General features: G+C 36.6%; 3 protein-coding genes across 3 annotated transcripts; 1 reads left to right on the plus strand and 2 right to left on the minus strand.

The window, feature by feature from the left end:
* Positions 1 to 1,172: 1,172 nt before the first annotated feature.
* Positions 1,173 to 98,224, minus strand: Enpp3 (ectonucleotide pyrophosphatase/phosphodiesterase 3). Its single transcript, XM_047558745.1, is given in 29 exon segments — positions 1,173 to 1,643; positions 6,984 to 7,140; positions 9,160 to 9,292; positions 9,821 to 9,898; positions 12,910 to 13,045; positions 19,769 to 19,904; positions 21,442 to 21,512; positions 23,129 to 23,316; positions 24,614 to 24,701; positions 26,421 to 26,487; positions 31,391 to 31,518; positions 34,203 to 34,234; positions 34,614 to 34,742; positions 36,157 to 36,265; positions 41,798 to 41,873; positions 42,596 to 42,661; positions 44,031 to 44,140; positions 44,671 to 44,720; positions 44,723 to 44,761; positions 44,764 to 44,788; positions 46,929 to 47,008; positions 64,345 to 64,442; positions 70,044 to 70,104; positions 72,746 to 72,871; positions 74,569 to 74,691; positions 81,692 to 81,767; positions 85,191 to 85,331; positions 87,577 to 87,636; positions 98,029 to 98,224. Coding segments are annotated over 27 exon segments (2,631 nt in total). The 5' UTR covers positions 85,269 to 85,331; positions 87,577 to 87,636; positions 98,029 to 98,224; the 3' UTR covers positions 1,173 to 1,472.
* A 211-nt stretch (positions 98,225 to 98,435) lies between these two features.
* Med23 (mediator complex subunit 23) lies at positions 98,436 to 144,151 on the plus strand. The gene is given in 36 exon segments (XM_047557439.1): positions 98,436 to 98,604; positions 102,951 to 102,982; positions 103,134 to 103,221; positions 105,359 to 105,392; positions 105,395 to 105,482; positions 106,282 to 106,393; positions 108,628 to 108,726; positions 109,665 to 109,766; positions 110,167 to 110,236; positions 111,461 to 111,573; positions 113,269 to 113,310; positions 113,312 to 113,365; positions 113,917 to 113,934; positions 119,026 to 119,226; positions 121,015 to 121,033; positions 121,036 to 121,070; positions 121,072 to 121,158; positions 122,802 to 122,859; positions 122,862 to 122,882; positions 122,885 to 122,945; positions 124,576 to 124,821; positions 126,055 to 126,197; positions 127,397 to 127,571; positions 128,238 to 128,401; positions 131,006 to 131,130; positions 133,209 to 133,414; positions 133,504 to 133,684; positions 134,473 to 134,643; positions 135,062 to 135,278; positions 136,083 to 136,319; positions 137,370 to 137,535; positions 138,213 to 138,285; positions 139,209 to 139,423; positions 140,176 to 140,296; positions 141,000 to 141,131; positions 142,603 to 144,151. Coding segments are annotated over 36 exon segments (4,122 nt in total). The 5' UTR covers positions 98,436 to 98,556; the 3' UTR covers positions 142,771 to 144,151.
* Positions 144,152 to 144,281: 130 nt separating this feature from the next.
* Positions 144,282 to 157,021, minus strand: Arg1 (arginase 1). Its single transcript, XM_047557440.1, has 8 exons — positions 156,868 to 157,021; positions 152,875 to 152,947; positions 150,533 to 150,707; positions 148,553 to 148,712; positions 147,030 to 147,124; positions 146,596 to 146,700; positions 146,258 to 146,394; positions 144,282 to 146,003 (listed from the first exon to the last, which is right to left on the minus strand). Exons 1-8 carry the CDS (start codon positions 156,934 to 156,936, stop codon positions 145,834 to 145,836), a joined length of 984 nt encoding a protein of 327 aa, XP_047413396.1. The 5' UTR covers positions 156,937 to 157,021; the 3' UTR covers positions 144,282 to 145,833.
* Positions 157,022 to 288,358: the final 131,337 nt, after the last annotated feature.

A 288,358-nucleotide genomic window follows, 5' to 3' on the forward strand; every position in this document is an offset into this window, starting at 1 on the left:
ATTCTTTCAGAATGATTTTACATGTACATATTTTGGATGCAATGAGTACACAGAAAGAAGGCATAACATCACATAAATTCTATGTAAAAAAGAGGTGACTAATTTTTCTCATACTGATCTTTTTTATTTTTATGTTGGGAACTCAAAAACCTAGAAACTTTGACAGAAACTCAGTGGCAATGAGGGCTTCCAGAGTTAAACTCAGTTCAGTGTTGTAACCACCCATTTGTTTCCCCATGGGAGTGTCTAAAGCCCAAGGAATCTTATCTAGTTTCCAAAACTATGGTAGAGAACATGGAAGGAATTATTTCTAGACATAGAATATTAACACTGTTGTATATTTGGAAGCAGTTTTTGGTGTGTCTCCTGTCTTTTGGTCTCTCTGTATTATACATTTTGTACTGCATAAATTTTTCAACTAACCTACAAGTGGAGAAAATGTATTTAAAAAAACTCCATTGGCACTGAACTAACATTTCCATTAGTTGTAGTTAGTGACCATAATTCAATTGAAATCCTGGTAGAAATAGAAAATGATAATATTCTCCTTGAAGCTCAGGTCACAAGGTTTTTCATTAGCAGCAAAAGCTTGTGACCTTGGGTGAACTCATCTTCATATCGGAGACGAATCTGGGACTTCACCAGTCTGGCAATCCAAGAATCTGACCAACAGTTTGCCTTCAAATAATTAAATACTGGGGTCTCTTGTGTTCATAATCATATTTTGAAAAAGTAAAGAAATTCACATACAGCGTTTTAAAAAATTAGGCAGTACAAAGGCACAAAACAAAAATTTTATAGCCCTTTTTCTTCTCACTATTCCTGTCTCCCTTAACACTATGGCTTCATTATATAAACCAAGGTTGACAAACTACATCCTGAGCCAAATCCAGTCTGTTTTTTTGTCAAGAATTTTTGGAACACAGCTACTCCTATTCCTTTGACATATTATCTATAATACATAGAACTACTTTTCTGTTTATACAGGTTTAAATTCCATGTTTTCTGATCTTTGAAATGTTTGTGCATTTGTGCAAATGACACTTTTTCAGACAATTGTTACAGGTGAAATTACTGAACAAAAGTTATGTGCATTTTTACTTTATTAAATGCAGTATAGTTGCTAAATATAAAAAGTTTTATGACAAATTGATGTAAAATTGATACTATTCCCAAGCAAGACCTACTCCTCTTGTTATTCTTTTTGTTTAGATAATACTGGGCAGAAAAATATAGCCCAAGATTATGAATGGGATAATACATACAATAGAAAAGATAGAATATGGGAAAAACTCTATGAAAAATGCAAATTTTAAATAATGCATAGTCACAAAAATGTAAAAGAGAAAAAAGAATAATACAAATTAAGCAACATGACTTTATGGGCATTAAGGAAAAATATAAAACTTTATTTTATGATTTTCCAACAGAAAATACCATCTACAGTTTGCCAAAATTGTTTCATACATTAGTTAAATAACAGTTTCAGATGGGGGTAAATATGTCTTTAGTTGCAAAATTTCAGAGACAGGCTGCGCTCTTTCCTGGTAAAAGTCAAGACCAGTAAGAAGTTCTATGTCACGGATCCGGGCAATGTGTGCTTTAAATCTTTCTTTAATCCAAACATCATCTGTCGTATATTCCTGAAAAGAGAAACCAAAGATCATTTTTCCTAGAGCATGATTTTTCATTAACAGAAATATATTTTATTAGAATGTCTTTTTAAAAAATGTTTTGCCTTAAATCTTTATTTGAAACAATTAAATTTTGTTTAATAAAACAAAAAGCGAAAAATGTACTATAAGAAACACAGCCACAACAAAATCATAAACTTTAGCCAACTTGTATATTTACTTCAAATGTAAGGTTTTAAAATAAATATATTACAGACGAAGGCAAGTTCCCAATGTTTCTTTGTTTTTAGATAAACATTACTATGAGTCAGTGTGAATTCGATGTAATATTTTAAATTTTTACTACACATCAATATGTAACACATAGTATTGGTCTATGAGATTTATATGTGACATTATAAGTGGTATATTCCAATGTTTTTTCATTCATTTTTATGTTTATAATCTAGATAGTGATATATCCAGATCTACTTAGGTCATGTTTTTACCTAGAGATGTGATAGTACCTCATTTTAATTTAGCACAGCTTATTTTTTTCATTTTACCTTTTCAAATGAAACTGTCATCAATAACTTAGCATCCTTGGTTTAAGAGCATGGACTTCTAGGATAAATAGATGAAATTGCTGGGTCATAGAGCACATGCAATTTTAACTTAACCAAATGTAAACATGACACTCCACAGCAAGTGAAGATGATGTTCATGTCCCCACATCTTTGTCAATCCATGGGTGCGAAATAGCATTTTGTGCCTGTTTAAATTTTATTACTCTGAATATTATGATAGTTGAATATTTTATTCAGTTATTTCTTAGCCATTTAATTTTTACCAAGTTTTCACTATGTAAAAGTTAGTTCCAAGATTTCTGTGACACATTCTTTATTAATTGTGTGTGTGTGTGTGTATGTGTATGTGTGTGTGTTACTGGGGATTGAACCATGGGCTGCTTTACCACTGAGTCATAAAAATCTTTTATTTTAAGACAGGGTCTTACTAAGTTGCCCAGGCTGGACTTGAACTTGTAATCCTGCTGCCACAGCGCCTGAATAGCTGGGATTACAGGTGTGTATCACTGCACCCAGTTTTATTAATTTTCTAATATTCAACATTTCTAATGTCATTACTTTTCCGTTAAATTTTCACAAAGTTTCAACTACATTTATTTAAATGAATGTGTTTTAGTAATTCTCACTTTACTTCAGCACAGTGGTTTGCTTGTTTTTTCAGTATGCAGGCTCAAAACAGGCAGCCACCCACTAAGTCAGACAAATGTAAGATGAAGTCACTTTTTATTCCTAACCACTAGAACATTTTCTGTGTGAGATCCATGATGTTATTTAATTTATTTTAAATAAAAATGTGGTGTGCTAAATTGAGTTAGTCTTCCAATGGAATCTAACTCAGTCTTTTTTACTTGCCTTTACTATTTCACACTTCAGCAGCATTTGATATATCTGATCACTTTTTTTCCATAACATTTTCCTCACTTGAATTATATTATTCTCTCTCTTTCTCCTGGCTTATTTGTTTCAGTTTTTTTCTTCCTTAATCACTTCTTCATTCTCTTTCTTTAGAAATATGGTCTGCATATTGCTGCTAGCCCACCAAGGCAGCTGCTCTGCCAAGGGAACCTCATTAGTGGGTGTCTGCAAACCTTTCACCTAGTGGATTAGCCCCAGCTTTCGAATGTTCCTCCTCTGTCTTCCATAGCTCTATAACCATCCCTCGTTCAGTGATAGCTTCTGTTTACTTAACTGCCTCGAAGTAATTCCATCCTTGATCTTTCTCTCAATTTGATTTTTTTCTCTCTACTTTCTTTCCTTTGGCAATTTTATTTTGCTCCCTTGACTTAATGCCAAATAGACATCTTTTCTGATTTCTTTTCTAATTCCATACCTGTATTTTCCAATATCTGCTGAATAATTTATGATAACAATAGGTACCTTAAACTCATGGCTACATTTTCATTTATTGAACAGGAATTAATTATAAAAAGTTGAATAAAAATAAAAAGGAAGAGGGAGGAAAGATGGAATAGGGAAGCAAAATAAGTAAATAAATGAGGAAATATGAATCTAATTCTCTAGATCAAGTATGAGGCGGAATTGTGAATCTACAAGTCCTACATCTGGTCTCAGTTCCCTCAAACCTCTTTTAGTGGGTGCCTTTGTACACAACTAGAAGACATAAATGTGCTGAGTTTCTACACTTGACCCTTAAAGCATGCCAACTATTTCATTAGATGCTTGTAGCATAATTGCCTGTTCTTATGCTAGTGGAAATATTAGCTGGTTTGGACTAAGGAACAGTTTGAGCTTGTACTGTACTTTCTAAATGATTTGATTATGGGGTTTAATTTCATCTTATGTTGTCTTTAGGATGTAACTCCATCATAAGATATGATTCCTTTAAAGGGTCATCATTCATTAACTACATATTAGGAACTCCTAGGGTTTTTTTTTCATCAATCATCTTATATAATTCTCATAACAACTTTATGAAGGGAGGTGAAATTTTTTATATTTATTATATCTAAGAGATGAGGAAATTGCTATTAACAGTTCAGTTAGGCCAAGGTACTAATTCCAAGATGTCTAAATCCTAAACTATGCATTCAAGTCCTATTCTATACTGTTTCACTTACATCCTCCTAAATACATAATTAGTCTCAAACTGAAAACCACCAAGAGAAATTCATCCTTCTTAAAACAACTGCTTATCTTATACATTTCCTGGCCAGTCATAGTTAAATTTTCAGGCACCTCTGATTCACATACTGCTTCCTCTTCCCCACAGTTAGTTGACAGCCGCATCTTATTAACTCCCAAGTAGTCATAACTTGCTTTGCTTCATATTCATCATATTATGACTCAGAATAATATATATGAATGTCATCTCCTTATTCATAAACCACAACTTCCTCAAACTCCTGGACCATGGGTCCAACTCATTGGTGATGATGTCCTGTTCAGAAGATATGGTGCCCTATCAATTTGGGGGAGATCATTTCCACATTGGATGATCAGGGAAGGCTTCATATGATTTGCAGTTAACTTTGGGGTCAGGTGGAATTTTGAGAAGATGGGAAAGAAGGGTCTTCTAGAAGCAAGAAGAATATGGGCAACAGTGATGAGGTAGGGAGACTCAAGATATGTGCAAGAAAGTTCAAGGACTCCATCTGGCCTGAGCATGAGCTCACAGCATCAACTGAGGGTAAGTTGTGAAGAGACTTAACTGGGAGTTTTTTGCTTGTTTTGCTTTGCTTTTTATTTGGTATAGATAATCAAAAGTTTTGGTATGAGGAAGTATGACATAACCACAAATTAAATTTTAAGTTGAGCAAGCTGGTATTGCTGCGCATAGGTGAAGGAGAGGAAGACAAGAGATAGCAAAGCTACTTAAGATGAGTTTTCAAAAGTCCTGAGAGGAGGTCATAAGGGATAGCAAATAGTTTCTTCCTTATACATCAATTATAATCACCCCATAATGGTCACCTCAGTGATAACTGCTTGACCCTGATTCCTGGATAAAGAGTACAATATTCTATTAATTGTCAGTGTCTGCCTTCAGAAGAGGAAGTGAAGACTGGTGGTTTACCTTTGTCTCAAGTAAAGAAAATGCTGACAGAAAAAGGAGGAAGGGATTGAATTCAACAATATCTGGTAGTTTCTTGTTTTGAAACTCTCCTTCCTCATTTTAGGACTCTAAGTCTGACATTTGTCCTCCATCTTTAGTTAAAGAAAGACTGTTCAAACACTCCAGTCAAATCATCTCTGCATGACCCTGCTAAAACATCACCATCCCTACCAAGAAGTATTTCTCCTTTGAAATCTAACAATACTTTTCTGTCCCTCTGTTGAGCTACTTATCTTTCCTTCTTCTATTTTGCTAGGCTTCTAGTAAAAGTACTTGCTAATAAATATAAGTACTTTCCATTGCATAACATTGTGAAAACAGACTTCTTGTTGAAAACTTGACAAAATATATGTAAATCTTCATCTAGCCTAGAGTCTAAGTTTTAATTTCCAGTCTCTAATGGCCAATAGGACTTTGTGTGAACACCCATTTCCACTAACCTGACATGCCTAAACTTAACCATCCTATCTACCTGCCAAAAAGTTCTCATTCCTCTTTTTGTATTTTTCCTAATTATCTACATTTTAAAATCTTTGATTCATCTTTTTCTTCTTCTTCTTCTATTATTATTATTATTATTATTATTATTTTGATTTGTTGTACACAAATGGGGTACAACTTTCATTTCTCTAGTTGTACACAGAGTAGTCACACTGTGTAATCATACCTGTACATAGGGTAATGATATTTGTCTCTTTCTATTATCTTTCTTCCCCCCGCTCCCTCCCTTCCCCTCATTTACCTCTGCACAATCCATCCTTCCTCCATTCTTGCCTCATCCCGGCCCCACCCCCCATTATGTATCTTCATCCACTTTTCAGAGAAATCATTCGGCCTTTGGATTTTTGGGATTGGCTTTTTTCACATAGCATGATATTCTCCAAACCCATCCATTTACCTGCAAATGGGCAGGTAAATGACTTTGAGTTTACATTTTCCTTTGACTCTTCTATCCTATTGTTATAAATTCTTCATTCTTCACACCATTCCTACTCTTCTGGATCAAATTCTGCCCATCCTCCAGGGCTCTGCCCTACTTCCACTTCGTTTTATATAACCTTTATTGATTATGCCAACTCAACATGTTTTTAATTCCAAGCATAAATTCTTTTAACAGTATTTGACAACTGAATGCACCTTTGTGACATCTCTTAATTTTTAATTTTTAAAATAATTCTTATATTATTGACTGGTTCATTTATGTGCCTGTACCTCATTTATATATCAACGTTATATATGAACTTCTTAAGGGAAGAGACAACGTATTCCTCATTTGTGCATTCTAAAGTGTTTGTGCATTCACACAAAATTTGCCTGATCCTAACAAAGAATGTTACTTGATCTAATTTATTTTGTGTGTGTAAAATTCATTTCACACCTCATGTTTCAAATTGATGGAATTTTTAAATTTACATTTTCATTCAGGAAACATGAATTTAATGCCAACCTTTGGACAGAATCTTAAGATTTGTGTCCAGAATAAAAAATTAGTGACATTGTCCCTTCCCTGGTGAGTGTATACATGTTCACATATGCAGATGCATGTCTGATATTAATAACAAGATGAATCACCTGCAGAAAACCTTAAAATGAAGTCAATTTTTTATTACAACTATACCTATACATATTTTTAGAGCCACCTTTTATGAAGACCCAAAGGAGCTCTAACCAATCATTTTTTCAGGTCCCAGGACTCTCCCAAAGCATACTCACAGGACAGCTTTCCACATTGGTAGGTCGGTGGGGGATGACAAAAGGTAGGACATCCAGCCACTGAGGACAGTTATCTGGTACAAAGTTCTGGTTTTTACAACTTGTCAGCACCACAAAAAAGTGTGTTGGTATGGGGACGCTGGAGTTGGCCACATGTCTAAAAACATAATTGAAAAGACTTGATGTCATTAGAATTTTGCTTTGAAGGATCATAAATGTCTTTATATAGTTTTAAAGAAATGCCAAGGTAAAAATATAGTAAAACATAGTAAGAGATGGAAAGTACAATGTTTTATATTTTATTTCTTTTAATTCAGTCAGTCGTCAGTACAGATTTATAGCAGAAGTTCAAGATTGGCCATTCTAGCATTATGGGAAAATATTAGAATACAAATTCTGCTTGCTGTTTCCTGGCTTTGTTGACTTCATTCTTCACAGTGGTATTTTTTAATAGAGCAGGAGCTAGAAATGAAGGAGCCCAGATTCCAACTCTGTGTACTTTCACTTACCTAATTATCATTCTATTACTGAGTCTCCTCAGCTTTAATCAGGAAGTGGACTTGTGCTACCAACTTGTTATGGTTTGGATGTGAGGTGTCCCCCAAACCTCATGTATGAGACAATGCAGGAACATTCAGAGGAGAAATGATTGGGTTGTGAGAGTCTTAACCCAATCAGTGAATTAATGCCCTGATAGGGATTAACTGAGTGATAACTGAAGGCGGGTAGCATGTGGCTGGAAAAGTTGGGAATTGAAGGCACGACTATGAGGGATGTATTTGAATCTGGCCAGTGGAGTCTCTTTTGCTTGCTTTCTGATCACCATGTTAGCTGCTTTCCTCTGCCACAATGTTCGGCCTCACCTTGAGCCCCATGGAATGGAGAGGCTGCCTATGGACTAAGACCTCTGAAATCATGAGCCCTCAAACTTTTCTTCCTCTGCAGTTGTTCTGGTTGGGTCCTTTAGTCACAGCAGTACTAAATACTAGTACTACTACTACTAAATACTAATACTAAATACTAGTACTAATTACTAGTTGTGGAATTTGCCTATTGCAACTGTTTTGCCTAAGTTTACTCATCTTTAACTGGGGACTATTGCTACTGACTATAAGGTTGTTTTGTAGATTAAATGAAGTATATGTAAATGATTAAAACATACTTAGCATATAGTAAAGAACTTCGAAATATTTGTTTGACTTATTCAATGATGAAAGGTAGAAAGCAATAAACACTGAAATAAGGAGAAGGTAAACAAAATGAAATCTACCTGCTTAGTAGACACAAAGGTTACTTGATCAGAAGGTATAGTAGAAATCATTGCCTTACATAAAATAGGCTTAGAAATTATTTGCTTCGTTTGATCTTTCCTATATTTTGATAATAAAAGAAGTGATGGATGAAACTTCTGAAACTTTCTTCATACTGCATTCAAAACTAATTCTCAGCCACCTATTATGAACAGGTTTGATATTGAGATGTACAGTTTAGTTGGATTAGTTTTGCATGTGAAATTTACTTACATTCTCTCTTGGGAGATGTTTTTAAGAACTGTTCGGTATTATTGTGATTTACTAAGATAAGCAGTCTTTACTTGAGTTTTTCATTTACTGTTGAATTGATTCTATATTTATCAACAGTATATTGAGTTTTCCCTACCTCCTGAATGACTATTACAAAATCTCACTTTACCTTTGTCCATTAGTTTAGAAACTTTCCAAATGAAAATTTTGCTAAACTCTGCCTGATAAAATTTTTTGTCCTATTAATTTAATTTTTAACCATGTAATTTTTTTCTAAATATTTAGACTGGGTTGAAAATAGTTAGCAATGACATCTGAATATGAATATGTCATATAACATTTAAAATGCATATTTTATATTTAAAATATTGGGATTTCCCCTCATGATACCTTGTTGCTAAGTCTAAAACCCAAATTAGTTGGGTTCAATGGCTCACACTTGTAATCCCAACAACGTGGGAGTCTGAAACAGGAGAATCACAAGTTTGATACCAACCTGGGAAACTTATAAGGTTATCTTAAAAATAAAATAAAAAGGGCTAGGAATGTAGCTCAGTGGTACAGCATTTGCCTACCATGTTCAAGGCCCTGGGTTCAACTCCTCAGTACTGCCAAAGGTGAAAATTGAAAAAATGAAAATCTATATTACTTACTCTGTAATTTCATCTGGAGTATCAAAATGGCCATCATAATTATAATCAAATATTGGTCCACTAATCACATTTACTCCATTTCTTTTAGTGGCATATTCTATAAGAAGAACCCTGTGGAAATAGTCCCACATTTCTAAAAATGAAAGAATAAGATGTTAAAAAATCTACCTTTATTGAACATAGGAATAGTTTTCTTATAGATAAGTATATTTAAATAGCATCAAATTCCACTTCAACAATTTACAGTGATGGTTTGGTCATTCTACAAGTAGCTCATGCAACAAAAATAAGCAGCCATGTTGAAGATACTTTCTGTTGCTATAGTTGCAGGCTTTAAATTGCAATTAAATATATCTCCAAATTTCTACATAGGGCTGAGTTGTTTTGGAGACAAGGGGTGTTAAAGATGGTCAGAGCACACATGCATCTTATTAATTATTATTCTGGGTACAAACATTTACCTTTCATTTACTTAGGGTAAGTGTCAGTAAAATTTAGTTTTGTAAATAGCTCTCTGCAGTTAATAGCTAAAGTCAAATTATCAGAATTCTAGCAACATGTTCCTCAAAGTTGAAATATGTTGAAAAGAAGGTATGTCAGGGATTTTTCTGTAAATTCCAAGAGTCACTTAGGTATTTCAAGAAAAATAAGTAAAACTTACTTTTGAATTCTTCATACATAGGGACCACATTACTTGTAATTAAAGCATCCTGTCGACTATCAGAAGTTCTACTGTTTGCTGAAAAACAAATGGATCCTATTAAATTTAGCTACAAGAGGAAATATGACAAACTACCTATTACTGTTACATATTGATGTAAATTTATGAATAGTCAAAATGCAGAAATATTGAGTACATTTAGTAGAGGTTATCAACAATGCAGGCAGTTTTATGCATTTGATACTTGCAGTAGCTTGAAATGTGACTCTCCAAAAGATATGTCCAAGTCCAACCCTCTCATTCCTCTGAATGTAAACTTATTTCAAATATTTACAGATGTAGTTAAGGATCTCTAGATGACATTATTGATGCCTTAATGTGGGCTCTTCATCTAATGACTGGTATCTTTATAAGGAATTATTTAGAAGACAGAAAACACATTCAGGAGAAGGCCACATGAAGAGGACACAAAGATTAGAGTGATACAACCGCATGCCTGGAGCCACCAGAAGCTCAAAGAGGCAAGGAAGGACTCTGTCCTAGAAGCTTCACAGGGAACTTGGTCCTGTAAATGACTTGATCTTAGACTTCTACCTTCCAAAATTGTGAAAGAATATATTTGTGTTATTTTAAATAAATACTTTGTAACAGAAGTCCTAGGAAACAAATATAATGGCTGATATGGATGCATAGTTATTGAATGTGCACAAAATAACAATGCCCTTATGAATAACTCTTCAGAAACAAAATTTTATAAGAAAGTAGATTTATATTTGATGGAGATTGCTGAAGAGAACATCACAAATAATTGGCTCTGAGGAATGACAGGTGTGCCCCTTAGCACAGTGAGTATTAAGCAAGTGTGTGATCCCCTCTGCTTACCAGTTATACTACTTGAGCAAAGTGTTGAGTTCCTCTGTGATTCATTTGTTTCCAGGCATCTAGCTCACTGAATTATTATCAGAATTATTATCAGAATTAAAAACTGAAAACCTATAAAGGTTTTATTTCGGTAAAGATACTGAAATCTACCTTCTTAACAAATTTTTAGTGTAGAATACAACATTGCTAACTCTGTGTATATTTAGTTCATCCTCTGTGCTATAGCAAAATACCTGAGGCTGGGTGGCACTTACAAAGAAAAGAGGTTTATTTAGCTCACAGTTTAGGAGTCTAAAAGTCCAAGATAGGGTGACCCCATCTGTTTGACCTCTGGTGAGGGTCCTATTGGCTGGAACACAACATGGTGGAAAAGCAGAAAGGGAAATGTTGGTGTGCCGAAGAGATTACATGGCTATCAAGGAAGCCAGAGACAAGGAAGTGGCCAGCCTTGCTATTTTTATAACAACTTGCTTTTTTGAGAACTCACTCCTAAGAACCTGGCATTAATCATTTCTGAAGGCAACACTCCAAATGAGCTAATGCTTTGTACTAGGTACCACCTCTTAAAGGTTTAATTCCTTCTTAAAGACTGCTGCATGGGGGACCAAGCCTATAGCATATGAACACCACGGAGCAGACCACATCCAAACCATAATGAGGTTTCTAACAGATCTCCAGGGCTAATTCAACTGGCTGGACTGAAACTCTATGCCCATTTATTAGTAACTCTTCATTTCCCCCTCCCTCAGCCCCTGACAACTACTGTTTTATTCCTTGATCCTATGAATTTGACTATTTAAAATTCTTTAGTATTTGATAATTATGCTAAGCAAAATAAACAAGACACAAAAACAAATACTACACAATTCCACTTTGGTGAGTTATGTACTAGAACACTTTTTATATTTGAACCAGTCTGAGTATCTTAACTAAAACTAAGATAGTAGGCCAATGGGTAGGCACCACAGTGCAAGGAAGACAGAAAATTTCGCAGTGTTTCCAATACTCAGACCCCAGAATCTTTTCTACTTTTTCAAACTAAGCCCTGAAAATTGGAAAAGCAATCAACAAATATATTACTTTTATATTACAGAAAAATAAGAATTCACTTATAATGGAATTTTCATTTCTAAGAAAGAATTAAAATTTGTGGTAGAAAGTTAGACGAAGTTTCATTTCATCCTTAGTATTTTTGATACAAGTTGTTTAGTTAAAAATTTCCTTATCACAGAAAATGCTTATATACTAACCAATATCTCGCAGCTTAATGTCTACAATTTTATATGTCAAGCTAAAAACTTTTACTAATAATATATTGCAATTTTAAAGCTTTATCCTAGGACTCACATATATTTGGAAGACCCTGATTACTTAAATCAAGATACTTAAATAAATATATTAGTTTATTTACTCTAATTCTGTGTCAGGGATTAAAATTGATATGCTACTAGCTTTCATTAAGTCTTTTTAAATCTCAGAATCTCTTAAATTACAAATCTCTATATTAAGCCTTTCTGGTTATGACTTCAGGAAAAATAAATACAGGCTTATATCAAGAGGTAAACACATTTTCAGAAGCTGAAAATGTTGAAAATCTCATGAAAATTATATTTCTGCTGAATGGGACAGAGACTTGAGTTTTAGAAAAATCACACTGGCTTTGTATGTTCCCAAGAGAGATCCTCTCAAAACAAACAAACAAACAAACAAAAAACCTCCAAACAAAAAATAGAACAATACAATACAAAAACTGTGGCTACTGAACCCACAGTTCAAAGCTGTTGGACACACAGCGTGAGTGACAGGCTAGAATGCCAGTCTGATTTCTTTTCACAGAAACAGCTGCATTCTCAATGGAGAATTTAGCTATGGTAGTAGCCAGAAAAAAATGTTTTTTTTTTTTTTTTTTAGATGCTTGTGTTACTCTCCAAAGAATCCTCAGTTTTAAAATTAAACCTAAACCTGTCGACCTCTCTAAACATCTGGGCCAGATTAGAGCTGATGGGTGCTTCTCGTGGCAAAATTTATTAGTCTTTATGATAGCTGTTGTTCTGCCTCTGGCAAGTCCACAACCACTGGAAGCGTCTTAGGCAGTTAGTTTAGCCCAAGCATGTAGTTTGTGTGGAGAGTATATGTTTAAGGCACATGCCCACATCCAGCTGATGAGGGCTTTCTAAGCTATTGCTCTAAAAAAGAGCTCTACGAACCAGGAGGATAGAGGAAGCCGTAGGTGATATTCTGGTCTGGAAAAGAGAGGGAACAATTTTGGCTCTCAAAAGAAATAACCCTGACATCAACCCGCAGACAGTCTGGGACAGTGGGAGGAGGAGGCGATGTGTTTCCCTGTTGAAAGAGAGAAAAGAAAAAAATTACACCCACAGTTGTGGCTCACCCATTGCCTTATATGGCTTATAACTTCCCTAGAGTGTTTTTTCATTTAACCTCTTCCTATTTCTTAGTGAATCAGGTCTACGCAAGCAATGAAAATGGGTGTTTTCAGCAATGTTTTCTTGTTTTCTGTGGTTCCCTTCCGGTTAGGGGACATTGGGAGGGCAAATCAAATGTGTCTTAGAAAGGAATCTTTGCAAACTAAACCTGAATTGTGAACAGAGGAAAAATGTCAGCATTGCCAAAACTCAAAACCTTTTCCAGGATCACATTTTATGTATGATGTATCTTGTACATTCAAATAAAAATTGAAAATAAAATTAAAACCATTTATTTTAGAACTATAGATATGAATTGGACAAGAACTTCTAAACAGTTTAAGGTTGATTCAAAGAAGACATAGTTATCTAACTATATTTATTTTTGGACTTAAATAAATTTGTAGCTATGCTTCATTCATTATCAAACAGGAATTTTCTTTAATAATTGTCTTTGTAACTCTAAAAGATTAATACAATAATTTATTCACTGGGGGTGTCTTATAAATGTGCTGCCTAAGTTCAGTATTTAAGGTAACATATTGCATGGTCATCATATTTTGATTAGAGTATTGCCATGGGTAAGTGACCATTATAATTTAATTTTTCAGATTTTTATATCTTCTACTGCCTACCACAGATCTATTTCTTAACAAACTTGAAAAAATTAAAAAGAAAATTAAATTAGGATATCCTTCCTTTATTCACTGCTAAAAGCAAAAACTAACTATGTTGTCTAAAATGTGTGATCAATTTGCAAAGCAAAAGGCAATGTATACTCTATGCTGTAGTTATAAGCAGAAGAACACCATGCTGAAGTCTAGAGTAAGTAGCTGCTGAAGACAAGGACTTCTCCAGGGGGAACCAAGAAGGGCATGTATTCCCAAACACACTGTAAAGCTGCAGTTAGAAAACAAACAATAGTTGAGCAAACTTTTCAAATTGATTGAACACATACATTTATCTTTACAACCTTCTCGAATTCCATGGGGGGGAAGTACAGTCATCATGAAGTTGCAAAGTAGATAAACAAGCAGTAATCTGACTGAGTAGATCAGTAAACACTGACCACCAAGAGCCAGTGACTGGGGAAAACAGCAAGAATTGGATTCTTACGATAGAGGGCCAGAAGAGTAGAACTTGGAGTCTACCAGAGAATATATGTAGGACTGGAAACGAGAGGACAGGTTAGAGAGGCCAGATAGAATATTTACTCTCCAAAGAGTTTAAACCAGAGAAATGCCCAGAGTAAAGGACATGGAGAGCAGCAAAGGGCGTGCACACCATATTGAAAACAATGGGATTAAATAAAATAATGGGATTAAGTAAAACTCCCAATCTCATTACCCCATGTAACCTGCAAATCATATACACTGGGTCAGATTTGAAGTGCTCTCTCTTTGGAAAACAATCAAACCTGAAAGTAAACTAGATACTTAGAGTTGAGAGTCCAAAACAAAACGACTGGTCTTATTCCTAATCAACCTAGAGAAGTCTATGAACTGCCCCAGCCGTGTTCAGTGCCTCTCCCTCAAAGAATGAGCTGACAGTCAAAGACCACTAACCATTCAGTGAGGGTGAGAAAGAGGAACCAAGAGGAAAAAAGAGATAATAGAGAGAGCAGGAGAAACTCTCAGATAAGAGTATATATAGCAAAATAAAGAAAATACAGAACGCAATAAGAAAGGAGATAGAAGAAAGAGGTCTTTGAGATTTTAAAAAATGGGACAGCAGAAATAAATATTCAATATGATCTGAAAGATGAAATTATAAATGTCTCATAAAATGAAATTAAAGACAAATACATGGGGAAAAGTATAGAAAATATAAGTAAATTAGACAATCAAACCAGAAATCTAATGTCCTATTAACTTTTTAAAAATCTCTAAATTCTAAAGCCAGTTGAACCATCAACTTAGTACAGGTAGAATTGAAACATTTTGAGACACCTACAGTCTCAACATGCATCTTCTTTTCTTCCTCTCTAAGGAAGCTCTTGAGCAATATGGTTCCACCAAAGCAAGAAGTAAACCGAGAAATAGGAAGATATCTGTGTTAAGTGCATTGGATTCCTCTCATCATTTTTTCTGCTCTCCTTCAAGAGCCACAGTGTGGAAAACTAAAAACATTAATTTATGTTGTTTCAAAAATATATCATAGTGAACAGTTCTGAACAACCAGTTTCTCCACTTGGTAATAAAGAGGCACACAAATATGTTGTAAAAAATGGGAGAATGGGGGACAATGACTGCTGACTGAGTCAGTCCCATAAATACCAAGGAGACTGAGTTTGCTGTTTCCTTCTTTTACTCTAACGTCTCATGTGTTTAATAAGTTTCTTTTGAAGACATATAAAATACACAAAGGTAGCCACAAAAGCATTTATTCATAATGTACAAGAACTGGAATGCCTATATCCAACAGTTCAAATTATAAAAATGTTAAGGGAAGTTTATTATTTTTCATGAGAATGTTGCTATAAAGTTGTGCTCAAAAAATTTAGTTGGGCAAACTGTTCACCATTTTCTGAAAGTAGCATACATATGGGGTTGAGGAAAATGGACCAGGATAGCTGTAGGCAGAAAGTACTAAGAGAAGTTACATGTGTTCTTCCAACTGAAAATCTCAAGATTTATTTCTTACATATCAGACTTGAACTCTCAAGTAGACAAGAATTAAGACTAGGAAAGCAGGATGTGGCCTCCTTTATGAAGGTGAGAGGATGCCAAACACAGCCTCTAGAAGGACAGGGAGCAGGGGTCACGTCCTTCCTGAGCCGTGGTCTCATGAATAAAGGCGATGGTGAACCACTACCACCACATGGTCATCACCACCACCACATAAACAGCCTCAATTCTGCCCTCTTTTCAGAGTCCCTGGTACTTCTGAAGTCAGAGAAAAGTAAGAAAAACAATAAACAGAGCCTAATAGACACTCAGATAAAATCTAAACTCTCTACCTCTTCAGATCTTTCAAGAGAAGCAAATGATGAGAACAGACAGAAAAGTGAGATGTTCTACTTCTATCAGACAAACGTAACTGGAACAGCAGGTAAGTTTATTTTAATTGAAGTGATACATTCTCCTTACCTGTGGACCAAATGTAAAGTTAAAACATATTTATTCAAAGATTGGATAGTTTTAATCTTATCTCACAGTAAGGATAATAGCTATACTTTTAACTACTATAGTTTCGTTTGTCTAATTGTATGATTTTCCCTCACTAGGAAAATTATTCTCATGGTTAAAAAAAAAAAAAAAAAAAAAAAGTTTCTAACATATAATAAGTCATGATTTTTTAAAGACTTACAATGCATGATTAGGATAAGATGTAGACACAAAAAGGCTTTAAAACTTCAATGATTCAGTGATATGGGTGATATATAATATATGCTAGAATATATGTATAATATTATATTTATGTATATTATATGGAGCATTTTCAAAGAATGATAGATTTTTCCCTCTGAAAAATCTTTTGATTTCATATTAAATTTCTGAAGTATTTACTCTAAATAACAATCACAATTCTTTCTTTTATTTTAATTTTTTAGCTACCAACAGAAAAACCAGTTCATATCTTCCTTTTGAACAGGCCCAGAAACAAAAGCCATCCTGACCAGTCTTCCTGGTTTTGAAGCAGTTGTAGGACTGTGATTTCAAGTAACAACTACTTACCCAGAACTCTTCTGAGATAGCAACAAAAATTAGAAATTCACCAAAACCACAGAAAACTAGAACTCCATAAAACTTAAAGCCATGGACCAACTGGGGCTCATGTTCCAGACTTATTTAAAGTCTAATTTTTCAAACACAGGACTGATTTACAACATTTTTATGTGAATCTCAAAACATCCTTGTATGTAATTTTCCTGAACCACAACACATGAACAGAGCAATTTCTGAATTAGAAAGCAGAAAATTGCTAGAATTCCATCCTGTCACATGGAGGGAGAAACAGACAAGTCCATCTGTGGGATCAGAGAAAGGACAGGATCTTTTGGTAACAAAGAAGCTAGTTTTTAAAGAATAACAAAGAAGAATTGTACTAAATTCCTCCTCTGCACTGACTTAAAATCCCTCTGCCTTTGGTTTCCGCCAAAGCTCATACAAATTCAGGAATGCAAGACAGCAGCGGAAATTATTAAAAACATAAACATTCCCTTCAGTGCCACACAATCCCTAGTACCTGCCTGGACTTTTCAAAATAGAGAACTGAATAAGACTGATGTTGAATATGCCTTCAGTCTCAAAAGCAAAAACAAAATAGAAATGATTTCATAGAATGCTAATTACTGGCTATCATCAATTACTTCCTTAGCAAGAACAGTTAACAGCTAGAGATCATTTCTCTGATCTAAAATATTATGATTATCTCTACAAAAACAGAGTCCTGATTATTTATTTATTTATCCTTCTGGATAGCAGTACACTTTGTCTCTAAAGTTCTTTTAAATAATGGTTGGATTACTGTAGTATGCTGATTTTAAGTCCTTTGGGTATAAACCGAGTGGGATAACTGGATCAAAAGGTGGGTCCATTCCAAGTTTTCTGAGGATTCTCCACATTGCTTTCCAGAGTGGCTGCACCAATTTAAAAACTTCACCAGCAGTGTAAAAGTATGCCTTTTCCCCCACATCCATGCCAACATCTATTATTGTTTGTGTTCTTGATAATAGCCATTCTAATTGGAGTAAGATGAAATCTTAGAGTTGTTTTAATTTGCATTTCTCATAATTACTAGAGATGAACACTTTTTCATATATTTATAATCACTTGTATGTCTTCTTCTGTAAATGCCTGTCCAGTTCCTTAGTCCATTTATTGATTGTGTTCTTTGTATTTTTGGCATAAAGTTTTGTAAGTTCTTTATAAATTTTGGAAATAAGTGCTCTATCTGAAGTGCATGTAGAAAAGCCCACTCTGTAGGCTCTCTCTTCACGTTCTTGATTGTATCCTTTGCTGAGAAAAAGCATTGTCGTTTGAGTCCATCCCATTTATTGATTCTTGCTTTAGTTTCTTGTGCTTTGGGAGTCTTGTTAAGGAAGTCTGATCCTAAGCCAACATGATGACGATTCAGGCCTACTTTGTCTTCTATTAGGTGCAGGGTCTCTGATCTAATTCCTAAGTCCTTGATCCATTTTGAGTTGAGTTTTGTGCAGGGTGAGAGATAGAGGTTTAATTTCATTTTACTGCATATGGATTTCCAGTATTGCCAGCACCATTTGTTGAACAGGCTATCTTTTCTCCATTGTATGTTTTTGGCTCCTTCGTCTAGTATGAGGTGACTGTATTTATGTGGTTTTGTCTTTATGTCTTCTATTCTGTACCATTGGTCTGCCTGTCTATTTTGGTGCCAACAGCATGCCATTTTGTTACTATGGCTCTGTAGTATAGTTTAAGGTCTGGTATTGTGATACCTCCTGCTTCACTTTTTCTTTTTTCTACTCAGGATTGTTTTGGCTATTCGAGGTCTCTTGTTCTTCCAGATGAAGTTCGTGGTTGGGAATGATTAGTCTATACATTCCATTTAATAAGCTTTCACTGAACATTTTAATAACCAGGGATATTTTATAACCACTCCCTGTCCTAAAGAAGTCAAGCATTTGGGCTGATTTTACCTTTTACTTTGATTTACATTTACCTGACTGTTAATGAGGTTGAATTGCTTGGCTCATATCTTTTGTCCATATATTAACTAAGATGATTTTTATCCTCTTGTCTATTTGCAGAAATTATTATCTGTTCTGGATCCTAATTACTATTCTGGATCTTTATCACTTGTTCTTATATGCAATGCAAATATGCTGTCCTATCCATGACTGTCATTGTCACACATTAATGTTAATAAGGTCAAATTAATTTCCTCTGTAATTTTATTGTTGTTGTGTTCTAAGAAATCTTTCTTTATCCTAAGGTCATAAGATATGCACAAAGGAAAATATGGATTTCTTGTTCATATTTAGGTCTATAATCCACTAGAAATTAATTTTGTGTATAGTGTTAGGTAGGTATCTAAAATTTTCTTCCTCATGGGTAGTTGATCATCCTGGCACCATTTAGTGAAAGGGAGTTTGCCAGACAGTGAAGAGGGAAGAGGATTTAAATGAATGGATTCTCAACCTTGGTCTAGAGAGACCTGTGATGTCACCACATCTGCTCACTTAAGTTGAGCCTAACTCATCAGAGAGCTGGCTGCAGCCTTCAGGAAGGATCATGTCCTATTCACAGTGCTCCTTGCCCTTCCACAGCACACAGCAGATAACAGAATACTTGTTAAATAGTGAAAAAAGTACAAAGCCCCTTATGACCTGATACTGTTACCTTCTATGTGTAACCCACTGTGTACTTGAGGACAGTGTATCTCTGTACTTGCTGTTGTTTCAGTTTCTACGCTTTACCAATTGGCAAACTGGCCTATAAAAACGCTCTAATTTCTTCAAGCAAAACCCAATGTAGTCCTTTTTTGCACCAAATAGCACCTATCAAAAGGTTTATGTAATACCTAGAACTTTCTCTTACAAGCTACATGGAAGTGAAAACCTTTGTGATTGCTGCTGTAAAACAAAATTCAATGCATTACAACATTAAAGAATTGCAAATTTTTCCAGGCTACATGGATCAATGAACTCGGGAACTACTGGCTTGGGGACTGTGTATGAACTCCACATAGGCATCTTCATAGCTTTTGCAAATCCACTGACGTATTCCCTGTGGTAAAGGAGACAGTGGTCCTTGTTCTTCTGCATAACCCTGGGCCTCCCAAATGCAAATTTACTTTCACTGTGCTGTTACTAAAATGAAAATAACATAAAATAAAAATATTTGTGAAAATAGCAAGTGCCATCTATGCATACAACTACCCTCTGGTGGCTTATTGTTAGGTATTCTAACAAATATTTTATATACTTAACCTCCTAAAACTCACAACACTCTGTGAGGTAGGTATTATTATCCCTTTCTACAGATCACAAAACTAAGGCTTAGGTAAATAACTTGGTTAAGCAAAAGGCTAAGCAAAGATCTGAAGCTCTCTTTGGCTCCTTGTGTTTTATATCTCACAAGATATATCCAAAGAGATAAAACCTTAAAACCCAAAGCGCCTACTTATAACAAAGATGACCTATTTCAATAATTATCATAGGAAAGATATTGGAATTTTTTAAAAAGTAAGCCTGCTATAGTCTGAATGTTTATGTCCTTCCAAATTCATGTTGAAACCCTAATCCAAAGGTGGTATTTGAAGGTGGGACCTCTAGGTCATTTAGATCATCAGGTGAAGTCCTTATAAAGGGAATTAGTGCCCTTATAAAGATGAGAGCTCAGAGAGATTCCTTGTCCTTTCTGCCATATGAAGTTAGAATGCAAAGGCCATCTATGAGGAAGTGGGCCCTGGCCAGACACTGAATCTGTTGGCAATTCAGTCTGGGACTGCTCAGCTTCCAGAACTGTGAGAATAAATTTCTGTTGTATATTAGTCACCTGCTTAAGGAGTTTTGTTATAGCAGCCTGAGTAGATGCAGACTATATCCTAATGTCTTTATTTGTTTCTGTATGCTATTATATTTGATTCAACCAACTGAAGATTGGAAATATTTAAAAAACATTTCCTGAGCATGTAAAGATTTTTTTCCTTTCTCATTTTCCCCTAAACAACACAGTATAACAACTGTTTACATACCATATACATTGTATAAGGCCTTACAAGTAGTCTAAAGATAACTTAGAGTTTATGGGGGAATATGCATAGCTTATTGAAAATACTATGCCATTTATATAGGGGAGTTGAGCATCTGCAGATTTTGCTTATCTGCAAGGAGTTTTGGAACCCATCCCCTGCAGACAATAAGGGATGATGAGACTGAGGCCCAGCGAGTTTAACACAAGAATACTTAAAGGATAATAGGTAATAGAGACATTGCTATAGGTCAGGCACTGGTAAATTATTTCCATGGATTAGCTGTTTTTATCTTTACAGCTACATGAAGGGGTATGATAGATGAGGAGTCAGAGGCATAGCAAGAGTAAATAACTTGCCCCAGGTTCTATAGCCAGGAATCTAGAAATGTGGTCTGTTCACACCTTAGAAAGAGAAGAGAGGACAGGAGACAAGCACAACCAGTTCAAGGAATTTTTCACAATCTTGGTACCACCTTAACTCTCCTGGTGCTTGGTATCCTTTATTATTAGGCCTGTGGGTTTCCCCAACAGGTTTCTTGGCAATAAAATTTTTAAAAGCCTCTGTGAGCTTATTTTGGAAAATCCTCAAAGAGTAATGTTGTGTTTTGTTAGTTCTAAATATCAAACACTTAACATAGACTCTACTGACTTACTTTCTTCTTCAGTGAGATTTAGCCTTTGATTCACTTGTTCCAGATGGAGAACCTGTAATATAACAGGGAAGGGGAGGAAGTAAAGTAATAACATGTGTCAAAGGATGATCAATATTACTTCTTCAGTAATCATACAAAGTGTTTTACTAGTGAAACCTTATTTACTCATGAACAACAACAACAGATTAACATGGGTTTAAATTCTGATTCTGCCACTACTTAGCAATAGAGATGCTATTGCTTCCTCAATCTGTGTGTGTGTGTGTGTGTGTGTGTGTGTGTGTGTGTAGCAGTTGGCAAAGATATAACTGACAATGGGACAAAGCATTCTGATGGCAGCTGGAATCAACAATGGAGTCAGGATGATAACCAGTGCTTCTCAAGTTTGAGATGCATACAAAACTCTTGAGGGCTTGTTAAAGTGCATATCATGATTTCATAAACCTGGGTTATGGACTGAGGTTCTGCATCTCTAGACAACCCCCAGGTCATGTAGATGCTGGTCTTGGATCCATACCTGGTATACAAAGAGACATTCTTTACAGAGAGGAACTCTATATTTGCAGTTAGATAGACTAACTTTCTGTGACCTTGGACAATTTGCCTAACTTCTCTGAGTCCTCTTTTTCTCTAAAGTGAGCAATAAAATACCCAATACCCACTTTATATCATCACCATCATCATCATCATTTTAATGGTCATTCCATTGAAGTTATCTGGAGTAGTGGAGACCTGGAACTGAAGTTATCAGGGATATCAGGTAGGAAACCCATACCCCTATTCTGATCATTGCTATGGAGTTATAATTACAGAGAAGTTTTACTGGTTGTCCCTTAAAGTTATTTATTTTATTTTTGTTGTTGTTGTTGGGTTTTTATTTATGTGTGGGTGTAATGATATTTTGAGGATTAGAGAATGTACTCTTCATGGCCCTTGACCATTAGGAGCAATTTTTACCTGAGATAGCCAGTGTTTATTTAGCTCTACAACCACATTTTGAACTTGGAATCAAATGTACTTTGACATTCATTTAACTTGATGGGTTCCTGGGTTCCAATTTTATTCAGAAATCCCAACCCACCCAGGTGATCTGATTCCCAAAGGTGGGGCTGGTCTTTGTATTTTGAGTCCCTGTTCTTCCTCCTTGCCTTTGGGGCATTTGGAACTTCCTTGTTGAGAATCTCCTAGAATCTGAAGTCTTGCCCTGTACTCAGCCCAGGGCATGATCTATTAATAGGACCTTTTCAGTGTCTACTATCAATCAGTCAGTGTCCAAGCTGTGCCTGATAGAAATTCTCCATTGCTGCCCAAATTCCTGCACCCTCCCAATTTGTTTTGCTCTAAATGGCAAGCATGTCCACCTGATTCTCCAACTTTAAGAATGGTTAATGAGAAAAATCAAAAAGAGGTCCAAGATTATTTTGAATGGTGAGGACAAATAGCTCATAGCAGGATTAACAATTTCTTCCCAAATTCTGCTTTCCAATTTACAAAGTATATTCCCACACTTAAATCTTATAATGCCTGCATTAGAATCCCTAATTTCCAGGTAAAGTTTAGAGAACCCACACAGGTACTTAATAATTCAAGCCAGAACACAACCCTGGTTATAGATCAGCTTGCCCTTTTACATTTACAGTCTTGTGGATGCATAAAGTTATTACTTACATTCTGTGTATAAGATAGCCCAGGACATGAACAGTTTAGAGATCCTGTAGGCAACAGAGTAGTAAAGCCACAAACTGACAACATTGACACTTCCTCTGCATGTGATGGTTCATAAAAAGGCACCTTCAGAAGATGGTTTAGACTACCATGGGTACCATTGTTTGGTGCTGGTTGAATGCGTAGGAGATCTGTTTTAAACAAATAAGTTCAGAACAGCTTTAAATTGGAAGGCAACAATTCCTGTGTGGGAGATGGGAAATATCTACTGTTTCATTCATTTAATAATTCTGCTGTAACCCAGCTGTGTACTGTATATGCCATTCAGTTTACTGACTTTCATCCCCCAGTGCTCCAGCATCTAGTCTTTCCACAATGGTTCAGTCACCTAGAGAAGCCTCAGGAACTTCCATGAACTTTTTCTGTCCCTTGGGAGAAAAGCTGCATTGTTAAAAGGATCACTTTGTTCCTTAAGCATACCATGGTTGTCTAGCATAAAATGCTATCCTCTTAAGTTAAAATCAAGTTGAAAGAAGTTAAATGATTTATCATCATATTTAAAATAATGTTTACTAAGTTATATGAAATTTGTCTAAGAATGGATGCTTTTAAAAAATTAAACTAGTGAGTTTTATTTAATATTTAGAAAACTTCTATTTTTTCAACAACAGAACATAAAAAACATTTTATAAACATAGCCTTTTACACGGCTCTTGCTGACTATTACCTAAGGGAGATCTCTCCTCGGATTAGAGTACTTCTAACCATTCCCACAAAGGGCCAAAAACCCTGGCCACAAACTCAGCAGCTGTGGGAACAAGAATTTAGTTGTAAAGACTACAAAACATTATTTTAAAAACAGGTACTTTTGAGTCTCTAAGCTACCCTCAATTAGGAATGGTAAGATTAAGAGAAACAGTTGTGCACATGCTTATATCCAATTAACAGAGAAACTGTAGCTTTCTCTTTGCTTTACCAGGCAAGTGATTTGAGAGTACAATGGACTGAGCCAGGCATATAGATTTAAAGGTAGATTAGGTTCCCTAAGATCCTGATTCTTTTCAGTTCTTCAACCCGGAGTGTAATAACATAAAAAAGTGTAATAACTTTCTTAACATCCTTCTATGCCAGGAGACTTCTTATAATTACAAGAAAGTACTGGTGTTTTAAGGCATGTTTATCCTGCTTTGAAAAGTTGGAAGTGTTATTTTATTTTTCTGAATTTTATTAAATTATCATATAGCAACTAACTGATAGAAAAGCATGGTTTCCTAAGATCTAAGGTTTATCATTACTAGGAAAACAAAAATGAATTCACTCTTAAGTCTGAATAATTCTGGATAATAAATAATTTCTCCCCATCTTTCCTATGTTCTGTCTTAATGCACAGCATCTAGCCTTAGGGATTCAATTTGTCCACAGTTTCAATCTACAATATATTGAAAAATTATTCACCTTTTGCTGGTGAATTTATTTACTTATACTTACCACACAGTAGATTATACACTTCAATATTTTCAAATGGTTCAACTTCAGTCTGCTCTTTAAAACTGGGTCCATGTGCCAAAAAGAGAGCCTAGGTGGTAATAGTAATACTATTACTAGATAACATCTGGATTCACATATAATTGTAGGAAGAGACACCGTTTTTCCTCTCCTGTTTGCATCTAGGCTTCTGTAAGGATTTCTTTTCAGTTTTGAAAATGATTTTGAAATCATTTCCACCTGTGATGTTGTGTCAATTCTAATCCAATATAATGCATGCTGTGTTTACCTGTCTCTACCTGTTTCCCCAGTACCTCACATGTCAACAACTAGCAACACAGGCAACAGTGGACAACCCACATCAGCACAATTCCATAACATCTAGACATTATGTATTAGAAATTTATTGTACGACACCATATGTTGTTTTCATATTCCTTTCATATCATTGCTCAAATATGTTAGTACCTGACAAGAAATTTAAAGCACTAAATTTTTGCACACTTTCCTAACCCACCTACTTCTCAAACACCTCTTCCCTTTACTTTTGTGAAGAGAACTATATATTCTGTTTTATTTAATTATTACTAACTTTATGTTATTCATAACAATCTAATTATTTAAGATTATAAACAACTAGAAGTATCAATATGGATAAACAATTCTTTTTAGTTAATGTGATATACATGTTTTTCTAAGATGATCAGTAAAGAATTGGAGGCATAAGTTTTTCTTGTAGTCATGAATTTAGTTATCATATGGTAGTCTAATTAATAGAAAAGCTGTTTCTAGAGATTTTTCAGGTATTTATAAAGTGATATAACTCACCATGGCAAAATTGAGACACAGTATGTTCATAAAGAGCCTAACACTTTTTTTTTCCCATTTGGAAAGGAGTGTGTGTGTGTGTGTGTGTGTGTGTGTGTGTGACAAATGGAACTAGATAAGACAATCAGGATGCAATAATTATAAGGCTTTGACTATGGAGGAGTATCAGCTACATTTTACACATAAATCAGTAGATTCCTCCATAGATTTGCTTCCCTGGGCTTTCAGGGCTCTGTACACTCCACTCTGGTTTTCTTTCTTCCTTACTGATGCCTCTACTTCTAAGGTCTCTGCTCATAACTTTTTTCTCTCCAATTTCTTCAAATAGAAATGTTCCACCTTTAATACTTGGTCCTCCTATCTACACTCAATCCCTGAGTATCTTACCTAGTCTTATATTTTAAATAATTTTCTATGTCTAAGACTCAACTTTTTCTCTCTGGGGTAGACTCTTTAACTGCCTATTCAACATCTCTACTTGCATGTTTAATAAATATTTCAAACTCAGCAAGTCCAACTGTCCTCTTGCTCCTTCCTTCCAAATCAGCAGCAGCCACAGTCCAACATCCTTTCAATTGGCTAAAGCCAATTCCAACCTAGGCTCTCTGCACTGGCAGTGTCCTCTGCCTAGGACATTGTTCCCTGAATACCTGAAAGGCTACTTCCTTCACCTCCTTCTAGTCTCTGCTCAAATGCTACCTCGGTGATTCTTATCCTTCCTTCCTCTTTAAAGTTGCTTCCTGTCCCCAGGGCATCCCAACATTCCCACTTTCTCATTCAGCTTTACTTTTTCTGTATTCCCCTTGGCACTTCACCTAACATACCAAATCATATACTCCTGTTTGGCCTTTTGTCTTCATCCCCTCTTCAAATGAAGTTTCATGAGGGCCCTTAACTGCTCTATCCCGGATGTATTCAAGAGTTTTGGATATTGCCTATCACAGAGATCAGTCAGCACTTGTTTAATTCAGGAGTACATTACCTGCATGCTCTTAAACTCATTGTTATAACCATGGTTGCCTCCTCCACAGAATGAAGTTTCTTTACCCCTGTGAAGAAATATTATTATTATATACTGGTCAAAGTATTGATATGAGCCCTTATGGTAAAGTGAGTTTTAATGGATTTTAATATAGCTTCTGCTTTTATATAAGTAATTTTTCTGTCAATGATAGCATAAATGTGTTTATTTGCATGCTTGAATTCATAACCATAGAGGAATAAGCAGAATGGTAGGGCAGAAGGATGGAGAATTCTAGGTTCTATAAATAGAATTCAAACTTTTTCACTCTTAGACATTGACAAAGGGAATAATTTAAAAGGCACAGAACCAAAGAAAAGAATTGTCAAGCTCATCTGCACTTTGTGATTAGAAGAGTTGGATTAATATGTTATTTTAAGCATTTAAGGTTTTAGGAATAATCTTTGGCACTTGGAAAGAATATTAATTCCTATTGTACACTGGAGGTGTCCAGGGGAAATAATACAAAAACATGAATAAAGAATACTCAGGGTAAGTTAATTATAATAGTTGGTAAGGGGTAGCTAGTATATTCTGTAAATTGAGTTTATTTTTAACTTTTGGGATTTTCTTCCCTAGGCTGTTGCTCTGTTACTTGAATAACTTCTCAAATTCAATTAATTTATCTTTTCCATATTTAATCTTTAATTCGAACAGTGTCAGCAATTTTTGGCACAGTCAGTTTTCATACTTAGGAAAAAAATACTGCTAAATGAACCTAGATCTTCTTAAAGCAACAATAGTGTACTGGTTCAAATTTTGTCTCTGAAGGGAACAAGACTCCAGTTTCTGAAGACTGGCCTTAAAAGGTGTCTTTCATTTGCTTCCTCATACTCCACCTCCTAGGAAAATACACACACACACACACACACACACAACACACACACTCACAGCTTCTGTTCATGTTTGCACTGAAGGCTCAAGTGGTCACAGGACAGTAGTCTAGTGTCTTGAAAAAAAATCATTTATCAAAATTACTCTCACTCAGTTTAAGTACAAAATAAAGTAAATTACAAAATTAAATATAAATCACACTTCTGACGAAGGTATGCTCAACTCTACCACTAGTAAGGAAGAGAAATAAAAAAGAACCCGAACAGAGAAGGCACTGGCAGTCCTAATTATAAGGTGTTTCAACTCAGTTACCCCAAGGTGTCAGCTCAAGCCCTTATCTTAGTGAATTCCAACAAAATCATTATTATAAGTAGAACTTGTGTTAAAAATATATTTTCATTCTTCTTGCACAGACTTTTGGTTTCCCAGTGTTACTAGAATTATTTGCAGATAACTAAGTTTTAAATTATGTGGGACGCTAGAGTGTTCATTAATGAAGGAGAGAAAAGGATTTTTTGAACCAAGTCTTTGTGGTAAAATTTCCTAAAATTGGTCCTGTTTATCTTTCTATTTCCAGAAAAATCTAGTATGTTTTAAAATTTCCATTTCCTAAACTAGTTCAATGAGAAAGATAGTAAATACTGCAAAATTTTTTTTGAAGCAAAAGATAAAAATATTCTATGAAAAAAATCTCTATTTCTAATGCTTCTCAAGCAAAAACTTAAGCAATTTGCTCTTCGAACTGCTTATGTTCTTTCCTTCCAACCATTAATTTGACTCTGGAAAGCACGCATGGAAAAATGAGAGCTGGCATTTGGAAAAGATGAGTTGATTTTATCTATCATAATTTAGTTCAACTTCTAAGTACTAGATGAAACCTTTTGGAACAAATTCTCTATTATCTTTTCCCTGTCTAATTAACACAGTTGAGATCAAAGCTGAGTTTCTCTCCCACAATTGTGTAATGACACGGGTGGCTGATGAACAAGACTTCTGTCCTGATACCCAAGTGCTTGAGAAGACTTATCTTCTTTGTAATCTCCCTGTTGGTCTTTTCCTTCCCTCTTTTACTGCCATTGTTCTAGACTGGATCCTCCTGGTCTCCGACTAGATCAAGTTCCCTAATTGATCATCCTGCTTTCAGAACTGCAGAATCTTCCTACATACCACACATCTCTCTAAAACTTTTAAACTCTTTTAACTGTTGCTGGAAATGGACATACATGTTTAATGAATACAAATTTGAGACAGAATATGAAGAACCAGGACTAAACTGGAAAATCTGGGTCATAGGTCAACCACAATACATTCCTGGAGATGTCCTATGTAACTAATTTCACCATCCCTGTGCTCTACAGCTTCCTGGGGGCTGTCAGAACTCTGGGGAATGGGTCAGCACACATTCTAACAGGACCCTATGTCTTGCTAGATCCTCCTCCATAATGCAGCTAGAATGGGTTCTCTGAAATGCAAGTCTCACTATATTCTCTTCAGAACACCTCATAGCTACCATGGTCTCCTACTTTCTTCAAGATGGAAGTCACACTCCTTAGTCCTGACAGGTAAGTCCTTCATGCAGAGGGCAGTTCATTCATGGGTTCTCCACCAATATAGAATCACTAGTGAGTGCTATCTCATTTCCCTTTCTCACTCCAGAGCTATGGCGGGCTTGAGAAAAGAACCCAGTTGCTCTGGACAGATCTAGAGAAAGAACCCATATTGAAGGACACAGCCTGACAGTGTGCAAGGCTTGGCAAGTGGAGGATACCATCCAGCAAAGACATAGGAGGGAGCTTAGTGAGCTGAGCAGGGATCCAGTTTTCAGGCCCACTCACCTTCTGGATGGGCGCCAGTACCATGCACAGACTGCAGGGGCAGACCCGCTGGCTGACAACATTTGGCCTGCCCCGCTGAGTTCTCAGAACCCAGATCAGGAATAAACCCCACCAGCAAGCCCTCTCTGATGTTTCCTGACTCCCACACCTGGGGTGTGCTATCATCCTTTTGGCTTCCTAGTACCACGTACTTGGTTCTGGTGCTGTGGGTTATCACACTAGATCATGACTACGATCTTCCTTCCCACCTGGAAAAAGAGCTTTAGGTAAGGGCTGTGTCCGTAGTCCTTAGAGAGGTGCCTGTGTATTTGTCAGTTGCTATTCTGAAATAAAAAAGTTGTTATTCATGTTCTCTAAAAAAGCCCTTTAACGACTCTTCCATTATGGTTTCAAATAATTGGGTTTTCCCAAATGAGTAAAATCTAACACACTTTAGGCAAAATCAATGCGAAGATGATAATAGCTTAAACTATTGAAATTCGATATAATAGTGAAAAGGGAATCTAATCTAGTTACCAAATATTGCACATTATTCCTAAAGATGATATGCTTTATTTTAGAAAATATTTTAAGAGTTAGAAATAAAATGATTTAATTAAACTAATTCTTCAATTGCTCTTATTAAGTCTGTATTCAAAATTTCCTTGATGTAAGCTAATGTAACATGTAAGTAATTAATGGGACAATAATAAACCAGGCTCATTTTGTGTTACAGATGAGATAAATGAAATCCTAAGATATTAATTTTCCTAGTTCCCATAAGTAGCCAGGTTGAGAGTCAGGCCTTGAACTCTTAGGCCACTAGTCTATTTTATATCTCACTGCTAGTTGTAGCAAGGATACGAAGCTCATCATCTGAGAATGTCCATCAGTGTGTGAAACCCAGAGGTATTCTGGTGGTGCACTCTCCTTCCATAACTGTTTCTCATTCTGCATCTGTGGCCTCCTAACTTCTTCAATAGACCCCTAACAGTAAAATATTTGAGAATGTACTCCCATATATATTATATGTCATGTACCTAAACTACTAACAATTTTATGTGTTTAATTTTAGTAAAGTTTAATTTTATTCATATGAAATTAATTTATTAATTTATTTAATTCACATTTTAGAAAAACACTTTTAAAGAATGTTGTCCTGAGCCACAGTGCAGCCATCCACAATACAGTCAAGACACTCAGATTCCAAGGAGAGAGGACAGTGCCATCTAGTGATAGCAATGTGGAACTGCACTCTCCCTGGCTGACGTCTGGGTTTGCAGGCTATTTTAAAGACTAGGCTCTGCCAAACCCCTGCTCTTCATCCTGCACACATGTTGGAGCGTTGCCAACTCCCTGTCATCTTTCATCCCCCTTTCTCCATCAAACATATCTTTTAGTTACTGTATTTCCATTGTCATTGTAATCCCCTGGCATTATGTTGCATACATATAAGTTAGGGGAGAAAATTCCCTAAGATCCTGATTCTGTTTGTATTCACTTAAGCACATTGAAAAAATACTGGAATGAAATTTAGAAAACAATCACTCATTTACTAAGCAAGTATATATATATATGTTTGTTTCCTGGGTCATTTTCAGTCTTCTCCATTGCAATTATACTCCAAGAGGGCAGATAATCTTATCTGCATCCCAAAAGCCTGAAGCAAGACCTGCATTTGATAAACTTGGCAAGCATTTGATAAAATTTTGTTGGATCCATAAAGTTACTGGTTATTTGGGATGGAGTGATTCACATGGTTTTTATTTTCTCTAAGGACATTTATATTTTTCAAATGCTCAGTGATCAGCATGAATTATAACTAGAAATAAGAGATAAATGTTACATTGGTCAAGTTGGCTTTACAGTCATAAAAAGTTTCTTTTCTAACAAGCACAACACTGACAAAGATCTTAAAGAGACATCTAATCATTCAGTTGCTCTCAGCCTGGAAGAAAACTGATATCATCTTTATCCTGCCTGCTGCCTCAAAGGACAGCACAGTTGGGGTTAGGAATGTGCTCTTGCTGATGTCCCTGGAACAGTGGCTGGTACAGTCTCAACTTTCTTCTTTATTCTCATCTATGTGGTAGAGATTAGGATGCTGAGATTAGCCATTTAAAAATAATAACTTCAAGTGGAGAAGTGCTAGACAGAATGAAAAGGTCAAGGAAATGTCAATACTTAGGAACAGTTACATGATCATAATAGTGGGGTAAGGTTAAGTAAACTTATAATGAAAGATGATTGTCAAAAGGGCTAAAAGTAAATAGACACACAAACCTCACAGCCAGCCACTGTGCATCCATCATAAGATGAACTTTGTCAATTCTGATATTTTTGGCATAGTGTAGTCGTTTGGGCAAATCGGGAGTCAAATAGGGTTTAAAATGCTGATCGGGTTTTCGGCACTGAAAAAAGGGTAAATATTTCTCCAATGAAAAAATATGCAAACTAAGTAAAAAGTTTCATCTTCTAAGACAATGAGGCACTTTTTAAAATTAGGGGGATTTAAGTTCAAGCTAATAAAATAGGAAAAGTAAGCCTATAATCAACATAATCAGATTCATTAATTATGTTTTTATTGTTGCAACAATAATTAGGTTGAAATTTAAAATCTGATTTAAATTATGAGCAGATATTTGATGTTTTATGGTCTTATTCCTGGGTGAAAATATTAAGCCCCCATAAATCTCCCCTCTTGTTTTGACAGAGAATAGATAGGTCTATCTCAATTTTGAGTGGTAATTATAATTTTTAAGTCTAAATTATATATGAACAGTATATGAGATATATAGTAGAAGAAAGATACTTAAAAATCAGTTCTGTTGCGCTAATAATTCCTTACCAGCACAACTTTTAAATAATAATTTGCTTGGTTTTCAAATCATTCAACAGCTTTTGAAACCAAGTAAAGTATCCCTATTTGTAAAACAAATTTGTGGATTCATCTCAAATTAGAGTAAAATTTTATAAAATGATGTTTCTCTAATAGTTACTACTTGTAACTTTAATGCAGATTTAAAAACTATAAAATGCGAATCACATTGGTACCTATTAATGAAAAGAAAAATGAAGAAATGAGAACCAATAACAAAGAAACTTTCTCTCGTGACCTCCTTGAGAAACAAGAGGAAAATTGTTAAACATAACAAATAAGACTGTGAGGAAATGAAACTTCTTCTATTTCCTCATTTTCTCATATATTTTAAACCACAATGTCTCACCTATATTAGCAAGTCTGTGTCACCAATTATCTCACATTCAACTTAGAGAAGAAAAATGAGAAGCTATGAAACACAACTTCACAAAGCAAAATTTAAGAGAAATACAGAAAATGGGAGTGCACAGAGATTACAGAATGAAAGAGAAAGTGAAAAGTATTTATTGTACATCTATTAAGGGTTTTTTTTCTTATCTATTTTGGTATCTTTTTCAGGCTTCCTATTTTTCTACTTTTCAACTATTATTACTTCCTTCTTAAGACAACATTTTTGTGATTTCCAGGCAGGCACATGATTGCAGCTGCTGAGAATGCAGTTTCCCCCAAAATAAGGGGATACAAGGTGCTCCAGAGGACAACAGACAGTGATTAGTCACACTTCCCTCCCTGGTGTGTAGCTAAATAGATCCACAGAAACTTGGGAGGCACAATGCCAACTTCTGAAGAAGTACAGGGTTGTTCTTTGCTTTTGAGAACTTGAGATAAAGACACAAGAGTTGAGAAAAAATTTGGTCATTTTAAGAACCAAGTTGGTGCTCATGTCTCTATGTAGCCAGATTGTTGTGGAACTTAAAGAGTTGCCAGTTCATGTCTGGTTATGTTTGTCTAATAAAAGTTCAATGTGGGAGGCCCACAGAACAGTACAACCACATGAAACATGAAATGGTAGTTCATTTCTTTGGGGGCTCTATAGCTCCAGATCCAGCTTATAACCATGAAAACATGTACAGGAATTTCCAAAATCTGCGGTGCTTGATCCCCTTGCACCACTAGGATTATTAGAGATTTGTCCCTCTTCATCAACAGAACTTCACCTATGTAGAGATCACGAAGTGACATAACAAAAATAAAACAGTATGTGGATTGAGAGAGTCCACATATTGAAAATCTTGAAGTACCCCTCCACTCAGCATGAAAAAAACTTGTAATCCTAGGTGGTAAGTAAATGAGTTGGGAAAATTCCAGATAGCTTAAAAATTCCATTTGTCAAAGTGGTGTGCACTCATTCTGAAGAGACCTAAAATGTTTTTGGTGGTAGATTTTTTTGTTGGTTGGTATCTGGGTACAGGGGTGGCTCAGGAGATTAAACTCAGCATGTCTATACTTCACCAGTAGGGGGCAATATTGTCTATCATGTTTACTTAAGATGAGAGTATTAATGAGTAAAGGTTTAAGAGGAAAAAGGAGTGATTAACACTCTAAAGGATTTCTGCTCTAGTCACTCCTGCTTAAACCTTGAAGTGAGTCCCAAATTACATGAACCATTCTTTACCCCATGTTTTCTTTATCTTTAAGAACTTGCACCCCATCTTCACCGTTTTTACTGTAATTGCTGTCCAGTTCTACTTAAATAAATTTAATCTCATGTCAAGCAATAATAAACTAATAAATTCTACATCATAGATATATATTTGTGAATATATTTTAAGTATAAACTGTTTAAAACTATCACACAAATGGCCTGGTGTGTAGTTCAGTGGTACAGCACATGAAGCCCTGTGTTCAACCTCTCACACCATGAAAAACCAACAAAAAAAATTTCCATAAGAGACTAAGATTCACTATTTTAGATATTCAGTTGCACAAAAACTGAAGGAAATGGTGTGACCTAAAGCTTACTAGCACAGACTTTTGAATGGGACATCATTCTTTTCAATGAAAACTAGGAGTTAGGGCCAATGTTACCCCGAACTAGTTTCCTGTAGCAGTGTCCACTCCAAAATAAAAACTAAGATGAATATGCATGTTGATGGAGAGTTTAAAAAATAAATTACAAGTAGCTTAGTGTCAGAAACATTTGACATAAATTTCTCAGAACTCAGATTAAGGCCATCACCATTAATTTAGATTTATTAAGGAGACTATACTTACACTGAGTTTCTCAGCAATTTCTTCAGAATTAACTGTTTCAAAAGAAAAATCACATTACAATTGGTACTTGACAACCGCAAAAACTGTAAACAACTCAGGTGAATTTGACATATTTATTAATAACGATGATCTGGCAAAATTAAATAAAAGATGATTTCAGATGAAGTATTACTTTAGCATTTAAGAATAGAATAGGATGTATTTTTACTCAGCAATATTAGCTATTACCATAGACTCTACAGACTAATGCTACTTGAACATGGGAATTTCTCATTGGTTTCTGTGTGATCTTCCCAGAAAGTCAGGAAGGGACTCTGCGAAAGTCCCCACATGCTCTCAGGACCTTGGTTATGGTTACTCGCCTTCAGTTTTACCCCCTTTCCCCTTTCATGTGGGTATCTTCACACTTACAACTAAAGAAGTCCTCGGGTATATTTCTAGTCCTGATGCGAGGAGCTGGCCCTTCATACATGTAGAAGTTTATTTGAGGAAAATAATCAGTCATATATTCCACCTTATCACAAGAAGTCTGGTCCATTCCTGAATTTAAAAAGGGAAGAAAGAGAAAAATAATCCACTGAGTGTGTAAACAGGTAGTAGCAACAACAATGTGTTTTTGGTTATGTCGAAAAGGATACTTTATGTTGTAGATCTCAAACAGAGTTTAACTGAGAACTTATACAATTTATTCTATTACTTTTCTCTAAATAGCAGAACTTAAAATTTGTGGTAGTGGAGGGAAAGGGTCATGTTTATGAAGGAAGACTAAACAGCAATATTAAACAGACTTTTTTTCAATGTAGTTCAATTAAAGTAATTTTGAAGAAGAAAATCCTCTGTGGGGTAGTTAAATCTTTATAAAATCTGATTTGTTAAGCAAATGATACATTTTTAAATCAAAATAGCAACATGTGCTTTTGTTAAATAATACATTAGGAGTGTAGGGATTCACAATCTTTACTTTTATTGTTTAAATTTATATAAGTGGCATGTGCTCCAAAAAGACTTGGCAATCAAATCTTTTTTTTTATTGACTCTTCAAATTGCAAGTAAATTTTTATTTTTAACAATTTCTTTTAACAAAGTGGATCCCCTTGATTTTAAAACAATAAAGTGTTAGAGAAACTTTCTAGAAATTTAAAAAACATAAGCCTATGTTTCCCATTATCTTGATATTCCAAAGAGGGAGTTCTGCAGACCACTCCCACCTCACCCTGTTCCTTCCAGCTCTGGAGTTTGACTTTGAATGCCCTTCTCAAGAAGAAAGTTGACCACCCTAGCTAGAAAAGGGTTCCGCCTGCTTCATGTACTTATGGCCACCACTGGTGAGTCTAGTAGATTGAAGAGCACTTACATATTAGATAGGAAAGCATATTTGTGGAATGAATGAGTATTTTACAACCATGTAAATGCATTCTGTGTGCAGGACAGTGGGTAGCTGCTATTTTACTTCCTTTAATGTTCACGTTTACCAGGCTCAAGAATTAACCTCGAGCAGAGAAATGTGAGGGGACGGGGACTTTACAGACAAACAGCTATGTTAAACATACATCTGTTCAAATAAATTAAAGAAGAAAAGGAAGTAGCAAAACTTGCCAATATAGTAAATTGCAGCCAGCCTACATGAAGGAATTACTAGCTGAAAAAAATTCCAAAAAGTTCTTTTCAGATTGAATAACAATCAAACCACATCCCTATTAAGTACTTTCAACTCCATTTTTACAGAAAAAAAGAGTATGTGAACAGATTTTTAGAAATGTTAAATAAACAAATTAGAAATTTTAATTTAGTCCTCTTTTCTTCATAATCTACCAGAAAAATTTTCTTTTCTTTTTCAGGAGCTTCTAGGTCTAGAAATGCAGACTTTAAAATATCATTATTATTTTTATATGACCCCTAAGATTAAAAAATATAATCAATGTTGAGTTATGATTTTTTAAAAAAGGAAGCTTACCATGGTCAGCCAAAAGGATTATATTGACACAATTGTGTAAATTCCGCTGTTTTAGGCCCTCCATCAACAGTCCAAAGGTACTATCCACTAACTGTAAGGCTTTAATTAACTAAAAACAAAAACAACAACAAAAAAAGAATTAAGATAGTCTTCATGAAATGTTTTAATTATCCAAATAATTACTCAATCAGGTAAAATTAAATGCATTTTTTTTCTTTAATGTGGTGGGGTTTTGAAATAGAACTTCAGAGCCCACCACCCATGCTACCACATTTACCAAATACCAATTCCCTAAGTATCTATAAACAAAGAATTGAGCTGTATTTCCTATAAAGGAATATAGTCTACAAGCCAATAAATACATGAAGCAATGTTGAATGTCAACAAACACTCTTTGAATCTCAATGTTTTCATAATAATGCCTGATAGTAGAAAGGGGGATCCCAGATACTTATAATAAACAAAGGGCTGTATACATTCTGGAAGATCATGTGATAATGGGTAACTAGAGAATTGAAAATGAGCATATTCTGTAATTTAATAATTCTACTTTTGGACATTTGTCCTAGTAAATACTTGGGTTACACATGAAGATTTTATATAGATAATCATCACATCATTGCTTTATAATTTGAATTCTGGGGAAAATAAATTATGGCACATGCTTTAGAACACACACTCTACAACACTTATAAAACACTTTTGAAAAGAACAAAGACATAGGAAAATACAATAGTGTTAAACATTAACAAATGAAAAAGAAACTGTATCACACCCATATATATTACATAATTCTGGTTTTGTCCTTAATATAGTAAGCATTTCTTAGTAAACACACATGCACAGAAAACTAAAAGAAAATATATCAAAGTACTATGGTGGTTTGCCCAAATATGAATTAGAGTTCATTTTATTTTATTGTTTATATTCTTTGTGTTATTAGATTTTTCTACACACACACCACACACACATATACACATTGAACTGACCTAAAGTTTTAAGTAAATTTTGCTGATATAAACTTTTCAGTAATTTTTTCTGTAAATGAGAAAGTATAACAGCAATGGATGGGGGAACATGTTAAATTTCATAACACTATTATAAAAATAATTGTCTTTTTTTCTCTTCTCTCTTCCTTCTCTCCCTCCCCTTCTCTCCTCTGCCTCCCCACTTCCTTCCTCCTCCTCCTCCTCCTCCTCCTTATTCTTTCTGAGAACAAAACTTACAAGCCAAGTGGAGTTAAGAGCTTCTGTGCATTATCTCATGAAATTCTCACAGAACAGACATGAATATGCTATTGGAACTTCCAGCTGTCAGGCCTGGAAACTTGAAGTTTAAAGAAATTAAGAAACATGTTCATGGTCCCACTGTTAAGAGACAGACAGAATTTAAACCATGCTCAACCTGCTGCTAAACTCACCACTGACTCCAAATGACCTTCAATTTTAGGATCATGCACTCTGGCTTGTCAATGAGGTTCCTACTTGTTTTCGTGGCATAATGTCCCTTTGTACATACTCATTCTACACACCCAAGCACACTAAAACCCTTCTTAGCCTCCTCTACTAGCACCCTGGCACACTGCTACCAGTGGATTTTGCACAGTTCTGGAATCACTTGTGTATGTATTTGCCACCCAAGGTCAGTAAAAGATCTTGCATGTTTCCTAAACCTCATGGTTCCTAAACCTAGTGACTTTTTTTTAATTATTATTCTAGAGAATGAACCCAGGGATTCTCTATGATTGAGTTTTATTTTTTATTTGAGACAGGGTCTCACTCGGGTACCCACACTGGTTTCAAACTTGCGATCTTCCTGCCTCGACCTCCCAAGTAGCTGAGATTACAGGCAGGCACCACTGCACCTGATTAACCTAAAGTCTTTAACAAAGTATACACTCTATAGAACAAAAGAGTGTACAGTTTGGGGGAAGGGTAACAAGGACATAATGTTTACAGTGGTGGGGCAAACCAAGGGTGGGTTGAATACTCTGTAAGAAACTGCCTCTTCCCATAAAATCATGACTGTTCACTTCCACAGTGGACACAGTACAATCCTGGTATAATGATTAAGTAGCAAGACCCCTAATGAAAAATTGTGCCTTGGATCCAGAAGCCCCTCTTTGCAAAGTTGACTTGAAGGCTGCAGAATATCCATCCAGTTGGCAGGAAGCTCTCTGCAGCCATTGCTATGATCTAATTTCTGGAAACGACAACATCCTTCTGCACTTATTCTACTCCCACGTGGAGGCAGAATAAGTGGAGTCCAGTGCTCTGAAGTTCACCCACCGTGTGCACGAGTGTAACCAACATTTTAGTCAATCTGTTTTAAGTTTTCTTTTCTAAACTTTTTCTTCCCAACTGACTTTTCATCCCAGCTAATAATTTCTTTGTCCATAATGAATAACAGTCGAATCTTACTGAATATGTAGACCATCATTTGAAGTGACTTGTGACCAGTCAGGACACTCTGCATCCAGTTCATCTACTATACCTAGATAATTATTGAAATGAATTTGGCATTAAGAAATTCCTGGTTTGCTATAATTTCAGTGCCTCTCCTACCTGGCCCTGCCATCCAAATCCTAGCACCTTCTATTTCCCCCTTTCATGAACTTTTTTAGGTTATATGTATCATATAATGATGTTCCTATTTAAAATTGTTTAAGCTACCAAATTTTAATAATTCAAAATTTTTTACTTTAATGGTCTGCTTCTTTTAACAACAACAACAACAAAAAAACCTGATTATACATTTACTCATTATTTTCCTTATTTGTCATTTCAACCTGGCATTTGGCAGTAAAGGCATCATTTCTTTAACTCTAGAAATGCTCAGCACAATATTAGCCCTGCTTAAAGTAGTCTTTAAAAGGACAGTCAAGGGCTGGGGAGATAGCTCAGCTGGTAGAGTGCTTGCCTTGCAAGCACAAGGCCCTGAGTTCAATCCCCAGTACCACAAAAAAAAAAAAAAAAAAATAATAAATAAAAGGACAGTCAAGCAACAGGGATTTTGATAATGGAAAATCTAGAACAAGTTAAAAAGCTTAGTGAGTGGACCAAAACAAACTAAAATAGTCTTCTTTACTTTTAATTTATATCATATTAATTCTGAATTAAGATATTTTATTAAAAATGACAAAATAATAAAGTCAAGAAGTCTTTCAACTTTCTCTATTCATTTGCCTCTTTTTCCTGAGTTTTAAATGAAGCTTGGTATGGAACCAATCTAGGTGTCCTTCAACAGATAAATGGATAAAGTAAATGTGGTATATATATACTCAATGGAGGATTACTCAAACTTAAAGAAGAATGAAATTATGGTATTTGCTGATAAGTGAATGGAACTGGAGATTATCATGCTAAGTGAAATAAGCCAATCCCAAAATCCAAAGGCTGAAAGTTCTCTCTGATATGTGGATGCTAACACACAACAAGGAGGTGGATAAGAAAGAATAGTTCAGTGGATTAGACAAAGGGAAATAAAGGGAAAGGAGAAAGGATGGGAATAGGGAAGACAATAGAATGAATACATGACCAGTGTAACTCCACATTTTGTATAACTACAAGAATAGGAAGTCATACTCCATGTATGTATAATATGTGTAATGTGTCAAAATACATTCTGCTGTCATGTATAACTAAAATGAAGCTTGGTCTTCATCCCTCCTTAATTTTCACTATTCACTCCAACCTGAGATCATCTTTACTTCCAGGCACCATCTATTTGCTACCAAACTTCCCTGATAATTATCTCTTTGAGTTTTAAATATTCATTCAATTGCATTCTGAACTTCTTAATTTGGGTGTCACAGAACCCTCAGCTGCAAATAAGCATCTTCCCTCAACTTACTCCCAGCAGCGTTCTTGCTAATGTAAATGGACCCATCATAGTCTACTTGCAGTAGTAAGATAGAAACCAGAAACTGTCATTGCTGTCCCACGTGCCTCATCCACCTCACACCAAGTCATGCCAAGTTTATCTCCCAAATGAATCTCAAAGTATCCGTTTCTATCCATGATGGTTTGCCACTACCACAGTATCCAAGTCACTACTACATATATCCTTTCTGGAATGTTGCAAAAGCTAATCATTTTCTTCCCACTTTCCCTCTATGCAATAAAAGTGATTTCTAAATACACACAGATCAGGTCAGTTCACTTTCCTGACTGCAACATCTCAGTGCTTCCCACTGCACTTCTTGTGGCCTGAAAAACACCTACATGATTTGGTGTTGCCTTCTCTGGGCTTCCTCTTAGCTCTCTCCTCTGGTTCCCAATACTCCAGACATTGGAGGGATATTACATTCACACAGGACTTCAAACTACCTGGCACAGAGTAGCACGTGATAAAGGTTAGCTGCTGTTATTTTTATTGTTATCATTATTCATGGAGTCATCTAACCATCAGCTTATCTGTGCATTTGCTCCTTATGTGTTCCTCCAGTATGCTCGCTTCTTCCTCAATTAGGCCATCTACAAATTGTTTACTTTTGTTACACAGAGGAGACCCTGATAGTCAGCCCCATTCCCATCCCACTCTGGAGTAGGACCTCTTCATAGACTTCTCAGGGCTTCAGATCTCTTCCTTTGCAATGCTTTTCAGAATTAAAATTTACTTGGGTACTAACTAGAGCACTGAATGGAGGTGGGGGAGAAGGAACTGGTAGCTAACCTAAGTGAGCTATACCATAGAGGGCAGATAAATACAGAGAGAGCATCCCCTCTCCAATGATCAATCACGTCAAACATGGATAACAAACTAGAAAAGAAGATATACTAAATATGTTTTAGTTAGTTACTGAGTCATTCAGCCTTAGAGTAAACTGAATTAGGATACCATTCTGTGATATACAGAAGAGACTAAGAGTCTTAGTGGGTCCCTGAGTGGACTCACTACTTTGGAATACCTTGTATTAGGAAGGAAGGAAAGGATTTCTCTGATAAATAGCAAAGGCATGTGGCCAGAATAAATATGCCTGCACTCCAACTGAGGACAATTACTACGGAGTTTCATGGGGTAGGGAAATACCATCATACTCATGGGAGTTTCCATAGCTTTGCACTATGTTCAAGATGATAAAGACTTTGGTGGAGTTCAGAAGAGAAAAATGACTTTTTTTTGCTAAAGCAGGATTTAAGTACTATATTGTGTGGAAATCATAACAGAATGTTCTAACTAATGAAGTAACTATATTAGAGTTCACTTCAATGATAAATGTGCCCAAAGCAATAAACATTGTCTAATTATAAGGAACTTAGGAATGCAACCATGTATATGAGTAGATGGTGGATATACCACAGCAAACTTGCAAGTGACTTAGCTTTTGGAATGGGCCACATTCGCATGCTGAATCGGCTCATGCAGTATTTAGCTTTGATGTTTTTATCACATGAAATAACATAGTGACACTTCAGTCTTCAGTGCTTATCAAAAGAATCAAGATGTGGTTAATTAGAAAGTTGTCCTTTCTAGAATTTTCATTGTTTTGTAGTTAAAAAGGCAGATATCCTTTTAGATTTTCATTTATTTGAACTTCTCATGCATTTATCAGATATATTCGTGTACAGTAGAAATGAGAATTTTTTTTATTTTATTGGTTAGGGTTAGATAGTTTCCATTTGTTTTAAAAAATAAAAACTTACTCTGCCACTGACGGGCCCTCATCATGTCCTGCAGAATCAGGCTCTTCCACATATATGGTATAAAAACTGGGTCTAGGGGTAAATTGAAACAGAGAAAGACATTAAAAATTTGGAATAAACCTGCAGCAAAATCTGGGATCTTGAATATGCTAACCATTCTTTTTCTCCCTGGCCTTCTCCTTATTCAGGACCACAGCGGCACTTGGCCCCAACTGGGATAGGTTTTCCTAACAGGAAGTAAATAAGACCTGCCAGGATGTAATCATTGGTCTACCTCAGCTGTGAAAATCTGTCTTGTTCTTACAGTTAGGACCTCTTTTGGTGTGCCCAAGCCCTTTATATTTCCTGGTTTCTGACTTTTTGCTGGCTCTCTCTTCTACTATACCAAGTTCTGTTTCTGGATGTCTGGTTTCTGATGTGCTGTTTACTTCCACCTCTCTTTCAGGAGACTCTGACAACTCCAGCCCATCATCACGTCCTCGTGCAAGCACCTGTGATTCCTGGGATCTGTCCTCAGAAGTGAGTGTCAGACCCAGTCTCAGCTCTGCCCCAACCCCACATCTTCCTCTGTGATATTTGCCTCTTCTCTCTTGTACTGGCTGTATTTCTGCAGTTAATAGTTATTGTCAACCATGTCCTCAAGAGCACCAGACCTCAGAAATAACTCTTGAAAAGCGCCCATTAAAAGGCAATAGCAAGTATTTTCAAAAACAGTCAGTGATGATCAAGAAAAATTCCATTTTTGGTCCACATGTGTCCCACTATGCCAACACTTCTCTGATGCTATGTATTACCTTTCAGCTTTGGGCAGGTCCAGCCATTTTAACAATGTAGAAACTCTCTCTTCATATGAGATCTTACTGAAAAAAAGAGTAAATATAATTTTAAAAAATTAATTGGATCAGGGAATAATTGCATTCTATTCCTCCTCAGGAAAATAGGTTAATATATTCAGATATCCATTTGTGATCCTATATGATCAAAATGCTGAAAAGTATTCAGTATATTCAAAGGGTCCCTATTTTCAGTATTTATATACAGATATACTTCTCTGTATAGTAAGTATTTAATGCTTTGTTTCTTCCTTGCCCTTCTCTCCTTCAATTTTCCCCAACTAAATACTCAGTTTATTAATTTTCATTCAATTATATATTTATATATATTGAGCATCTATTGCCAGACACTGTTCATTTGAAACAAAATTTATTAGTGAGCAAACCAAAGATTACATTACCATGAAGGAAGGCAAGAAACAAACAATAGAGTTAATACACAAATTCTATGTATATTTAGAAGTGACAAATGCTATGGAAAAAATAAAAATTATAGCAGAGTAAGGGGCCCTGAGAAATGGGTGAGAGTGATTTGGAATTCTAAACTGAGTGTGTTTGAAGTAAGGCAATATTGAAAAGGTGATTTTTTAGCAAAAACTTGAAAGAAGTGAGAGAGTGGGCATTTGAATCCAAGGAGGAAGTCGTCTTTGGCAGGGGGAAGGGCTGGTGCAAAGGCCTCACGGTGGAAGTAAACTTGGTGTGCCGAGGTCCACCGAGGAAGTCCGAGTGAGCATCTGGGCAGTAGATGGACATCAGGTCTGGGGATGGTGGTTGCCATTCCACAGAGAGTCCTTGAGGCTTTTACTTTGACTGATCAAAGGAGTGCCATAATTGATCTTGCATTTTAAAGTAATTTTTTGACTGGTTGAATAAGAATAGATTATAAGGAATAAGAAGCACAGAAATGGGGCTGGGGACATAGCTCAGTTCGTAGAGTGGCTTGTCTATCAAGCATAAGGCCCTGTGTTCAATCCCCAGCACTGCAAAAAACGCAGCACAGAAATGGATAAAAAGGCAACTGTAGAAGAAAGTTCAAACCAGATGGTAGTGCTGGAGATCCTGAGACCGCAATCATCTTTGTTTAGATGGTTTAGATTAGGTGTTCCCAAAAACCTCATGTGTGAGGCAATGCAAGAAAGTTTTGAGATGAAATGATGGGTTTAAAAAAGAGAAGAAACAATGACTCCAAGGCATTTGAACCCAAACGACTAGAAATAGAGAATTTCACTCAAGATTAAGACAAAAAGGGGCTTGTGTGGAGTAGTTCAGTGGGTAGAACATGTACTTAGTATGCACATGGATCTGGGCTCCACCCCACCCTAAAAAAAAAACAACAAAAAAAAAAATCCTAATCAATACTGCTTAGATGGGCTCTTATCTGAAAGTGATTCATTACCCGTCGTAATTCTTATATATGGTAGGAAAGGAACCATTAATAGCCACATCTGATCCTGGCCAGAAGTAGGTAGCGGCTTTCAAACCTTGGTACATTGCTGTCAGCCATATCTGTAAGAAGAGAGAACCGAGAATAAGCGAACGTCAATAGGTTAGTTGTTGTTGAAATGGTACAGCTTATTGGAAACAACAATTTCCACTGCAAAACTTATAATAATTATTAAAACTTGTGTTTGCAGCAGTCAAAATATATAAATATTCAAGTATCTGCCTCAACAGTTAAAAATGTGGTAAGGCAGTGAGGAACAAGTTCATCTTTTTTAAATTGATGAAATTATAAGATTCTTCTTTCTCTTTAAAAGAATTATGAAATATTATGAAGAAAAAAATTAGATAATTTTTCTGAGTAATTTCCAGATGGTTATAGTTACAATACAAAACTCAAGTTTCAACATAAGAGTAAACAGCAATAAATGTTTTAAAAATTCAAATAATAATAATAAATAGTGGTGAAACACCTTCACAACCTAGCTCTGGAGACAAGATGGATAATTTAAAACTCAAAGTAGAACAAGAAGATCAGTCCATGTCACATGGGTAAATGGGGTTACTTTGGAAACCATGAACAGAATGCTACATACTGGTTGCCCCTTCCACCAGGCTGGGTTATTTTTCTCCTCTGAAGAAAGTGAAAATTCTTGTTGAGCTGTACATCATACATATTATTGTCATAATACCATGTGATTCAGGATACAAGCCCTAAAATGTTAATTAAAAAGAGTGAGATAAATAAAATTATTTATGTAATTACTGCCTATGAAAGTAAAGCCAAATGTATATTTAAAATACTGTAAAATCTATAACTCATGTCTAGGAAGGATGTCATGTACCTTTAATATAAAATACCTGGATCTGAACCCAAATTTGAGGCTGGCTAGCCAGCTAGATACAGGCAGTTTTTGTTCCTAATTCTGCCGTGTATATAGCAGCAAACAAAGAACATCAGGTGAATGATTTGCATTGATGGTATTAATATAACTCTCGTTTGCTTAGTAACTGTTCATCAATAAAATTTCCCATATTATAATAATTACTCACTGCTTATATTAGCAAACAGTCACAAGAAATTTACTAGATAGATTTGAATTACCAGATACTCGACTAAATGTGATTAAAGCTAGTTATCAACTCGTTCTCTCCATCCTCTTTTCCATTCATCCATTTTGCTATCAATCCAATCATTCATTCAATCAAATTATTTATAGTCATTTACTCCTTCTACATATTTTCATTGAATGCCTACTATATCTCCTGTCGTCATAACTACTTTCAGACAGATTCTAGGATCAACAATTCAGAACATCACTATATATATGACAGAGATATCATATAATTAATAGCACTTGTATGTAATCTTTCATTCATATATATGTATGTGTGCATTATATGTATTTATATTTATGTATGTATACATACTGTTAATTCTTATTATTCATGTTAGTTATGTTCTCTAAAATTGTGATGAACACTGAATTAACAAATATTGAACCATTGCTTCTAAGGTAAGTACAGGGTTAGGTTTCTGAGGACCTCTGGTATGACATTTTTGTGTACTGATCATCATATTACCTTCTGTGTGTCTGAAAAATGGAACCTATTTAACATTTAATACTATTTAATACTAGCTTACTGTACCCATTCCTGAATGAAGTTTATGTAACACATGATCTTCTCTGTAAGGCATATCGAGGCCTGCTTGCTAGGAACACACTAGATGGCACTTTAGCACTGATTAGAGACCATTTTAAATAGCAAAATCAACAATAAGAAGCACAAACATGAAAAACATAGCACTAATAGGTAATAGACTGTGGAAAACGACACTTGTTGACATCATGAGAACTAAAACAAGAGGACAGGAGTGTTGCCTTGTATACCTCAACTGGAAGGTGTGCATCAGGCAACTCACGTGGCTCCTGGCCATATCCACAATGATCACACATGCACTACATTGTGGATCGGGGGTTACAAATAAATTTTAGTGAGCAGATGAAATTGCGCATATGAAATCTACAAACAATGAGGATATATACATACAATTACTTAAGGATTAACTTTTATTCAGTCAGTTATCATTCCATAGTAATAAAATACTATTATGCAAAATAGTAAAGACACAAATATCCTTTGGTGATGAAGGCTGAAGCAGAGAACTTCCTCTGAGTTAATTTTAATCATTCCAGTTACATCTTTCATACATCAAGGAGAATTCACTTGTTTTAGCTGTTTTATCTAAAGAGATTTGTTTATCTAAAGTTGTTTATCTAAGAGGCCAGTATGAATTCATTCGTGGAACATAAGTATTAAGTTAGAAATCATGAAGAACAACATTTCCACATCGCAGGGGTTGTCCACTAAATGGTTCACCTAACACATGATCTTATCTGTGAGGCATGGCAAGGCCTGCTTTAGAATACCTTTTGCTCAGTGGTCAGCAATCCAAACAGGAATACAAGATAGCACTTCAGCACTATGATTGGGGGCTATTTTAAACAGCAAAATCAGCAATAAGAAGCATATATAACCTACCATACTCAGAGGACCTTCAGTTAAATAAAGGGCAATCAAAAGGCCAGGAGAAAGGTATTTCAGAGAGTTTATTCTGGCCTCACACAAAGGTAAGGACACACTCATAGTTAAATAGTTAATGTCTCACAGCACACTTCCAGCCTCATGTTGAACCATGACTCCCCAGCTGAATTAAGCCATGAACTATCATTACATGTACTTGTGAAGTATGTGGCATGGGCTTGGACAGTTCTTGCCCACGAAGGTTTGTCTGACATGGTCAGTTTCCTGTCTGTGGCCTGTCAGTCTTTCCAGTGGTCAAAGCACTTACCGTGACAATGCTGTAATGATTTGGGAAGGTTTTGGTAGGATATACAGCTCTCATGTATTTTGAATGAATTCCACATGTTTCTGCAACAAAGTATTGTTGAGAAATTAGAAAGTTGTTTCCTCCTTAGAAATATGCTGAATAATTAAAAATCTGGACATGATCTGGGTACATGCCTATAATCATATCTATTCAGGGAAGCTAGGCAGGAGGATCACTAATTTGAGGATAGCTTGGTAAACTTTACTTTTGTCAAAGTACAAAAAAAAAGGGGGGGGCCAGGGATGTAGCTCAGTTGTAGAGGGCTTGCCTAGCATGGGTTCAATCCCCAGCACCATCAAACACACAACAAATATTAGTCTGAACATGAAGGTTTCCCAGAAAACTAACTGAAAGAGGTTGAAATTCTGACCCCTTCACTTCTTCCATTCTAAGGAATGTCCGTTTTTAGAAGAGGAATGAGCTTAAATAAAGGTCAATAACATTTTTCTGTGAAAAGGCAGATGATAATATGGTTTCTGTTGCAACAGCTCAACTCTGCCATTTAACCACTGAGGTACCCATAGCCAATACACAACGATGAGCAGATCTGTGTGCTAACAAATTTTATTGATGGACATGGGAATTTTAATTTCATATAATTTTTACATTGCAAGGTATTATTTTATTTAAAAAAAAATTTTTAATGTAAAACAACTCTTAGCATATGGCAGGCCATATGATATCAAGCAGAGCAAGCAGGATTTGGCCTGTTTGGATTGTGACCCCCGAGCTAAAGGTATCCTAAATTACACACTTAGTTTGCTTTTTCTTTCTGACTCTGGTCATTATAGTAAGAATCTCTATATATTATTCCTTCTCAGCTGATAGTTCCTATATGTAAAGTATCCTCCATAATAAAAATCAACACAACTGTCCAGGTAACTAAAAAGGGATTCATTTGACTTGTTCAACTGTATAAGACCATGTCACATAGTAATGTTTGCAAAATGAGCTCACTTTATTGCTTATTATTTTCAGTTCAGTTTCCATTTGATCTGTGAAGTTTCCTGTACTGTGTTGTTCACAAAGTATGGCATTAATTTTGCTTTCATTGTTCTGTTGTTTTCAATCTGTGCAGTAACCTCGTTTAAGGAGGTCAGAACTACTAGAGCACATTGCTATTTCCTTTGCAGCAAAGTCCAAGAAATTTTCCATACCCAAATCCCACTGCCTCTAATTCTAAAGGAAAGCTTCCCTGTTATAGTCTCTTAAGTTAAAAAAAAAAAAAAAAGTGAAATTGATTGTTGGCCAAAAAGTAACAAACTTGCAGCTGGAAACAACGAATATTTTCCCAAATAGATCTGTGGTTGATCTCCTTCCCAGTCTCTATTCAGTATTTCCAATACAATCCAGGAATTTCCTCCTTCAGAATCTAGTCCCTATAAAGTTCACTACATAGCACCATTTGATGAGAAACGGAGATGGGGGAAAGGGACTTCAAAATTTTACATGTTTAACAATCACACAATCACGCCAGATGATTCTGATATACTTAGTTTGTAAACTGCTCTGAAACTTGATTCATAAGACATGGCTTTAAATTAAAATAACCTTTATTTTTCTCTTTTTTTTCTTTTTTCCCCCTTTTTTTTAAAATTCATTTTATTGCAAACAAATGGGATACATCTTGTTTCTCTGTTTGTACATGAAGTAGAGGCATACCATTTGTGTAATCATACATTTACCTAGGGTAATAGTTTTTGATTCATTCTGTTATTTTTTTCTCCCCCTCATCCCTTATTTTTCTCTTTTAGTCAATAACATCAATAAATAATTCTTGTCTTCAGTTAGGATAAGATAAATTAAATATTGTTGAAAAGTTATATGATAAGAAAATATAAAGGAAGCTAATCCTCTTACATAATTAAAGATTTAAGTGGGTGAAAAGTCACAGAATGAACCAAGATATAAAGTCAGTTTTTGTTTTTATTTCCTTGAAACATGGGTAGCAAACTCAAATTCTTAAATGCTCTAGGGTATTAAATAAAATGTAAACTGAGCCATAGTGTATAAAACAAAATGTAAATTAAGCTGCCAGTACAGTGTGAATATGATACCATCCTAGTTATAAAGTCATAGACCAGATATATCTCTTGACTATCTATAGACCTAGGCTACTATTTTGCACTTGTATCTGGCTACTATAGTATAGTCCACAAGAAACACCATCTTCCATTACTGTTTCTTCCAAATCTTAATAATCAAATTTATGATCAAATAAAATACTATTGGAAAGACATGCAATAAACTAATAAGAGTATTTGTTTCTGTAGAAGAAAAATAAGATGATCAGGGAAAATGCATTTGTTTTTACTATATATCCTTTAATATTTCTTTGAAATGTTTACCATATGCACAATTTACTTCTAGAAAACCATTTGTGTGTGGGTGTGCATGCCTGCACACATGTGGGGAGGGCACTGGGGGTTGAACACTAGTCCTAGTTTGGCAAGCTCTACCACAGAGTTATATCCCCAACTCTTTTTATTTTGAGAGAGGGTCTCATTAAGTTGTTCAGTCTGATATTGAACTTGTGATACTCCTGCTTCAGCTGCCCAAGTAACTTGGATAACAGGTATGCATCACTATATCCAGTTAGAAAATTGTTTTTTAAAAAAGAAATAATGAACAAAAATAACCTGAAAATATAATGGGATACGCTTATGTAACTAGGCTTACAGTAACTATAAACTATAAGAAAGACTAGATGGCTTAATGGATGAATAGGTGAAACAGCCAAAGAATGTGCAGATCAAAACTACAATGTAGTCTTTATGAAATTCTTATCAGGATTGGCATAAAGAAGTGTGATTAATTAAGGTATTCTTGCAAACTGAAAACATAGAAAATAACTCAGCAATATTCACAGGTTCAAAATAGGTACTTTTCGTTTTGCACATATCTCATATCCTTCTGGAAATACTATTCATGTGGTTGACCTTTGTCATTTCCAGCACTCAAATCAATAAGTTCTGCAGAACCTCTGATCTTCCCAGTGGTTGCATGTATGCATCCAAGCCCTTGGCACACAGATGAGAAAAGACAGAAAAAGGAAGACAGAAGTGATGTCAGCAATATGGCAAAACAGGAAGCTCTCGGGTCTTCTTCCCACACAGACATAACCATTTAACAGCAACACATGGATCAATTCCCTTTGTAAACAACCCAAAAACTATTTCAGAGTCTCCTGCACACCAGCAAAGTGTGAAACCAGCCATATCAAAACTGGCAGGAAAAATGTAAATATCTTTTCATAATTCCCATCCCTAGTAGGTCCCATACGATCCAGGGGAACCCCAGGATACTGCTATATTTTCTGGTAAGAACCTGTTTCTCCCCAAGGAAGGGAAGAACTTGACTAAACATTTACTATTCAACTTTCCAAATGCTACCAAAGGGACTAGTTTCTATCTCACGTGTCTTAGGGACCCATCATACAGTAGGGTCCTGGAGGATCCAGTGAACAAAGAAGGAGGTCTGAACTAGTATGCAGACATTCACTGTAGTTCCTTCCTTTGATTCAGCGCAGAATGAGGGAGTACTAAACTCCAGCTCCTAACTTCTCCCTGAGAATGAAAGAGTTGGACGATATGTCCATTGCCTATAGTTTTCCAGAGGTTTCCCAAAGTCTTACCCTCTGTCTTATCAGTCTTGTAGCACTAAGAGAATCCAGCATAGTTAAGTAAACTGGGGGCCAGTTACCATAAAGAAAATGCTTTGATAAGAATGGTAGTAATCAAATCCTCTCCCCTTGGCTCATCACTGAGAAAACAGAAAAAAAACCCAACATTTCAAATTATCTCTGGGAACAGAAAGAGAGTGCTTATAGAATGTCTAATGATACAACTTCTCTGGTGGCTTCTCTTGCTTATCTCAGAACACTGAGAGCACTTGGCATATTCTAGATACCATAGTAGTGAGTGGTGGTACACCTCAGAACAAAGAAAGATAGGACTAACATAAAGTCTTGAGGAACCTCCAAAATCTCTGACCAGGTTGATTCATGAGGGTTTCTTCTATACAAGACCAGTCTAGGAAGATTGAGAGGTGGCTACCTTATCTAACATACAGACACCAACACAGAAAGTAACAAGAAAATATGTTCAAAACAAAGAAACAAGATTAATCATAGAAATTGAACCTAATGAAGCAAAAAAGTATGATTTATCTTACAGACAATTCAAAATAACTATTATAAAAATGCTCATCAAGATAAGAAGACAGAGAAACAACATGTATCCCATTTGTTTACAATAAAAATAAATTTTAAAAAAATAAGAAGAGATGAGAATTTCAAGAATTTTTAAAAAGAGAATATAAAAAAGTATCAAATGGAAAACAGGGAGCAGAAGAATATAATAACTACACTGAAAAATGCAGTAGAGCAGTTTAATTGCAGAATAGATCCAGAAAAAGAAATGACACCAAACTCAAAGAACTTGTCATTGGGAATTATTCATACAGAGGAGCAAAATTAAAATTTTAGAAGAAGGAGGAGGAGAAGGAAACAAAGATGAAGACACTTGTGGGACACAATCAAGTGGACCAATATATGCAGTATGGAATTTTTGAAAGGAAAAGAGAAACAGAAAGAACCAGAAAGTAATTCAAATAAATGGCCAAAAGCTTCTAACTTTGGGAAGAAAATGAACATGCAGACTTAGGAAATCTAAAGGACCCCAAAAGAGATGAATCTTAAGAAGTCCACACCAATGCAGATAATAATCAAATTATCAAAAGACAAAGACCAAAAAAAAAAAAAAAGAATTTCAAAAGTAGCAAAAGAAAAGTGACTCCAAAATATGAGGGAAACTTTACAAGACTATCAGCAAAAATTTCAACAGAAACTGCAAACCAGGAGGGAGTGTAGTGAAATATTCAAAGTAGTGAAAGAAAAATATATAAAAACTGCCAAGTAAGAATACTCTATCCAGTGAAACAGGTCTTCCAAAAATGATAGAGAGAAATGAAAGCAAGAGAGAGAATAATACTTTTCCAGACAAATAAAAGCTGCGGGAGTTCACCACCACTAGACCTTCCCTGGAAGGAAGTGGGAGTTGTTCAACTTGAAAAACAAAGGACACTGCACAGTAAAACATAAGAATTGTCACATAAGAAAGTCCAAAACTCATTACTAAAGTCAAATACGTAGACAAATGCAAAATGCTGTATTACTGTAAAGATGGTAGATAAATCATTTTTAATCCTAGTAAAAAAGTTAAAAGTATTAAAAATAGCTATAACTGAATAAGATAATAGATATATAATATAAATAGGCATAAACTATGACTTCAATAACTTTATGTGTATTAGGGAAAAGTAAAAGTATGGAACTTTTATAAGCAACTAAAATTAAGTTATCAGCTTAAAATAGATTGTTATTATCACAAAATATTTTGTGTAAGTACATGGTAACCACAAAGACAATGTCTATAGAAATTATACCAAAAAAATGAGAAAGGAATCAGAGCATATAAATATATTTTGAAAATGAAACACAAAGGAAGAAAGCAATAGAGGAGGAGGAGAACAAAAGAACTACAAGTCAAACAAAAACCAACTAACAAGATGGCAATAGGAAAACTTCCATATAAATAATGACATTAAGTATAAAGTGATTAAACTACCTAATAAAATGACAGTGGCTAAATGTATTAAAAAACAAGATCCAAGTGTATGCTGATTACAAGAGACTCACTTTAGATTTAAGGCTCAAAGAAAAGAAATGTTCCATGCAAATTCCATGCAAATGTTCCAAAAGAAAAAGATGTTCCATGCAAATGGTATCCCAAATAAGGCAGAAATGACTATAATGATATGAGAACAAAATGAACTTTAAAAAAGTCTCAAAACAGATTAAGAAGGACCTTACTTAATGATAAAAGGATCAAGCCATCAGTTAGAAAAAAATCATTTTAAATAAATAAATAAATATGATAATTATGTATGAACACCAAACTGAATTCCTAAAGACATAAAGCAAACAATGATAGCTCTGAAAGGAAATAGAGACAGCAATACAGTAATGGTTGGAGATTTCACTATCTCACATTCAATAATGGGTAAAACAACCAGACTATGCTCCCCAAAAAAATCAATGAAGAAACAATGTACTTAAACAAGACTGCAGATCAAATGTATCCAACATATGTATGTATAAAACATTCAACACTATGTAACACATTCTTCAAGTACACATGGAACATTCCCCAGGTTAGATTACATATTAAAACAAATCTTAACAAACTCAAGAAAATTGAATTATACCAAATATCTTCTCTAGCAAAAATGGAATGAAATTAGAAATCTATTTCAAAAGGAGAAATGGAAAATTCAACAGCATGTGGAAATGAACCCACAACCAAAAGGTCAATAAGAAATAAAAAGAGAAATTTAAAAATATCTTGAGACAAGACAAATGAAAACTAAAACACAATATACCAAAACTAACAGGATACAACAAAAAGCAGTACTAAGAAAGAAGTTTATAACAATAAATGCATACATTCAAAAAGAAGAATTAAAAATAAACAATGTTTCTTTTTATGCGGTGCTAAGAATCAAACCCAGTGCCTTACCTGTGATATTCAAGTACTCTACCACTGAGCTACAACACAAGCCCAAACAACCTACTTTTACACCTCAAAGAACTAAAAAGAGAACAACAAACTAAACCCAAAATTAGCAGAAAGAAGAAAACAATAAAATTAAAAAATAAATAAAACAGAGAACAGAAAACAACAGAAAAATGAACAAAATAAAGAGTTGTTTTTTCCACTAGAAAAAATAAGGATAGTAGGAACATACCTCAACATTGTAAAGGCTATCTATGCTAAGCCCACAGCCAACATCATTCTAAATGGAGAAAAACTGAAAAACTAAAAGCATTCCCTCTAAAAACTGGAACAAGACAGGGATTTCCTTTTTCACCACTTCTATTCAACATTGTCCTTAAAACACTAGCCAGAGCAATTAGACAGACCAAAGAAATTAAAAGAATATGAATAGGAAAAGAAGAACTCAAGCACTCACTATTTGCCAATGACATGATTCTATTTTTAGAGGAACCAAAAAACTCCACTATAAAACTTCTAGAATCAATAAATGAATTCAGCCAAGTAGCAGGATATAAAATTAATACACGTAAATCTAATGCATTTCTATTCATAAGCAATGAATCCTCTGAAAGAGAAATTAGGAAAACCATTCCATTCACAAGAGCCTCAAAAAAAAAAAAAAAAAAAAAAAACTTGGGAATCAATCTAAAAAAGAGGTGAAAGACCTGTACAGTGAAAACTACAGAACACTAAAGAAGAAACTGAAGAAAACCTTGGAAGATAGATCTCCCATATTCTTGGATAGGCAAAATTAATATTGTCAAAATGGCCATACTACCAAAAGTGCTATTCAGATTCAATGCAATTCCAATTAAAATTTCAATGACATTCCTCATAGAACTAGAGAAAGCAATCATGAACTTCATCTGGAAGAATGATAGCCAAAAAATAGCCAAAACAATCCTGAGCAGAGAGTGAAGCAGGAGGTGTCACAATTCCAGACCTTAAACTATACTATAGAGCAATAGTAACAAAAACACCATGCTATTGGCACCAAAATAGACAGGTAGATCAATGGTACAGAATAGAAGACACAGAGACAAACCCATAAAAATACAGTTACCTCATAGTAGACAAAGGAGCCAAAAACATACAATGGAGAAAAGATAGCCTGTTCAACAAATGGTGCTGGCAAAACTGGAAATCCACATGTAATAAAATGAAATTAAACCTCTCTCACCCTGCACAAAACTCAACTCAAAATGGATCAAGGACTTAGGAATTAGACCAGAGACCCTGCACCAAATAGAAGACAAAATAGGCCCAAATCTTCATCATATTGGCTTAGGATCAGACTTCCTCAACAAGACTCCCAAAGCACAAGAAATCAAAGCAAGAATCAATAAGTGGGATGGACTCAAACTAAAATGCTTTTTCTTAGCAAAGGATACAATCAAGAACGTGAAAAAAGAGCTTACAGAGTGGGGAGAAAATCTTTTCCCCATGCACTTCAGATAGAGCACTTATCTCCAAAATTTATGAAGAACTTACAAAACTTTACACCAAAAATACAAAGAACCCAATCAATGAATGAGCCAAGGAACTGGATAGACAATTTAAGGAAGAAGATATACAGGTGATTAATAAATATATGAAAAAGTGTTCAACATCTCTAGTAATTAGAGAAACGCAAATTAAAACAGCTCTAAGATTTCATCTTACTTCAATTAGAATGGCTACTATCAAGAACACAAACAATAATAGATGTTGGTGTGGATGGGGGGAAAAAGGCACACTTTTACATTGCTGGTGGAGTTGCAAATTGGTATGCTCTCTCTGGAAAGCAGTGTGGAAACTCCTCAGAAAACTTGGAATGGACCCACCTTTTGACCCAGTTAACCCACTCCTTTGTTTATACCCAAAGGGCTTAAAATTAGCATACTACGGTAACACAGACACATCAAAGTTTACAGCAGCTCAATTCACAATAGCTAAATTGTAGAACCAACCTAGATGCCCTTCAAAAGATGAATGGATAAAGATACTGTGGTATATATACATAATGGAATATTATTGAGCTATAAAGAAGAATAAAATTATGGCATTTGCAGATAAATGGATGGGATTGGAGAATATCATGCTAAGTGAAATAAGCCAATCCCAAAAAAACAAAGGACGAATGTTTTCCCTGATAAGTGGAAGATGATATATAATGGGGTGGGGGTTTAGGGGGTGAGAGAAGAATGGAAGAACTTTAGATTTTGTAGATGGAAATGAGAGGGAGGAGGGGGTGGGGTATAAAAAATGGTGGAATGAGATATACATCATTACCCTATGTACATGTATGATTACATGAATAGTATGAATCTATATCATGTACAATCATAGAAATGAAAAGGTGTACCCCATTTGTGTACAATGAATCAAAATGCAATCTGTAAAAATTAAAAAAAGAATTGTTTTTTGAAAAGACAATCATAATTGACAAATCTTTAACAAGATAAAATAGTTAAGATTCAAATTCATAAGATCATAAAGAGAAATACTACAACTAATAATGCAGAAATAATCTTAAGAGACTACTGAGAACAATTACATGTCAACAAACTGGATAATCCAGAAAAATCTGATTAAATTCCTAGAAACATAAACCCAGCAAGGCTGAATCAAGATGAAATGGAAATATGAATGTATTTATCTATAACTAGTAAGGAGATTGAATCAGTAATCAAAAACCTCCCAAAAGAAAGCCCAAAGGCTGCGTGACTTGGTTGGTAAATGCTTACCAAACACTTAAAGAACTAAATGTCGGTTTTCTAAATTCTACCAAAACCTTGAGGACAAGGGGAAACACTTTCAAACTCATCTTATGAGGTCAGAATTACCTTGATAAAAAACCATACAGACATTGTAAAGAAGGGAAAACTTCAGACCAATATCCTTGACATGTAAAAATACTCAACAAAATACTTGCAAACCAAATTCAAGCCCCATCAAAAATATTATACACTATAACAAATGGGATTTATCCCTGAGATACAAAGATGGTTCAACATCTGAAAATTAATTAATGTGGTATACCACATTAAAAAAGAATAAAGTTCACATCATCTCAATAGATGCAGAAAAAAGTGATAAAATTCAACACTTTTTCATGATAAAAACTCTGAACAAAGTAGGAATAGAGGGAAATTACTTCAACCTCATAAAGTCCCTATATGAAAATCCCATAGCTAACATCCTACTTGTTATGGTTTGGTTATGAGTTGTGTTCCTTTGTTAATGCAGGAATATTCAGAGATAAAATGATGCGATTATGAGAACTACAACTTAATGGGTGGATTTATCAATTTGCTGGATTAATTATGTGAACGGACTAACTGGGTGGTAACTATAGGCAGGTGGGGACATAGCTGGAGGACATGGATCATTGGGAGCATGCCCTGGGGATTATATATCTGTCCTTCTGGCTCCTTCTCTCTCTTCAATTCTTTTTTTTTTCACATCTCTATTTTATTTTATATTGCTTTATTTGTTCTTTTCAGATATACTTGACAGTAGAGTGTATTTTGACATATTATACATACATGGAGTATAATTTATTCTAATTAGGATCCTATTCTTACGGTTGTATATGACGTGGAGTTACCCTGGTTGTATATCCATATATAAGGAGGACATTAGAAAAATGCAAATTAAAACTACACTAAGATTCTATCTCTCTTCAATTCTTACCTGCCAGTCTTCCTCCATGATGTTCTTCACCCCAGGCCCAAAGTGATGAGTCAGCTATGGACTGAACCTCTGAAACTATGAGTCCAAAATAAACTTTCTTCCTCTAAGTTTATTTTGGTGGTGTTTCGGTTATAGCAATATAAAGTTGACTTAAAATAGTACTCAATGGTTAAAAACAGAAAACTCTTCCATTGATATCAGAAACAAGGCAAGAATGTACCTTCTCTCTACCTGTATTCAACATAGTAATAGAAGTCCTGGTCAAGGAAATTAAAGAAGAAAAAGAAATAAAAGAAAGCCGAATAGAAAAGAAAGAAGCAAAATTTCCCTACTTGCACATGACATGATATAATATATAAAATCTCTAAAGACTTCCCCCAAGCTCTGAGAACTAATAAATGAATTTAGCAACATTGATGGATATAAAATCAGTTGGGTTTCTATGCACCAATAATGAACGATCTGAAAAGGAAATGAGGAGAACAATCCCAGTTATAATGGCATCAAAAAGAATAAAGTACTTAGGAATAAACTTAAATAAAGAAATAAAAGACTTGTAGGGTGAAAACAACAGAATATAAGAGAAAGAAATTGAAGAAGACATAAACAAATGGAAAGACATCTAGTATTCATGGGCTATAAGACTTAATATTGTTAAAATATTAAGCTTCTATCCAAAGCTGTTTACAGATTCAATGCAATCCCTATCAAAATCACAATGGTGTTTTCTACAGAAATGGGAAAAAATTCTAAAATGCATATGGTACTTCAAGTGACCTCATATAGCCAATCCCAAAATATAGCAAAACTGGAGGTATCACATTTCCTGATGTCAAAATACACTGCAAAGATACACTGGAACAAAGGTATACATATAGACCAATGAAACAGAATAGAGAGTACAGAAACAAATCCATGTGTGTATAGTCAAGTGATCCTCAGCAAGTGTGCCAAGACTATACAATGGGGAAAGGATATATCTATAAACAATGTGTTAGAAAATTGGATGTCCACGTGCAGAATGATCCTAAACCCTTTATACTATACTAGAGTATCAACTTAAATTAGGATTAAGAATTTAAATGTAAAACCAAAAACTGTGAAACTCTTAGAAGGAATCAGGTGAAAACCTTCATGACCTTGATCTTAGCAATGATTTCATGGATATGACACTAAAAGCACAGGTAGTAAAAGCAAAATTAGACAAGTGGGACTACATCAAACTTAAAAGTTCTATATAGCAAATAGAGAGGAAAGGCAACATATGAAATGGGAGAGAATATATTCAAATCATATATCTGATGAGTTAATGTCAAAATATATGAGGAATTCCTATAATTCAATATCAAAAAAATGAACACGCTATTAAAAAATGGGCAGGATTTTGACAAGGCATTTCTCTAAAACAGGCATACAATGGCCAAGAAGTATATAAAAAGATGTCAGTGTCACTAATTAGCAAGGAAATTCAAATAAAACCACAAGAAATATCACCTTACATCTTGTTCAGACACTTTCCAATAAAAAGTCAATAAGTGTTAACAGGAGCATGGAGAAATTGGAATACTTGTATTCTGATAGTGGGAATGCAAAATGGAATAGCTGCTAAGGAAAAGAGTGTAGAGTTTTCTCAAAAATTAAAAATAGAGTTTCTACATGATGTAGTAATCCCACTTCTGTCTATATATAAAAAACTGATATTGGATACCTAAACCAGACAGAGACACATCGAGGAAAGAAAATTTCAGACCAATATCCTTAATGAACATCAATGCAAAAATTCTCAACAAAATTTTAGCAAATTGCATACAAAAATATATTAAAAAGATAGTGCACCATGATCAAGTGGGTTTTATCCCAGGGATGCAAGGTTGGTTCAACATCTGGAAATCAATAAATGTCATTCACCATATCAACAGACCTAAAGTTAAGAATCACATGATTATTTCGATAGATGCAGAAAAAGCATTCAATAAAATACAGCATCCCTTCATGCTCAAAACACTGGAAAAAATAGGGATAGTGGGAACATTCCTTAATATTGTAAAGGCCATCTACGCTAAGCCCATGGCCAATATCATGCTAAATGGTGAAAAACTGAAAGCATTCCCCCTAAAAACTGGAACAAGGCAAGGATGCCCTCTTTCACCACTTCTATTCAACATCATCCTTGAAACTCTAGGCAGAGCAATTAGACAGACCAAGGAAATTAAAGGGATAAGAATAGGAAAAGAAGAACTCAAACTATCTCTGTTTACTGATGACATGATTATAAATTTAGAGGAACCCGGAAATTCCACCAGAAAAATTTCAGAACTCATAAGTGAATTCAGTAAAGTAGCAGGTTACAAGATCAATGCTCATAAATCTAATGCATTTTTATACATAAGTGATGAATCTTCAGAAAGAGAAGTTAGGAAAAATACCCCATTCAAATAGCCTTGAAAAAAATAAAATACTTGGGAATCAATCTAACAAATGAGGTGAAAGAACTCTACAATGAGAACTACAGTACACTAAAGAAAGAAATTAAAGAAAATCTTAGAAGATGGAAAGATCTTCCATGTTCTTGGATAGGCAGAATTAATATTGTCAAAATGGTCATACTACCAAAAGTGCTATACAGATTCAATGCAATTCCAATTAAAATTCCAATGATGCACCTTACAGAAATAGAGCAAACAATTATGAAATTCATCTGGAAGAATAAAAAACCCAGAATAGCTAAAGCAATCCTTAGCAGAAAGAGCAAAGCAGGTGATATCGCAATACCAGATCTTCAACTATACTACAAAGCAATAGTAACAAAAACAGCATGGTATTGGTACCAAAATAGACAGGTAGATCAATGGTACAGAACAGAGGACACGGACACAAACCCAAATAAATACAATTTTCTCATACTAGACAAAGGGGCCAAAAATATGCAATGGAGAAAAGATAGCCTCTTCAACAAATGGTGCTGGGAAAACTGGAAAACCATATGCAACAGAATGAAATTAAACCCCCATCTCTCACCCTGCACAAAAATCAACTCAAAATGGATTAAGGACCTCAGAATCAGACCAGAGACCCTGCATCTTATAGAAGAAAAAGTAGGTCCAAATCTTCACCTTGTTGGCTTAGGATCAGACTTCCTTAACAGGACTCCCATAGCACAAGAAATAAAAGCAAGAATCAACAACTGGGATAGATTCAAACTAAAAAGCTTTCTCTCAGCAAAGGAAACTCTCAGTAATGTGAAGAGAGAGCCTACAGAGTGGGAGAAAATCTTTGCCACTCATACTTCAGATAGAGCACTAATTTCCAGAATCTATAAAAAACTCAAAAAACTCTACACAAAGAATACAAATAACCCAATCAACAAATGGGCTAAGGAAATGAACAGACACTTCACAGAAGAAGATGTACAAGCAATCAACAGATATATGAAAAAATGTTTGACATCTCTAGTAATAAGAGAAACGCAACTCAAAACTACCCTAAGATTCTATCTCACCCCAATTAGAATGGTGATTATCAAGAATACAAGCAGCAATAGGTGTTGGTGAGGATGTGGTGAAAAAGGAACACTCATACATTGCTGGTGGGGCTGCAAATTAGTGCAGCCACTCTGGAAAGCCACTCTGGAGATTCCTCAGAAAGCTTGGAATGGAACCACCATTTGACCCAGCTATCCCACTCCTCCACCTATACCCAAAGGACTTAAAATCAGCATACTACAGAGATACAGCCACATCAATGTTCATTGCTGCTCAATTCACCATAGCCAGATTGTGGAACCAACCTAGATGTCCTTCAATTGATGAAGGGATAAAGAAACTGTGGCATATATATATACAATGGAATATTACTCAGCCATAAAGAATGATAAAATTATGGCATTTGCAGGCAAATGGATGAAATTGGAGAATATCATGCTAAGTGAGATAAGCCAATCTCAAAAAACTAAAGGACGAATGATCTTGCTGATAAGCAGATGAGGACATATAGTGGGGGGTGGGAGGGGTTAGCGTTAGGGTTAGGGTTAGGGTTAGGTTTAGGGTTAGGGATAAGGAGGGTGGTAAGAATGGAGGAAGGAAGGACTGTATAGAGGGAAAAGAGGGGTGGGAGGGGTGGGAGGGAAGGAAAAAATAACAGAATGAATCAAACAACATTACCCTATGTAAATTTATGATTACACAAATGGTATGGCTTTACTCCATGTACAAACAGAGAAACAACATGTATCCCATTTGTTTACAATAAAAAAAAAGAGAAAAAAAAACTGATATCAGAATCTCAAAAAGATATCAGTAACTCCTATATTCATTGCAAAACTATTCACTGTAGTCAAAATGTGGAAATAACCTAAAGGTTTATTGACAGATGAATGAGGAACGGACAAAATAATAACAGTAATAATGTGATATATGTGTATAAACATTATTTATAATTTATAAATATAATTTACATATACAAGTATATTTATATATTATATATATTTATGAATACTTATAAATATGTTTGCTAATGTTTATATATACAATGGAATATTTTATTCAGCTTTTTAATAAGGAATTTTCTAACATGCAACATTGGATGAACCTTATATAAAACATTATATTAAGTGAAATAAACCAATCACAAATACACAAGTATCACATAATTCCACTCATATGAGGTACATAAAGTAGCCAAAATTGCCAGATATGGTAGCTCAGCCTGTAATCCCAGCTACTTGGGAGTCTAACACAGGAGGATTATAAATTTGAGGACAGCCTGGACAACTTAGTGTGACCTTGTCTCAAAAAAAATAAAAAGGACTGGGAATGTAGCGCAGTGGTGGAGTGCCAGCTTAGCATATGCAAAAGTGGGTTTAATCCCCAGGATGACAAAAATAAATAAACAGTCAAAATCACAGAAGCAAAAAATAGAATGGTGGTTTCCAGGGATTGGGTGGAATGTGCAAACTGCTTACCAGTAGGTATAAAACTTCAGGTTATACACAATAAGTTCTAGAGATCTGTTGTACAACATTGTGCTTATAGATAATAATATTACATTGACACTTAAAATTCTAAGAGGGTAGATCTCACTAAGTGTTCTCATCAAGATAAATAGAAAGCAGAGAGCAAATGGTACTTGCAATGGAGAGCTTAAGAGGTCTACACTTCATGAATGCCAATCTTGCTAACTAATTTTCAAAACTCTGCATGTTAAGTGACAGATCTTTGTTGTCTACTTGCTACTTCTTATTTTATTTTATCCTCAGTGTCCCACCTAATTTTCCAGGAAGTCTGGCTTCTAGCTGGGGTTGAATGCCTTCTATCTTGACAGTTTTCTGATCTTGGCTTGGGCCTTTCTATGTCTGCTGCCAATTACACTAAGACAAGATAATATAGTTACTTTATTAAAATGTAATTCCAAGAGCCACATCCTCATACACTTAGTAGTTACTGATAGGACTCACTTCCCTTGGTATTAGTTCATGCTCAGTTTTTATAACCGCTGTAGTCCAACACTGGCAGCCTGATGGGACACTAGAGATGCGGCCCTGGACTTTTGACACCTACTGTCACTACTCATCTCTTGCCTACCATCCTAATCCTATTTCATCATATTCTTACTGGACACTCTACAGAGGAATAGGAGATTAGTTTGCCTTGGGAAACCTACACAGTAATTTCTTCACACATTTGTGGATTGGGATGTTGTCCATAAGTCTAAAAACCTATTTTAGAAATCAGAAATAAGAAAGCTCTTAATAGACAAATATTTAATTGATGTCATTTCCAATTCTTGATCAGATGACAAAAATCAAACAATTCCATTTGAAAAGAAATACAGTTCATCCTGGCTGTTAAATTCCCTTTTGGACACAAGATTTAATATTTAGATTATCAAGAGATTATCAAGAGAAATTTAGATAATGAAACAGAAACTAAGAGGTGTCAGTTATCTTTTCAGGCCAAAGTATGTTATCAGTAAGTGGCAAGTTCTGGGTTTGAAAAATTCTCCATCTCTTTGCTGAAGACCTGCCTCAGAGAGTAAGAGAGAAGTTGAAGACATAATGCATCTTGTTTTTCAGGGAAAAAATAGATTATCTTTCTACAATCATGACATTTTAGAGCTGGAATTAACAGATAAAAGCATTACCATTAGGCCTAGTCCTCTCATTTTATGAATGAGGGAACCAAAGCCTAGAAAAGTCAGTGATTTACTCAGGGAAATTGTAGTTTTTAATAATTTGAAGAAAAATAAAACTGTAGTAAGCCAAATTGTTACAAAAATGGAGAACATTGGAAATAAAAGGGGGTCTGGAAGAAAGGAGACAAAAGGGTCTGGAAGAAAGGAGACAAAAGAGAAGAATTTCAGGGTAGTAAAGTGTATGGAGCTGGCCCTCTGGTTGTGTCCTTGGGCACTCAACTTCTTTTTATTATTACTTTATGGAGTGTATGCAGGGCCAAGTACCCTAATGCAGAAGCATGGCATGTGATAAAGTTGATAATAGGAAAACACTTAAAATAACTTAAAACCATTCAATGTTCTTACAGTAAATCTATCAGAAAGTGACCATTTTACAAATGAAGACACTGGGGCACCAAAAGGTGAGTTAAACTTTCCTGAGACCACACAGCTAATAAGTGATCGAGTCAGTTTCTAGGAAATTTGATTCCAGGACTGGAAGGAGATCCTGGACTTCAGAGGATTTAGTGGAGTGTTAGCAGACACTGGATCTATCCAGTTCCCTTAGGCTCCTTTAGGCTCCTGTCTTCTGCTATGACTCAAAACCCAATACTGACAAAGGCCACTTTAGAAATGGTATGCATAAACAGATTTCCCCAGGACAGAGATTATATTCAAATATGAAACAAATTTTTAAAAAAGATGAGCATGCTGCCAAAGAAAAGTATGAGGAGTCATAAGCATGAAAATCCCCCTTACTAAAAATATACAGATGTGTGATAAAAACATCAAGCTCTTGAAAGGACCTGGGATAATACAAACCACCATTGCTAAAGGTCAGAAAGAAAGTTGCTTCTTCTAAGGATTTGCTGACAGGGTGTCTATCATTTGCATTCTATTAACTGCAAAGGACTTACTCAGTTTATTGATATTTGGCATTAAAATACTCCATGTGTCTAAATATTCAGCTCTGAAGCCATCCATGGAAAACAAGATAACAGGTGGCAGGTCAAACCTGAAAATGGAAAACAAAAAATTTATCCATGATTTTAATTGTTAAAAACAAAAATACACCTTTCAATACTGCTTGTAATTCTCTGAATAGAAAATGTTTAGAAAGGAGAGTAAGGAAAGTTCTAGGTCAAGTAACAACCGTTGAAGTCTATCATCTTTGGATGTAATTATGATATGAAATTTAGAAAAATGTTTAGGAGGTGTTTTATTTTAAAGTTCTACATATTTGATTTTTATTCTAATATCTCAGAATATTAGTATACTTCTCAAAAGCATTTCAATCTCTTCATTTTAGAGGGATAGTTAAGGTAAAATGATAGATAAATAAATCAAAGGAAAACTCAAAGATAAAAGATAAATCAAAGATAACTTTTGGGTTATAGTTAGAGGCTATTTTTTTTTAATTTAGTACTTTTTTCACTGTCTTGCGTTTTATCCTTATTTCTCTCCCTCTCTCTCTCTCTCTCTCTCTCTCTCTCACACACACACACACACACACACACACACACACACACACAGGTGTATATCTTGATAAATTTTTTCTAACTGAACTCACATGTTGCCATCACTAAGATCAAGAATCAGAACACGATGAGCACCCCAAAGTTGCCCCTGGTCCTTCCCTCCAGTCACTGAACAGCCCTGAGCAGGATGAGCAGTCCCTTGACTTCTAACAGCAGAATTGTGCCTACTATTGTACTGACATTGACGTGCAAATTGAATGACACAATATATATTTCATTAAGTCTGATTTTTTTTACTTGACATTAATCCATCTTGTTGCATATAGTTAAAGATCATTCTTCCAGTGAATGAACAAACCACAAACTTATTCATTCTACTGTTAACAGGCATTTAGGTGTTTTCCAAATCAGAGCTACTATAAATAGCAGATATGAGTACAGTAAATTTGTTTTAAATTCCAAATGTAATGAACACAAAGAAGTATATAAAAGAATTATTTTCTACTCTGTTCAAGTAGTTGTATAAATAAAATTTTAATAAAAACATACTTGCCTACAAATTTTGGCTAGAATAAGTCTTTTAAAATTCTGATAAATTACCTAAATATGATGAAAAAATTCTGAATGCCTATGTCAAATAAAAATTAGATGGTTATGCCTGTGCTTTTGACATGTTTGAGTAAAGCTAAAAAAAATAGTGTTGCCGTCTATTCTACATTACAAAATAAATTATGAGGAGCATCTGAAGAAAAGGTCTATTTGACTTCCTAGATTACACATTTATTGTAGAATATTTCATTTAACAAATATTTGAGTCAGATACTCTGCTAGATTCTTAGAAAAAAAGGCATAGAGGAGTTACAGTCCTCATCTAGGATATGAAATTGAGATGTAAAAAGGATGGTTGAGGGTTAGATTCAAATGTATGGAAGGATGTCAAACTCAAGCTCTGTAAGGTGAAAGCAGGCTTTCCAGGAGGTGTGACATGAGTTAAGTCCCAAAGAAATAACAGAAATAATATGAAAATGCATCTGATGTTTTAATCAGGGATATTCTCTGTGCAGAAACCCAGAGAGATACAAAACCTGCAACAATATGTGAGTGTCAAAAATCACTGGATTAAGCTAAAAAAGCCAGACAGAAGAGAACATATGGTATGAACATTGATATGAAGTTCTAAAACAGGAATCTATGGTGATAGAAATCATAATGGGGATTAAGAGAATAGAAGGAAAAAAGAGACATGTAGCATCCTTTTGTGATGGTGGAAATATTTTCTATCTTGCAAATATTAGTTTATAATCTATAACCTATGTCCGTAGGTTATAGAAAATTTCCAAACACCTAAGATATCAGCATTTCAATAGACACACTTAAGATATGAGCATTTCAATATGTATGAATTATACCTCAATTTAAAAACAAATATGAGAATCTGGGACTGTTTGAAATATAACAGGCAGAAAATTCATCAGAACCTCAAGGGTCCTGGTGCAATTTACATTAGAAATTATATTTTTTTCAAAGTCTTTGGCATAATTCTGATTAAAATTTTATGTTCACAAATGTGCCATCAAAAATAACCTTGCAACTTAAAGATGAGGTCAATCATGCATGGGACAAGGGTGGGATTCAAAGATCTAATATATCCCTTTCTTAATGTCCTCCCTACCTCTCAAGTTTGCTATTCAAAGGTCCAGAGCACATTTATATGCTGCTACCATGAATATCCTTGTGTTCAAACACCCTTAATTATTTCCTCAGGCTACATTCCTAAGGATTAAATTTTCTGATCTAAGGACAAATTCTCAAAGACTAAAATATTTTGTCACAATTCTCTTCCTGACAGTCTGTATCAATTTGTTCTTCCAAAATCAAGACAAGTGGCTGTTACTTTACACAAATCATGGTATATTGATAATTTTATGGAATGAATTGGTTATCTTCTTTTCATTTTAATTTCTCTGATTTCCAGTAGAGTTGACCATTACATCTATATTACTTTTACTGTCTACAATGAAGCTTGAATAATGGCACTCTGTATGCTGAGAATTGTCATTTCACACCTATTATTTCACATCACCATTAGCAAAAATAACAGGAAATAAACAATAAAATTAACAACCTCCTGAAAGCCAGGTATGACATTACATCTAGAATATCAATGAGATGGATAGAGAGGATCAAATAACTTACCCAAGGTGTCCCACTGCCAGGAGGGATGGAGCTAAGCTATTGGTCTACATCTGTCTGACTTAAGAGCACACACTTCTTATTAACCTATGATGACTAGCAAAATCATAAGACAAAGCAAGCAAACAGAAATACTAGTTTAAATGTCCAGTAATAAGGTTTCATGTAATTTCATGTCTCCAGTCATAAAGTTGTTACCAGTAACTATTGTTAACACTGGGCAGCATCACCATACATTTGCCCCACAGAGATGGAGCATATGGACAGGAATAACTCCAGTGGAATAAATGGAGTGAGTGGATGGTGGGAGACAGACGGTCAGTGTGTCCCTCACCACCTTTACTGCTTCTTCCTCACCAGTGTTCTTTCTGGTCTTTCTGGCTTCAAGTCTGTAAAGGTCAATCCTGTAATCTCTGTGCCACTGTTCCAGCTTTTGAATCCTAAACTAGACAAGCGATTCACCAGTCTGGGCCAGATCATGTTGGCTGATCACTTAGGCTCAGTCATCTAGGTTTGCTGGGATTTTTTGCAAGGACTTCAGTGAGAATCTTCCTGCTTACTTAATGTCTCACTTCCCCTGATTATCAATAAGAGGGAGAGTCTTAGGGTCACAAAAAATTCTTCCTCTCTACCTCTTCCTCTGTCAGTTGCACAGTGCCACAGGTGCAGACTATCACTTGAGAGATCACCAAGCCTTAGAGACTCTAGGGCCTTGCTCCCAGGGTTGACTTCCTCCCTCCAGCAATCACAAGCAGTGTAACCTGGGGCAAGGTGCTTCAGAGCTTTGTGCCTATGTTTTATTAAATGGATTACATGACAAAGAATAGAGACAATAGGGCCTACTTTAAAGGGTTTTCATAAGGAATAACATGTAAGATGGTTCAGTATAAAGTATATACCAGTACATCATAAGAACTATGTAAATATTAGCTGTTGTTCTATTATTATCATTATTATTATTATTTTAGTGCTGTGAGTGGAAGTGAAGACCTCAAGCATGCTAAGCCTGTGCTGTACCACTGAGTAACACCCCCAGCTCGCCTGTTATCATTATTATGCTTTTGTCAGAGATGAATTATAAGTGTAATTTGAACCCTGAGAAAAGTCCATCTGAATCTATGCTGTTTGGTTTTGGGCACACCTTAGTAGGTTCAAATGGCAGGTTCATCTAATAAGTGACTAAAGAAGAATCCCACTAGAAAAATATTAACTTTTGGAGTAACTACTATATGCCATACACCAAAACTAAATTTAGACTACTGTTTTATAAGGTAGTAAACATTTTCCCTTTCTGTCTATCATTTAATTCACATATGAAATCTTCTGAACTTGGCATTGTTGTTATTATTATTATTATTATTCAATTTTATAGATGAAGCTCAGAGAATTTACTAGAGCCAAGTCTCACAGGCAAAACTAGGACTCCAACTCAAATCTCTTTTTTTGTTCTAAATCCTTTGCTCTTCCACCCATAAGCTGCTGAAGAGGACAGCTGGATCTGAGGATTGGAACAAACCAAAGTAGCATGGTACAATAACAGATGCATTTGTCTATCAATAAGAGAAAAATTCTTAGATGTCCTAAATTTAATTATAAGGATGAAAGGCCTGGGAGATGGGGAGGTTAATCAGTTAACAAGCTCTGAGCCAAAAAGAAGAAAAGGTCATTTTACATTTTTGAATGTATGTTAAAACTTTAACTCAAATTCCAGCCCAATCCCCTAGGTGCTAACACGTCCTGCTTGCAACACCTCACCCCGCAATCCAGAAGCAGCAAGTAGATGGCCCTCCTGCTCCAAAGTTTGACACTCTGCTTAATCTCACCCCTCTTTCTATTGCCAAGGTAGGTTCAATGTGAACAACCTGTGTCTTCTTTCCCTAAATCTTCATTATAAAAATATATACCCTGCTGGGGTCCACTGCACTTTCCCCAACTGCTACCCGGCCTTGCTGCTTGACATTGTAGAAACTCACTTCATGACCCAGTCCTTTCTTTCTGTCTAGTATCTGTAAGAGCTCAGTAAACCCCTTTTAAATGTCAGAGAGTACTCAGTCTCAGGAGGTTTGATTTCATACCTTACACAGTTCTTTTAAAATGGGGTCTCCCTCTATTGCCTAGGCTGGCCTCAAATCCGAATCTCTACTCGGTCTCCCAAGTAGATGGGAATAGGCCACTTTACAGCTCTGAACATATTTTTTAAATGAAATAATTCCATTTTTTTTTATGCTCAGCCAATTCTTCCTAAAAGCAGGTATTCCTTACTTCTTCCACCTCACTGTCGTCCTCCCACTGCTGGGCCCAGGAAAGTCTAAAGAACATGGGGAGCAAAGGAAGGAATGGGGACTCTACCCCTGCTCCGAGGTAATTAGGGACACATCTTCAGGCCTGGGAAAATTTCTGCGAGCAGCTGTCATGAACATGTGAAGGAGAAGCATGGGTTGGACTGGGGTAGGGGCGTGTAGGGAGGGCGTGGGGTTAACCTCAAGTGTTTCTTTCCTGTCCTCACCGGATGGATGAATCCCACCTCAACCATATTGCAGCATCCTCCTTTTCCTATGTGACCTTCTGTGACCCTCTTCTTCCACATCCCTCAGTAAGAAGGAATTGTTGGTGCCAGGAATGTTAATAGAAAAGAGTTCTAGCAGGAGTAGTTTCAATCTAAATTGCAGTACTAACCACGGACCTTGTGAATGTTACTTAATATTCCAACCAACTTTTAAGTCAATATTATGAACCATAAATATACTAAGTTAACATAAAAGTACTTTGAAGATAATAAAGCAAACAAATCTATTAACTTTGAATTCACAAGGAATCCAATCTTCTGTTAACTATTCTGTTTTGAAAAGTAAGTATGATAGAGGAAACCCCACCCTGCCTCTCAACTACTATCCCATGTGCCAGTTGTCAAAGAAGGAGAAAAAACGGACATCACTCGTGCTCACCCTTCTGGACACTGAGTCTGCTCAGCTGTGGTGCAGTTTTCTTTCACCCAAGGGGTTGTTCCTGCAAAGCAAAGATCAAAATCTTCAGACTGTTGTACCACACACGAAAAAGGGAAGCAAGTGTCAGAGGACATAATCTTCCCAAACTGCATAATAGCATCGCTCTGATAACTAAATTCTTCTAGAACAAATAAGTGCTATTTCACATGTTGGCAAGGGCTGTGCCTATAATGACTTGCAGAGTTCTGTAATCTGTACCAGCTGAATGCCAGGAAGCCAATCTACCGAGGAAAACAAAGGGGATTCCCTCAGCTGGAAAGGGACATTTCTTCTTGTTAATAATGTTTTGAAACAAAATAATAATAATGTTTTGGATTTTTCTCCCTCGCAGATAATGTTTTCTCAACTGCTAGAGTAAATGGGTTTAATAAATATAAATATACAATCTAGATAAAAGAAAACATGAAAAAAGAAACAGCTAAAGGAAATAGTTGTATCAAGTGGGTGAAATTTAACAAATGCTTAAAATCTTAACAAAAAAATACCCTAGCTTAATGGATATTTTTCTTTATCATACATTCCAGCTAAACAATAAAGTGGAAATTGTAGAAGATGAATGTCACCATTTGCAACCCCTAATGGATCTACAAATGATTTTCAATGGCTAACATTCCAAAAACGACACCAGCAGACATGATGAACCTCAGGATGAAAGTAGCATAGTCATGTACAAAGTACCTTGCAAAAAAATAAATGTGTAAATTACACTGAATCTCAACAGACCTCTGTCTCTGCCAATTTGCAGAAAATGTATGGAATGATAAATTGATTAAATCACAAAGGATGCAATCAACAAAATTCAGACTGGAAAACTATTGGACAAATGACCCCATTTCTCCAGTATATAAATTGCAAGTGAGGAAAAAGAAAAGGGAACCCTATATATTAAAAGACTTGAAATATATCAGTCAGTTGCAATAAATAGCATCTATTTGGATCCTGATTTAATCTTAAAAAATATTTGGAGACAAGGAGAAGAATTTGAACACTGGCTATTTAATGACAGTAAATAATTATTAATGATGTTTTCAGATATATGAATGGTATTATAATTTTGTAAAATCCTTGTCTTTTTACATATGTTCTGAAAATATTTTTAACTGATGTTACAAATGATGTTAACTCTAGTATTTGCTTTGAAATGATCTAAAAATTTGAAAGAGAATTGGGGGGAAATAAGGAGTATATTTTGTTAAGAAAAACTCCAAGTTAAATAGGCAAAAGGAGAACTGATCACCAGACTTTGTGTTAATGTCAATCTTGGAATTATCTAAAACGTTTATCTATGTATTATTTAATTACCTAGGTGTATGTACCTTTATCTATATTACTCATTATTACTCATTTTACAACTCAAAGAGAGTTGCAGTTAACCAATAGAAAACAAACAGCAATAAACAACTATGGAATCTTTTCTGATAGCAAATAGATTTTCCTGTAGAAACAAAAAGACTTTCTGTCCCAATAAAAGTTATAATTTTAGTGATTTTATTCCAACATTCTTTCAGTCCTCTATTCATTTAGTCTCTTTGATTTTCTTTGAACTGGCTTTACATTTTAGTTGGCTATCTCATTAATGAGTTAGTAAATTTTTGACTTGATCACTTTACATTTATCTTAAAGTCATGCTATCTTTTTGAAAATCATGCTTTGTCAACATGAGATAGAATTGGCCATATGGATAACATAGGTGATGAGAAAACATCATGCTATTCTCTCTATCCCTGCATATGGTAGAACTATATCACAAAGTTTTTAAAAATTCTAAGTTTAACAAAGTATAAAAGTAACTAGCTTGTTCTAGTCATGTTTTATGAATAAAACAAAAACGATTCAAATTCCCTCAATCTCTCTAAAGATACAATTCTGACCAAAAACAGTTAACAATTTTTAGTCTAGGGAATGGAATCCTTAGAGTAAGAAAACATTTACATTTATTTTTAAAATAAACTGAAATTATTAAATTAGCTCCATAACCAATGAGTGGTAATGATAAACTTCAACACTACTAGAAATAGAGAGCTAGATAACCTCTTTCTGTCAAAGGGAAATGAAGGGAAGGTAAAGGGATAGGAATAGGAAAGACGGTGGAATGAATCTGACATAACTCTTCTATGTTCATATATGAATACAGCACAATGGATCTCACCATTTTGTACATCCACAAGACTGGGATCCTAATTAGAATAAAATATATGTCATGTCTTTGTAAAGAAATCAAAACAGATTCTACTGTCATATATAACTATAAAGAACAAATAAAATTAAAAAAAAAAAAGATAACCTCTTGCTATATGTTTTAACTTTAGAACCTGCCATCCTATGTCTCATACCACAAGTGTAACTGGCATGTCATTGGACTAAAAAGGACCTTGCTTCCTAGACAAATAAGGAACTACAAGCTCTCTCTTCTCTTTTCTACACCTTGTGATGTAGAAAAGATATGTATAAACCATATAAAAATATGTATAGGCCATATAAAAGATATGTAGAAGAGATATGTATAAATCATATATTTTCCCACAGTAAATACATTTGATCTTTTCTTTGATGTATAAATTAGTAACTAAAGATTATCTGACTTGTTTTCATTTCTGCAGCCCAGGACTCAGAAGCAAATCTGTCAACATCCTTCTGCTTACCTTGGCAAATACTCTTGTAGTTAGCACAGCAATCTTGCTTCTGCATACAGTCCTCTGCACAGGAGCAAAGGCTGGTCACCTGTCTGCCTTCCCCACAACGAAATGAACTGCATGACCATATTTGAGCTGTAAAATTATGCAAGTTAGTTCAGGGCATTTTCTTAAGTATCCAATTTAAAAGATACAAATTTGATGCATTTCTCATTCTGTTATTGTATACAGTCAAATTCTTGGGTTATCTGCATTAACAAATGAAAATATATCATACAAAACAAAAAGCAATCTATTCCGTAACATGAGGGGCAGAGAGAAATGCAGCCCTACAAGCTGCAATCCTAGTCCCCTCACAGATGCACTCTGAGTTTAGAGAGGTTCTAAACTCGGGTCCTGTTTCTACCCAAGGGTAGGAATTTCCCATGGTGAAACTCCATTAGTCTTGACTAGTCATAGCTACCCAAGAGCAGCTTTGTCCAGTCTTGTCTAAGGACAGCCAGCTAGGAAGAGACAGTGATGATAATAATAACAGGAGCATAACATTCACATCTTTAGGACCACCGTCTTCAGACGGAAGTGGTAGGTCGGCTCCAGCCACACCTTTGATGTTCTTCCAGGCTTTGTACTTAGTGTGAGAGAAGTTTAAATAAATCCCATTGTTAAAATCAGCAGGAAGCTGAAGGAAAGCTGCTTCCCATTGCCATCTGCTAGGAAACAATGCTTAAATAAACCCGTGGGATAGGTGAATGATGTGTGCGTCCATTGTGCACAGAGTTCTTCATTCCCAGTCATTTATTACTTAGAAAAGATCTGGGGAGATAAAGTAAAAGGAACACAGGTAGCTATCTAAGTGAGTTATCCCCTCCCTTTTATGCTTTTCAGAGAACATAATGTAAAGAATTCTACTGTTCTAATCTTCACTCTTATCCAACCACTAGCTAACCCCCACCTTACCTGATTACTTAGAGAATTAAATAGTAAAACTGTGTTTTCTGTCTGGAGGACAGTGTTTCTCAAATTGTGCTCTGAGAAGATAAAGAATCAAGATCAGAATGATCAAGAATCATGATTTTCAAGGGGAGTCTTAAGCACCCTGAAATTTAAGACCATTTGCAAATGAAACTACGATGTTTATTTTAAGCCATAGTAAAACTCCATTGGGATTTATGTAATTATCTGGCATTTCATCCTGAAGACAGGTGTCCTTCAATTTCAATCAACTAAAATTCATCTGTTGATCTGTAAAGGGTGAGTGGTAGTAGCAGACCCTATATGAAAGGTGTTATGGATGGAAAAGAAAGTGCTTCCAGAAAGACAATGAAGCCCTGACCCCCAATATCTGTGAATGTGATCTCATTTGGAAATGTGTCCGGACTACTTGCAGATAATCATGTAAAATGAAATCATTAAGGTTGGTCCTAACCCAATATGACTGGTGTTCTTATGAAAAGGGGAAATTTGGACACAGGCACACACTGATGCAAGATGGTGCAAAAAGACGCAGGTTTTCTGAAGATGAAAGCAGAGTTTGGAGTTGTGCCTCTACCAGCCAAGGAATGCCAGCAACCCACCAGGAGCTAGGGAGAGGCAAAGAGCAGATTCTCCTTCACAACCTTCAGATGGACCTAGAGCTTCAATATCTTGACCTTGGTCTTCTAGCCTCCAGAAACTGTGAGACAATGCATTGCTGGTTTTTACATTCCTGGGTTTGTGGTACTTTGTTGTAGAAGCACTAAGAAATTTATACATAAGGTGTGCAGGTAAAAATTTGGATATGCATTAATGATAACACAATCAACTTGATAATAAACTTTTCTTAAAACTCATACTTGATTCCACACAGACGCTTGTAAAGTCCCAGCAGCAATCGTTTCGGTCTCTACACCCCTCATCACACCTGCAGCCCCACTTTCCTCTAAATGACGAATCAAAGCATTTTCTCCTGCAGCTCTCTGTAAAACAAAGGACATAAGGACAGTAATATTTAGAAGTTAACCTGTATCTCATACCTAGATGGCGGAAACACATAAAAGTACTTAGCACAGGCTAGCACAAACAAATGAGATGCTTTTTATGTTCAGTATGATTCACCAGTGAACTGTGCTAAATAATGAGGCGCTGGACACTTTCACATTGCTGGTAGAGTTACAAATTGGTACAGCCACTCTGGAAAGCAGTGTGGAGAATCCTCAGAAAACTTGGAATGGACCCACCTTTTGACCCAGTTATCCCACTCCTCCGTTTACACCCAAAGGGCTTAAAATTAGCATACTACAGTAATGCAGTCACGTCAATGTTTATAGCAATTCAAATCACAATAGCTAGATTGTGGAATAAACCTAGATGTCCTTCAACAGATGAATGGATAAAGAAACTGTGGTATATTTACACAATGAAATATTATTCAGCTATAAAGAAGAATAATATTATGGCATTTGCAAATAAATGGATGGAACTGGAGAATATCATGCTAAGTGAAATAAGCCAATGCCAAAAAAACAAAGGCTAAATGCTTTCCCTGATAAGTAGATGATGATATATAATGGGGGTGGGGAGGTGGGGGGTGGTGAGAGAAGAATGGAGGAACTTTAGATTATGTAGAAGAAAATGAGAGGGAGGGGATATGAAAAATGGTGGAATGAGACAGACATCATTACCCTACATACATGTGTGATTACACGAATAATATGAATCTACATCATGCACAACCATAGAAACGAAAAATGTATCCCATTTGAGTACAATGAATCAAAATGCAGTCTGTAAAAAATAAATAAATAAATAATTTAAAAAATAATGAGGCACTGGTATTACAAAGGAATACATGGAAGCACACAGTGGGTGAGAAGACTCCACTGAGTCTTGGGAAAGGGATCAGCATTATTTAAATCAGTGAAGCAAAGAAAGGCCAATTTGGAGAACAGCAGGTAAGACACAATGGCTAAGGGGTAGGATTAAAAGTAAGGATGGGGGGCCTGAGGAGATAGCTCAGTCAGTAGAGTGCTTGCCTTGTAAGCACAAGGCCCTGGGTTCGATCCCCAGTGCCCCCCCCCCAAAAAAAAAAAAAAGTAAAGATGGGGAGAGGAAAGCTGCAAATGCCCGATTAAGAGGCTTGAAACCCAAACTTTGGTAATGAGAAGCTCTTAAAGAATAAGCAGAGGATAAGTAATTAGATCTGTGTTTTATGTACTTGTTCTGAAAAATAGGTGAAAGGATGAACCTCTCTGACCAAGACTTTAATTCAAATCCAAAAATGATAAGGGCCTAAATAAGATAGTACTAGTAGACACAAAGAATATATAATAAGATTGCAGAGAAATTAGTGTGCAATTAAGAGGAGGGCAGGTTTATATAAAGAATGAAGCAGGGGAGCTGTGGCTGTGGCTCAGTGGTAGAGTGCTCGCCTGGCACGTGTGAGGCACTGGGTTCAATCCTCAGCACCACATAAAAATTAATAAATAAAAAAAATGAAAGAATTGTGTCCATCTACAACTAAAAAAATTTAAAAATAAAAAAGAATGAAGAAGGGGAAAGAGGCAAGAATGCCTTCCAAGAAGTCAGGCAAGGACCTGAAAGAAGGAAAGGTCAGTTTTGCCAGATATCCAAGCAAACAGATACCTGGAAGGGAGTCTATGTATTTGGATCTGAAGCTCAGGAAAGAGACAGATAAAAGTAAAGATACTAATTTTGGAGTTTCAGCTTATTAGTGATACTATGCAATGAGAAAGCCAATCTCACTGTGGAGTTCTCACAAAGGAGTGTGTGCCCAGCTAAATACAATTTCTCCTTGCCATGAATTCCTAGTGATGCTTTTTACCTATCATTCTCTGTGATACTCACTACCTGCTTTGTATTCCAAAAATGTCCCTTGAAGGCAAGGAGGGTATAATGGTATGATTGGGGCAATTCAACTATGAGTACCTTGTCCCCATCTCTTGAAAACCAGCACATAGTTTTAAATTTATATGTTTATTTATTCTACACATATTATTTAGCATCATTATGTTCCAGGTTCTAGGCACTGAGATAAAATGATAAATAATACAGATATGGTTAAAGAGACTTTACAGTAATAAAGCATTTTTAAGAAATGGTAGTGACAGGCTCAGGCATGGTGGCACATTCTTATAATTCCAGCGACTTAGGAGGCTGAAGCAAAAGGATTGAAACTCAAGATTGGCTCAGCAACTTAACAAGATGCTCAGCAACTTATCAAGACCCCGTCTCAAAATATAAAAAAAGGACTGGGGATGTAGCTCAGAGGTAAAGCACCCCTGGGTCAAAACCAGGTACCAAAAAAAAGAATACTCCAGGAAATTACTCCTAATTACTAGTTAGGTATGTGGAGAGAGAAGACATCTTGATATTCTTGCCTTATGACAAATACAAAAAATTAATTTTAGAGGCCTAACAAAATATAAATGTCTCAGGAGTCAAGTTTCATATTAAAAATGAACAAGAAAGGTGAAAGAGGAGAAATATACACATGAAAGGCATAGAAAGTAAGGGCCCTCATGTGATATAGCTCCTCAGACTCCAAAGGAGACAAAACAGAACTCATATGTTTTTCAAAGTCCTATTATAGAATTTTACTTAACTTTTGAGAAATGAGGTGACTTTTCACTAATTAATGAGACATGCTGTTGTTGACAGAAATATACAAACTCTATGAAGGTTATGTGACAACATGAAATAAAGGGCTTAAAATGTGAATTTAAAAAAAAAAAAGAGGGGCTAAAAAGTTGTGGCTCAGTGGTAGAGCGCTTGCCTGGCATGTGTGAGGTCCTGTTTTTGATCCTTTGCACTACATATAAATGAATAGATAAAATAAAAAGATCCAGGGACAATAAAAAGCACTTTAAAAAATAATAAGAAAGAAAAAAAGATGAAGGAAGAAAAGAAAAAACAGTGAGCACTCCAGACTCACAGGTTCACAAGCTGGAGGAATTTAGGGGTGACTTTGGTAACAGGACAACAGCCACAGAGGAAGATAACTAGGAGGAGAAAAGGAACAAGCCTTTCTGAGAAATCTACACAGAGGACATTTGAGGAGAGCAGGATGGCATGCCACATGAGAGATAAAGCAAAACAAACATGAGAAAACCTTGGTTGACAAGGACCTGGGACCAGAGTTCAGACACACACACACACACACACACACACACAACTAAAATTGAGATCCTCTTAAGGAGATATTACATCCACAAAAGAAAAGGTATAATAAAAAAGAAAAGAAGCAACATTCAGCATGCTTTTGGAAATAAAAATATGAGAGTAGTAATGAAAACCATAGTAGAGGCGTGTGGTAGGCACAGCTACAATCCTCAGGAGGATTCCATTCCCTAATCCCTGCTACCAAGAAGTTGTTATCTTACATAATAAATGGACTTTACATATGTAATTAAGGCTACTAGTTAACTTATCTCATGGAAGCTGAGAGCACAATGGTAGTTACCAGAGACTGGGGAGAGAAGGCAGAAAAGAGGGAAAAGGAAAGGTTAATCATTACGTATCAAGTTACAATCAGAAGCATGAAATTCTGGTGTACTATTGCACGGTATGGTGACAACTGATAACAATAATTTACTGTTGAAAAACTAGAAGACAGGATTTTGAATGTTTTTACTATAAAGAAATGATAAATGAGAAGTTAGATAGGTTTACCCTGATTTGAACATTACACAATAAATGCATGTATCAAAACATCACATCATACCCCACAAATATGTACAATGAGTATGTATTTATGCCTTAAATTTTTTAAATTAAAAAACAGGTATACCTCAACAAGCAAACAACAAATGAAAGTGGTATTAGTTTTAAAGTCCTAAAATTGCTTAGACAATAATGTTTGAGCAGCAAACATTATTACATCAAATTGCCTACCATGTTTCCCTGGGGAAAGCTCACATAAAGAGACCAGTAGGGTTAAGAGATGTTAAAAGATCCCAAAGAGATATCACTAGCAATGTACAAATGGTCACAAATTAGAAAAGTACCATATTTCTTAAAAGCAGCACTTCGCACAAGGAGACTGAAAAGTCATGTTTTCAAATCTACAGAGGAAAATTATTTTCATCTTAAAATTCAATATCTAGGCAAACTACCAAGTGTTAGATTAGGATGTCAAAGATGCATTTAGATAGGCAAGGACTCGAGTCCTATCTTCTATGCATCCTATCTTAGTAAGCTACCAGGGGACATTCTGTAGTAAAATGAGGAAGTGAAGCAAGAAAACAAGGCTTAATGAACACAATCTTCAGCAAAACAGACAGGCTGATGTTAGAAACAGTAGCCATACACCAAACTAAAAAAACATGGATGGGAGTAACAGGGCAGTGAAAAAAAAGTTAAAATGAAAGATATCATTCTATACCCAACTTTACGTAGTCAAAAAAGATAATGCCAAGGGCTCGTGGTAATGTGTGATGAAGCTAGGGTAAGCTGTGGCAGCCATTCCAGAATTAATCTGGGACTACTTAGCCAAAATTGAAGATGTAAACACTAAGATCCAGGAGAACATGACAAAACAAATCTCACACAAGTCCATAAGGTAACCCGCAGGGTTTATGCAGTAGTGAGGAACTATCTGGTGGATATTCAACCTGGGGAGAGAGCAGATCAAATGGTCTGTTGGATACATATCAAAAAGCACCATATAGAAGTATAAGAATGACCACGTGCATAGCAATTTATATGCAACTCAAAAACTGCTCAATTGAAAAGTAAGAAAAATTGATAGATACATCACAATCCACTTACATAAATGCCCTTTGCTTTTTTTTTTTTTTTTTTTTTGTACTGGGGATTAATCCCAGGAGTGCTTTACCACTGAACTATATCCGCAGCCCTTTTTATTTTTTCTTTTAAGACAGGGTCTAGCTGAGTTACTGAGATTGCAGGTGTGTAACACCACACCCAATTATCTCAGGATTTTACTACTTCTGTCTGGTCCTCTTAGTTTTAGTTCCTGACCTCCTTATTATTCCTTTAAAGGAATATGCCAGGCAAATTCCTGCCTAGGCCTTTGCATTTGCTTTTCCTTCTTACCTAGAATATCCTTCCTGAAGCATCCCTGTTTCTCCTTCCATCAACTCGTAACTCGAGAGATATTTCACATCCCATCCTGACTCAAAATTTAATATTCTCTTTTTGGGTTTTGTTTATTCCTTGGCACTTTCTCTATCATATTATATGCATATTGCTTATTTATATTTTTATTCTCTCTCTTCCATGCTGCAATGTAAAATAAAACCAAGCATACAACCAATGTTCAGTTTTTGAAGAATAGGTAAAAAAAAAAATTGCACACAAATAATAAAATTTTAAGAACATGCACAAATTTTAAAAAGCCCACATTAGAAAAAATTTGTATGAGTGAAGAATGGTGAATACTATCCAGAGTTGGAGCTTAGAGGAACAGAGGTGGCAGAAGATACGTAATAAAGGGAAAGATAAGAAGAAGATGCTAAATGCTAAGGAATATTAAAAAGGATGAATATGACAAAAGACAGCTAGGAAAGGAAAGGTAATGGTGCCACATAAGGACTGGTAGACTGAGATGGAAGAAAGAGAATAAGGAAAAGTTGACCCTGGGATGTCAACCAGTACTGCAGTAAGAGAGTGAGTGAAAGAACTGAAACAATAGATTTTATTCAGAGATTAGGATATGCCTTTTGCAATCAATTTACACAGTTGGGAAGATAAACTTGCCAAGAAATGATGCCCATTTTTGTGTGCTTACATCAGCATACTAGTCCTAAAAGGCCTGCCAATATTCATATGAGCAAGGGCTAGCGCCGCCTCTCAGCTAGATACCACAGTCAAGTGAACAGGAGAGGGCAGCGATGTTCCAGCTAATATTTGCCTTCCTTGTTTTACTGTATTGTCATTTTCTAAAGGGAAACAGAGTGTTAATTCTCAAGTGAAAGCCTAACTGGAAAGTTGTCAGTTGACCTCCCTAAGTGGACTCCTACTGAAGAGCAACACTTTTCCCACTGGAGTCAAAATAGAAAATATCAGTCAAACTGAAAGGGGTAATGAATGTTCTAACAACTGCTTCCTGCTTCACCTTAATAAAAAGAGCAAAACAATACATTAAAAATGATAGAAAATGCTTTTTAGAGTCACTTACAAATGGTATGTTTATTATTCATACTAATGGGAAGCACAAAATGGATGTGAAGTGTTTATATATTTGGGGGCATGTATTTCCTATTTTTCTTTGCTTCTTATGAAAAAAATTTTTTTGAAGTTTCACTATATTTCACCACATAATTGTCATGACCACATTAACATCCATTCATGAGTATTCTATTCATCTTAACCTTGAACCGAAGATAGCTTATTAATAAATCATTTTTAAGTAGTATGGGAACAATGAAAAGAGAAGCTTAAAAAAACGAAGCTTCGCATAATGGTCACACCCTACATTTTTTGCAAAAAAAATTGGCATAAAATCTGCAATTATGCATGAAACATACATAGTACTATGCACCACTTTTCAAGATTTGGCACTACCTAACCAAAACATAATACAATTTCATAGATGGAATAATATTGACATGCTATCAAGGTACAGGACAGGTGGCAGGAGGTGCTGGGGGGTGGAGCAATAAAGGCTTCCAAGTCCAAGAGGCCGGATACTTTGTCATCAGATATATACAATTACAGTAGGAGCTGGGACAGAAAGTCTGTGATCAGTTATCAAAGTTCTCTGTACTGGGATGATATTGGAGCAGGGACTTTTGTGTGAGGGTGGAAGAGTAAAGTCCAGAAATGATAGTGGACGATATTAGCCACAGATGGATGAGTGAGGGGTGGGAGAGGGAGAAGCCTGGAAGTAACACTAGGCATGGGGGAGAGAAGAGACTTGGGGTGAAGACAAGTTTTTAGTGGATTAAGGCCAGGAGAAAAAAGAAAAAAGAGAATGTTTTGGAAAAAAAGATATACCTTCAGTTTCTTGTTTCCTGAGTCCGAACCCCAGGCCTAATCCAAGTGACATAATCACCAGTAAAACAAGAAGAACCTATTACAAAAAAGGAAAATCCACATTTATAATTCTCTTTAAAGTACTCAAAGTTATCAACAACCACATGCTCAGTGAGTATTAAGTACCCACAACGTGTTCGTTAATGCAGCATTTGAGATCCAACAATAGAGGTGCATTATTTCATTTAGTTACCCCAAATAAGAAAGGTTTGTAAAGAATTTTAAAATGCCATGTATTGCAGTATTTTCTATACTCAAATACTGTCATGGTTCAAATACAATGAGCAGAATCCCAAACTGAATTAATTGGGAATTAAAACCATGGGATCCATTTGCCTTTGTCCATTTTCTTTTTTCTTGTTTTTTAAAATTTTATTTATTCCTTTATTTATTTCAGTGGGGCGGGGTGGATCTCGCTATGTTGCCCAGGATGCTCTCAAACTCCTGGCCTCCAGCAATCCTCCTACCTCAGCCTCCCAAATAGATGGGACTATAGGCACACACCACCACACCTGGCTTCATTTTCTGTTTTAATTAGGTGCCCTGGAAATCATTTCTAGAAAGGCACTCCAGAATTACAGCACAACTGTGAAATCCTCACCTACTTCATTTCTAGGGAACAGAGTTTTGGGGGGCTTTTTGCTTTTTCTACTCTGTTCATCAGAGAAAAATTAGAACATTTAACAAATGTAAAAACATAATTAATTGGAAAGTGATCTGCTTTAATTCTTAGTTCATAGCAAATCATTTAGGATAATTTGGAAGCCTTGTGATCAGATTACATGGGTCGCTCATCATCATTACTGCTGCAAAAGCTCAAGTAGCAGACTTTATGCTTTGATAAGATTAAACTGGGAATTATTTTTCTCACTGCCTTTTTTCCTCATCCATGGGGTCCAAAGATAAGTTGCTGTAAGAATGCAGTACACTACCATAAAGAACGGTAACACACAATCAAATTAGAAAAGTATTTTATAATAACTTTTATTAGACCTTAAAACACAAACAATAAATTTCACAAAGAAAAACACATCAAAATTCCTTAAATAATAAAGAAATTCATAAACTATTGATTGGTGGACTTGCTTTCATTTTGAAAATCAACTGGAAAATTAACTTTGACAATAGAAGTGAATACAGAGACTGGGAAAATATATTAAAATACTATGAAAACAATTCTCATATGCAGTCTCAAATTGGCCCAGGGGTTAATGACTTTCCAATATACATTCAGTGGAGAGGATGGAAGGGGAAAGTAAACAGTTATTAAATAACACCATTAGTTGTTAGTCCCTTGTCATGCATGGTACCCTGAAGTCACAAATAGCCTGTACTAGAATTGTTCCAAAGCAACAAAACCAACATTGGGAAACTCCCTATGGTAAAACCTCATGGATTACAGATTTACAAATTAATATACTTTGAGTTACATCTACTCTTTATTACTTTTGCCATTCAAACTTGCTAAAAAATCAACATTTAGCTATTGGTAGGATGCTTTAAAACTTTGAGATGTTAAATGTTGGTATCTTTTTCATCATGGTTCTGTGTTGTTTCCATATATTTATATCTTATTCTCTGTACTTTTTCATAAAAGGTTTTTGTTTGGTTGTTTGCTTGGCTTGGGGTGGTACTGGGGATGGACTCCAGTGCCTCGTGCATACTAGCCAAGTGCTTTGCTGCAGAAATATGTCCCCAACCAAATGTCCAAATATTCTTTTTTTTTTTTTTTTTTTTTTTTTTGGTACTAGGGATTGAACCCAGGGGTGCTTAACCACTTAGGTCCTTGCTAAGTTGCTGAGGCTGGTCTTGAACTTGCAATCCTCCTCCTTCAGCCTCCCAAACCGCTGGGATTATAGGCATGCACCACCATGCCCAGTCAAACGTTCATTTTAAATCTCTTATCATGTGCTTTAAATATCTAATTCTTAAAAATCTTCTTGATATTGAGGTACACATGAATCTTTAAATTTCTATGCTGTGCACAAAGTAGGGAGAATATTATGGACTCCAAAATCCACTGTAAACCCAACAAACACTTGTCTTCAGCTTGATTGAATAAAGAGAAACACAGTAGCTGCCTTCAAAAATTTTAAGTGATACTTTTGTCAAAATTAAAAAAATAATTAGGGTACTCTCAAAATTATGACTTTAAAATACTGAGCTTCATTTACTAACTAAAAATCAGTCAAAAGATAGAAAGAAAAACAAATGACATACAAGTTTTGCTCCCAAAGAAATTTTATAACTTATCCCAATAAGATAGGGATAAGTATATAAGATATAGTAAATAAGATATAGTAAGTAGATATAGATATAGATATATCTTTATATATATCTTTAATAAGATATAGTAAATAGCATAAGAACTGTAGCAAGCACTCTATAATTCCCAGAAAGATAGAGAGTAAGTAAACGACATTGGAGGTTTACTTTGTTTTAATCACTGGGTTCAATGCTGACACGCTTGTTTAATTTACTCCTTGTTAACAATGCTGGAGAGACACAGAGAAGGGTGGTGAAATTCTCTCAACTAGGGAATTTAGGTGGAGAACATGGCCCTAAAAACTACAAGAGGAAACGAGATTGTCTAAAGAAATCTTTAGATAGACTTTGGGAAACGTTCATAAGTAACCTGCAATGAGAAGAAAGATAAATTTGCAAAACAATACCAGGAGAAAATCCATAAAAATGAGCATTTTATGTCACTGCAGAAAAAAGGGGGAAGAATAGTTTGAAATGAGGAAGTACTCAACAATATCTCTATATTGTTGTTATGGAAACTTCAGAGGGGAGAAGGCAGGGGAAGAGAAATTGACTGTTGAGGAAGGACTGATTTCAGCACAACAATAACAAAGCAAGAATTCAAGGGACAGTGGGTTGGTGGTGAAACTGAGGTAGCGAATAGAAGACCTCTTTTCCCAAAAGTTTGATGCTGAAGGGAAGAGACAGAGTGAAGGGAAGAGACAGAGTAATAAAATCAAAGCTTTTTATTTTATTCGTTAGGATAAGGATGATCCTGCCACATAAAAAAACAAGAATGAGAAGACAGACAAAAAAGACTTTCTCTAGAATTGCATTAAATTAGGATAAAATCAATAGTTTGACAAAAATAATATAAGGTATGATTATTTAGTATCTCACTCTCTGTCCTTAAAATATTTATGCAATAAAAAAGTGATTTGGAAGGTAATAGTAATCATGCAAAAAAGTCCTGCAAAGTTTTCTGATGTGGAGTTCAACTTTTAATTAAACATTAACCTATGGTTACTCAAATTTCTTACTTGTTGAATATGATTAAAAATCTTAACTTGCATTGAAGTCACCATAAGGAATCAAGCTGAATACAGTAACTTAAAATTTCACATTTAAATAGCAACACAAACAAATTCAAATGGAGAGATACATTTTTAACATTTGTCACAAAGCTAGAAATACTCAAATTAAGAACTGTACTTACAATACAAATTATTTTATATTTTTTGACAGTGTTCTTCCTAACAGGTTCATCTGTTGCTAAAGTTAGCATAGATTCCATCGTTCCAGACACTGCATAAACCTGTTTGGCCAGAAGAGAGTGGTGTTCCTTCTTTCCTCTAGTCTGTAAAGAGAAACTGTACTGAGTTACACAGTTATGCCTGACTTTTAAATGCTTGCAGAGTTCAACTCTTTAGTGATTGGGCAATCTAGAGAGGAGAAAAATACGGTAGTAACTACAGTGCTAAAAGGTTCAAGTCCTGTACTAGAACATCGTAAACAACTATCCTTTTTCTCCTTATAATTCATAGTAAATACAAATCAAGATCTATGTAATGAGAATGATATAATAATCAAATTGGAATACAAGCTTATTATTTATTTTCTTTAAAAATAACTCCAGGGTTGGGGAGATAGCTCAGCTGATAGAGTGCTTGTCTCACAAGCACAAGGCCCTGAATTTGATCCCCAGTACCGCAAAAAAAATAAATAAATAAATAAATAAATTTTAAAAACTCCAAACAAGTCTTGTTACAGGTAGTTTCTACATTTACATATACTTCATGCCACATGGTCAAAAACTAACATATTAAAAAAATGTGTTTCGATTATAGTAATTTTGAAACTATACCAAACCAATATGAAACTGCTTAATTCTGTTATAATTATGTCTTGCATTTTACAGTGCTCAGAATTTAAGACACATTTTGAAATACATTATCTCATGTCAAACTTGACAATATTCCTTCTAACCATCTTATTCCTATTTCTTAGATGAGTAAATTAAGGCTCTCATTGTTTAAATTATGTGACTTGTCCAAAGTCACATATTTAGATGCCAGAACTAGATGTGGAACCCATTTTCTAACCCCCTAAATGTAAGGCAATTTTCACTAATTGACTAAAATTATTTTCTTATTCATATAGACCAGGGCATCTTAATACATGTACTCTGTGCTAAGATGGGGTAACAGGTTTATGATGTAAGGAGTTAAATTAATAGTAGTATGTCAAAAAGTTTTAGTAAATGGTGAGCACTGAACTCTTCCACTTTTACTGATGCTAAGCCAGTGATTTTCAAAGCGTGGTATCATGGAACATTGGTTCCATGATAACTGCCTTGGCTAAATAAACATTGAGAACACTTCTCTAATGTAAAGATCATAAAATTCCCGTATGCTGCAGTATATCTTTTGGAAAACACTACTCTAGGTAAACTTTTTTCAACCCAAAAAGCAGTGAAGATGAACGAATTCATTTATTCTGTTGTACAATGATTTTTTCCAGGGACCCCAGTGAAACTATCAAGTTAAACAAACAAAAATATTGTAATACTGTTAGCATAAAGTTCTCCACACTGGATAACTCATTAGCATCTAGAGACAGAATTTTTGTTGCTGTTGTTGTTGTTTGTTTGTTTTCTAATTCTGAAGCCCAGATTTATTTTGGTTGAATTAGAATTTTCCATAGTTTTGCTAAGGCTGCAGTATTTTTAAAATATCCCTCCAAGTGATATTTTATACAGCAAAGGTCAGTCTAAATACTTTGCTTTAAATAGTGCAGACATTTTCAAATTCCCTTAGGCAAGCATTCACTCTATGCTAATCAAACTTGCATATATTATGGGTAGGGTCACCCAAGGGGCTTGGTCACCTGTGCAAGATCCCCTTTTAGTGATATTTCAGTTTTCACATTTTCAGTTTTCAGTTCACACTTTTGTTGTGTCATACTGATTTTACAAAAGAATGATCAAGCCTATATCAAAATTTGCTTCAAAATAAGGGGACCCCTAGGACCTGTTTTTTATCTAGTCATCTGTCTTATGCCTTCAGTTCTTGTGGGCTTCTCGACCATCTGTACTTGTGACATTCTTCCTGCTTTGCCTTGACTCTGATTCCTGAACCTCCAACTTTTATTTTCCCCTCTGTGAAGGTTGTTTGTGTCAACTTGGTTAAGCTACAATAGCCAGTTATTTAATCAAACACAAATCTAGGGTGCTGCTACAATGATATTTTGTCGTTGTGGTAACAACTATAATCAGTCGACTTTAAAAAAAAACTATTCTTTACTATGTGAGTGGACCTCATCCACAGTCACTTGAGGACTTTAAAAGTTAAGATAAGTTTATCAGAGAAGAAATTCTGTTTCATGGCAGCAGTATTAACCTGAGTTACCAGCCTACGAGTCCCCATCCCCACCCCATCCCCTGTCCTTTGGAGTTTGGACATACCAGCACCCACAGGCAGGTGAGCTGATTCCTTGGCATAATGTTCCTCTCTCTCCCTCCCTTTCTCTCTCTGATCCAGAGACTTTGTTCTGTTAATGTTTTTCTAGAAGACTTCTATTAGTGATGGTAACATGGTCCTTACCTTATACACCTGGCTTTATGCTTGCCACTCATCTTCAGTAAATGAAGAGAACATATGTGACTGAAAATATAAAGAAAATGAAGAGAATAACTGAATCAAGAGTCAGGAGAGTGGTTACATCTGGGAGGAGGGAAGGGAATATCACTAAGAAGGGGTACACAGTGGGATTCTCTGTTTTGGGCAATGTTTTTTTTTTTCTTTCCTTCCTTCCTCCCTTCCTTTCTATTTTTTAGTGCTGGGGGTTGAACCCAGAGCCTTTCATGTGCTAAGAAACACATTTACACAGCTTTTGATTTTATTTTGAGATAGTCTCATGTAAGTCACCAGACTGTCTTCAAACTTGTGGTCTTCCTGCCTCACACTCCTGAATAGCTGGGGTTACAGGCATGAACCAGCATGCCCTCAATGTCTCATTTCTTAATCTTATGAAAGCACAGAGATATTTGTCTTATTGTTATTTTTTAAATTATATATATGTATATATGATTGGTATGCTCAGCCTTACATATGACTAATTTCATGATTAAGAATAAGAGTATTCTCATAAGATGCTTTTTACCTCTAAAGCTAACACCCAAGACTCATACTGCTGAATCTTGCAAAATGCCTCCCTGACAAAAGGCACAACCAGATTTCAACTATGAGGCAGATTTCACTACAGGATTGATTGTTATTATTATTATTTTTTAATCGTTTTGGTACCAGGGATGGATCCTAGGGGTGCTTAACCACTGAGCCACATCCCCAGCCCTTTTTTTATTTTTTATTTTGAGACAGGGTCTCGATAAGTTACTCAGAGCTAAGTTTCCGAGGCTGGCTTCGAACTTGCGATCCTCCTGCCTCAGCCTCCCAAGCCATACACTGATTATTAATGTCAAGAAAGTGCCTGCCGAGAGGAAGGCAGGCAGGCAGTTTTGTGGGTCTAGATCCCTGTGTGCTCTGCATGGGACTATTGTGAGAATGGGGAGGAGAGTCACCGAGCAATCCATACCTCATTCTCAGAAGATCAAGTAAATATTGTGAATGATAAATATGTTCATGAAAGAAATACCTTGCAAACTGTGAAATTCTAAACAAAGTTGACATTTTGTCATGTATATTATAGCAGCAAAAATGAAGACTGAAAGGTAACATGGCTAGTTAAAAAACTGCAGTATGTCCATGGAACTATTCAACATATTTTGGAATATTTAGCCATGAAATGCCATTTGAAACTTGAAGTATGTAATTTTATGATAAAAGGAAACAAGTTCTCTGTGTTTACATACATTCAATGAACCTGTGGAATTTTTGCCAAAAGGGACAACACAGGTTTAAAATGTAAATTAGTTCTAAAACAGTTTCAAATGAAGTTACAGACATACCATCTGCCATGTTATATATCAAGTATTCAATACAGGTACCAGGAGATTAGAAATACAAATAATATTTGTTGGTAGATTCTGATGTAATATCCTCTGGTGTCTGTGATGGGCTGACAGATCTGACTCCATGAGAATGTTATAGGCCAAACTCTAAGGGAAATGACTAAACAGACTCCATTTTGCTCTGAGACTCCATGTTTTATAGGAAATAAGCTTCTCACATGGGAAAACCCCGCCTCTGTGGTCATCATCAGTTACGTGATGTTACATGTTTAATAATATACAATGGCAACTCCTATGTAGTAAAGAATTGCTCTCTTTTGATTCCTATTGCTCCTAAACAATGTACCACATGAACGGTGATTGTGTGGATGTTAGCAACCATTCTTTAGTTTGTACCTAGGTAAGGGTCATTTTGACCCACTTCCCCCTCTGTCGATGGTCTCATGATGTTAATGTGTAATTTCAAATCATAGCAACAGACACTTATGATTAATGTGATTTTTGGTATAAGAACCCCTACAACCCTGTGGTCGGGGCTGTTCTCCCAATAGTCATTTTTTGGGTCATTGTGTGAGACAGTCAGCTGGCCAGCTTAATAAAGACTCTCAAATTTGGACTTCTCAGTGGTGATCAGTCTGTTCTTAAGTTGCTCCCCATAACAGTGTCCATTCAAATGGGTCAATGAGTCAACTCAAAATGAGAACAGTAATATATTCTTACAAAACAATTGAGAGAATATTACACATTATATTTTGGCCAACTTTCCCCAAATACATGTATGGAGATGGAAAAAAGCATATTTTTGATACTTAAAGGATTTCAAGATTGTATACTAATAATCCAGCTAAAATTCATGGTAAATCCTGAATTATTTTTATAGGCAGAGAAAGAAAAAAGGGGAGAGAGAGGGAAACGGGAGGAAAGAAGGAGAAGAGGAGGAAGGAAGGGGGAGAAAATAAATTAAAAGAGCAGAAAAGAAAGGAAGAAATGAAGGAAGGAGCTTGATAAAATGTTTTATCTCCTCTTACAGATGAGGGAAGAAGGTAGGGAGGGAGGGGGAAGAAAGGGAAGGTAGAAGGAAAAAGAAAGAGGAGTAAAGAAAGAAAAAGGAAAAAAACAAGAAAATTCTGAACACAAACATGGGGACAAATAACCTTCCTGAGTGAGCTTCCCAGTTGCAAGTTAATCTTTTCCTGGAAACAAAGTCTGTGTCCAATGCAATCATACTTCTAAAACAAAAGTAGGATCTGGGAGTATTCATCAATCGGACTGAAAAAGTGTGCAGAACTCATTTAAGAACTTCGTCCTCCGGGCCTAGGAGCATCTGGGCTACCATTGGCCTTCCAGGTGCCCTAGACCCAATCCATTGTTCTAGTGACACCTTATAATGTACTAGGTCAGGGAACACCCACAGGCAATTTTCTACATCGGTGTTTCTGAAGGGGCAGATCAGTCAGAGGGATGGGTGGCATCCTCTTGCCCTGTTTAAGCAATGAGTATTTAGGCGAGTGCATTATATATCCAAGGAGTGAACAAACAGTCCTGAATCTCTGCACCTACAGACCTTACACTAATTCATGGTGGGGGGGATATAAAAAATGAACAAAAAAGTAAAAGCCATTCTTAGCTTGCCAGTCATACAAATGTAGACAGGCAAGCCAGAATCGGCAGCAGGTTATAGTTTGCCAACCTTAGGTCTGAGACACTGGAAGCATGGAGATGGAGTTGCAACCTACTGAGTTGGGGATATCTTCTAGAAGAAGCAGGTTTGGGAGTGGAGGAGCCAGAGTTTGGATGATCAACCTCGGTTGAGGTAGAGATAATAAGGAGAACAGCCTCTGTGATGGATTCCTTTTTAAGAAAATTATCAATTTTAAATTTCATTTTAAACCTGAAAAGTTAGATTTCTGTTAGCTTAATGCTCATCTACAACTTAAGTTTAAATTCATAATAAAGAAGATCAGGTTTTAAAGTTTGCAAAGAGATACTTAACGTTTCATTCTCAACACCAGACTCACTTGTCATGGCTCCGATGATGCATCTCTCTGATTAACCAAACCACAAATAATGAGGAAGTCAGTAGATCTGCTATGTTGTGTGCACACATACACACATGTATTTTAACATAAGAAAGAGAGCCCACTGTTTAAAAAATGCATTCGATTTTTATAAATAAGTTTATCAGTGAGAGAGGCCAAATAGAGCTATTTTTATTGTTTTTTTTGTTTTGTTTTTGTTTGTTATCCCAGTATTCTGTTCTCACTGAGGCAACTGCGATTCCCTTGCAGGAAAATATTGCAAAAGTAATTCTTACCTGAGAAAAACATAATTTCACTTATCAAAATGCATAAATATTAACTCATGTGTTGAGTGTAATCATGTCCCTGAAAAGTTTTAACAGAATCAGAATTCTAAGAGAAATCTTGTAATATGTGAGTCCCTGGGTTTGATCCCCAGAACCAAAACTAACAAAAACCTCAGGAGAAGTCATCTACATAACATCTTCTAAATACCAGGTATTAGAAAAATTCAGTAAATCTATGTGTCTTTGGATTTTGTTTTTACTAAGAAATTGAAGTTTTCAGATATAAAATCACACAATCTGAAATAATGTCTACATTTTGTTAGTATAAGATATTCTATTTGCCTAGAATTAAAGCATTTGTGGCAAAAGAAAAAAGAGAGACTTTGACTAAAGAAATTTAAATACGAGTCTTAAGGAAATAGAAAGTCAAAGTAGGACTTAGCGCTAGAGAATAACATGATAGATACCCTTGAAGATGTTTTTTTCTGGTTCCAGAGAATGGAATGAACTGGAAAGAGAACAGGTGAAGCTAAGAGACCAGGTTATCACAGTTCAGGTCAGAGGTGAACAATTAGATCAGGGTAGTGGAAACAAAATAAGTACTGAGCTTGAGAACTATAAGGAAAGCAGCGCCGCTGAGCTCAGGAAGTGATTCTACACCCCCAGCAACTAGGACGAGTGTGGTGCCATTAGCCAAGATAGGGGCTGAGGATGTGAGGGTAGTATTCCAGAAAGGACTGGTTAGGGTTTGAGCCTAATGAGGTTGGACTGTTTAGGGAATTTGCACTTGAAATCTTCAACATCAAAGTGAAATGAATATCTTCTAAGAAAGAAGTGAACTCAAAAAAGTATTATCTTACAATAAACAGCATATAAATCAAATACTTTCTGTTATTCCGTTTAGGCAATCAAAATACTTTATACTGAGGTGTTACATTAGTCTTGGCATCATATTGGTTTTCTTAACTGATCTAGCAAATTATCACAAATTCAGTAACTTAAAACAATACAAATTTATTATTTTCAGCTCTGTTGATTACAAATACAATACAGATCTCACTGGGCTAAAATCAAGGTGTCAGCAAGACTGGATTCATTTTTGGAAGTTCCAGGACAGAATCTGTTTCACTGCCTTTTCTCACTATGGATGACACCCACATTTTTTAGTAATAGTTAACAAAATTGTTCACCCCATGGGTGGGACAAAAAAGAGAGACAGGGAAGGAGCCAGGGTCTCTATGTCCCCTTCAAGGGCACACATCCAATGACTTAACTTCCTTCCACTAGGTTCCACTTCCTAAAGGTTCCAACAGCCTCTATACAGTGCTTTATGGAGACCAGTACTTTTTAACACATGGGCCTTTAGGGGACACATTTAAACCATACTACTCCCTTATCCACTTTTCATGATTCCCTCACCCTCTAATATGACTAGGTCCATTATCAGGTGGTATAGAAGAATTATGATAAAAATTAAAAGGAGATAGAAAATCCTTATCATGGTTTTAATACTCATAAAAGAAATATAAATATTTTAGTGTATGGGAATGTCAAAGGGGAAATTATCCTGATAGTTGTGAAGCTGGGAAAGATCAATGGGGAGCCATTCTGAGTAACCCTATAAAGGGACATCATCTAACCAGTTCAGTGTTTGTGTATGTGGGAAAGAATGAAGATAAATGCAGGGGAGGTTGCAAAGTAATAAGCATTGCGTGAACTTGTAAAGAATTTAACTTTGACCAAAGAAGTACCCGATTTTTACCCTTGGTTTCTGGGAGGTAATCTCTAAACCTTAGGAACGTCATGCCTGATAGTTGTGTTTTAGCTTGCCTGGAGCTTTGAGTCACCCCGGATAGTCCAACAGTGTGATTTGGTATATATATATTGATGGAGGTCATGAGTGATGAGACCAAACTATGGAGGGGGTGTAGACTGAGATCAGCTACACAGGCAGTAAATTATGCCTATGTGATGGATCCCCCGTAAAATCTTTGGGTACCAAATTTCAGGCATGCTTAACTGGTTGGCAATATTTCATAGGGGTGTGTGTGTAAAGTCACCAATATATTTCATAGGATATACCCATTACAAAAGGGGTATATCTATCCCTATTTCTATTTCTCTGAAGAACCCTGACTCATACAGTTGCCCTCCCTAAAACCACTAAACTCTTAGTCATTAGAAGTTTTATAATCTTTTTTTTTTTTTTTTTTGGGTGCTGGGGATCGAACCCAGGACCTTGTGCTTGAAAGGCAAGCACTCTACCGACTGAGCTATCTCCCCAGCCCCTTATAATCTTAACCAATTGAATTTTCATTTCATAACCCAACTTATTCTCTGTAGCTTCCTTTCAATCTCTGTATTGTTTCATTTCATTCATTCATTCATTCCACATTTATTAAACTCCTACCACGTGTGAGGCATTATACTAGAATTTTAAATAGAAAACATCGATACAGAAGATGACTAAGTTTCTCACATGTTGATGGGATATGCTAAATTATTCCCTACTCTCTACTCTCATCCTCCAATGGTCCCCTAGCTATATCATCTTTATCCTCAGCATCCACAGATTCCAGTTTCCTGTTAGCATTGCTTCATCCTATTCCTTTGAGAGACAGATCTATTCTCTCACCCTCAACTGTGATCCAATGTATCTTCCAAATCAAGTGTTATTTTATTTTATTTATTTTTTCCTGTCATTCTTGGAGCTCACTCTATCCATTAACAAGCCCAAGCAATCACGTCATTAGCTGCTGACTCCAACTATTCATCCTGACTCTCAGGGTCCTCCCATTCTGAGTGGTGTGTACCCAGGCCTCAACCTCCAGGGTGAAACTGAACCAACTGCAACCAATATCTTAGTGTTATTGTTTAAACAGCTTTGATCTTATTGAATCCTTAAAAGGATACTGGGAATCCCAGAGGTCTGAAGACCACACTTTGAGAAATGTTATTTGAAAAAAAGTTATCAAACTTAATAACCTCATACACTTATGTAAGCTATATTGTCTTACATAAACAAGCATGTGTGTGTGTGTGTGTGTGTGTGTGTGTGTGTGTGTTGCACTGGGGATTGAACCCAGGGGCATCCTACCACAGAACTACATCCCCAGATCTTTTTATTTTTTATTTTGAGACAGGGTTTCACTAAGCTGCCCAGCTGGACTTCAATTTGTGATCCTCCTGTCTCAGACTAAAGAGTCATTGGGATTACAGGTGTGTTCCCCACACCCAACTAAAAATAAACCTATTTGACTTAGAGATTTATACTTGTAGCATCTAATTGTTTCAATCACCAGAAAAGATATCTTTCTTAATTCTATTCTTTTAGCTCAAAGTACAGTTGGCCTTCCATAGTCACAAGTTCCACATCCATTAACTCAACCAATCAGATTGAAAACATTTGAGAAAAAAATCACATCTGTAGTTGAATATGTACAGACTTTTTATTGTCATTGTTCTGTTAAAAAATACAGCAGAACAACTATTTACATACCATTTACAGTACACTAGGTATTGTAAGTAATTTCAGATGGTTTTAAATATAAGGAGAGTATACATGGGTTATATGTAAATATGAAAGCACATTATATAAGGAATGTGATTTATGGGTTTGCGTACCCCAGAGACACTGGGAGGCTAGTGTCTATATCATGGAGCAGCTCTAACGATGATTGGATAGAACGGTCTTTCCACAGAAACATCAGGGTGCTCTCACTTTGTTCCACTCCTGCTAGTCACCTTTACCTCCTTTCTGCCTTTATCTTCTTTAACTTCTGACACAGTTTTTTGTTCCAACACCACACCTCCACTTTGAACCCTCAATATTCCTCCAGCCTACGTGACATCTTTACTAGGCATATTCATTTATCAATCTCGTCACACTAGTTTCACTGCTAGCACACTTCCTTAGGTGCAGATTTAGATTCTCCCTTTTGTTCATTCTGCTTTTAGCTGCTCTGTGTAATTATTCCTCCAGATGAAGCCTTGGTTATTTTTGAAAACGCTAAGACAGTTGATTCATTCACTTATATCTCCAATAAGACTTTTCTTTATGCTCTTTTTTCCTTTCTAGTGAAGACTGTAGTAGTTGAATAGTTTCTGCTAAGATATTACATGCCATTTTATAGAAATACCAGGGTAAAGATTTATAGGAATACTCAAATCAAGTGGCTATTAGTTATGGCATAAAAGAAGTATCGGAACCATCTCTTTCTTGTCACTAAGCATTGATTTAGAGGATCCACTTGGCAGATTTTTGAAGAGAACTGCTGTCTTCATTATTGTTGTTATTGCAAATGTGGTTTATTTCTTTATTCTTGTCCTTATTGTTTGATTTTTAGTAATTTACATTTTTAAAAATAATTACAAACTGATAAGATGGAGTATTATGGAAAGAACGATTTTTCCCCTAAACTATTTTAGAATACTTTGCTAACCTGGTCTTGCATCTTCTCTGAGTACTTCAATGTGTACATATTCTATCAATAAATGTCCCAGCTATTATAATAAAGTATGAAAAAGAACCAGCAAAAGACATATAAATTGCAAAAGAAGATGCAAAGCTTTTGCAGATGACCAGGATTGTGTACATAGATGATTCTAAGGGATCTTCAAAAAACTACTAACACTAATAAATGTGAAATCATAAAGGTCGTAGGATAAAGAGTCAATATAGGGCTGGGGAGATAGCTCAGCTGGTAGAGTGCTTGCCTTGCAAGCACAAGGCCCTGAGTTCGATCCCAGTACCAAAAAAAAAAAAAAAAAAAAAGAGTCAATATAAAAAATCAATTCTATTTCTAGATGCTAGCAAAAGACAATTGGAAAATAGAATTTTTAAATGTTCTTTGAAATAGCACAGAAATCCCATAAAATTTGTAGAAACAAATGTAACAAACTCGTACACTTTAGCAAGTCCAGTACACTGAAAACAAAATATTGCTAAAAAAAGACATAAATAAGTGGAAGGATCTATCGTGTAACAGATTGAAAACACAACATGGCCAAGGTATCAATTATCCCCACAATTACTCTATATATTTCATTTATTCCAATAAAAATATTAATATTTTTTGACAAGTTGATTCTGAAATTTATATGGAAATCCAAAGAACCTAGTATAGTCAAATAAGCATAAAAAAATAAAGTCCAAATAAAGTTGGACAATTTCCACTCTTTCAAGTCTTTCTAATCAGCTAGAGCATTTTACGACATTAGCATAAGGATTGAATAATAGAACAAAAGAAAATCAAGAATCCACCCTTACTAATATAAGGCCATTCAGTGGAGAAAAGGTTATTTCAATAAACATTGCAGGAATGAATGGATGAGAATTGAGGTATGATTCATCTTGTGGCAAATTCCTCTTTTCAAACCTGTGAAACCAGAAAACAAATTGTATGCCTCCAAAATGCAAGGGTGGGAATGATAGAGGACAAGACATTACTATTCAGAAATGGAGTAATAGACGAGTAAAAAGGAGTCACACATGCTCCAAGCAAATCTGAAAGTTAGCATGGAAGACTGCTCGAGAATAATCCTCTTGATCTTGATATTCCTCTTCTGAGCCCATCAGGGCAGTGGCCCTAGACTCTCAGTTCTGAACAGCTGTCACAATCCCCCTGGAGCACAGGAGTAGTTTTGCCTTCCTCTCACCATCCACAAAAATTAATTCAAATGGATCAAAGCTAAAACTATGACGTTTCTTAAAAAAAAAAAAAAAAAAGAAAACACTTAAGATAGACAAAGATTTTTTTCTTAGGCTGTTAAAACATAACCGGAAAACTCAAAAAACTAATGAACTCTACTCCATAAAAATTAATATTTTCTACTAAACATGGAAACCATTTTAAAAATGAGAAAGCAAGCTAAGATAGGGAAAAATATTTACCATATATTTATCTTGTGAAAAACTTGGATATATAATGTATTAGAATTCTAATGAGTAAAAGTATTGGGAAACTGAATTATAATGGGCAAAAAATAAGTGGTCCAATCATGTAAATATTAAACCACGAAAAACTCATTAATGGTTATGTAAATTCAAAGTATGTATGGAATGGGAATTTGCTGTAAAGGGGCATTAGGAACTTTCCAGGGTGATATAAAATATTTTGTATCTTGACTGAGGTGTTAGTTGAGCAAGTGTGAACTTTGTCAAAATGCATGGATCTATACATTGAAGTTTTATGCACTTCATTGTAAATAAAATATACATCAATAAAAAATAAGCATGGGGGAAGAAGATCTGAAAATAATCAATAGAGAAGTGAAACATCAGCAAGTATAATGTAAAATTAATTTCTATTTTGTTATGGAAATGATCACTTTACCGTTTTAATTATACAAGTCCTGGCCAATATTAAGAATTACTTGGAATTCATTGAAAATACACTAATTTGGACAACACAAAGAGGAAGCATGAAAATACACTAAGTAGTAATGACAACTGTTTTAGAACTAAAATCTGATAAAGGATAATCCACAGTAAGATTATCTGTTAAGCCTACAGAAAAGAACAATAGATTGTTAGGGTACTTGGATTTTAATAATTCTGGCTCTGTCGGTTTTCCAGCCCATCCCGACCACAACCAGTATTCAACAACTTGTAAATATGATTATTTTAGATGATTATAACTAAAAAACAGTACATATTATTATTCAATAATTCTAAACAAAAGTCAATAAAGATGCATTTATTCCTTTTTTTTTTTTTTTTTTCAACATTCATTGAAAGCCGGCTAAGTGTCCATCACTGGGCTTAGGCACTGAGGTTACCGTAGTTGAGAAGACATGGTCTCCGTGGTCAAGAGAAGGGTGGTTTCAATTCCTCCAGAAGTTCGGCCACTCACAGACATCAGGTTGGTCCCAGCGGCAGCCCACGCATTTTCGGTAGGCTGCAGCCCCGCGCCTGTTAAGGGTACTTCTTTCCTTCTACAAGTTAGCACCAAACAGAAAGCAACTCCCGCTCCAGCCGGGAGGTGGCGGCCCGCAGTTGACGCGACTCAGGATGACTTGGACTCGAGGATCAGTCGAGGGGGCGCTCTAGTCCAGGTCGCGGGCCGCCCTTCGCCAAACGGAACCATCGGGTCTGGCCACTGATTTCTGGGGGTTTCGTAAAGGGCGCGCACCCGGACCTTCCCGGCTTCCGTGCCGGTTCCTGTTTCTGGGCTCTGGATAAAGGAAGCGACGAGGGGTGAGAGCGGCGGCTTCCTCCCGGAGACTCCGCCCCCGTGCTACTTCTTCCCGGAGCTCGGGCCTGCCCAGCACTTTGCCCGGCGTCCCGGGAAGACCGGGGCGGGGGCGATGGTACAGATGGAGGCACAACTGCAGAGCATTTTCGAGGAGGTGGTGGTGAGTGCAACTACCGGCAGTCCGGGACTATGGCTCAGGAGCGGTGACACAGAAGCAGCCGATTAAGGAACTCGGCCTGGGCAACCTCCTCTCCCGCCTCCCCTTTGTTTTGACACCAAGTGTAATTACCGGGAATTAGTGTTAGCACAAAAAGAGAGAGACCGGGACGAGTGCAAACTCCACGGGTCAGCTGTTGTACCTGGGGAGAGCAAAGTTGGGCTTTAGACTGAGAAACCCGGTATCCCAAGGAGGCCAAAGAGTTAAGCAGGGTGCTAGTGTGACAGAGTAAGAGTTCTTCCACTCTTATGAGGTGGCTAGAGGATAAAATTAGGCTAGGTCACGTTGAAGGGTCTGGCCAAAATGGTGGGGGCTATCTGGAAAATCTTGGGGAAGAATAGTCCAAGTGAGCTATTGTGAGTAGTGTCTGACTCTGTCCAGGTAAAAGCAAAAAGTGGGCGTGAGGCTGGATGAAGGGGGATAGTAAAGATGGTGTCTTTTAGGTCTAATACTGAGAAATGTGTAGTGGAGGCTGGGATATGAGATAACAGAGTATAGGGATTGGGCACTGCCGGGAATGTGGGCACAATTGGTCATTGATCTTTCTGAGGTCCTACACTAACGAACACTGGCCATTGGATTTCTTTACTCCAAAAAGGGGGGAATTGTGAGGTGTGTGGGTTGGTATGAGAAGTCTGGCCTCCAATAAACCGGAGATGATGGGTTTTAAACCTTGGAGGGTTGAGGGGGTCAGAGGATATTGAGGAAGGGTCACATAGTGAGTGGGATCCCTTAACTTGATGTGAACTGGGGAATGATGTCTTGCAATTTTAGGTCGTGAAGACTATGGGGTTAATCCTAGCAAGCAAAGGACTAACCGGGAGCTTAGGGACCATAGAGAACTGATCCAGACTAGAATGAACCAAAAAGAAGGTAGTGGACTTTAAAGGAGGGGATAATAATAGAAGCTTTTAATTTGTGAAGAAGATCTCAACTCAATAAGGGGACTGGGCAGTTTGGTACTACCAAAAAGGAATGGGACAGTGAAACAGATCCAAATGTGCAAAAAAGGGGAGGTGTCTTCAGGGGATAGATAGGGGCCCCTGAAACCCCCATAATGGCATGGTATTCTGTCGTTAAGGAAAGAACTGCCCCACTGTCAACCATAAATGAAACCACATGGCTGTCCACCATCCCTGTAACCCTGGGCTCCTCAGATGTACCACTTGAGGTGGCAGGGACAATGGAATCTGGACCCCTCATTCCAATAGTTCCTTGCAAGGGAGTTATGGATCAGGCGACTGTGCCTGGGGAGGAGTGTTCTTCCCTGGGGAGATTCCACCATCCAGTGTCCCCATTGTCCATGCTTGGGACAAGGTTGGTTAGGGCAAAATTTTGCCCAGTGTCCAGTTTGCCCACAGGGCCTTGGGTGTATTTTGAAGGGTCCTGTGGAATCTCGAGCCATTGGAGTATTTAAAGGTCGAGTCAGGGCATAAGCTGTAGGGGCTTTCTGGGGCTCTGAATTGCGGAGGCTAGGAGCTGATATTTAGCTTTAAGATGCCTCTTTCCTTTTTGGCTTCATCCTCCTGGTTCGTAAAAACCTTGAAAGCTGTATCTGGAAGTAACTGTTGAGGAAACTCAGGACCTCTCTCTAGCTGCCTGAGTTTCTTGTGGATGTCAGGTGCAGACCACTGATAAAATTAAAATGTCAAAAGAGACTGTGACGGGGCTATTGACATTCAAATTTGTGTATTTCCTTGAGTGGGGCCAAAAATGAGGCAGAATTTTTATCAGGTCCCTGAGCCATTTCCCTTATCTTTTCCAGTTTACTTGAGTGTGGGAATTTTTTGACCATATGCTGTAATCTGTAACTCCTGAGTCTTGAGGTTGGTATGTCCTATCATGTTCAGTTGAGGGAACAGCAGCATCTACTGCCTGGTAGATATCAGGGTTTGGCCATGTAAGAGATCGAAATGATCTCTGGCAGCCTGCCAGATACAACCACACTCATCATTGGTCAGGGTGGCATTTAGTATATAATATACATCTGCCCAAGCGAGATGGTATACCTGAGTCAGACGGGTGAATTCCTTCTTAAAATTGGCAGGATTTTCAGAAAATGAGCCTAATTTGTCCTCTATTTGGGACATATCTGTCATAGAGAAGGGGATATGAACTGGACGGTCCCTTCAGCTCCTGCTACTTCCTGTAAGGGGACAATGTATTTTGCTGGGAGTCTTTGACTGAGTAAGGGGATGGGATGGCAGTGGGGAGGGAGAGTGTGAAGATTGTGAAGGAGAGCCTAATGGGGGAACCGGGGGACCTGACGTGGCCCCAATGAAGCTTTGGGGAGGAGAGCCCAAAGGGGAGAGGGAGTCCTCAGGGGGGCTTTGGGGAAGAGAGCCTGGAGGGAAGAGGGAGTCCTAGTGGTAGGGGGTGCTGTGGGGCCCTGGGACCTGTAAGGAGGGGGATCATCAGCTATCTCTGGTGTTGTGAATGAGGAAAGATATTGTAAATTTGTTGCTAGTAACTGTAACATAGTACAAGTCTGATATAGGGAGGGGTTTAAGTGGAGGAAAATAAAAATCTGTAGGTACGGGAGTTCCAACTACTTGCCATTTTAAATTAAGTATTTTTCTAAAGCTTGTAGAACCTCTTTATTGAGAGTTCCATATTGGGACCATGTATGTTGGCTATCCAGTTTGTATTGTGGCCCGATTTGAGTACTGAGCTTAATGAGGCATTTCATTTGAAGGTCAGTATTGGAAAAGAGGTGTTTAAGATTGGTGGAGAGAGGGCCCAAGGGGGTGTCTCTGGGAATTGATTGGGTAGTTCCCATCTTTGGAGAGGCTCGACAGAAATGACAACAAGAAGCAAAGCGTCCTCTTTATGCCACCTGATGTACCAGTCCCCGACTGGACTTCCCAAGAGGGACTGGGGAAACGTCTTTCCTCAGTCCCAGTCGTAAGGGACTTGGTCCCTGGTTTGCCTAACCGCAGAGTCTTTATCCAGCAGAGAAGAAATGAGTGAGGCATAGGGTTTCTGGTTAATAAATGGGATCTTACCTCTCTGAAGGGATGAGAAGGTGGATGCAGAAGCAAAATGGCAAGTAGTCCCCTGATTTGTGGAGTTTGCTGGGTGTGGAAAGAAAGGGAAGATTGGGGAGGGAGCAGAAGTAGTAATGCCAACAAAGGGTGTGATATAAGTCCCTTTACTGTTCACACGGCATAAAGCCCCAAAAGTTTAGTAGTGGTTGATGTCTGGTACCCCCGGAGGGCTGTCAGAGTCAGGTCTCAGACTCAAAACCTTCGTGCAATGCTAGGGAGTTGCCCCAGCCAGATGCCTTCAGTTGTGTTTGAGCCATCCTTCTGCCTCACACACCAAACTTCTCCCACACAGTGGTTGACATCTGGTACCCCTAAGGGCTGTTAGAGTTCGGTGTCAGACCCAAAACCTTTGCATAGCACCAGAGAGTTGCCCCTGGCCAGCTGACTCAGTTATCTTGGGCCCTCCATCTATCTCTCGCACTGCATGTCTCCCGCATGAAGTGGACAGTGAGGGCATGGGAGGCCTCGTCCAACAGGGAAAGGGAATGGAGATTCAGCTGTAGCTATGAGCGGTGGCTGGGGGTCTCCCAGCTTCAGAGAGCCTTAAAGGTGCTGGCAGGTTAGTCTCCAGGCCTCATCAACTGTTTAACTGATTGTGGGGGAAGGGAAGGGATTGCAGGGAAGTAGGAAATATTACCTGGCTCTCTTGATACCTGATCAGGGAACCAAAATGTTAGCACTAAACGAGAGAGCCCAGGATGAGTGCAAACTCTGCAGATCAGCTCTTCTATTCAGGAACGAAGTCTGACACAGGAACATGGGTGCAGGGATGAAATGGTGTCATGGGAACTCAGTTGCTGGTAGACAGTGAGCCCCCTGAAAAAGAAAAGGACTGGATTTATACAGATTATTTTGAGGGTGATCTAGTGAACATATATCAGTTTTGCTTAGACAATCAGGAATGTGTACCTTTTTGGTCAGGGTCTGTGGAAAACATTCATCTTGGGAGATGAAAGCTGTCAATGCATGGCCTTCATTTTTATTCCCTTTTCTTGTCCCCAGGTTTCATTATTTTGGGAATTTTATTCTCCATATCCATTAATTAGTGATTCTCAAATTTCTGTCAAATTGAAGTATCCTTTTGAATTCACAGCACCCTTTGGGACAGACTTAATTGGTATTGTTAATTTCAGTACATTGCTGATTTAGGTGACTTGCTCTTGCCGCGTTGTAATATTTTGCTAAGGGAAGCCCTCCCCCTTTTATTCAGGTAGTTTACTTGTTTTATTTTGTTTTTTACAGAAAACGGAAGTTATAGAAGAGGCTTTCCCCGGGTATGTGCGTGGACGATTTTTGTGGTTTTAAAGGGATTAATTTTCGTAAGATTTTACTTGAATTGTTTTGGCAGCTTATAAGATCCACTATTCTCGTTGTTTAATTATCTTTTTAAAACTAGTGGCAACTAATCTATTTTTGCTTTTATAGGATGTTTATGGATACCCCTGAAGATGAAAAAACAAAACTTATTAGCTGTTTGGGGGCCTTCAGACAGTTTTGGGGTGGTCTTTCTCAGGTGAGCACTGCATTTTTAATATGTTCAGCTAAGGATTGTTGGCCCCTTTCATTTTTACATTTACTTTGATATTGCTGTTAAGATTTTTTAGTAAAGAGAGAACTAAAACTTTTATTCTGGTTTCCATTTTGTTTTTAAATTGTATACTTAAGGGGGTAACTGAGAATTCACATTGATAACAGCACTGTGGGACATGTTTTTAAAACTCTCTTGTTAGACTATATTAAAGGGTATTTGGTACACTTGTAAAATTTTCCTGTAATAAATAAAAATTTCCTTTATTTACTCAGCAATAAAAAGTGCACAACAGTGATACAAAGGCACTACAGTAAAGATTTAAAGATGCTACAGTAAGGATACAAAGATTCTATAATAAACATACAAGACATTGCAGTAAAAATGGGAAAAGGAGCAGTAAATTTAGTAACAAAGAATAGCCACCAGTATCTTCTCATGGTTTGTCATAGGTGGGAAATGAGATCTGTATGCTGTGAGCCAAGGGTGGTAAGATTTGCAACTCAGATATGGATCATAGAGGCATTACATTCATATTTTAAAACTTTATTTTAATTATTTTGAAGTAGATGTTATATTCTTAGTGTTCAAAATACAAATAATAAAAACAAGGTGGATCCAATGAGTAGTCTCTCGCCTGTCTTCTTAGCTTAGCCACCTGTTCTTTTCCAGTCTGTAGCCATTTATCTCAATTTGTTTCCTTCTAGAAATACTTTTTAGTAGAATCAATCTATGTCTCTCTGTCTGTCTCTCCCCACCCTCACCCCTCTTTTTTCAGTGTCAGGGTTAGAACCTGGGGTTTCACACATGCTAAGTATGTGCTCTACCATTGTACTACATCCCCTTCTCAGAATCATTTTGATGTAATTGTCACATATTATTTGTACTTCTCATTGATTAGCACCTTTTTTCCTGTTAATAGTAGTTTCTGGGGATAATTCCATTTCTGTCCATTAAGAGTTACTTCTTTACTTTCTTATAGCAGTATAATAGTCTATGCATGTATGTACCCTCCTTTATTTAGCCAAGCCCTTACTAAATGACATTTAGATTACTTCTTAACTTTTCTACTTTGAACAGTGCTGTAATTAATAATATTATGCATAGAACATAGCATAAATTTCTGTAAGTACTATCTTTGAGTCAAAGGATATATATATATATGTTTATATATATATATGTAAATATATAAATATATGTATATATACATTTGTAATTTTATAGAACTTGTCTAAATTGCTATAATAGTTAATTCTATTTTATAGCCTTACCATAGAGTTTTAGTAACTTTTTGTTTTTGTCCTTCAAACACATGAGAAATTTTATCTCTGTGTAGTTTATTTTCCATTCCTCTCAGTAGTATTGAACATCTTTCAAACATTTGAATATTTTAAATAATTCATTAAAAATTTTATGATGTAAGGTAGGGCCCTTATCTTCAAGAAGTTTATATTCCAATGGGGGAGCCAGAAAGAAAATTGGGATTTCAAAATCATGGTTATATGTGTTGATAACAGAAATGCATGTACGGAAAGAGAAGCAGGACATACAGTCTCTTCTTGAACAGAGACTTACTTGAGATATCCTAGAAGACAAACTTTGATATGAGCTGAACTTTTTTGGTATCAACTTAAAATTTTGCAAGTCCAGAAATTTGATGTCATTGAACTTTTAGTGGACTCTTGTTTGGGCTTCTAGGGATGAGATTCACACTAAATTTTCATGAGGCTAATGCACTAACTCATTATAGATTTTTTTTTTCTCCCAGTGATAGGAATTTTTATATCTACCAGTAAGGTCTAATAGTATCTTTTGTAGACTTTGTTTGACCATGAATGCTAATAAAATTTCACTACATTGGGAGGTCCCGTATAGTGAAAGTGGTAAGAAGTTAATCTATATAATTGCAAGATGTTAAACTTAATATAACAAATACTAAGTCTGAATTTTTTTCTTCTTGCTTTTTCATCCATAAGTGGATCAAAATATTTTTCATAGTAGATGAAAATAATTGTACAATGAATATTTCATTCATAATCATGATATACTCCCAGGTGTATTATTAGCTATTATTAGTTACAAAATGTAATTTTGGGCCTAAAATAATTTTCTGATTTTCCAGGAGTCTCATGAACAGTGCATCCAGTGGATTGTTAAATTATCCATGGCCAGCATAGTCCTAAAAGAATTTCTTTTCTTTATGACTGCTTAGCAATGGCAGTTGAAACTGGTCTCCTTCCACCCAGGTATGTTAAATGGTGGGTGTGAGCAACCTAAAGAATTTTCTTCTTTATGCATTTTGGGAAATTGGTTAAGATGTTGTTGTACAAAGATAAGTGAATGAAGAAGGAAATGAGTATCCTCAAGTGACTGGGATTAATAGGCAGCTTTTATTCACAGTTTCTTACATACTTACACTTTAATTTGGCTAGGGCTGAAATTGTGACAAATGCTTCCACACACATACATCTGATAGTTAATTCATGTGAAACTTCCACTGGAATTCTCAGCCAGAACCTATACATGCCCTCACCTTGTGGCCTGGACTTTCTCACATCTTGATGGGATCCAAGAGAAAGCTTGCAGAACAGGTGTAAGAAGGGAAGTTATCCCTTATCCCTGTGGCCATAGTCTTAGGCCTATCCAGATCTATAGAGAGAAAATATACACCCTCCCTCTACCTCTCCAAGGGAGGAGAATCAGTATCACGTTGCTTGCGGGTTGAAAATCTTTCTGCCTACCATCTTGGAAAAATACAGTCTACCACTAACTGGTAGGTGGTAAACATTTAGCCAGAAGTTTTTGACAATTTTCTTTCTCATAAAAATATAATGAATATTACTTATTTCTACTTGGTATTTGCTTTTTTATACAAACAAAAAAAGGTGAAATGTTTGTATTTAAAAGTATGCTTAAGTAATAATGCACTTTTACGAAACATACTTGCTGTGACAAATATAATACCTATAGTACACAGATTATAGCTATTTAGGAATTTTCAGAATTACTTATTGTAACTGGAATGATTATTCCTTTTTTTTCTAGGATGGTTTGTGAATCTCTCATAAACTCTGACACTCTTGAATGGGAAAGAACACAGCTCTGGGCCTTAACATTTAAACTGGTTCGGAAAATCATTGGGGGAGTGGATTACAAGGTATTGTTTTTCTTTTAAATTATAAGTTGTTGTTTACAGACAAAATTAATATATATATGTATATGCATACACAAACATATATATGTATATACACATATATACACACACAATTTTCAAGTGAGAGAAACAAAGCTGGAGCATTTACATAATGTACCTATTTTCTGTTGTATTATTTCCTAAAAGGATTTAAGATTACTCAGTATTGTCCAGTACTTCTTCATTTCCTTCTAACACTCCGTTTTTTAATTTTTAAATTTTTTTTGTTTTTAAAATTTTTACGTGTTCTAATTAGTTATACATGACAACAGAATGCATTCTGATTTGTTGTACATGAATGGAACACAACTCTTCATTTCTCTGATTGTGCATGAGGTAGAGTCAAACCATTTGCATGATCTTACAAGTACCTAGGGTAATAATGTCAATCTCATTCCATCATTTTTCCACTCCCCTGCCCCCTTCCCTCCTCCCAGTGCAAAATTCCTCCATTAATACATCCCTCCCCACCAATTATGGATCACCAACCACATATCAGAGAAACCATTTGGCCTTTGATTTTTTTGGGATTTGCTTGTTTTGCTTAGCAATTCCATCCATTTACCTGCATATGCCATAATTTTATTCTCCTTTAAGACTGGGTAATATTCCATTGTGCATATATACCATAGTTTTCTTGATCTGTTCATCTGTTGAAGGGCATCTAGGTTGGTTCCATAGCTTAACTATAGTGAATTGAACTTCTATAAACATTGATGTGGCTGCATCACTGTAGTATGCTGATTTTAAGTCTTTTGGATATAGACCAAGGACTGGGAGGGATAGCTGGGTAAAATGGTGGTTCCATTCCAGGTTTTCTAAGGAATTTCCATACTGTTTTCCAAAGTGTTTGTACTAATTTGCAGTCCCACCAGCAATGTATGAGTGTTCCTTTTTCCCCCACATCCTCACCAACACTTATTGTTGCTTGTATTCTTAACATTGCCATTCTGACCAGAGTGAGATGATAATCTTAGATTTCCATTTCTCTAATTACTAGAAATGTTGAACATTTTTTCAAATATTTGTTGATCGATTGTATATTTTCTTCTGGAAGTGCTCAGTTCCTTAGCTCATTTATTGGCTGGATTATTTGTTTTCTGGTGTTAAGTTTTTTGAGTTCTTTATATATCCTGGAGATTAGTGCTCTGTCTAATGTGTATGTGGTAAAGATTTTTTCCCACTCTGTAGTCTCTCTCTTCACATTATTGTTTCCTTTGCTGAGAAGAAGCTTTTTAGTTTGAATCTATCCCATTTGTTGATTCTTGATTTTATTTCTTGTACTGTAGGAGTCTTGTTAAGGAAGTCAAGTCCTAAGCCAACATGATGAAGATTTGGTCCTACTTTTTCTTCTGTTAGGTGCAGGATCTCTGCTCTAATTCCTAGGTCCTTAATCCACTTTGAGTTAAGGTCTATGGAGAGTAAGAGATAGGGATTTAATTTCACTTTGTTGCATATGAATTTCCAGTTTTCTCAGCACCATTTGTTGAAGAGACTTTTCTCCAATGTATGTTTTTGGCATCTTTGTGTCATATGAGATAACTCTATGTGGGTTTGTCTCTGTGTCTTCTGTACTGTTGGTCTACTTGTCTATTTTGATGCCAATACCATACCGTTTTTGTTACTGTAGCTTTGTAGTATAGTTTAAGTTCTGATATTGTGGTGCCTCCTGCTTCATTTTTCTTGCTAAGGATTGCTGTGGCTATTCTGGGCCTCTTATTTTTCCAATGAATTTCATAATTGCTTTCTCTATTTCTGCGAGGAAAGATTGTTGGAATTTTAACTGGAATTGCATTGAATCTGTATAACACTTTTGGTAGTAGGGCCATTTTGACAATATTAATTCAGCCTATCCAAGAGCATATTCAAAGTTAGAGTCTTCCTGCCTCAGCCTGCAAAGCTTTTTGACCTTTGTAATAGTAAGAAACTTCTCTAATGTTTTGAGGGCCAAAAAAGGTTAGTAGAGTATTGAAAGTTTCATTTTTATTTATAAGTAACTTACTTTATATTGTAAAACATTTTAGATTTTTACTTTGAAGCATGACTCTTTTCTCAAATTAGCATTATGTACTTAAATGTTAACTCTGCATAAGAAAATTTAAAGGTATGACCTTGAAAGGAATAGTTAATCCTGAAAACTGAATGTCTTAGCAACCACATGAATATTACTTAGTCTGTACCTTTTTTCCTTTTATCAGGGTGTTCGAGATCTCTTAAAGGTGATTTTGGAGAAAATCTTGACAATTCCTAATACAGTGAGTTCTGCTGTTGTACAACAGCTGTTAGCAGCACGAGAGGTAATTTATACATGTTGAAATTCATTGATCATAACCTCAAAAAAAGCCTAGTTTTATTTGGATCTATGCTTTTAAAATTTAAGATAATTTGAGAATGTTTCATTTCTATCCCCACCAAAATTAATGATGGTATTTCAATTGTATTATATTTCAAAGGGAATTTTTAATTTTTAATTTAAGGTTTTTAATTGTGGAAACAATAATATAGATATTAAAGTACTTAAAAGCATTATAAAACATCATAAGCCTATGAACCACTTAAAAGATTTTCTTGCTTTGTAACTTATTTCACAAGAATTGTCATTTTGGTCTATTGCTCTCCTAAATCTATAAATATTTAAAGCAGTTTTAAGGTATTTACTATTTGTCAACAGTTCATTTTGTTGTTTATTATTCATTATGTTTAGACTTTCTTTAAGGGCTTTTCTTTATTCTACCACTAAACCCAATAAATCCATGAAATAATATATCTTTATTTTTTAACTGATAAGTAAAACTTGTTCGTGCACATTGTAGAATGACTGAATCAGGCTATTTAACATAGATTACCCCATGTATTTATTTTTGTGGTGAGAATGCTTTAAAATCTATTTAGAGCAATTTTCAAGTATATAATACATTGTTATTAATTATAGTCGCCATAATGTACAATAGATCTCCTGAATTTGTCCTGCCTAACTGAAGCTTTGTCCTTTGATCAACATCTCCCCAAAAAAGTAATCTTTCTACTTTTTTTTTTTTTTTTTTTTTGGTGGTGGTGCTAGGGATTAAAACCAGGGCTTTATATGCCTACTAGGCAAGTGCTCTGCCACTGAGCTACATCCCCAGCAAATCTTTTCACTTTTTAATATCCTTTTTATTGTTGTAGCCATTGTTGTATTTAAAGACCTTATATGTGTGACTAGTCAAAAATAAAGTTACCCTTTTATTTTTCTTAGGTTATAGCATATATCTTGGAAAGAAATGCCTGCTTATTACCAGCCTATTTTGCAGTCACAGAGATCAGGAAACTATATCCTGAGGGAAAACTTCCACACTGGGTATATTTTATATTTTCTGAAATTTTAATCAAAAATAGTTACTTGTTACTGTTTATATGCTTATTTTTAATAGTGGTTACTTTTATCCTTAGATAATATGTATTTTTTTGTCATGATATATTTCTTTCATTTCTTTTGACATAGTTCTTATGCTCTTTGTTAAAAAATATACAGCTACATCCAATGGCGAAGAATTTTTGGTGCAACTTTGTTTAATTCAGGGACAGATGAACTAGTAAATAATTGTTTGGAAGGGAAAAAAAGTGGGGGGAGGTAATCTTTTAGCTAATTATCATGTGCCTGGCATTGACTAACAGTTTACATGTGTTATTTCAATTTATATAAATGATCACTCTATTCAGCGTAATCTTAATCTTATTTGTTTTGTTTTGTTTTTTAGTTACTTGGAAACCTAGTATCAGACTTTGTAGATACCTTCAGGCCCACGGCAAGGATAAACTCCATATGTGGTAGGATTGCAATTTAAAATATACTAAATAATACCTCATTTTTAGTGATCTTATTATTGAAGAAAGCTGAAAGATAGTTTCTTATACTTGTGTTGGTGGCTTGTCATTTTAGTAACTTTCTAGGACCTTAATAGCCTTATACTTATTTTCAGGTTCTTTTTGTGTTGTCTGTGGAATGGGTTTAAGTTTCAAATTAAACCATTCTAGAAGATGTGTTTCCTGATAGTTAGAAAGAACTTTGAATCTCTAGACAACTGGAAATCTCAGCAGACCTGTCCTGTGGCACAGTCATGAGAGTATGACCCTTTGTCATTCCCACCTTTGTTCTTCATTGCATATATTTAGTTTTCCATTTTCTCGTGTTTTATTTTGATTCACTGATCTTTTAAAAATAACCATGTGGTATGGCAATCTTTATAGTGCCCAAATATACTCCTAATTATACTTTTACTAAAAATTATGGTAGCCTTAGAGCTCTCTGGAAATATAGATCATATTTATTCTGTGATCAATTACAGAGCACTTCCTGTGAGTCGGATACTATTCTAGGTATTAGAAATGCAAAAATAAACAATCTAGGTAGATAATTCTGAGGCTTCTAGGTTTTGTAACTGAGTATACACTGATGTCATTTAATGAAGTAAAACAGGTTTCAAAAAGGATGATGATGAGTTACACTTCAGACATGTTGAGCCTGAGGCAGGCCTGTGAGACATTCAGGTGACAGTATTCATTAGTTAGATATATGAACGGATGGTCAAATGCTACATCTAAAGCTTCTAGGGACATCTTGCATAAAGTTAATCATGTTGACTCTCAACCAGAAGTCTCAAACTTTATACAGGGCCATGTTGTAAATATTTTAAGCTTTTGGGCTACACACTCTTGATGCTATTCAATTCCACCATTGTACTATAAAAGCTGCTTTGTTCTAGGAAGACTTTACAAAAGAGAGATGGCAGGCTGACTTCTACCCTAGGCACTTGGACAAAATGCAGCATTTCGAGTTTGGGAGCCCTGTACAGATTGATCTTCAGCCATCTGGACAAAATATAGGGAAAAAAAAATATTTCTACACTTCAGTCTTTTAAAGACATTTTAAAAACCATTTTTAGACCAGTACCTGGTTCAGCATATATAGTCATTAAATATTCATGGAGTGAATGAAGGACCTGGCACTGCTGTGTTCACATTTACTTTGAGACATTTTTGTGCTACATACAGGCCGCTGCAGTCTTCTACCAGTTGTAAATAACTCAGGTGCCATTTGTAATTCATGGAAATTGGATCCTGCAACTCTTCGTTTTCCTTTGAAAGGCCTTTTGCCATATGATAAGGTATGTTGCTAAGTATAATGAAACTTCTGGTTCATCTAACAGTCTTCATCTAGATTGTAAGATATGTGATACCATATTGTCTCTTTGTGGTCTGAACAAGTAAATATTTTAGGAAGATGGTTTTTGGTTTCTCATGTTACTCTACTATCCAAATATATTCTACCATTTGTGCTGTTTTATTTGTGCTTCAGTGGTCTACAAATACTTGGAGATAGAACACACAAATTTGAAAGTGATTCCTAGACTAAGGCTCCACATTTAAAAAGTGGTAGAACCAGGATTCGATCATTCCTAAACTGTTACTTTAATGAGCAGTCTTGTTGATTGGACTGATAATTTGGGGTGGGGGATCAGTGTAGTTGCTCTTACAACTGTATCCACAGTAAGCCAACTCTTGCTATAAAATCTTTGTCATAAAATAGTCACTTTCACTATTCTGTTTTAAAGTGACCCAAGCAGTTCTTTAAAACTAGTACTTGAAGTGAATGCACTCTTTTTGCAGTTATTTTACTATTAAAATGAAAAAAAGTATAGTAAACAGAGACTGTGATAGCTGGGTTGAAATGAGAGACTACAGCCTAATAGGAGTGAATTTACAAGAAAAGAAAAGTTCAAGAAATTCATCATAGTAACTATTGCTAAGGTTTTTTTTTTTTTTTTTTTAACCTCACAATTATAATAACACAGTTTTTAAAAGATTATCTTAAAAATCAGTACATGAAGTACTTCTTTCTAACCAAGAGGCCTATGAAAAATAAAACCAAGCTAACAATATGCAAGTAATACTTGAAATAAACTTTCCATTGACTGTATTAAAACATTGTCTCCAAAATAGATAGAAGTAAAAAATGATGTACTCTAGAAAACTTAGATAATGCAAAAAACAGTCTGGCATGCATGGAAGAGTTAGAATAAATTTAGAATGAAATCTTCCTAAATTATATTTAATAAACGTTAATATTTTTAAGTTAATATATTTTACTTTAGGCCAGCTAAATTAACAAATATGAATAGACTTTTATCTCTGTCTCTTAAAATTTGTATATTTAAGAGCCAAAAGTGATTTTGGCAATCTTATTAGGGAAATAGGAGATTATCATTTTACATTCAAGGCATCTTGGATAAATTAATCATTTTGGGGAAATGGCTGTAAACTCTGAAAAAGATTTTATTCTTAAAATGTACCTTTTTGGTTTTAGTTCATTGTAAACTAGGTTTGATTATCAGAAATTTTCTTTACATGCTTAGAAACTTTAGAAAATTGTTAGATTTTCACAGAAAGGAAGCAAAGATCTGAAGGATGTTTATGTCTAAGAGACATTATCATATAAGACAAAAAATTTATATAAATTGACTTTGTGAAACTCTAAAATTAAAAACTGTGCACCTTTTATCTTTTCAGGAAAGTAGAGGGGGAAGTACACTAGGGAAGGGAATTAGAGGACCTGGTATCTTTTTTTTTTTAACCCTCTGTATGACCTTGAGCAAGTCTTTTCCCTTGGTTTTCAAATGAGGAATGGGAACAGATCGACTATAAGCACTAAAACCCTATAATTTTTTTCCACTAGATTCTGCCTACTGTGTGAAGGTAACAGAGTGCCATTAGAGGATTTTTTAAGTCTCATTTTCAGATCATTTGAATTGACATTTATGTTGACCTTGAAGCAATAATAATTTTTTTTATTTTCTTTAAAGGATCTGTTTGAACCCCAGACTGCTTTGTTGAGATATGTATTGGGAGCAGCCTTATTCCAGGGATATGGTCTGCAATATGCTAGGTTTAAATAAGCAGGTACTGTACTATGCTGGAAACTTAGTAAAATCTGCATAGAATCTGCACTATTCTTTTCCCTTTCTTCGCTATGCTAACTGAGGCAAACAGTTAAGAACTCTTTGGTGACTTTTTTTAGTAGTTTGTTAAATAGTATATTGTTTATTATTTATATATTGCTTTAAGAATGTTTAAATTAAAAAGGAGATATTTTTAAAGTTGGTTATATTTTGCATTGCTTTTTTTCTATAAGGCCAGTTTCAAGTATACCTTTTGCAGAGAAACCTACACATGACTTAACCAAAATTTTTTATGTCTTTCTTTGTTTGGGTCTCTATTTTTGTTACCCTGGTAGCTTCAGCGTGGTGGCCTCCTTGCTGATTTTTTTTTTTTTTTTTTTTTTTTTTTTTTTGATGTGTGTTTGGTGGTTTTTGGTGGTTTAACATGTGGGAGGGTTTGTGCTGACTCTGGGTTCCTTGAGGCTGGCCTCATAGTCACTGTTTTGTCTTTCTTTTTTTCTTCCTTTATTTTTGTTCTGTCCTGTCTGTCCTGCCCATCCTCCAATGCTCTAGACCTTGAACATTGCTCAGGTATGTTCACAACCTTACTGTTGTATTGTGACTAACGATACGCTGGCCGCTTTGTAGCCACTGATTCCATTTAGAGAATACGTGTATGGTCGGGGCTTGAAATTGGCAGGACCATGCTGAGACCAAGGCCACTTAAAAAAAAAAAAAAAAAAAAAAAACTTCTTGGAGATGAGAGTTATTTTTGGTGGATGGTTTTTGTTTTTGTTTTTGGTTTTTTTGGTGTTTGTTTTTCTTTTTAAATCTTATTTTTTTAAGAGACAACACCTGGCACTCAATAAAGCCTGTCACTTTTTGATGGGTTGTTTTTCCTTCCCACTCCATTTTAATATTTTCATACTTTAGAGCAAAAACTAACCTAATGGAATTTTCAGAGATGGAAAGATTTGTGGTAGCCTCTATCTTTCCGACTGTTAAAACAAACAAACAAACAAAAACTTATGTTGCTTTGATGTTGCTTTGTCTTAAAAACAAATTTAAATCAAAACAAGAAGAAATAAAAGCACTTTAATAGAGCTATGCTGCTTTTAAAAGTTGGAGTGGTAAGCTTTATACAGGGAAGTCTTTTTTGGAAACATGGGGATTGACGAAGAAATGTCACACTCTTAGGTGACCCCACACCTCTTGACAAACACCCTTCTTTATCAGTCTTTGCCAGATGTGTTCTTCTCCTAGAGTGGGCTCCTCTCAGGTGCAGCTCACTTATGGTGGGGGAATAAACACTATGGCCATACTTTACAAACCAAACTCTTATGCAGTCCCAAGTCTGTTCCAGGACTTTTCACCTTTGAGATTTTAATCAAAATAGTGGTTCCAATTATTTTTCTTAAAAATTTTTGAGCCCAGCATATTAAAATAGACCAACTTTTTTATTTTAAAAAGACATTCTTGTTCTAGGTTATATAAAATAGCGTTACTGTTTGCAATACTATAGTGAAGGTTGTGCCAGTGCTTCCATTTATAAAGCCCTATTTTTAAGGACATATAGCTTGGCCATAAAACTTGCTCAGTGTTGAAACTTTGCATGCCAAACCTCACCCTAGTAGCAGTATCTCTCTTATTTTAAGTTTTTCTTCTGAAAAATTCACCAAGTTTCCTTGTTTGAACAAGCCTTTGTACATGTGAAATTGAAAATGCTTCACCACTAGAGACAGTTACCTCAATATAATCTGTCAATTTAACATCTTAAATATCAAGTCATTAGTTCTGGTCAACTTTCACTTGAGTTAGAGGTAAGTATTCAGCTAACTTTGGAAGAATGCTTCATGCTATGTCATAAAATAATTTTTGCAATGAATTAGGAGTCATACTCTACTCGATTTTTTTACAGATTGGTGGATAAATGTACCCATGGTCATTTGAGCTGCAAGTACCTTACCCCAGATATCTTTAGCTATCCATAACTTTTTTTCTTTTGGGGGCAGCTCAAAGTGTAAATTGACAAAACAATTCAGAAAAAAAGTATTTCCGATCTGATCATTTCAGTAACAAGTTTCAACCTAAAAAAAGTTTATGACTAAGACATAAATCCATAAAAAATAAAGTTTATAATGGAAATGCTGACAGAACATTATTAGTATTGGTCCCACTGTAGTGTAAACATTGTCAAAAATTCACAGTTCATCAGTAATTGTTTTCATAGGAAACTATAGTGAGGGGACTGGTAGATGGAAGATAATATGCTGAATTGACTTGATATATTATTTTTACCTACTGGAAAGAAGAGTACAAAATGAGAACACACAGTATAAGAAGCATATGATTAAAAATACAAGTCTTCTTATAATCTTTTATCAGTACCGAACTGTATCCTGTACTATACTTTCTTATCTTTTCTCTGGTAACACAATAATTTACCTAAAGCTTGAAACTTTTTAAAGATCTGTTCATATTGCATTTTCCAGTAGGAATTGGGCTATACTTTATCTGAAAATTGGTAATATTCAGAAGTTCATAAATAGCCCAGTTCTATAACCTGCAAGGTAGTGTTGGACTTAAACTCACAGTAGAACAATCTTGTTCTATATGTTCAAATGAGAGAATTTGTAGTTTTTTCTATTGAATAAAAGCATCATAAATCACAATTCCTAAAGCTTTACATAGTGGGTATGACTTTGACTATCATATGACAGTTTTTTCTTAAACTATAACTCAGTCTCTCTTTGACATAACCTTAGAAGTTACTAACTGGTGTAAGGCTCTGATTCCGATTGGTAACTTCCTTGGTTAAAGCAGAGAATTGATAAGTGACATTGAAAAGAGATTTTTTTTTTTCCCTCCCAACTTTGTCCTGAACAGATACTGCTTTAAAATTGATAGAGAGCACTAAAATAATGATGTAGAATTAAGCCCTCCTAAGTACTGTACATCATATTTGCATTGCAAAAGCAGTACCAGAATTGCTATGTGAAAAATATCAAGTGCCACTCAGTACAGGATATAAGATACTAAGACTGAAAAGAATTATTTACCAGCTTAAATAGGGGTGGAAAGGAATGGGGCATACATAGGTGAGGCTTATTAATGCTTTTGCCTGGTTTTAGCTGTTATTAAAGCTGAAAATTTTATATAAAGTTCCAGTATAATTTGGGCTATTATGAAGAAATAAAATTGTTAAAATAATGGATTTTAGATATTCTTATTGTTAAAATAGGTTTTAACTAAATATGCCTATAAATATGATGTAACTAAAATACTAAACTTATATATCAGTATTTTGAAGACTTAAATTTACCAACACTTTCAGGAAGCAAGATGTACATAACCATAGATAGGAATAGCATCATTGACTTGCAGAATTATCTTACTCTAGTGATTGATAATTATTCTTTATTCATAGATCATTAAACTGTTGGCAAATGTTCATTTGTTTCCATTGTGTAAAAATGATGTGTGGTAAAGTCTTAATTTTTTATGTACCTATTTTAATAGTTATTTTAATTTACTTATTTTTTAAATAATTTAATGTACCTGTTTTTTAATAATCAAAAACTAAAACAAACTTATTTGAGAATGGCAACATAGATCATTTATAGTTCAGACCTTTCTTTTGGATATTATCAAAATTATCAGAGAAACAAAGCAACATGTTTGAGGCTATCTTTAAACTTGTTTTGAGAAATATCCTTGGCTTTAACCAAAAACATCTGGGAAATTTATAGTTAATCCTATGGATCTTCTACTACTATCAGATAACAAGACATTAGGCACCACAAAGAATCTTAGTGGATTTAATTGTTAATAGAAAAGTTAAGGATAATTTTGAGTAATAGCATATATTGAAAGATCTTTAGCTTTAACTGTAACTTTCCTAGTTGTTTTTACATTGTCAAAATTTTAATAGTTTTGGTTTTTCTTTTTAGTCATTAAATAAATGACTATCATGACATGCCTAAAAACATGCAGGTGAAAATCTAGTTTTTAAAAATTAAATAGCTAATACTAAAAAGGGAAACCTCCAAAATGACTCAAGTATTAACTACCAATTTTATTTAGTTTGTTCTTTTTTCCTCAAGTAGATTGATGGAAGATCAACATGAATGGAGAACTAGATGACAAATTGTTTAGTTTCCAAATGAGAAGCAAATTCCCATCACTAGTGAAAAATTCCTACTGGAAATCCTGGCTTTATTCTTTTTCACAAATTTTTCTGACTCTTGTATACTTTGAATGATCTCACTCTAAATTTGTGTGTGTCTGACACATTTCTTAGGTTGTTGGTGGTTGGCAGAACTAGTGAATTTCAAGCCCTGTACACAGTAGTTTTGCATGCTGGTTTAAGAAATATCTGTAGTGTTGTCTGTTGCACTTTGCTCTGCTTCATAATGACAATTACATTTGGAGGAAAAGTACTGTAGTCTCAACTGGTGGTGTTAATATTGCTATTTGTAAACCTGTAATGTGGTTGAACTGTGATCATGGCATTGTGTTTTTGGAAAAAATATGAAACAACCATTGATGCTTACTGTTTTGGATAGATGTTTGTTTTATTTGCATGCTTTCCAGAAAGTGCAGCTATATTGGAGCTTTACAATTTGGAGCTGGCAAAGAGCAGCAAAAGAGGGGATGCAATTCATTATGTTTTGTTTATTTCCAAATTTGTCCCCATTTGCATTTTTTTCTCTAATTTGAAGAAATATATCCCTTTTTCATGGCAAAAAACTGATCATTTTATCTAAAGTCTAGAGGAAAGCAATATTAGTAATTGTATTTTTTAGAAGGCTGTGAACGGCCTGCTGATAAGTCATATAGTGTATTTGTAAAGGAAAAATGAAGTGACTTTTAAAATATGATTTAACATGCTTCTTTGGTAAAAATATATTTTTAAAATCACTTTCAAAATACAAATCTTTTTGCCTCTAGAAAGGGAAGTTGCATTTTCATTGTTAGTGTTATAAACTCAATTCTTTTTCTTGTTTTAGACTTTTAAATGGTCTACTCTAAATTAAAAGCTGCATTATGTTTGACTTTCAAGGGGGAAGGGCAGAAATGAACTTGGAGATCTTTTTTTTTTCAATTGTGGAAAAACTTTCCATTTCAGTATCAGGATTATTATCACTCACTGAAAAACACAACATTGGTGTAATCTAACAACTATTTAGGTTTACCTCAGTAGTCAAAGATAGTGTAAACTTGTGGTTATTTTAAAATTATAGATTCACGTACTGGTTTATTTGTTCTTTGTCATAATTTGATCCCCTGAAAATTCAGGGTGTTCATCCTTTGAGTTAGATTACAAAATTAACACTGGTTCCATTTCATATGTCTTTAAAATGTTCTTTTTTCAAAGGATAAATAGTGAGATTTTGTACTGCACAATGCCTTTTGTCAAATTGAAACAATGACAGTAGTGGAAGTCAAAGTTAGTAGGAAGTCTCTTTGAAGGAGAACATGAAAAGGATTTTTTCATGAAACTCATCCTCTATGATAATGTGACATGATGCAGCTTTAATAGACTAAATCTAACCTTAACTTCTTAAGTTCAATTTCATTCCATGCTTCCTGGCCTCTTGTACAATTAATGCCCATTAACTGGTTACTTCTGAAACTAACCGGGAGGCTTTTGGAATACTGTATTTAATCTCTGCCCTACAGCACAAGCAGCGCTGCCCTGTGCTGGAGGACCAGTTGGTGGATCTGGTGGTGTATGCCATGGAGCGGTCCGAGACCGAGGAGAAGTTTGATGATGGGGGAACAAGCCAACTGTTGTGGCAGCATCTCTCAAGTCAGCTCATTTCTTTGTGCTTTTCCAAGTTTGCCAGTTTTCCACATATGGTCCTTTCTCTTCATCAGAAGGTAATGTACCAAGTCTTTTAGTCAGAGCCATCACACCTGTTAATTAGTCTGTTTTAAACTAGCATGGGCACTGCCTACTGGTTTCAGCGATAGCAGAAGTTAGAGCCCTAATTTTGTCCTGTTCAGTACTTTTATGTTTGTTTAACTTTTCACTTTCTTGTCATTTTGAAAACTGAATTCATTCCTTCATTCTACATATTCACAATGCAAGGACTGGGGAATACAGATGAAAAGCCACTGTAGTACCCTCAAGAAACACCTCACTACAGGACGAGACACATGTGAACAACTTGAGTATTATCTAATAGTTGTCATCATGGAAGCATGTTTCCCTGCAGTAGGAATGAGTCATCCCTAATAAAGCCATCTCTCAAGAGAGCTTTAAGCTAACACTTAAAGGATGAGTAGACATTTCCTAAGAGGAAAGATTGTAAAGTGTTTCCTAATAATAAGGTCATCATTTGGGAAGGTATGAAGGTATGTGAGAATAAAAGAAGACTGTAAAGAAGAAAGTGTTGATGTGAGGAAGGGCGGGGACAGATATAGAGAACTTTATGCAGCCCTGGGAGCTTAGATTTTCTTTGGTAGCAATTAGGTGGGAAAGGCAATCATCATATTTAAGTTGGAAAAATTATTGCTAAGGGCCCCATGAAGGAAGATGGTGAATGGACATTGTTGCGGTCAAAATTAGAAGCAAGGAAATTAGTAAAGGAGATACTGCAGTGGACTAGGTGAAAGATGCTGAAGACCTACACCAGGATAGAGAGGATGAACCAGAGATCACGTGTGCTGAGGTGAGCACAGGACTAGGAGACTGACAGCAGGGAGTGAGGTGAGGTTGGCCAATTTGGTTACAGATAGAAGGCAAGGACGGTAGATCAAAGAAAGGGAAAACAAGTAGAAGAGTACATTTGTGGGAAGAGCTGGTTTAAGATATAAAGTTTTAGACAACTCAAGTGGTAATAAAGTAAACGTTAACATCTGTAACATTTCTATAGCATGGATTATTTGGAAGCAAATTGTTCATAATTTCTTTCACCACACCCCTTCCCCTACAACTGGTTTCTGTTAACTCTATAGTAAGAAGGGAAGTGTTTTTTGATAACCAGTCCTTGAAGATTTTAAATTTAAAACAATGATCTTTTGGTGTAGTAAATTATGTTTTGATAAAATATTTTTAATACGAATTACCCTATATTGAACTTAATTCTCATGCGTAGGGGATCAATTTAATTATGTTCTAAAACTTTGAATTTTTAATGTACATAATTATTTTGAACAGGAGACCTGTATATATAGTAGTAAAATAATTTAGCAGGCTTTCTGTGATATGTCCTGAATAGTTACTTAACATCAAGGTTGGATGTTGACTTTCTAGTACAGAAACCAGGTGTGTTAGTCAACTTTACATTGCTATGCCAGAATGCCCGAGATAAACAGCTTATAAGGAGAAAAGGTATATTTTGGCTTACAGTTTCAGTGGTTTTCAGCACATGTTGCCTTTGGCCTGCAGCAAGGCAAGTGTATCAGAGCAGAGAAAACCTGTTCACTTCATGGCAGCTAGGAAGCAAAGAAAGAGGAACAGTCTGAGGACCTAGTATCCCCTTCAAGGATTCACCCCCATGACCTAACTTTTTCCACTAGGTTCACCTCCTAAAGGTTCCATCGTCTCCCACACAGTTTCCATCAGCTGGGGACCCAAGCCTTTATCAAGGAAAAGCCCACAGTTTCCTACATCTGACTCTTTAAGTAGCTGTGTGTACATTTGTACTTAACATCTTTTACCAGTTAGCAGGGCGAGGACTAATCAAGGCAGAGATCATTTGATGTGGGTTCTCCTGCAAATTCATTTCTGGAAGTATTCAGAAAAATGCGCTAGCTGATTTTCTCCCTGTCATGAAGCTCTTTGATCTGCTCTACCCAGAAAAAGAAGTAAGTTTTACTGAGTAGTTAACAGTGTGATAAGTGAATAATTACATCTAATTTATGTTTAAGAATTTTACTGTGATTTTGTGAAAAGAGCACTGAATTTGGGGGAGGTTTTCCCCTCCATTTCAATGGCTAATTGTGATCATGGATTGGGCATTCGGTCTCTTTTGATGCTAGTTTCCTTATTTAAAATAAGACTGGTAGTCCCAGATACCTGGGAAGGAAAGGTAGATCATTTGCTCCAAGAATTTGCAACCAGGTTGGGCAACATAGCGAAACCCTGCCTCAAAAATAATAAATACAAATAAAAGGCACTAACACTATTAATCTATGCCCATCATTGAATGATCAGTAACGAAAGTATTAATATCTATTTTTCTTTGTCAGTTGAGCCTCAGTATGTCTCCACCCCCTGTTCTGTTGTATAAAATTTGTAAAATATGGTGTGTTTTGGTGGTTGCCATATTTTAGAAACACTTTTATGGGAAATTTTAAATACAAAAAGGTTAGAATGAATTAGAACAGTAAACCCCCGTGTACCCGTCACCTAGAAATATTTTTATTTCAACTTTCCTTCTTTTTAGTTAATGCCAGACAATTTTAAAGCAAATTCTGGACTTCCTGTCATTTTACCCATTTAATATTCAATATACTTAGTGATAGTCATTTAGATTTCATATGTTTTTGAAAAGCACATATGCTTTCAGGAGGCCCAGAAAGGTTGAGCAATGGGTACTAAATTGCATTTAGATGGGAGTAAGAAGTCCTAGTGTTTCCTTGCTCGGTAGGATGTTTACATATCCTCTGTTATCTCTTCTGATCATATGAGTCTTTTACATTTTTCATAGTAGTGTTTTTTATAGATGGTGTTTATATACTGTATATCTCAGAAAGCTAGAATGAATTTGAATGTTTTCACCATGAAGAAGTGATTAATGTCTGAGGAGATAATGTTTAACCTGATTATACAATGCGTAAATATATCAAAATATGACATAGTACCCTATGCACACATTAGTGTATGATTTTGTTTTTATTATCAATTAAAAACAAATTTAATATAGAAGAGCATTTATGAGACTTCTAGAAATTATATTTTCATTATATTTATCACATTTAATAAGATTTCATAATGATGTGTTTCATTTTTTAAAAAATTAAGATTTTTCAAAGGTTTTTGTTTGAGAATCCTTGTGATAGGAGGAAAAGCTTGACTGAGAACCTGTGAACTTTTGTTACTTTGTTGGCATGTTAAAAGCATGGAAATAATATAACTTGTAATAGTTCTAAGCTTTGTGACAGACTATTTTTTTATTGAATAGTCAAAGAACCATTGAGAATAAGAAAGAACATTTATTTTTTTTCTTTGTACATTTTTATGGTGCATTGTAATTATACATGAAGGTGGGATTTGTCATTACATATTAGTACATGAGTATAGTTTAGCAATATAATTTGGCCAATATCCCTCCCCAGCTCTTCCCAGCTCCCTCCTCTCTTTCCCATCTCCTGGTTCCTTTTCTCTATTCTGTTGATCTCCTTTGCTTTTAAGACAGGATATTTAAAAAGAGTAATGCCAGAAAAGGATTATTAAAATACAGTTATTTAACTCTTCTCTTTTTAATATGTTAATTGCTATTTTTCAGTGTATCCCAGTTCCTGATATTAATAAACCCCAGTCAACTCATGCCTTTGCAATGACTTGTATTGGATTCATCTCAATAGAAAGCCCAAAATGGCAACTCCAATCTACAAATTCCAATACCTCATTCCCTAAAGCTTCACCATGAGTAAGTTATTTGTTGTTTGATGGTTAATTTTCAGTTTACTAGATAGTGGATTGTAGACTAACATTGGTTTCAATATTTGTGTGAAGTGTGGAAAACTCCCCACACTCACTGGAGGTGAGAGTAAATATTTAATATGATGTGAGAACAAGAGAAATTGACCAGTCACCGCATCAGAAAACAACTATAAGATGAATCAATCCTGCTGAATGTTTTAGCAGAATTTTTAAAATTTTTAAGGCTGATCTTTGTTTTTACATGTTTCACTTTAAAGTTTTTAATTTAATTGAATCATCTTAGCTCTTATTAATGTGAAAATATTTCAAAATTTCTCAAATGTTTCGAATTTGAGCATGATCTGACAGAGACATCTCTCACTCCCTGGGCTGCCAAGACTGATGGAGCTGATTGGACTGGCATGGCTGGCATGTTTTCCAAAGCTGAAATGACTAAAGGAAAGTGCTTTTTTCCCAATAGGACAGTGCTTCAGTGCAGGGTGTTAAGAATAGCTGAACTTCCCCCTAGAAATTCTTCTGAAAGGACTGACAAATCTCTTCATAGGAGTCTTAGGGTAGTCAGACTCAATGCTTCATGTGGCTTTCATTTTACAAAATACCCATAATCACCATTTCTTTTTTTTTTTTAATTATTTTTTTATTTTTACAGACTGTATTTTGATTCATTGTACACAAATGGGGTACATCTTTTTGTTTCTATGGTTGTGCACGATGTAGATTCATACCATTTGTGTAATCATACATGTACGTAGGGTAATGATGTCTGTCTCATTCCACCATTTTTCATACTCCCTCTCCCTCCTCCCTCTCATTTCCCTCTATGTAATCTAAAGTTCCTCATTCTCTCATTCCCCACTCCCTCACCCCCATTAAATATCACCATCCACTTATCAGGGAAAACATTCAGCCTTTGGTTTTTTGGGATTGGCTTATTTCACTTAACATGATATTCTCCAATTTCGCCCATTTATCTGCAATGCCATAAGATTATTATTCTTTATGACTGAATAATATTCCATTGTGTATATACACCACAATTTCTTTATCCATTCATCTTGAAGGGCATCTACATTGGTTTCACGATCTAGCTATTGTGAATTGAGCTACTCTAAATAGTGTTGTGGCTGTGAGTTGCAAATCAGTGCAGCCACTCTGAAAAGTACGTGGAGATTCCTCAGAAAACTTAGGAATGACCCAATTATCCCACCTTTTGACCCAGTTATCCCACTCCTCGGTTTATAACCAAAGGACTTAAAATCACCGTTTCTTAATGATACTAATGATGAAGGCGTATATTGTGTTTAGGTAGATGGATAAGAAATAGAAGCCTAGTTAATGCACTCGTGGGTTATTTCTCTGGAACAGCCTAATCCATTGTTGTATATGTAATATATACTTAACAAATATTCATTAATTGTTAAATTTTAACTATTCAAATTTCTTCTGAAATGTTACCAAAATTTTGTGTGTATTTCCATTATATATTTGAAAGAAATTATACTCTCTATGGTTATAAAGATAACAAATAGATGCATAAAATTGAACATTTTAAAAATTCAGTTTAATTTCATGGAAATTATTTGTATTTTTCCTGTTTAATAAATGTGAATTTTTAGGTTCTTACAGCAGAGTCTGAGAAATAAAAGTTTACAGATGAATGACTATAAGATTGCCCTGTTGTGTAATGCATACTCTACAAATTCAGAATGTTTTACGTTACCCATGGGAGCCCTGGTAGAAACTATTTATGGAAATGGAATTATGAGGATACCTCTCCCAGGAACAAGCTGTTTGGCTTCTGCATCTATAACTCCCTTACCAATGAACCTCCTGGATTCATTGACAGTTCATGCCAAAATGAGGTACGTTCCTTTTGTTTTTTTGCTCCATGTCTGGGAATTGATACCAGTATAGGACAAACATTGGTTTTATGATTGTATGTATTGTTTTATGGTCAGGTGCATTTAAAAAATAATTAGATATATTTTGGTACAAAAATGAATGTTGTTTATTGTAGGAATTCTAGCATATACAAGTAAATACAAAGAAAATAATTGCTCATAATCCTTCCTTAAGAGATAAGCATTGTAGAATTATTTTGTGTATATTGTTAGTCTTTTTTTCCCCCTGTGGATAAATATTTGAATTTGTTTTGCTATTTGATAATCATGTGTTTCCAATAAAAATCAGTCAGGCACCTTTCAGCTCCAGAGTTTTTCAAAGGCATTTTTCAAATTGTTACAAAGAAGGTTTTTATGAGACTGTAAATGATGATTTAACCATTTCCACATTGTTGGCTTGTAACTTTTTTTGCAATGTCTCATAGTTAAAGAGGATGGTGGTGATTATTTTCATTGCAGTCTTTCACCATCCATAATTGCATTTTCTTTTTAATTGTTTGTTAATTACATTTTTATTAAATAATTTTTTATAGGTAGAATTGCTGAGTTCAGAAATGTGAAATTTTTAAGGCTTTTATTTTATTGATTATAATAGGGACATTTTTTGAATTGTCACATCTTCTGAAAGATAAAAGTTCTAGAAATTCAAGTGCCTGGAGAAACCAGCTAAGATGAGTAAAGACTTGCACAGAAAAATAGGAAGCCTGATGTCAGTGCACATGAAGGCATGTGCTTGTGGAAGGGACTAAGGACAACTGGAGAATTTAGAGTTCAGTCTCATGGTGCTGCCACTTGAACTTGGGTTTTAGCAGTGATTTATTAATTCTGTGACAAAAGTTACTTAATTTCTCAATTGTTGTTAGCTACATGTTTGAAAAGAAAAGCAGACTAAAAGTATTCAAATTTGCTCTTTTGAGCTATAGCCAAAGTTTATTTTTCCATGAGCAGGGGGATCTTGATACCTGTGGAAAGCACATACACCCCTGACCAGAAAGCACCATAAAAATGGGAGTTGTTTCCATTTGTGCAGTGCATGATTACCAAGTGTTCTACACAACTTAAATGTGTCAAATGAGTCAAGTCCATTCAAATCATGTCAGTTCAGATATATGTTGAGTTACCCATGAATAGAGTAATGCCTATATTTATGTAAAAATTATGGATTTTTCTTTTCTTTTCTTTTTTTATCCTCAGCCTTATTCACAGCATTGCAACCAGGGTGATAAAACTTGCTCATGCAAAGACCAGTGTGGCATTGGCTCCAGCCCTAGTGGAAACTTACAGTCGTTTATTGGTCTATATGGAAATAGAGTCATTGGGCATCAAAGGATTTATCAGTAAGACAGGACTTTTTGTGTTTATAACCATTAACTCATTCATTAATTCAATGGATATTCTTCTGTGCTATTGAGGGGGACAGACAATAAATCTAATAAGTAAAATATGCAATGTATCAGGTGTTGCATGTTATAGAGAAAAACAAAGCCAAATAAAAGGGACAGGAAATGTGAAATCAGGGGAATGAGTTACATTTTTAAGTTATGTGATAAGAAAAGGGTAGTAACTTTCCTATGTACATATACAAATACATCACAAAAAATCCACCATCATGTACATCCACAAGACTGGGACCCTAATTAGAATAAGATATATTCACTGTGGGTATAATTTTTATCAAAATGGACTATACTGTCACGTATAACTAAAAAAAAACAATAAAAAGAAAAAAAAAAAAAAAGAAAAGGGTAATGAGTTGCAGTGAGCAGAACAGATAAGATCTATGTCCTCCTGCAGGTGGTTTCTGGTTAAAGGCAACAGTATAGTCCTGAGGTGGGTACTGAGTCTAACTGGTAATGAGGAAGGAGTTAGCCTTCATTGCAGAAGACATGATGTAATGTATGTTAGCTGTTAGCAGTTCTAAGTAATACTTTCTATATGGAAGTATTTTTTCTGATTAATGGTAATTCTTACTTTTCACCAATACAATTTAATCTTTATATATAATAATTCTTATTTCCTCATAAATTAGAGTCGAATATAACTTTCTTGGGAGGGAGGAGAAAGCAAAGGAGGATGTGATACAATTTGTTTATATTAAAAAATAAACCTAGGGATGGGACACAGCTCAGTGGTAGTTGCTCATTGCAAGCATGAGGCCCTGGGTTCTGTCATCAGCACTACAAAAAGGAAAAGTGAACCACATATTTTAAAAGGTTGGGAACATTAAAACGTTTTGAAAATAATTTTTTAAATGACTAAGAAGTGAGGAAGGTTAAAATAATTAGTTTTCATATCTTGTCTCATTTTCCCAGATTAATTTCAATCTCATTTACCCAGTTCCAGAAAGAAAAACAAACTTGGTTTTATAACTAGGATAGATATTTTTCCATACAATAAAGTGGAAAATAAGGAGAACAAGTGAAAAATATGTGTGTATTTCTTTGTGATCCATACATACATTTTATTCAGTTTGACTTTCTTCAGACATTTAGTGCATAGCTTTTAATATTTGGTTGCTTAAATTATGTTCCCCCAGGTCAGCTCTTACCAACTGTTTTCAAGTCTAATGCTTGGGGGATCTTGCACACACTCCTTGAGATGTTCAGCTACCGGATGCACCACATTCAGCCTCATTACAGAGTGCAGCTCCTGAGTCATCTTCATACTTTGGCTGCAGTTGCACAAACAGACCAGAACCAGCTCCATCTTTGGTGAGCCAGTGAAGCCCTCCATTCCTTAAGATTTATAAGAAACTTTGTTGGAGGTAGAGAACTTGATACTTCACTGTATCATTTTTTATTTTTTATTTTTGTCATGAAATTCTTCTGTTTCTAAAGTATTATATTTCTAATGTAGAAGTGAGGATCAATTTATGAATAGAAATTGATAAAGATAGTTGAACCCTTTAGGACCTTTGGGCTGAAAATGAGTACTTTGAAGGCCTTTATTATTATGTTCTAACCTATCACCTTAGAATGCTGGATTTAAACATACTTCAGATTGTGGTTAAAGTAACATTTTGATTTTGTTTTAACTGAAAGTTTATTTCAAATAGAAAAATGTAATTTTTGAAATGCTGTATATCTGCATGAAAGTTTTTAGTCCTACTTACCGCAAGCTGTCTTTTTCTGAACATGTGGAAATGTCAGATGATTTTTACTGTAAAATTTGGTACCTCAGGTCTTTTTTAACAAATTAAGCAATACTCATTCTCACATAAAAAAGAGTGCTTTCTTTTAATTGAAGAAGGAAAATTTATAGTTTTCATGCTTTTACAGTTCAATTGACCTAGAATTAGGTTTAGTCTCCTAATTTTGAACTTTTATACGTACCTTTCTCATATTTCTTTTTTTTTTTTTTTTTGGCCCTTCTTTAAGCGTTGAGAGCACTGCACTCAGGCTTATAACAGCATTAGGTAGCTCAGAGGTACAGCCGCAGTTTACACGTTTCCTTAGTGATCCCAAAACAGTGCTGTCTGCGGAATCTGAAGAACTGAACCGAGCCTTGATACTGACCTTAGCCAGAGCAACTCATGTAACAGGTATGACTGTGGTACTGACTGCAATGAACAACAACAGATAAAAGTGTGCTGTCATTCTACTGATTACTGTGGGGAGAACATACTAAAAGGATACTTTTAATTTGTTTAAAAAAAAGTAAAGATATCAAAATAACTATTTCTGTTATTAATGGAAGATCTTGTATACCATCATTTTAACCAGCTTGAACATCACTTTCAGCCATTTTATCATAATTTTTAAGTAGTGGTTCTTGAGTTTTTTCAATTTTATGACTGCTTTATACTTTTAGAAAAGATTTTTTACTTCCCAAAGAGTTTCTGTTTATGGATTATATGAATAATTGCTATCTAAGAGATTAAGAAGGAGAAGTTTTAATTCATTTAAGAATAAACTGCTCATATATTAACATAAATAATATCTAACAAAAACAAAAGTCTATTTTATAGAATAAGATTTTAGTGAACGAGTGCCATTGTTTTGCCTGTTGCATCACTCTTTAATGTCTGGTATAAAGGAAGGTAGCAGGATTCTCATATCTGCTTCTACATTTAATCTGTTACAATATGTCAATGTTATTTAACTAAAGTAAGTGGAGAGAGAGAGAAGATTGGAGGAACTTTAGATTACATAGAGGAAAATGAAAGGGAGGAGGGGATGGGGGTATGAGAGATTGTGGAATGAGACACACATCATTATCCTGTGTACATGTATGAGTACATGAGTGGTATGAATCTACATCATGCACAACCATAGAAATGAAAAAATGTACCCTATTTGTGTACAATGAATCAAAATGCAGTCTATAAGAATAAATAAATAAATAAATAAACAAACAAATAAATAAAGTAAGTGGAGAAAGTATGGCCTCTTAACAGATACACAGTTGGAAAAGGGAAAAGTCTTTTAATACCCCTTTCAGATAATTGTGAGTATTCTTTGACATCACAGCAAAATTGGACACTTGATAATTCTTAAAGATTAACTGCACTGTGAAATCCGTGAAATCCAAAACCCTCTCAGTTAACTTTTACTTCATTGTTAGACTATAATCTGTTGCCCTATTTCACAAATTAAAGGATAGTTTAATCCATGTGAAATTATATTAAAAAATTATAATTTTGTGAATTGGTCATTTGGAAAATATTGATTCACTTAATTTTATATTTCTAGCACATGTTGACATAATTCATTATCTGATATCAAAATCACATTTGTTAATATCACTTCAAATTTCATAAGAAAAGCTCCATGTTTTGGAAAATTCTTACAGTCATGGTGGTGAAGATAAATTTTCCCATATTCTAATTTTCGCTTGAAACATGAAATTTTATCATTGGTAATATACTGTCATTTGTTTGAAGTAACAGGCTTACTTTGATAATTTCCAAAATAATGTCTGCTAATGTCCAAGACTGAATAATTACAGTTTTCTGTCCATGTTCTTTAAATGAAATTGAAATTCCATGAAAAAAATCAGCAATTTAACTCAGTACTTAATTACACAAATATTTTACTTCAAGACACCCTATAGTTTGGAACGCTTTGCTCATGTTTCCCATTTTGTCATATAGAATATTAAAAATGCATTGAGGTTAATAATTTTTTACAGCTTTATCAACATAGTCATTTTAAGTCACTTTTAATTGACAAATAAAATTGTATGTGTTTATGGGATACCAGGATGTTTTGGTATATGTGTACATTGTGTAACATTCAAATCAGGGTAGGCATATTTAGCTCCTCAAACATTCCTCATTTCTTAGTGGTAAAAACATTTAAAATTCTTTCTGCTAGCTTTTTAAGAATATATTGTAATTTTAAAAACACATCATAACTTATTGATGATACTCTTTAGTAAACTTTGTACTTTTTTTTAATCACTGAGAAGGTACTGTGATGAATATAATGGTTGTTGGTTTATAGTCTGATGATCTATTTTATTTGTACTGAGAACCAGCAATTTTACCACAATTGTTTTTTTGCTCCATTAGTATTACATTGACACAGTAAAAAGCCAATGATATCTTGGTATTATTATTTGAATAGGTTTTGACCTTACATAATTCTTGAAAGAACATTGGGGATCCCCAGAGATCAGCAGGCCACACATTAAGAATGGTTGTTTTAAAAAAAAAAAAAAAAAAAAAGATATTAAGCAACCACAAATATATTCATGCAAACTATATTATTTCATATGAATAAACCTCTTTTTTAGAGAGATATACACATGTAGTATGTAGGTTTTTCAATCACCAGAAAAGACATCTACTTTCTTATTTCTTTTCACTGGATAAAAATCTTATAAATCATTGTCAAGGTGAACTAAATGAACAGTAGTGTGGCCTGTCCCACTGTTGTGTCACTGATACTCTAATAATCTAAAAAGAAAAATGAAAGAGTGAGATGGAGATTCCTCTTCACTATCTTGTTCATATTTCCTAATTGATAATCCAAGTCACTCACTCATAAACTAAGAAAAATTAGACCCTAAGTGGAACATAATTAGGGAAGCCATGAATACACTGTGGTGAAATTCTTGAAGATACATAATTGTTATGTTCTGTATAATTGAGTTGTGGACATGATCACTTATATCTGGATTACATCTGTTTGTTTATGTTTAGATTTTTTTACAGGCTCTGATTCAATTCAAGGAACTTGGTGTAAAGACATACTTCAGACTATCATGAGTTTTACTCCTCATAATTGGGCTTCACATACCCTTAGCTGTTTTCCAGGCCCACTACAGGTAATTTGGTCTTGAATGACATATTGAGTACATACGAAATCTTTCTTCCCATTCACAGTGTCATTTTGAAGAGAATCTTGGTGACATCCAGTGATAATTAGCTTGTATTTCGTTTGTAAAAACTTACTTTTATATCCATAATCTCTTGAGTTGTTCTTCATTCTGCTCTGTCGTGGGACTTGTTTCTGAAAATTTAACTATTATAACTTCATCTTAATAATTAACATTTTTAGAATCTCACACAAGTTAACACATTATGTGAAAATATTTCTCAATTAAAATGGAAAAAGATATAATTTAATGGAGCTTTATAGAGTGCATATATGCTATACATAACCGAACTTTTTTTAAAAAATCTCACATCTAAACTATATACCTGACTTATAATCAAAAGACAAAACCTCAGGGGAGTAGGGGAGGGGTGCAGTGGGTGGGGATGGGAAGGATGATAGATTGAGACAGACATTATTACCCCTATATGCATGCCTGAAAATTAAAAAAAAAAACAAAAACTTATCACTGTCAAAAAAAAAAGTTATATACCACAGTTTCTTTATCCATTCATCTGTTGAAGGGCATCTAGGTTGGTATCACAATCTAGCTATTGAGAATTGAACTTCTGTAAACATCAATGTGTCTGCATTACTGTACTATGCTAATTTTAAGTCCTTTGGGTATAAACCGAGGAGTGGGATAACTGGGTCGAAAGGTGAGTCCATTCCAAGTATTCTGAGGATTCTCCACACAGCTTTCCAGAGTGGCTGCACCAATTTGCAACTCCACCAGCAATTTAAAAGTGTTCTTTTTTCCCCACATCCACGCCAACATCTATTATTGTTTGTGTTCTTGATAATAGCCATTCTAATTGGAGTAAGATGAAATCTTAGAGTTGTTTTAGTTTGAATTTCTCTAAACTATGGTATATATAATTATAATATTATATTATAATTAATATATATAATTTTTATAATATAATTTTATATATGATTTGTGGTATATATGGAATATTATTCAGCCATAAAGAAGAATAATATTGTGGCATTTGCAGATAAATGGATGGAATTGGAGAATATCATGCTAAGTGAAATAAGCCAATGCCAAAAAAAACCAAAGGCCGAATGTTTTCCCTGATAAGTGGATGATGATATATAATGGGGGTGTGATGAGAAAAGAATGGAGGAACTTTAGATTACTTACGGAAAATGGTGGAATGAGACAGACATCATTACCCTATGTACGTGTACAATTACACAAATGGTATGAATCTACATTGTGCACAACCATAGAAATGAAAAGATTCATTGTACCTCATTTGTGTACAATGAATCAAAATGCAGTCTGTAAGATAAAAAAATAATTAAGAAATAAATAAGTGGTATTGAAAATATATTTAAAAAGTTGATGAAAAATTTAAAAATAAAATATATTCAACCTGTAAAAGTAAAATAAAATAAAGTGAGTGAAGCTAAAAAAAAAAAAAAAAAAAAAAACTACATCTGTCTTCTAATTTTAAGAGAAAATTGTAAGGCACAATGAACATTCATTTCCAAAACTTCTAGTAGGGTTACAGCAGTGGTTCTCAAACTTATCAGACTCACCTGGAGGGCTTGCTAAGCTACATATTACTTAGACTTACCCATGGAGTTTCTGGTTCAGTAGATCTGGATAGGACCCAGAATTTCTTTCGCAAAATCCAGGTGACACTGTACTGATGGTCTAGGGACCACACTCTGAGAAGTCTAGTGTAGTGTATCTTCCTTATAGAGACGCTAAAATATATAACCAAAGGGTAGATACATTTCTTTTTTTATTCCTCCATCCCTTGTAAGATTAGCAACAAATGATTGCAGAAAGTTTGAATTCACACTTGCTTGGAATTTCTGTTTAGGAAATCTCCAGAAAAGGAATCTTTGAGTTAAAATAATTTCCAGATATGGAAATTCAGGCCTTAATTAACTGACTTGCTTGAGGTAACTCAGTTTATTAATGTGAAAAGCAAATCTAGAACTTGTGTCTTAACCCCCTATCTAATTTTCTTTTTACTATAACCAGTGAAAAACTTTTGGTTTTCCTTTTAGGCATTCTTCAAACAAAATAATGTACCTCAGGAAAGTCGTTTTAATCTGAAAAAAAATGTTGAAGAGGAGTATAGGAAGTGGAAGTCTATGACCAATGAAAATGAAATCATTACCCACTTTTCCATACAAGGCTCTCCTCCTCTTTTCCTTTGTCTTCTCTGGAAAATGCTCTTGGACACAGATCATATTAATCAGATTGGCTACAGGTAAGCCAAGAACCTAGATTTGCATTCCATTTGACAAACCACTACATGCATATAGCAATAGAGTTTATTTTTTCCTCTCAACCTTCCAGAGTCTTAGAGAGAATTGGAGCCAGGGCCTTGGTAGCCCATGTGAGAACATTTGCAGATTTCCTGGTATATGAGTTCTCTACATCAGCAGGAGGTCAGCAGCTTAATAAGTGCATTGAAATTCTTAATGACATGGTATGGAAATACAACATTGTTACATTGGACAGATTAATTCTCTGCCTGGTAAGAATAAGTTTTTAAATTCTCTTTGGTCAAATTGTGTGACTGATAATTCTTGTACTGATCTATTCTATGTTGCTTCAAAGGACTTAATAGATTTTTATTACAACCAAGCATTGCTTTCACTTCATTTTAAAAACAGAGATTTCCCAAATTTTTTATTTACTCATTCATTAAATGTGTTTTGAATAATTACTGTTCTATGCACAGGAAGTAAAGAAACAGAGTCCTGGTCTTGTGATACTTTAAAATATGAATAGCTAAACTCTGAGTTGATTTTCAGTGGCTTCCACTAGGGGTTGGAAATAGTAAAAAGTCACTGCATTTCTGTTCACTTTGGTAGCTACAATCTTAATTGAATGTTTTTCATAGTCACTGAACATTCTCCAAATATTTTTTTGTCTCCTGACTTTGATGTCTATTTTAAGCAAAATTTGAAGGGAAGACTGAATCGGGTTGGGAATAATGCATTTTAAAAATTGCTACAATGTCATATTTTGCTTGGCTTAGTTCTTTGACATTAGCTGTAGAACATAAATGTAAATATAGTTATAATATTTTAGGGGAAATGTCTGTAAATCATAAAGTAAAAGAGGTATAAGGAAAATATTGCCAGGAAATGAGATATCACACATCTACTTAGGTGACAGTTGGTTTGGGATAGACTGGACATCTAAGGAAATCCTAATGATAGATATTGCTGTCTTGGAAATTTAGATTACCAAGTGGCAGAGCAACACTTTTTGCCATAGATTGCCATTTTTCATTCAGTTTCTTCTTGTTCTCCAAAGGCCATGCGTAGTCATGAAGGAAATGAAGCCCAGGTTTGTTACTTCATAATTCAGTTGCTGTTACTCAAACCAAATGACTTTAGAAATCGAGTAAGTGACTTTGTGAAGGAAAATTCCCCAGAACACTGGCTGCAGAATGACTGGCATACCAAGCACATGAATTATCACAAGGTACTTATTGTACTTAGTGTTTCAAGTCGTCCTTTTAAAACCATACTTAGATATTTGGCTAATTGATTTGGCTCTTTTCTCTGTGGTCTTCTGTTTACTTTCTCATCTCTATGGAAGTAAATTGACCCTATAGTTACTCTAATGAACTAAGAACATATTGAAACTGCAGTTTTAGTAGACATTGGAGTACTTATAAAATGAAGAAGATATAAGGCAGTGTAAATTAAAATATTTCCTCTTTGGAGTTGAGGTCATAGCTAAGTGGAACAGTACGCTTAGCATGAGCCCAGCACCAAAAAAGAAAGTTACCTTATTTAAAGAAAAAAAAAATCTAAACAGTATTTTCAGTTTTATTTAGCTCTTTTTAAGAGAACTTTCAAAAATGCCTCAGACATTTACCATCTCCTCACTTCCACAGAAATATCCAGAAAAGCTCTATTTTGAGGGCCTGGCGGAACAAGTCGATCCTCCTGTGCAGATTCAATCCCCCTATCTGCCAATCTATTTTGGAAATGTGTGTCTCCGATTCCTTCCAGTATTCGATATAGTAATTCACAGATTTTTAGAGTTATACCCAGTATCCAAATCACTGGAAACTCTACTGGATCACTTAGGAGGCTTATATAAATTTCATGGTGAGCTTTTTAAAATTATAATTCCATCTAATACTTGTATGAACAAAAGTAGACTGGGCATGACCATGTGGTAATAGTGGTTCTAAAGGTTTTATTTTAAATGTTTTATTTTGTGAAGTATTTTAGAGTAAGTGCTCTCTGAATGATGTCATAAAGTATAAAATATGACATTAAAATATAAATAAAAGTATGAGAGCAGAGTGACATTACTATGAACTGAGGCAAATCTTAACAGACTTCTTAGATGGGGTGGAATTTGATTTTTGATGCATATGATTTGTATAAGCAAAAGGGAAAGGGAAGCACACTAGGCAGGAGGGGTAATTTGGGAAAATCATGGAGAAAAAACAAGGCATATTTGAAGGAAAATTGCCTCATTCTTCTGAATTGAGAATTTTTACTTGAAATAAGACTGGAAAGAGAGATTATACCTGACTGTAATGTCACCTTAAATGCCAGTTTTGATTTTGTAACCTGAAGATAATAGCCAGAAGCTATAGAGTAAGATGATGGCATGGAAAGCACTATTTTAGAAAGATACAGCAGGGACAGTTTTGCTGTATGTCATTTTTCCAGAATGAATTTCCAGAAATAGAATTGTTAGTCCAGAGTATGAACAGCCTTAAATGTAAACTATGTGTATTATTAGGAGCCTTCTGCCTGTCTTATGATTCAAGTATTTATTGAATGCAATTGCCTCGCACTTGAAGTATTTTTTTATTATCTGAGTTTTTCAGTAATCTTATTTTTCATAGTTTTCAGTACCCCAGTAGACATTGCGGTGATCTGTTTTCTTTTTGGCAGATCGGCCAGTGACTTACCTGTATAATACTTTGCACTATTATGAAATGTACTTGAGAAACCGCGACCATCTCAAACGAAAACTTGTCCATGCAATCATTGGCTCACTTAAGGATAATCGACCACAGGGCTGGTGTCTAAGTGACACTTACCTGAAGTATGCTATGAATCCACGAGAGGACAACCCTTGGGTCCCAGATGATTCCTACTATTGCAAACTAATTGGCAGACTAGTAGATAATATCCTTTTTATTGTGACTTTTTTCCGACTCTTCAAAAATAACAGTATTTTTATTTGTGAGAACAAATTTTTTCTATCATAATATTTTTATATATTCCAAGTCTTCAGGTTTTTTTGTCTGTTTGAGACAGGGTCTTGCTGTGTCCCAGGATGGCCTCAAACTCCTGGACTCAAGCAGTACTCCTGCCTTATCCTCCTCAGTAGCTGAGACCACAGGCTCATGCCACTGTGCCCAGCTTCCATTTATCTAAAAATCAATTAAATTTTACCTCTGTAAGGGTTTTGAAGTCTATATTAGCACCATCCTGCCAGGTAGGTTGAAATTCTTTCCATTGATACTTACATTTAAAAACAGACCTTATGGAGATTGGTTTCAAAGAAAAAGATCTTATTTCTAAGTAATCATACTATTCATTATAGTACATGTAACTGTTTAAAACTATAGAACATAGTCCTGTTTCTTTAAATAAATTTTTGAATACTTTAAAAAAAATTAATTAATACATAATAATAGAACTTACTTTTTAGTGAAAAAGCTATATTTGCTTTTTAATTCATTTTGATTTCATGTTTTCAGTTATCAGCACACTGTGTGTAATATGCATACATACCATACCACTACATAGAGAAATTTTACATGAATGAGCTGAGGTAAAATAATTACTCATTGTGAGTAATTTTTTTGTACATTTGCCCAGTAACTATTAAAAGAAATAGGCTGATAAAACCCAGGGATACCTTAGTTACATCTGTAGCTATTACAGTGTCCCTGTTAAAATAACCCACCTGTAAGACCAGCAGTTTTTGTGTTGTATTTGATCAGATAATGGCTATCAGTACATTTCAGTCATGTCAAACTTTGTGTATTTGGTTTCTATCATTTGCCTCTTAATCTAACTATAAATAAATCACTTCTTGGCAGCTCATAATCAAATAAGCTGATAAACAAATAAGGCATTTACATGTAAAACATTTTGAAATCTGTAAATCATTAGACAAATGTGTCAGTCTCAATATAACAAAGTTGTTATTGCTTTAATTCTCTGCACCGATGGCTGGCAAATCTCCTGGTCCCTTCCCAAACTGTGACTGGCGGTTTAATGAGTTTCCCAACCCTGCCGCCCATGCTCTGCATGTTACTTGTGTGGAGCTCATGGCCTTGGCAGTTTCAGGCAAAGATGTTGGAAATGCCCTTCTAAATGTCGTACTGAAAAGGTATGTATGCTGATTTACGAAATAAGATTGTTTATTTGTAAAGTGAATGATATTTTATTTGGAGCTGCTAGACAAACCCATTGCACACCCCACCCCACCCGACACTGATGCACTTTGGCTAATAGCTGTCTTCTGGTTCCTGATCTCATCTTCGTGATACAGGTCTAATGGAATGAGACCTGACCAGGTTTGTTTGTACTTTTACTCTTTATTTCATGTTTGACCTTTAGTTTAGGAATAATGTTAACTTGTCACTAAAAATTATCTTTCAGGATCCTCAGGGGATTGGAATGTAGCTTAGTTGTAGAGTGCTCCCCTAGCATGCTTGAGGCCCTGGGTTTGATTCCCAGCAAAAAGAAAAGGGGGAAAAAAATTCTTTGAAAGATCAGCATAAAGTAGGCGATAAAGATTGAAAAAAATATAAATAAAATGAAATAGTGTTTTCACCCAACAATTATTATTAAAGGATACAACCAAAATAAAAGTAAGAAAGAAAAGAAAAGCCATATGGCTTTTGTGTATATTAAATTTTTATTCATTAATAAAATCCATTGTTTGTTTAGCATGAATCTGTTGCTAATCTCTGAATTATATATATATCTTCAAAATAAGATCTGTTTTCAACCATATAAAATGGCTTTGTAATTTCCCATTTGTATTTTTTCATCTACTTGCAGTCAGCCCTTGGTACCAAGAGAGAACATTACAGCTTGGATGAATGCAATTGGTTTGATCATCACTGCCCTACCAGTGAGTTAATAATAGTGATTTATATTTAGTAACGAAATATAGCTAGGATGAGTTTATACAAGGACATGATGCAAATTAATGTTTTGTATTTTTTAGTCTTTATATTTAAAGTCTGCAGTGACTCTATTATTTTTTCTTGCCTTTTGTGCATCAAATGAAAGTGTGCCTTAACAAATTTCTGCATCTTATGGTACCGCTTTATCTATCCAACCTTAGTTTTTACATTAGAATCTGATCTGCTTCAACCATTTAACATGTTAGGTATCTAGAGTCTTTCTTTCATGCAAATAATGCTGATAGAAACACATGTTTTAAATCTTCTGATAGTGAATAAGACATTATGCCAGTACTCTCCCTTCCATAACCTTCTCTAACATCCATTTAGTCTTTGCTAGTTTAGGGCCTCCTGCTCTGACTTTTCCAGCTCCTATGAAGTCTCCCTTCTCTGACCTCCACTTGTATCTAGTCAGCATCATGTAATTTTCTGTTGGTTCTTTGAATAATGTTGTCTAACATGGTACTCCATAAACTTGTTTGATTATGCAGCTCTGTGAATCATTTTTTTTCCTTATAACATCTTCAAAATACATAACATTTATTTCTGAATTTTATACATGTACTAGTGTTGTCTGTATAGTAACTATTGGTAAAGTCATTGTACTATATGGTAAATGTCTGGTATTAAATAATCTGGGCAAACACGTGTGGAGCCTTCTATCTGACATACATTTCTTCCTCAGCTTACTATTAACTTAATTTGACCAGTTACAGAGCCACCCAGCTGCATTTCAAAATTTCTGTTGTATGAAAATAAGTGGGATAAGTAGAAAATCTTAAAGGATTAGAAAGGAAGAGTATTATAGGCTTTGGGATCAAATGCTGGGTAAGAGGTATTTTTCACCCACTTTCCTCTGATTTTAAAGGAACCATATTGGATTGTCCTTCATGATCGAATTGTGAGTGTTATCAGCAGTCGCAGCTTGACGTCAGAAACAGAGTGGGTTGGTTATCCATTCCGTCTGTTTGACTTCACTGCTTGTCATCAGTCCTACTCTGAGATGAGCTGTAGCTACACATTAGCTCTAGCACATGCTGTGTGGCACCATTCTAGCATTGGGCAGCTTTCTCTCATTCCAAAGTAAGTGTTATGATTTCTGAAACAAATTTGCCTTTTGTTTTTCTTTTCTTTAAATTCTCATTTACAGATGAGAATAATTTGCAAAGTTAGTGTTTTAACTAAGTAGAGTCCCTGGTTCATCAGAAAGCTTCCTTTATTTCAGAATTATTTTTTAAAATTGACTCATTTGTGTAAAAGTAATAATCTGGTATCTAGTTTTCCACTATGATTTCAGGAGGCTTAGTCAAATGCATGTTGTTTCCAGACTGTATCCCAGGAATTGCCTTTTGAATTGAAAGACATATCAGCCTATTTTCTGGTTATTTTTCTTGACCTTAAAATTGATATTAATCAGATTCAAATTTCTTTTTCTTTTTTTTTTTTTTTTTTTTTTTGCGGTGCTGGGGATTGAACCCAGGGCCTTGTACTTGCAAGGCAAGCACTCTACCAACTGAGCTATATCCCCAGCAGATTCAAATTTCTTGCGAACAGCATTTACATGAGATTAATCATTTTCTTTCAAATAATTTACCTTTGTCAGTCAATAGTTGTATTGATAAGGATAACTTTTAAATCTGAAGTAATTTATTTCAATAAACAATGAAAGTAAGAGCTAGTGAGAAATGTGAGATCAGTTAGAAATAGTTATCAAATTTAGAAGGACCTTTTTTAAAAAATTATGTTTTGTAAATACCTTTATTACTTTTGTAAATACTGTATTAATAGAATTTAAAGATTTCAATTCATAAGAGAGATTCATCTTCAACTTCTAGGTTTCTCACTGAAGTACTGCTTCCTATAGTGAAGACTGAATTCCAGTTGCTTTATGTATACCATCTTGTAGGACCATTTTTACAAAGATTTCAGCAGGAGAGAACTCGATGTATGATAGAGGTAAAATATAATCTGTTGTAATTGTAAAAGGATCTATTTAAGTTTCTTTACTAGTGTTTTCAAACTGCCAGTCACAATCATTAGTGGTAAAGTCAGTTTAGTAGAATCTAAAAGGAGTTTTAGGAGAACTCAGTGTGTCTATAATGAGTTTGATGTGAGATATGTTCACTTGGAGATGCAAGAAGAAATACCTCATCATCAAGGTTGAGATAAAAGTTAAGGATGTGGAAGTACATTTGAGAATTTATAGTGCAGAGAAGTTAATTATAATCTTGGAAATGAATTAAGTCAGTAACTTCTAATATGTTGTAGAGAAAAGAAAATGAGCCAGGAATAGAATCTTAAAAGCATGAAATGCTAAATAAAACTAAGAAGATGTAATTGTAAGAATCCTGGAATGCAGTTACCCCAGAAATTAAAGAGATGGTACCTGGAAAGGGAATCATTTATCTCTTAATTTTAAGAGAAATGACTTAATTTGTGCAGAGAAATTTTAGTTAAGGAGTATACTGCTGCACTGTGGATTTCATTGTAAATGCAAGCTACATTGTATTTCCTGTGTGCATAGAGGTACATGACTGTGACACTTCCTCAACAAACACGCCATCCCACTTGATGGCGTTGTAACGGAGTCCAGTTGTATCATGCTGGGTTATTTAACTATGTTGGCCATTTAAGTAATTTCACATTATTTGTTGAATAGATCGGTGTGGCATTTTATGACATGCTGCTGAATGTAGACCAGTGTAGCACCCATTTAAATTACATGGATCCCATCTGTGACTTCCTGTATCATATGAAATACATGTTTACTGGTGACAGTGTGAAAGAACAAGTAAGTTAAATTTACGTGTTTTTTTTAATGATACTTGCCTTAGAAAACTTAAGCATATGATGAGTGTTTTTGTTTGTGATTTTTTTTTTAAGATTGGAGCCTTGATATAAAATGTTTCAAGGCTACAGGGGGTATTATTCTAGATATGGTAGTAAAGGCAATACATGTTGTAATTTCTCACACTTTTACTCCTTGATATTTACAATAGAATATCTGAAAAGGGGATTAATAATAATCTCACTAGGGAGAAACAGTATAGTATGGCAAATAGACCATAGAGGTATTGTGTTTGATTAAATTGCAAAATGAATAGAAGACTAAAGCCAGGATGGTCAAAAGACTAACTCATGAATTGTATTCAAAGAATGTGAGAATGCTTACCCTGAAGAAAAACATCCTAGGAAATTATACATGTCCTCACTATTTGGTGGATTTTCATATGGAATAAGTATTAGCTTTGCTGTGTGTGACAAAAAAGAACATAAGAGTTCTGGTGAAGTCAAAAAGATGCACTTTCTGGCTCAGCATATGAAGAGGCACTTCTGATGTGGCTAAAAGCCTAAAAGACCTCCTTGGATCATAACCAACTCTCCTATGTGTGAGAAATGGAATATGGGCTGTTTTAGAGGGGAGGAGGTGGGGCTGACAGGTATAGTCCATCCACCTTCCCAATATTTGAATGTTACATCTTACTATAATGGACAGGAAGGAAAATTGCTGCATAATCATGTGAATCCAAAGTCTAAGGCTAGGAACTGAGGTTGGGAGAACATTGACTCCTTTATGTTTCAGCAAGAATGTCAAAAAGAATTCACGTCTCCCATGGAAGAAAGAATATGTGTCTCTGTGCCTACTTTTGTTAAAACACAGAACATGGAAAGAACCAATAAAGAAATGCTCTTTTAAAAATGAATAAATATTCTTTGTATTTGAACCTAAGAAACTTTGACACAAGGAATACAAAAAAGAAAAATTACCAGCAGACTGGTATTTCCTCCCTTATAAAGTCAAGGACCATTTGAGTAAAGCTAAGAAAACAGTGAAACTACTTAATATATATTTCTTAAATATTTTAAAGTAATAGTAGACCTAATATTTTGTAGTTTGAGTTCTAAGTAAAAATCAAACAAAATTAGCTTTATAAAGTTGCAGACATGAATTATTCAAAGAACTTTAAAATATAATTATGCTTGATGCTTCTATGAAGATGGCACTTTAAAAGGATTATCAAGTTGTCACATGTATAAAATTTCCAGTATAAACTGCTAGCTTTTGTTAGTGGGATGACTGTGTAACTAGATAAGTGGAAAAATGTTCTCGTAAATGTAAATGTGTGTTTTTGTTAAAACACACAGCATATACTGAAACTTCTGGTCCAAGTTTATTGTTTCAGAATGTATGTAAAGCACTTCTTTAAATGTGGAAAGTTGAAGTCCGATTCAAGGTTTTTTTAATGGTTTTTATTTCTTAGGTAGAGAAGATTATCTGTAATTTAAAACCAGCTTTAAAACTTCGTCTTCGATTCATCACACACATTAGCAAGATGGAACCAGCTGCAGTGCCTCCACAAGCCATAAATAGTGGATCTCCGGCACCTCAGTCTAATCAGGTGCCAGCATCCTTACCAGTAACTCAGTGAAGTTAGAGTTACTGTGTGTAACTCTTGGAAAGTGGATTCAAATCTGTTAAATCTGAACGTGATCATGCTAAAGTGATGTGGTAGAAGCAGCAGAGATGTTCATATTTTTTCTTTTGATTCAAATGGTGAATCTCTTGATACCTTATAATTCCCATCTCCTTGTCTATATTTTTGTCTCTAAGAGATCAAGTAAGCTACCTATTGTTCATATTTATAACAATTAATAAGAGCTCCCTAGGAACATAGATGTATCTGTGATCAAATGACTTTTGCTAGGCATTCTCAGTCTTTCCTATTTTAACCATTGTTTTTATTTTTATGTTTTATTATTGTATATTCAGTCTTGAAGTACTTTGCTTTAAAGACACAACACATGTAAAATAGTCATTACAAATCCTTTTATACATAAATCTCCTTTGGTGATTCTTCAGGATAAGTGCTTTTATCAAATAAAAGACTCTGGGTTTCATTGCATTGCAGAAGCAAACAAAATTTCATATTTTTTTTTTTAAGGCTTGAAATTTTTATTGTAAATTTCCAAATAAATAAGTCTAATGTTTCTATCGAGGTAGATGGGCAGTTTATGCCTTTGCTTTGAACTTAACCGAATGAAATGAGTTGGAAGCCATGTAAGAACATAACATCTGAAAATGCATACATTTAAATAAAATTATGCTTAAATGGGTGATTCTCCAATGTCTGTTTGTAAAAATCAGTTGCTTTTGCATGTTGATACTCTAACCTGGCAGATGATATGGATCTTTGAATTTTTATAATTTCAAGTTTTTTAAATATTTGTATTTTTAAATGTACATTTTGAGGTTTTTTAGATTTTTGAAAGACATTGTTAATTTTGGGGGAATATGGCGTTGTGAAAAATTTGAAAACTAGTAAAGTCTATTGTATGAATACACTGTATGATTTCTTCAGTGACCTAAATTTGAATGAATGTCTGCCAGTCTTTTTGTGGTGTGCTATACTAGTTGGTGACCAACATTATCATAGGAATTAAGAGTTACTGACTGATTTTAAAAAAAAGAATTAGTTAATTGAACCAACTATAATTCAAGTTCTTATTTCCAAATACATTCCTCCTAGACCCTCATTTTTTTCGTAGTTAATATTATTGTAAACACTCAATCTTTATTTTCCATACAAGTTCAGCTTAAAATTTATATAATGGCATACTTAGTTTTTGTAGACTTAATATTAAAGTTCACCAGAAATTTTATGTTATAGATGATTCCAAATATTAATTTTAATATAGTCTCAGTAAATTCTTGCTGACTTGGGGATTATATTGCTTTGCTTTGAAATCCTTGGTTAAGAGTAATTGTGACCCTGGTATTACACAACAGAATAAAGGAAGTGAAAATCAGTATTATCACTTTCTCAAAGACATGTCCATTCTAATTTGTTACTAAAAATTTATATTTTCCTCACTGGCTCAAAAAAGTAGGAATATGATTTTACTTGAACAGACTTTTAGAGTTGCTAATCAGAGACATCAATAGAAAGTAGAAACTTTATTTGGGTTTAAAATATAGCTGAAGGAAGAAAATGCCTTTATTTTCTTTATACCCCCCCCCTTTTTTTTTTAATTAGTAACTTTAGAGCAGCTTTGTCCAATAGACCTTTCTGCAATGAGGAAATGTTCATTCCTATGCTATCCAGTATAGAAGTTATTAATAGCTGTATTTGGCTGTTGAACATTTGAATGTAGAACCATTTTAAATTCTATTAAGCTTTAATCAAATTAGCCACCTGTGGCTACTGTATTGGACAATGTACTCTAATGGCACATCATAATTACTCTTACCTAAAAGTAATTCAATAAAATGTTTATATTACAAACGCCATAGAGGCAATAACTAGGTTTCCAATCCTGAGTTTACATGTAAAAAATCAGATGGTAGAGACTCTTAACATAACTGTTAGAATAACACAATAAAAGTCCTTCCATGGAAACTGCTTCATTAGTTTCCTTGGGTTCCTGTATGCTTTGGGGAAAGGAGGAAGAGATGTTTATTGTCATTTGCTTTTTCTTCTTTCCCATGTATGTGCCATAGCCAAGGTACATTTTCAGGATGTTTAAGGATTTTAGCTAGTGATATATACTATAATTGCAATGAGTAAAGGTTGGGACATTTTGTAGCCACAGATAATTTTAGGTGAAATTCTAATCTGAATTAGGGGATATTGGAAACAAAAAAAGCAGTTTGATTACTCTGGCTCCTGTAACTATTTAGGGGAGTATCTTCTCCTTTCCTTGCAACCTGAATAGCAACTATGCTTACAATATCAACCAATATCATATTTAAGGTTTAGAAAAAGTTAAATAGGGTCATTTAATATTAATGAACTTAAGAGATTGCCCAAGCCCATGATTATCTATTTTACAGATGAAGAAACCAGAGCCAGAGTTTTAATAGCTTCACCAAGGTCTGACAGTGTTTTGGGGATATTGATTTCACTGACTTAAAAATACAGCAGTTAAACAGGATGTGTGTGTGTGTGTGTGTGTGTGTGTGTGTGCATATATATACAGGCGTATGTATATGTGTGTGTATATGTATGTATATATATAGGTGTATATATATATATATATATACGCATAGGTGTGTGTGTATATTTGGAAACATGTAGACAACAGTTTTATTATAAAGAGTTTATTACAAAAATCACATCTTTTGACCCATATGGACACATGGCTACCTTTCCAGGTTGGGTAGCTCTGTCTCCTAATATCAAAGAGTTCCACTCTGTGGAGAGCTTGTATTGTTGTGTGTTTATTTTTGATGCCAGTATATTATTTGGAAATTAAAGTATGCCTCTGTGTAAAGTTGTCTTTTGCTAAAATGGAAAATATAAGCTTTTTAATTTTACAAAAGTTTGAATTTCCAAATCTTGTATTTAACACCAAGCAGGAATTTGTAGAATTCATACTAATTGGAAGATGTTTTCTAAAAGAATAGATTTTGGAAGAATAACTATAGGCTTAAGTGTATTATTAGATTTGCTAAATGTTATTAGCTCTGTGATTTTTATATCTTGTTTTTACACCTACTTAGGTGGGTTAAGGTAGTTAATTGTTGGCTTATGATTACCCTCCCGAGCAACTCCAAAACAAGCTAAGGTTATTGCTACTGCTGTGTTCACTGTTCGAGTTACTTCTTCTGGTGTCTTCCCCAGAGATGGGTTTACTTCCATTATATCTAGTCCTGAAAGTAGCCCTACAATAACAAAACAAAACAAAACAAAACATGAATAATTAATTTATAAAAATTGTTATTTTAAAATCAGCATTACCCAACTTCAAAAGTTACCCAGTAGTAAAGAGGTAGTGCCCAACAATTCTTTAGTTATTGCATCATGTGATGGGCATTCTGGAAAGTGTCAAATAGGGCCTGGTTTTCAGATCAGGGAGCATAAACACATACTAGCCAAGTGTACACTTACTTCTTTATTGCCTCAGGTTTTTACCTACCTGTCTTGTAAATTTCTTCTGTGATGTACAGACCTTCTCTGTAGGACAGACCTCCCATGACAGGTGTGCCAGTAGCAGGTGTGAGAGCAGGGTCCAGTCCATCAACATCAAAACTCAGATGAATTGGCCTTTTCTTTCTTTTAAGAAGTAGGAAAGGATTTCATTTAAAGTTGCTGGTTTAATATTTATTAGAAAACTACAGTTCTTATTCTGCTCTACAAAAAGTAACAACCCAAAGGTTTCATGATTTTATTTAAAGACTTCATTGATAACATATCAGTTAGTATCATTAGCAGGTCTTTATGTCACGCACACACAGGCACACAAGTGCATCATACCTTCCCAGTAGATAGCTGAGTGTTTCTTCCATCACCTTGCCAATTCCCAGCTTATCCACTTCAGTCATTGAAAAGTATTTAATACCCAGAGTTTTCAAAATGTAGCTATCAAAGAAGAGATATTAAGATAATCTACAATTAATAAAGCTGACTCAATTCCCTCCTCTTTCATGGTTAAAAAAAAATCATGTGGTAAAGTGTGTATAAAATATTTAAGTTCTGTGACCTGCATGCATATAGTTTTATTTGATTTTTAACAGCAAGTCAAGATATAAATTGCCTGAATACATACATGTGTGTACAAATTTATATGGAAACATGTATATATGTGTATATATGTGGCTTGCTCTTTAAAACAATTTTTACTTCGGGGAATAAAACATCTAGCACACACACACAAAATAAAGACAAATCACATCAAGGAATAAACTTACTGTTCCCCTGGGTCCACGTCTCTCAAGCCAATATACACAATATCCTTGGCAGATATGCAGGGAGTCACCCAGGAGAATCCTGGTACATCAGGGATCTAAAGTGGCAATGTTTCCATTTAGTTAAATGTGTTTCTCTCGAGTAGACCCTACAGGTAACGTTAAGGGCAGTTGTTGGATTGCATGTATCTTAATGTTTAGCATATAAACTTAGAGGAAATTATTTTTAAGATAATTAAAGGGAATGCCAGCCTTGCCGTGTGGCTCAGATGAACCCTGAACACAGCATTTCCCTGTTCTGTGCCCCAAGTCTGCTAGGTCCTGCTTTCTCAAGACTCTAAAGAAATGAGTGTCCTTTCTTTGCTTTGGTAGCTTTCTTCTCTTTCTCAGTAAAGATTAAGTCCTCTGGATTAAATCTAGAGTGGCTGAGGGGAATGTTGGACAAACCCTTTGTTGCTCTTCATATCGTAATATGATGACAGATACCCACTTTGTCCTGGATCCAAGCTTGGATGTTAACTTGACATTTTGCAAATTTATAAACACATGTATTGGTCCTCAGTTAAAAAAAAAATTGTTACTTCTGAGCATTTAACAGTAGGAGGTTTGAATCCTCTTGAATCATCATTTGGACAAGTATTATCAATAAAGATATTGATACACTACAACATATCAATAAAAATTGTGAGCCACATGTTAAATCTCAATCTACAATTGTAAATCTTCTGGAAAAGAAGGTGCTTCTCACAGTCAGTGTGAAATCATAAATTAGTGTAATCTGCATTAAAATCTTTTTCTGAAAAGGGTCTATGATGTACAGGGGAACACTTCATAAGCAGGAGAGCCTGTGTGACGTGTGGTGGGAAGAGGTAGGAACCAGGAGACTGAGTTCTGGTCCTTGCTTCACCATATGCTTGACATGTGACCTCTCTGAACCTCTTCTAACTTGTTTATAAAGGATTCTTCCCTGCCCCACCTATGAAAAGGGGTAGTTTAAGAATTCAGAGAGTGGGTATATAGTTGGTCTTCTGCATCTGAATTCCACCAAACAGGAATTGAAAATGTAGGTAAGCCTATGATGGTTCAGATTGTACTGAACATGTACAGACTTTTCTTTCATTATCACCTAAACAAAACAGTATAACATCTACTTATATAACATTTATATTGTATTAGGTATGTTAAGTAATCTAGAGCTGATTTAAAATAGATGGGATATGTGCATAGGTTATATGCAAACACTATGCCATTTTGTTTAAGGGACTTGAGCATTCAAAGGTTTTGGTATCTGCTAGGGGTCCTGGAACCAATGCCCCATAGATACAGAAAGACAATTGTCTATGGAGTCAGTTTGCAAACTATCAAGTAAGGTGAAAGTGGAGAGCCTTTCCCCTGTTATCAACCAATCTTTTGCTTGTTTGCTTAGAGAAAATGGTTTTGCAATTATACCAAGTATAAGATGGTTTAAGATGCTTCCTACTTGCCAAGACTATTCTTTTGTAACAGAGTACCAACCAGTCTTTTACCTTTCCTTTCAGTTCCTTTAGGAGGAAAGACACAGGTTGTCCATGCAAGTTCCCAGTTGTGGTTGTCAGTGGAGTGTTGATATCTGTGTGAGCATCCACCCAGATGACTCCGAGGTCAGGGTGGACCCTGGCATGGCCAGAGATGCTTCCAATTGCCAAACTTTGGAAGAAAAGAAAGTTTGTGTGAACATTAAGTTTTCAATGTAATTTCATACACGCATCATATCCTTAGCTCACTTACTCTGCCGGCTAGGTTTTAAGTGCAAGTAGCTATTTCTTATAGATTTTACATTAGAGATGCCAATTAAACAATTATGACAATAGAGAAGGTATTACTTATACTTAATACTTACTAACAAGTTAAAGTTAAACTGCTGTCATTACTAAAATGTTTTTAAATCATCTTGTAATAAAATTGCATTATACAGCTTAGCCAAAAAAAATAAATAAATATTCATCAAAACAGTAACCACATGAGATTCCTTAGCATGAGGTGCTGTTCAATTCTTAGAGTTAAATCTGACTCCTTTTCTGAACTCTCCTCTCTTGGAAGATACTTAATTCTCTGAAGTGAATTATGACAAAGTCAATTTTTCTTAAAACTCAGCTCCTTCATAATTGGAAACCATCACTCAATTCTTTCATCCACTAGTCTGGTTCTCTCACTCTATTTCATGCTCAGAGCCTCTCCTCGCTTCTGCTACTCATTTGATGTCCCACTCTTGACCGAGTTCAGGACCATCAAAGTTCATCCCAAGTACTCCAAACTCCAAACATTTTGTCAGAATGGAAGATCTAAGTGGTGTCTTGTACAAAAGTTAAAAGATTTTGATTCACTATACAATGCCTGGAATTCTCCCACTTGTGAGCATTTAAGTATCATTCAGAGAATCCAGAAGTTATCAGATTCTCAAAGCGAGAGCAATCGCGCCTGATGTCCAGGTTGAGGTTTATTTTTTTAGCTTCCTGACTCTGGGCCACTTGTTGCTCTTAAAACTTCCACTTACAAATTTTTCCACTTAAAAAAAGAAAGTGAGCCCCATTCTCTCAATTATGTCTTTGTTAGAGAAGCCCTGGTTAACGATTGGGCTTTACAACAGGAAGTTGAGGGTTGTGAATTCATTGACTCTCTCATCAAAAGTCCAAGAATGTGTCTACTTTTGAAGTCATCAGACCTATTCTGGTAATAGCATCCTTGAGAGCAAACATTTAAAAAGCTCCATGCACAAAAATAATTTTCATACATTATAATAGTGAAAATTTGAAATCAATCTTCCAACACTATGGATATATATGGTGATATAATTGCTTGCTGAAAAATTATACATCAATAAAGAATGATACTTGTGATATTTCTGTGCATACTACGAAGAAACAAGGAAATTTGTATAGTAGATTAAGAACAGAAGATACAACAAACACAATTTTATTGCTAAATGAAATCATCATGTATAAGGGGAAAAGATATCATGAAGGAAGCATATCGGATTTTCAATTCTGATCGAATTGGCTGTTAAAGAAGTATTATTACCACTGTTTGTGTGTGTGAAGAAGTAGTATTACCACTGTGTGTGTATGCATGTACATGTGCACTTTCAAAAACAACCTATATTTTTATAAGTAAAAGTATACATATTTATATACTTCTATGAAAGTATAAAAAAATTACTTTTACAATGAAAAGCTCATTCTTTTAAAAATTTTTAACCTAAACGAATTATATGTATTATAAGTAATCAAGAAAAAATTAGCTGACCACAAGTGTTCCCTTATTTAGAATTAGAAGCCTGTGCTATGTGGCTAAAATCCACTCATATCTATTTCCTGTGAGACTTTGCAAGTTTGGCTAAGTCTATGTTTCTATAATAAAGTAGTAACCTCTACAAAATTGTTTTTAAGGCAGAAAATAGAGTCTCAAATATCGGTCAGTGGTTTTGCCGCCTGTGCCCGACTCCCAGGGGGACAGCCACTGCACAAGACCTGTGGTCTCCACCCAGCACCAGGCTGACTCTGGCGTTCTTCTGCACCTCTGCCACCACACCTGCCAGTTGCTCGTTGGCTTTTCCCACAGACTTTGGATTCTTCACAATTTGAAAGGGAATGTCGCTAGGGACATCGGCAAAGGGCAGGTCCCCATAGTCTTTCACATCACACTCTGCAATTAAAAGTTTCCAGTTACTAAATAAAAACAGATTGCAAATCAGTTTTGTAAGTTCACAAATGTATGAAATAAGTCAATTTTTGAATGTGTAAGCAAAGTCCTAAAAGATAGTGAATGTGGTGAAGGTGGAAATCATGTACATTTTTGCCTGACATTGTCCTGTTAGCACCACCACCTCCCCCTGGCACCAGCTGTATACCCAGCCCTCAATGAGCACTTCTTGAAGCAATCCAGTTAGAGCAGACACTAAAAGAACAGTAAGAGCTTTCTGGTTTGGACCTAGAAGGAGGCATTACTGTCTTTACCTCTGTCCCTGTTGCTCTCTGCTTCTGGACTTTCTACCTTACTATAAGAAGCATACTTTGTTTTTGTAATCAAGAAGCAGTTAAAGCACCCCAAAGAGAATACATTTTCTAAATTTTCTAAATTTTCTGACTCTGTGTTAATGATTATTCAGATTGAGGTTTTTTTTTTTCTTTCAGGAATCTTGTCTTTTGATCATTTGCCATTCTGAAAATTCACACTTAACGACTTTTTCCACTTAATAAAGAAAGTTGAGCCCCAGTCTCTCAGTGGTAGCTCTGTTACAGAGGTCCTGGTAACAGTGGCTTTAAAGGAGGAAACTGAGGTTTCCAATCCAAACTGTCACCTACTGAAGCTGCTCAGCTTTATCCTCGGTCCTCTGTACCTGGCTCCTGATGGTGCTGTCAGAATCAAATATGTGCTTAGCCCTGAATCTCAAGCTTCAGCAACTTCAGTCACTTTTTTTAGTGGGAAAAAATTGTAGGTAACCCAAAGTCCCTGAGGATCTGAATGTGCCTCCTAAAACTAGAAAGCTTCCTGTAAAACTGTAAGCAGGGATCAGTTCATCCATTTTCATTGTATTTATTACATCCAGGTGTTAGTGATTCAGTAACACTTCAAGAGGTACCGTTTGAGAGAAGATGTGACCAAATTATGCTTGTTAACCAAGATCATTTACCCAAGCTTTCTATTCTCACCTCCTTCCTTCCTTCTTTTCTTCCTTCCTTCCTTCATAGCTTTATGTGCTTTAATTCTTACTCACTAAAATTCACTTATTTTTAATTGTACAGGCTGATGAGTTTTGGATCTATCTATGATCTATAACCACCACCACAGTCAATATATAGAACATTTCCATTCCTTTATTCCTGCCCCCACCCCCAGAAATTGCTGATTTACTTTCTTTTGCTCTACTTTTGTCTTTCTAGAATTTCATATCAATATAATCATACAGTATCTGGTCTTTTGTGTCTGGCCTCTTTCACATGACATGCTGTTTTCTGAGATGTACCAACTTTGCTGTCTGTCATTGGTCTGATGCTTCATATAAATAAGGATCATCTCACTGGGTGGATGGACCACTTTTATCCATCTGCCAGGCGATGGCCTTTTGTCATTTCCATTTTGGGATTGTTGTAAACATTCCTGCTACACATTGAAGTACAAGTGTTTGTGAGGAAGTACATTTTTGCTTCTCTTGGGCAAATATGTAGAACTGCTGGGTCAAAAGGTAAATGTATGTTTATTTAAGAAACTGTCCAACTGCTTTCCAAAGTGGCTGTATCGTTTTGCATTCCTAGCAGAAATAAATGAAGCTTCCAGTTGTTCCATGACATCACTAACATTTCATCAGGGTTTTTAAAATGTAAAGATAACATATACTTAAGCCTATACTTGAGAAAACATATAATTTTGCATTTGTATACTTACACATACAAATGTGTGTGTGCACACATACCCACTAAGTGAACACTTGGTGCTGCTATTACTACTATTACTGTTTCATTTTATTTCCTTTCACAAATAGGGATCCTCATCTCGTAGAGTCTCTTGGTTTTCATTTAATTTCCCCAGCTCCCATAGCGTCCTCCCCAAACCCAGTTCTTGCCACAAAGGTTCTTTTGTATAGCACTTTGACTGGGAAGGCAAAATATCTGAGTGAGAAGTTCCACCAACAATGCTTACTGAGCACTCTTCCCAAGTCCTGCTTCTCTGGTACTACGTGGCTGTAAAGGTGCGTGGTTCCTGCTGCTGTTGTGTGATATAAACATCCTTCGAAACACATTCTGTTTTCTCAGGAGTCTGTTATTTCACTGGGGAGGAGATGGGGAAGATCATCTTTCAACTTAAAAGTTACCTTGTTCTTTAAGTTTCTCCAGCAGACCAGCATTTCTCAATACTGTAGGGCCTTTTTCCACCCCACCTCGTGGCTGAACAATTAAAAAATAAAGCACTTCAGTCATGATCATGAGCACCCAATGCCCACATAACTTTTAATTATTTGAATCTTATCTGTTTTTGAGCTCCTATAGAGCCAGGAACTTGAATCCTCTCATTTAATCTTCACATCGAGGTAGTCTGAATTACCCCAGAGCTAGATAGGAGGACCCAGAATCACATCACGAAGATTATGAGGTTTTCCTGCTGGATCACAGATAATGAGTGGCAGAGCCTCCATTCATATCCTGGTCTCAAGATTCCAATGTCTGCAACCCCTCTTCCCATCACATCATGTTGTCCACACAGTGCAAAGCACTCTGATAGATGGAGACAGACTAACAAAAAGAAAAGCCTCCTGTTTTTGAGTCACTCATAAACCAATAGAAAATGTGGATGCTTAATCCCAATTACACAGGTGGTTGCTTCAACACAGATACTGGATGTCATAGTAACAAAAACGCAATACTCCTATCTCTGCCAGAGGCAGGATGGGTCAGTAATGGCTCCATGAACAGGTGATCTTTGAACCAAGTCTTGCAACATAAGTAGGTGGTCAGGAAAACATGACAGGGGAATAGTTTGGGCAAAGCCATCAGGAGAGAAAGAACATGGACCTGCCTGCATGCAGGTCCCCATAGCAGTACCTAGAGACTTTGCGGGTGGTAAACGCAGGCAAGGGAGAAATCTCCACCTGGGAGCTGAAATCATAAAGACCAGCCCAGAAATTTCAAGTTCTGACCTGTCTAAACAGTCATAAGGAAAACACCCTTGCTGATGCCACACCTGGAAGTTTGACAGTCCCCTCTTTTCCAGCAAGTCCGTCTTAGGTCTCTACCGAGAGAGGTCCAAAGAAATCATTCTTTCCTGTATCCTTCTGGTTTTAATTTCCAAGAGGACTTTTAGATACATCAAGTTATTTCTTTTTGTCAGATGAGAAGATGTACCGAAAGAGACATGTGTTTATTCCTAGGATTGGGGTTGTGGCCCCAATGTAAGCAAATATTTCTTCCTCAAATGACAGATGGCCTGTCCTGGGTGCCAGGCAAATACTCAATGTCAAATTCCTGTCCCTGGACACACTCTTCCTGACACATTTTGCTCCTTTATTTCAATCGTTTTTAAATTTTTTTGTATTTTATTTTTGATTGACATATAGTATTTGCATATATTAACAAGGTACAGGATGATGTCTTGATTCCTGTGTACATTGGGTAGTGATCAACTCCAGGTAATTAGCATATCCATCACCTTCAACTTTTATCATTTCACTAGAAAGAGCACATTTAAAATCTCTTCTATTTTGAGATACGTAGTGCATTACTGTTTTCTACACTTACCCTGCTGTGCCTTAGAGTACAGGAAGTTTTTCCTCCTGACTAACGCAACATGGTACCACCTGCAACCTGTACCCCCTGACCAATTCCTCCCCATCTATCCATCAAGGAGATGGAATTTCTCCCTCTCTAACTCCCAGTAAGGTGCTCCTTGGTTGGTGTTCTGTCTTTAGTTTCATGTTTCTGTCTCTCCTCCCGTGCTCAATTTCAGTCTAAACTTCTTTTACATTTGTAGCCCTACATATTGTCGTGTAGGTTTGACAAACAGTAGATGGTCAAAATGAACAAAACTGCCTGGCCTTTTTCCCCCTTTCCCTTTCCAACATTAGAACAAATTTCATCTACCCCTTAGTTGATGCTGTATTTGTTGTAAGGCTGTCATTAAACTTCTCAGAGTGACATCTTCTAGCCCTTGTTTTTATGTGTTTGCTTCAAGCTGCTTCTCATGATTGGTCTCTGCCTCTTGCTTGGTTTATCTGTCTGCTTTGGAAACTGCTTTCTCAGTTCTGCTGCCTTTTTAAACGGAACCTAGTCCCTAACTGACCACAAGTATCAGATCTGCTATGGAGTTTAGCTCTCTTAAGAGACATCAGTGCAGGTCAGGGGCACAGGATTTGAAATCAAGCAGCCCTGTCTGGAATCACATAGTCAACGCTGTGTGACCTTGAACACATTACCACATACCTCTGAATCTTAGTTAACTGCAAGATAAAAATATTACCTACCTCATTGCTTCCTCACTGCCTTGCAAGGGGTGAAGCAGGAAAGGGACATCGTTCTCACACGTCACCCTCTGTCATCTGCCCTCTAGTCTTCCTGTCTGTCAACTTTTATCCCTTTTAACTAGGGGAGTACAGCTTCCCATTCTTGTGGTTGTACATCAGGTAGAATTTCTCCCCCTCCTTTTTTACCTATATGTTGGTAACCCACCCTCTCCACCTCTCAGTTGTATGGCTTAGTTTAGAAAAATCTCTCTCCATCCTCTGTTGTATGGCTTAGTATAGAGAAATCTCTCTCCATCCTTACAACCATGAGATAGTAAGTTTCATGTTTTAATGGGAGGAGAGCTGTGGGGGAAGAAGAATTACTGAGAATAGAAAATGCATCCAGTGACCCTTTAACACACTGTCCCCCAGAGGGGACATCGTTGTCCCCAGAGGGGCTATCATCACCAGGGTTAGGCTTCTGCAGAGTCTCCAGGGCCAGAACATGTTTGGTCTCCTTCCCTCCCTCCTTTCCTTCCTTCCTTCCATTTACTTCCCTTCTTCCCTTCCCTTTTTTTTTAAATGTGCTTTTGCTCTTTTTAGTCATACATGACAGTAGAGTGTATTTTGACATATTATACATCCATGGAGTACAGCTTCCCATTCTTGTGGTTGTACATCAGGTGGAATTTCTCCCCCTCCCTTTTTTTTTCTTTCAGTCCTTGCTGTTACAAACTGTTTGAAGAATAGGTGAGCATAGTGTGGATTTTAAAAGACACCCGTGCCAGCAGGATGTCCCTGTACTCTGGGAGGCCTCTTTGGAGGGTTTCCAGGGCAAAGGAAGCAGTGTTTACAGAGAGTCCAAATGCAGTTTGGGCCTCCAACCTCTGACCTTTCCCAGTTTGTTTTGCAGTAAAAAGTCAGAGTGCACATCAAGACTTCAAAATTAAAACAGGTGACATTCTTCCTAAATTTTTAGAAACTGGGAGAAAGAGTCCATTAAAAAAACAAAAAACAAAAAAACAACCTTTGGAATTTCAAATCACATATTGTCCTATTTGGTTTGATTTTTTAAGTTTCCTCTTTAAGCCCAGACCACGCTGAAGTCTAGGAAGACGTCTTGTCATCTCATTATAATTACCAAGATGAATGTGTCCAGACAGGGAAAAAGGACCGTCAATTTAAATGTGGCTGATGTGTGTTGGTTCACAGTTAGACGGCTGTCAAGACAATCTGGAAGTTTCATAAACCCTTAGTCCTGACGGTGTTGCCAACTTACAGTATTTTTTTTTTTTCCACTCAGAGAGATACATGAGAGAGTCTACCAGCCCATGAACTAACAGTTTCAAAGAATCATTTAACAATAAGATAATAGGAATTATTGACAAAGTCGCATAAAACAATAACTTTTAGTTTATCCAAATTAAAACAAATCTGAAGATCACCACTGATTAAATTTTTCTAGGCATGAATTGCATAATCAAACAAATGAGTCTTTTTAAATTCCCCTCTCCTTCTGTATACTCAAGAGACATCACAAACACCAAAAGCAACAAAAGCTAAAGGAGACTCTGCACTGCAGAAATAGTCCATTTCATTACAACTAAAATATTTTTGGTTCAACACCAGTAAATATGTAAACATTCAGTGTCAAGCAACATTGACTCTGACCGAGATTGGGAGCCACAAGAGTAAGTGGGTTTGAGACCATAATTATGCAATGTCTCGAAATGGTGAGAGGATTTTAGAAGGTGCTGTCCTTGCCCAGATTGTGCAGGAAAATGTAACTAACTGGAAAGTGACACCTTACATTTTTTAAAGTCCCAAATTTCCAGTAAAGTGCAGTTATTCAAAGTCAGGCCTTGTACTCACCTGTCCCTTTGAGAAAGGGGCTCCGATCACCCCTATGGATTTTGACTTGGAGTTCATGGTACTTGACATGTCACCTTGCAGCGCCAGTATTCTCCAGTCAGTAGTTGCCACCCTCTGCAACCCTTGAAGACAAAGGGCACATCTTTTTTGCCACTTATAATTGGGTTGAATGTGTTTACCTTTATTCTAATGAGGACACCTGGCTCCACCTACTGAGCAGAAAGACAGAGTCAACAGAAAGTCTCATACATTGTTCAAACCAGGAATAACCCTAATTGTTCTGAGATCAGGTCTCTAATTAAGTGAGCATTATTCAAGTTCCTTGTTCTTGCCTTTGTTAAAAAGTCAGCCGGATGACATTAATCTTTCTTTAGGCAATTGACAAATACGTGTGGTTTCATAATTGTGTGAGTAACTATGTCTATGACTGGACAAACCTGTAATGGCACCCCCTCCTCCACCAAAGAATCTTAATTAAGCTTCTCCAGGGACCCTCACCATAGTTGTTCTTATTAACAAAATATCAGCAAAAATTTCTGCAAAGAACCCAATGTGGTAAGGACTTTCTATTTTCTGTTGCTGTTTTGCAAAAGCTAAGTTTGGTCGAGGTCTTAATGATGTTATGTCTGCATTGGGGGTAAAATTTGTAAAAACCTCTGACTAATCTTAAAAAAATGGGACAAAAAGCACTTTCTGTAAACTCAAAAACTATAATACTGTTATATAGACTCCTACAAAAATGTAAACCTCCAGTCCCTCCTCCCACTGGGTATAAAGTCCAAAGAATTTACAGACAAAACCAAAACAAATATCAAAATCAGGGCCAAATGCAGAACCAGAAGAAGGTCTGGATGGAAGATTACTTCACCTGGGGACTAGGTTGAGACTAAACCAGTGTGCCTACCACCATCTAGAGGGCCACTGGAAAAATGAATGCCCCAGCTGAAGGAAGACGACTGGGCTGTTGCTATTCCTTACCAAGATAAAAGAGGCCGAGTCATTCAAGATTGATACCAGCCCTACAAATGTGTCCCCAGTGATGCTCAGTGTTGCAGACACCCCTGTGATGCCCCTGAGAATATTCTGTGGGACTGGCGGCCATGGACAATTATGATAAGGACTACTGGGTTCCATCTTTTGGGCCCCCAGGAGCCTATGGTCAGAATGTTTATAGAGGGCCAACCTATGGACCTTATGGTGGACACTGGGGCCCACATTCTGTGGTGACCCAACCTGTGGACCCACTTTGAAAGAAATAGACCACAACTGTAGGAGCCACTGGCTACAGAGGTCTTCACCATTTCCTGTTGCCCCGCTGTTATAATTTAGCAGGCATGAAATGGTCCATGAGTTCCTGTACATGCCAGATGGCCTAGTGCCATTGATGGGAAAGCTCTGAGTCCAGATAATATTTGATGCAAAAGGCCAGGCAGTCCTATCATTGGGAAAACATAAAGCAAGGATTTTAACCTTCATAATTCCCCCAGGAAGAGGAGTGGTGCCTCTTCAACCTAGTAGAGACCCCACAACAGGGACCAGAGCTCCCTTTTCAAGTACCAAGACTATGGGCAGAGGACAATCCACCTGGACTAACCCAGAACATTCCACCAGTGGCGGTGTAATTAAAACTGGGAGCCATACCGGTATGCCTGAAACAATACCATATTCTTCATAAGACAGAACTTGGAATTCAGAAACATTTGGACAGACTCTTACAATATGGAATTCTCAGGCCTTGCCAAGCACCATGGAATACACCTCTTTTACCTGTCCAGAAATTGGGGACTGATGATTGCCAGCCAGTTCAAGATTTATGTGCAGTAAATCAAGCCACAGTCACCTCACATCCTGTGGTCCCCAATCCATATACTCTCCTAAGTCTGCCCCCAACTGAGGCAGCCTATTTCACATGCCTGGACCTTAAAGATGCCTTCTTCAGCATTGGACTGGCTTCAGAATCAGCCACTTTTTGTCTTCCAATGGAAAGACTCCAACAGGAGCAAAGGCCAATTGACCTGGACTATGCTATCACAAGGTTTCAAAAAAACTCACCAACAGTCTTCAGTACCGTGCTGGCTTTCTATCTGAGAGCCTTTCCTACATAATGACATGGATGCTGGCCTCTGATGTGGATATACATTGCTCCAATATGTAGATATCTGTTGTTGGCTGGAGCAACCCAAAAAGACTGCATGAAGGACAAGGGGACAATTGGTTCTCACTCTCCTATGTGAAACTGGCTACAAAAGGTTCAAAGAAGAAAGTCCAAATCTGTTAAGTACTTTGGTTTCTATCAACTGAGCGACAATGGCAACTTGGCCCCAAAAAGAAACAGTCTGCTAAATTCCAGTCACTTCTACCCACCACCAGATCTGAGAGTTCCTCAGTGCTGCTGAATTCTGCCAGATATGGATCCCTACCTTTTCAGTTACAGCCAAACCCCTCTATTAGTGGAATCCTCTAATGTAGAGGCCAATACAAGAAAAAAAAAAAAAAAAAAGGCATCTAGGACATTAAACAAGTACTCACTAGTCCACCTGGACTAGGACTCCACGGCCTCACAAAGCCTTTCTCCCTGTATGTCCATGCATGATCTGGAATAACTGTAGGAGTGCTAACTCAAATGCTGGGGACATGATACTGTCTAGTGGCCTATCTTTCTAAACAGCTAGACTATCATTCTGGTCACCTTATCTTGTAGCCATGGACCTCCTGATGGTGGAAGCTGATAAGCTGATTATGGAACAGGAACTGACACTGTACTGGCACTGTTGGAGTACAAAGGACAATACTGGCTGACTAATGTGAGGATGATCAGATACAAGGGCATGTTATGTGAAAAGCCACATGTCCACACTAAAGTCGTCCACACTTTACACCAACAACTCTGCTGCCCATCAGGACTGGACAGCTTGATCACACTACTCTGAGGTCATAAATTGTTCTCTAGTAGATCAGACCTGACAGAATAGCCCCTCAAGGACCCTGATGCAGAGTACTTCACAGATGGAAGCAGTTTCATAAAGGATGGGACACATCTTGCTGCATATGCTGTGATCACTCTGGACTCCACCACTGAGGCAAAACCTCTGCCTTGGGGAACTTCAGCACAAAAAGTTAGCAACAGAAATCTGTGTTAATACTTACACAGACTCAAATTGTGCCTTCCCCACTCTTTTTGTTCAAGGGGACTTAGATTAAAAAAAAAGAGGCTAATTGACACAGGAGGAAAAGGCATAAAATATGGACAGGAAATTCTTAATCTTCTAGATACAGTATGAGCACTCAGAAAGGTTGTGGTTATGCCTTGCCAGGGCCACCAAAAAAGGGAACCCTGGTTGCTCAGGGCAACTGAAAGAGCAGATGGAGAAGCAAAATTTGCAGTTCACAAAGAAATGAAAAAAAAAAAAAAAACAGACAAAACAGGATGGTGGAGATTTTCTGATGGTCACATAGCCATCCTTGAGATAGTTCCACAGGGGAGGGCACCTTGGCCAAACAGCAATTGAGACTATTCTAATTATTTCTACGTTCCCTGGCTCACAAGCATTTCCCAGGTGATCTGTGAACAGTGCAAAACTTGTGCCCACAACAACCCATGTCAGGGGCCAAGGCTTCCACCAGTAATCCAAACTTTAGAAGCACCTTTGAGGTCTTGGAAATAGACTCCACTGAACTACCACACTCATGGAGCCACAAATATCTTTTGTTTTTTGTGTGCTCCTTTTCTGGCTAGATGGAAACCTTTCCAACCTCCACTGAAAAAGCCTGGAGAGGTGACCAGGATGCTCCTCCAGAAAATTATTCCCAGATTTGGTATATAATAACCACTGGCTCAGACAATGGGTCAGCTATTGAGGCAGAGGTGATACAATTATTGGCTAAGAGTTTAATTATCAGATGGAAGTTACGTATAGTCTATAGGGCCACAGAGTTCTGGCACAGTAAAAGATGACTAGGACTCTAAAGGTTCAATTAGGTTAACTGTGTCAGGAAATTCACCTGCATTGGGATGAAATTCCCTGTTGCACTCAAGGATTAGATCCACACCCAATAGAGGACTGGATTCTCTTCCTGTGAGCTAGTGTATGGGAGACCTCCCAAACTAATTAGGGGATTACAGGGAGACTTAAGAGAAATAGGAGAATTAACACTGAGACAACAGCTTCATGCTTTAGGAAAAAACTTACAGACTCTCAACCAATGGGTTAGGAAAATTGCCAGTAAATTTGACACTAATGCACACTCCTTCAAGCCTGGAGATTCAGTCTGTGCAAAGAAGGGAATATTCAACACTTGAAACCTCTTTGGAAGGATACTTTCACTGTTACTTTATCCACCCCAACTGTAGTAAAGGTTGCAGAGATAGGTCCCTAGATTCATTACACCAGGCTCAAGCCCACAACTGTGTACTGGGAGTGCATTCCCAACCCTGCTGCACCCCTTAAGCTGACCACCAGAGGAAGGAAACACTGGAGAAGCCAGAGGGTCAGGAGGACAACAGTCCTGCTCTAGTCACTTCAGAAGCTGACTAGCTTGCACATGGCCGAAGCTTGAGGAAAAATAGCCCTGCTTCAGCTGCTTGGGGGCTGGCTTATCAACACATGGCAGAAGATAAACTTATCACCAAGGACAGATTGACTCATCCTCTAAGACAGTTCTTATACTGTTAATGCATTGCCACCCCTTACTTCTAGCCATACATGTAATTCTCTGCTTGGTTTTCGCTACAGGTTTGATAACAGTAACTCCTACCGACTGTACTTTTGGTGACAAAATTTAATTTATACTTTTCTACCTTGCTTATATAGGTTTTCTAGGGTTTGTTTGGTGTTTTTAGTTTGGCTTTGTGAACTTACATTGTTTAACCTATACTAACCAAAATGTTGGTCTATCACTTAGTTTTGTTTCCTTTGATCATCTTAGGGGACTCTACCCCACTCCTGCTCCAAGGATGGAAATCCTGTGAACCATGTGTCAAGTCAGTCTATTATAATCAAGGGATGATAAATATATATATTTAGTACCTGCCCCAGCAGAGAGATGCTATAATTGGATGACTGTTCGTCTCTGGAAAAGACCTAGGGATCCCCTTGTATGAGAATCTAGGGTCAAGGGAAAAAAGAACCACTGGAAAAGGACTTGATCTAGGGATCAACAAACCTGGCGTGAAGATGAGTGGCCACCTCAGAGGATTATTGCCACTTATGATCCTGCTACCTGGGCACAGGGCAGCAGTTAGGACTATAAAACTCTAGTTTATATGCTAAAGTGAATTATTCACTTACAAACTGTACTGGAAATTATTACTAATTAAACTACCACAGTCTTTGACCTCCTAACCACACAGTAGACCCAGATTCCAGCGACCATCTATTAAAATTTTCTGGCATTAAGTTATCTGCTGGCTAGAGAGAGAGAACTAAGACTCAGTCCAAGGCACTGTGGCCCTCTTAACACTGAGTTGATAGACTAAACACTGGCAAAGTGTCAGCTGTTAAATCCCAGGTGTCCCTGAGTTGTTGTTTGTCATTGTGCAAAAGTATGGATTGAAAAGAAATGCCCCCTAAGGATTCCCCCAACTTTCAAATTGTATGATTGTAACTTGAAAGGAAAATCCACTGAGAAGAAACCAACTTCTTCTTTTTTCCTTTTGGGAGAGAAAACATTGTGGAGTATTTAAATATCTTATAGAAGAGATTTTGTCTGTGGCATCCCCAGTACTTAGACCAGTATTGATATAGGATAGGCACTGAATAGGTAGTTATTGAACAAATAAATGAGGAAACCCAGGTCTCACAGACCACTTTGGATAGGACTATTTGCCATAAAGGTTTCTTGCCTGTGGTTTTGCTTCTATATTCTAAATATTTACTTGTGGTATTCTCTGTATAGCCTAAATATTAACATCTTGGTGTTGACATTGTAAATGACTTTTCTTAATCTGTCAGGAATCTGATGACTTTGAATGTGTTATCAAAGTCCTTAATTTTAAAATAGATAGTTGAATAATTTCTCCCTAATACCTTGGAACTTTGAGAGTTTTAAGTCCTACTCATTTACTTGTACATTTTTTTCTATTTGCTTTAAAGTTTATCTTTCACACTTACTTATTTAATCCATCTACATCATCTTGATATATTGTGCAAATTCTTCAACTGTATTTTTCCCTTTCTCATCTATCAGTGTCCTCAACCACACCCACTGGACAGTCCCCCTGTGTTGCCACTGATCTGAGTGCTGTCTCCATTGCATCCCTACTTCCCTTTCATAAATGGGTCAGTTGCTGAGCAGTTTTCTTCTGTGCCATTGATTTATTTATTTGTGGATACACCAGGTCACAACGTTTTATTGTATGATTTTCGTTGTTTCTTTTCTTTGCTCCTTTTTCAAAATTGATCTCTATCTCCAGTCTATGTTTAGAATAAATTGTTGGATTCCTTTCAAGCAACCTGCTAGAATTTTTACTAACTTTATGGAGTCATCCATAAAAATTTGCTATCTTTCGAATTTCATTTCCAGAATTTTCTTTTTGAAAATTTCCTTCCTATACCAAACTGAGATTGCCTTCCTACCAATTGACCCATTAGCCACACTTTGATCCAAGTAAAACACACTATTTCTTGACTGTTCTGTCTTTCTTGGGTCTCCATTGTTTCGGATAAATATTCACATATGCCTCACCAGTTTCTTGAATTGCATAATTGCTATTCTCTTTAGGTCACCAACGTGAACACTCCCATTAAATCATCTTCTAGCTTCCCTGTGGGACATTCAGAGCCCAGGATGTACATCCCAGTTCAAATGGAGTCATCTGGTCAACACACATTTGGTAATGCCCACCTTTTCCAAACAGTTGATGAAAGTGTGGAACAGAGAAGTTTTTATGCAAGAGTGCTGTGTCATTCTGCTGGAAGTCTCTGCCCAAGTGGCACAACTCCATCCATTAATCATCAGCATGTAGGTTTAGCTGTTCATGAATCTCCAACTCAACCACTCCATCTTGTCCACAAGGATGGCATAAGGACACCTGTCAAGCGTCTCTATAAAATTTCACTAGGCTTTGTCTACTACATTTTTTGTCATCTACCAGTCTGACTTCCCTGTGAAAGGAACTGAGCTGACTCTGACACTCCTGTTCTTGATGACCTTATGCTGACTCCTACTGATCACTGCTTCCTTAACCTTTGTAATCTCCAAAGCTGCCATCCCAGGACTTCTAAAGGGAGAAGTCAGAAGCACCAAACAAATTTCTAGAAATCACCCATTAGATATTTAGTCCTGTGGATTTTGTGTATTTCCTGGCTCTCTATTAGAGTGCTAAGAATCCTGGGCTTCATCTGAAAAGGGTCTTGTCTGCTAGTTGGCTGAAGAAAACACAGGCTGCAAAAATAGGCCTGTTTGGGGCATCAGAAAGAGAAAAGTCACTCTCATCATGAACTTGTTAGTTCATCTTTTATTATTTCAAGAGCTGGGCATCCTACCTATGTCACACTATCACAGCTCCACTTTTCCCAGCTCAGTTCTTCATTTATTTTAGAGTATTGGTATTGGGTTTTAAAAGCTCTTCCCTTAATAATGCAGATCTGTTAATATTTTTACCCTATCTGGCCTTTTCCTGTAGATTAGATCACATTTTATTTGACATCAATCCAAAGCTACTAGAATGCAATTTGGTACATAGTAGGTAACTGTATTAGTTTCCAATGGCTGCTGTAAAAGAGTAATACAAACTGAGTGACTTAAAACAGCAGAAAGTTATCATCTCATAGATTGGAGGCTAGTGGTCTGATACCAAGATGCCAGGAGAGTCACTCTCCCTCTGAAATCTGTAGCAGAATCCCTCTCTGCCTCTTCCTAGCTCTTGCAGGGTGGGGAGACTGGCAATCTCTGGTGCTCTTTGGTTTTCAGATCTTAACTAATGATATCTGCAATGACCCTATTTCCACAGCCACATTCGAAGGTACTGAATCTTAGGATTTCAACAAATATATTTTTGGAGGGAGGGAGCAATTCAACTCCTAAGACACTTCAGTTAATGCTTTTGAAATAATAAACAATGAACTAACAAGTTCATGATGAGAGTGACTTTTCTCTTTCTGATGCCCCAAACAGGCCTATTTTTGCAGCCTGTGTTTTCTTCAGCCAACTAGCAGACAAGACCCTTTTCAGACAAAGCCCAGGATTCTTAGCACTCTAATAGAGAGCCAGAAAATACACAAAATCCACAGGACTAAATATCTAATGGGTGATTTCTAGAAACATTTGTTTGGTGCTTAGACTCCCGAAACCAGGCAGGCCTGCTCCTGCAACACTGGGAGTTTATGGCAATGTTCAGTCTGAATGATCCCTGGGTAAGTTACCCAGTTACGTCTATAAGAAGGAACTCTCCTAACCCTTGGAGTCACAGGAGCAGCGTAGGCAGAGGGAGTAGCCACAAAAACAAGGTTCACTCTGAGTGTCTGGCTCATGCTGCTTCAGACCTGTTTGGGTAGATTCCTTCCACTTCTTTCCCTTCTGTCTTTACTCCAACAGACTTGAAGCAGTACTCTTGGGAGTGTGGAAATTATAAGAAATGTAATGTCAAAACAAGGTCACTGATCTCTCTTTAGCACACAGGGAGCTCCAGGCAGTACTGCTTGGGAGCCATGACAGAGGTATCCACCCGCCTTGGTACCTGGAAGTCTTCAGGCCAATATCACCCAGTGCCCAAGAAGACCCTGAACTCTTTGGTGTCAGGGGAAAATTATTTGGCTCCTTTAGGTTTCATCTGTAGACCACCAAAGAGTCTACGAGTAGGATAGAAGGAATAAGGTATATATCACAGGTAATTAAAATCACTAGGTTCATGAGGCCATGCAAGATACCTCTGAGCCTTCCTTGAATTAACGTGGGTACTAAATATCTTGCACTTGTGAATATGTTTTGGCGCCATAAAACTACTGTGCATGACCTTTCTTGGCATCTAGATTTATTCCAAAGTAAATGTGATCTGGCACATACAATTATAGACATATGAAATAGCTCGGTCCACTAATGTGGAATGGTTTGTTTAAGTTATAGAGCTAATCGAGCTTAGATCTGAGAACTGAAGTCTACAGTTCTTGGGTCCTTCTGATGCCATCTTACTTCCTCATTCCACTTTCTCCAAACCTATTATGACTTCCTCATTTTTGAAAAATAAGGATCAGTCTTCAGCTTTTAAATTTTTAAAGGGATTTTCAGATTCCTTCAGAAATGAAACTTGATGAGTGATAAAAATTTGACAAAGAATCTCAGAAAATTAGTGATTTTCTCTCCCCAAGCTCAGAGTCACACTAAATTTATATTCCATTTTTCAGTGCTTTCTTCCTTTTGACTTAAAGCCACATGAGCCAGACACTCAGAGTGAAGCTTTGATTAATTTGCCATCTGCATTTCTTTGTAAATTTCTCATCAGGTACTTTGGCCACCTTCTGTTCCCCTTTGTTTTTCCTTAACAACTTCAAGACTCCTTTTATGTTAAGGCTGTAAGCCTTTTGTTGCTCAAACATTACTTATTTTTTCTTTACATTTTTGTATTTGCTTTACAGGAGTTAAAACTATTATCCCATTTTAAGGGTGATGAATATGCTTAGTATCTTAATTGAAGCAATGGTATCATAGGTCTATACACATGCCCAAACTCATCAAAATGTACACATTAAACACATGCAATTTTTGTATATTATAATTTTCTTAATTTTTTATATTAATTATCATTTTTCTTAATTTTGATTGAGAAATCAAATTGATCAAATTCAAAAATAAGTATAAAATGGAGAAAAGAGAAGGTGTTGATGTGTACCTCGATATCTCTTGCAGGAAAGTAATTGAATTTAACTGGATTTCAATTTCCATGTGAGTATAGTCTCTCCCTTTGAAGGAGCAATTGTCATATAAGTGGAGAAAATCCATAAGCAGGACCAGCCCATCAATCCACACTAATTTGAAGGAAGACCAACCTCAGTGAAAAGTCTGACATGAGTTCATTCAATAAAATGTTGCTTTGTGACTTTCAAATAAATCAGTAACTAAGGTGCTGACATTTTTACAGCAACAGACATATACTGGCACATCTCATATAAGCATAAAGTGTGCTGCTCAAGTACTGCTCCTGTTAAATTATCTTAACTAGTAGATGTTTATAAATATGCTATTCACACTTCAATATATTTAACCAGTTTCCTTTCCTACCAATTGTTAAATTGTAAACAACCCAGAAAATAACTTCAAATGTTAAATAGGAAATACATTTTTAAAATATGTGTTTATTGGTTATATACATTTGTTAGTGAGTTATATATCTAGTTGAACAACTTTTCAAAGTAGCTTAGTCACCATTTAATTTGCTTTTACTTACTTATCATTTATTTTTCTTGATATATATCTATTGATAAATACCTATCGGAAACATTGTGATAAATTTTATATTAAAAATTGTTATAATTACCATCTAGTCTTTTCATATTAATTAAGGGTTTTGTTCCCTCAGTGTTGTTAAAGTGCAAGTTTGTTAGAGAAATGAGGATGTAAAGAAAAAGCTTTCAAAGTTAGGTTTTGACACAAATCCTACTGTTATGATTTGGATGTGAGCTGTCCCCCAAAAGCTCATGTGTGAAACAATAGAGGAGAAATGATTGAGTTGTGAGAGCCTTAAGCCAATCAGTGGATTAATCCTCTAAGGGTATTGAGTGATAACTAAAGGCAGGTAGGTGTGACTGGAGGAGGTGGGTCATTGGGTGTGTGTCTTTGGGGTATATATTTTGTATCTGGTGAGTGGAATTTCTCTCTCTGCTTCCTGATGATATTGAGAGCTGTCTCTCTCTGCCACACTCTTCCACCATGATGATCAGCCTCACCTCAAACCCCAAGGATTGGAGACTTTTGAAACTGTGAGCCCCCAAATAAACTTTTCCTCCTCTAAAGTTGTTCTTGTCTGGTCTTTTGGTCACCACAGCAAAAAAAGCTGACTAAAACACTTAGCTAACTCATTTGAAGCTCCCAGTTGAGGGATGACTGTGAAATGCACAAATTAACATTAAGCAATTTAATTTGTAAACGAAGTTCAAGTAGCCCTGTGCGTTAGCAGAATTGCAGAGGCCCATGTTCTGCTGGGGAGGCGAGGGGAAAACCAACTGATACCTAAAATAATCTATGCCATGCAGGGTCATTTAAGAAAACACTTGAAAAGATCATTCTCAAATAGCATGAGACTTCTGAACTTGTGTTCACCCCTTTCCAGCTTCATCACTAGAAAAAAGCAGAGTTTAAAAGCCTGGAGAAACACAATTACACAGAGGAAAAGGGAATAATACTTTGAGGAAGTAACTCTACTTTTCTCTTTTCCTTGTAGTCACTCCTTACTTTACCCACGTGAGAATCAAAGTGAGGTGACAAGGCAGAGAGCTCGACAAGGTTATAGAACTTCCTGTTGCTCACTTCCTATTGACCTGTAGTACAGAGGATTTGGCAAGTAAGTAGTTGAAATGAGGATTTAAACCTAGACAAAGAGTTCTGGTGAGAAACATGAAAGAAAAAGTATTTCTTCCAGGATAAACCTATGTCCTGAGATCCAGAGGCATGAGGACAGGGCTCCAGTTCCTTGAAGCAAGGGATGTGAGGCAACACGGTGAGAACTCTGCTGCTTGGGTAACCAGTCCTTCTCCTTTCCACTCCCTGTTCCATCTTGCAACACCCTGGAGGGCATGACAGAAGGATGTACTTCAGCAAATAGGCTGGAAACAGAAATATGTCTGCCCTAATCACAGCTTGGCAGCAACAGTGAACCACTGAGTCAACAAGAACTTTTACACTGATTCACAACCACCTGCGTGGGACACCATTCACAATGAAACCTGGACAAGGTGGTGACCCAACTCAGGACAGGGGCAGTGGAGGGAAACTGCCAATGACTGAGGGTGCTTCTTGCCAGGTGGATGAAGGGTTATTAAAGAATTTAAGGGGAGTTTTAGAAAATTAAGGAAATTGTATTCTTTAAGATTTGATACTGGTAAGCTGTAATTGTGACACTGATTTTTAAAATAAAAACATTTAATGAATCACTTTTATTTTTAAAGAAATGGAATTAGAAATATCCCAGAAAATCCAAAAATATAGTACTATTACCATTCTGGGGATTTCTGCTAAAATTTGAAGATGAATTGGTCAACCTCTAAAGCTCTGAGTGTATCCCAAAGTCAAAGGTGTAGCTAAGGGCAGGGGAGGGGGAAGCTCTTCCAGGAGAAATCAAGGAGGTAGGGATGAACTCTACAAACTAAAGGATGCCAAAATGTCCTGCAGAAGGGTCCTTTAGGAGTCTCTGGTGAACCCAGGTCTACAGCCTTGGGGTTTTATTGAGGATTCTGTCTTTGCTTTTATAAATAATTAACAGAATTCAAAGACAACATTCTTTTTTTTAAATTTATTTTTATTGTAAACAAATGGGATACATGTTGTTTCTGTTTGTACATGGAGTAAAGGCATACCATTTGTGTAATCATTCACTTACATAGGGTAATGATGTTTGATTCATTCTGCTATTTTTCCCTTCCCCCCCACCCCTCCCACCCCTCTTTTCCCTCTGTACAGTCCCTCCTTCCTCCATTCTTGCCCCCCTACCACCCCCCATTATGTGTCATCATCCACTTATCAGTGAGATCATTCGTCTTTTGGATTTTTGAGAATGGCTTATCTCACTTAGCATGATATTCTCCAATTTCATCCATTTGCCTGCAAATGCCATGATTTTATTATTCTTTATGGCTAAGTAATATTCCATTGTGTGTGTGTGTATATATATATATATATATATACCACAGTTTCTTTATCCATTCATCAATTGAAGGACATCTAGGTTGGTTCCACAGTCTGGCTATTGTGAATTGGGCAGCTATGAACATTGATGTGGCTGTATCTCTGTAGTATGCTGATTTTAAGTCCTTTGGGTATAGGCTTAGGAGTGGGATAGCTGGGTCAAATGGTGGTTCCATTCCAAATTTTCTAAGGAATCTCCACACTGCTTTCCAGACTGGCTGCTCTAATTTGCAGCCCCACCAGCAATGTATGAGTATACCTTTTTCCCCACATCCTCTCCAACACCTATTGTTGCTTGTATTCTTGATAATCGCCATTCTAATTGGGGTGAGATGGAATCTTAGTGTAGTTTTGATTTGCATTTCTCTTATTACTAAAGATGGTGAACATTTTTTCATATGTTTGTTGATTGCTTGTAGATCTTCTTCGGTGAAGCATCTGTTCATATCCTTAGCCCATTTGTTGATTGGGTTATTTGTATTCTTCGTGTAGAGTTTTTGAGTTCTTTATATTTTCTTGAAATTAGTGCTCTATCTGAAGTATGACTGGCAAAGATATTTTCCCACTCTGTAGGCTCTCTCTTCGCATTGCTGATAGTTTCCTTTGCTGAGAGAAAGTTTTTTAGTTTGAATCTATCCCAGTTGTTGATTCTTGTTTTTATTTCTTGTGCTATGGGATCTTGTTAAGGAAGTCTGATCCTAAGCCAACAAGGTGAAGATTTGGACCTACTTTTTCTTCTATAAGATGCAGGGTCTCTGGTCTGATTTCAAGGTCCTTGATCCATTGTGAGTTGATTTTTGTGCAGGGTGAGAGATATGGGTTTAGTTTCATTCTGTTGCATATGGATTTCCAGTTTTCCCAGCACCATTTGTTGAACAGACTGTCTCTTCTCCATTGCATATTTTGGCCCCTTGTCTAGTATGAGAAAATTGTATTTATTTGGGTTTGTGTCCGTGTCCTCTATTCTGTACCATTGATCTACCTTTCTATTTTGGTGCCAATACCATGCCATTTTTGTTACTATTGCTTTGTAGTATAGTTGAAGTTCTGGTATTGCAATACCCCCTGTTTCATTCTTCTTGCTAAGGATTGCTTTAGCTATTCTGGGTTTCTTATTCTTCCAGATGAATTTCACAATTGCTTGCTCTATTTCTGTAAGGTATGTCATTGAGATTTTAATTGGAATTGCATTGAATCTGTATAGCACTTTTGGTAGTATGACCATTTTGACAATATTAATTCTGCCTATCCAAGAACATGGGAGATCTTTCCATCTTCTAAGGTCTTCCTCAATTTCTTTCTTCAATGTTTTGTAGTTTTCATTGTAGAGATCTTTTACCTCTTTGGTTAGATTGATTCCCAAGTATTTTATTTTTTTGAGGCTATTGCAAATGAGTTGTTTTCCTCATTTCCCTTTCAGCTATTTCATCACTTGCATATAAAAATGCTTTAGATTTATGCATGTTGATTTTATAGCCTTCTATTTTGCTGAATTCATTGATGAGGTCTAGAAGTTTTCTGGAGAAGGTTTTTGGATCCTCTAAATATAGAATCATGTCATCAGCAAATAGTGACAGCTGAAGTTCCTCTTTTCCTATTCGTATCCCTTTAATTTCTTTGGGCTGCCTAATTGCTCTGGCTAGAGTTTTGAGGACAATGTTGAATAGAAGTGGTGAAAGAGGACATCCCTGTCTTGTTCCTGTTTTTAAAGGGAATGGTTTCAGTTTTTCTCCATTAAGAATGATGTTGGCCATGGGCTTAGCATAAATATTTTTAGGCTAGCATGAAGGGGTGTTGTATTTTGTCGAATGCTTTTTCTGCGTCAATGGAAATAACCATATGATTCTTATCCTTAAGTCTATTGACAAAGACAACATTCTTGACATGAGATTTGAGTCTAAAAATAAAAATAAAATTCCTACCATAGTCTATGACTGTCATTTCAGCATTAGCAGATAGAATTTTCTAGTTAAATTGGATGATATCTATTGGTTTGAGCAATTAGCAGATTCATTTTTTCTTGAATATATCTGCTCACCTTCTATATGAATATTAAAAGCTAATTTTTGTTATATTTCATATGTATCCTAATTTCAGAAGTAAACTAAGTATAGATTCCCAAATTTAAAAGAAGTGGAATATTTTTCCAATTACTTACACATATTATATTTAGCACCTTGATCTATCTTCACATCTAACCATGATACAGAATATTCCCCGTATCAAGAAGGAAAACTGTCTCTCTTGCCTATGTTAGGTAAAAATGGAACAAATTTTATTATATTTTTAAGATATAAGCTAGGTAGCAAATTTTAATCTCACATGGAAACTATAATACAGCTCTCAATCATGGAATGATTTTTAAAAATTCTTCTTCAGTATTTACTTATAGAAACTATTTGACAAAATCACAGAAATCCTGATTAAAAGAAGAAACCTTCAATAGCATCTCACTGCTTCAAGTCGCCTGGTCAGTCAACCCAAGAGTTTCTCCTCTCTAGCTGTTCTCAACTTGGCACAGCTGCTATTGCCAGGGACACTCACTGAATCAGCTAATACCAGGTTGTTCTGGAGGTTGCATTCCAAACCTTCTGTATTAAGGCACCATGTTTTCATTTCTTTTGACCTCCTGAGACCATTTGGTTGGTGCACCAATTAAAAACTTGTTGAGCTGAATGGTGTATTCAGGTGCTCCAGAGAAACAGAATAGGATATATATATATATATATCCTTTCTTTATATATATGTATATAAAGAAAGAGATTTATTATGAAGGATTGGACCACAAGATTATAGAGGGTTGGAAGACCCATAAGCTGGAACTCAGAAAGGCTGGTAGTATAGGGTATAGTTCCAATTCAAGCTCAAAGACCTAAGAACTAAGGGAGCCAATAATTTAAGGCCCAGACCAAGTCTGAAAGCCTGATGAGAAAGAGCACCTAAGTTCAAGAGTGGAAGAAGATTGATGTTCCAGCTCAAGTTGGGGAGAAAATTTGCCCTCCCTCCACCTCTTTGGTTCCATTCATGTCCACGATGCACTGGATGATGCCCACATACACTAAGAGTGATCTTCTTTACTTGGTCTATTGATTCAAATGCTAAACTCTTCCTGAAACACCCTCACAGACACATCAGAAATAGTGTCTTACCAGCCACATGGACATCCTTATTCCAGTCAAGTTGACACATAGCATTAACTACTACAATGGGTAAAAAAATCTTAGGAGGAAATCACTAAGGTCTTAATCAGAACCTTCAGTCTAAACAAAGTTCTGAGGACCATTTTTAAAACTTTAATAATTGTGCTAACAATTGGGCATTTGCTTGGTGTTTTTGGAGTATAAAATACACTTTGAAGTTATCTATGTCATTTGATCCTCAATCATATATCTTCTTTTTTTCAAGTGGAAATGAGTGCAAAGGGATTGATGAACTAACTCTCCCAGGTCTGACTTCAACTGGTAAAACTCAGTTTGAGTGGAGTTATTTCTAGCCAAATGTTATTTTACTGGATAATTTCAATTTTTTATTCCATTTAATTGTAGCTTTATCCCATACAAACATCAAATGTTACAAGCTGACATGTTTAAAAAAATACATTAATAAAAAGCAATTCAGTCTAACTGCAGTACCAAGATTGTTATTAGGGTAGATCCTAACTGTGCAGGTGCTTTTGTTTGCTACCATAGAATGGCTCCTGGGATGGACTGGTTTACTAAAGAATTTTAACTCTACCTTTTGGTTGATCTTAAGGTATTCGACTGCAACCTCCTTTAACCATTGATGCTTCATATTTACATCAGTTAGATGAATAATCAAAGGTGAAGCAAACCACCCCTTCTACTCTTTAGGAAGGTTTTATTCAGGATTCATGCAAAACTCTAAGAAACAAATCCCTGAATTCTCTTTTGAGCCATAGTAGACTGATCTCCCTATTTTTTTTTTCAGATTCTTCTTATTTTATTGTTATTATTTTTTTAAATTTATTTTTATTGTAAACAAATGGGATACATCTTGTTTCTCTGTTTGTACATGAAGTACAGGCATACCATTTGTGTAATCATATGTTTATCTAGGGTAATAGTTTTTGATTCATTCTGTTATTTTTTTCCTTCCCCTCACCCCTCCCACCCCTCTTGATCTCCCTATTTAAAAAAATTTTTTTCAAAATCATGAAATCAACCTGTTTGAAAGGGCACAAGAAGCAGCTTTATACAATCTGTGTCTATGTATCCTGTGAGATATTATTGAGGTCATGTGTATCATATCATTAAATGTTACCAGCCTGAGTCCACTTAGCAATTTCATTCATAAGTGAGGGTTATAAAATCTTTGCTTGGACTGAGGAACTCTTCTTTTGAACAACAAACATGATGTAACTGACTTTTTTTCTTTTGGACTGTTTTTCCACAAAACTCCAAGTCAATTTTATTTTTTACCCATGGTCAATTATCTCAGTATTTCTTGAGTGTTTGTGGGTATGGCTCTGTGTGTGTGTACATATGCTTCACTTTAATTTTTATCTGATCCAGATTTTTATTTTTGACTATTTTATGTGTTACCCAAAAGCACCCTCAAATTCTTCATAGTTTCAAAGCATGGGTAAAAGCAAACAATAATAGTTAATTTAAAATGTATCAAAAATACTTCACCTTAAAATGCTATAAGCTGACTTACTAGTAGTACCTGTTGAAAAAGAGACCCTGAAATGTTTGTGACAGTCAGTTGTGGGGGGGGGGGAGGATTTAGGGAATAGCCACAAAGCCTCAGGAGTATAAAAATATAACTACTGTTAAAGATAAGTAAGTGGTTTTCCAAGTGGATGGGCTTAGACACTGCTCTTTTCTGGGATTTAGGGGAATCCATTGTTTACCGTTTCCACTGAGGTGAAGCTTCTTAGCATGCTATTTCCAGAGTTTCAAAATTTTTGCCAAGAAGACAGTTGGAAGCTGATCTATGAGCAGACTGTACTATGTTTTGCCCGTGGACTTCACCACCAAACTCTACCACAGGTGACCACCAGGGATGCTAGCACTTTGAGGAGACTATTCTGTTTCTTTTGCTTTCAGATCATTATACACACTTTTAAAATCTGATGCCTTCTTTCCTATTGACTAAAAATAAGTCACACTCTCACTAAGTCTCCGTGGTTTTGGCATTAGTTGGATTCATATTGCTGTTATAAGCATAGCAAAGCTAATTTTCCTACAGAATAATTATGGTTAAAAGACTTATGGAACAACTGCCTGTAAACATACCTGCAGGATGATTAAACGCAAAGGAATGAAGATTATAAGGATAAAAGGAAGTAGTTAAGTGGCGACCTCTCTGCTCATTACAACCTAAGAAATCATTTTGTACTCATTCATCCAATAAATATTTATCAGGTGTGGCTCAGTGGTAGAGCGCTTCCTTAGCATCTAAGCAAAGACCTGAATGCAGGTGAGACTGAGCAAGGATTATCCAAGGAACTAAAGAAATTTCATTTCAATTGAGATGAGCCACAGGAGGCCTTTGTACACCATCTTGAGTTGGAAGTTAATGATACAGAAACCCATCATCCATTTTAGTCCTATTTTTGAAAGATCACTTTGTTTAAAAAAAAAAAAAAAAAAAAACTGTCATCTTATATACATCCTTGCCATACAAAGTGAGGCCCACAGATCAATAACATCTACAGGACAGAGACATAATTCATAGCAGCATCGTTCATGGTGTTCAAAAAGTGGAAACAACCCAAATGTTCATCAACTGATGAAAGGATGAATAAAGTATGGTAGGTCCACATATTTTAATACATTCTTTGGTAATAAAAAATGAAGTACTGATATATACTATAATGTGATCAAATCTTGACAATATTATGCTAAATGAAAGAAGTTGGTCATAAAAGACCACAGGTTATATAATTCTGTTTATCTCAACTGCCCAGAATAGGCAAAAACTACAGAGAGAGAAAGTAGATTAGTGGTTGCTTAGGATGGAGAGGGGGAATGTGGAATGATGCCTAATAGATATGAGTTTTCTTTGAGAAGAAAAGAGAAAGAATTGGAAATTAGGGTGTTGTGATCACTGCACAGTCCTGTGAATAAATTCAAAAAGACTGAATTATTCACCTTAAAATGGGGAATTATAGACATGCAAATTACATCTCAATAAATCTGTTTTTAAATTTTTGCAAAAAAATAATTTATTGGGAACACACTTGATATCAGGTGCCTCTACTCCATTTTCAGCATGAGATCAATGAACATATAAGAACCAATATCTTATAAGACCAAAATTCCAAGGAACACATAGGACATACTTTCTTAAAAGTTTTACATCCAAATTTGAACATTTCTAATGATTTAGTAGGTCTTTATCATTTCAGTAGTCAATTCTTAGCTGTTCACTGGACGATTTGTCAAGTTCCTCATAACTTTTATTTTTGTTTCTGCTAATAGACCACACTGTGGGGGTCTCTCAGCCACGTCTCACATGGATAAGAAAAGGGTTAACTGCCGGAGGATGGTGTTGGCTATAAATCAGTCAATTACCCATAAACTTATCTAATCAATAAACACACAGAGCCAATACTCTTTTTAAATGAGAGAGGGCATGATGGGTCTGGCCATACCAGCTCTGGCCTCTAACAACATGGAATAGTCCAACTCTCTTTTATTTATAGACACACAGGTAAAGGGGACCAAGAACAGGAGGAGCTTCTTCTGTTATGGACAGGATAGGGTGGAGTTAGGGGAGCCATTCTCTTAGGAGAACTAGACAGGGAACTATGTGATTCTGCTAGGTAAGAATAACTTCCCACAACACACTGTTATTTTCTTAGTATAAAAAAGTAGATATGCACCCTTGCCAAATATTGAAAATATTGAAAAGAATAAAAATGAAAATGTATGCTACCCACAACCCTACCTCCCATACACAAATACTGCTAATATTTTGCTATATTATTTTCTAATAGTTAATGTATTTGTTTTGTTTATTGAACATAATTTTATATTTTGCTTTTTTCTCTTACAATTATTTTCTAAGAATTTCACATATTAATATTCTTTGAAAATGCTTCTGAAAAGATACCAGTGTTGTATTCTATGAAATGATTATATCATAAGTTATTTGAATAATACATATAGATTATTTCATTCTTCACTACATTAAAAATACTGTGTTAGACCTTAAAAGTTATTTCAACATCTGATTTCCCAGAAAAGCACAAATAGGATGCAAATGAAGGACAACAGCATTTGGTATGCACAACTTTAGATGATGTATAAAATTTTAGGCAATCCTCTTTTTACCTGTATCAAAAACTTTGAATACTGACTCAACCAATATTGTGTGGATTAAAAACTCCAATTTTCTGAAAAGATGTCTTGATGTAACAAATCAATATTTATTTGTAAATGGAGAAAGCAATATTCCAAAGAAGCATGATATCATCTTTTTCTTAAATATTTGACATTTTTGGGTCAACACAAGATATAAACATTTAGAGGCCAAGGAACCTGGTTCAGAATTATGTTATCATTTTTGCATTACTTTCTTTATTTTATTTAAATTTTACTTTTATTTGTTCTAATTAGTTGTACATGACAGTAGGATGCATTTATACATTTTGAATTTATAAAGCAGTCCTTCAGTTTTCTAAGGGCATAAATTGATAGATACAAAAAACTTTTAGAAGAAAAACTTGGCATCTAATGATTATTTTTAGGGAACACAGTTTGACAAATTTTTATAAGTCATTATAATCTTCAATACTTGATAAATCATGGTGCTATTAAGTAGCAAATAGTTTCCAGAATTTTGTTCTGTCTAAAACTCTCTCTTCCAATAGGCCATGGTGAGGTTAACATCATACCACTGAACGCAGTGAAGATTTGACAAATCTCTCTTTACTCTCCTTTTAACAGAGACATATCACATTAATACGGCCCTAAGAGGGTAGTTTCTTGCTTATAAACCAACTGTCAAGATGAATCCAATATCAAATGACAGTTACCTTACCAGCTGAAGACAGAGGCAGCTCTCACAGGAACCAGAAACAGGGAGAAGAGGAGATTTGCAGCTAGTTTCTCAAACATTTTAAAAGTTCAATTGCAAGAACTTTTGCAGTTCTGTCATATAAATCGTTGCCTATGGTAAATCATGGAAATGATATAAATATGTGTTGTAATTGGATGGAAGATTGTATAATATGATGAAAAGTTCAGAGGTGATAAAATCAGAAAGGTCTGGGTTGAATCCCAGGTATGTAACCTGGGACAATCATCTATAAAGTGAAAATAATAATAACTTTGGTTCTTGTGAAGAAAAACATGTTGATTAACATAGGTAAAATGTCCAATCCAGTGCCTATAATATTGGAGAGATATATGTACATACACATATGTATATAAATATATATACACACACACACATATATATATACATATATATATATATATAGAGAGAGAGAGAGAGAAAATTGAGAATTTAATAGAGGTCACTCTATTGGAAGCTGAGCTCTGTGGCACATGCCTGTAATCCCAGCAACTTGAGAGGCTGAAACGGGAGGATCTTGAGTTTGAGGCCAGACTGGGGAACATAGTGTGTGATCCTGCCACCTTAAAAAAAAAAAAATAAATGAACTCTATTAAACAAAGAAGTGTTTCTAATCTGACTTTAGTAGCCGCATGCAGATAGCTATTCCAGAGGGCAGTGACTTGCAAAAATTGCTTCTCATGTGAATCAAGGCCTAGAAACTGTTAAAAACAAAGAGTTCTCCATTAGTTGTGAAATAGATGTGTCTCACAGAAACTGTTAGCACAGCGGCTGATTAGTAACAGAAATTGATCTATCTGTCACTAAGGACAGCAATTGGAAGTTAAAAGCCTCCACCCCAAAAATGGATTTCCTATCTTCCAGTTTTGCAGAGTACTCAGGGATTGTACCTAGTCTTCTCCATCAAAAAACAACTCTAAAGAAAAATTAATTAACTAGAAAGCAAAATGTGAGGCTCCTGCTCCAAATAGTAAATCAGTTGGTGATGGGGGTTGGAATACAACATCCAAAGTACTCATGTGACTTAAACAGGGCTGCCTCTCACACCAGATACCTTTAAAGCTCCCAGCCTAGTGGATCCATGCATGCTGGAACCACAAATTCCTAGTTGTGGACAATAGCATTTCTACCTTTTAAGGCTATAAATGTTTATCCAGAAACAGAAAGCACATCTCTAGGGTTTAAAATAATGGGTCTCAACTATGCCTGCACATAGGAAATTCCTTGAGAGGTTTTAAAAATACCATCAACTGGACTTCCACACCAGATCAAATGAATCAGAATCTCTGTGGATAGACAGAGTATGGCATATTTTGGTTTAAGGCAGTGAATCTTAAAACTTAACATGCATCCAAATTACTGGCTGGTTTGTTGAAACACAGATTGCTAATTCACATCTAACACAGAACTTTTGCACAGTGTAGGTGCTCTGAAAATATTTGCTACGTAAATATTGCAACATTGAAAAGAACAAATTTCCAGAACAAAGTTGATTGACTGGTGTCCGTGGATGTGTGGTGGTCCTTGGGCTCCTGGAATTTGTGCAGTCAGAAGACAGGTCTCACTTTCATCAGATTCTTAGGAGGGACCTATGACCTAGCAATATTACAAACCACTCATGTGGGAACTAAATGTCATTTCCCTCTTTGTTTTTATCTTATTAGTAGACAAAATCTAAAACCAAAACTTTAAAAATATCAGTATAGATAGGCACAGAAAGCATTTCAGTTTGCTAATCACCGGAGCCTCTTTGTCTAAGAGTCTTTTCACAAATGAAGCTCCATCATTTGAGGAATGTATCTATGCTTGTTTTACTTTGAATAGAATTTGTTGCAATTTGAAAAATAAAAGATATAATTGTTAGCTTCTCCATGGTGGTAACTTGTCAACTGTGTAGCCCTGGTACATACCCAAGAGAGGCACACAATGATTGGTCGAAAATTGAATGATACTGTCAATATGCATTACTAAATTATGAAAAATACTGGAAATACTGTAATGTCATCTTTATTTTTTAATTTGCTCTTTGTTAGATATACATGACAGTTGAATGTATTTTGACATATTATACACACATGGAGTATGATGTATGCTAATTAAGATCCCATTCTTGTGGTTGAACATGATGTAGAGTACAATGTCATCTTTATGGTGTTCTGTAGTTATGATTTGAAAAAGTTTTCTGGATCAAATTTTGAAGAAATATGTGTTTTTATTTTTTTCCTTCTTCCCAGTCAAATCCTGTCCTTCATGATTCAAAGATGCACCTTCTACAAGATGGAATCTTTTTGCTAAATGCTCTGATAAATGTAGAACAATTATTAGTTTTATATTTTTCCAACAATGTTTGTCTCTTATAAACAAATACCTTCATTTTTCTATTGTAGAATATATACACTAATGTGACACTGTTATGCCTCATGAAATGGAAAAGTAAGTTTAATAATTACAGTTAAGAAGAAGTTGTGATGCTTAGGAGAAGAATCCCCAATTGATGGTCATCATCCACAATGAAGGGTTGTTGTTTTTTTCCTTTTCTATACCACATACTTCTCAGATTCACACATGAGTTAAGTAGCAAAATTATTTCTTGAGAACTCTGTTCTATTTAAGGTCCAATTCAAGATGGCACTGATTAATGTTGGTTCAAGGGTGTCTGTTCAACCAGGGTAGTAGAACTGCCTCCAGTCTTCGGTCTCGCTCTTTCTCTTTGTTTATATCTCTTTATTTCCTCTAGATATGTACAAGGAAATGACTTTTAATTTCAGAACTTTTAACTTATACATAACTTTTTCCACAAGAAGGACTTTTCTTTACATGGAATTCTGTGAATTTTTAAAAATTTTACAATGTGTCATAAACATTTCCTTTATGAATGAAGATTTGCCTTATCCTTTGGAAAGACTGCAGACTATTGATTGTATGGATGTGTAATAATTTTTTTAAAATCAGGCCCCTATGAACGAACATTCAGAGTATCCCCTATTTTCCCCTGTGATAAAATAGCAGTGAACATTCACCTAAGATGAGTTTTACATCCTTGTCTTTCAGGGGATTAATGTACCCATATTACAGTTTTCCTCCCTCTAGCCCTAGCAGTCAAAAAAGTCCTGGATATGATCCACATTTATCATCTGGTAGGCATGGAATTTGGGGGAAATTATTTAAACTCTCTTTTTTCATGAAATAGAAATATCAATCACTTCCCTACCTCTCCCACATCATAGATGTGGGGAAGAGGCAACAAATGTGAACTTACTTTAAAGACAGTTCAACTCCCACACAAATATAAGATGCTGTTTTTCTGCTGATGATTATATTCTCTTTCTACTGTACTGCATACGTTCCTACTGATAGTGCCCACTTTTTACCCTGTGCACTCAGTAAGTGCACTTTGAATGAAAGACTGTGAATGAGCCATCAGTGCTTCTCAGATTTCGGTCTGTGGACCACCTGCAACAAGTCATACTTAAAGGGCATATTCCTGGGACCCCCCCACCCCCACTACCTAATAAATTAGACTTGTGGGTAGGATAAGGATCAGAGTGCAGAGGCTTTGATTCCAACTTTTCTCAAATTTCCCCAGTGATTTTGATGCAGATGACAGTTTGAGAACCACTGGACTGCATTGACCTCATTATTGCTTACCTGCATTTGAAGCTCCCTGGTAGGGGAAGGTAACGTTGCATGTTATGGTTTGGATCTGAGCTCAAAGGCTCATGAGTTGAAAACTTGGTCTCCAAATGCAACAGTGTTCAGAGGTGAGTCCCTTGGGAAGTAATTGCATCATGAGGGCTCTGACTTCATCAGTGAATTAATCCACTAAGGGATTCATACTTTGAATGGACTATTGGGATGTGATAGAACAAGTAGGAGGTAGGACCTAGTAGAGGGAGTGGGTTCTTGGGGGCATGCCCCTGGAGACTATATCTTGTCCCTACCCCTCTCCGCCTTGCTTCCATGAGCTGATTAGTTTTCCTCTGCTGTGCCCTTCCACCATGATGTTCTGCCTCACCTCAGGCCCAAAGCAAAGGAGCCAGCCAACCAGGATCCAAAATCTCTGAAACCATGAACCAAAATAAATTTTTCCTCCTTTGAGTTGTTTATGTTGAATATTTTAATAACAGTGAGGAAAAACTAATACACTGTCTCTTTGGCTAGAGGATATGCAAGTTTAACCCAGGGAACTTCCCTGCACATTTTCCTGACTTGAATTCCTTCATAGGACCCTGGAGATCAACTCAGAATGGCAGACTATCCAAAGAGACAGTAAATTTCATGCAAATAATTTTTCCAAGAAGGGCTTCTCCTTTCTCATCAAGTTTTAGAGTTATGTGATGTCTAAAATAGACTGAAAAATAATATGACCTACCATGGCTTCTGATAATCAAACCGAATGTGTGCTGTGATGAATGCCCCTGTGGAAATAAGAAACTAGGCCAGCACAGAAAATGCAGTTTCTTTTCATAATTCCTTACTGAATTAATATTTGAAATTACTTTATAATGTAGAAAATGCAGAGAAAATGGGAAGGAGCTTACACAAATAGCAAATAGGGCATGTCCAAGAATTTTGACCTTACTTTCTTATGTAGTGTAGTGTATGATTACATTAGAGAATGATGCATAGAATGACTTTTCCAAAGATCAGGTGGTAAGAATAACTCACACTGAGGCAACTTGGTTGGTGTCAAAGCTGTGTTCATTGTTTTTCATATATTATCAGATTAAACCTCATTACTTTGCCAATCAATACAGTCTTTTCACAAAATTAAATGTTGGACAAAGTCAAGGAAACATAAACAAGCCCTCCAGATACTTTGATCCAACAGGTGAACCCAGAAATCTTGGTTTGTCCTAACAGTTATTAGCTTTAGTTCTATGACATCATGTGCCAGGCAACTTTATTGGATAGGCTGTGGTTTTGGTGAGGCACCTGGTAAAGCTGCCTAGGAAAGTACAAGGCAATCCTCTTGGGAAAGAAAAACAAACAAGTTTGGAACATCTAGTGCTGTCTGACTTCTGCACCTGTGACACTGTGGACAGAGCCTCCAGCATTCCTATCAAAATTGAGAAGTAAAAATGTCAGACCATTAACATGTAAAATCCCCCACTGTTTGCACAGTCCACAATATGATGCCATGGATGGGAGGTGGATTCCCTGTCTCATAAGAGATTACAATCTCTCATGGGAAGGAATATATTGTGTTTGTACAAATGTATGTTAACTCTAGGGATTCAGCTATGTCTGAACATCCAAGTCTTCTCTCCCGAATCCAGGCCTCATAAGACCCCTGTCTTCCTGCTCCTTCTCCCTGAATCTGTCTATCCAAGTTAACTGCAGTCCCCTCAGCAACACAAACTACTGGAGTCACAAGTGGGGTGGGACATTCCAAGACTCCCAAATCCAACTTCCAGCTTCATTCCAAGCTCTGACATTCCCAGGGGATCTGAATGTCTCCAAGGCCCTGCTCTGCACTGATGCTCTCTAGGGATTCAGTGGCTGCTTTTTCTAGAAGTCTACACAGCTGAGCAAGTGTTTCATTCCAGTGGTGGCTGAGGAGTTCTTCTGCCTTCATTTAATGGTGATAATGACAAGAAGGAAGAGCGTTATCACATAGACCCAGTTCTCCAGACAAGGGGTTGAGTGATCCTGACAAGGAATATGGCCCCAGGGGTAGACAAGTGTTGTCATCTGGCCACTTCTCTGCTGACACTTGCTGCTGATCTTAATTGTTCTTTTAGTCCCTTGTTGGTTGCTTGGACTCTACCCTTCTGCCTTTGGCATCCAGATGAGCAAAGCTCTCTCCTCTCCTTTCCCACCTCCCAGGGATCTGCAACCCACTAGTACACTCAGTTACATCTCCTTCAGAAGTGGAAGAAAATCCAAACTGTTCTTATAACATCCTGCATCCTTCTTACCTCTGTGGTTATACATAAACTAGTCTGCAGTTTCTGCCAGGTTGTTTTTTTGTTTTGTTTTGTTTTGTTTTTTTGTTTATTTATTTATTTTTAACGTTTACATAGGGTAATGATGTTTATTTTTTTCCCTTCCCCCCCACCCCTCCCACCCCTCTTTTCCCTCTATACAGTCCTTCTTTCCTTCATTCTTACCGCTCTCCTTAGCCTAACTCTAAACCTAACCCTAAACCTAACCCTAAACCTAATGCTAACCCCTCCCAACCCCCATTATATGTCCTCATCCGCTTATCAGCGAGATCATTCGTCCTTTAGTTTTTTGAGATTGGCTTATCTCACTTAGCATGATATTCTCCAATTTCGTCCATTTGCCTACAAATGCCATAATTTTATCATTCTTCATTGCGGAGTAATATTCTATTGTATAAATATGCCACAGTTTCTTTATCCATTCATCAACTGAAGGGCACCTAGGTTGGTTCCACAATCTGGCTATGGTGAATTGAGCAGCAATGAACATTGATGTGGCTGTATCTCTGTAGTATGCTGATTTTAAGTCCTTTGGGTATAGGCCAAGGAGTGGGATAGCTGGGTCAAATGGTGTTTCCATTCCAAGCTTTCTGAGGAATCTCCACACTGCTTTCCAGAGTGGCTGCACTAATTTGCAACCCCACCAGCAATGTACGAGTGTTCCTTTTTCACCACATCCTCGCCAACACCTATTGTTGCTTGTGTTCTTGATAATCGCCATTCTAATTGGGGTGAGATGAAATCTTAGGGTAGTTTTGATTTGCATTTCCCTTATTACCAGGTTGTTTTTTGATATTTGAAAGTAAGAGTTTTGAACTTTTAAAACCCAATTATAAAATTAAGTAACCAAACAAATTTCTTGGTACCCTCAAATATCTAGCTCTTGGAATTAAAAATCCTGTTTTGAAGATTAACATGTGCCTTATTGAGGGAGACTTACAAGAATCTCCTTGGGAACTTAAAAGTTAAGAACCTGACTTTTCTCTGTACCATGCCTATTTTGAGGGCAGTCCATTCCCAGGGCCATCTTTGTTGCCAGATTAAGGAAGAAAAGGAATTGGAAACTGGGAAATGTTGGTGGGTAGAGGGCCAAACTTTTAGCACATATCTCCAATTCCCATACTGGTACATAAGGAAGAAACACTGGAGGGTTTTGTTTTTGTTTTTGTGTTTTTAAAACAGAATAATGTAGATAAAGGAAATGTTGAGGGCAGGTCAAGAGATAGTAGGTCAAAGTTAATTTATTACTGAGAAAATAAGGAGTACTCCTTTTGCTCTATTTTTAGCATTACTGAATCATTATGTTTTCATATAAAGTATTTAGGTCAGAGTTCTAACTTGTAAGAAGAAAAGCTTACTCTGGGCAATTAAGCAGGAAAAACAATTTATTGAAAAGATCCGAGGCGGCTCAGAGAAATGTTGGGTGGTCTGGAAGATCAGGCTCAGAGTTAAGTTTCTGGGATTAAGAGCCCAGAGACTGTCTGATGACTGCCACCCACAAAGTGCCAGATGCTACCTTTCACTCCGTTTTCAGGAAATGGACTTGAATCTGCAAAAGCCACTGTCACCCATGCCACTTCTGTACCAGGAATTGATGCCAGAACGGTTCAAAAGTCTAAAAACCCTCCTGCCACACCACCACTCAAAGGAATATTAGGTGGAACCTCCTCTTGAGTGTTCATATCCAGTTCAACCTAGTTGTAGAAATCCAGGAAATTTCATGTTTAGTAGCTTTCCATATCCATAGGTTCTATACCTCCATATTCAACCAACCATGGATAGAAAATATTCAGAAAAAAAAACATTTGTTATTCAACGTGTTCAGACTTTTTTTTTGGATGGGGTTCCTTATTCCCTAAACAATATAGTATAACAAATATTGGCACAGCATTTCATTGTGTTAGAGATTGTAAGTAATCTAGAGATGATTTACAATATATGGAGGATTTTGCAGGTTATATTCAAATGCTCTGCCATTTTAAATAAAGATTTTGGCATCTGCAGGGGTCCTGGAACCAACACCCATGGATACTGAAGGATAATTGTATGCCACTGTTGCAAGGAGGACGTGAAAATCTTTTTTTTTTTTTTTCTGGACTTTCTCTACCTGTATGAACAACATACTCCCTAAACATACTGAGAATATTCAAAAGGTGTCCCTGTATTAGACAATTCAACACAGTACTCCTTGTGGTTAAAAAAAAGAAAAAAGTAGAGATACACTGTTGTGGAAAGGTCACCAGGAAATGTTGTAGTGTACAAAAGCAAGGGAATGTAGCAATAAATAATGTATTACACCTTGTGTAGGAAAAATGGAAAATAAGAGAAAATATGAGTTTGCAAAAATAAATATTAGAATAAAAATGTTAAAATATGATTCCCTATATTAGGGAGAAATTAGGTAGTGGGGTGAAGGGTGGAGGAAAGCCTACGTCTGATTACTGACTCATTACTTACAAAATAAATGATTTAATTAAAACCCTGATTACTAAAATGAAAGCCAAACAAAAATGGTATCCATACACAATGGAATATACTCAGCCCCAAAGAAGAATGGAGTTATGGCATTTGCCGGTAAATGGATGAAACTGGGGACTATCTTGCTAAGTGAAGTAAGCCAATCCCAAAAAACCAAAGGCTGAATATTCTCTCTGATACATGGATGCTAACTCACAATGCAGGAACCAGGGGTAGGGAAGATGAGAAACACTTTGGATTAGGCAAAAGGGAATGAAGGGAAGGGAGGGGGAATGGGAATAGGAAAGATAATAGAATGAATCAGACATTACTATCCTATGTGCATATATGATTACACAACCAATGTAATTCTACATCACGTACAACCAGAAGAATGGGAAGTTATACTCCATGTATGTATAATATGTCAAAATACATTCTACTATCATGAATGACTAATAAGAACAAATAAAAATATATAATAAAATAAATAAATAAATAAATAAAATGAATCTGGTTCTAATATGAAATTATTAGGGGAACTCCAGAGGAAAGACATATTTCAAGTAATATTAAAACCAAGTACTTTAAACCAAGTTCATTGTTAAAAGTATGCATTCTAAAGAGAAAAAAATAAACTTTTTTCAATAGTAATATTGATGCTATTTTTAAAAAGTATTTTATATTGTAGGATAAAATAGGTGAAAGAGATAAATGTATACAATTAAAAACACTGTAATGTCAAAACTGAATTGGAAGTATCAATATGAACTCATGTTTTAATATATATATATATTATATATATTATTTTTCTAACTGCATCCACTGAAATATTCAAGACATAATGGCATCATACGAACAATAAGCTCTCTTAGAACTTAGTTTTGGTCTTTTAATTTATTCTACATGAAAAGGATCCAGATTGTATTCAACAAAAGCAAACAAGAAAACTTCCAAAGATTAACCAACTCATGTCAAAAGGACTTAAGAACTGGCTTAAAGAGTCTTCCCCTACTTACATTTGTGACAATTTGAATAATTACCCCCACCACACGATAGCATTTATTAAAATTTATTGAATTTACTTATAAAAAATTCATGTGTCCATGGTGATACTAACAAAAGGGGAAGTCAGGGGAAAGAAGATCCTCTTGTCAGTATTTGAGGTCATTCTTAAACTAACTCACTACTTTGAAAATTTGTAATGGGAGAGAATAACCATTAATTCTTTCTTACCATGAGCCCTCATAAACTATCAGTCCTTCTGCTTTCCAGGACTATATATCTCAGGGTGACAAAAGGCTCCAGTTGATGAGGCCCGCCCTGCCCCCAATCAGCATATGAGCAATGAAAGAAGTAGGAAATAATCATTTTGCAATAGTTAGCTATTGATCATCAACAAACTTGTGATGACACTATAAGAAGAATGATAGATGGAAGTAGACACCTGTGTGGGACCACGATAAATCCATAGAGATTTTTCTGGTTGCAATGAAGGGATCAAGGTGTTGCCCATCCCATCCGTGTGTCCTCTCTCATTGTCTTCTGGTAGACAACCAGATGTCATGAGTCTACAGATGAGATGCAATAGGAAGTCAAACACATCATCTAGAATGTGTTCTAGCCAAAAAGAAAAAAGAAAAAAAAATCTTAACTATAACAGAATCTGGTATCTAATTTCAAATTTGTGGAAATAAGATGAATGATCCACGATGAAATAACCAGATAAATCCAGAATTTGGAGTAATTCCTTCATTGTAAGTCTTTCTCTTTGGCAAGATAATGCCTTTTAAAAGTGACAGGTCAGATAAAAAGGCATTTAAAGAAATAGCAAAGAAAGCAGGGATTTTTCTAACTGTGCCTCTAATCCTAGCAACTTAGGAGGCTGAGGCAGAAGGGTCTCAAATTTGAGGTTAGCTTGGACAACTCAGTGAGATCCTCTCTCAAAATAAAAGTAATAAAGACTTGGGGAGGGTGTAGCTCAGGGGTAGAGCACCTGCATAGCATGCACAAGGCCTTAGTTTCAATCCATAGAAACGTGAGAAGAAAAGAAAGGAAAGGAAAATAAATAGCAATCAGATGTAATTAGTAGTCTCAAATTAGATCCAATTTTGGATAAGCCAGGTTTATATGATTTGGGGGACATTTAGAGAAATATAAATGTGGGATAACTATTAGATAAAACTAATGGTTTTAAAATAATGTTTTAAACGTGAGAAATATTATTGTGACTATATAGGAAAATGCCCTTATTTTTTAAAGATGCAAACTGATGTGTTGGAAGGTGAAGTGTCTTGATGTCTAAAAGTTCCTTTAAAATAATTTCTCATAAAAATAAACATTAGAAATCTGGTAGGCAATTAGAAAAGATAGTTTTCATTCAATTACTATTTTCATACTATAATATTGTATTACAAAGTTGTCATATCTTTGGGCATTTTTAATTGCTCCGTCAAAACCTTAAGTCTGAGTTGGCTGTGCTGTTTCCACCGGTGGTAACAAACCACCACACCATCAACAGCAAACTAAAAGTGGTATATTGGTTTCCCAGGACTGACATAACAGACAGGCTTAAAATAACAAAAATGTATTTTCTCACAGATCGTATTCTGGAGCCTAAAATTTCAAGATGAAGGTGTTGACAGAATTGGTTCCTTCTGAGAGCTGGAAGAGAAAAGCTGTTCCTTGCCTCTCCCTAGTTTCTGGTGCTTTTCTAGTGACCTTGGGGTTCCTTGACTTGTAGAAATATCATCACAATTTGCTTTTACCTTCATAAATCACCCTTTTTACAAGGATACTAGTTCTATTTGATTAGAGCCTATCAGATGACCTCGTTTTAGCTTGATTACCACCATAAAGACCCTTCTGCAAATAAGGTCACATTCTAAGGTACAGGTTAGGTCTTCAACATAGAAATTTTGAGACATAACAATATGAAAGAGAAAATGTCTGAATTTGTGATGTCAACCCACAGTCCTAAAAAGCCTATGGATTCACAAATCATAGAAGCCTCCAACTTCCCTGCATTTTCTTTTTGCCCCCCAATTCCAATATTGCATCAGAACTAATTGTGCTGTTTCACAAAATTGTTTCCTTTTCTCCTGAGAGTAAATTTGATTTTAAGAAATGTCCTGATTCAAGAGTGGTTTTAGTCCTTTGAAACTCATGGCATGGCATGAGACTTGCAAACTGCAATATTGTTCATTTCTGTATTTTTTATTACATACACTTTGGAAATAAAAAGAAGATAAAAGAAAATTATTTAATGACTAGGTTCTTTAGAAATTACAAACCAAAACATACTATATACTCTCAAACTTTGTTATTAAAGCCTATTACACAAGAGGGCGCTAGGTTAATGTATAATAGGATGACCCACAAAAGGACCAACATGGCAATTTGCTTTAATATATAATTTAACCTAAAATAAATTTTAGTCATTGTTTTTTCAGAGCTGAAAATTGTCAGTATATAGTAACATTCTGCATGCAACTTAATCTCATTTTATATTTGAGAATCCAAAAGTTTCTTTGAATAAATCCCTCTACACAAATACACACACACACACACACACACACACACGCACACACATCATAAATGCCTGGTGAAAACATGCACATACCCCTCACTTGATCTAAAACAGCAATGAGGTCTCATGTTGTGAAACCTTTCTATTACCTATGAAATATGTTATATTAAGTGATTAGAAGCAGATGTCAAAATAAAGTAAAATCTACTGGGGATGACAGCATATCCTTAAAAATTTACTCATTTACAAGGCTGCTTAGTTGCAATCTGTAAGGGGATTGTTGCTGTTATTAATGCACAATTCACTCTTGTAGGCCTGCTCCTCCTGACTCCACACTTTCCCCAACACACAGAGGTATTTATAGGCAGTATCAGGCCAAATCAGCAGAATTTTCAGGAATAGAAAGAAATGTCTGGAAACATCCATGTCCTCATTTCAAATTTGCTTAGTTTAAACATCTAAAGTATGAAGACTTGAATTTATGTAAAGGGGAAAAAATCAAAATCTGTAAAGTCTAAGAAAAAAAAAAGTGCTCAGAATTCTAAATCTCATTCTACCAAGCAAGCCTTTTGGTAGGCATTCAACTAAGAAAGCTGCAAAGATAACCAGAAATTTTACTAAGCCTCTCCCTACAACCATCACACTGTTGAATTAAAAACAACTTGGGTTCTGGGTTAGATGAACTTTACTCATCTCTGTAATGGGGTCAGTGTTCCTGACTATTTGGGATATTGGGATGACATTTTACATGAGCCAATATTTGTACATTATATAGATCAAATATTTATAAAATGTTAAAAAATCTTCCGTTTTCCTTTTTAAACATTTTTCCTATTTACCCTTTCTGCTTTCTTCTGTCTTCTCTAATTGATTTCAAGAGGTGTCAGGCTTCCAAGACTGCCAAGCTGTATATGCCGCAGTTGAAACTGTGTTTAATGTTTGTTTCATCTGTTAGTTTTTTGTCCCTCTCCCCTGCCCACCTCACCTCTCACACGCATGCCTTACCAACCCATGGGGCACTTGTAGATGACTACTCAGGGAGCATTTAGGGTGTTTTCCTGCAAGGGAAGTGCACCAACCATTCCTAACTGTGTATTTCAAAGGGCATAATCTTTTTCTGTTATTGTTCCTTTTATTGTTCATTTCAGCCCTGCTAAGAACGCAATGCTACTTTATAACACACTGTAGGAGGCAGGGTTTTTAGTGGCAAGCTACAGTGTCCCCTCCACTAGTATATAGCAGAGACTGTTGGAGGATTATGGGCAGCTCACAAAATTCCTGGGACCCAGAAACAGACTGAGCTTCCAGGGGATGTTGCCTCTTTCACAACTGGAAGCTGTGGGACCAGAAGGCCATTGTCACAGCTGCCAGAACAAACACAGCATCCGCACCATGATCTCCACTGGAAAAATGGCAGCCCCACATCCTCTCTTCCTCTGTACCTGACGGCTATGAATCCAAATCTCGCGAGAGAGCCTCTGCCAGGTAGAGCATGAGCTATGTAAGACTGGAATTCGCCTTTAACAGAGCCTGGGAAACATTCATTTTGGAGACAGAGGCAGAGTAGAAGGTGCTGGAGGGATGTAATACCAACCAGAAAATCCCTGCATTCCTTTTTTTTTTTTTTTTTTTTTTTTTTTTAATCTTATTCGCCTGTTTTTGAAACTGCAACATGAAGATTTCTGCAAATAAGCAAAGCCATCCATACCTATTGATTATTTCTCAAAATAGGACTCTGTATTGTACCTCACCTAGATTAAATACTAAATTTTAACACTGAGGAAGAGATTGGCTTCTTAGTGATTGTTTTCAATTATCGTTTTCCTAGAACTACGTGATTCCTGGAAGAGCTGGGAAACTGTGTCTTCTGGTACCTCGGACTTTAAAACTCATTTGAAATTTCTCTTCATCCTAGGATAATTATAACTATACCAGAAGCAGAAACAGCAAATGAATGACTGCTGCCATTTACTTTTTCACGGGGTAGATTATTTAGCAATTCCCCGTTTCCTACTTAACCTTTCCTGGGCTCATTATGTCAGTCCCTGACCTACCATGCTTTTGGAAGACATTCCAAAATGAGAAAAATTGTTGGCATAACCAAGAGGAAAATTAGAGTGGATGCAAGTTCCTTTTGATATGTTAAATAATTTCCCATATCTTCGCTTTCCAGGACTGACTGCTGCTCTGTAATTTCCATTATAATATCACAGATTGGAATAATATCGGGTTTGTAGAGCACAGTGAGCTTGAAATTATTGCAATGACGAAAATTTCTACTCCTGAAATCCTTTCTAACACTTTCATTCTTATTATAAAGCAAAACAAACGTTAGGAACCTTTTCAATGTTTACAGCATTGTGATAGCCTCTCTTTAAAAAATACATTGCTCAGTTAACTCTTGATTTGAAAACTGCAACTGGTCCACATCAATAACAACAGAAAAAACAGTTTTGACACCATCACAGATAATTATTAATCCAATCGCTTAAGTCACTCGGGACAATTACTAGATGTCCCACTAAGCAGAAATACTTGATTTTAAAACTACCCTTATCCACAGTCAGGTTATAGTTGTATAGAATGGACTGTTTACCTCTGTACTAAGTTCCTAGCATTCACAAAATGAATGATTTGAGGGTGACAGTAAAAGGATAGTTTACAAAGGTGAAGACAGAGACTAAGGAACAAATATGAAATACAGTATTTCTCATAGGCTGGTAATCGTGGATGGGAGAGGAGAACTGTTACTTTGGCAAAGTGGAAGGCAGGAAGGTATGCTTAGCAGAATCTGGATCAGGTGGCTATATGTGTAGGACTGTGTAATAGAACAAGGGTCTTTAGTAGAAGGACACAGACCATCAACTGTGACCTGGCAGTGATATTTAGAGGAATAAATATCCTAATTTCTATCTCCTTTAATGTGTCAATAGCTTGCTGCTGCTTCCCATTGGCTAAACTTAACTAGACAAAAGCAAGGGAGCCCACTGATCTTTAAGGAGCCCACTGACCTTTAAGGGAGCCCACTGACCACTAATGCAGTCGCACAGCACAGAGTCCCAGTGGAGAGTGTGTCTAAAGAGGACTGAGGGAGAGAGTGGGCATGATGACTTTTATTAGTGCCTACCTTCATAGATACTCTCTAATTTAATCCTCTTAGAATCCTACAAAGATTATTTTCTGCAATTTGCATCTGAGGATACTGATGCTCAAATCTATTATTGGAACTCACCACATCCTTAATGTAAGTCTATGCAATAATAGATTGAACAACAACAACAAAAGCCTAAATGCATGCAGGAAAAAAAGCACTAGAAAATTTCATTTACAAGGATTATAAAATATTTTAGCAATCTTTTCATAAAAAGGAACTTTATTAAATTGGTAAAAACTATGTATTTTAAAAATCCACAGTAAATATATCTGATGGTAAAAGCGTTAGATAGTAGCTGTTACATGGTTTTAATATCAAGAGCAAATTCAAAATATCATTTGACAATTTTTTTAAAATATTAATGTGACTTTCCACACATACATACGGCATGCACTGATCAAATTCAACCACAATTTTCCCACCTACTCTCCCATGCCCTTCCCAATCTCTAGCACTATTTTACTTCAGGTTGACATTTTTAAACTTCCAGATATCAGAGAGAATATGTAGCATTTGTCTTTCTGTGCCTGGCTTGTTTCACTTAACATGATATCCTCCAGTTGCATCCATTTTCCCGCAAATAACAGGATTTCATTCTTCATGACTGAATAATAATCCATTGTGTATATATACCACATTTTCTTTATCTGTTCATCTGTTGATGGGCACTTAGGCTGATTCCATGCCTTAGCTATTGTGAATACCATTTCAGTAAACATGCGTGTGCTGTCTTTTTTGGAATGCTGATTCATTTCCTTGGGATATATACACAGAAGTGGGCTAGATGGGTCATTTATTTTTATTTTTAGTTTTTAAAGGAACCTCTACACTGTTCTCCATAACAGCTATACTAATTTACATTTCCACCAACACTTATAAAGGTTTCTTTTTCTCCACCATTTTCTCACCAGCATTTGTGTGTGTTTGTTAGTTCTTTATAAAAGTCATCCTAATGAGGAAAAGATGGTATCTCATTGTGGTTTTGTGCTGGAAGTTTTAGCTACTCTAGGAAAAGAATATATAAGATGCATAAGGAGTGTTATGATTTTAATGTGCCCACTAATATTCAAGTATTCGAAACTTAATACCCAGTGCGATAGTGTTGGGAAATAGAGTCTACAGGCAAGTGTTTAGTTCATGCGGGCACTTCCCTCATATAAAAAGGGCTTGTGGGAGTAGATCCTCTCTCTCCTCTTCTGCCATGTGACACACAGTGTTCTCTTCTGCTGCCCTTCCCCTTTCCACCATGTGAGGATGCAGTAAGAAGACTTCCACCAGAAGCCACTGACTTGTTCTAGGACTTCACAGTCTCCAAAACTATAAGAAATGAATTTCTCTTCTTTATAAATTATCCAGCCTGTAGAATTTTGTTTTAGTGGTACAACATGGACTAGGTTAAGGATTTAAAAAAAATCAATAGACATTATAATCCTCTATTTAGAAAACCCAAGAAAATCTATAGGCAAGTTATGAGATCTAAGCAAATGTTCAACAAAATTGCTGGATAGAGTAGCAATATAAAAAACTCAAATGCATTTTTATATGCTAGCAACAGTTAGAAAATGTAGTTTTAAAATATACAAACCTAGAAGTAAACCTAGTAAAATATGTTGTGATTTCTGTAGAGAATGAAACTTTGTTGAAAAATAATAAAGAAGAGAAATAGGGATATGTATATGTTCTTGGTTGGGTTAACAATATATATATCAATATATAGTGCTTCTCTCAGATCAGTTTCTAAATTCAATATAATTTCAATAAGAATGCCAACAGGGTTTGACAGAAATTTGAAGTCTACCTTAAAATCTATATTAGAGAAACGAAGACACAAGAATACCAAGGAACAGTCAGTATAGGATAAACTCAATACATATCCAACCACATGGCAAGATTTTCTACAAAGTTGGAATAAGAAATTGTAATAAGAAGTAAAACAAATTGAAGAAAAGAGACAGCCCAGATTCAGATCCATACATATCTGGTTATTAATTGTATAACATAAGTAACAATGCTAGTCAGTGGGGTTTGGATGGGGGCAAAAGGACAATTAGTTATGCATCAGGAAAAATATGAAGCTGTACCCCCTCCTCACACCATAAATATCATCATTTATATAGTATATAAACATCATCTCTATGTATATTGAAGACCTAAAATTAAAAGTAGAACTTCACAGTGGATTAGTCAAAGGGAAATGAAGGGAAAGGGTGGGGATGAGAATAGGAAAGACAGTAGAATGAATGAGATATAACTTTCCTATGTTCATACATGAATACATGATCAGTGTAATGCTACATCACATACAACTGCAAGAATGGGATCCTAATTAGAATAAGTTATACTCCATATAGGTGTAATATGTCAAACTACACTCTACTGTCATGTATATCTAAGAAGAACAAATTTTTAAAAAGTAGAACTTTAAAAACTTTAGAAGAAAATATCCTTTTAATTTTGGGGTAAGAAAAGTTTTGTTAAATGAGATGCAAAATGCACTGATAAAGGAAAAGACAATAAATTTGCTTCAAAATTAGTAACATTTGCTTAACAAAAGACAACATAATCAAAGTTAGAAGAAGCTATTACCTAGAAAAGATATTTACAATACAAATAACTGACAAATCAATAAAAGAACCAAATAGCAAATGACATGAGGAAAATTTAAATGATACCTGTATGTATAACTAACAAAGCATTAATAGTCAAAATATGTAAAGAGCATCTAAAAATCATTAATTTCTATGGTTCCATCACACAGGAGGAAAAAAACCACAATCCACAAATAGAAAGATTGATAGATTTCATTATGTTCAAATTAAGTTTGCTTAACAGCAAGTACATAAATAAAGTGAAATGACAGGAGACAGACTGGGAGATATATAATACATGATTATCACATATTAAGTTTAGAGGTGGGTGGAACAAGAAGACCTCTCACATACTTGAATAGGGTTTCTAAATTGATATCATTTTGAAGATCAATTCGGCAATGTCTGGTTAAGTTGAAGATATGTGTATTCTTCAACCTAGCAATTTCTAGGTATAGTCTTCAGAAAAAAACCCTGACATTCGTGCACAAGAGAATATAGAGAAGAATATCATCACAGCATTGTTTGTAATAGTAAAAATCATGAAAATAATTTTGTTTAGCACTTAGAAAAATTAATAAATAAGTTGGAATTTTTATGCATTGAATACTATAGATAAATGATAATGAATGAACTAGTGCTTCCTGTGTCAGCATGGATAAACTGCAAAAGAAAACATGTAAAGCAAATCACAGGATATGTACACTCTGATATAATTTTAAGAAATTGTACAATGCTCTATATTTTTAAGCCTATAAATGTATGTGGTAAAAGTTTAAAGGTATACATGGGAAGGTACATACCAGATTCAATATGGTAGTTAACTTCTGAAGAATCTAGTATGGAAGAGGACTCTGGGATCAGAAATTATACCAGGGGCTCCAAGTATATTGGTAACATTTGATTTCTCAAGCTGAGTGATGCATAGGTAGGTGTTTATTATGTGTTACATCTTTGTACATACCTGAAATGTTTCAGTCTTAAAAATCAATCAACAAACTAAAAGATGGAGAAATGAAGAAGTAAGTACCTGAGTAAATAAAGAACACAAGCTCTAGAGTGCACCTCACTTGGTCTTGAATCCCAGTGTTTATACTCTCAATTCTTGTGACCTTGGCTGTGTGATAGTATCACAGAACATCACATGCTAAGTAGTAATTGTAAGGAAATCCCACAAAACCACGCTGGACACGGGAAATTACATAAGAGAATTTATTAAGCTAACAGAGTGTCTCCCTGCAGGGTAAGAGAGAAAATGAGAGGAAAAGAGAAAGGAAAAGAAAGGGCGCGCGCTAGAGAGAGTGGAAAGTCAGGAGGATAGAGAAAAGTGAGGAGGACAGAAAGAAGGATGGGAAAAGATGGGCAGGGAAGCTATAGTAAAACAGTTGAATTCCGCCAGGCTAACAGGGGACCAATATCAGAGAAGGATACTTGCAAGCTGACTGATGAACCAATAGCTAGCTAGGATGTTCACAGACTGACAAGTGGTTGGGAGGCGGAAAAATAGTTGTACCTGATGGGCAGGGGAGCAGCTTTATACATTATAGTAATGTTGACAGTCTCTATGTCATGCCACATGCACCCACTCCTTGCTATTGAACGTCAAATGCTTAGCCGAGTGTTCAGAACACAGTAGCTTGCTCTCTGTGTCAACCATGCTGATGTTTTAGAATGCTTGCTACTACTTTATACTTCATAGTACTTGTCTGACTGTGTAATTATGCACTTAGGTGGGCAGTTGTTTCTACTAATATCTATCTCATTGCTAGGCTGTAAGTTCCAGGAAATTGGAGCCATTGGTATTAACTTTTGCTCAGTACTGTATACCCAGAACCTAATAGATATCCTGTCTCCTTCGGTGCATTTTGGTTGAATAAGTGAATGAATAAGTATTCAATAAATAATAACTACATTATTATTTTGTAATTTGATTAAGACTACACTGCTAGTAAGCGAAAGAGTTGGGATGCAAAATTAACAGAGGGAGTATAAAAAAACCTTCCCATAGGGCTATCACTGGGTAGGGAGGTTGCCAGTTGTTTTCCAACTGGAGGTGCTTTTGCCCCACGAGGGACATTTGTCAATGTCTGGAGATGCTTTCAACAGTCATGACTGTGGAAAGGGGCATACTTCTGGCATGTAGTGGACAGAGGCTAGAGAAGCTGCTAAGCAATCAGACCCACATAAAGAATTATTTAGCCCAGGGCTGGGGCTGTAGCTCAGTGGTGGAGCACGTGCCTCACACATGTGAGGTACTGGGTTCAATTCTCAGCACCACATAAAAATAAATTAAATAAAGGTAGTGCGTCCACCTGCAACTAAAAAAAAAAAAAAGAAGAAGAATTATCTAGCCCAAATGTCAGTGGTGCCAAGGAAGAGAAACCCTCAGGCAGGCCATGCACTCTTGTGTACTGGCATTAGCACCATATTTAAATCACCCTGGAAGGCTCTTCTAGAGCAGCCTCCTTCCCCTCATTTCCCACTGTCGTTGAAGATTTGATAATTGAGGTGCTCTCTAGCAAAGTGTCAGACTTCTAGATGTCCATTCAAGTCACTTCAAGTAGTCAGGACATTCAGGTTTACCCTTGAACTTGGAAATCCAGAAGAATGCTACCATTTTTTTTAAACTCTGACTTCTCTTCTTGCCTTATTTACAGGATTCCAAGTGAAACTTAACTCCTCCCATTCATTCTCAGGTTTTAGTCTGAGAATTGTTGTCTTCTGTTTTTAACATTAAGTATTTCCCGTCACAGAAAGCTGAGGAGAAAGTATTTTTAATGAGTTTTCTTCAGCATGGAGTCTCTAAGGGAATAATGATGTCTTTCAAAGTTATACTTCCAGTTCTTTCCACTGCTTTCATGGACAGTGTCCACTTTGATTTCATCCCAAATGAAAGTTGTTTTCCCTTCCACCCACAGTGGTGCTGTCTGCTGATGGACTTGTTAACCGAAGCCCACTGCAGCGTTGCCACCTGGAGCATGCGCAATGGTGCAGAGCAGAGCTCTGAAGAAGAAAGGCACATGTCTGAAGGGAAACAACCAAGGCCCGCGGGGGTAGGTTTTTGGTTCTAGAACCCCAGGGGAGATATTTTGGCACTATAAAGTGACAGAAAGTAAAATTTACTCATAGCAAGAGAAAAGTTAATAACCCAAGATATCTGACAAAGGACTAGAAATGTTTTTGTTTAATAAAATATTCACTTGTAAAAATTCTTCTGTAAACGGTCTATGTATCGGTTACCTTGAGATCAAATAAGACCTGACCTTTTACTAAGAAGAATGAGAACCAAGAGGATTCAGAATTTCCTCCATTTTGCCTCCATCATTCTGGAATCGGACAAGTTACTCAATCCCTTCAAACCTCAGGATTCTCATCTTTAAAATGGGGCTGATGGTGATGCATAACCTCATTAGATTATTGTAAGGATTCATGAATAATGAACGTAAATAGGCAGATCACCATGCCTAATACATTATATTATAATGGCTCAATAATAGTTACTATTATCATTATTATTGTTATTACCAATCCTAACCAACTTTGTACTTCTTCCCCAGCCCTAGAAAAATCTGAAGGATGATAATTAAGAAGACTCAATATAAAATATAATTAAACACTGAAGACGTTTTTTATTTTCTACGAACTTTCCTAGAGCACATTTTATTGCACAAAGGGAGGATACTACTTTACCACTATACTTTGAAATATGGCAGAAGGCAGCCCATTGACTGGAGTAAATGCACTGCCTGTGTTTTATTTCCTAATTGACTGACTTGTCATTTGACAAGTGATAAACTGTACACTGTCATAAGATGGGACTCTCAGAATGAAATCTGAAACGAACTACAAATGTAAAGAGACATTGATAATTGGTTGTGTATGTATTAGAGGAAACAAGGGTAACACTATCTGATCACATTATTTCTAATTTTAAGTTTACAGATTTATAGGTCATAATATATGAATAACATCTCTTGTGTTGTCTGTGGGTAAGGAAGAGCATTTTTGCTTATCTTTGTATTTCTGGCATATAATTTTACACTTACCAAACAGTATATTCTCTGCTTTTTGTTAAGGAAACAAAACAATTTCTAAATAGGAAATAATCACACATGCTTCATGTGACTCTGTGAACTATTAACTAAGAACTTCATGGAACTCCTGAGTTTTAAAGCAAAAACTTATGTTGTTTATTATCTCTAGGTTCATTATGAAAGGTTAAAGCAGAATTGAATGGAATGAAACTAAATATCCTGTACATAAGATCTGTCTAATGATCTGAGTAGGACTAAGGGCAATGTGTTGTTATGGTGACAATATGTAGGTTTATTATGCACAATGTCAGTGGCAGTGTATACAAAGAGATTACCTTGAGAAATATTCAGGTCCTCTTTTTTTCTATTCAAAGGTCCTCACAACTTTCATCATAGAATGATGATAACGTAGTGAACTAGCCTGGGATTTAAATTTGAGGTTATGCACTGTGACTAATGTAACAACTAAAGAGGACTGAGTCATTCACTCAGTAAGTATTTAATGAGTGTCCCTACGTGCAAGCACTGTTTAAGTTTGGGACTAAGTAGCCAGAATTTGCTACTAAACATTAACCTGCTTACAGGTTGGCAAGGGGGTAACACTGGAAACTTACTTGGCTCCTTTGACCCACACTTTCCTCATTTGTTCTAGTTTTATACCTAGAATAGAGGATGTGATCAGAATGAACCAAGATACACATTATAGTTAATTGGCATGGCACATGTAGTTTAATGATTCTGAGGCTAATTATTAAAACATACAAGGCCACAGTTAACACAACCAAATGAATGGCATAGGTGCTGAACAGTCAGAGTCCAGGTGCAATGGAAACCTTGCAGGGCACTGATTGATTGTAACAAATCATTTTCCTTGATTTTTTCCCACTTCCAGCCTTTACTATCAATTTTATTTGGAAATATTGTCCTTTACTTCTAATGACACCAGTCTTATTATATAGTCTGGTGTTAAAACAGAAAAACTGTATGGAGTTTCCCCCTTAAAAGCAGCCTAATTTTATGATTTATGAACTGTGCTCTGAAGCCAAACAAAAGCCAACTATCTTGTGATTAGGACTCTTATCACAACCCTTTATGAACAATACAATTAATCTAAACTTAGTTGTAACGTTCACATAGGGTCTTTAACAAGACCGGAACTGATTCATTTTGTACTCTACACATGATACTTTCATTAGGATACCTTTCGGTGCAAGTAGCAGGAAAAGCCACTAAAACTGGCAGAAGAAATAAAGCTATTTATTCAGCTCACACAATAGTAGAGTAGATCTCTGTGTTAGATAATTTCATAGCTTTGTGATGTTAAGAGGGACCCAGGTCTCTCTTGGGCCATATACAATATCAGCTTCATCCAAAGGATGGCCACGCTAATCTTTATAAGATGTGGACCTGCAGTAGTATGAACTTTCTGGTTTGTATCAGTGAGAAATAAACTTAGCTTCCTTCCCCATAGTTTTCTCTAAGAGTCTAAAAGCTTCATTTTCAGGGGACCTTGGCAACCCTTTCCTTGTTCTACATTGATCAGATTGTCCTGCACCTGATCACTGTTCAACCTTTATTGACCAGGGGAGGAAACTATTATGGTCAGTTTAGATCACTTAGTTGGCATGTAAATGGAGGAACAGGGAGTAAATAATGTGCAGTGCAAACAAGTGAACTGGAACTTTATTTTAATCTTTTAAGTTATTCTTCATTTGTTCTAGTCTATTTTGTTTCTTTATATAAATTGGCCCAGATCTTCAACCCTTTTCAGTGCTGAAAGATCTTTACCAACCATACCCGTGACACAATAAGAGAGTACAAAACACTCTAATATCATACTGTCAACATTTCCTCACCCCAGAGACACATCTAAATAACAGTGATTGAACAATACAAGAGTTCGTGGGATCTCTTTTCTATCTTCTTTTGGTGATCTCATCCAGTCTCATGATTTTAAGTATCAAGTGTTTATTTATGACCCTTGAATTTTTTTTCCAAGTTAGTAAAAATATTTTATTTATTTTTTATTCTTAGTTTTTTATTTGTTCTAATTAGTTACACATGATAGTAGAATGCATTTATACATTTTGATAGATCATACATAAGTGGAGTGTAATTTCTCATTTTTCTCAGGAATAGGATAACAGTCAAATGGTGGTTCCATTCCAAGTTTTCTGAAGAATCTCCATACTGCTTTCCATAATGTTTGCACCGTTTTGCATTCCCATCAGCGATGTAGGAGTGGACCTTTTTTCCCACTCCTCGACAACGTTTATTGTTGCTTGTATTCTTGATAATTGTCATTCTGATTGAATGAATTTTTATCTTTATCTTATATCTTCCCTGACACCAGATTTGTTTTTAAATTTTAATTGACTCAATAAATATATATATATTTATGGGGTATAGTGTGATATTTCAATACATGTACATAACATGTTGTTGCATATGATCAAATCAACATTATATGCATTTCCAAATCCTCACACATTTATCATTTCTTTGTATTGAGAAACTTTGAACTCTTCTCTTCATTATTTAAAAATATTTAAAAATTTCCTTAGAAAACTTGGAATGGAAACACCATTTGACCCAGCTATCCCACTCCTTGGCCTATACCCAAAGGACTTAAAATCAGCATATTACAGAGATACAGCCACATCAATGTTCATAGCTGCTCAGTTCACAATAGCCAGATTGTGGAACCAACCTAGATGTCCTTCAATTGATGAATGGATAAAGAAAATGTGGTATATATATACAATGGAATATTACTCAGCCATAAAGAATGATAAAATTATGGCATTTGCAGGCAAATGGATGAAACTGGAGAATATCATGCTAAGTGAGATAAGCCAATCTCAAAAAACCAAAGGAAGAATGATATCGCTAATAAGTGGATGATGACACATAATGGGGGGTGGGAAGGGTTAGTGTTGGGGTTGGAGTTGGGTTTAGGGAGGGGGGCAGGAATGGAGGAAGGAAGGACTGTATAGATGGAGGGGAAGGGTGGGAGGGGAGGGGGGGGAAGGGAAAAAATGGCAGAATGAATCAAACAACATTACCCTATGTAAATTTATGATTACACAAATGGTATGCCTTTACGCCATGTACAAATAGAGAAACAACATGTATCCCATTTGTTTACAATAAAAAGAAAGAAAAAAAAATTTGTTGTAAATTCTAATCACCCTACTGTGCTATACAACACGAGAACTTATTCCTCATCCAACTGTATTTTGGTATTCATTATCCAGTATCTCTATTCCCTCTCCTGTACCCTTCCAAGTTTCTATTGACCATTATTCTACTTTCTAATTCTGTGAGATCATATTCATTTAGCTTCCACATATGAAGACTTGCATTATTGCTCTTGACGGACCTGGCTTATTTTACTTAACAGTATTTAGGTTCATTCATGTTAATTCAAGTGACAAGATTTCATTCTTTTTATTGCTGAATAATATTCCACTATGTATATGTACTGGTTTCTTTATCCATTTTCCACTAATGGACATCTGAGTTATTTGTCTTGACTATTGTGAGTAGTGCTCCAATAAATATGAAAACATAAATATCTCTTTGACATATGGATTTTATTTCCTTTGGATGTATGCCTATTTGACAAGAAAGACTGATCTAAATTCATTTTTATGCATATAAAAAGTCCTGCAAGGGCTTCTCTTCCCTGTAACCCAATCCCTATCCATCTACTTCCTGACCCTGCTATGAGCTGAGCCACTTTCCTCTACTGGGCCTTTCCCCATGATGTGCTTCTTCACCTTGGGCCCAATGGAGTCAGCCATCTATGAACTGAAACCTCTAATACAATGAGTCGAAATAAACTTTTCCTAATCTAAGTTGCTCTTGTTGGTTATTTATGTCACAGCAACGAAAAGTTAACTGAAACAGAAATTGTGTCAGAAGTGGGATCATTGCTGTGACTAACCTTATTATGTAGTTCAGAAGACTTTGGAACAAAATTATTTAAGCAGGAAATTTGAGAAGTTTAGAGATGCAAGTGGGAAAAGTTTCAGGATGTTGTAAGCAGAACTTAAGGGTCATTCTCATGGGAGCTCAGAAGACAAGAAGCTGATAGGAATGGGGACTATGTTCATGAAGTTTCAGAGGAAAAAGAAGAATCTTTTGGGATTTGGACTAGAGGTCACTTGTGTTACATTCTGACAAAGAAGTTGTCTACATTTTGCCCACATTCTGAGACTCTGTGAAGCTGAATAGAAAAATGATGAACTAATCAATCTGGTGAAGGAAATTTCAAGGCCCCACAGTGGGCACGGATATTACTGGCAGCTTCGTGCCAGGTTTACTATGAAAATTGAGAGTAGAAACAGAGCTAAAGGATTTTAAAATCATGCAGTTTGGCCAGGGAAGTGCAAATAAATGTGGGGTCAAGGAAGTTGTGCTTCCTGAATAGATTATAATCAAAGAGATGCTAAGTAATTTGCAAAGAGACAATAGGAAAGATTCCTTGAGGGCATCTTGGGAATTTGAAAAAGCACACCCATTACAGGCTCAAGGGTCTAGAAGGGAAAAATCCCTTTGAGAAGAGATCATGGGAGCAAACTGCTCACACAGGGGTCCTGGGAAGTTGATTTTCCTGCTGAGTCACAGGGGCACTCGGAGGCTCAACAGCCATGATTCCAGGGGCCCAAGGTACTGTTCAAGCTGGCATCAGACCTTGGCATCATCTATGTGGTGCTGGTTCTGCAGGAACAAAGGATGCTAAAATTCAGGGGTCATGGATGTTCCACCTTTCTTGAAAGGAAGGTCTGGGAATGTAGCAGGGTTGGAGTCCCTGTAGGTTGCCCCTGAGCAGGTAGATGATGTGTGAAGCTTGAAGCTGGAATGGAGACACCAGGAAATAAGAGATGCCAGTAACGTGGATTGTCTGCCAAGAAAAGCTGCTGCCTACAGAGAGAGCCAGGCTAAAAGAGAACCCATTTGTATTGCAACTGCTCAAACCCTTTAGAAAACACATCTCACAGCCATGTGACCTAGATGCTATATGTAGAGTTAAGGTACCTGCTTGCCACAATGGGTTTTGGTCTCCCTTTGGCTCCATCTCTTCTTTCTATGCCCCTATTCCTCCCTTTTGGAATGGGAAAGTTTACTCTGTGCCACGGTGTTGGATATATGCAAATTGCTTTTGATTTCTACAGGGGCTCATTCTGAAGAGTGTACCCTGAATATCAGATGAGACTTTGAACTTGGACTCTTGGATGACAATAAAATTGTTAAGACTATGGGGCTCTGGGAGATAGATTAAATGCATTTTGTATTGTGAGATGAATTTGAACTTTTGGGAACCAGAAGCTGAATGTTGTGGCTTAATTCTGTTAATGCAGAAATATTCAGAAATAAATTATTAGATGATGAATGCTGAACCCTATTCATTTCATCCTAGTTTAAATAAAATGGGTGGTGTCCATAGGTAGTTGGTACATGATTGAACTAGGTGGGTTACTGGGAACATACCCTGGAAATATGCATCATCCATATTCTCCCTATTTCTCTCCTTCAGGCCTTCCATAAACTGAGGAGCTTTCCTCTACTGGACCTTCTCCCCATGATGTCCTGCCTTACCATGGACCCAGAGCAATTGAGTTGACTATCTATTGGCTGACCTCTGATACCATGAAATGAAATAAACTTTTCCTCTTCTTAGTCCTTCTTATTGGATATTTGGATCATGACAGCAAAAAAGTTAGCTAAATCAGACTGTAAGTATGTGAACGCATTTCTGGGATCTCTATTCTTTTCTACTGGTCTATTTGTTGGTTTTTATGCCAGTACCATACTGTTTTTTTTTTTTTAATTATAGCTTTACAGTATGTTTTAAAGTCAGTGTGGTATCTACAACTTTGTTCTTCTTTCTTCAGGATTGTTTTGACAATTAAGAATCTTTTGTGGTCTCATATAAATTTTATGACTTTTCCATTTATGTGAAGAATAACATTGATGCTTCATGGAAATAGTACTCAATCTATTGAGTGCCTTGGGTAGTATAGACTTTTTAACAATATTAATTCTTTCAATATATGAATGGGGAATGTCTTTACATTTTGTGTGTGTGTTCCCTTCAATTTCTTTCACCAGTGTTTTTACATTTTCATTGTAGAGACATTTCAATTCCTTGTTTAAATTTATTCTTAGTTATTTATATGGCTATTATGAGTGGAATCCCACTTTTGTATTTCTTTTTCAATAGTTTATAATTGGTGTATAGAAATGTTACATATATACCTATATCTCTCTATATATTTTGTATTCTGCAACCTTACTGAAATCATGTATCAATTCTAATAGGTTTTTGGTAGAGTCTTAAGATTTTTCTGCATATAAATCATGTCACTTTCAAAGAGGGATAATTTGACTTTCTGCATTCCAATTTGAATGCTTTTTATTTCTTGTTCTTTCCTAATTGGTCTAGCCAGGTTTTCCAGTACTATACTGATTGAGTGGTGAAAATGGACATCCTTGTCTTGGTCCAGTAACTGGAATAAATGTTTTAAACTTTCCCTCATTCATTATGATGTTGGCTCTGGGTTTGCATATACAGATTTTATTGTGTTAAGGTACATTCCTCCTATCTCTACTTTATGGAGAATTTTCACTATGAAGGGATGCTGGACTTTTTAAAAATGCTTTTTCTTCATCCTTTGAGATGATCATGTGGTTTTTGTTTTCATTCTGCTGATGTAGCATATCATGTTTATCCTTTTTCACACATTGAACCATTCTGTGTCTTTGGAATAAATCTCACTTGGACATGGTATATAATATATTTGATGTGCAGTTGGATCTGTTTTCCTTTTTTTTTTTTTTTTTTTTGAGAAATTCTACGTTTGTTCATTAGAGATAATTGGTCTGTAATTTTCTTTTTTATTGTTGTATCCTTGTCTAGTTTTGGTATCAGAATAATACTGGCCCATAAAATGAATTGGAAGAATTCTGTTAAATCCGTTGTAAAAGTTTAAGAAGAATTGAGGTCAGTTTATTAAAGTTTGGTAAAATCCAGCCGTGAAACCATGTAGTCCTTGGTTTTTCTTTGTTGGGAGACACTTTATTACTTATTTATTGTCCTTACTTGTAATTGGTATGGTGAAATTTTCTATTTCTGCAAGGTTAAATTTTAATAAGCTATATGTGCTGAGAAATTTATTCATTCCTTCTAGGTTTTCCAATGCATTGGTATATCATTGGCATAATATTCTGTGATAATCCCTTATATTTATTTAAATCAGTTGTAATAGTTCCATTTTCATCTCTGATAATATTTATTTGGGTCTTCTCTATTAGTCTAGTTATTATTTACTGACTTTGTTTACCTTTTCATTAACCAGCTTTTTGTTTCACTGATCTTTTGTATTTTTTGTCTCAATTTTATTTATTTCTGTTTTGATCTTTACTATTTCTTTTCTTTTAGTAATTTTGGATTTGGTTTGTTGTTGATTTTCTAGTCCCAGGAGTTGTGTCTTTGAAATCTTTCTGCTTTTTTTAAGTGAAGGCTGCTTATTATAAATTTTCCTCTTCACACAGTTTTTGTTGTATGCCACAGGTTTGGGGTATATTATGTAACCATTTTCATTTATTTCAAGAAAATTTTAAATTTCTCTTTTGTTCTATAAATTGATCCATTGGTCTTTCAGGTGCATGTTGTTTATATGTAATTACACAATTTCTGAAATCCCTCTTAATATTGATTTCTAGTTTTATTCCACTGTCATCCGAGAAGATACATGATATGATTTCACTTTTTAAAACATTATGTAGATCCTTTTTCTGGTCTAATATATGATCTATCTTGGAGTTTCTTCTATGTATTGATAAGAAGAACATGTATTCTACAACTATTGAATAAAATATTATGTAAATGTCTTTTAGGTTTATTTTGTCTATAGCATAATTTAACTTTGCTTTTTTGTTGCTGATGATTTTTAGTCTGAATGATCTGTTCATTGATAAAAGTTGTGGAAGTTTCTAACTATTATGGGAGTCTCTCTCTCTCTCTGTAGACCTAATAATAATTTCTCTATATAATTGGGTTTGGTGCATATATATTTTTGTTTATCCTCTTATTGAGTTGATTCTTTTATCATTATATTATGACCTTCTTCTTCTCTTTTTATATTTTCAGATTGAACATCTATTTTATTCAGGATTAAATATAGGTACTCCTGCTCACTTTAGTTTCTGTTTGTGTGTGGAATATCCTTCTCCATTCCTTTACTTTTAGTCTGTATGTCTTTCCTGGTAAAGCGAGGTTAGCAGCATATAGTTGGGTCCTAATTTTTTAGTCCATTCACCCAGTCTATATCTTTGTTTTTCTTTCTTTCTTTTCTTTTTTTTTTTTTTTCTTTTTGGTAACAGGGATTGAATCCGGGGGCACTCAACCACTGAGCCACACCCCCAGCCCAATTTTGTATTTTATTTACAGACAGGGTCTTATGGAGTTGCTAGTGCCCCGCTGTTGCTGAGGTTGGTTTTGAACTTGTGATCCTTCTTCTCAGCCTCCTGAGCCTCTGGGATTACAGACATGCACCATCAAATCCTGCCAGTCTATATCTTTAAATGAGAATTTAATCTGTTTACTATTTATAGATAATAGCTTATACCTCTCTTACTGTTAATGGTTTTCTAATTGTTTTGCTCACTTTTTATTCCTTTCTTCTCTTATTATCTTTGTGATCTGGTGGTTTTCTATATTGATAAGGTAGGATTAATATCTTTTTCTCTTTTGTATATCTGCTGTACTTGACTTTTACACTTTCACATGTCTTTATGATGGTAGATATTGTTCTTTTCTTCCAAATGTAGAATTTCTTTAAGCATTTCTTATAAGGCCAGTCTACTGGTGACTAATGCCCTCAGTTTTTGCTTGTCTTGTAAAGACGTTACTTCTTAATTTCTGAAGGAAGGTTTTCCTCACCTTGGAAAGCCCTCATGGTTCTAAGTTGATCCGAGCCAGAGATATGGGGTAGCAGAAACAGAGTTCTTTGTTCCCTTCTTTAGAAGGTCATCTTGAGTCTCCATGTTCCTCACCATCCCTGCTGCATCCCCTCCAAACTCCATTACTCTCATTTAAAAACTCTAGATGTTTGTTCTTTGTTTTGGCTCCTTTTTCCCCTCCCCTGTGAAAAGCAAATGCATCAAGCCCTGTTACTCAACCATCTGTCCAGAAATTCTGACCAGATTCCATGAGCTTTATAACTTCTCTCAATTCTTATGCAGGAACTTAATAGCACTCCACAATGTCTGATTATGAATTTCAACATCCCAACATTCCTTAACTAAATTCCCATTTTTACTCTCAAATCTATTCTCATCCAAAACTTTCTCATCTCACTAAATGGCAACTGTATCCTTCAGGGCCAAATTAAAAGTATCTACTCATATATCAAGTCAGTTCTAAATGCTTCAACTTCAGACTTCGAAGTACTGCCTTGGAAAATTAGGCACTTGAAGAGGTACTGTAACTCACGGACTACTACTGACTTTGGAGGATTTCATCTCCTAGGGCATAAGAATTAACAGCAGGACAGTATTTAGGTCTTGCAGGTATCTTTATCAAAACTCCAATATTTTACCACAATCTTGACAATATTAACTAGTACAAAAGGAATTAGCCAAAGTCACTATTCAGAAGAATAGAGAACATAAACACACACACACACACATACACACACATCTTTCAGTCTTTTAGATAGACCATGGGGAAAAATCATTGCTCTTTTAGTAGGATATTCACTAGCTCATCATATAGCTCATATCAATTTAATTTTAGCATCTATTCACCCTACTTTTAATCTTCCTTAATTCTTTGCCGACAAACTTGCAATGTAACAGAGAAGAGGTAGACATAATTGTCTGTAAGGTATAAGGTACACCCTTTGACGCGGAAGTGTAAGCAATTACTTCTGAAACTCTGGTTGAAGGAACATATGAAGATTTTACAGAGGAACTAGGCTAAAAATGAGCAGGTCATCAATGGTGACAAACTGGGAAAATATAGCAGAAACAACACCTTAACAGCACAAAGCTACTGAGTTTGGCAGAGGATATGAAATTAGATTTAATAATTTGAGTTTCAAGATGGATCTCAAAGATGAGAACACTAGGTGATAAGACCTACAACTGAAACAAAGAGCTACATCAATCATCCTAAGGACATACTGTGGAAAAACTGATTTTACAACCAGAATTCACATTAACCTTTTTTATAAAAATTGAAGATACATCTGTTTAATGTTATTTACCTAGTATTTTTCAAATATGTTTTATCAAGGACCTTTGCTTCATTTGGTAACATCTATTAGCACATTGGTATGAGTTTTTTTTTCATCCTATCTTGCAAAATGCCATTGTTCAAAAAAAAATCAAAAAAATAAACTGTGTGATAAGGGAGGAAAATAGAAGGGCTCACAAAAGTAAAAGACAAGACAGATATAGAAAAATACAATGAAAAGACAGGGAAGGAGTAAAGCAGGAAAGTAGAAGGAATGAACTAGAAGATGGCAGTGGTAGATACAAATCATTGCGGTAGTCGGAAGCCAATTCCAAAACAACCATTTTTTAAAAATTTCTTCTCTCTGAACTTCCTGTATTCTTCCACTACTCTTCCTCTTCTTGCTCCACTTTTTAGATCTTAAAACAATAGTAGAGCACTTTAAATTTTTTATGTTCTGTTAACTTGCCATTACTTACTCTTTCTTGGAATGTCAGACATAATATGTTCGCTATTCACCTCTTTCAAGTCTTTGCTAAAACATCGCCAGCCACCTCAGTGATATCTGAGATCTTTGAAGAAAATTTGTAGAAACAAGGCATTGCGGCATTTCCGCCTGCCATACCCATTTCAGGTTTAATAAGGAGGCCCCAGAAAGCCTTTAATAAAGAGGAAGTTCTGGCCTGAAGGAGCTCTGATCTTTATTTTTCAGGGGATACTTGCCATACTGCAGAAACTTGTTAGCCTGTCATTACTGGAAACACATGCCCTTTGCCTCTTTGTAGCTCCTAGGACAGAATATAAAGAGTTCTTTGAAGAATCCAAAATGTGTTCTCAAGAAGCTGAAAATGAATGATATGAAAATAGAAGTTGGTAGCGGTCACCTCTAATGGCAGGGGAAGAGACAGTACTGTGAAGAAAGGAACAAACTGCAATTCCAGAGACAAAGCAGGATGTATGATTTCTGTGCCCATGTCTGTTGGACATCAAGAGAGAAGCCAAGTTGTAGTCACTTTGGAAGCCCTGGCCCCAGAGGACTGCTTGAAAATACTAAGAAAATTTTGTGGAATGTACCATTGGCAGGGCCTCAGTTGAGGGGGAGATGGCAGGAACCAAGGAGGGCATCACCAGCATCATGGGAAGGTGTAGGTTGGAAGCCATTGTTGAAAAGGGGGTTGTATGGTGTGTTGCTCCTTCAAAAATCAAGAGTTCAAATCTGTCATAGTGGGTGAGAGCATCAAAAGCAACAGCTAAATTAAAAGTCATTAGCTCTTTAATCTTCATCCTTTCCCCTAGTTTGATTCAGAAAAATCCTAAGTAGAAGATCAGGAGAAAAGGGGCAGAAGAATTTTCTAGGCTGAATGGTGTCTTCACCTACATCCCCACCCACCGAAAAATCCATATGTCTAAATCCTAAAACCCTTTTACCTCAGAAGGTGATTGCATTAGGAGACAGGATCTGGTAAAGATATAGTTGAAATGAGATCATTAGGGTGATTATTCCTATGTGACTGGTGTTGTTATAAGACGAGATCAGGACATAGAAAGAGGAAATAGCCAGCTCCATGCCAGGGGAAAAGGTTTCAGAAGAAATTAACTCTGTTGACCCTTGATCTTGACCTTCCAGACTCCAGAATTATAAGAAAGTACATTTCTTCTGCTTAAGCCCCTAGCCTGTGGTATATTGTTAAGCAGCCCAAGAACACTTACTAGGATAAGCAAGATGGAGAAGGCAGTGAGCATCTGCCAGAGTATAACTCATTCTAGATGCTAAATGAATCCTAATTCTCTTGCCACAGGAAACAAGAGAGAGTGCAAGAGGGTCTGAAGTAGAACAGAGCAGTAGTAATTTTAAAATAGGCATTGACGATAGAGTTGTTAACTATGATTAAAGTTGTAAGGGGAGTGTGAGGGTGGCATAGAGTCAAAGATGGTTGTGGAAAAGAGCAGAAAAAACTGGGGCTACTGAGGTAGTTAGGGAACTCATGAGAAGACACAGAATGGTGTGGAAGAGAATAATTGAACAAATTCAGAGGACTGTAAGGTATCATGTACTTGGGGCCAGGTAATGCCAGGTCATGGGGATGATGCACCTAACAGTGTTAGATGTGACTGAGAGCAGTACATGTGAATGGATCATTGTCCAATCTACGTGGAATACCAGGAAGAGTTTTACTTTATCAAAATTAAGAAGCTATTATGATCCCAGAGGAATCTGAAGTAAAAAGATAACTTCTCTGTAAAGGGAATCTGTATCAGTAGTTGTTGAAGGCTGCGACAGAACCCTAGACTCCCAATTCAATCCCAGTTATTCTTCCTAGATTGTAAAAATGGTCGCCTGCTAATTTGTTTCCACAGTGACTCAAACATCTCTTTCTGTTCATCAGTAGCCTGCCTTTGTTTCAAGAGGGGAGAGGTTCCATCTCATAAATGGAGAAGAACATAGTGTTGGTTGGAAGAAAGAGTATAACTGAAAAAGATACTTTATACATTTGATTTTTAAAATGGACCGTTCTAACTAATTATTTCTAGAAGCAACAAAGCTCTAAATTGCTTTAAAACAATTTGACAGCAGTCAGGGCAAGTTATATCTGCCTAAGTACCTTTAAAATATGCTCATTTTATTCCTTTTTGTCCTTTACACTTGACTTGCTCTAAACATCTTTAAATTATTCATTATGCTGAAGGAGAATCATTCAAAAGGACGCTCATTTGCCAGCTAATCTGAAAATCTAAATGAAGCTGCTGAATTTTTAGGAAATACAAATTTTAAAAATTAAAGTCAAAAACGTGAATAGATCACTATTCACAGAAAAAATTTAGGTGACCAAAGATCTACTTCTAAAAACTATATACTGCCCAGGTGGTTTTGTAAATGGGTCCCTGTTGTCCTACCTTCAAATAATAGATGTCTTGTGTTTATTAAATTACTATTTAACATTGAACAATGGAGACCTTTCCAATTTCATTTTAGAGAAATATATCTTATTCCAAACCTGATATATAGATAGCATAAAAAAACAGATCAATTTTATTTATGCATATGTGCTTTCTTAAGAAATGAAACTTGGGTAGAATTTCCATGCCCAATAACCCCAAGCTTCATGCTCTTGCCTTATAAATTGTGTATTATCATTTGAGGTGTGAAGGAAAGTTAAAACACCAGAAAGTGAATTTGGAACTTCAGGAAAGGTTAAGGCAGAAGGCAAAATGTAGTTGTAAATACAAAGGTATTTATAACTTGAAAATTATCACAGCAAAGCTGTAAAAAAATTGTGTTTGGTGATATATTAGCTCATTATATACATGTTGGTGATTAGCAGTTCATTTAGATTCTAGAAGGTACTGCAAAGAGTCCCAGGCTTTTTTGAGCAAAACACTCTCTGCTTTAGCTCATTTAGTTTACACTCTGCGAACAATTTTGTCTCAGGGTTAGCATGACACAGTAGTTAAGTCACTGACTGCTTCTTAGTCTTATCTAGGACAACCTGAATCATGGTCAGAAAATGTGATTCAAGGGAGAGTGGGTGGCAATATGAACAAGGCTGATTCAAAAGTAAGAGAAAGATTATCAAACAAAGAAAGGAAAGCATTTGTGATCAAACAGACAGACACAAGCACCCCACCAAAAAAATTATGTCATGGTTATGATGTGTCCCATCCCACATACTCTTTCAATATAACCTGGTCATCTCCCCACCAAAAGGTGGAATCTGTTTTCGTTACCCTTAAATTTGGACTGATCCTGTGACCTGTTTCTTTCTTTTTTTTTTTTTTTTACTTGAAAATAATTTTGACTTGCAGAAGAGTTGCCAACACAATGTTGTGAAATACTGTGTAACTTTCACCCAGGTTCCCATAATGTTAACGTATTATAAAACTAGAGTATACTTCTGTGTTATGTTCTGATCAACAGGACTCAATGTTGGTTTGTAACTTCTACGACTAATTTGTAATGCTCCATCTTAAAGCTCAAAGAAGTCCAGAAGGCTAGGAGAGGTAAGGAGAGGTCCTCTTTGAAGAGAATCAAGCCTCCCAACCAAAGACCTCAACTGAACTCCCAGTCAGTAGCTACCACTAATTGCCAGCAAAAAAAATAAGATACTGTGGCTCTTCCAACCATCCCAGAACCCCATCTCATAATGCAGAACAACCTGAACAATCCATAGAGATAACAATTGTTATTGCTTTAAGCCAAGTAGTTTGTTACGCACCCATAATTAGCTGAAACACTAACTCTAATTTAACATTTATACTGTGTGCTAACAAAGCAAAAAAAACTAAACAAACAAAACAAAACAAAACATGATCTAAAACTAATCCATGCAAGCTGGTCTACCAGAAACAAGAGGAAAGGATACAAAAAGCTTCAATAAGCAGTATTTATCCTTCGATTTAATCACCCTAGTCTCTTATTATCAGACTAAATATAAAGCAAAGGTGTTTTTATGTGATAAACTCTCAGCTGTAGTAACAGAAGCTTCTAGGATGAAACTGACTTATGGAGAAAAGCTGATAAGGAGGCTTCAAAGTCCTTACTTAAATAATGTACATGTTTACCCAAAGTTATATTTAAAAAAAACTCTCTATGCACCTGAATTAATTTGGTTAGTCACACATTTCTTCTAAGAGGAGCTGTGAAATTAGCAGTTACAAAAATCACAGATAAGCAGGACCCTTTGTGAACTTTCCCTCTGTTACCTAGATCAGAGGCAACGCACATTTCCAGGCAAGAGTCAGATGGCTTAAGTTTCATAGGCCAAAAAGTGAAATCAAGGATATATGTACATATTTACATAATGAGAGATAATTTTTACTTATAAAATTCAAATATATATAGTAATAATTGAGTACAGGTTTTTGTAATACGGGTCTAATAAACAGAGATTAATGATCACTTTTAGTGGGGGGATAACTTTGTAATTGGAGTTCAAATGCCAAAACTATTCTTAGCTTATGGATCATACAAAAACAGACACACAAGACAATGAAAAAACAACCTAACATAAAAATAATTGAAGGTCCAGATGTAGAGAAGAATTTGTCAACAGAAGTATTTTAATATACAATGAATGATAATTTTTGAAGATTGATGAAAGACATACACCTACACGTTCAAACAGTGGAAGTACCAAGAATCATGTTTAGGTAAATCATGGTGAAACAGCTGAAAACCAAAGACAACAAAAGCTCAGAGAATTTGAGGTCAGCAGAACTAGATATCATCAGATAGTAATAGCAGTTCTTTGGACTGAAGAGAAATAATCTCAGAAGCATGGGTCTTTAAGAAGGAATAAAAAGCATTGATAGGAGAAAGCACTGGTGAGTAAATATAAAAATATTATTGTTATAACAATTTAAAGGAGATATTTGCCATTTAAAGAAAAATCAAACCATTTATGGAATTTATGACAATGTACAAGTAAAATACAGTCATGCATCACATAATGATGTTTGGGTCAATGACAGACCACAAATATGATTATGGTCCCATAAGATCAAGCTGCCTGGTGATGCTGTAGCTTTTTAGTTTGCGTAAGTAAACTCTATGATGTTCCACATGATGAAGTCACCTAATGATGCATTTCTCCAAAGCCATCGCCATTGTTAATGACACATGACTGTATATGGCAGTCATAAAAAGGGCTAAAGACTAAAAGAAAATATATTGTATTATTACATTAAATAGGTAGAATGTGAAATTAAGGGACATGGTAGTAAGTTAGGGATGCATATTTTAATCTGTAGGGCAATGTGGTCCCAATAGAAATTTCTGCTATAATAGGAAGAATCTATAACCTATACTATCATATATAGTAGTCACCAACCACGTGAGGCTATTGTGTACTTGAAATGTACTTCCTAGTACAACTGAGGAATTGAATTTTTCATTCTATTTAATTTATATTTAAATAGAAACATCTAGCTACTTACTAAAATACTGAATATAACAACTCTAGAAAATGCAAAAAGTATATTTGGAAAGCCAGTAGAGGATAAAAAAAGAATAATAAAAAGCAATTGGCTGATCAAAGGAAGAGAAGAATAGATGGAATAAATAGAAAACAAATGGCAAGATGAAGGCTTACACCCAATATATTAGTAACTACATTAAATATAAATGCACCAAAATCTTTTTCATTTAAAAGCATGCTATTGGTTGTTGAATGAGATTTTTAGAAAACAAAACCAACTCTATTCCATTTATGAGACATGCTTTTTAGTTTTAAATAATTTCAAGTTTACCAGAAAATTTCAAAAGTGTGCAAAGAACCTTTGGAAGTAAGCTCTATGTATCATTTCCTCTTGATACTTTGGTGTATATATTCCAAGGAATACTCTTTAATATCACCTCAGTACAGTACCATTATCATTTACATAACATTCATATCTAACCTAAGAGTCCATATTCCATTTTTTTTTATTGTCTTCATAATATTTTTTTTGGAAATTTCCCTCAGTTCAGAAGCATGAATCCCACATGATTGCTAGGGAGATTTTTTAGATAGTGTCAATATCATTTTTCTCATCTAATTGTCCACCTATTATGCAAAATATTATCATGGATGGTTTAATTACTAATACTGATGATTCCTGCCTGAATCCATTTCAAATATGATATCCTAACTGATCATTTTTAAAACTTCACTTTTTGCTCATTATTAGTTGCCATTCTACTATAAGAAAATATCCCCTCACCTAGTTTGTTTCTTACTTTGTTTTCTTTCTTTCTTTCTCATTATGGACTCATGGATTTTTTTATTTACTGAATTACAACCTAATATTTGTTCTTGCTAATTCTGATGTTCAAACTGACCCCAAATTTGGCTAGTAGGAGACCTGTAAAGCTGGCTACTTTATCCTTTTGATATGCCTCCAATGTTTTTTAAAGCACTCCCTTAGTTTATTGGCACAACAAAATATTCCAGACGTGATTTCTTGTCTTCTCTGCTGACATGGAGTCAACAACTCTCTAGGGATATCTTTTTCATTTTAGGGATAAAAATATTTATAAACTAATATCTAAACAAAGAAACACATGTTACATATAGGACATGGATAAGATAAAAGAAAAAGATTGAAAAAGGTGTACCATTCTAATACTAACCATTAGAAAACAGATATTATTGTATATGTACCAGATAAAATAGAATTTCAGATAAAGAATATGACCAGTAATAAAGTGAGATACTTATAACAATAATGGATCCATTCACTTGCAACACATAACAATTCTAATTGTGTGTCTAATAATATTGCTTTAAAATAAATGACGCAAATGGGGGAGAATAAAAATGGAAGGGATAGAGTCAGAGTCAAAATCAGAGATTTTAACATACATCTCTTTTTTAATATTTTTTAGTTGTTGATGGACCTTTATTTTTTTTTTTTAATTATTTATATGCAGTGCTGAGAATGGAACCCATTGCCTCACACATGCAAGGCAAATGCTCTGCCACTGAGCTACAATCCCAGGCCACTTTTAACACACATCTCTTGGTAATTCAGAGGACAAGTAGATAAAAATGAGTGAGAATACAGAAGTTTAGAATAATGTTAAACAAGTTAACTTAATTGACATTATAAAACACTACAACCAATAACCACAGAAAGCACTTTGCTTTCAAATTTCAATATAGGTGATGTGTGGGGTCATAAAGAGAGATGAAAATGTTAAATTCTGTTTCCTAACCACAATAAAATAACCTAAAAGTCAATAAGGAAAACACAAAGAAAATCCCTAAATGTTTGGATGGTAAACACCACACTTTTTTAAATAACCCAAAAGTCAAAAATAAAACAATGGGTTGAGGATATAGCTCAGTTGGTAGAGTGCTTGCCTCACAAGCACAAGGACTTGGGTTCAATCCCCAGCACTGCAAAATAAATAAATAAATAAAATAATAGTGAAATTTATAAAATATTTTTAACTTAATGATAATGAAAATACACCACATAAAAATTAAGAGGTACTGTAAAAATAATGCTCAAAGGGAGGTTAGTAGTTATAAATATGTGTACTGATAAAATAGAAGAGTTGTTTGTGTAGATGTTAATCTTTGGAATCTAGAAAAGGAAGAGAAAATGAAACACAGTGAAAGTAAAAATTATGAAATAGTGAATAAAAATGAAATAAAAGAAATCTGTAAAGTGAAAAACCATAGAGAAAAGGTCTTTGGTATTTTGAAAAAGACAGATCAAGAAATATGAGGCAAATCACAAATTGCCAAAACAAGCACGTTAAAAGCAAGATGCTACTACATGACCTACACATACGAACAGAGTTAAAATGGGGTATTTTATGAGCATATTTATGGCAATATAGTCAACATTCTGATGAAATGGAAACTGTTTTAGTCAGCTTTTTCACTGCTGTGACCAAAAGACCTGAAAAGAACAATTTTAGAGGAAGAAAAGTTTATTTGGTGCTCACGGTTTCAGAGGTCTCAGTTTTCAGTCTATACATGACCAACTCCATGACTTTGGTCCCACGGTGTAATGGTGCCACAGAGGAAGGCAGCCCAGACATGGCAATCAGAAAGTAGAGAGTTCTGCTCACAAGGGACAAAATATATACCCCCAAAGTCATGCCCCCAGTGACCTACCTCCTCCAGCCACACCCTACCTGCCTGCTGTTACCACCCAGTTAATCCCTATCAGTGAATTAGGTTAAGACTCTCCTAACCTCACTTCTAAACTTTCTAGCATTATCTCTTGCATGAGCTCATATCTAGACCATAACAGAAACATTTCCTGGAGAACACAATTTGCCAAAACTGACAAAAATAGATAGGAAATCTGAAGAGTTGTATATTTTGTAAAGAAAGCAAATGTGTGATTACAAAGCTTCCCACAATGAGAAGCATAGGCCCAAGAGCTCCTTTGGAGAATTTTAACGAACAGTGAAGAAGAAAATAATCTCAATTCTATACAATTTCTTACAGGGAATAGAGAAAATGAGAATACTTAACAAGACATTGATTTATGAGGCCAGCATAGCATTATTATTGAAAACCTGAAGAAGATGTTATTGGAAGAGAACATTAGACACTTATCACTCATAAGCATAGATTTTTAAAATCCAGTGAAATATCAAAGGAATATTATGTCATGACCTAGTCACATTTACTTCGGGAATTTACTTTGAAGATGGGTTTGACTTTAGAAAATCAATCACTGCAATTCACCACATTAATAAAATTAAGGGGAGAGATGTATGGCCATCTCAGTAGAAGTAAAAAAATAAAAAACTTGATAAAATTATGCACTTGTACCTGGTGAAAGCAACACTTAGCAAATTAGGTCAAGAATAAGACTTTCTCAAGCTGATAAAACATATCTACTGAAGAGATCTCTGCAACTAAGATACTGTAAAATAATGAATTATTTTCCCTTAAGATCAAGAAGAGCATAAAAATAGCTACTCTCATTACTTCTTTCCAATACTGTATCAGAAGTCCTAGCTCATGTGAAAATATAATAAAAATAAATGAGTTACAAAGACCAGAAAGGTATAAGTCAAACTATCATTATTTGCAGATAACATGATTATATAAACAGGAAGTTCAGAATAATCTATATACTATTAGAACTAAGGAGTAAATTTAACAAAGGCAACAAATACAAGGTGAGTACAAAAAAGGTCAGTAGATTTTCTATATATGATCAACAAACCATTTCCATATACATGCAACAAACCATTTCTTAAAAAGAGCAAATACCTAGAAGTAAATTTACCAAAAAAGAAAGAAAAGAAAAAGGAAAAAAAATCAATTCTTATATACTGAGAACTACAAGAGAAAACCAGAAGAAATCTACTGCTGGGCAAAAATTAAAGAACTAAATAGATATAAAGATTAACCATTCTCACAGATCAAAAGTTCAGTATTACTGAATATAATCCCAAAGAAAATGTCAGCAGTCATTTTTTATAGTATTGATGAACTGATTTTAGCATGTGGATGAGATAAAAGAACTTGAAATAATCAAGATTTTCTGGAGGAATAAAGACAAAGCTGAGGAGCCACACTAAAAGATTTCAAGGCTTATCAAAAAGCTCTACCAATTAAAGCAGCAAATTTCCTATTTGGCATAAAATAAACACACAGATTAATAGATTAGAATAGAAAGCACAATTACTTGATGTTCAACAAAGATACTAGCAAAATTCAATATGAGAAAGAAAATCTTAGATGATGATGAAGCAATTGGATATTTATAAAGAAAAAAAATTAAATTTATCTTTTCTCATACCATAGACAAAAATTAATTTGAGAGGGGTCATTGGCCTAAATGTGAACACTATAATTTCTAGAAGAAAATAAAAAGATATCTTTTTTATTCTGATATAAGCATAAGAATTCTTATATAAAGCACTAGAACTAACCATTAAGGAATCCAGTCATACATAGGATTACAGCAAAATTTACCTTTCCATGAGGATTTTCTAACACTACTTTAATAGGTCCCAACTTTGGTTTAGCTTTTATCCGGTCTTCATGACCATAGTTATAATTCAATGAGAAAAAGTTCCATTATCCAGTCCTACAATTAAATGTCTGGATTCGATTTTCTTTCAACTCTCCTTGCAAATTGGCTTGTCCTTTTCTGAGCTTATTTCGTTCTTATAACAACTTGCTCATTACTATTCTGCCTTGAAATCTAATTCCACATCTTCTTTGGGAACATTTTCTGCCTTCTAGGGTATAGCTGATGATAATTTAACCCAACGTTTTGCCAGTACATGACCCAGATTGTAAGTTTTCTGGCTTCCCATACGAGAATTCACATCACCTGCCTTCCATTTGCAATACTGCATAATTTAGTTGTTTTAGATCACATCCTACTTCTAATACCAATGTCTGATAAGTCCATTTTTGCTACAAAATAATACTCAAAATAATAGACTCTCAGTGACTTAAACATTTATTTTCGTCTTCACAGGTCTGTACATTGCTGGGGTTTGGCTGATCTGCACTGGGTTTTGTTATTCCAAGCTGAAATCCACTCATGGTCACTTTATTTTTTTGTTACAAATATTTTCATTCTCAGACCTTTACAAAGGGGTACCAGGTATCATGTAGTTAAAAGGAACACATTTAAAGGCTTTTCTTGTGTCATATACATTGATATTCCAATGGCCAAATACAGTCATGTGATCCACCCACTGTCAAAAGGGTAGGGACATATGCTCCACTTACCATGACAAAGTGGAGGGGTGTAATCGCATAAGGGAGGGAAGAGCTGGGGACAGTTATCTAATCCACTCTCCAAAAACAAACAATTGAAATTGAAACATACTACATCCACTTTCAACAGAATCAGAAATAAAACCAGAGATGGCTGTTGTTAGCAGTGAGAATCAGTACAGAATAATAAAATAACAATATTAACTAACGCAGCATATTAAAGTAACTTTGCCACATTACCTGAATAAAAACCAGGTGGCAAAATTAACTGAGTCAAACAAAATCATATTCACTGGAAAAGGAGGCCAAATCAGCATTAGAATAGTTATACTTAAAGTCTTATGTTCTACTTCTTTTTTTTTTTTTTTTCATTTTAGGCATAAAAATGATCCTCCTTTTCCAGATTTAATTTATAAATGAAGGTTGTTTTCCTAAAAGCTACTTACTCAATTCCCATGGACTAGTTTGCAAAACAGTAAAAAGAAAAGCATACCTGTGGATTTGGAAGCCCCCTAGTAACTGCACCTCCTGCAAATTCCAAAGCAATCTTCAGTACAATAAGGTGCTGAGAGGGCTCTATTCAGACTCAAGTTTGGGTAAATGAAGTCTGTACAAAAAAAGGGAGGAGCAAACAGAATTTGGTCTGTGTGTGTGTGCGTGTGTTTTCATTACAATATTAAAACAATATTACAATATTAAAAATAATAAAAGCAAAGGATTTTTTAGCAGATTATAAAAAACCAGGCCAACTGTCTTTTGGAACTGATATTCATGACTAGGTATTTGAACCGGACAGTGATGAAATTCTAGGAAATAGAAAATATCAGAGACTCGATGTTTCTGGCATGGCCACACCTAGATTATCTTCAAGCTGAAAACGATGCCACTTACTCACAGGAATGAGTCATCCTTGTAGAGCTTCCGCTCTCCTCTGCCCCTTGCCATTTCTTCTTGTTAATTTCTAGTCTCTGAAAATTAGGGAATACATTTTAGAAAGCTGCCCTAACAGCAACACTCTTTTGAAAGAGTAGCAAAATGCTGACACTCTGGTCACTCAGCTGCAAGGGCACAAGGCCACAATAATCCAAATCCACAGCCCTGCTGCTCCCCTGATTGGCTCCGCAGCCAGGCACTACTCAGCTTGCCAGAATGCAGGACTTGGAAACTCATTTCACATGTCATTTCTCCCTCTGTTCAGCACTCCCTTTGGATTCTTGAAAGTTAGAAACCTGCCACATTTTTTTTTTCAAGCAAGTAGGCTCTATATTTAAAGGGCATTCGAGAATTGAAATCATCACCTTAAATCATGGGTATAGCTTTTCCTCTGGGGCCCCTTCACTACAGTAGGTTATTTTTAAGCTGCACAAGGCAGTGAGACAAAGCAAAGAGAACACATATGTGGAGGGAAGGTGGAGAATAATATGGAGCTGGAGTCAACAATGAAATATAAAAGGTAGATCCCTTAACTTAATAAGAATCAGTGGCACATCCAGCAAATCTCTCTCCAGATCCACATTATAGGACCCAGAGGTGTGAGACTGAAACCCGCTGAAATTTGGGATGTTGCAATTTTGTAATGGCATCTTGCTTTTACCTAACATCAAACATTGTACTCTCCTCGGTGCATTTTACCAAGACCCAACAAGACTGTATTACTGAGCCTATTTTATTACTGTAGCCATCGCCGAGCTTACTCTGAGTTCTTACAGTCCTGGGTTTCTGTCATCTTGTTTAGACAGAGAACAGTTGAGAGAAATATGTAGGTACCCTCTTTAGGTGGAATCAAAACACCAAGACAAGCAAAATGGGTTGACTGGGAAAATAATAACTGATTCCTGTGATGATGACCACAAGGCACTTCTAAGAGACTTAATGCCTTCTGATCCTGAATAAAGTAAATCATCAGCAGCAAAAGTTTAGTGCTAACTTATCACATCCAAATTCTTTGAAAACTGGGCATTCATTTATTCGGTCAACAGATATTTATTTAAATATTTCATCCAACATTTGTTCCCATGGGGGTGGGGGCAGAGGAGATCGCCCAAGATGTAGAGACGAGGTTAAAATTCTTGTAGGAGCTAATAAGATAGAACAAGACACAAAGGCCCCTGGAGGCTGGGTCTACTGGAGAAGGGTGCAGGTCTACTTGCATCTTAACATATTCATTCTCAGTCAAAGTCAAGTGCTGTCTTACCTTCAAGGTTCATCTTGTCCCTTGGGTCTTGAATGACTTTTTGACCACCAACGCCTGATAAAATCCAGACGATCCTGTAGTACTCACTTCACTTATAGAAGATCTTCCCTGAATATATTGAATTGACTACATGAAAATGAAACATACTTCTCGGAGTACATTCATCACGAAGACAAACCCAAGAAATCATTAATGTAAAACCATTACTTAACACACTCTAAGTACATTTCAAGAGATCACATCAGTGGTTTATTACCAAATAAACTAAAAATTTTTTTTTATAAATGATTCAAGTTCATGACCAGATCATCATACATTGCCATGCAATGCCCCTAGAATGTAATTATATGTTGTTTTAACATTTTAAAGTGCAGTGAATTGAAAAGAATGCACATCAAATTCAAAGTCCTTTTGAGTTGACTGGAAAAGATCTTTAAATATCTTAAGACCCTTGTGACAGTTTTAAAACATGGTCACATATTCACTGCTTCTTCTGCCAGAGGAAGGAGGAGTGTGTATATTCTCTCCTTCAATATTGATGGGCTTGTAATGCCTTGACCAATCAAGCCTGGGGAAAGTGACTTGTGAGTTTAGAACATACTAGGCTACATAGCACGCTGGTTTACAGGAATGCTTCTCCTTACTGTGCTGAGCCACAAGTTAAGAAGTCTGACCGCCCTGGGCTCATAGTGCCACAGAGGCCTCATGTAGGGGATCCAACTGACATTTGAGATAAGCCCAGCCCCCTGGCTAAGCTCCCAAACTACAAGATGTGGGCATAAGCTCACCTGGGACCCTCAAACCATCTTATTAGATTTCATAGTTTTGTGGGTCAGGAATGCCACAGGATTTGTCCTGCTGATCCTTCTATTCCATGGGGCATTGAGGTCACTGATGGAAAAAAAGAATAAACCAGCTGATTCCTGCCCAAATCCTGACCTGCAAAATTGTGAGATATAATCAAGTGATTTATTTTTTCAGGCAATATGTTTTGAAATAGTTTGTTATATAGCTGGAATAAGGCCCCTCTGTTCCTGAAAGAACAAAATGAACACAAGAGACTAATGATGATGTTGAGTAAGGGAAGTTACTCTCTGAGTAGATAAAAGAATTGGAAAATTGTTTTAGTCAGTTTTTTCTCTGCTGTGACTAACAGGACCCAACCAGAACAACTGTAGAGGAGGAAATATTTATTTAGGGCTCGCAGTTTTAGAGGTCTTAGTCCATAGAAGGCTGGCTCCATTCCTCCCGGTTTGATGTGAGGCCAAAGATCATGGTGGAAGAGTGTGGCAGAGGGAAGCAGCTCACATGATCAGGAAGCAGAAAGAGACTCCGCTGTCCAGATACAAAATATATATCCCATAGCCCCGCCCCCAGTGAACCACTTCCTCCAGCCACACCCCTCCTGCCTCCAGTTACCACTTGGTTAATCCCATCAGGGATTAGTTCGCTGATTAGGTTAAGGATATAGCCCGATCATTTCTTCTCCATACCTTCTTGCGTTGTTTCACAAGTGAGCTTTGGGGGACACCACATTCAAACCATAATAGTAATACACAACTTAAACACAGGAATATGGACCATGAGGGTCATCAGACCACACTACTTGAAGGGTCATAAAATAGGACAAAATATGTCCCATCTTGTCTTCAATGAGAACTGAATCTGTCCCAGCCAAAGTTCCCCCATTTGTATGGAATATCAGCTGGCTAAAACTGTACCTTGCAAAATGGCTTGTGATGGCAAAGTTAGTTCCTAGATGTTCAGGCATTTTTCAACACTCTAAGAATTTTAATTCAATAAAGAATGGTATAAGTGAATCAAAACAAAAGTAATAATATTTATGCTAATATTGTGCACTTTTAATATATATGTACTTGCTAAATTTCTAAAAATTTAGCCAGAGTAGCAGGTCAACCTTCTAATTCTAGCTTAAGAGGTATAATTGTATAATAAACATGTGTGATTTCAAAACAAAGTCTTACTAAATTTACAAGTTGAGTAAACTTAAGATAATTCAGTCTTCCAATATTATAGTTGTAAGTTTTTTATATTTTAAAGTACTCAGAGTTTTTTAATTAAGTCACCCAATTTCTGTATTAAAAATAAATTATATATATACATATATATATATAAAATTAATAAATTAATTTAAAATATTTGAAGATAATTCACTAACGTTCCAAAATGGGACCAAACATTATTTAAAGCCATTATATTTTCTAATTTAAACTCCTTACAAAAGATTTTCCTCTTATGATAATTTACTAAGAACTATTCTTATTCTTTGTCTCCTGGGAATTTAACTGAGTTGTCTTTAAAAAGTATGACTGGTCACTGCCAGGGGCAAGTAAAAAAAAAAGAAAAAGAAAAGAAATTCTCCCTGAACAGGGGTAAAGAAAGTCTGCTAATTACCAGCAGCAGCTATGAGCTCAGCAGTTTCTGAATAAAAGAAAATTCTACCTGGAAAACCACCCAGCACCTGTCTGTGCTGAGCTGCTCAGGGTGCTTTCCCACAGAGCAGCCACACACCCTCTGCCCCTCCAGGTAAATGAAGGAGCAACTCTAAAGGATGCTCAGAGGGCTGACATGAAGGGAGAAAGGGCCCTGTTACCCGTTACCAGGTCTTCCCCTTCAAGCGACAATAAAAACATACACCTTCCTTCCTAGAATGCAGAGGACTTTTCCACTCCAGAGATAAAGAAGGAGTGAAATGAAATGCACAGGAAAGAATAAGGAAATAAAGATATGGTTGTTAAAATCATCAGAGAATGGGAAAGCAAGACATGGGTGTGAGGAAAAAGGTATTTTTTACTAATTCTTGCTCTCTACGCCTACTGGGCTCACTTTTGCTATCTCCCAGTTGGACTTCCTCGATATGACCTGAGGAGTGCCTATGGTCTGCAGAACATCGTGCAAGATTCTGAGGAGTTGAAAGAAAATAGAAGACCCTCTCCCAAGGGACTTGAAATGTGAAAATATGATACATATGCAGAACAGAACAACCATTTAGAAGTAGGCAGATTAATACATGTTTAGGTTAAAGAGTCAGTGAATAGGCATACCCATACCTGATTTGCATTTTAAAGGTGAAGTTTTGAATTGAAATGTGAAGATCCTAAGAGAGGAAGTTTTAGTTAGAAGTGAATTTGTTTCTAATTTCACGCATGTCCCACAATTAAATTAGACTTTATATGATAAAATTAGATGTGGGGTTATATACAAATTCTTAGGACATGTGTAGTAGATGAATGCAGAATAGAAATTAATCAATGATAGAATGTGAGATGGATATAGATAATTTTATGTAAATGTATCCAAACATAGCCCTCATTCAGAAAGACTAATAAATACCAGCGACTGTTATGACTCTCAAAATTCATTCTTGGCTTATAGGGCAGAAGGATTTCTTCAACATCATGTTGTCCCTTCAGATCATCAGCAAAATCTTCAGTCTACTGGGGACTTTGATTGAGCATTTATGCAACATTCCCAGTTATATTTGGAACACTAAGGGTCTTTAATAGAAAATGATGATAAAACAATAATAACAATGGATTATTTATATTTAGAGGTCCTCATTTTGCTCCAGGCACCATGTTAGTCACATTTCACAATTATTAGTTCCTTCAGTCCTCACAACAGCAATGGGAAGTAAGCCTTGTCTTTCTCCTCTTTTAGGAGATGAGGAAACTCAAACAGAAAAGTTAAGCAACATGCCTAAGGCTGTACAGTTAGGAAGTGGTAGACTTTGGAGTCCAGGAGCCCAGGAGCCCAGGTAGCCTGACTCAGAGGCCAAATGCTTGGCATTCTCTCCTCAAAATCAGCCCCTTCAGTCCCCTTGTGTTCTCCACACACTCATTCCCATTCTGTCCTGGGTGGAGCACCCACTGCCTCACTCTCTGCCAATTTTCCTTTCTCCTGTCCCTAATTTATTATTCTCTCTCTTCCAAGTCTCAACTCTATCCTGACTTGCTCTCTTTTTATTTTCTTTTCAAATTACTTTAGTCTAGTTCTGCACTCTTTATTTCTCCTCCTACCCTCCCTCCATTTATTTCAAAGTGCTAACAGCAACCTCCACTCAAGTGTGTATTTTGGTCTTTCTTTTAACTTTGGTACCATGTTCTACTCCTGGCTCCCTGGACTTTCAGGATGACACTTTTTCCAGCTTCCTTTCCAATGTTCATGTCTGTTCCAGATCTTTTTATTGAATTTTCTCATATGCTTCTAGAAATGTGCACACATACCCTTGGGGGCAGCATCCCAGTCTCTGGTATTTGTCAAAGCTATATTCCTTTTTGTCTTTTCCTGAGGTTCTTCAATCCATTTTTCTCTGTACTTCAGCTCTGAATGTCTACCTCAGACCACATTTCTAATGACATATTTTAATAGACTTCTATTCTTTTTGACTAAGAAAACCAAAGACACTCACTTTCAGATTCACTGGCAGAAGATAACAAAGCAATAGATGGTACCTTCTCTTGTGTCACCAATCACTCCTTAGTCTTCTCCTCTTTTCTCCAGGTATAACTTAAATATTCATTTCCTCAGGATTTTTTGGAATTTATATGAAACATTGTCAGTGTGATGGATCTATGATATCATCTCACAAGATCCCTTTCCTGCTTTGGGAGACTGCCCAGACCTCGTGTTCAGATAGCAAGATTTACCATCATCTTCTCTGCCCACATTTGACTGACCCAGGGACAGCACCTGATCTCCAGTTGGGTCATGACACTCATTCTCCAGTTTACTTCCTAACAAGAGTTGAGGAAAAAACAATAATAAGTCTTCTTATGATTTAATGGTGTTATTTGAGAGTGTGTTCTTCAATTTCCTCGAAATTGTGAGTGTTCCAGTTTTCCTCTGTTATTGATTCCTAGTGGTGATTGCAAACTTGTAAAATTTATTGAGACTTGTTTTGTGTTCCAACATATGGTCTATCCCATATGGCTCGTACCCCATGAGTACTTCCCATGTGCACTCAAGAAAAATATGTATTCTGCTGGTTTGGGCTGCTTTATTTTGTATGTCTTTTAGGTTTAGATTGTAATATTATTCAAGTCTTCAATTTTCTTAGCATTTTGTCTAGTTGAGCTGTTCATTATAGAAAGTAGGGTATGGGAGTATCCAACTATTACTGTAGAACTGTCTGTATCTCCCTTTAATTTTATCAAATCTTGCACCACATATTTTGGGGACTCTTTTTTTAGGTGGGTATATATTTATTTTATCTGCTAAACAATGAAAATTCTCTATAGCTATTCAGAAATTTAAAGGGACCATACCTTTCTTCCAATATGCCCAGGAATTCTAATAATAGAATGGGTAGACCCATGTTTTACAGTTTACTATTTAACAAAATATTTGGGATGTATACAGTAGTTACCATAGTATAGGGTCTAGAAGCTTGGTATGGTTATTTAATTCACATAAAGGGATATAAAAAATATAAAACAGGAATAAAAGAATGATTAAGACAATGAAACCTAGATTTCTAACCAAAGTTGAAATGAAAGTTATTTACAGGAACCCCTGCTGAACTTCCTACTTTGTGAAAATGTTACAATATGCAATTTGTGCGTGTGTGTGTGTGTGTGTGTGTGTACACAAAGGATTCTTTGAAAGAAGTGCCCACCACTTACAGTAATTGAGTTTTACTTTTAAACATGCCTACCATGATACTTTTAATAATTTCATAATTCAAAAAGTGAATCTTGTATAAAATATGAAAAAAGTATAATTTTATAGTGAGCTCTTATTAAATAATATTTTTCTGTAGTTCTAGGTAGCAAAGAAAAAATAGCAGTGCTCTCCGCCTTTACATCTTCTTTGTAGTGTCCTCCTGTGTAGCTGATCCCTGTGCCCAGGTGTGAGAGTTGCTGTTTCTTTAAAGCATATGGAGGATTAATTCCCTGTGCTTTTGATGCTTGTCAGAAAATTTCAATATGGTGCATTAAGCAGCCTGAATGAGTCAGTGATTCTTTAAATAATAAGACAACTAAAGCTAGAAGGTATAAAGCATCTTTAAGAAAAAGCAAACGTAGGAATAAAAGGTCTGATTTGATGCTTAAGTGTAGACCATATTCTGATGCTGCAAATAGGTGGAAATAATCCCTGGTTCACAAAGGGAATATGTGATCTATAAATTATGCACTGAGTTGACTTATTTCTACCTCCTACATCTGCTCAGTTCATAATTCCATTGGAAAATGCACTCTCCCTTTCCTGGAACATCAAGGGAATATGAGAGGACCAGAAGTAGGGCATGACCTCATCCTTCCCTACCACTACTTACACACACACACACACACACACACACACACACACACACACACGTCATTTCTAGTTAGCTTTCAAGGGAATCAGAAAATGCTCCAAAAATAGGACAAGAGTTGGAGTCAGGGCTCCCCCACCAATTAAGAGACTGGGTAGGAAGGGGGAGTTGGCTACCCTGGCAAAGGAACAAGTGTGTCGATTTGAGAAGGGCACAAGTGGCCTGAATCCTCCAGAGATCTGCTGAGTTGCAACTGACTTGCACTGCCAATGAGCAGATAGATGTGAAGGGCAAGAACAAAGAAAGCACCAGCTGAGACAGTGAAATGAGGAAGGAGAGAAACAGGGAAGGTGAGAGGCAGGGACTCGCCAAGCCCACTCAGGCTCAATGGACATTTCTACAGCACTTTTGAATTCTTTTTGTCCTCTACTATGCCTTTGTTTTTAAGCAACTAAATTATGTAAGAGGCAGGCAATGTGTCTATACCCAGATAATGTAATTATCCTCATTTATTGTCACAAATGAAGAAACTTGAGGCTTGCTTCTGATCAAGTTTCTTAGGACAGAGCTGTAACTCAAACCTACATCACTTTATGACTCTTAAAGTTGTATTATTTCTATGTTGTCTTTGCACAGACCTATTTAGCTGCAGATCAAAACACAACTCTATGTGCCAATCTTCCAGTATGGCTGGAGTGGAGTGTTGATACAGGGAGATGGTGGAGTCTACAAGCTGTTTCCAAGAATTAGTAATTTATCCTAAAAACAATGGGAAGAACATGGTCAAATTTACAGGGATGAGCAAACTATGGCCCTTGGGCCAAATCTGGTCTACAACCTGCTTTATTGACTCATATCTGTGCCCATTTGTTTACTAGTTGTCTATGGCTGGTGTTGTGCTACAACACTAGATTTGAGTAGTTGCAACAGAGATCATAGGTCTGTAAAATCTAAAATAGTTACCAATCATATTTTTAAAAGTTTGCTGACCTCTGTTATAGAATGATCAGTGTGGTTGCAATGTTGATTAGAAGGAGCCACTATCAGAAGTAGGGAGCCCTCTAGAAAGCTAGTTCAAGTCTTAGTAGGAGATGACAGGAATCCAAAGTTAACATGGAACATTGGCAATGGGGAAAAGTGCATTATTAACAGATGCTAAGGTGAAGGCTGAGAAGACTTGGAGACTGAATATGCAATTTGAGAAAGTGGAAATATGCTATAATTTTTAAGATGGTAATGGAAGGCATAGGATTAGATACCTCACCTCGGAAGAGAATGAAAGGTAGGAGGAGAGGACCCTAGTATACCCTCAAAGAACACTAATGTATGAGGGCTGAGCAAGTAGAGGGGGTCTTAGAGGAGACTTAGACAGACCTCCCAGATAGGTGGGAGTTCACCCCAGGGCAAGTAGGGTCAAAGCAGAGGTGAGGACTCACTGTTTGCCTTTGAACTTATCACAAAGGAACCATTTCCCTGGAAAGACCAGAAGGACACACCAGCCTCTGGTGGGTTGAGGGATGACTGAGAGATGAGGGAGTGTGGAGAGAAGTAGACATAACACTTATAAAATGGGAAAGAAACTGAGATAGTAATGTGGCCACAGCAAGACCAGGGATTGACTAAATTTCACTTTTCAGTCCTGGGTTTTTTAATCAAGGAGCTCAGTAAGCAAATTTAAATAATGAGGAGGAGAAGCCAGTAAAGGGAGAAGTTGAAGACACAGGGGGCAGATAGAAGACTCTAGAGCAAGTAGAAAGTAAGATCATCTTTAATCTTGTGGTCATCTATCTTATTGATTATATGAGGAATCACATCACCATAGCACTGGTGGTGTGAATAGTCATTACAAATAATGAAGAAGAGAAAGATAACTGGGGAAACCCCAAGTTTTCAGGCATTGCTAAAGAATCAGTTGAAGATCTGTGAGTTGCGTGATTTTTCTCCACTAGGGAAAAGAATATAAGTAGAAAACTAATCACAAAATTTTAAGAGTGAGGATTTGTAACAACACAGAACTCCATCTGAGAGAAACTATATCTAAAGATTTTAACATAAGGAATATCTGTTCTTCTACTGTGAATAGTCTAAATTTTTACTTAATCAAGTTAGGGTTTCAAAAGTCTCTTTGTGCGGACCACAGTGATGTAGCCTCTCATAGGTGTGTCTTCATTAAGTTCCTACCAAATTTTATGATTTCCTCTAGTCTACAGATGGAAGCCCAAGCACATTGGAATTTGTAGTAAGAACCCTAGCTTGATCCTAAACTATGGCAAAAATAAGATCTCTAAGATAGGTTCTAAGATTTGGGTGAGTCTCAGTATGTCCGGAGGGCTGATGGGGAAGAATCTAGGAATGTTTTCATATGCAGTAGGGAACAAGATGGGTAACATGTCATAAAGAATAAAAGATTCTATGCATTGACATCTCGAGTATTAATACAAAGAAATTCACTAATTATTATTTCACAGTTCTCTAATGAGCTCAGGGTCTCAGCATAATTATTATCAGGAGTTACAAGTTGAGTGCCAGCTTATTAGAAGTCAAGTATTGTCCTAGGTCCTTGATCTAAATGGTAACATTTTAAGGAGGTATTACTACAGCTTTTTTTTTTGGTACTAGGGATTGAACTTAGGGCCTTGTGCTTGTAAGGCAAGCACCCTACCCACTGAGCTATATCCCCAGCCCAGCTCTCCTTTAATAGATGAAGCAATTGAGGCTTGAGATGATGAGTAACTTTTCTGAGATCACACAATTTGTCTGTAGTAGCTGAAACTATTCCAGACAACTCTCTGATGGTAGGAGCAACAGTGTCAGGTACCTAAGAACCTTTTGAACACTTCTACAACTCAGCTTAATCTCTATTTTAAGACTCATCCAGAAACTTCTTTGAGTAGTTAACCTGAGTCATCTCAAGCCTTTCCCTCTCCCATTCCACTCTGTCAGTTGATGACAATGTTTGATGGGTTATATGACACTCAAGCTTTGGAGATTCCTGGTCTTAGTAATCTGTCCATACTAGATGCTAGTAGGACAGCATTGTCCCGTTCAGTATGACCCCTAAGCCCTAGGTCCAAATTTGTCAAGTCCATTTTGTTTGCCCTCGCTGGAGTTTTAAATGTAGAATTAGATTGCCTTTCTGCAAGGCACACACTCGAGTTCTGCACCAGCCCTACTAGACTCCCACTTATAACACTCAAGCCTGATTCTCACCTTTATGTTACCCAGCAAGAACAGGGGTGTACAGGTTTATGTCCCTGCCTCAAGGGCCCACAGGCCTTGGTCTCCTTGGTCGTGCTGTAGGAGCCAGGTTCCTTTTGTTCTTGGCACCCTCAGAGATCCTTCTACCTCTCTGGCAGCTCTACCAAGCAGCAGGACATGAAGTTTCCTGTCCCCAGCTCTACAGCCCTGGGCCCTGGAGAACATTTTTCACCTTGTGGAGTCCTTTACCTGATGCGTTTATAAAGATCATGTTTGCTTGGCTCACAACTTCTCTCCTCCCTTGGGGTTTAGGATTTGGACAATAAAACCTAGGATTTCCAAGTTTATCCTGTCCTTTCATCTCTAAAATCAAGGTGAGCCAGACTTACGAGCTGTTTCAACAAAGAAAATACAGAGAGGGGAAGAAGCAGGATAATATAGGATAAGAAAATCCCAAAATAGTATATTGCTATTTTGAGTTCTGAGGAAGAAAACTGCCACTTAGCTGTGAGGAACAAAGTAGAGAGTAAAGGTCCTTAGATGATCTGTGGGAGAACTCTAGTGACTTATCCTCTGGCACCAGCTCAATAACTAAAAAGAGACTATACCAACACAGCAGAGTGGACGGAATGTCCAAGGAAGTTAGAAACCACAAAAAGTGTTGCTTTCACAGCATGTGCACTTAAGAGCAGCTGCACAAACCTCTTTTCCACCCATACTTGGAAGCATTGTGACAGCCTGCCCATTCTCCTGGGAAGCACTTTCAGGGGCATCAGATGACAGAGTACTGAGACCATTTCATTCACTGCTCCATTCCTAATGTGTGCTTTGTTGACTCCATCCAGATTCTCATGAATGGAGTCACTTTCTTTTCACATAACAGGTCAACTCTCCATCTCCTCTCTCCCAAGATGGCAGCTGTTGGTCAAAGGGTACTTGCCATTATAAGATAAACAAGTTCTGGAGACGTAAAGTACCACATGATGACTATGGGTGATAATAATGTATTGTATAGCTGACTTTTGCTAAGAAAGTAGAATTCAAGTATTTTTAACACATACACATTCAAAAGGTAACTCGGTGAAGTATTGGGTATGGTAATTAACTTGATTGTGGTAATTATTTCAATATATATATGTCTCTACATGTCTCTACATATGTCAAAACATTGTATACCTTGAATATATATATAATTTTTATTCATCAGTCATTCCTAAATAAAACTTTAAAATGTGAAGGATCAAGTACATGGAGAATTTATCATGGCACTTGTAGCTTTTTTGTTCATTTTTATCTGAGTGTGACTTTGGAAGGTGGAGTCTCAGGAGTCTCTTCAGTTTCAAGTCCCTCCTTTGAGATATTTTCTTTGGAAAAAGAGTGGAACTTGCTATTTTTCCTATAATCCAATATTCTCTAAAGTCCTGGTCTAGATTTCACTTCAAGTCAATGCTACTTGTACTAAGTTGTACTTGAAAATAAGAGACGTTCCTGGAGATTTGTTCCAGAATCTCCTGCAGATACCAAAATCTATGGATCCCTTATACAAAAATTTGGTTTCCTTATGTAAAATGGCATAGGATTTATATGTACCCTATGCATGTTATCCTGTATACTTTAAATCATCTCTAGATTACTTATGATACCTGATAATTATAACACTGATAAAATTCTCATGGATTCGGTATAGTGCTTGGCATATGGCAAATTCATGTTTTGCTTCTTAGAACTTTCTGGAACTTTTTTTTTTTTTTGCATATTTTACACCCACAGTTGATTCAATCTACAAATGTGGGACCTGTAGATACAGAAAGTCAATTCTATATTCCAGGCCTATAGCCTGAGTTCAGAAGAATTTAGAACATGGAGACAAAAAGTTCCCCTAAAAAGTCGAGTTTGAAGGTTGGGGCAGATAAAAGATATGGTAAAGAGAAAGTGAGGGTCTAGGTGGGCAAGCAGAATTTAGCAATCTGGAAATGCAACATTAGGAATTTGAAAGAATGTGAAAGAGAACTGAGGTCCTAGGCAAGAAATATCAGATGATACAGGAAGCAGGATACACACACTGAACAATGGAATGCCTAGATGTCATTCAAGGGGTTCAAGGTCCTGAGCCATGGTAGCAGCCTGTGGGCAGTCACATCTCATGAACACTATTTTATTTATTCATTCACAACCATGCTAGCTAAGTATTTTCCCTGTGTGCTGAAATGAGAGAATTAAATGCCAAGAGAGTCAAGTGGTTGCATGGTCACAAATCTGAGGATTCAGTCCGGGTTTGCACACAAGTACCTAAAAAACCTGATTTGCAAACTGTTAGGGTACAGACCTGAGGTTTCTCAGGCACCATCCTATACAAACAGTTCTGGAGCTTATAGCTTTCCCAACTACTACTAGTACTATTACTACTACTACTACTACCACTACTACTACTTCCTCTTCCTCTTTCTTTTCTTCTTCTTCTATGCGTGTGCACATGTGCACATTGAACCAGGGCCTTGCATATGGTAAACAAGTGCTCTACCACTGATCTAAATCCCCAAACCCTGAAGCTCACAATGTTTCTCAAAACACAACTTATGGACCCCCTCAATAAGAATCATTCTGCAGCTTATAAAAACAAAAACTTCTAGGCTCATTCTCTAAGATTCTGATTCAGAAGATCTAGAATTGGTTGCAAGAATTTTAATTTTTCTTAGCATTACTTATTCAGGACAGCCAACAACAAAGCTCCATGCTCTTGGGCACAGCAATTGAATTATCCTTGGTCATAAAACCGACAGGGCCAATTGATGTTTTCTCTAGGATTAATACATGCACTTTTCTGCCAAGTAGAAAGAGACCTCCTGTAGAAGTTTGCAAATCAGAAATAAAACATCAGTTTTAAAGTCCCTGGACATATTAGCATCTAAAGTTTACCTTGGATCACCCATGCTCCCCACCACCTCCTTTTATTTGTCTGGGGAGGATATGGGATCACACCATGTTGCCTAGATTGCCTTCAAATTCCAGGGCTCAAGCAATCTTGCCTCGGCCTCCTTAGTAGTTGGGTCTACAGGCATGTGCCCCCACACCCTGCTCCTTTTTTAAAATGTTCTGTTGGTTTGAATTGGTCATCTGCCAACTTGCAACCAGATGGCCTAGTGAGAAACAGCTCAGAAGGTTTACCTGAATACAGTTAGTGTCACCAGCACAGTAGGACTTCCAGCTTCACTAAGGTCATCCTCAGGCTTCAGGATAGATAGCCTAACAACTTCCATGTCATTTTTCTTGTATTTCTTGAACCTCAGACTATTCTTGGCTTTCTGTTCCACTCCTGTGCCTTCGATTACCATAATGATCCCAAAATCAATTTCTACACCTATAGTGCTGTACAGTAGTTTTGATCAATAATTCACATGCCTGCTGGACATCTCCATTTAGGTGTCCCTGGGCATTTCAAATTCAACAGGTATGAAAGTGCATTAGTGGTCGGTACCCCCACCCTTGACCCCTGCCTCCAGATAGCAGTCTTCTCTTGTTCTTTTTATCTCTATGAGAGCCACTGCCGTCTCCCAGTTCCAAGATAAGAGCCTGGACATTGTCCTTCTCTTTTTATCACAGTCCCTATCCTTCTAACACCATATTCAGTTGGGTCTACCATCTAAACTTCAAATATGCATCTAAACTCCAAAATATAGCTTACAAAGCTACTCGTAATTGGGACATTTTTTACCTAGATTCTTCCATTTTGTTCTCTCCCCTTGGATTTTTTTTTTTTTGTGTGTGTGTGTGTGTGGCAGTTTTATTAAACTTTTTAGTGTTTCAAAGCACTGTACATACTCTCTTTCCCCCTTAGGACTTTCTGATAAGTTGATCAAATTGTCCTCACCCCCTTCTCTGCCTGTTGAGCTCCTATTCATCATCTATGACTCAACTGAGATTTTTATTTTTTGAGAATCTCACTACATTGCCCAAGCTGGCTCAAACTACTAGGCTCAGGATCCTCCTGTGTCAGCCTCCCCAGTAAGGTATGACTACAAGGAGTTCCACCATGTTATCTGAGTTGTCATTTTTGGATAGCTTTTCCTATAATTATGAATATGGCTTATATTCTACTATTATTAAGTTCTCACAGTACCCCAATAGTTCCCTATTGTAGCAATATTTTGCATATTAGTTTATTATTCAATTCATTGAGAGAAAAAGTATTTAAATGGAGAAAAATACGCCAGTTATGGGAAAATTAAGTCATTTCTTTTTAAATTAATTTTCAAGTTCAACCCTATAGAATTATCTAGGGTGAGCTCAATTTTTAATTCTAAAATTCATTTAGGTAAATGACTGAGCAAAATATAGCTTGAAATTACAAAAATATAAAGAGGTCAGCTTTATCAGGCATCTAAACCTGTTCCAAAGCTATAAACATTGGGACACTGCTTAAAATTCTTCAATGGTTTTCCATTGCATTCAGGTAAACATTTTTACAACAAAGACCTTCCTGAGTTGCATCTATTTGGTGGGATTTAATTCCCACTCAGAATCCTATCTATTGTACAGTAGTCTGTGAAGGACAGTGTTAGCTCTCCAGGCTATGCAGAAGAGGAAGGCAAAGGAGGTGGGAATGGATGCTGATTGCCAATTAGCCATGTGGGCTCCAACACACTTCCAGACTTGGAATTATTTGATTGACTTTTTAATAGTTTCTTCTGAATAGGTCTCTTCCTTCATACCCCACCACACCCCAACATAAACTTCATATCATTAAGAATTATGTCTGTTTTCCCCATCATTATATGCATAGTGCCAAGTCCATAAAATACAGTCAATAAAAATGCTTGATTAAAATGTAAATAAAAGGGAGCTCTAGACCCACCTCTTTAGGTAATGGCCCATTTATTATTTTTTTTAAGGTTGAAAGTAACTATTTTTTTTTAATAAAATTAATAGTTTTCCAGAAAACTATGCCTGAAGTTTGGTGGGCTTTGCGTTGTCATAATCAGAAACAGGAAATTCAAGAAAAGGATGAGGCTTGGGAACATGATAATGAGCTCATTTAGTGAGTCTTTTTGTTGCGGTTGTTATTGTTGTTCTTTTTAGATATACCTGACGGTAGAATGTAGTTTGATAGAGGCCCATTTTGAAGACTACATGTTAAGATAAGCAATACTGAGCTAGAAGATGACATTAAGAGCAGTGAGAGGCTGTGGGTACAGGGAATAAGAATTCAACTCAGAATCAAGAAGAGCTTCTGCCTAACACATTCCAAAGGTGGGAGTGGCTTCCTATGGGAAATGGCCCTACTCAGGCAAGTGGTTCTTATACCATTAAGGTTTCAGGGAGTGGAGGACGAGGTAGGCTGAACAACTTCAGAGACCTTGAGGATCTTAGGTTAAACCAGAAGCAGACATATTTCTTTCAAATTCTTGTTAAAATGCTTGATTATGCAAATGTTAATGTTTCATCTCTTTAGGACTAAAATGAGTTATTCATGCCCTTAGACCATAACGAAGCTGTCAGACAACTTTCAAGCTGCACCATGTCTGAACTGCAGATCTAGTAATACAGCAGGTTCTTTGTCATTTCTCACCTTCCAGTCACCCTACGCTGAGTCAGGATGCCATTCAACCTTGCCATTGGTCTTCACACGTTATTACCAATGCATTTTCAATTACAGTCATTTGCTATTCACCCCCATGCTTTCCTGGTAGGAGACTGATATTATTCCCTTCACCTTAAAAGCAAGCAAAAGCACAGAAACTTGAAGAAATTTTCACAAGGTCACTGGAAATTAGATGGAGGCCCAAGGAACTAGCATGATGCTCAATTCTCTGAGTCATACAGACTGCTGCTGCTGCTCTGTAGGAGGCCTGAGGTGACAGGCTCAGGAAAACATGGTGGTGGCTTGAGTTCTACTTTTCTGTTCCTGCTTTTTGTTTGTTTGTTTGTTTTGTTCTTGCTTTTGAATGGGCAAAGAAATAATTGCATTTAAAAAATTTTTTTTAGAAATAAGAAAACAGAAGTAGGAGCATAATCTTCTGATGGGGCGCTTATTTTGTAGTACAATGCCTGGTTTCTAATTACTCTTTCCTTGTTCCATAAGATTGTAAAGTCATAACACCTCAGTAGGAAGATTTTAATAAACCCACAAGGAAGCAATATTTTAGTGGAGAAGTTGTTTTTGTTCATTCCTCCCATGTACTGCTTTAACCATGATGGAACTGAATACAAAATGCTTAACAGAAGGATACTTATGTGAAGGGACACTTTCAGTTTGTAGCTATAAGTGCACTGCCATCTGCCCATTCGTGAATTATTCAACCAACATGAAACAGCACTATTTGGGGGTGGATTTTCATAAATGGTGAAATTGAAATGAGCTCTGTCAAACCCACTCCTGTGTCTTCAATTCCCTGAATAACTAAAAAAGGGAAACTACAGAAGCACCTCCAACACAGACAAATCTGGTCAAGGGCAATTTATCATTACCAACTCTGTAGGTTTTTAGATTTTTTTCCCAAGAAAACTGAAGGAAGTTGGTTTTCAAAAACAAGGGCCATTTTTTAAAATTCCATCAGCCTGGCATAGAATCTGTAATTCCAGATACTTAAATGGCCAAAGAAAAGGGTTTTTAAAAAATCCATTAGCCTGGCATGGAATCTGTAATTCCAGATACTCACAAGGGTGATGCAGGAAGATTGCAAGTTTGAGGTCAGCCTGGGCAACTTAGCCAGACCCTGCTTTGAAACAAAGTAGAAAGGGCTGGGATGTAGCTCACTGCAAAAGGTCATGGATTCGATACCCAGTACCCCCCAAAAGAGAAAGAAAATCTATTCAACTCTTAAATGTGTTATCCAACATTCATATCTCTCACCTAAAATAGTTTTCCTTAAAGGAAGAAAAATTATAGATCCATTCCTTGCACATGGTTAAATCTCTCTGACCATACTCTTGACTGTGGAGAGAGGCATTGATCCAGAGGAGAACAATGGAGAAGAAATGCTAGGTATTGCTCTTTCCCTATTCATATGGAGCATCACCGAGAGAGCAATTGCAACTATGCTGGTTAATTTTGTCTCTCATCTCAAAATGTATGCTTAAAAGTTTGGGGATTAAGTATGCACATGGCTAATTGGCAATCAGCATCCATTCCCACCTCCTTTGCCTTCCTCTTCTGCATAGCCTGGAGAGCTAACACTGTCCTTCACAGACTACTGTACAATAGATAGGATTCTGAGTGGGAATTAAATCCCACCAAATAGATGCAACTCAGGAAGGTCTTTGTTGTAAAAATGTTTACCTGAATGCAATGGAAAACCATTGAAGAATTTTAAGCAGTGTCCCAATGTTTATAGCTTTGGAACAGGTTTAGATGCCTGATAAAGCTGGAGTAGTGGTTCAAAGTGGCCTGAACTGAAATCTTGCTCTGTCCAGGAAAGCAGATGAGACCTGAGGGAACCTCAGCATCTGGTAGGTTTCTATCAGAAGGTGGACAGATGGGTAGATGAGTTGTCTTCACATTGTGAGGAGGTGGTAGGACTCCTTGGAGAGGAATCCCTGTCCAGTGTGCCTAGACAGGCTAGATCCTGGGAAGACCTCAATGTCCCTTGTTGATAAAACCAGCAGAATGTGCTGCCACTACATTTAGCACTGACCACAATGACCAAACATCAAAGGACACATCACATAAGGCTTGGCCTAAATAAGACTCCTTGGACCTCTGAAAAACCCTGGTGAAACTGGGAGGAAGGATCCAATAATTAGTGAGACTGAATTTCCCACCTTTACATCCAGATGAATTGAAAAATACTACATTTTATTTAACAAATGAAAGAAAACAAAAATGACACATACTGATTTGTCAAGTAAAATGTTGTATATGTGTGTGTTTGTGTGTGTGTGTGTGTGTGTGTGTGTGTGTGTACTCCCAGGAGATTTCAGACCAAAAGTCCAATTCTAACAATAATTCCACTGTTTGGAGCTTTGGACACTATGAAGAACTCTTTCTCCATAGAAACAGAAAAATGGTACCCATAGAAAACAGGTAACCAGACTGTTTTAATTAAATTCAAAGATTTAATTAATTTAAAATGTTCCATATTTACAATGGGAAATATTATAATACTGGTAATTAAATAAAAGAGGAGAGAGGGAAAGAATTCTTTTTTTCTTTGTCATGAATAGCGCTAGCACTTGAAAACAGATCTTTGTGAGTTGTTTTTTTATTGTATAATTTGACCAAGAAAGTAGTTTTTAGCACTAGTTACCAGATGGTGACCTTGACCCACTCTGCTTGACAGTTACTTAAAGGAGGTCATGAAGAAGTGGTCTGCAGGGAGTGGGGTTGAACACCACCACTCTAGAGGACAAGACACAATAATCATCCACCTCCTACTTAAGCGAAGTCTGGTATATACTTTTCTGGGGAACTTTGCGTGACCATGTTTTGCTCTCATGAGCTGGGATGCCACATACAGCTTGACCATCTGAGTTTGCACTCTGTGGTGAACTTTCATTTCATTTTCAAGATAAGCTTTATGCAAAAACAAGTGGGTGGTTACCCTCCTGAGTGCTTAGGGAAATGCTAGGCAATAGCCCTGCCAAAAATATCCACCCCGCCAACACTACAGAGTAAGAAAATGCAGGTGTGAATATGTATATTTTCTAGGAAGGTAATCCCTTCTCCAAAGCATTGAATTAGTGTCTTACTTTCATAAACAGTGGGAATAAGAAAACATGTCAGAAGACCAAATGTCAAGAATGGATGTGTTATAGGAGGATTTTCTTTCCAGAGTTTTAAAAAATAGTATAAAACAACCAATTATGCTTCATGCAGACATCTTTTTTCCATCTAAACAATATTAAAATGGTGAGAAAATACAAAACACTGTCTTCAGTTAGAACCGTGAACAGGTTTCGACTCTCCCAGAACAGGGCCCAGTGAGACCCTTTTGCCTTTCTATACCTTCCAGCAGGTGAGGATATGAGGAAAGGTCCTCACCAGACACTGAATTTGCCTGTGTATCGATCCCAGGCTCCAGACCTGGGAGAAAGACATTTCTGTCATTTTTAGATTATCTAGTCTGTGATATTTTGTAATAGCAGTACTAGCAGACTAAGACAATTAGCCTAGTAGAATAGGGAGGGGGTTGCTGCCAAAAAGTAAATAAATAAATAAGATAACACAGGGAATACAGGACAGGGGTAAGGGAAAACCTTGCCTGATTTACAACTTTGCATGGGGCTGGTTTAAGATAGTTTTGACTATATTATAGTGAAGTCAGTTTGAGTTTATCCCCAGCTGCACAAATATCAAATTATATTTGTGCCATGTGGTTTAGATTAAGTCACTTTATACTTCTTTTCAAAAGCAATTTTTTAAAAACAAATTTTGACATCTAACTGAAAATCAAAGACTTGAAAATCAAAGCTAAATGGTAAGTTTAGCTTTGAATCAAAACAAGGAACTCATATTTTAGCTTTATTGTCTGTGGGCCATAGCAGGTTGTTGTGGGTCCCTAAAAAAACATGGAGATGTTTTTTCTCCATTTTTTTAGGGACCTGTGAATGTTACCTTATTTGGGGAGGAAAAAGTTTTTGCATATGTGATTAAATTTAGAATTTTGAGATGAGATGATCATCTGGTGTTTTTCAGGTGAACCTTAAATGCAATGACATGTGTCCATATGGGAAAGAGACACAGACACAGGAGAAATTGATATGAAGATGGAAGCAGAGATTCCAATCTAGGAATGTCAACAGACTCCAGAAGTTGGAAGAGGCAGAGACTGGGACCCCTCTACAGACCCAGAGGAAGTGTAGCCTCACAACTGAGAGAATAAATTTCTGATGTTTTAAGTCACCCACTGTCTCAAATGTTGTGGCACACCTAGGAAATTAATAAATGGTCATTTCCTTGTGTAGTTTGAAGTAAGTAGAGGATCAATTTTTGCAGGGTCAATTTTGATGGTCCAAGTCTATAAGTCACAATTCAGCTTGTAAGACATGTTATAAGACTTGTGTGCAGATGACATACATCACCTGATATAAGCAAGCAAAAATGAAAAACAAATAGGATACTATTAATTGATTCAAGAAATCTTTCTGGAGTACCTGCTAAGTATTTGAGACACTGAAGAAGAGAAGTGGCCTGCCTTCTTGACACTTGCACTCAGGTGAGGGACTCAGAAATTAAGCTAAGACAATAAAAAACTGACACATCAGGCAGGCTTGGGTGCATCAAAATCAGGTAATAGAGTGATTGGGGTGGGAGAACTGCGGGCTGTGTTCAGTAGGATGCTCAGGGTAGGACTTGTTAAACAACCAGTGTTAGAACAAAGACCTTCATTAAATGAGAGAGCGAGTCACGCACAGATCTGGTGAAGTCAAATCCAAGTAGAGAGAACAGCAAGGCCGAGGTAGGTGTCAGTTACCTTGTTTGAGAACACTAAGAAAGCCAGTGTGGCTAGAGTGGAAAGAGGGATTGGGGTGACAATCATGTGAACTCTAAGAGTGGTTTGTACGTAGTTACTTCTCGTCCAATAGTGCACCAAATGCCCTCTCCCCGACTGTCACCCATGCCCAGGTCCCAAGACTATTTGTCTGTTTCACCTGGACTGGAAGGTGGTTTCCTTGGAATTCTTTGAAGGGCCTGATTTCTTCCAGCTGAGGTCTAAAGAACTTGATGATGAATTGAAGCTTCCTATTTACCTACTGATTAGAGGGTAATTTAGCAGCTGGGAGCAGGAACAAAAATGGGGAACCAGACTTTGGATCAATTTTCCCAAAGCCTCAAATTCCCTAAGTGGATGGATATGGAATGGAATGGATGAGGGAGTAATGCAGGTTGTTCCCAAAGGACACATTAATGACCACGTGTATATCATGTGGATGGAGGGTGGGGAGGGGCAGGCACTCTGCACATGGCCTGGGTCTCACAGGTTGGGTCTTGCTCCCTGAACTTTTGTGTCTTCCTGAGTCTCCCCTCTAAATCCTCATTTTCTATTGCTGCAATCTGCACCCTTTCTTGAGGGTGTACTGCTGTTGTAATTTTTCTTTCTAATTTGACATCTCTCTTGAGAAAGTGGCTGTAAACTCTCTCCTGTTCTGACAGGGCTCCAGGGGATTTGCCATTGCTTGTGCATGGTGTGCCTTTCATGGGATAACTTCCTTATCTAGGTGAACAGTCTTATGTTTAAGGGTCTGACTGATGACCAGTTGTCCCTCTCATAGGGGAGTTTAGGAAGAAAAGTGAAAAATGTCCTAAGACTTACCTTAGGAGAAGTCGTCCATGGGCATCACTGGGTGGAGAACTTACTGTCCAAGGGGAAGTGAACTCCAACACAGGGGAAGAAGTCATCTCCATTCCCGAGACTCGGGGCCAGGGCAATGTCATCTGAGATGTGGGCCTGGGGAACCTTTTTCAAGTGCATACCCACTTGAACTGATGTGGACCACTGGGCTGTACACCAAGGGAGCACCAGGCGAGTAGTTTAAGTACCAAGAGTCGACAGAATGGCAAGCAGCCTCATCTGACAGGGATTTCATTAGAGTGGATATTTAGATTCAAATGAGTCCCCTGTAAGATGAGCAGCTGCCTGTCCTGCGAGACAGTCTATGATTAATGAGTCCCAGGAGAGCATGTCCCATTATCTGGCCTTCAACTCTTATAGGGTGGGAGGAAAAATTAAAAAGTAGATTAAGACCTGGGGTACAATAGAGAGCTTAGGGATGTATTTGTTGGACTGGAATTTGAAAAGGAACTGTTTGAAGACATCAGTATGTCCCTCTGTTAAAGTAGCTATTTGGCTATGAAGGTTGTATTGAATGCTTTCAAGAGTACAGCACTGTGTATTTTAAAAAGTGAAAAATTTTCTTGGTTACTATCAGTAAGGACTGTAAATCATGAAAAGAATAAGAAGTGTTTTGGCAGGCCCTGTATTGTGGTCTTACTATATGTGGAGATGTGTCATTTGCTTGTCTTGGATATCTGTGAGACAAGAGATTTCAGGAGGATTTGGGGGTTTTGTTGTTGTTGTTTTGTTTTGTTTTGTTTTTTTGCCTTGAAGGGGACAGTTTTTAGTAAACATGATGATGGGACCATTTGTTGGGCAGAATATTCGGTGTTAAGATGACTACCTTAAGTTAGGCCACTGTGTTATTTTTTGAGCCCTGCCCATTTGGGGGGACATTGTGGTTAAGGAATGGAAGGCAGCAACATTCCACTGTGCTCCATCACCTGGGGTAGTGGGTAGTGCCATTTGAGTAGTGTGCAAACTCCCATAGCTCTTTGTTCAGTTAATACCAGGGGCTTCCCAGGTAGTCAGTGTGTGAGCCAGGGGTCGCCTCCTCTAACACCCTGGCATTTGGCAAGGAACTCAGGGCAGGGTAAGTCACCCCTCTCCTGCAGGTGGCATATACCAGAGGACCCAGGTTTGTCTCCATACTGCATAAAGAGGCCACAATAACTGTGCTGAGCTTGTGATGCCATTGCAATGACCCAAGGCAAAATGTGCAGTTAGGTATGGAAGGCCACAGGCTCAGGGTCTGTGACAGCCTCCCTTTCTAAGAAAGCCCAGCAATAGCCAATCACTTGTTTAGTGGTGGAGAGCAAGAGACTGAGAGGGGCAGAAGTCCTGGGACACCAAAATGGCTGTCATAGGAGGTCCAGAGACTCCAGGAGGCATGAGAAGAGGTTCCGCAGCATCTGCAATGAGTGAGTTTCTGAAGACACTATGGGAATGCCTATGGATTTTCATTTGTAAAATTTGTAAACAAGGAATATATTGCCACCTGAAGTCAAAACCTAGTAAAAGATATTGTATTATATGTCCTTAATGAGTATGTTGACTGAATCTCCTTGGAGGGGAGTTGATCAAAGTAAGATCATATCTGTGTCCTAGAGAGGGGGATGTCATTAAGATCTTGTCTGCTAAGATAATGTATGATTACAAAGCTGTTAAGGTACCCCACAGGTAGCCTGGAAAAGGTGTGTCACACAATAGCTAAGCTATGGAGTCAACCTGGATGCCCTTCACCAGATGAATGGATAAAGAAAAAGTACACACACACACACACACACACACACACACACACACACACAATGGACTATTACTCAGCCATTAAGAAGGATGACTTTATGAGGGCTGGGGAGATAGCTCAGCTGGTAGAGTGCTTGCCTCGAAAGCACAAGGCCCTGAGTTCGATCCCCAGTATCGCAAAAAAAAAGAAAAAAAAAAGAAGAAGAATGACTTTATGACATTTGCCAGTAAATGGATGGATCTGGAGTCTGGGATTGGCTAAGTAAGTTAAGCCAATCCCCAAAAGACAAAGTTTGAATGTTTTCTCTGATACATGGAAGCTAACCCACAATAAGGAGGGAAAATAGATGTTCAGTACATTAGACAAAGGGTAATGAAGGAAAGAGATCAGAGATAGGAAAAGGAAAGACAATGGAATAAATTCGAAATAATTTTCCAAGGTACATATAGGAATACACCACAGTAAATCCCACCGTCATGTACATCCACAAGAATGGGGTCCTAAATTAGAATAAGATATATCCCAGGCTTGTATAACTATATCAAAATGAATTCTACTGTCTTGTATAACTAAAAAGAACCAATAAAAAATAAAAAAGTAAAAAAAAAAAAAGAGAGAGAGAAACACTGTATTGTGTCCCTTTAGAGCTGAAGGCAAACTCCAGGTGAGGAGCCACTGAAATAGGCACTGAACAAGACATCTTAGCAAATCGCCAAGGGCAAAATATTTACAGTTGTTGCTTGAATAAAATCAGTAATTTTAATGCTACTGGATATTGCATATGGGCTGTTTTACTCAAATTTTTCACTGCTGTGACAAAAGACCTGGTAAGAACAATTATAGGAGGGAAAGTTTATTTTAGGGTTTCATTTTAGGGAAAAAAAGTTTATTTTAGGAAAAGTTTATTTATGGTTTCAGAGGGCTCAGTCCATAGATGGCCAACTTCATTCCTGAAGGTCTGAAGTGAGGCAGAACATCATGGCAGAGGAGAGTGGCGGAAGAAAACAGCTCAGGACATAGCAACAGGAAGCAGAGAGGGTTCCACCAAATATGACCAAGTATATACCTCAAAGACTTACCCCCAAGGACCAACCTCCTCCAGCCACACCCTACTAACCTTCAGTTAACACCCAGTTAATTCCTTTCAGAGGATTAATGCACTGATTGGGTTAAAGTTCTCACAATCATTTTACCCCTAAACCTTCTTGAATTGTCGCACAAATGAGCTTCTTGGGGACACCTAATATCTAAGCCATAACATGGGAAATTTGATGGACAGGACCATGGCACTTAAGTAGTAGCAATGCATCATAAAATGCTCTTTATTTGATTTGAGAAAAGGTAATATTGTACTACCACATGGTAAGCAGTGGACACAATCACCCCTTTATTGATTATGTTTGTGTGTATAATACATTTTCATCCTTGAAAACCCTGTTTTAACTTACACTGGAATACCTATCTTAATTTTAAAAACACAATTTGTTAAGTGCCAAAAACTGACTTTAATTTAAATGTATTAGTTATTGTCAGTGGTTACTCCTCCTGCCCTATTGAGACTGGCAATCCGTGGGTGCCAGGGAGCACTTGGACTTTCTAGGACCCACTTACTTTAGGGGAAGGAGTTTGGTGGCACTCCACAAAGACAAGGGGCAGCAGCACTGTGCAGAGACACACCACAAGCCCTGGAGTTTGCCACAGCTTGTCAGCCACATGGGAGTTCCAGTTAGTACGCCAAGAGCAGGCCGTTATGCCTCTCATGTTGCAGCTGCTCACTGTGCCAATAGTCGTGATTTCTATTGCTATGGATTCTTTTAAATTTGATCCTGAGATCTGTCTCGAGAGTCGCCACTCTTTAGAAGCATGCTGGGAAGATTCAGGTGTGGTCAGATGAGATGACTTGAGGAGGTGAGACCAAACGCAGGAAACAGAAGAGCATCACTACTTACAGATCACTGATCACTGACAGCTTAGGGCTTCAGATGGACAACCAATGGGATAGATAGCTGCATCAGGATCTTACTCTGGGAAGTAAGGGACAGGACCGTGGGACCTGCCTCTGCTGAGATCTATGGGAGTTGTCCCTTAGGCTTTTCCAAGGGGGATGTGGATGGATTTCCTTAAAGAAAAGATGTAAAGGCAGGAACTTATTTATATGACTGTGTTTACCATCAGGTTTTATCATGGTATGTGCTGGGTTTGGGGTCAATGGGATGAGGTATAAACAGACCATGTCACAAACAACCAAACAGGGAAGGGAAGTTTTAACTAGGCCAAAGGTGACCACTGGGTTTCAAACAATTTACATCAAACCTAAAATGGATACTGAGGCAGAAACTACGGCCATCCTTCCTTATCCACGGCTGCACTTTCTAGTCACTCACGGTCATTCAATAATTGAATGACTTCTTAATAATTTAAAATATTAGTATTTGCCTTCACTCTTTCAAGAGGCCATATTCACATAACTTTTATTATAGTATATTATTGTCTGACCTATTTTATTATTAACTATTGTTAATCTCTCACTGTGCCTAATTTATAAATCATACTCTTTTCATGGGTGTGTGAATGTGGGAAAAAACATGGTATACATACATAGAATTCTGTATTATCTGCAGCTTGAGGCATACACTTATCCAAAGATAAGGGGGGACAACTGAACACTGAACAAATTTATGATAATAGCTCTGCCTTATAGAATAATGAGATCATTCTGGTCTCCTAGTACTTTCCTCTGTTGAGCAACTTCCATAGCCTCAGGCAAGTGCTACGTATCAATAATTTTCTTCATTGCTTAGGGTCTGCTGGCTCCAAAGAGAGGAAGGTGGGGCTGGCCTCACTTGTTTCCCCCGTAGCATTGGGGAGGTATGGGTGGGATCTCTCCCATGTGTGGGGGAAGATAGTGAGACTTCATCAGGGAGATTTCATGCTTGGCACTGGTGTTTTCTCCAGATGCATTTGAAATCAAAGATAATTTGTCATAATAAAAATTTTACTTCTGAAGTCCACTCCATTACATTACTAATTCAAATCCCTTCTAATAACATAAGTTGACCCTAATTTTTATGGGAAAAAAAGTTGCCCAGGACTTATATTAAGGAAGTACACATTTCCTTCCACCTCCACCCTAGACCATCCACCCTCCAACTGACCTGCCATCTGCACTAGCCAGTCCAAAGAGAGAGTGAGACCATGGAGCCCACCCATGGCCCCATGGGAAATGATAAATAATTGATGTCTTAAGTCTTTAAGTTTTGAGCTTATTGATTTAAACCACTTAAGGAAAAGGGGTTTACTTGCTTCATTTGTGCTCTTTGAAGTAGTTGAGATATAAGTGATGACATTACATTCATCATTTTTATGTGAAAACCATTACATTGAGTGCATATTGCATGTTGCTACCAGTCATACATGCACACATAGATGAATGAGTTTCCACAATTAAATACATGTTAGCATATGCTTTTGCTTTTGAAAATAATTCTGTTAGATAAATATGTTTATAGTTTTTAAACAGGCAACCCTTTTCAAAGATTTCAAGTATGCATAAGTAACTAGTAAGCAAAAAGTTTGTTAGACATAAGGAGAATTCTTGGGATGTGTTATGTATGAGATAAATAGTTAGCCAATACACATGTTAAACATAGATTGAGACAGATGGAAAGATCAAGAGATAGATAATATTTACAAGGCCCCTGATACTTGATATATGTGAAATAGAGGCATTGCATTACACACTATACATGAGCACTTTTTAGTCGTGGGTCTTAATTTAACCACCCATTAGTATCACTCATTCTGGTCCCAAGTGCCCTCTGCCCAAGAAACAAATAAAACTCATGGTTGCTCCCTTTTCCATCACTTTCCACTGACTTCATAAGCCATATCCTTTGAGTCTTTCCGTTCTGTGACCTCTGGGGTAGCTCGCCTGTAGTGGACATGGAGGCTGCCATTGCAACAAGGTCATTTCCCACATGACCTGTGAAAGGAAGAATAATTCCACTTGGTGAGCTGAATAGCTCCCAGAACGTCCAAGATCTCAAGGGCCGTTTACCTGCCATTGTCTGATTCCTCTCGCCTTTCCTCTGTTCCTTCCATATGGAGCCATTTCTTCCTCTGGCTACAGAGAGCTGCAGGTAGGAATGTCTCTGGCTGGAGTCCTCAGTTACTAGAGCACAGGCAAGAGCCTGACTTCTTCCAGCAGGGGTCTGAAGAGCCTGATGATGAAGTGAACTTCCCTTTTACCCACTGATTGGAGGGTTATTTAGCAGCGGGGAGCAGAACAAAAATGGTGAGTCAGACTTCAGATCAATTTTCCCCAAATCTAAAGTTTGCTAAATGAATGATGATGGAAGTCAGGAAAGGGTAAGATAAAGAGAGGTACTTCTAAAATGTGACGTTCCAATGCTTTTCACAATTTTAGCACTGTTGGTTCTAGTGGCACAGGGTTGAAAAGACTGCATGGGGTTGTTAGTCCCTACTGCCAGTGTCGGGGAAGGGAACATAAACCCCTTTGGACGTAAACTAGCTCAATTTGAAAGGTCTCAGAGGAAGGATTCCTCATCTTCCGCTATAACCACTTAGTCAAATTATGTTTACAAGTAGGCAGTTTTATTAGCACAAATATTCAGTATTCAGAAATATTTAGTGAGGACGTAGGCTGTCAGACCCAAGTCAGTAAATTAGGTAGACTTTTGTAACCATTCCAGTCATACAAAAAAATACTCCTGGGTTAAGAATTATTTTTGTCCCCTTTGGGTTGTTCCAAGACATCATGCAGGTGACATACTGCAAAGTTTGATGAGTGTCCCCTCAAAACTGAGTATCACCCAAGGACTGATGACCAACTAGTACCAGGTGCATGTAAAGGGCAGAGGTGGGCTGGTCAGCTTCTCAGATGTTGAAGCAAAGAGAAGTTGCTCCTGGGAGGTTACCTGTGCTCACAGAGATGGTCAGGGAAATGATTACATGACAGTGTCCCTGGATATGGGTCATGAAAGAGAACCTGCCCAAGGCAGGATAAAATGACCTGACAGGGGGTTGAACATGCACATAGAGGCTAAGGAAGCAGCCAGAGGAAACACAATGTCCCCCAACATGAACTGCTGCTGAGACACGCCAGTGATGAGTGATGATCTCTCAGAAACCAACACGAGGTCTTTGGAAAGAGCTTTGAATACCTCCTGAACTCAGGGAAGGCTAGGGAAAGAGTGGAGTAGCCAATCCTGCCCCGTCTGTTTGCAGCCAGCCTGAACTGGGAAAGAACAGTTGAACCTTGAAGGAACTACAAGGCCTACATATTTCAATTACTGAATTGACATTGTTTTTGTTACTTGAATGTCACCAGAGAATATAGAGAATTTATCCTAAATTTCTATGAGATAGGGGAAGATTCAATGTCATAGAATTTAAAGGAATAGTGGGAAAAAATGATAGTTTCTTTTGATTAAACCCAAGAATTTTATTTGTTCATTTTATGGTTATACCCATGCCAACCGTAATGATCTCTTTTAAAATTCTATGATTGTGCCCTGCTCTGCAGAGGAAATGTATTTAAATATTTTCAATCCACTTGATTTGGATATATGTCATTATTAGTAGGGCTCCTCTTGATTTCAATATCGTGAGAGTACAGTTATTTTCAAGAGAGCATATTTTCATGTAAGTCAACAAAATGATTTAGTAACACAATATAAATCTTAAAAAGATAATCCTCACAAAATGTAACAATTTCTGTTTAAAGACTTGGATTCAAACTCTGTTTTTTCTATATTAGTGATTGATAATAATAGCTAACATTTGGTCTATGTTTCCTGAGTGGTTCAACTGTATATCTAATGTGGCTTTAACAACCTTTTGAAGTAGTAATTATTGGGCTATCTAGAGTACCCACGTATTTGTATGCTTGTGTGGGTGTGCACATTCTTCCCAGTGGATAATATGTTAGTGGTGTAGCCACACAAAAGAGCTTATTAGCAAACACAGGGACTCTTGTAATCATACACCCTAATCAATGGACCAACATGAGAGACTGCTAACTGGGTGCTCAGTATTCCACAGGCATCTGATGCGAAGTTTGGCAAAGGAAATGTGAATGTCAGTTAATTTTGCAACTTAGTTCAGAGAAAGTGTTTTAAGACTCTAACATTTTCTTCTGAAAATGTAATTATCTATTTTCTATTGATGTTTGCCCAACCTGCAGCAGGTCAGCTTCCTGAAACACCCCAGCCTGCCAATAATCTCCTTCAGACTGTCTCTGTGTGGGTGTTGCATAGGCTTAATGAACAAGTATTATCAGTTAACACATATACATAAGAGAACACAGATCACATGTGTACATTTGGTAGATTATTATAAAGTGAAAACATCTGTGTAACCAGATAATAGAAAGAGACAAATCACTGGAATCCCAGAAGACTCTGCACCACACATTGCTGTACCCTTCCTGTTCCCAGAAGAAGACACTGTCCCCTGTAGCTTGTCTGATATATTATTAAATCCACATGAGTTCCTAACATCAGTTACTAAAATCTTCAATTTCAGAATTTTCTTTTGATTTTTTAACATAGTCTTCTACTGAAATTCTCCATCATGTCATGCAACTTCTTGAACTTATTAACCATAGATACTTTAAATTCTGGGCCTGAGGATTCCCAACATCTAACTCTTCTTCAGGTCAGATTGTATAGCCTGGCTTTTCTCTTGGTCTTAACTTCACCATATTTCCCATTAAGCCCAATAGTTTGCTTTGTTGAATGTCACATATTGAATATGAAAAATTCTGAATAAAATGTAAGATTCTCAATGGTGCTTCTTCCAGCAAACCATATGGATAGAGATGAATCACCTTAATCTAATGATGAACTGAGCTTTTTCAAAGCTGAGCTGTAGCCATTATAAGGACTTGTCCATTTCCATTTTTTTCTGGTTCCAGTACAAAGCTTTTTTTTTTTCTTTTTTTTGGTCCCAACTGTCTTCCTTTTTAGAGTATAAATCTGTTTTATTTTCCTCCAGTCTCCTCGACCTGGGAGTTTTCTCTTTCAGCTTCTCAGTGTTGCTCATTTGGCAAATGCCTTAAGAGGTGAAGCTGAGTGAATGCTGAGTTCATGTCACCGTTCATTTCTTCCTTCTGAGATGTTTTCCCTAAACCCTGGTAGGTTTCTGATGCTTTCAGGTGTTTAGGAATATTCTATCCAGTGTTTCTAGTTGTTCTTGGCAGCAGAGTGGTAGTCAGCACAAAGCTGACAAAAGTGTTTTTAAAATGCTTGTTAACATTTTTAGTCTCAAAATACAAATTTTCTGATGTTTAAACACAGTCATTCTATAATAAATTGTACACCATTGAACCCTAAGTTATTGTGTGATGGTTTTGTCCTAATTGAAGTTGAAGGAGGAAGAAAGCACAAATCCTATCATTGATAGCAGGAAAATTTATTCAGGAATTTCTGCTCATTGCTTACAGTAGAGTTAGTTTCTGAATGACTTGCTCCAGTGTGTTGCCTGCAACATTGTGAGATTTGAGGACCTACTCAGTCTCTCAATAAGCAGATGGAGCCTAGTAGTTCCCTGTGCTATCACCATCCTTGACTAGCAGACTTGTTAATATAACCTCTGGTAAGCCTGCAGATATTTTTTACTAGTGATGCTAGAACTTTTCATCCACGCATTAGGAATGGCCTTGAATTTACCCAATTCAAAGCAAAAAGTAGTAAGTAGTACCTCATTTGAAACTAAGAAACCGCCGAGAAAGTGCCTCACTGATATTTTTCCTGAGCTTTTTTTTCCCCCCTGTGCTTTTTATCTCTGTCAACCAACTTTCTTTTAATTATTTGTTCCCTCCGAAGTGACAGAATTGGGTCATTCCAAATCCTGTGCGGCAGATAAAACTGCTCTTGTGCAAGGCAGAGAAGGAGAAGCCTTTGAGTCCCAGGTGCTTTCAAAAGAACAAAATTAACATTCAAGGCTGCACTTGTCTAGATAGTGTGCCTCTTTCAGGGAACGGAAAAACTGGGTGTTTATTTTTAACTCTCTTTGAAAAGAGCAGTGTCCATTTTTTATTAACAACAACAACAAATAAAATAGTTCTCTTTCCAACTTGTTGTATTTTTCTTTTGGACCAGTACTCTTTCTTAAATTAACGTCGATTGCCAATTAAGGGACAAATGTCAGATAATATGATAACATGATTTAAGATAGCTGTTAAGGATAATCTGTTTTATTTAATTTGGCATATTTTGAGTCCTCAGAATGTTCAAGAAGGCTTAGAAGATTTTGAAGGATGCAAAAATAAAACAATTAATCTCAAAGAACTTACAATATAATAACAGGCATAGTGTAAGTGAAATAAGAAAAGTAAAAATAAAGGGTTAAAATACAGAGTGAAAACCATTTATTTTTGTCAAAGGAAAGGATATAAAGAGTGAAATATGAGCTGGATCTCGAAGGTTAGGTAAATTTCACCAAATTCATCTCTTAAAAAAATCCCTTTTCCAGAAAGTAGTTCCTAATGCTCCCTTGAGTTGCCCCTGAACCTTCCTCTCCACACACCGGCTTCCTTAGTATCCTTGTCTCTCTCTTAGACATATCTTCTACCTGTACCTTATTTTTTGATAGACATGTCTTACCCAACCAAACGTAAAACCCTCGAAGAGCTTTTACACCCTGATATGGGCTAATACTGTTCCAGCCAACAGTAAACATTCATAAGCCTTTCTTTAAATTATTAACTAGTGAATTAATTCATTCATGAATAGATTAGGAGAGCAAAGATTCTAGTTTCATAGTTATTACAGAGTGGAGTCCCCAGGAAGTAGATTCTGATTACACATTAAAATCACCCAATGAGTTTTATTTTTTCTCCAAGAAACACTTTATAATGAAAAATTTGAAACCTCTATAAGAGTAGAGCACACAATGAAGTTCAGGTACACATTACCCAATTTCAACAACTACAGCTAATCTCATTTCATGGATACCTCCATGTTATCCCATTCTCTCCTCCATATTATGTAGAATTTGGCAGTAAATTGGAGAGATTTTTTTTTTCCAACGCTGATGCCTAGAGATTCTAATTTAAATGAATCGTAGAGTGGGTTGAGTTTCCTCACATGATTCTAATGTGTGCCCAAGATTGGGAATCTCTGGCGTGGAACAGCATGAACACATGTAGTTGAAGCATTAGTGATAATGCATTTCAGGATGAACTCAAGGATTGGTGATTTTTCCTATCTTGCCAGAGTTTGTTTAATATGTGAAATAATAATAAAAATAGCAGGAAAAAGGGTCATACTTGGTAGGAACTCAGATCAGTCTTAACCTGATGTGCAGAATTTAAATTTTACTCTGAAGTTTACTGTGAAGTTTATCGGAGTATCATCATTTTGAACTGAGCTTTGTCTTATATTATTAATTTCACAGATAGGAAAATCAGATAGTGAGCAATTAAATGACTTGGCTAAGCACATATATTAAATTAACATTGAAAGTCAAACAATGAGACTGAATTTCTCAAATTGCAGGAAATCTCCATGATTTTTCATTTGTTTTACTATTTCAAATAAAGGAATTATTTTGCCTAAAATAAGAAACTAGGTTAAGCATATTTAAATGCATAAGCGCCATTGGTCAAAATATTTCAGTCAAGGCTCAAGATGGAACCATTAACTGGAAGGAGAATAGTAACTACTAATATGAAGACAGTCCTGTATTTTGAAAAAATATATTGCTTCAATATTTGTTTTAAAAATGTAATGACTGCAAATTGGTGAAATACAGTCAATTAGAGATGGATGATCTTAAAAGTACAATGCTTTAAAAATTTTAACCATAAGAGATTTCAAATTTACAATTGGGATAGAAAGAATACATTTTCATACCAAAACATTAAATCAAGATTTTTTTGAGAGCATACTGTTAATTGCAAAATACCCCCCCCAAGTCTGAGAATACTTCCTTCACACTGGTTTCTGTATGTAACCTCACTTCAAAAAATACTGAAAAAAAAAAAAAACCTTCAAAAGGGCATTTCTTAAATGCGGCTTTGTTTTCAGAATATAAATCAGCATATTTTTGTGGAGCATATATCATATGCAAGTTTCAATTGTTTTCTGATTTATTTTCAGTATTTCAAAACTCTTATGAGTTTTGCATGACTGATGAAGTGTTTGAGCAACATTATGGCTTTGGCGTCTTGTCAGAACTCAATGATAAAAGAATTTAATTTTCATATTATTATTTCATTCATGCTTTCAGACAGCAAAGACAAAAAAAAGCGGAACACAATGAGCAAAACAAAAAGATAGATTGCTTACACCCTGCAGCTGTGTCTGGAGCCCTGTTCCTAGAGTCTTCCTTTAGTTTGAATCAGCAGGGTATTCTCAGAAATATAAATTGTTCTTTAGAACAGCATATATTTTCAGCCTAAACATCATTTCATCATCCATTCTCCAAGAGTTTTGAAACCTTTAGATGAAAATCATGTGATGACAGATATTTCATTAGAGGATGAAGCTTTTTGGTGCAAACTCTTCAGTCTTGAAATGCTCTGGGCACTCTTACCTGCTTCACATGAGGGTGACTTTAGATCCAAGGAAACGGTTTGGAGGGGGCTGCTGAAGGGGGAATGGAGTGGCAGGTGCACAACCTTTATCTCCTTTTTCAAAGCCTGAAGCAGATGAAAATATCAGTTAAATGTCACACTCCTTCACCGTTGAATGGTAATTGGGGTAAAGAATGGCTTGAAATAAGAATTAGCGAATCTTATGTCACCATCAACTATGGAGTAGAATTCTCTATAAAAGAATCACATAGTGTAGGCTTGGTATGAAGTATTTCTTCTTTGTATTAGAAGAAATGAGGTTGCGAGGGATGGATTCACTGGGGAGATAATGAAGCATAAGCTACAATGCCCCTCACTTCCACTAGCCCTTTTCGAGATCCTGGGGAGGCCCTAGCAATGCATTCGATTGGTCATATGTTTTTGTAACATTTGCAAAAATTATGTATTTTAACTGAGGTTGCTTAAGGCCACTCTCTTCCCACTAACATTCCTCCATCACCCCCATAATGGTCACCAGAATTTTAATGATCCAAATAATGAAAGTTGAGATGGACTTACATTTGGATAAGTGGAACATATTTACATGATTCACAATCACTTCACATTATTACTAGCTGTCCTGGGATGAGGATGGCCCCTAGGAATAAACTATTGGCCCATTGTGCTGACTAATTGAAAATGAGACCCTAAGATTCAGGGCCAGAGAATATAATCCCATTATGAGTGTGACCTGGGACTCTCAACCCCAGGAAGATGTAGAAAGTATAGAAAAGCAAAGTTAGAAATGTTACAGAGCCATTAGCTGGTCTGCAGACCAGCTTCTCTAAACTATCAGTAATAAAAATTTTTGATCCTTTACCATGCTATAGGAAAGACTGAATATTTTTCTATTTTCACTACAAAAGAATTACAAAAATCATTGTCTTAGGAAGAGTTAAAGAAAATGTAGTCAAGATACATTTAGAAGTATGTCAGACAGTTTATGAAGATTTATGTATTTTCTTGGTTTTGTATATCTGTGCTGTTTATCAGCTTTTTAAAAATTGTATTCTGTGATAGTTTCTTTTATAAAAGGAAATTATTATAAATAAAATTCTGAAAGAACATTTTCTTTAAAAAAATCACTTTTGCACTTAAATTTTTGAATTTGTAATTTGGCATTTGTTTTCTAAAAGATAATTCCTCAAAGTATATACAGTTCAAGCCCTACAGACCTAGATCCATAGATCTACCTCTTGACAGGCAACCCCCAAATAATTGTGCCTATGTTCCAGGACAACTTTTCTGGCAATTTGTGGGAGGCTGGCTCAAACATTTCCTCCACCATTATTACACTGTTGTTTTAGTCAGTTTTTTCACTGCTGTGACTAAAAGAATCTGACCAGACAATTGTAGAGGAGGAAGAGTTTATTTGAGGGTTCACAGTTTCAGAGGTCTGAATCCATAGACAGCTGGCTCCATTCCTCAGGGCTCTAGGTGAGGCTGAACATCATGGTGGAAGAGTGTGGCAAAGGGAAGCAGTTTGCATCATCAGGAAGCAGAGACTCCACTCTCCAGATACAAAATATATACCTCATAGCCACACCCCAGTTCCCACCTCCTCCAGTCACACACTACCACTTCAATTAATCCCATCAGGGATTAATTCTTACAACCTAGTCATTTCTCCTCTGAACCTTATTGCATTGTCTTACATGTGAGGTTTTGGGGGACACCTCATATCAAAACCATAACAACTATCTTTCATTGATTTTGATGGGCAATAGGATTTGAACTTCCTTTGTATTCTGTATCTACTGGTGGATCTTGGGACCCTCAATTGGGGTGATATTTCTCCAGTGAACCTTCTCCTAAGAACAGGTCTCTTGTTTATGTTCTGGCTTCATCACAAGCAAGTCTAGTCCCTGCCCTTACCTCTTTACCTCACAGCCAAGAGGAAAGCACATTTTCTACATGAACTTACTGAAGGTTCCAGGACCTTAACATTTATGGACAAGAGAGGTAAGTACAGGAGACCAAATGAGATGCTCTTGAAACTCAAACTCAAATCCAGCCCATCCCTGAGGTTCCTGACTAGCCTCTCCCTCACCTATCCTGTCATTGAACTCTAGGCAAGGATTGTTCATTTCGTTTATAGACATGCACCATTTTATCCAATTGCACTTCCACAAGAATAAAAATATTGAAGAATTTCAAGATGGCAGACTAGAGGCTGGCTGCAATTCATGTTGCTCCAGGACTCAGGATTCAAAAGAGGAGATAGTGAGAGACTTGGGACCAACTCAAAGCTGCCGGGTGAGTCTCTCCCGTTGGGGAGGCGTCCTGGATAGGGCAGTAGCCCCGGAACACAGGGAAGTTTGTGAAGTAGAGCTGCCCGGCGAGACACCCCTCCCCCCGCTGGAACAGTGAACTCGGACAACTGGGAGCATCATAGAGGAGGCAGCTCAGCACAGCGCTTGGACTCGGAGCAACCACTGGGGCTCCGGGTGGCTGCCCAGAGGAGGAGCTGTGCGGCGAGCTGTTTGGACTCAGAGCAACCGCCCCTGAACACCGGGGCCTGCCCGGAGGAAGAGGAGAAGCGCGGCGGGTCACTTGGACTCGGAGTGACTGCACCAGAGCTACAGGCAGTTGCCAGAGGAGGAGGCGAGTGGTGAGTTGTTTGGACTCAAAGCGACCACTCCTGAACACTGGGGGCCTGCCCGGAGGAGGAGCACGGTGGGTCGCTTGGGCTCAGAGTGACTGCCCAGGGCTACGGGCGGTTGGCGGGAGGAGGAGGCGTGCAGTGAGTTGCTTGGACTCCTAGCGACCGCACCAGAACACTGGGTGGCTGTCCGGAGGAAGAGGAGTGCAGCGGGTCGCTGGTACTCGGAGCGACTGTACGCGGCTCCAGGTGGTGGCTCAGAGGAGGGGCCGCGAAGCCAGGTGATTAGGTGCAGAGCAGGGTCCAGGACCTAGGCGGCTTCTTGGTGGAAGAGCCCCACAGAGACACACTTAGGGGCGGAGCGAAGGTTCCAGGACTGCGGGCAGGTTCTCTGAGAAGAGGCAGCCTAAGGAGACTCGTTTGCGAAGGGTGAGGCTCCCAGGCCCAGGAGATAGGTTGGGGCCCCTGGGAACGTTTCAGAGGAAGGCAGTAGATTGAGGGGAACCTGTAGGAGGGGAACTGATCAGCGAGACCTCCCCACCAGGTGAGTCTTCCCTGCTGGGTGAGGTTTTCCCACAAGGATGGTAAAACAAGAGACATAGGCCCAAACAGGCCTTGCCTCAGCCTGCAGCCTAGTTCCCCGTTGGATGACCATTGGTCAACAAATGGAGGCACCTCTGCCCACTAGCAGGGAATATACGCCCCCTGAAGACCACCACCCCTAGAGAGGCAGCTTCCTTGTGGAGCACTGCATTATCAACTTCCTCCAAGACTTCAGGCTACTGAAGGCTAAGAGGGGATGACTTCAGGGACATTATAAGTCAATAGAGGAAATCTGCAATATCTCAGCAATCCACTGATACCTGAACAATATGAGAAAACAAGGGAAGAAAATGCCCCAAACAAATCTAGATGTTACATCAAAGGGATATAAATAGGAAAAGAAGAACTCAAACTATCCCTATTTGTTGATGATATGATTATATACTTAGAGGAACCAGGAAATTCCACCAGAAAACTTTTAGAACTCATAAGTGAATTCAGTAAAGTAGTGGAATATAAGATCAATGCACATAAATCTAATGCATTTTTATACATAAGTGATGAATCTTTGGAAAGAATAATTAGGAAAACTACCCCATTCACAATAGCCTCGAAAAAAATAAAATACTTGGGAATCAAAATCTCACAAAAGAGGTGAAAGACCTCTACAATGAGAACTACAGAACACTAAAGAAAGAAATTAAAGAAAACCTTAGAAGATGGAAAGATCTCCCATGTTCTTGGATAGGCAGAATTAATATTGTCAAAATGGCCATACTACCAAAAGTGCTATACAGATTCAATGCAATTCCAATTAAAATCCCTAATGGGGGGTGGGAGAGGTTAGTGTTAGGTTTAGAGTTAGGGTTAGGGAGGGGGGCAAGAATGGAGGAAGGAAGGACTGTATAGAGGGAAAAGAGGGGTGGGAGGAGTGGGGGGGGAGGAAAAAAATAACAGAATGAATCAAACATTACCCTATGTAAATTTAAGATTACACAAATGGTATGCCTTGACTCCATGTACAAACAGAGAAAAAACATGTATCCCATTTGTTTACAATAAAAAAAGAAAATAAATAAATAAAAATATTTATTAAGTTGCACACTATTTGCCATGAATGGTTTGTGTTATACATGCTTTTATGTATGAGTCTCCCAGTGATATTGTGATGTTGGTATTTTATTTCTCCATTTTACAGGTAGGTTCTGAGCATTGGAAATCTGCCCCAAATCTACCTAAAAATATCTTGCAGGACTAGGATGTAAACCTATGCAATCTTGTCTTAGAAGGTATGTATTCTTAACCATTGAATGCTGTGCCCGTCATTGGGCCAAGAACAGGTAGGAAGGGGGCAATGACTGAGACCAAAGGAGTGAACATCCCCGTCCTCCTTGGGCTGAGACATATGATAAAATAATGATTGCCCATGACCTCCAGCTACACTGTGGTGCTTACATGTCATTCCCACCCTAAAATCTGCACTGCTGTTCATTCTACCTGCCAGGTTCTCCCACTTGGTTGTCTTACAATGGACCATTTTTTATTATTTATACTTATGTTCAAATTTAACTTCCCAGACAGGGCATCCAGATCATCCAGTAATTTAAATTCCTAGTTAAATTATTCATAGAAGTACTTAACACCATGTGGCATTTTTCTTGTTTCTTTTTAAATTTACTGTTTTCTCCAAATAACTCTGTGTGTGGGGTGTGTGTGGGGTGTGTGTGTATGTGTGTGTGTGTGTGTGTTTGAAGAAGCCAGGAAGATGGTAAGAAGGAGTAACAATAGAAAAAATGCAAAAAGAGAATGGAGAGAGAAAAGTGGGAGAAAGAATGAGAGAGGACAATCAAGAAGGTCTGAGAGACAAGAGGAAGAACACCATGGATAATCTGAACAGCTCGTTCTTTTTAATGCTTTGAGTTCAACTGTATTAGTTTCTCATAGTTGCTGTAACAATCATAAATTTGGTGACTTAAAACAAGTTTATTTTCTCACTGTTCTGGAGGCTAGAAATCTGAAATAATCTGATGTCACCTAAGCCTCACTTCCTGTAGAAACCCTAAAGAAAATTCCACTTCCTGCATCTTCCACCTTCTCATAGCACCACTTTAGCTCCTGTGTCTGTCTTCACATGATCTTCTTCTCTGTGGGTATCTCTCCTTGTTTCTCTCTTATAAACACAATTGCAGTAGCATCTTGGGCCCATTCAAATATCCAGGACAGGGGCTGGGGATATAGCTCAGTCGGTAGAGTTCTTGCCTTGCAAGCACAAGCCCTGGTTGGTCTCCAGCACCACAAAAATAAAAAACAAATATCCAGGACAATGTTCTTATTTTAAAAATCTCTAATTTAATTACATCTGAAATTTTAACTACATAGTCAAAGATATCTTCTCCAAAGAAGATAGTATTTTCAAGTTCCAGGGATTAGTATTTGATGTCTTTGGATGGTCATTATACAATCTACTAATACTGTCATTTTTTTTCCCAGAAACTTTTTTTCAACAATCCATCAGTTGAGTTGTCAGTAAGACTTGAAATGACTAATGGAAATAAATCTAAAATGTCTGAGGCACAGACATGTCAACACCAGAGAGGAGCTCTGTGTGTCTGAGACAGAGGGATATGCAGTATGCAAGGTAACTGACCCATTTAGGGACCCAGATTTGTCTGTCCTCTGCCTTCCATTTGGTAGCCCTAGAAACACTGTGTTCAATATGAAATTCAAGGTCTTCTCTAGAAGTGTCTTATTAGACACCAGGTTGTTATAACTCCGTCAAAAGAAAGAGAATTCTAGGTCATGTATTGTTCTGTTTAGTAATAGTTGTAGGATTTCATTATCTGCATCACATATAAAACAAACCTACGTACACACGTTTTTCAGGTGTATGTTTGCAATATAGCACTTATTTATATTGTTTACCAAATGAAGGATGCAATTTATATAACTTTTCAGTGGCCAAAATGGTGTGCAGTGTATTTATAATAGATTGTGAAATTGTATTGCCAGAAGGGTAATATAGTATTGCATTAATCTTTAAATCTATCTTAGAAACATGTTAGGAACCACCTGTGCTCATACAAAGTTATTACAGTTTGAAGTCAGATAAGCACTTCAAAGCATCCCATTAGAAACTGCAGCCACTACTGATTAGTTACCTTGTGTAGTTCATAGAGAGAATGTTTAAAGCTTAGCCTAGTTCCTTTGGCACAGGATTTTACCAAATAACTCCAACCAAAAGATAAAAGTGCTAAGGTTAATTTTGATGTTAGCCTGGGTGCATAATTTAGATGTAAATAATTTAGATTCATACATGCTCTTAAACAATCTTTCAATGCTTTTAAAGTTCAACTTATTCGAAAACAATAAATACTCTTTTCATAGGAAGAGAAGTGTGGAGAAGGGTGATCAAGAAGGACAGAGAGAAAGGAGTGGAGACATCAATCAGAGATCTAACAAAGGTATGTCTCACTTCATCTCCTTATGATTTCAAATAGCATCATGGGTGCTAACAACTTGTGGACATTTACCCTTGGCATGGACTCTGCCCTTGAACGTATCCTGGACACACGTCTAACTACTCATCGGTTTCGTACACCATCGCAGACTCATTAGGCCCCAAACCAGAATGATCAACCTTACTCACAAACCTTCCTGTATCCTTTCTTAGTGCCACTGTCATTCATAAAATCATCCCACTAGAATTTCGGGACTCGGCTCATCTTTGGTTCTTCCATCTAATCATTCACAGGTTCTGCCAGTTTTATAAATTTGTCCCCATCCTACTGCCATCCCTGTAGTTCAAACTCTCACCATTTCTCCTAATGGGCCACTCTGCCTTTGACATTCTCTCCTTGAAGTCCATCTTCCATCCAGGCACCAGGCTAATACCATCAAAAGAAATACGACTTCGTCACTCTTAACATAGAGCAAAAGTTCCTTTCTCTCCCACCTCTCTACCCACAGTTTTCATTTTTGCCTTTGAAATGTGAAGATTACCAGGATCATACACCCTGAGATGGCTAATGTCCCTGTGACGTTATCAAGTGGTTTCCTCTCCGTGGGACATTTCTCACCTGATTTGCAACCTGATTAATTAATCCTCCTTTATATTTAAGCACAAAGTCACTTTTGGGAAGAATTCCCTGAACTTCCAAACTGCTTTGAGTAATCCCCTTCCATTTCTATATCCCCAGGTATAGGCCTCTACTTCTGCTTCACCTTGTTACGTTATAATTACCAGTTTGCCTGCCTGATTCTCTCAGTAGACGGAGAGCTCCGTAAAGATAGTAGCTGCATCCATTTCATTGTGCATTTCATTACTTGGTACCTTGTTGGAGAATGAACAGCTTGAGAAAACAGAACGATGGGAATCTCTTATTCTATACCAGGCAGATAAGAAAGTTCTCCTGGAGGAAGAAAGGCTTTTGTTACCTTCAAATAACATCACAGACCTAATTTCCAGCCTTTCCTACTGAAGAGATAACGCAAAATCCAATTACATTCTATTTTATCTCGATAGCAGAGTGTGGAAATGATAAGCTTCTACTTTGTGATGAACAGCTTCGGCATGCACAGAAACAGAACCCCTCTCCAGCTTCTGAATTGTCATATGCTGCTCTTGTGAAATGCTGTTCTCCTTCAGTAGAGATGTTTCATCTCCAGAACCATCAGTTACAAGATCATCCCTAGCCCAGTGGTCAGATTCAAGGCATAATTCATAGGAGAATGGCCTACCTCACATCTGCAAAATGGGAGGAGTCAGATTAAGTTAGCACAGTTTTAATATTCAGGAGTCAGAAATAAAAATCAGATAAAGCATTTATGTTTTAAATATTCTTAATCAATATGCTAAAATATACTATATTGCAACTGTCTTGAAAAAGAAAAATAGTTCTGAGAAGATTAATTGACCTTGTCCTATTACATACGTCATTTTTTAAAATTTGTTCTTTTTAGTTATACATGACAGTATAATGAATTTTGACATATCATATATACATGGAGTATAACTTTCCATTCTTGTGGTTGAACATGATGTGGAGCTACACTGTATTCATATATGAACATAGGAAAGTTATGTCCAATTCTTCGTACTGTCTTTCCCATCCCATTCTCCTTCCCCTCCCCTCATTCTCCACCATCCAATCCGGTGAACTTCCACTCCCCTCTCCACCTATTGAGAGAGAACATTCAGCTTTTGGTTTCTGGGGATTGGCTTATTTCACTTAGCATGGTAGCCTCCAGTTCCAACCATTTACTGGCAAATGCCATAATTTAATTCCTCTTTATGACTGATTAATATTTCATTGTGTATATGTACCACATTTTCTTTATCCAGTCATCTACTGAAGGGCACCTAGGTTGGTTCCATAGTTTATCTATTGTGAGTTGAGCTGCTGTGAACATTGATGTGGTTGCATCAATACAGAATGCTGATTTTAAGTCCTTTGGGTATATGCCAAAGAGTGGGATAACTGGGTCAAATGGTGGTTCTATTCCAAGTGTTCTGAGGAATCTCCATACTGCTTTCCAGAGTGGCTGTACCAATTTTCAGTCCCACCAACTATGTTTGAGTGTACCTTTTACCCTACATCTTCAGCAACATTTATTGCTACTTGTGTTCTTGAAAATTGCCATTCTGACTAGAGTGAATTGGAATCTCAGTGTAGTTTTAATTTGCATTTCTCTAATTGCTAGTGATGTTGAACATTTTTTCATACATTTGTTAACCATTCGTATTTCTTCTTCTGTGAGGTGTGTGTTCAGTTCCTTAGCCCATTTTTTGATTGGGTTATTTGTGGTTTTGGTGTTAAGTTTTTTGAGTTCTTCATATATCCTGGAGATTAATGTTCTATCTGAGGTGCACATAGCAAAGATTTTTCTCCCATTCTGTAGACTCTCTCTTCACTCTTGTTTCCTTTGCTGTGAAGAAGCTTTTTAGTTTGATACCATCCCATTTATTTATTCTTCATTTTACTTCTTGTGCTTCCAGAGTCTTGTTAAGGAAGTTTCGTTCCTAAGCTGACATGATGGAAAATTGGGACTACTTTTTCTACTGGCAAGTGCAGAGTCTCTGGTCTAATGCCTAGGTCCTTGATCCACCTAGAGTTGAATTTTGTGCAGGGTGAGAAACAGGGGTCTAATTTCATTTTATTACATATGGATTTCTAGTTTTCCTAGCACCATTTGTTGAAGAGGCCATCTTTTCTCCAATGTATGTTTATAGAACCTTTGTCTAGTATGAGATAACCATATTTATGTGGGTTTGTTTCTGTGTCTTTTATTCTGTACCATTAGTCTACCTGTCTGTTTTGGTGCCAATACCATGCCATTTTTGTTCCTATAGTTCTGTAATATAATTTAAGTTCTAGTATTATGATGCTTCCTGCTTCACTCTTCTTACTGAGGATTGCTTTAGCTATTCTGGGCCTCTTGTTTTTTTAAATGAATTTCATGATTGCTTTTTCTATTTCTGTGAAAAACATCATCCGAACCTTAATAGGAATTGTATAAAGTCTGTACAGTGCTTTCGGTGGTATGACTATTTTGACAATATTAATTCTGCCTATCCAAGAGCATGGGAGATCTTTCCATTTTCTAAAGTCTTCTTTATTTCTTTATTTAGTGTTCTGTAGTTTTCATTGTAGAGGTCTTTCACCATTTTTGTTAGATTGATTCCCAAATATTTTATTTTCTTTGAGGCTATTGTGAATGAGGTAATTTTCCTATTTCTCTTTCAGTTGATTTATCACTGATGTATAGGAATGTAATTGATTTGGGGTGTCAATTTTATACCCTGCTACTTTGCCTAATTCATTTAAGAGTCCTAGAAGTTTTCTGGTGGAGTATTTTGTGTCTTCCAAATATAGAATCATATCAACAACAATTAGGGATAATTTGAGTTCTTCTTTTACTATTCGTATCCCTTTTTTTCTTCTAATTGCTCTGGATAGAGTTTTCAGGTCTATGTTTAATAGAAGTGGTTAAAAAGGGCATTCCTGTCTTGTTCCAGTTTTTAAAGGGAATGCTTTCAATTTTCCTCCATTTAGAATGATGTTGGTCTTGGGTTTAGCATATATAGATTTCTAATATTGTACATATTTCTGATGCACATAGAAATGGACTTGATTATTCTACGTAAGGTGTCCAAAACAATGGACTCAGTACTGTTTTTTTCTTGACCAGCATGGTATGCCAATGTGTTTAAACTTTTTAAAGTTGTGAAATCTAACATAAAAATCATAAAAGTGCATAATGCATGAGCATATAGTTTAACAAATAATTATAAGTTCAATACCTCCAAAACCATCTCCCAGGTCAAGAATTAGGACATTAGCATCTATTACAGGCTTAACTGTGTCCTCCCAAAATTTTTAAGTTGAAGGCCTAATCCCCAAGATTTCAGAATGTGACTATAGCTGGAAATAGGGCCTTTAAAGAAGAAGAGTCAAATGAAGTTATTGGGGAGGGTCCTAATCCCATATGACTGGTTTCCTTAATGAGAAGAGGAATTTTGGACATGCAGAGGAACACCAGATATGTGTGCAGAGGAAAGACCACATGAGGACATAAGAAAACAACCATCTGAAGTCCAGGAGAGAGCCTCAGAGAAACCAAACCTTCCAAAACTTTGATCTTGGACTTCTAAACTACAGAACACTAAGAAAATTAATTTATGTTATTTAAGCCACCCAAAATGTGATATTTTGTTCTGGCAGTTCAAAAGGGCCCTTGTGCCCCTTCCTAATGAGAAGGCCCTCCTCTCCTACCACTGAAAGAACCACTCATTTGACTTACACTGATGAACATGACATTATATGTCACTGCAGTCTTTCATATACTTAAGAAAAAATTTATTCAAAATATAAATTATGATATGTACAATTAAAATTTTAAAGTGATAAAAGAGATTTCTGCTTTCATGAAACCCAAATAGTTGTTGTAAGACAAGAACAGGTAAGAATGAAAGAGAAATAGCTAGAAATGATGAGCATTAAAATGATAATTTTGAAATACATAGCAATACCAATATTTTGGTGGAGTTTAAAACAAAAATAGCTGTTTTGCTCTTGTTTAAAAAAAAACAATCGAATCATTTTTAACCAAGAATGCTTTCTTTAAATTTTAAACTGATAGATCAAATCAGAAAAGTTGTATATGTTAATGGTGTTCCATGTGATATGCAGTTTTTTTTTTAATTGACAAGTAAAAAAATGTCTTTCATGTCACAGCAGTTTTACCATCTGTGCTTGCATCCAAAAAAAATTATGGCTTAGTTTTACTAGTTTTGCAGGGTGTTTTTTTTTTTTTTTTATTAATTTGAATTTGAATGACTTTAGGCAAAGCGTTCATTCTAATTCACAGTAGTCAGTTCATCTGTTGCCTTCACCTGGCCACTGCTAGGGTGTGCGGTGTGTTTACAGCTCCTTGGCCTCTTGCCCAGCCTCCTGAAATCTACCTCCTTTAGTGGCCAATTATCATCTCAAGAATGACAGAGCAAGTGATTCTAACAACCACATTCCTTCAATTCCCACTGGTTACAGGTGCTAAATGTCAAATTTTTTGTTTTTGAATTACGGTGAAAACTATTTGGAGAATTTTGTGACACTTATGGAAATAGTGTCACCCAGAAATGTCAAATCCCAAGAGAGAACATTACAAGCTTTTTTCAGGGGGAGTTTTATTTAAAGAAGTAGTAACACCCAAACTCCTTTCTTGCCTGTGTCTTGTAAGGTCCCAGTGGAAAACAGATGGACAGTCAAGTTGAATTCAGAAAGACTTTTTGACAACGGAACTTCTTGCAAAAGTAGGAAAAGAACAAAATGGTACAGAAACCTGAATGCGAGTTGCAAAGAGAGATACCAGCATGATGATGGAGAGAGATGGTTCTGGAAGAAAGTCCTTGACAGTGAACTTTTGTGAGAGTTCTGGGCAGTCTGAAGCAACTACTTAAGAAGGGGGCCAAAGACATAAAGTCTCTCCTCACTTCTCTCACTTCTATCTATCTTAAGTTCCCCATTGACCAAACCAAACCAGAAGCCAGAAAGCAAAAAGACTTGTACAGCGATACCTGCAGATCTCTCAGGAGGAAGGGGAAATGGAAGATTCTGGTCCTATGCCTTGGGAATGGAAGCATAAGGGAATGTGGATGTTGGCTTATCCTGGAAAGTCCATGTTTGAAGTGTGATAATTTTTCGAAGAGGATGGTGCATAGCAAATATGAAGCTTTGCCAGTAACCCTTCCGGAAGTTCTCAAAACCAGGATGACCAGATAATGACAACCAAGAAAATGAAGAGAAAGTACGTTCAGGATTCACATAAAGCATGCTACTCAGACATCTTGCTACCGGTTAAACTGCATGACATTTGAGTTTGCTAATTTTAACACTTGAGACACTTCACTGCCAAATAATAAGAACAATTAAGAATAAAATCCAGAGCTACCATCTGAAAGGATGAGCATGCTTTTTAGGAAAGTGGGTGTGGCCTCCACTCACATTTAGAACTAACTTAAACCATAAATCTCTTGTGAAAAAAATTGTCTTGAGTGGAAATGGGAAAAATTTTTTTGCAGTCTTTTGTCCAAGAGAATGACAAAACAGTATCTTACCCCACATAGCCCAAAAATGTCAGTTGTTTCTAGGTGATTTCCATTATAATAGAATTCACTATAACCCTATTTATAAATTTGGAATCAGGCATAAAGAAGAGCCATGTTGAAATTCAGTCAAAAGATCTTAGCTATGGAAATACTAGAGTTATTATACAAAAAGTAGTGCACAAGGATAGATACCAAGGACAGTGATTAATCTTTTCCCAGAGATTTTTGTCATTTGCATTTCAGTGGAAGAAATAGAAAAAAATGTTGCATCAAAACTGAAACATACCATTCAGAATCATTGTTAAATAGTAAATCAAGTCCTTAGGAGACCTAGGATTAGAAACCAGGTTCTAAGTTTTCCATCATCTTGAAATCAGAACTCTCACATGTTGCTGGTGGAACTTAAAATGTTCCTGCCACTGTGAAAAACAGTTCAGCAGTCCTTAAAAAAGTTAAACATAAAATTAATATATGATATACACTCACATTCCCAGGTGTATATTCAAAAGAATGGAAAATAGAACTCAGATACTTGTAAGCCAATATTCATAAATCACTATTCACAATAACCAAAATGTGGAAATATCCTGTGTCAATCAATAGAGGAATGAACAATTGAAATGTAGTGTGTACATAAAAATGAAATATAATCCATCTACAAAAAGGAATGTAATTCTGAATACGTACTGCAACATGAGTATGTTAGTTTTCTGTTGCTATACCAAAATGCCTGAGGGATAACTAAATTGTAAAGAGAAAACATTCATTTTGGCTCAGAGTTTTGGAGATTCTGGTCCAACATTGTGCAGACCAATGACTGCAGGCCTTTGGTGGGCATGCTGATGGCGGTGATGGGGAGCATGTGCATCACATCAACCTGCTTACCTCTTGGTCAGGAACCAAAAGAGAATGAGAAAGTGACCAGGCTTCCACAATCTCCTTACACAGCATGCCTCTGGTGACCTGAGGACCTCCCATAAGACCCCCAACTCCTGAAGATCAACAACATCTTCCAATAGTGGCAATAGCTGGGGACCAAGCCTTTAACACAGGGACCTTTAGGAGTTATTCAATATCCAAACTATAGTAATGGGCGAACCTTGAAAACATGCTAAGTGAAATAAGCCAAAACAAAAAGGACAAATATTGTGTCACCCCTCTGATATGAAATATCTAGAATAAGCAAATTCATAGAGATAACGAGTAAGTTAATGTTCATAGCTGCTCAACTCACAATAGCCAGATTGTGGAACCAACCTAGATGTCCTTCAATTGATGAATGGATAAAGAAACTGTGGTATATATATATATACAATGGAATATTACTCAGCCATAAAGAATAATAAAATTATGGCATTTGCAGGCAAATGGATGCAGTTGGAGAATATCATGCTAAATGAGACAAGCCATTCTCAAAAAAACCAAAGGACGAATGATCTTGCCAATAAGCGAATGATGACACAAAATGGGGGGTGAGAGGGGGGCAAGAATGGAGGAAGGAAGGACTGTATAGAGGGAAAAGAGAGGTGGGAGGGATGAGGGAAAGGAAAAAAAATAACAGAATGAATCAAACAACATTACCTTATGTAAATTTATGATTACACAAATGGTATGCCTTTACTCCATGTACAAACAGAGAAACAACATGTATCCCATTTGTTTACAATAAAAATAAAAAATAAAAATTATAGGGGCAAAGGGCAGAGGGGGAATGAGGAGTTATTGGTTAATGGGTACAAAGTTCGGGGTGATAAAAAGGTTTTGGAAAATGGTATTGATGGTGCTTGCAAATCTTTGTGAATGTAATTAATGCCTCTGTGTTGTATACATAATGACGTTAAGCTGGAAAAAAATCATGTTACACATACATGACCACAATTTTTAATACAATTCCTCAGTCCCTTCCTCCCCAGGGCATTTCATTTTAACTGAGGATGTCCAAAGAGCCACAGAAACACAACACAATGCCATAAAATGAACTTAAATAAAAACCAAACGAGTAAGTGAGAGTGATACTAAAACTGAAATGTCAATTTCTGATTCCAGTTCAAAGCATCAGAGTAACCTCCCTTAGGCCTTAGTTATCAACCAGGTGATTTTATTAATTAAATCATTGAAGAAGGGTTGAAGAATAAACGATACACCCGTATTCTTAAAGGCTTCCAGGCTTTTCTTGCTAAAACCCTAAAATAAACTGTGTCTCCCAAAGACTTACACAAAACCGTAATGCCCAAGGTTCTGGTTGGGAAAGAAGACAGAGGCCAAGCGGCTTGCTAGAGGTGATGGAAAGTGATACCACCATTGGGTTTGAGAAGCCCCCACTTCCTTCTTCCTCTTCTGGCCAGAGTTTGTCCTTTCAGGACCTGTCCTTTGAGATGGCCATGCTGCAGTCTACTTATCAAGAATCATAACCTGCATTTTAATAAACAGAATTGTTGAAAGATTTTTAAATAGTAACTATTGGTTTACTTCTAGTTTTAACAATAATACCTTTTTATTATAGATACTTTCTTTTTATTTTTTTTTATTTTTACATACTGCATTTTGTACACAAATGGGATACAAATTTTCGTTTCTATGGTTCTGCACGATGTAGATTTATCCCATTCATGTAATCATACATGTACTTAGGATAATGATATCTCTCATTCCACCATCTTTCATACCCCCCATTATAGATACTTTAAAAAGAAAGGAAAAAGTTCAAGAAAGGAAAAGTAAGTCACCCATAATTCTACCCCCCAGATATAATTACATGCAATATTATGATGTATGTGTGCAATAATTAATTTTAATCAAATGATAATGTCTAACTTTTCTTAATAATGAAAGAAAGTTTTTCATTGAAGAGTATTTGGAAAAATGAAAGATTCACAGAAAGACAATTCCATCACATGAGGAGAGTCATCATAACCACTTTTATCAGCCAAAGTCACTAGGACAAAACTGCAGTCTGAAAAACCCTGCTTACTGACTTTTTGCAAAGAGGGAGACCACACACCAAGAGGAACCAGGCGTTGTCCCACCAAAGAAGGGAAGAAATGGACTGGACTTATTACAGGATTTGAGAGAAGCAGGGCTTTGATAGACACTGAGCAAAACAGGGACGTGGGTAGAATCGACATGAGGTCTGGGTTGCAAAGTAGACCAGGGGCTTTTTTCCTTGAAAACCACAAAGTTAAGATAGACGAAAATGCTGTGTCCAGAAACCCCTTATCTGTGGCGCCACACAAGGGCTGGGAATTGAGGTCACATCTCTGTGTCAAAGTGACCAAAATCCTCCCAGCAAGAAAAGTCGTTCGTTTTTCTATGACTTCAAAGAGCAAACTTTCTGACAGTTTATGATTTCAGAAAACAAGATTTTTTTAGTAAGACAGTAATGGTCTTTGGAAGAAAAGTACCATCTGACACTTTATAGCTGTGGCATGACCTTGGGAGAGATGCTCTTTTCTGCCTATTAGCAGCTGGCTTGGTCTTGATCTGGCCTGTTACCACAGCCTGGTGAATGGCAAGGCAAAATTTTTTCCCCTACTCAGTCACAGTTCATTTTTATTTTTTCACTTTTTTTTTCATTTTTATACCTAAATTTTTGCTTCTTTTGATGTAAATTATTGCAAAATTACATATACAGCTGTGGATCAATTCTTTCTGTTTAATATTAATTTATAATTTTTTGTAATTATCTACTCTTTCATACATATCATCTAAGTGGTTAAATGAAAAACCCTCTTATAAGTATAAGAGATTACTTAACAAATCCAGATTGGTTACTACCAGTTCTTAATTATCATAAATTCCTAATCTTTTCTACAGTGAGTTCTATTTTGATAACAACTTCACGAATATAGCTTTATGAAAACTAAATTACCAGACCTAAGTTTATGAGTATTTTTGAGTCTCTAAGGTTTTATTTGCCAAATTGCTATCCCAAAGGTCTTACATCTGATTCAAATAATCTATGAAAATGGTTGCTTTGTGGCACCCCAAGCCCAGGGAATAATTTGCTTTTACCTTTTTTAAATTGTTAATTCTAAGGCCTTTAAAGTAGTATCTCCTTGGTGTTTTCACTTGCATTTTTAAAATTATTAATGAAGTTGAAGTTTTCCCATATTGTTTTGCTAATTCTTGTTCATTTTTATGACTTACCAAAATTTGTTCTTGATTATGTGTTAGGAAGCTTCAGATGTTTCTCATCAAACCATGTTGACTCTTTATGTTGTAAAAATATTACGTATTAAAATATCAATTCTCTGTCATGTTAGCAGCAACCTTTTTATTCTAGGATGCAGTCTATAACGAGTCTGTGAGATCGTTCTCTTAGTCTTTTGAATTCCTCAATGAACCTCATAACCTGAAGTTGGCAACCAGAAATCTAAACCATCACATTTCATGAGTTTCCTACTAAAGGAAAAAGGTTTTCCACAATTGACTGTGATGTCTGATACTAATAATGTGTGATTAATTATAAAGTGTGACCTGGAAAATGATTTTTTTAACTAAATTCTAGAAAATTTAAAGTCATCCTATAATAGCATTACACATCTCCCAGAATTCATTCTTTAGAGCAATGAGCGTAGTTAGTTACAGCTAGTATGCTGGGGATGCAGCATGTCTCAACTGTCACGCTGAGCATTTTTCCACGTGAGATTCATGTTTTCTGTGTATCTTAACCAAATAGTGGGAAAACTACTGAGTTAAATCATGATGTACCCCGTGATGGGATCAATGAGGGACTCCAGGAAGGGGTGCTGAATGTAAAGCCATTGCTACGGTTTAAAATACCCACTCTCATTCTTTTCATCTTCTGTTTTCTTTTTTTTTTTTTTTTTAATGTCTGGTATAATTTATTTCCCATATTGCCCCTTGAGCCTTGGTGAACCTGGATAGTTAACTTAGTGACTTCTCTGAAGTCTAGGAGTCTGTGTCATTGTGGTGGTCACAGCAGTTTGCAATTTCAATTTGCCTTCCCCCCATTTTTCCAATTCCTCATTCCTATCACTGGTAACTGGAAGTAGAAAGTTCAAGAACTTGAGATGTCTCAAAATATCTTCCTTTTTAATGCCCTTCCTCGGATATATTAAATAAGTGATGGGGAACAAAACAGTCTTGGCTGAAAATTCACTTCAGAAAACAACATGGCCTAAAAAAAAGGTGACCACTAACCTGTGAAAGGGCCATTTTTTTTTTAGCATTTGGTCTCGATTGCTTATGTCAAGTTTAAGAACTATGCTGTTCAAATGCTACTGATACTCTGACGGTACAATGGATGACAGCTTAGCAAACCAGGGATCATTGAAAGCAAAATAAGAAAATAAACAAGAGGTTTGTGGAGCTGGTGCAGGCAGGGGACAATGGTGTTTCTCCATCTGTATCCAGGGGCAGGGGCATGTGGGAGGCCCTGGGAAAGCTGGGGCTACCCCTCCCAACTCTAGTATTTTAATACAAAGGGGACCAGCTTAAAATGAACATCTGGGGAGATTTTAACAGAGAAAAGGGGGAAGAAGGAAACAAAATAAGCAGTCTTCATCCTGCAAGAGATGAACTGGGGAAAGTCTGTCTTGTCATCTTTTTCTTCCAACTTTATGATATAGATAAGATAAATAAAAGTCTCATATGTTCAAAACGTTCAATGTGATGATTTAATGTACTTAAACATTGTGAGATAATTATCACAATCACATCAATTAACATATCCTTCAACATACACAGTGATGTGTGTGTTTGTGTTGAGAACACAGAAGGTCTGTCTACTCTCTTGCAAATTTCAGTGAACAACCACAGTCATCATACTGTACGTTAGACCTCCCAAATTTAATTCATCTCATAAGTTAAAGTCTGTACTCTGGTGACCCCCTTTTCTACCACTGCAGACTGTCTGCTTAGTTGACATAATGGGACACTACCAGAACTGCTGCCTTTCCCTACACCTCCCTTCTGTATCTGCATCCCAAGAATTTGACCACAGTGCCCACGGAATTGAATTTAAGTTGCTCCTACAGATTGAGGGAATGCACTTGAATTGCTTTTCTTAATTTCATAAATCTGTTTGAATAGTAATGGTGACTATAAGTGTGAGTCAAGAATAATGATGTTTAAGTAAATTAAAAATAAAGTCAAGTACAGAATTAAGAAGTTAGTTAACATTTGCTCACATTTGCTGTTCTTTCTTATCAAAGGGATAAAACATAACAGCAGAATTAAAATCTCCTTTACTCTCATTTCTAGCTTTATTTCCAACCCTCCATAAGTGTAACTATTATCACTGAATTTATTTGTACACAAACAGACTTATTTTGGCAAAACATTTAGTTTTTTAAAATCTAAAAATGACAAAATGCAATATATTATGCAGTATTCAGTTGTAGAATACCATATAAATCTGGAGCTGAAGAATACCATATAAATCTATCTTTTTTGACATTAATTTTGAGTTTCAAATTTTTGTTTTTATGAGAAGTATTCAACATCCTTATACAGGTCTCCTTGTGCTCATATGCAAAAGATATTTCTAGAGTACATAGGAGAAAGTGGAATCATTAGGTTGTAAATTTTCAAATTTACTGCTATAAACAAATTTCTCTGCATAGGAACTGTATCAATGACCCTCTATCAAGCAGTGATCATAAGTTCCTATTTCTCCCATATTTTGGTCAACATTCAATATTATCATACTTTAAATTTTCCCAATCTGGACATATACTGTTGTTTTAATGGGCATTGGTTTACTTCTTAATGCAGTTGGTTAACTTTGCATTTGTTTATTCACCATTCAGGTTTGTCTTCTGAAAATTATCTGTTCACGTCCAATGATCCTCCTAGGCAGAATAGGTTTTCTTTTGCACTAAGCAGGAAACTGAGGCTCAGAGGGGTCAAATAACTTGCCCAGGATCACAGGACTAGTGAGAATCCCAGGATCTCAGCCTTGGTATCCCAGTTTGAACCATTCCAACATGTACACTCTTCAGAACACTGGTCAATACATTTTTAACCCGTCTCATCTACTGCCCTTGACCTTCTGATCCAGAAAGGGTGCCTTTCAAGAAGCAAATGGAATGAATGGTTCCTACCAGGTCCAACTTGAGGTTCTTGCCCCAAACAGTTGCTTAGTTGCAACCCCACTGGGGATTTGAAGGCTTTTCTGCTCTGCTCAAACCCTCACAGCAACCTTGGGAGCATGCACTGTAATTAGAGTTGTTTTAAATGAGGGGGTTAAACAACTTGCTTAATATGATCAGAGAAGGAAGAGCAAGAACAGCATTGAAAGTTGTTCTAAGTCAAAGGAAGGTCAAGGAGACTCATTCAAAAAACCATGGAGCAGATGAAAATGAGTGTTGGAAGGGTGTTTCTTCCTTTCCCAGTTTCTCTGAGATTCAGCTTCTGTAGAATCACAGAGCAGTGTAGCTAAAAGGATCATTCTGAACCTTTTGTCTTTCTTCAGTGAAGAAACCGAGGTCATTATCCAATTCACAAGAGTCAAATAATTTCAAGAATCCACTAGCAGAAACCCTAGCCAGAATTGAAATCTTCAGCAGAATAAGTGCACATTTCAAAGCACAAAGAAGCTTCACCTTGTGGTCTTTTTGGTTGAACAGTCTGAAAAAAGGACTCTCAGCTAAGAAGCAGCATGACTGTATTTCAAATCTAAATAAACGCAGAGAGAGTGGTCTAAAGAGTCTTCGAGCATGGTGTGTGTGTGTGCTTACAGACCTAGGTTACTTTTCTGCTTACAATTGTATATCCTGCTATCTTAGTCTTTTGGTTTCCCAGCAAGGAAAATTCACTTCATTCTGATATATACCTTCCAATCCTGAAACCTCCCTGTATGAGGATGTTGATTACTCCTCCATCCCAAATCATCAGCTGTCATGGCTCCAGGGAAAGCAAGTCAAGAATGACCTACTGGAAGGAGGAGCATATGATATAGAAGGATGTTAAGAAAGAAGAGGAGGCCAGACATGGTGGTGCAGTTACACAGGAGACTGAGAAAGGAGGATTGCAATTTCAAAGCCAGCCTCAGCAACCTAGCAAGGAAGGCCCTGAGCAACTTAGTGAGAACTGTGTCAAAACAATTGTTTTAAAAGGACTGGGGATGTGACTCAGTGGTTAAGTGCTCCTGGGTTCAATCCCCTGTACAAAATAAAAAGAGGAAGAGAAGAAAACACATTTCATCTGTTTCAAGTGACTGATGAGAAGACAAAGGAAGGAAAAGCAGAGCAAATCCATGGTAGGACACCATCTGGTGCCCTCCTTTCTGACCAAAGTCATGGAAGGAGGAGGTGAGAGAGGGTCACACAGAGCAGAGGTCATGGCCCATTCTCCATTTGGAAGGTAGTCATCTCATGAGTGGTCCCCGCCACCTATGAGATGGGGAGACAGTGGACCTGGGTTGGCTTTCCCCTTCCAGTCTCAGTTTCTACTTGGAATGGAAGAGATCCTAGAATCTGCTAAAAGTTCTCAAAGGGTATTCAGAAACGAGTGGGTATTTGGCTAGATATTTGCTGGAGGAAATCAATGTTCTTAGGAAAAAGAGACTCTTGAGTTGAGGAATATATCACGAGAATAGGAAACAGCCAAATTTCAGAAGCCCACCACATGTATAAGGGTTGAAGAAGGGATGAATCAGTAAGCTGGACTTAGGAGACCAGCTAAACCACAATAGGTCTCAAGCTATGCTAGCTACATGTTTCAGCTATGGGTGGTGGAATGACATTGAATAGATAAAAACCCTCCAAATTTCTAGACACCATTTGGGGGAAAAGCAGTTAGTGGAAGCTAATCTAAAACATTAACTCATCCATAGTGCATGAATCATCTGCACACTCTTTAAATCATTGGATTGTACTATATTTACTAGGCATATCCAGAATACAGTTTTCCCCTTATCCAAGTGATCTTGTGAGAAAAATCAGATCTGTATTCAAGATGAAAAGTATCTCTTTTCGTTGCTTATCTGCTTGTAATGTAATAATTTTTTCAAGCAACAGTGTCAGCTTACGTGAATTGAAGTGATACCAATAAACACCCAGAAAACACTTGAAGCCACCAGAAAACAAGGCGTCTGATTTTTTCTCATTCTCTCTCCTCTTTCCCCACTCTCTCTCTCCAGCTCCTCGTGCCCATAACCATGTGTGTGGCGAGCAGAGAAGAATATTTCAATCTCAATCTCAATCCTAATTTCAGAAACGGGATATGACTGCTGTTGGGGAATGGAGATTACTATCCTGGTTTCTTCTAGCCTTTTTCTTTTTAACTTAACATTTTGCAGTATCACTAATTGTTTCATGAAAACATTTTTATTCATGCATAAGCATCCATTCTTCTTTTAATTGGTTATTTAGTTCCCCCCCTGCAATGTTTCTATAGTATTACATAAATAATACTGTGTTGAGCAAACTTATACTTAAATTTTGTGCCCATATTTGATTATTACCTTAAGACAGTTTTAAAGAAGAAGGATTACTGATTCCTAAGGATCTGGAATGTCTGCATCTATAGTGATAATTTTTAAATTCATCCTGTTTATAGAATATCACTAATAAATATAATAATCCTCCAATCAAAAATACTCAGAATATTCATTCTTTTATATGTAACAAGAAATCACTACCTTAGGATCTGCAATTTTGTGCAAATTGATGGAACTTTGTTTTAAACTTTATAATATTTTGCCTTTGTGGTTGTATTTTGGTCATATAGAGTTCTTTTAATATTATAAGCACAAAAACATTAAGTTCTTAGCTCATATCTACTTGGAGTAATTTATTTTTGTTTCTAGATTTTATTATAAATGTCTACTAAAAATATGTCACATTTTTCAAATTTGTGAAGATACTTAGCTGTGGAGAACACATCACCTTGTTTAAACATGGAGAATTTATAGGGTCTAAGATAATAAATATAGTTTACATACTTGAAAACACAAATACTTCAAGATCTGTCAAAAGGCATATACAAGGCCAAAGAAGCACTGTTTTAGTCATCATTTTTCATCACTGTGACCAAAAGACTTGACAAGAACAATGTAAAGGAATAAAAGTTTATTTTGGATCTCACAGTTTCAGAGGTCTCAGTCTATAAATGGCCAACTCCATTACCCAACGTGAGGTACAACATCATGGCGGAAGGGTGGAGCAGAGGAAAGCAGCTCAGGATATGGCAATCAGGAAGCAAAGAGAGAACCCTGTTCACCAGGAACAAAATATATACTCCAAAGGTCACTCCTGTGACCTACCTCCTCTAGCCACACCCTACCTGCCTACAGTCACCACCCACTTAATTCCTATCAGGGAATTAATGCAATGGTTAGGTTAAGATTCTCATTTCCCAATCATTTTACCTCTAAACTTTCTTTCATTGTCTCTCACATGCTTTTGGGGGACACCTCATATCTAAATCATAACAAGCACAAAGCATGTTCAGGGAGGAGAGAGCACTGTTCCATCAGTAGACTCCATTCCGCTGGTTATGACAGCATTGTAATTGCTTATTTACACCTTCTCATCCCACTAGACCAGCAGCTTGCCTTATGTATCTTGCTCAACTTTGCAACTGGACTGGGGAATTCAATGAGCATTTGTTAAATCAATTGATAGCGTGGTGCAAAGTTCTGGGAAGGGATGGCAGTCATTAATGAGGGCCTACGTAATACTTCGCTGGGTGGCCAGTGAATTGCTCAAGTTCAGACATAGAGAGAAACATTGAAAGAAAAATAGGATTCATTTTTCTCCTAAGTGAATTAATGCCAAATCTGCTAAACATGATGACCTTTGACTTTTGATCTCCATGGAAGAAGTCAATAAGGTATTTGACAGGTAGAAACTAAATTCTTCCACATTTTCTGCATAACTGTCATTTTGCACAGATTCATGTTTAATATTTGTTGGTTTATAGAAATGGGGAGGAGGCCAGGCCCAAGATTCAGCAGAATAATCTTTAAACTCCAAGACCTTAAACATCATCCTTAAAATGGTAATAATAATAGCACTGACTCCTAGTGAGGATTGACTCCTAGAAAGGATTGGAGAAGCATGACGTACCCAGCCCAGTTCCCAGACCCACAGAGAGCCATTAGCAAGCACCAGGTTTCATCCCAAAAGGAAAACAGCTTTAATCTGCCACTTTTTATACATTCAGAGCTTGTAAAATGTTTTCAGGTCTTTTCAAGTTAAAATTCCATGTTGACTCAACTGATCAAAAATGGAAAAGTCATTTGATGACTATGTTTATTGTTTAAAATTCATGAAATACTGAAAAGAAATTTTAAAAATCCAAAATTTATTTCTGACTAGATTCAGAAATTCTACCAAGGTAGGATGAAAACTCCCAGAAAAATAAAATATTCGGGGGTATTTTCCTGCCTCTACATCTTTTCAGAAACAATGACATCCTTCCACTTTGTTTACCCATATAATTTATTATATATAGATTTGTTTAGAAACATACAATCCATCCTGTTTTATAAACTAAAAAGGTAAACCTGTACTACCCCATATTTTAACCAAGAACTTATTGAATATTCCAGATATGATCTGTTTTAGTTTCCTTCTTAATAAATCCTACATCTGAACTTCTAGGCTAGCAGTGTTGGCTAGTCTCCTGTTAGTAGCACCTCATGGGAAAATGTGCTATGGGCAAGGTCAGAAATGGAACAAGGTTGCTCACAGTTTTGCTGATCCTCACTCAGCCTTTCATGCTGTGGGCTGGTATGGAATTAAACTCTTTGAATTCAAAACAACCCAACTATTGATTTCAATAGGGAACTAGCTCCTTATCAGTACAAGTGTCGAGTTCTGTGGGAACATTCTGGACATGGGTCTGATAACAGTGTTTATGGGGTGTATTATAAGGGGTATACCCTGATCACTGGACACTAAGCACTTCAGATCACCTTCAGATGAGCTGAATACATAAGGAATAAAACAATAAGCAATCCTCCATATGCCGGCAACATGATTCATTGTCACACAACAGTAATTATCTTAACAGAGCCTGGTCCTGCTGTCTATTTATAGTCCTAATAGGAATAAGAACTAAAACTCAATGTTTTCAAAGCAAAAGCTATAATTTTTAGAAAATGACTTATAACATTTTATTTGAGAACATAACTTTCTGTTAACTAAGGGTACATTTTACAAGAACAAAAAGCATCTGATAAGAAGTTATATTAATTACATTTTAGCATTTTGAGAGGACTTTAGCAGGGATTTTTTTCTTATGGCAAAAGAGACACTTGTTAACATTGATTCTGAGCTTTTTCTTAAAGATAAAAATCAGAGTTATTCTCTAGACAGTGCTTCTCAATCTAGGATTATGTGTAGACCACTTTTTTTAAAAAATTATGGTAAATTTAATACATACAAACAAATGGAAGTAAAACCTTGTAAGTAAATGATGAAATATATATGTATTTTTAACAAATATACCTTCTAACTTAAGAAAGAGGACATGGCCACACACTAGTGACACGTACTTGTGAACTTCCTCTACCCTCAGGACGCTGAAGAATCCACTAGCCAGTGCTGAGCTTAGCTTTCCTTCAGGTTTTCATAGTTTTATCACCTATGAATCCATCCCTCAACAATATGCTATTCCCATTTGCTTTATAAGAATCGCTTTATAGACTGTGCTGTAATCCGCCACTTGCTTTTTAAATACAATTTTGTCACAATGACTCATTGCTATTTTTTTCTTAGAGCTACAATTCATTTGTAATATCCCATTGTGTGAATATACCTCAACATATTGAACTGTTCTTCTGTCTATAGACATCTCTCTTTCTAATTTTTGTTTGCTATCACAATGCTGCTGTGACCATTCTTTAGCAATACATTTTTTTTCCTGAGACACTAGCATTGATGTTTTGAATTTCAGCCATTCTCAGAGGTATATGTAGCATTTTTTAATTTGCAAATCCCAATTGACATGTGAGATCGAGCTCATTTCCATACACTTTTTCATCTGCTTATTTGCCATCTGAATATCTTACTTTGATTCATTTTTAAATTGGGTGATTTATTTCTTTATTGTTGAGTTTTAAGACTTCTTTGTATATTTTGGATACAAGTCCTTTATCATACATGTGTTTTGCAAAGATTTTTCTCCCAGTGTATAGCTTGTCTTTTCATTCTTTTATCAGTATCTTTTTCAGGGCAGAAGTTTTTAATTTTAATGAAACAAAATCATCTAAGTTTTTCTTTCATCGATTGTTTTGGTGGCATAATGAAAAGCTCATTGCCAAACCCAGGACCACCCAGATAATCTCCATGTCACCTTCCAGAGTCTTTGTAGTTTTGCATTTTACATTTAGGTCTATCATCTTTTCTTTAAAATTATTTTTAACTTAAATATAAAACATAAAGACTGTACATATTTATGGGGTGCCATTATTGTTAGATCAGAATTTGGGCGACTGTAGGAGGCAGAGCGGAGCAACTGAAACAAAGGGCAGGGCCAAACAGTGACCAATCAAAGCAGACAGGAAAACTCCACTGACCCTTAACATCCACCTGTCACTCAGCAGGATCCCCACCCATTCCAGCCTATAAAGACCCCGGGCAGCTGGGACCACGCACGATTTTCTCCAGGTCCCTACCTGACCTGTACCCCTGGGGTCTGGGAATTTCTCCCGAGAGTCAAATTCCAATAAAGATTGCTTCGGCCACTTTCTGTTCAATTTTATTTGGCTGCTAACTGTGCCCCTGAGCTTACATTTGGTGCAGAAACCTGGGAGGGTTTTGGGCTTCCCCCTCAGGGTTGAGGCCCACCCCCTCCCTCAGAAGAACCAGGAGATTTCCTTCCTTTCCACTCAGCTCTGCTCCGTTCTGCCCCATCCCTTTTCTCTTTATCTGGCATCAGATTGGGGTAAGTTCCCTAGGGTTTTTTTTTTTTTTTTTTTCCCATTTGCCATTCCAATTTTTACCCTCCGTTCCCAAGGGGTCTATCCATTCGTGCACCCCATAGACCCCCCTGCCAGTTCCATTTGGGCTCTGGTCTCCGGGAGATGTCCGGGCCTACAGTTAGCCCCCTGTTTATTCTATTCCAGACCCCCAAAAGTCAAAAGACGTTTTGGCTTTTGGCCCGTCCGCTGTTTTTCTGGTGTGCACAAGCTGAAATTGGGACGCCTTTTTCTGGCTTCTGCACACCTATCTGGGTAAAGTTGGACAGTTAATGGGAAATACTGGGAGCTCTTTGGACCCCAAAACTCCTTTGGGCTGTCTCTGCCATAATTTAACTAAACTGGGACTCCCCCAAGACTTAAGCCATAACCAGCAAGTTTTTTATTCAACCGTGGCCTGGCCTCAGTATATTCTAGATAATGACTCAAGATGGCCACCAAAGGGCACTCACAACCATTTGCAAGCTTTTCATTTTGGAATTTGGCGCTCCTCCGGCCCCTTCTTCTACCTGTTCCACCACCCAAGTTCTCCCCAGGGTGGTCCCAAACCCCGCCCACTCCATGCTCTGTCCAGAACTCCTCCTCCTCTTCCTGTCCGCCTCCTGCAAACCTGCCCCCTCCTCCTGCAGATGCAGCTCCTCCTCCACTTCCTCCTCAGAGTCCTCCCACCTCCCCTCCTCCCCCTTCAGAACGTCCCTCTGCCCAGTCTATTCCCTCCTCCCCTGTTAGCGCTGACATGCAATCTCATCGGACCCTTTCACCATCTTTGCTCTCTCCAGGAAGTAGCAGAGGGCATTGTGCAAGTTCATGTTCCATTCTCACTCCAGGACCTTTCCCAGATTGAGAAACATTTAGGGTCTTTCTCTGCTGATTCCTTTACTTATATTAAGGATTTTAAATATCTTTCCCAAGCTTATAGTCTCACCTGGCGTGATGTTCATGTTATTCTTTCTTCCACTCTCACTCCAGATGAACAAGCCCGTACCCAACAAGCAGCACAGGACCACGCTGACCAAGCCCATTTAATGGACATAACTTTACCCAGAGCAGCAGCAGCAGTTCCAATAACCAAACCAAACTGGAACGATCAGGAAGGTCAGCAAGGCCACCGTTATTGTGCTCGTGTGGTCCAAATTCTCATAGCAGGCATGCAAGCAGTCTCCAATAAGGTGGTAAACTTTAATAAACTGAGGGAGATTACCCAGAATCCCGATGAGAATCCAGCTGTTTCTTAACCGCCTTACAGAGGCCCTTACTAGATATACTAAACTGGACCCTGAATCTTCCCCTAGGGCTACAGTGCTAGCAACCCACTTCATTTTTCAATCAGCCCCTGATATAAGAAAAAAGCTCAAACGAGCTGAGGAGGGCCCTCAAACCCCTATCCAAGATCTGGTGAAAATGGACCTTAAAGCTATAATGCCCGAGAGGAATCAGCCTAATGGGCCAGGCAAGTTCACTTACAGAAAAAGGTGACACTCCAATCCCAAGCCTTGGTAGCTGCCCTGCGGCCTGCAGCTCCAGAGAGAGGTTCAAAGGGTGACCAGCAATCCTCTCTACCAGGGGCTTGCTTCAAGAGTGGACACAAAGGTCACTGGGCTCGTCAATGTCCAAACCCACAGTCCCCCACCAGGCCATGTCCTGCCTGCAAACAAGCAACATGCTGGAAGAGTGACTGCCCTAGGGCAGACCCTCCCTAGTGCCTCTATGCAGGGGTGTGGCCATCAAGGCCGTGCCTTCCCATGAACTTTTGGGATTCGCAGAAGACTGAAGGAGCCCGGACTTGAGGACCCCTATCACCCTCACCCAGGGTAATGCTCCAAGTAACGGGTAAGTCCATAACTTTCCTTGTGGACACGGGGGCTACCTATTCTGTTTTGCCTGCTCACTCTGGGCCTTTATTTCTTTCCCAGGTTTTGGTTATGGGAATTGATGAAAATCCTCCTTCCCAAACAGAACAGCTAGATTAGCCTGTGCCCTGGAGGGACATCCCTTTACACACTCATTCCTAGTTATTCCCTCCTGTTCAGTCCCACTCCTAGGAAGAGAAGTTCTAAAACTCACTCTACTCCAACCAATAACTGTATTTTCCACTCATCAACTACAGGACCTCTTAAGCCATAAATCCCTTCCAGTCCCACAGGTGCTAGAGGTGCTACATTCACCTCATGAAGACCTCGTCAATTACCCACTCCCCTCACCTGACCTAACCATTTTTGTAGATGGCAGTTCTGTGCTGGGTCCTGATGGATGCTGTAGAGCCGCTTACGCAGTTGTCACCACCGCCTCAGTTCTGGAAGCCAATTACCTTCCAGAAGGGACCACTTCCCAAAAGGCCAAACTCTTTAGGGCTCTAATTCCACCCAAAGGTAAACAGGTCAACATCTACACAGATTTAAAATATGCCTTCTTGATTGCTCACTCACATTGGGCTATATGGAAGGAGTGTGGATTTTTCACCACAAAGTGCTCACCAGATAGGAAAGAAAACCAGAAGTTGCTAAGTATGGAAATGTATTTCAGTAGAAGGGAAAAGAATGTTTCTAAGTAAGAAAGTTCTTGTGTGATGAAATATATGAGGGTCAAAGTAAGTGCTAAGTCTGTGTAGGTAAAGGGCAAATTTCAACAAGTTTGCATGTAACTAAGTTGGTTATATGTATGTGAGACAATCAGTTAAAGCTATTTAAGGTTTTTCCTAAGGTCAAATACTAATGTACTGATGTAAGCCAAAGTTTAATCTATATGTCAAAATGACAAGGATTCCTTTAAAAACACTAATTTACCCTACACATTGTGCCTGTTAAGTTTTATTCTTTATAAATTTCTTAAAATGACATTTAAGAAACAGTGTGATGTGTGATAGCAAAAAATGGGACAACAGTGACTGAGATTTTGGTCTCTGATGACCTCATGACTGTGGCCTGGTACCTGGGAATGTTCCTGTGTGGGGGCACAAGATGCCTAACTGCTGTGGCAGTACCCTCGCTGGGGAGGCTCTGTGCAAGAGTCCTATCAGCTCTGACATTGATCTCAGGCACACAGCTCTTGGGCAGGAAGGAATTCTTTTGCTAGATAACCAGTATTTCCTCAACTCCCTTCTCTGGTTCCTACCCGCCTTACAGTAACTTTGGACAGTGTACTTTCTTGAGAGTTACACAGAGCTAACATTGCACTTTGCAGCTGCAAAAAAGTTATGTAGATGTCCTAGTCTCTGTAACTTTCCTGAAAACAAAGAATAATGCTTATATAATCTTAACCTGATAATAAGACATATATAAAGATTGCTGACGTAACTCTTTAAAACTGCATTTCCATCAGAGAACAGAGCTCCATTTGATCTCAGCTTAATCTTCAAAATCTGTGTTTATAAACCTTTATTTTCTAATACTCCTTTGCCCCTCACTGAACTTGAGAGTTTGGTCATGCTGGTCATAGCAAGGGAGGCAAAGATCAGCTTCAGAATTAGAATATTTTGCCTGGGACTTGTGAAGAACTCCGCCTTACCTGAGATGAGGCTCTGCCTGACCCTGCTGCATGTTATAATGGCTGCAAAGTAAGCCAGACTTTAACTTATTTAAAGTTGTGTTCAAAGTTTGATGTTTGTTTTAAAGATTACTGTGATCTCAAATGGGATATAATGAATAATTCAGCCAAAATTCAAGATAGCTCTTGCACAAACTGAATGTTTTACTGTTGGTGATTCCATTTTGTATTTTCCTTGTAAACTCTATTAACTGTTGCCCGATTAGTTTTTGCAGAAGCACTGCTTCAAGAGCAAAACCGTAAATTAACTTGAAATAGTAAGGCATCACCGGTAGGACAGATAATGTAGACCCCAATTAGATAAAAGGGGGTGAATAACTGTAAAGTCATAGACATCGAAGTTAAAGCCCAGCACTCTTTATGACCGGTGAGACTCACTTGCTAGAGGGTTAAGATCAAATTTAGAAATTGAGATTAAATACAGAGGCCAAGAAAAGCCAGTATTTGACTCTTGCCCTGAGTCAGCCTGAATCCGGGGAACGAGAACTTCTCTAAGGAGATTTGTACTCTGGGCCACACGACCTCCCGATCAGGGAGATTGATGAGACCACTGGAGGATGAAAAGCCAATCAGTGCACCTAATGCAGAGAGGGTCATTGAAAAAGGGAGACATTCCTGATGCTTCCAAGGGAAGCCATCTCATCGAGGAAACCCTGCCTAACGGAGCTAAGAAGCTGCTCTTAAGTTCTCTATGAGTGACCCCTGTGGGAACTCGCTGACTCTTAACAGACAGAAACAGGTCAATTTGACCAGTTTGATCTTAGACACCTAGCAAAACAGTTGAAACTGAAATATAACCATTCTTGGGCATTTAAAAGAAACAATAGTTAGATGCAACCTAAGATGTACACTTGTGTTAACCCCCCTAGAATAAATAAAGACTGGAAGTTACAAGAGAGAAATTCTTAGGCAGATGTATCTGCTAACTATCAAGAGAAACTGCCAGAATCAGGAGTTTTTAGTCAGTTTAAGGCCTACAGATCCTCCTAAACTACATAGGTAGGCTTAATCTATGCTTGCTAGTATGATCATCTAGCCCTAAGTCACAAAAGTATAGAGATCTCTACTCAACACAGGTTATACCAACAAGAGGACTTGGTTATGCAGTCACTGCCACCCAAAACCTAGAACAGCAACTCCAGAAGGCAGTAGAGGTATCTGCTGCCCCCCTGACATCCCTGCAAAGATGAATAACATTTATTGCTCAAGTTTTCTTTCAGAACCATCGAGCACTGACAAAAGGGGAACACGCCTCTGCCTAAGAGAATGTTGTTGCTGCATCAATGAAACTGGTCTAGTGGAAAAGCAACGTTGAAACTCTCAGACATCTAAATGAAAAACTGAAGCAAGAAAAATCAAATGACCCCTGGCCAGGATGGCTGAACTCCACTCTTGTCACCTGGCTGACCCCTACCCTTACTCCACTATTTGTGATAGGATTTCTGCTAATGATTGCTCCCTGTCTTCTCAGGTTTGCCCGGAAACACATGAGTGAGTTGGCAGGGTGACATACAACCAGATGCTCCTACACTCTTATAGCCACCTCCCCACCGACCTAGAACTTCAACCTTTTTTTTCCCTATGACTACCCCTAACATGCAAGAAGTAGCCAGATGGACTCTGGCGCCCTATATCACCAAAAAGGTAGGGATGTTAGGTCGGAATTTGGGCAACTGTAGGAGGCAGAGCAGAGCAACTGAAACAAAGGGCAGGGCCAAACAGTGACCAATTAAAGCGAACAGGAAAACTCCACTGACACAACTCCACCGGTCACTCAGCAGGATCCCTGCCCATTCCAGCCTATAAAGACCCTGGGCAGCCAGGGCCACGCACGATTTTCTCCAGGTCCCTACCTGACCTGTACCCCCGGGGTCTGGGAATTTCGCCCAAGAGCCAAATTCCAATAAAACTTGCTTTCTGTCCAATTTTATTTGGCTGCTAACCATGCCCCCAAGCTTATAATTATGATCCATTATGAGTTAATATTTGTGAAA

The sequence above is a fragment of the Sciurus carolinensis genome, chromosome 7, assembly GCF_902686445.1.
Source record: "Sciurus carolinensis chromosome 7, mSciCar1.2, whole genome shotgun sequence".
NCBI classification, from domain to species: Eukaryota; Metazoa; Chordata; class Mammalia; order Rodentia; family Sciuridae; genus Sciurus; species Sciurus carolinensis.

Excerpts from the sequence above, each read along its gene's own strand:
- Arg1 (XM_047557440.1), bottom strand. The coding sequence starts at position 156,936 with ATGTCAAGTACCATGAACTCCAAGTCAAAATCCATAGGGGTGATCGGA. Across the intron at positions 152,948-156,867 it reads CCCCTTTCTCAAAGGGACAG|CCACGAGGTGGGGTGGAAAA; the intron begins GTGAGTACAAGG and ends TTAATTGTTCAG. Across the intron at positions 148,713-150,532 it reads GTGCTGGGTGGAGACCACAG|TTTGGCAATTGGAAGCATCT; the intron begins GTCTTGTGCAGT and ends TTTCTTCCAAAG.